Source organism: Hyaena hyaena, unplaced genomic scaffold (genome assembly GCF_003009895.1).
Source record: "Hyaena hyaena isolate Hyena2069 unplaced genomic scaffold, ASM300989v1 scaffold_148, whole genome shotgun sequence".
Classification (NCBI taxonomy): domain Eukaryota; kingdom Metazoa; phylum Chordata; class Mammalia; order Carnivora; family Hyaenidae; genus Hyaena; species Hyaena hyaena.
In genome coordinates, this window is record NW_024080780.1 from 540,067 (window position 1) to 828,424 (window position 288,358).

At 45.6% G+C, this 288,358-nt stretch overlaps 2 protein-coding genes and 1 long non-coding RNA gene across 6 annotated transcripts; 2 read left to right on the forward strand and 1 right to left on the reverse strand.

The window, feature by feature from the left end:
* The first annotated feature begins 5,786 nt into the window (after positions 1 to 5,786).
* OTULIN (OTU deubiquitinase with linear linkage specificity) lies at positions 5,787 to 34,579 on the forward strand. Its single transcript, XM_039238828.1, has 7 exons — positions 5,787 to 6,072; positions 13,123 to 13,199; positions 18,512 to 18,606; positions 21,840 to 21,983; positions 26,374 to 26,499; positions 29,990 to 30,259; positions 32,776 to 34,579. Exons 1-7 carry the CDS (start codon positions 5,897 to 5,899, stop codon positions 32,968 to 32,970), a joined length of 1,083 nt encoding a protein of 360 aa, XP_039094759.1. The 5' UTR covers positions 5,787 to 5,896; the 3' UTR covers positions 32,971 to 34,579.
* Positions 34,580 to 48,292: 13,713 nt separating this feature from the next.
* ANKH (ANKH inorganic pyrophosphate transport regulator) lies at positions 48,293 to 186,902 on the reverse strand. Of its 4 annotated transcripts, none has more exons than XR_005529596.1 (13): positions 186,417 to 186,902; positions 105,568 to 105,784; positions 97,239 to 97,357; positions 93,741 to 93,824; positions 86,278 to 86,448; positions 84,544 to 84,678; positions 82,321 to 82,413; positions 77,915 to 78,010; positions 55,391 to 55,520; positions 52,139 to 52,262; positions 51,488 to 51,587; positions 49,886 to 50,066; positions 48,293 to 49,185 (listed from the first exon to the last, which is right to left on the reverse strand). XR_005529596.1 is itself a non-coding variant. In XM_039238835.1 (12 exons), exons 1-12 carry the CDS (start codon positions 186,510 to 186,512, stop codon positions 49,953 to 49,955), a joined length of 1,476 nt encoding a protein of 491 aa, XP_039094766.1. In that variant the 5' UTR covers positions 186,513 to 186,902; the 3' UTR covers positions 48,294 to 49,952. The 4 variants fall into 4 exon arrangements, 2 of the variants coding, with proteins under 2 accessions (XP_039094766.1, XP_039094765.1); XR_005529595.1 differs by having other exon boundaries at positions 49,324 to 50,066; XM_039238835.1 differs by having other exon boundaries at positions 48,294 to 50,063.
* Positions 128,860 to 129,386, forward strand: LOC120236194. The gene is made up of 2 exons (XR_005529597.1): positions 128,860 to 128,928; positions 129,066 to 129,386. It is a non-coding gene; the product is annotated as an uncharacterized LOC120236194 (long non-coding RNA).
* Positions 186,903 to 288,358: the final 101,456 nt, after the last annotated feature.

Genomic DNA, 288,358 nt, shown 5'->3' on the forward strand with positions numbered 1-288,358 from the left:
CCCTGTACAAGTAAGGGCTGTGTTTTCAAAGAAAAGGAACTCGGAGTCTTTCATGAATTAACTATTTTAGGCAAGGCAACTGAAGAAATGATAACTGAGTAGTTAACATTATTTCAAAGTGATGCCAAATATAAGTTATCGAGTCTAAAGACCTACAAATTATAATTTCATCATACAGCTTTTCGTTGTCTAGTTAGGGATGTTTGATTCTAAGGGGAAGCTGGAAACTAACTAGAATTGTGGTTAGCAATGTTAATAAATAGACTTTTACATAGGCTTATCAATTTTTGTTATTATTTATTCATCTCATCATAAGAACAGGCTAGTTGTAATTATATCACAGTTCATAGGTTTACTTCTCACAATTTTCTCTAAGAAACTCTAATTTAGGGGCTCCTGGGTGGCTGAGCTGGTTAAGTATCTGACTCTTGATTTTGGCTCAGGTCATGATCTCATAGTTGGTGAGTTCAACCCTCTTGTCTGGCTCTTTGCTGACCGTGTGGAGTCTGCTTGGGATTCTCCCTCTCCCTGTCTCTCTGCCCCTCCCTCACTCTCTTTCTCTCAATAAATAAACACTTAAAAAAAGAAACTCTAATGTTTGAGTTATTTGGTTCGACAGCATCTCTATCTGCCGCTGCTACTTCATGCACCATTGGATTTACTGGATCCTATGACCCAAAAGATAGAACACCTTGCACAGTAGCCTGGACCCATGGCAGCCACTGCTCTTTTCCCACTGGGTGTTGCGCCTCTTACTTTAATAACAATTTATCTTTCACCTTGATATACTCCATACCACTGGACCCCTAGTGATTTCACTGAGGAAGAAAGCTCTTGAATTTTACAAGATTTACTTCCCATCCTCTGAAAGGCAAATATCTTACCAATATGTGTACAATTGCTACTTCTTGCATATAATCTTCAATGTAATGGACCAGTGTGATTTTCTGTCGAAGGGAAAGGAGGCCTCCGCACACTAAACCATAACATAGGGCTAAAGAGTTCATATATCCTGTGGTGGGACAGTGAAGGTGAATAACTGGCCTTGCCAGCTGAAAGTGAATTCCTTCTGGTAGTCTTTTTCAACAGGTGTAGAGGGAAAAAACATTTGCCAGTTCAACAGCTACATACCAAGTACTAGGGAATGTGTTGATTTGCTCAAGCAATGAAACCGCTTCTGGGATAGCAGTACAACTAGAATCACCACTTAATTCCATTTATAAAAATCCATGGTCATTCCCAAGATCCCTCTGTCTTCTACACATGCCAAATAGGCAAGTTGAACAGGAATGTAGTAGTTATCACAACCTCTGCAACTTTTTTTTCAAAAAATTTTTAATGTTTATTTTTGAGAGAGACAGAGTGTGAGTGGAGGGGGAGGAGCAGAAAGAGCGAGACACGGAATCTGAAGCAGGTTCCAGGCTCTGAGCTGTCAGCACAGAACCTGACGTGAGCCTTGAACTCACAAACCATGAGACCATGACCTGAGTGGAAGTCGGACTCTTAACCTACCGAGCCACCAGGTGACCCCCACCTCTGCAACTTTCAAGTCCTTGATGGTAGAGCTAATTTCTGCAAACCCTCCAAGAATGTGGTATTGCTTTTGGTTTACATTTTTATAGGCAGAGAGCCTAAATATTTTTTTAAATATTTTTTACTTATTTCTAGAGGAGAGAGAGAGAAAGACAGCATGAGCAGGGGAGGGTCAGAGAGAAAGGGAGACACAGACTGAAACAGGCTCCAGGCTCTGAGCTGGCAGTCAGCACAGAGCCCGACGCGGGGCTCGAACCCACGAACCGCGAGATCATGACCTAAGCGAAAAGTCGGACGCTTAACCGACTAAGCCACCCAGGCGCCCCAAGCCTAAACATTTTTATATAGAGAGAGCACAAGCAGGGGAGAGGGGTGGAGGGTGAGAGAGAGAGAGACTCTCAAGCAGGCTCCATGCTCAGTGTGGAGCCTGACTCAAGGCTTGATCTCATGACCCTGGGATCATGATGTGAGCTGAAATCAAGAATTGAACGCTCAACCAACTGAGCCACCCAGGTTGCCCCCATTTGGCCCTTTCTACCATAGCAACCTTTGCCCTATAGCTCAGGGGACCAATGTGGGGATTCTGCTAGTCACTGAGCATATCTATTTTAATTACACATTCTGGAACTGGGGAAGCAACCACAGGATGTGCTCAGAGACCCACTGGGCCTAATGTGAGATGAACCTGAGCTAAAACTCCATTAATCACATGACTTCCATAAGACCCTACATTGTGTAGACACAATGATGTTTTGGGTTTCCATGAATCAGTGTCAAGTTCGAGCCATGGTCTACTAATCTCCCAAAGTGTGATTATTTCTTTTCCCTCAATGTACAATCACCCAAGTAGATGGCCACAGGACCCTTTGGGGGAAGGGTAATATACATTTTTGGCAATGTTAGCAAGGTTCTTCCTCAAGAGAACTTGGCCTAGAAAACTAACAGAGATCAGGATGAAGACTTATCAAATTTTATCTGGCTGACTTTATTGAAAAGGACCCACTAAGCAGACGTTCTAGATACAGCATGTTCCCTCTGAAGGTTAGAAAAGCTTAAGTTTGTTAATAAATAATACACATTTTTGGCAGTGTAGCAAGGTCCTTCCTCAAGAGGAGTTGGTCACTCCTTCATTCAAAGAATTCTAAGTGTATAAACTGGCTCAAGTCTAGAACATGATGGAGGAGCTGTGACTTTCTGTTTTGGTGATGCAATTTAGGACTTCTGTTCACTAGACCTAGAACTCTTCTGTTTATACCAACTATGAATTTAGTAGATAGGCCATTTCTTTTTTTTTCCCCCCTAGGGACACTATGATCAAGTGGAATGTCATAGGTGTCTGCAAGTCAGACAATCTGCTTACTGCTTTGGTTCCTCTGTCCATCACAGTAACCACAGCCATCTAGTTTTTGGCAACTAAGTGCCACCTCTTGGTCCCTGCCATCCTAGGATTCTATTATCCCCACTGCATTTAGGAATCGCAATTTTATGGTAGTAGTTTCTACTGTGAGATTTACCGGATTACAGAGAAGAAACATTGCAGAGCTCTTTAAAGATGCTGGTACTCCCCTCATAGATTTATTTCTCACAGTCACGGTAAAGGGTAATGTCTTTTGGACCCTTCTGGGGTGGATGAGCAAGTCTTACATAGAAAGTCCATTCTAACGTGTCAACCTGCTTACCTCCAAGCCTTTGGGTACCTTCCCCAATAGTATCTTAGGCAGTTCGGGCACTTCATTTAGTGTAGGCACTTTGGGGAGGATGGACGTCAAGTGATCAATAGGGTATTGCTCAGGTCCTTCTCATAGTGGGCCCTAAACCTATCTTATGATTATTTCCCCAGATTCACATGCATAATAGAAAAGACATACTCAGCAATCATTCAACCCGTTAAAAGGGTTAAGCTTTTTCTAACCCTTGGAGGTAAAATGTTGTATCTAGAATATCTACTTAGTGGGCCCTTTCCAATAAATTCAGCCTGATAAAATTTTGTCATTCTTCATCTTGATCTGTGAGTTTTTTAGCCGCTACAGCAAAGTACCAAAAAATGAGGGTTTAAAACAACAGAAACCTATTCCCTCAGAGTTCTAGAGGATAGATGTCTGAAATAAGTTGTCAGCAGGGACACACTTCTAGACTCTTTGGAACCATCTTTCTTTGCCTTTTCCAGCATTTCTTTGCATATGGTTACAACACTCCAATCTCTGCTTCCATTTTCACGCATCCTTATTTCTTCTGTCACTATATTTCTGCATCCTCTCCTCTTACAAGGACACCGGTCATTGGATTTCTGGCCTACTCTAATCTAGTAAGACCTTCATCTTAACGGATTACATCTGTGAAGACCCTATTTCCAAGTGGGTCACACTGACGTCCAAGTGGACATGAATTTGGGCAGATACTATTCACCCCACTCTAATCCCACATCCTGAATAGCCATGGGAAATACAGCTCCTATATTCTTTTGTATGCTCTGAATTTTTTAAAGCATGTGTGCTTATTACTTTTTCAAAATTAAAGGGAAAAACCCACCCCATAGTTTTTCGCCTCAAAGTACAATTTATCCCTATTTTTCCAGTTTATTGAAAAATAATTGACACACATCACTGCATCAATTTAAGGTGTATAACACGACAGCTTGATTCACATATACTGTGAAATGATGACCGCAGTAGGTTTAGTTAACATTCATCATCTTATATAGATACAAGAAAAAAAAATTCTCGGATCTACCCTTAACAGCTTTGTTATATATCATACAGTAGTGTTGGACATAGTCATCATGTTGTACATTACATCCCTAGTACTTATTTATCTTAAAACCGGAAGTTTGTGCCTTTTGACGGCTTTCCTTCAATATTCTTGGAGGGAAAAAAAATATTCGTCCATCCAGTTTCTCCCTTTGATGCCCACTACCATCTAGCCTCCCCGCGTGGACTTCGTTTTGCCCTTTCCCCATCTTTTCTCTAACTGCAAAGTGATCTTTTAAAATAGTCTCCCGGGCGCCTGGGTGGCTTAGTCGGTTAAGCGTCCGACTTTCGCTTGGGTCATGATCTCGATGTTCGTGGGTTCGAGCCCCGCGTCGGGCTCTGTGCTGACTGCCAGCTCAGAGCCTGGAGCCTATTTCAGAGTCTGTGTCTCCCTCTCTCTCTGACCCTCCCCTGCTCACGCTGTCTTTCTCTCTCTCTCCTAGAAATAAGTTAAAAAAATATTTAAAATAAAATAAAATAGTCTCCACCTTCCAATCTTTCGGGAGGATCAAGCACAAGTTCCCTCTTTAGCCTAAGGAGGCTTTTTACCATCTGGTCTCTTAACATTCTTCTTCCAGTTTCATTTTTCAGGAAAATCTCCTGCTACCTGCCTGTTTTGTCCCCGAACGGTTGCAGGTTTCGGAAGTGCCCATGGGTTCCCTCCCTCCACATCCTGGACCCTCCCTCCGCCTTAGGAATACCCCTGTGCATTCCCTGACTGCTCATCCTTCGAGGCTAGGCTAGTCTCTCCCCAGGGATGAAGCATTTCGCCTTCTTCTGGTCTTTGAGGTCTGTTAATATTTTCCCTTTGCTCTGCTCGTATTCCCTTCCATCAAGTTTCACTTTAAAGAAAACAGCCCAGGAGCGCGCAGTGCAGAGCCCGCCCATCGGCCCGGGAGAACCAGTCCGGCCTCCCGCCTCGCCGACGGGAGGGACCGTCACACGCAGCCCGGGAGCGGCACGCCTGACCCCACGCCCGAGCCCAGAGCTCTCCGGGCTCGGGGGCGGGTGGCGACGCAGCTGTCACTCGGGGAAGGCCAGGCCAGCCGCACGTCGCTCAGGCTGCCCACATCCTCCGTTTCACGGTTGAGGCGACCCCGCCCGGTTCGGAAGTCCAGAATGACAGTGCAAGCGCCCAAACGCGTTAGCACTCTTCACACCCCACGCGGGCCCCCCTCGTGCTCGCGTTCCGCCGTTCGTGCAGCGTTTTCCCCTCCCGTTCACGCCCCGGAAGGGCCGCAACATCCACCGCAAACCTGACGCGCGGGGAATTCCCCCCCCGGCCCCCCGCGGTTTGGACCAGCTGTGTGGAGCATGCGCAGTGTCCACCCCATGCAGGGCTTCTAAGCGACCGCGGCTCAGCGCGCGCCGCCGCTGGCCCAGCCGCGGCGTCGAACGACTCCCCGCCCACCCAGGCCTAGCGGGCCACGCCCCCTCATCGCGGGTCAGAGGGCGCGGGGCCGGCGGGCGTGACGCGTGCGGAAGCGTTCTGCGCAGCCTCGGAAGCCGGCGGGCTGTACAGCGGCGGCGGCCACGGCCGGGCGCCCCGACGGGAGGGGCTCCGGGTCGTTCGGAGGCGGGCGGACCTCGGCGTCGCCGCCGCCGGCGGTGGCCCGATGAATCGGGGCACCATGCCCCAGCCCGGATCGTGGCCGGGCGCGAGCTGCGCCGAGAAGCCGGCGCGGGAGGCGGGGGCCGCGTCCCCGGGCCCCGCGAGAGCCGCGGCGCGGGAGGGCGGGAAGGCGGCGGCCGGCGGGCAGCCGCGGACCGCGGCGCGGTGCCCAGCCGAGCAGTGAGTCGCGGGGCGCAGAGGGGGCGGGCGGGGGGCGCTGAGCTCGGTCCCCTCGGGAAGGCCGGGCGTGGGGTGGGCTGGGGAGTAGCCGGCTAGGAGCCCTTCGCACCCCGTATTCGGGGTAAGGTCGTCGGCGCCGGAGGCGAGTCCGAAGACGCTTGTGTCCAGTGTCGGTACCAGCGGTTTCCCCGCAGGGCCTGTCTCACAGCCTGGTCACCCAGTGCCCCCTCTTTTTACATCTGCATGCTCCAAAGTTAAAACAGAGCTCCAGGAACTTGGGGAACAAACCGGAAAAGCGTAGTGTTCTAGCTAACTCCCAGTGAACCTTTCCCCCGAGCTGGTTGGGGAAGGAAGTAAGGTTGCTTCTGTCACAGCCCAAAGAAACCCGAACCATGCGACACGTTTGTTCTTGGAAGGCAACTTGCCGCTTGATGACCGCCCCACCTGTTGAATAGACTTTGGACCGAGTCTGACCCAATTCCCTTTTGCCCGTTAAGAGCTTAACAAGCTCTCCTCCCGCCCCTTTATTTTTAAATACGAAAGGTAGTGCAGGCTACAGCAGTTATTCGGCGAACTATCAAGAAGGCAGCCCGAGTCGGAAGAATTTACAGTTTGAGCAAAGCTCTAGGGTGGGGAAGGTGGAAGCGGAGTATGCACTTGAAGGCTGAAACTTTTTCTGCACTTTCAGGTTCTAGGCGCCTATAAATGCCTTTGAATCCCAGAATTAATGGAAGCACTCAGATAACTATGTTGATAACTTAATTGGCTGGCAAGTTGAATTGTAAAGTGTGTTCAACTTAGATTTTTTTTTTTTTTGCCATTTCCAAAAAAGGGGTGCTCGGCAGGCCTGCTACACAGCTAGTGTATTATAGTAACTTTCGTGTGCCCGGTTCTGTACCACGGGCGTTGATATTCTCATTTATTGAGCATCTAAACCCTCTGGGATGGTATTATCCACTCTTAATGTGTTAATGGCTACGGGGAAAGCTTTGGAATAGGCGGTGGAGAACTCCTGCCAGGAGCTATGCGGGTAACCTCGTGAGCAGGGCTGGCCAGGTGTGGGCCATGGGTTTCTGGAGAGCTGTGTCCATCGCTGTTGGGGTCAGAGTCCTCTAGGTTCTATCCTGTGCTTGCTGGATTGTCTGTATTTATTTATTTATTTTTTATTTTTTTAAAATGTTTTATTTATTTCTAGGAGAGAGAGAGAGAGACAGCGTGAGCAGGGGAGGGTCAGAGAGAGAGGGAGTCACAGACTCTGAAACAGGCTCCAGGCTCTGAGCTGGCAGTCAGCACAGAGCCTGACGCGGGGCTCGAACCCACGAACCGTGAGATCATGACCTAAGCGAAAGTCGGATGCTTAACCGACTAAGCCACCCAGGCGCCCCATGGATTGTCTGTATTTAAAGAATCCAAATACTCTGACTTTTTGATGATATACCTTGATTTTTAAGTTGAAGCCACTGTACAGACCTATCCATGTGTGAGCTGGTGTGGTCTCTGGCTGCAGCTTTGCTCTCTGGGTTAGAGAACTCCTGCAGACTCTGCAGAGGGTAAAGTGGGCTGGGGAAGGTGGGGGTGTCTTCTGCTTCTGCCCCCCTCCCAGCCCATGCTGCTTTCTGACTGCTGCCGCCTTGTGTTTGCCCTGGTGGTCAGAGCCAGGACTCCCTGGTGAGAGACCCTGCTCCCGGAAGCTGCACCTTAGCCTTGGCCTGAGCATTCTCATGCCCGCATGAGATGCAGCAACTTTGGGGCCAGAGTCCTGTTCCTAAAAGTATGCATACTTATTTGGCAAGTTTCCAGAGTCAAAACCTAGGGAAGTAGGTCATGGTGAGAAAGAGCACTCCTTCCTTCCCAGAAGGTTTTGAGGCACGCCTCTTCTTACTGCTGCAGTAGAATTACAGATTTAGTCTGAAAGGGATGTGGGGGGAAAAAAACCCACCCAGCCTAGGTTTGTCATTTTACATATTAGGAAATAGGTGCAGATTCCAGAGGGGCAGCTCGGCCAGGGAGACAGAATGGGTTTGAGGGCCGAGTTCCCTGGTGCCTCAATGGGAACCTCACCCCCATCTCTTTCTGGCTTTTCAGCAGAACCAGACAGAGGAACATGGTTTATAAGGACCTCTCCTAGCATGTTTGAGAGATGTAGTTGGCTGTCATCCCCTGGACAAGAATGGCTCACAAGATGACTAATGGTCTGATTTGAAGACGTCTTAGACCAGACCAGATTTGGTTGACTTTTCTTGAAGCTTCCTCCCCGTTCCTATGAGCAGGTTGACTGTGATTTATCCCCTGCTCCCCCTACCCCTACATTTAAAACTTAGGCTGTGTCTACTTCTTGTCCTCAGCTAAGATAATCCATGCCACATCCTTGAGGGCCAGGATGGTCCTGGGACATGGTTGGTGGCCAGGCCAGACATGCTTAGGGAATTGAGAAGCAAGACTGCTCCAAGGCCCCTCTTTGCCTGATGGTAAGGACACGGTTTAAATCTAGGGTCCATAGGCCGGCTGTGGATGGAGGAGCGCATGTCTGTGAGCCCCTCTGAAATTGAAGGTGAAATTTGATGTGTATTTTCTGGGCTGAGGTTCTGGTGAAAGCTGTGGATTTTCAAAAGGACTGCGAACAAGTTGTTAAACCATCGTTCTTGGGTGTTGCTCTGTGTTTTCCCACCTGCCTCACTCCTGACCTCATGTGGGGTGTGTTTGACAGGATAACAGCTACTCCCTCCTGCCCCTTCTCCCACCTGGATGTAAAGCTTGTTTCAAACCTCATTGTTGAGGGTGTCTGGGTTGTCCCCAGATACCTCTGGAAGTCACGTGGAGTCCATGGAAAGTCCACTTGGAGGAGGGAGGTGGAATTTTGGCTTGGGTGCCGGTACTTTCCTGTATTTAATGTGTTGTTCACCCATCTCTACAGCCGCTAAGTGGTGGAGAAGGGCTGGGTTGAGCGGTCTCTGCTTTTCCTGTGCCTTTGTGGGAAGGTACATTGGTGTCACGGTGGCTGACACCGTCTTACCCACACTGCCGGGGCCATTGGTGTTCTAGGACAGGCCACGTTAAGCATGAACTGCAGCGTTCAAGTCCAGAGAGCTGACCAAAGTCCTACTCAGTTTAGCTTTTTTAGACAACAGAGGGGAACTTAATGCAAATGTTCATGATGGCGAGTGGTTCACATACTGGCTTCGCTTTGCATAGAAGTTAGAATTGACTTTTTCCGTGTCCGCATGTTTACTTGTATCAGAAATTGAAAACCTGGCTTTGCAGAAATGTCTTGCTGCACTGACCTCTGTGTTTTTAGTTTTTAGTTTATAGCTTTTGTTCGTGGCAATAACAGAATTTTGTCTGCATGTCGTAAGCAGTTTGTAATTAAGTTTTCAAAAATTTATCATTAATCCGAGTCTTTAAACAGAGCAAGAGAGATTATAATTTAGTATGCAGAGTCATGTAACTTAATCCGTATATTGCCTTAATATTAATAAAATATTTCATCTCAAGCTTAAGAGAAAATGGGAGCTTGAAAATACACACTTTAAAATAACATTGTGGTGCTAAACTAAGAATTTCTAGGAATTTTCTAAGTAGAACTTACTGGGTTTTGGTTTTAAAATTTAACTGAGGCGTGTAATTGAGCATGACTCTGCTGCCATTGTTCCCAAATAATCAAATCCCATTTAAGACTTTTGTCTTAGTTTTCTAGCTATCTGTATGTTTTCTAGAAGGAAGCCTTTTGCGGTGGGGATTCTTTGAGTCCTCGGGTTTTGGTGGCCCGTTAGTGCTGGATGGTAGACACTCCCCATTCCACCTCCAACTTAATTCCTAAACACAAAAGATTCCCGAATTGCTGCAACTGGACAGCATTGACCGTTTTATCTTACACCATAATATCCTTTTTTCCTTTTATTATTTCACCATCCTCCTTTCTCATAACAAAAATTCAAGCTTCTAGTTACTTAAATGTAATAAATGTACAACAAAAACATAAAAAATAAGTAACACATTTATAAATAATAAACAATATATTTATGTGTAATAAATTGGTAAATGCTTCATTTGTCATTTTCAACTATTAATATTTCAATGCTTAAAAAGGTTAAAGCAAAAGCTTATTCTATTTCTTTTTTTTTTAATTTTTAAAAATGTTTTATTTATTTCTGAGAGAGAGAGACAGTGTGAGCTGGGGAGGGTCAGAGAGAGAGGGAGACACAGAATCTGAAACAGGCTCCAGGCTCTGAGCTGTCAGCACAGAGCCTAACGCGGGGCTCGAACCCACGAACCGTGAGATCATGACCTGAGCCGAAGTCGGACACTTAACTGACTAAGCCACCCAGGCGCCTCATGAACTAGTTTCTTAAAGTTTTTATTTTTCTTGCTGTCACATCTCTCTCTCTCTCTCTCTCTCTCTCTCTCTCCAGTCGGTTGTCATTATGTTGGGTGACTATTTCATTTTGGTTGTTAGATATCTTCTCCTCTGACCATACTAATAGAACTTACTGCTTAAACTTAAAATTTATTCTCTCTCCAAGGAATTAGAAGCCATATTACCATTTCCTTGGTGGCTTTGTGAAGTTAGCAAATGTCCTTGGATGCTTGTCCTTGATGGCTAGGGAAGTTGGCAAACAGTTGTGCACAGGATCTGAATGAAATCTGATTGTGGCTGAAGTAATTTGAATGTGCTCTGGCCTCCCATTCATCAGTTTCTGCTTTGCTTCTTTTGTGTATCTTGAATCACTGCTTTTTTATTTCCAGTAATCTTTCCTTCTCCTCTGTCTTCCCTTTGCATTTTGTTCTCCTGTCGATTTCTTTTCGTTTCTTTCCTATTGGACATTGTGGGGATTTGTATGTGTGGCTGTTCCCGGAGATGCTTGTTTAGGGAACTTCCTCTGGGCCCTGGGGTTGTGATCGCACTTTGGTTATTTTGCAGGTTAAAAACGAAGAGGACAGAAGTAGAGCCAAATGTGCCTGCAGCATAGCCACAGAATTCTCTTGAAGCACAATTTTTTAACAACACATAGGTTCATAGCGTGTTAGAACCTCAGGTCTGGAAGAGGAACCACGCAGAGCGTACGGATCTTGCCCACTCCTCTCACTCTGAAGATGAGAAAACTAAGGCCAGATTAGGGAAGTGGCTTGCCTGAAGACGTGCCTCTGATGATGATCACTTAAATGCTTGTTTTGTAGGATCACAATTTCTCTCCTCTTTGCTAAAGCTAGGAAAGAGGCCGGAAGGTACAATGAAATTGTTGAAAGAAGAACTAACCTGTTTAGTCCCTTTTTATTTTAGGCGTTTGATGTAAGCTCCCTGCGAATCTGGTTTCTGTTTGCTTTTATGTCTGGCGTGGGCTCCCGGGGTGACGCCATGGCTTTTCCTTGGAACCTCACGGGGGTCAGAGCACATGGAAAGTACCTTTTCCTAAGATGTCCCCTCAGCCCCACAGTATTTTAAAAAGTAGGCCCCTCCACACCATCACCTTTATCGAGAGAGAAAAAAAGGAATAGGAAATAACTGTTGGGCGAATTGTTGATTAATACTCTGCACCAGGGCTGTCGCATGAGAATCAGAGCAGCTGACTCTTCAGAGCGCTCATAATTTACGTGTGTCTTTTCACAACATCTTTTGAGGAAAGTGCTCTTACTGTCTTTTGTTTACAGGTGGTTACATTTAGGTACTGAGAGGTATAGTTCCTTTAGTTCCATGGGCGCACACACAGGGCTAGCAAGGTGCCAAGGAGTGGCTAAACCCTGACGTTATGACTTCCGGGTCCCCACTCCAGCCATGGCGCTCTGGGGCAGGGCCGCCCATGCCACGTGCGTCCTGATGTGTTAAGCAGTGAGCCGCGTGTTGAGCAGAGAGAGTGGAGGGAGCCAGCCCCAGGTGGAAAAGCCTAGGCCGGTGTTGGTCAGGTGTTTGGACGGAAGCGTGGGGTACAAGCTAGAGTGGCAGATTAGGTCCATATATAGACTTCCTGCTTCTTGGGAGCCATCCTCGTTTCAGTGACGTGGGAGAAGGTGGGTATGTTAGATTCCCCACTTCAGTCTGCTTCTCTCAGTACCCCTTCTTTTGTCTCTTGTTCCGGCTTACCTCTTCCTTCCTCTTTCCCCCGCTGTGCTGGGCCGTGTGCTGGGAGCTGGGGTAACTGGGGACGGGAGTTTCTCGGGTCCGTCGCTTAATTCCTTATTTGCTATTAACCTTATTAACTCCTTCCTGTGATTCATTGGACCTGGGGTCTCTGTCTTGTGTGAGGATTGGGGGTGTGCTGGCATAGGGTTGGGGGTCCGATTATAGCATACGTCTACGCCAGCCACTTTCCTCGTTTTCAGCTCTGGGTGTCTCCGGCACCCTGAGCCTTCCTGGGGTTCTGCAAGTTTATTGGTCTTACCAGCCACCGGCACGGAGGCTGTCCTGTCTTCCGTCATGTGCTATTTCATTGTCCACTTTGGACTGTGTGGGCTTCCACTTGCCTTGTGGTTTTTAGCCAAGACAGAGTTGGTATTTCTGTTTCTCATCATTGTCAGGTTGTGGTTTATCTTGGGGGAAAAGGAGATACGCTTTATCAGTCCCTGTCTAGCACCTGTGGGGTTTTCCTCCTTTCTAGTACATAGTAGGTTCTTGTTCAGTCACTAAATGAGGCTAGAGAGAGACTCTTCGGGAGCCCATCACGTAAGTCCCAAGTCAGATTGGCAGCAGCTCAGCATGTGGGACAGGAGGGATGGTGCCACAGGACGTGGGTGGCTGCGTGGATGTGGGGGTCAGAGCACTCGGAGCCTTGGGAGGGTTGTTCGTTTTGAGGACTTGAAATAATCGATATTTTCCCGACCCTTGTTTTTAAAGTAGTGATGGTAAAATATGCTTGTGACGTACGAAACTGTGAAGCAGAGTGAGAGAAACGTGTGCATCAAGGATTTAAGAGCCACACTTCATCAGTCATCGTCATGTAACATGAAAAAGTTAAACTTTGAGTGTCTTACAGCTTTTTTAAGCACGCGCATACTGCAATAAGAGGGAAAATGTCCGTGCAACAAATTTTTGAAATGTCTAATTTGGTGTGATTTCAGTGAGGAGGACATGTATCGTGCCGCGGATGAAATAGAAAAGGACAAAGAATTACTTATACATGAAAGAGGGTTATCAGGTATGTTTGGAATTGTTTTATTTATAGATTTCTTACTATTTATAGTGGAAAATGCAGTTAAATCAGTGTATCCATTTCCATAAAATACTGAGACGTGCTTCCTAGGAAACATTCTTCTGCATATGCTCTTAGCTGTGTCTGATTGTCCATTTTGCCGAGTATGTTTGGGCAGTACCGGTTCCTGAGATTTTAAGAATTTCATGCGCACATTCTCCCCACGTCCTCTACATTCATATCATTTTTGCACCGTGAGGATTTGTTTAAGCTCTTGACACTGCCCTCTCTCAGCTCCTGCTCTCCCTCATATTCTTAGAGGGAGAGTTAGGGTGTGAAATGCCCCTTTCCTTTCCAGTGGAAGGACTTCTTGAGAAGCTTGGCTCCACGTGTCTTTGCCTGCAGGTGGCCGCGTGGGTGTGATGGGCTTGCGAGAAAGAGCGATCGCGGGGTCAGTAGCCCAGTTCCCCTCATTTCATGACTTTCTGTCCGTGTTTCTGCTCAGTTATGCCTGCTCTTCTCACTGCACGCAGAACCCATGGGCCCATCGCCGCCAGGGTGAGGGGTTACCCCGGCCCCCTCTGTGGGGTGCCTGGCCTTCCCCGCTGGCCCGGGCAGGGGCTGAGTGGGGTGCTCCATGAGGGGGAACACGCTGTAAACGACCCACAGGTGGCATTTTCTCTCATGACCTGTGTCCCGTGTGTGTGTTCTGCTGGTCGGTTTTGAGAACTAACCTCTGTTTACTTTATGGTCAACACAAATCATTGTCACACGTGTGATTAGGAACCCGTGATACAGAGCGGGGTTTTTGATAATTTTCAAGGCTGTCTTGAGTCGTCCTCACAAGGGGTTGGCGGAGCTCTTTACCGTGCCAGCCCTCGGGGACGTGCTGGGTGTCCAGTCTGGTGTCCGGGCCGGTGTCCACAGTCAGGTGCGTTCCTGGGCCGCGCGCTCCGTCCTCCGTGAAGTTTCCGCGGGTGCGCGGTTTCCGCTGCTGCCATTGCACACGGTCCGTTCCGGACGCAGAGTCCTTGTCAGTCGTGCTCCTGAGGAGGAGGTGCTTCCTCGGTCGTCGGGTGTCCCCGCTGCGTTCGCAGGGCCTTCTTGCTTTCGGAGCAGCGACTCCACCCTGACCGCCGCTGTGGCCCTCCGCACGCTGCGGCTGTTCCCGCTTTTCAGCGAGTGTGTCATTTCAGCTTCAGTCCCAGCTGAGGTGGATCCCTTGACACCCCTTCCGGCGCCTCAGTCCTGGGTTCAGCGCCCTTCCTGAGATAGGTCCTTGGGCAGTGCCTCTGTAAGGGTCTGTTGGCAGGGAGCTCTGTTGGCTGGAGAATTTGTTTCACTTTGTTGTCTAATAACCCCAGACGGCAGGTGTTTTTTCTCTCACCTTTCTGAGGACTCTATTGCGTTGTCGTGTCGTTTCTAGGGGAGTGAGAGTACTGCAGTCACACCAGTCCTTGGTGGATAATGTGTGTTTCTCTGCAGTTTCTTTCTGAAGTCTGTGAAGTGTGGACTTTGAAAAACATACTGCTTGAGGTTGTCTTCCTTTTGAATCCCTAGATGCCTCGTTTACACCAGATTGGGAGCCTTCTCAGCCATTATCGTCTTGAATGTTGTCCTTTTCTCATTTGCCCCATGTGCTCCTTCCGGAACTCTCAGTAGATGTGTGCTACCTCCTTCCGTCATCCAAGGCTCCTTGTGACATGCCCTTTCGTAGATTTTTTTTGTCTTGCAGCCTCTGTTCCATTCTGTGCTATTTCTTTGCATCTCTTTTCTTTTCTTTCTTTTTTGGAAAAGTTCTGGGGATGCCTGGCAGGCTCAGTCAGTAGAGCATGCGACTCTTGATGTTGTGGATGTAAGTTCAAGCCTCACATTGGGTATAGAGATTTAAAAATAAAATCTTTCTTTTTAAAAAAGTTCTGTTTTCCCTTCAGATTTGCCTGGTCTCTTTTTGATAGTTTATTGCCCTTTGCTCGTGTTTCTTACTCCTTTTTATTTCTTTAAGCATTTAAAACCTCCTCTTCTGGATCTGAACATTTCATTCCCTGAAAATCTTGGCAGGTCTGATTATGCCATGTGCTGTCTTTGCTTATTTCTCGTTTCTTCAGAGTTTGAATTGTAAGCTCAGATTTTGCGTTTCTGTGTAGGGCTTGTGCGCTCTGCCTTGAGTTTGCGAAAGAGTTTGGCCTTGTTCCCACGAGGCACCCGGGGTGTCACTGACCTTGGGCCACATTATTGCTAATTTCTAAACTTGAGTTCCCACGGTCTTGGGGCTAATCTGAATTCCCGCCCTGTCCCTGTATGAGAGGCAGCTGGGAATTTTGAATTCTCAGGGAGACTTCCTCTTTCCCAGGCCAGAGCTCAGACCAATGCAGAAAGTTTTCTTTTGCTCTCTCGTTATTAGTGAAAACACCTTTCATTAACAAAGGGGTCTAGGGGTTGGCAAACTATGGCTCCCTGGCCAAATCTGATGTGCCACCTGGTTTTATAAATAAAGTTTCATTGGAGTTTCTGAGTCTACATATTGTCTGTGGTGGCTTTCACTCATGGTAGGGTTGAGTAGTTGTTCCAGAAACCGTATGGCCCTCAGAGCCCACGTTATTTACTCTCTAGCCCATTACAGAAAGAGTGTGATTTCTGCCCTAACCCTCCCTCTGAGAGTCCCAGCTTCCTGAAGTTCAGTTTTAAGTCCACATCTTTCCAGATTCTGAATGCTTGTCTTTGTTACCGTATGGGGGTCGGGACCAGACCTCTTGGTTATTTGCGCTCCTGGTCATTGCTGTGATTTTCAGCTTCTCCTTTAGATTCCTCCTCCTCCTCCTCCTCTTCTTCTTCTTCTTCTTCTTCTTCTTCTTCTTCTTTTTTTCCATTTGAAATGTTCTTTCTTGGGGCTCCAAGGTGGCTCATTTGTTAAGCGTCTACTTCGGCTTAGGTCGCGATCTCACGGTTTGGGAGTTCAAGGCCCACATCAGGCTCTCTGCTGTCAGCGCGGAACCGGCTTTGGATCCTCTTCCCCTCCCTCTGCCCCTTCTCCGCTGGTACACGCACTCTCTCAAAAATGAATAAACATTTAAAAAGAAATGTTCTTTCCTGGAAATAATAAGAGTCTGTAGTTTGCAGTTAAATGAAGAAAGGAACCGTGCTGCTTGAGGAACGAAGCTGCTTGAGGTCAGGCACTGCCTGTCCCGCGCCTCTAGCTCCTGCCCTGGAGGAGGGCGCATGGGGGTTGTTGGAGCCTCCCTCCCGAAGGGACTCAGAGCATCGTTTTGATGCGAGCAGCCGAGCAGCTGTGTGGGTGCTCCCTTTCCCACCCTCACTGCCTCCCGCAGGCCTCTCGCTCAGCACAGGCTTGTGGCCTGTGACTTGTCCTTTGACCTTGTGAGGTCTCCTGCCCCCTCCTCTCGGTTTGGCGCCGGTCACCGTGCCTGGGGCCCAGGGCTTTTCTTGGTGTAGGCAGGGAGGGGGAGCGCGGGCCGGGAGAGTAGGGAGGCGGGGCGTTGTTCCCACGAGGTCCTTCCTGCGCCGGATGTGCTGTCCGTAAGGCTCCTAACCCTGCCTGGGGGAAAAACGGCCCGGTGTCCTCAACCCTGCACCTTTGCGGTTCTCGTACGTTGTGGGGAGGTGAGCGAGGAGGCAGACGCGAGGAACTCTTCCCTCCACGGCATCGACGCTCAAAGAATGGTTTTTGAATTTCAGCACCAGCGGGCCTGTATCTGAGGCGCAGCGCTGGTGTCTGCGGGCTCTGCGTGTTTTGCTTCGAGGGTGTACCTGCGCTTAAGCCGGTCCTGATGCAGGCCGCAGAGATCGGATGTCCGTTATCCGCGGAAGGGACTTGTGTTCCTTACTCCTCCCTCTGTCCATCGCACCCTGGCTGTTGTCCTTCCTTCAGCTCACAGACCCGTCCAGGACAGAGCCCGGGTCTTCACGGCCCTCGTAACCCCGGTTTCCAGCTCAGTGCTTGGCTCGTGTTAGACATTCAGTAAATATTTGTCGAATTGAGCTGCGTGTGTTTTTACTTTATACCTTCCCCAGGAGTAAATACATTGTAAGGTGCTTCGGTCTTTATATCCTAATTTCCTTGCTAGCATTTACTTCTTCAGTAATTTAAAAAGGACGTCGAGGTGTGTGTGAGAATTTACCTCACTTTCTTCCTAAAACACCCCCCCTCCCCCATGTGCGTGCATACACATATACCACAAATCAGACCCAAACTTCATATGTTAAACAAGGAAAATCTAAGCGCCATTTTTTATTATATAATTTAATTGCAAGTTTTTTTTTTTAATGTATCGTTATAGTCAAATGAGGTCCATAGTTGGGCTAATATTGAGAGCTTCATCAGTTTGGCTTATTATCAACAGCTTATAGCCTTTTGGGATCAGGCAGAGTGTAAATAAATAAAGACAAATATAGTTTTTGTTAAGGTAGCTGTTATCTTTTTGTATGATAGATATAAAAAGTAAAAACCATTAGATGTATTTTTTCGTGGCTGAGACTTGCACATTTAATTTGATGAGAATAGTATTCTCAGGCACCGTGTGTCAGTGCAGTTCCAGGTGCTGAGATCACAAGTGAGACACAAAATAAGCCCTTGCAGTTCAGGCATTTTGCTGTATTGTGTTTGTGGGGGTGGGAATGTGTGGGGATTTAGGGGAGGAATGCAGAAAAAGAAATATGGCCGGTGTTGATCAGTGCCAAGAAGAAGAACAAAACAGTGTAAGGGGACTAGAGTGAAGCTGTGTGTGTGGCATTGTGACCTGGGGGTGTTAGGTGACACTTGAGCAGAGAGCGGTGGGCAGGGAGTGATGGAGCCCCGCAGAGCGGTGGGCAGGGAGTGATGGAGCCCCGCAGAGCGGTGGGCAGGGAGTGATGGAGCCCCGCAGGGGTCGGAGAACAGGCGAGGCTGCAGGCGGGGCTGGAGCAGCTGCTCTGGGGAGGGGGAGGAGCAGAGGCCCGAGACGCGGTGCTGGCCTGGGGGTAGGACATGGGGGCCTTTGTAGGAAGTAAGGGCATTCGTTCCACTTGGGGGGCTCGGGGGGTTCCGGAGCTGTCAGAACCCGGGAGTGGTGGCTGTTGTCTGACTCAAGTGTGAAGTGTATCCCTCTGGCTGCCGTGTGGGGAGTCAGGTATGGGGACGAGGGAGGCCCGTTGGAAGGCGTCCAGGTTATCCAGGAGTGACGCGATGGTGGTAGGGAGTGGCGGCGTTCTGGATCTTTGTGGGATGAGGTTAGAGGAAAAAGTAACCTCTGAGTAAAGCAGTCTGTTATTTTGACGATGCTTTGTTGCCTTACCCACGCTTCTTTTTGATTCTTCAACAGAAGCCAGATTAAGTGTAGCTCCTGAAATGGACATCATGGACTACTGCAAAAAAGAATGGAGGGGAAATACACAGAAAGCCACATGTATGAAAAAGGTACGGGTGCCTGCATGCACATAGTTCCAGTCTTTCAAATAGTCTATCAAAAGTAATTACGTAATGTGTCCTTTTATATTTTTAGACATAGTTACAGCAACTGCTATTAGACTTCATAAATACTGATATTCTAATTTTAGAGATGAGGAAACAGACTCCAAAGGTGAGGGACTTGTTCTGAGTCACAATATTAATACAGAGTCAGGATCAGTTATTCAGTTACTTTGTTTCTTTGAAAAAGGCATCTGCTAGATGTAGATTTGTGCTGCTCAGAGTTGGGTCAATCATTGGTTGTCCTCTTGGGGTCATTTGGGGACAGGTCCTTCTGGCCTGCGGTGGGAAAAGCCTTGGGGATGGGACCTGCAGAGGCCACCCCTGCTGCTGTCCCTACCTGGGTTTGGGGTCATGCTTTCCTGTCTGAGGGCTTGGGCTCTCCTGCACTCCCTGTGCAGAGGGATCTGGAACTGCTCCCTTTCTAACTGTCCCTGGAGCTGCCCCTCCCGGTCCCGTTGCATAGATTGATGACCCTACCTAAGGATCAACCTACCTGAGGCTGTGGGACACCGGGGGTGCCCGTGACGTGGTCCTGCTATGGCTGGGCTGCGCTATTGTTCAGTCGGACCCCTTGACCCGCCCTGCGGTTCTCCCCTCCACCGTGCCCTCAGTCCAGTATTCCTTAGGGGTTCGAACGATGTGAAATTGCTACTCTGACCATTTCTGAGCTACTTAAATGGCATTTTCAACCTAAAACTTCCAAAACCTCTGGGTTTATCCCTTGGTCATTTTTCCCTTGGGATTATTTACATTGTGAATTCGAATGTACTTCTTTTATATTAGAGATATTGGACCTGTTCTATTTGATAGGAACATCTATTTTTGTTGTTGTTTAGATCTGTGTTAGAGTTTAAACTTTAAAATATTCTAATACATTTGTTCTTTTCTTTAGCTCTTGTTTTTATTTATTTCTTTATTTTTTATTTTAGAGAGAGAGCGTGAGTGGGGGAGAGGGGCAGAGGGAGGGAGAGAGAGTCTTGAGGTTCCACGCTCAGTGCGGAGCCCAACGCTGGGCCCGATGCCACGACCCACGATCGTGACCTGAGCCGAAACCAAGAGTTGGACGTCCGTTCAACTGACTGAGCCACCCACGCTCCCCTGAGCTTGTTTTTATAGAAACTATTGTGCCTCTTTCATATGCTGCTCAGGCTTGCCCTGAAATGGGCTGACCTTACTCAGAATGTAGCTGCTCCTTTTAAAGCTCTGAGAGCTGTATTTAGCTCTGCTCCCCGTGAGTCTGAACTGTAGACTCTTCATGTCTCAGGCCCTAGGTCGGGAACTCACTCAAGAAGTACCTGGGACCACGAACATTTAAATTTGCCAGGCCGTCTGCTGCATATGTGTATTGTCTTCTTAGAGGTTTTCTAAACAGCTCTGTATCAAACTAGACAACCAGGAGGCTGGATACCTGACATATGTTTTCTCATCTTCCCCAGAAATGCTTTCCCTGACTTGCAATTTTATTTCATTACCTCAGACTCTTTAAAGGATCTGTTCTAACAATTGGCACTTCTGGGTCCATCATTGAAGATATCTGTTAATTTATCCAAGTATTCCGTATTTTGGAACTCGTGCTAATATCCTTTCCCTCTGATTTTAGTTTGAGGGAAAGATTTGACCATGTAGTTGGGCTCTTTCAGTGACCAAATAATCAAAGTCACATCAGTTGGAAAAGCGTCACTCTGGGACCCGTGGCAGTAATCAGAGCATCTCAGGGACCTGGTGGTAACAGTTTGGGTCTCAGTTTGTTTGGTTTTTTTTTTTGCCCTTATTTATCTTATGGTTTATTTTTGTTTTGGATATTCTTTGGGAAGTGTGTATAAATCCAAATTAATTTTAGAACTTTGATTCACCTCTGAAATAGCATGCATAATGGTGCATTTGGAAAGATGCAGATACCGTTGAGTTAGCCGTGGTGACTATTCTCAGGGTAGCTGGGAGTCCACAGAGGGGAAGAGGTGCTCCGTGGGCCCTTAGTGTGGTACTGTGATTGGACCGCTAAATGAGAACGCAACTCTCAGAATTTTATGGTTGGAGAGAAATCATTTCACACCCACCTGGAACACCATCCTGTGACTTGCACCTTGAAAACTAATAACGAGGGTCCTGAACTTACACACAGCCTGCATGGTGTCTGCCCCACATTGAGGGCGACGTTCCTTCCTGTGTGTAAGTGACGACAGTCAAGGGTGAGTGAGACAGGCAGCAGGGTCCACAGGACGAGGCTAGTGAAGTGCAGGAGTTAGCAAAGTGGATCCTGACGCTCGAGCATCCAAATCAGGCTGTCTGGGTGCCTGTGGACCATTTTATGGTGGCTTTTTTTTGGAGTATGCTTTGAAATGGTCCACTTGGATGGCTATACGTTTGGGTGACTGAACACGTATGTCACTGAGCATTTTCATTTCCTCGTTTCACCTCCAGACTGGATGAGAATGACACACGAGTCCACTTTTTAAAGAGTCTAATAGAATTATCCAGACATCTTCTAGCATGCGGACTTTTTTTAAGTACACCATGGAAGCTTGGGATTTTTTTCCCCCCTGAGAGAGATAGCACGTGTGCGAGGGACAGAGGGAGAGGGAGAGAGAGAATCGTAGACAGGCACCGTGCCCAGCACAGAGCCTGGCACGCAGGGCTCAGTCTCACAACTTTGAGATCATGACCTGAGCCACAGTCAAGAGTCAGACTCTTAACCGACAGAGCCACCCAGGCGCCCCATGGGATTTTTCTTTTTTTTTAAAAAAGGGAGATAGAAACTTAGTATGTTTCTCTTTTTTTTTCCTATCTCTTCGTTAGAGTTTGGGTCACTCTCAACACAGCTCAAACCCCTCAGAAGTCGGTTATCGATAAGTAAGTGTTAACAGCAGTTGTGTTTAGAAAGGGACATCTAACTCCAGCTCCAGGGGCGGTAGTGTCTTTATAATATTTGGTGTATTATTTATATGTTCTCGTGTGTTGCGTCTGTTACAAATGCTGATGTTTTGTACAATACTAACATCTGTTAATTTCTTTTGGTTAATAAAAAAAAGGAATTAGAACGGGTTATGTGAAGGCCTCTGCCAGCTTGTTCTCATTCTTCTGATGATGGGCGGGCACATTTTTCCCCCACAGGAATAAAACTTTCCCTACTCTCTGCAGTCAGTAATGACCACTATGAATTCTTTGATGCTTTTACCCAGGGCTACGAGGAGGTGTCGCAGAAGTTCACCTCCATAAGGCGAGTCCGTGGAGATAATTACTGTGCGCTGAGGGCCACCCTGTTCCAGGCGATGAGCCAGCCGGCGGCGCTGCCGTCCTGGCTGCAGGACCCGGAGCTCACGCTGGTACGCTGCCACCGCAGGTTTGAGTCTGCAATGTTTCCAGTCGTTTTTGTGAGAAAGAGCTTCCACGTTTCCGCCCACGCTACTCACCAGTACTGCCCGTGGTGTGACATCAGCACGTGGGTTTATTCATTCTCATGGGCAGGGGTGATTTTGCATGATAGAAGGACCCAGAATAATTGCTATTTCCCAGAAAAGTCATCGAATTTATTTGAATAATTCAGCTGAATTAAGAGAGCTGGTGGTTAGTTTGTAACAACTGCTTACGACAGTTTGACTCGGTGTCGGTGTGTGTAGTGAGTGGGCTGTGTGTGGAAGCCGCTGGGCACCTGTCGGGGTTTTAGGACGCAGATTCCTGTAGCTTTAGCTCCATTGTGAGAAATCCACACCTTCTGCATAGTGTTAAGTTGGTGTAGCAGGTGGCCTGGGAGAGGCCTGGGAGGTGAGGGTCAGGGGATGTGTCCCGGGCCTGGCCATCTTTGTGTAGTAGTGACACCCAGAATGGCGTGTCAGTGTGACTTGTGTCTATGACACACATCAGATGGAGTCATGGGATGGGTTGGATGATAGAATATCCCAAAAAAGAGTTTGGTGGGCAGGAATGATTGGGCAGAACTGATAATGAGACATTAGTTAGAAGAAACTCAGAAGTCCTGTGCCGAAACAATAATAGCAACACCACCACAACACCAAACCTGTAAACAAAAGCCAGGAGTGCTCGCCGTGGGAGATCGGCCTTAACAGCAGCTCGGGAAGGACATCGGGATGAATGGATCGCAAGTTCAGTCGGAGCCCACATGACGTGTGGCTGGCAGTGGGAACGAAGCCGTGTCCTCAAGGAACATTCTGAACCACAGCCCCTTCTGGGACTGGGCCGGTCAGATCCCGTGTCGAGGGCGGTACGGCTCTGGGCCTGTGTCCTCCGTACAGACGCGAGTGTGACCAAGGTGATTGATCCTGTTGAGGAGCCTTTGAGGGAGCTGGGTATTTTCCTGGAATGAAGACGACTTAGATAAGTTGGTTGGCGGCCAAGCTAGAGATTAGGTCCATGCGGGGTCACACGGCCTCCAAGGGCACCGCCTGCTGAGGCCACTCCATTCCCGCTCATTCTGGCTCCCCCACCATCTTCCCTGGAGAGAGTCCACTCTGACGGGAGCCTGTTTGAGGGAGTGAGGGGCAGGTGGTGCAGCGTGCCTGGAAGAAGGTGGGGTGCGACCAGGCGTGCAGGTGGAGCGGGTGTGGCCTGGCCTGGGACAGGGGTTTGTCTGTCTCCACACACTGCTTGTGTAACTGTGATACGTCATCTGTTCGCTGTGAAATCCGAATTCGCTAGTATACTTGCTGAAGACAGCAGATCATGTGATACTTGAGGCTATTGCTGCAGAACAAGACAGTCTTAAGGGAATTGCAGTATGAAAGTCATTTCTTATGCACCTTCCTGACACATCAGAGTGACATGGATCCTGTCATACTAAGTAAAGCCCCGCTTGTGGTCAGGGCTGGGTCTGAAGTTGTGTAAGAGGCTTGCAGTTGTCAATACTTGAGCAGAGCCGGTGACCCGTCTGCCTCTGTTTACCCTGCTCCCTGATCTTTTTGAAATGTCCAGGCTGCTTCTGACCACCACCCTGTGTCCGGTGACAGTCATGTGTCCTGGTTTGTTCATGGCGCCACCGCCTGTGGTTACCGTGTGTCTGTGGGGCTTTTAGGAGCCTGGGAACACTGCCTACTTCTGGGGACATGGAAGAGAGCTCAGCAGGCAGGTTAAAGGGGATCTCGTTTTGCATACTTAGCCTCTCCTGAACCGCACCGGCTCTCCATTAAGCCACCCCTGCAGCTTCTGGGACCAGAGAGGTCCTGGGACACCTAAGCTTGTAGGAGTTGTAGACTGAGAACCGATGTCGGCCTCTGGGCTGTGGGCCATGCGCTGTGGAGCGTTTCTTGACCTCATCAAGAGTTCGGGCGAGCCCCGAGAAGCCGTATTTTGTCACTAAGGAACATGCACCCTGTAGCTGGCTGTATCTGCCTGTGTTTGCAGATTGAGGTATGATCCCTGTAGCATTTTGCCATTTCCCTCTTTCCCAGAACACACTTGGTTCCAGAACATGACAGGGAAAGAGGAGAGCTGGACTGAGAGACGCTCCCCTTAGTCTGAGCCCATGCCCTCTCCCCTGGCTGTGCTCCCTTCTCAGCCTTGGGGGGTGGAGCTTTGCCCTCACTGCCTCTCCCCTGCCCTGCCCGGGCTCCCTGTCTCCATCCCTGTCTCCGTATTTGACTGCAGCTGGACCACCTGACCCCGACCCCACTGTCGGAGGTGGCTTGGTCTGGCTGCTCTTAAACTTGGGGTAGTGTCTCGGTCCCTGAGAGGGGGCTGTCCTTCAGGACACTGGGTTTTAGAATGTCTCTGAACAGGTGGGACCTGTGACAGTGTTTGTATATCGAAGCTCTTATTCATGAATTTGTTTTGAGGACACATCTTTGTTAACTGCAGTCCTTCTGATCATGGTGGTGGTGGTGGAATTGTAGGCACTTGCTAGAGAACAGGCAGTTTTAGGTACAGTCACAGTGAAATTCCATCTCAGCGAATCACCTACTTTATCCTGAAATACTTCTGATCATGATTTCTTCTTTAAATCTTGTTTCTTGTTTAAATCTCCCTCATTCTAACAGAAGTGCAGTCTCTTGTATGTAGTAGAAAGGAATGGCTATTTCCGTGTGTTCTGTGCTCCGTGACTCTGGAAAGCATTTAAAGGTAGATCCATTTTTTCTTCTAAATAAACCGTTCCAGCTGCATTATTCTTTCCTCATTGTTACTTTCTCACACCCTGTGTTTTGGGCTTTCTCCAGGATCTCCACGGCTCCCAGAGGCATATACCCCTGAGCGAGGTCATTACTTAGCAACAGTTTGCCCAGTGCGTGGAAGTCATGAGGAAATGGACTTTTATGTCAAAGTTTCCCTGTGTGTAGTTAGAACGTTGGGGTCTTTTAAGTAATTCAGTTGTGTGTTGTGCTTGCTGTTTAGGCACGCATACAAGGCCCTGGGCTGCTCGGATGGTGTCCTGGGCTTCTCTCTACCCCTTTTCCCAGGGTAGCAGATACTTCCTTGTGCCCAGTTGTGATTTCAGCTTGTTGCCACATGAGGGCATTTTAGGTTCTGGTGACAAATCTGAGAACCTGAACTGAAGGTTCACAGCAGAAGTGAGCACACATTGGTGAAATGCTGGGCATCGTGGGCGCGGAGCTGGGCCGCTTGGTGCGGTGGTCACAGGAAATGGGGAGGGGACAGCTCCTCCCCGCTCAGTGAGTGAGTGTGGATCATGGTCCCTGGGGTCACGTTACCTGAAGAGGAATTCCCCTGCGTGGTTTTGTTTTTTGCAGAAAGGAAACCACCTTTGTTTTACATAGTTGCTGTAGGTCAAGAAGGTAAAACTGGAATCACCCGTTGTGAAAGGGTCTTTAGAGCCTTAGCTCCCCGGGGAACTGAATGTGTGGCCTCATTTAAAACTGTATTCCACGTAGGGTGTTGTAGGGATTAAGTCTCCTTTAATGATCTTTTGACTTGGAGGTGAGCTACCTTTTTCCTTTCTGGGTTTCATATCAGGAAAGCGACATGCCTGTGCCTAGCCTAATTGGGAATGTTCTGACACACCCAAGGCAGTGGGCACTGTGAGAGGTTCCTGTGATGTCATCCGTCAGGCTGTGTCCCAGCTTGCCTTTCAGACTCCGGCTTCTGTTGATGATTAGGGGAAAGGAAAATAAGACACACTCCAGGAAAAGAAGAGAAAGAGAAAGGAACCGGTCCTTCTTTAATGAGCTAGGCCACCGTGGCTGTTTACTTCTTATTCTCCATGGTGTTCTTCTCTTACTATGTTGATCAGGTGGTTAAACTAGATACACATTGTTTTTTTGAATGTCAAAACTTTGGGGATACACAGTATATTGGAAATTAGGCTTTATATTTCTAATCAGGAAAGAGGTTTTTACCTTATCCCCCGTCTCGCATGCCTGAGGCGCCTTCCTATGTCGGGCATTAGGGAGTGGCAGGGAGCCTGCCATTGAGCTCAGTAGCTGCCGGGGTGCTTTGTGAAGACACCGCGTGGACCCTGCCCGAATGTCCCCATGCTCTGGCTGTGGTTGGAGCCGAGCGAGGGAAATGGTGCCTTTGTATCTCAGCCAGAGCCACCGTTTCACCCCAGCAGCCTCCTGGGGTTGGGGAGGGGGTGCTTTCTGAGTCCACAATTCCAGACGTAGGTCTTCCATCCCAAACCCAGACAAATGTGCAGGAATGAATTCTGGAAACAAAGGTAGGTTTCAGAGGCTTCGCAGTTTCTTGGGATCCCGTGATGGATTTCTTGGTGTTAACACCTTTTTATCTCTCTGTTTCTTGATAATCCAGTTACCGGAAAAACTCATAAGCAAATACAACTGGATCAAGCAGTGGAAACTTGGGCTGAAATTTGAGGGGAAGAGCGAGGACCTGGTTGACAGAATTAAGGAGTCCCTCATGCTGCTCAGGAAGAAGGTTTGGAACGTGTAGTTTTTTTGCTCTGATAGGCGCAGAGCTCTCACTCCTGACCGCCCCAGCCGACCGCTTCTTGGTCCCCACCTAGGGGACTGCCACATGCCCGTGGCGGGGGTTTAGGCAACACGATTTAAATGAACACAAAGTCTTCCTGTGAAGGCTTTAGGAAGATGGGGAAATAACACCATTTATTATGTTTAGTGAAATGTTTAACTTTCTTCAAAGGAAACCTTAAACAAGTGTAGTCTTTGTTCGGAGTCATAGTGACAAGCTTCAGGGATAGTCTGTATTTTGTCTTTATTTCTTACAGTATTATCAGTGATATGAGTGCATCTTTATTAAATTCTTCCCAATTATGTTGATGTTTTAAGATTCTCTCCATATTTATTAGACTTGTTTTCATTCCTGAATGATTGTCCTGTGAGTAGATTCAGTGACTTATCTTTTGAAAACTGTCCTGAGAGTTTCTCTAAACAGAATTACAGGGAGAACTTGGTTGGCAGATTCCCAGTGATTTGGTTAAGAAAATACTCCTGTTCTGGAGTGTTCCACAGGGTTTGGATGTCCTTGCACACTGGTCCACACTGTCTACTAGGTAGCTTGCTTGAAGCTTTCTTCAGGAACCCTGGCCTGAGGCGCTTGCTGATGGCTTCAGGCTTTGTAAATGGGAGGGAGGCGGGTAAGGGAGGGCAGACGACTTTCTTTCTTTCTCTCTTTCTTTCTCTCTCTCTCTCTCTTTCTTTCTTTTCTCGCGCTCCCTCCCTTCCTTTAAAAGTTTATTTACTTTGAGACAGAGAGCTCGTGCAAGTGGGGGAAGGGCAGAGAGAGAGGGGAGAGAGAATCCCAAGCAGGCTCTGACCTGTCAGCCCTAAAATCAAGAGTTGTACACTTAACGGACTGAGCCACTTGGGCTCTCTTTTCCAGAGCCCTCAGCACTTACGCTGCATGTTGATCGGTTTTCCCCAGTATAGTCTGCCATCCAGTTAGACTTTGAACTCCACGAGAGACTGTCCAGCTCAATCCTTTTCAGCCAGTGAGTACTAAGCCTGACACATGATAGGTGTTTGGTAAATATGTTGTGTAGTAAGTGAACTGAGGGCGTTGACCTCCTGGAACTTAGTTTTTGTTGACAAACATAAGAGTTTAATGGAAAGTTCACTGTCAAGGGCAGTCTAGTGGTAAAGAAACTGTGACGAGAGAAGGGAATAGGAACTCTCTTCTCTTGGCCCCTCAGAGTGGAGCTTGGGGTTCATAGAGTACAGGCTTGGCAGGGGTGGGGCCTGCGCTTTACCCAGGATCTGGGTTAGGGGGCCGCTGAGAGCAGGAATGGGGCCGTTTGAGGGAACCGGAAGGCCCTTCAGCTGGGCCGCTTGTGACAGTTTCCTTTTCGTGTCTTTTAAGGTCTTGTGAAATTGCAACTTTATCAGTTGTGTCTGCTATGACTAGATCCTCAGTTTTGGGAATGTTTAAGTGATTCCAATTCACAATGACATAAAAATTACTCATTAGTAATCTAAGCCAACATAACTGGTACCTCTCACGTGCCAGGCTGCCCGCGAAACACTTCATGGGTTAATTCTCATAACTACCGAGATGTAGTGGCTCTATTATCCCTGTTGTAAAGATGTCTGTTAGTGCCACCAGCTGCTTGATGGCAAGGCCTTCATTCCATCCTGATCCTGACTCTAGAGCCATGCTTTTCCCTGCCGGCTTGGTTGCTTCTGGAAAACGTGTGATGTTCCAGATTCCAGCCACATATTGAAGAGAATCCTGTGGTACGGTCATTACCATTAAAATTTACTATTGAATTTAGAATTTTAATGGTTTTTGAGAGGAACAGTAGTTACTGGTTATTCATACGGACTAGTTTCTGGGGTGCCTGGGTGACTCAGTTAAGCATCTGACTCTTGATTTTGGCTCAGGTCATGATCCCATTGTTTGTGGGTTTGAGCCCTGCATTGGGCTCTGCGTTAAAGGTGCAGAGCCTGCTTGGGATTCTGTCTCCCTCTCTCTGCCCCTTTCCTGCTCTATTTCTCTCTCTCCAAATAAATAAACATTAAAAAAATATAATAAAAAGACTCTGAACTTTGTCTCCTCATTTGCTTGAACTTAAAAGCACACATATTTATTGAGTTTTCTTGTTCACTTAAGAGTTTGTCTCTGTGGGGCGCCTGGGTGGCTTAGTCGGTTAAGCGTCCGACTTTCGCTTAGGTCATGATCTCCCGGTTCGTGGGTTCGAGCCCCACGTCGGGCTCTGTGCTGACTGCCAGCTCAGAGCCTGGAGCCTGTTTCGGAGTCTGTCTCCCTCTCTCTCTGACCCTCCCCTGCTCACGCTGTCTCTCTCTCTCTCTCTCCTAGAAATAAATAAAAATATTAAAAAAAAAAAAGTTTGTCTCTGTTAGCTGAGTATCTAGTACTCTGCTTTATTCTTCATCAGGAGTTGGTAAACATTTCCTGAGTGGATATATTCATTTGAAATTCCCATGTATATTTTTAAGAAGTTAGAGGGGAGACCTTAGTAAATTAACAATAAAGAGACCTCACAGTCTTCCTTGCCCAACTTCATTTTTACAGCTTGACTTGGTGTTTCCGGGTGGTCAGTGCCCTGGAAACCCCTTAAGGGAGTGAGTAATTTTAGCTGCCTGTCATAGCCTCACACACCGGCCTCACATACACCTTGTTAGCTCCTTCAGAGTATTCCTTTTTTTTTTTTTTTAATTAAAAAAATTTTTTTAATGTTTATTTTTGAGAGGGAGACAGAGCACAAGGTGGGGAGAAGAGGCAGAGAGAGGGAAATGCAGCATCTGAGGCAGGTGTCAGGCTCCAAGCTATCAGCACAGAGCCTGATGCGGGCCTCAAACTCATGAACTCTGAGATCATGACCACCTGAGCCAAAGTTGGATGCTTAACTGGTTGAACCACTGAAGTCGATGCTTAACTGAGCCACTCAGGCGCCCACCTCCAGAAGTATTTCTGATTGACTGGTTCAATTTTTTTTTAAATATTCTTTTTAATGTTTATTTTAGAGAGAGAGAGAGAGTGAGAGGCAGGGGAGGGGCAGAGAGAGGAAGACACAGAATTTGAAGTAGGCTCCAAGCTGTCAGCACAGAGTCTAACACAGAGCTTGAATCCATGAACTGTGAGATCATGGCCTGAGCCAGAGTCAGGCGCTTAACCGACTGAGCCACCCTGGCACCCTTTGGTTCAATTTCATTGTCTAGCGTTCTAGGGGAGTTGAAAGTTCCATTCTGTGGCCTCAGGGCTTCTTAGTGCACTGTATTTTTGTTTCAGATTAATGGGGGAGAAGCTGAATAAGGAATTTGTGTGGTCCAAAGAGTACAATTGTTTGAGCTGAGAACTTCAATGTTGTGAAAGTTGGTACATAGTCCATGACTGCTACTTTTGAAAATAATTTTGTGCTCGTAGGATGGAAGTATACCAGAGTGTTTTAGAGCAAACGTTTAATTGTCTTGTACCTTTCTTGTTGTAGTGGGCAGGCCTGGCGGAACTAAGAAGTGCCGAAGCAAGGCAAATAGCTTGTGATGAACTGTTCACAAACGAGGAAGAGGAATATAGCCTCTATGAAGCTGTAAAATTTCTAATGCTAAACAGAGCCATTGAACTATATGATGATAAAGAGAAGGGAAAGGAAGTACCATTTTTCTCTGTGCTTCTGTTTGCTCGGGACACATCGAATGATCCTGGACAGCTGCTAAGGAACCATCTAAACCAGGTGGGACACACTGGTGGCCTTGAACAGGTGAGTTGCGCCTTTGGGAGTGTAGTAGTCCAAAACCGCAGCTGTCATCAGCAGACGGTGTTCCCGAGCTTTCGCTGGGCAAGCATTCTGGAGCAGCTTAGTTGTGCGGTTCTGTCTAGGGGCCTCAGGAGGTTGCAGTCCTCTGAGGGCTGGGCTGGGTGGGAGGGCCCACTTCCGGCATGGTCCGCCTGTCGGCAGGAGGCCTCGTTGGTAGCTTAGGAGGGTTTAGTTCCTCCACACATGGGCCTCCCCTTGGGTTGCCTGAGTGTCTGTGACATGATGGCTGGCTTCTCTCAGAAGGTGAAGTGATCCAAGAAGAGGGGAGGAGGAAGCCACAGTGTGTTGTGTGATCGCGCCTTGGAAGTTAAACGCCGTTGTTTACGCCATATTCTATTTATTAAAAACAAGTCACTAAATCCATCCCACACTCAAGGGGAGAGCATTCGTTCCACCCACCTTTTCAAGGGGGGTGGGGGTGTTGCAAAAGAATTGTGGATCTGTTTTGTAAGTACCACGTTGATTTCGGCCTGGGCTGGCTTCTGCAGGGTGGCAGATGGGGTCAGTACGCCCGCGTCTGGTAGGCTGCAGATAAATGAAGCAGAGGGTCTTCTTATTTAATCTGAGCAGCTGTAGCTGTACTAGCTAGCATCCTTTAAAAATAGAAAGGGAGTTGCCTTAGCCAGTAGAGACTAGCCTGCTCTTGGATCTTTCAGAGATGCTAAGCTTGGGTTCTACACAGAGACCTGGTGCAGTCCTGTCCCGGGACTCACCACACCTTGCCTGTGTGTACTGCCCTCATTCTGTGACCCTAAAAAGCTTAAGTCCTTTTTAGCGGAATAGCCAATCATTAAAGTAGCATTTAAGGCTATCCATCCAAAGTGCTACCTCCATGCTTACGTGACCCACTCACACTTAACCTTTTCCTGGTGTGTAGGAAAGAGCAGAGGCTGACGCTCACTGCCGGCTCAGGGAGAATTAACGGCAGCCACTTACAAAAAGTATCTGCACTCCCAGCATAGGCTACTTACGTCTCCTGAACCGAAGCACATGGCTTCAGCGAAAAGTCTGGGGCGGCTGGTCAGCAAATTAGACTGAAGTTTGTTCTTTGAGTCCTCACAAAGTCTACTGTCAGGGCGAGTCCGTTTTTAAAACAGAACGGCTTTATTGAGATATAATTTACATACCATAAAGTTTGCCCTTTTGAAGTGTGTAACTCAGTGGTTTTTAGCATTTTTATAGAGTTTTACAGCCATCACTGCGGTCTAATTTTAGACCATTTTGTCACTCTTAAAAGAAACCCTGTACTGATTGGTGCTAATTCCCCCTCCCCTTGAGCCCTAGGCAGCTACTAATCTACTTCCTGTTGCTGTAGATTTGCCTATTCTGGACATTTCCTATAAATGGAATCATACAATACATGCTTTTTTGTGACTTCCTTCTGTCACTGAGCATAACGATTTCAAGTTCATCCATATTGCAGTGTGTCTCACCAGCAGTATTCCATTGTGTGTATATACCAATGTATTCCATTGTGTGGCAGATCACTCTTCATTCATGCTTCAGCTGATGGACATTTGGGGTCTTTCTACTTTTTAGCTATTTTGAATAATCTTGTTATGAACATTTATGTGCAGGTTTTTTGTGTGGACACACGGTTTCATTTCTCTTGGGTATATACCTAAGATGTACTTCTTTTTCTTTTTTTAATTGAAGTTCATGAATCACAAAATTAACCATCCTAAAGTCTATAAGTCAGTGGCTCTTGGTACGTTTAAACGTATGATCACCACCTGTGTCCACACCATGTTCATCACCCCGCAGGAAACCTGGTCCCAGTTCAGTAGTGCTGCCTCATTCTTCTCTGTTCGATCATAACTGTTGTGGGGGGTGTGAAGTGGTAGCTCAGTGTGGCTTAGGTTTGCATCCCCCTGATGACTTTGCAGGTGCTTGTTACCCATTAGAGTATCTTCTTTGGATTAATGTCTGTTCTTTTCAAATCCTTTGCCCAGTTTTTGAACTAGTTATTTGTTTTTTTAAATTGTTGAGTTATAAAAGTTCTTTAAAAAAACTTTTTTTTAACGTTTATTTTTGAGAGAGAAAAAGAGACAGTGCAAGCAAGGGCAGAGCAGAGAGAGAGGGAGACACAGAATCTGAAGCAGGCTCCAGGCTCTGAGCTGTCAGCACAGAGCCGGACATGGGGCTCAAACTCACAAACCCCAAGATCATGACCTGAGCCAAAGTCAGAGGCTTAACTGACTGAGCCACCCCGGAGCCCTGCGTTATAAAGGTCTTTATATATTCTGGACGCACGTCCCTTATCAGATGTTTAGTCCATTTTTGGTGACCTGCTTATTTGTAACACCTGTCAAGGAGAGGCCAGGGCCCAGGTGGGAGAAGGAAGGGGGGTTGTGGCCTCCCTGTACTGTGGGCTGCCTGCCATGCGTGTGAGGGAGCAGGTGGTACGCTGCATCTGCAGGGTGGCTTCCCGCTGCAAACCTGTTTGCTCTTTTCCCCAGGTGGAAATGTTCCTCCTGGCCTATGCCGTGCGCCACACCATTCGGGTGTACCGGCTCTCCAAGTACAGCACCGAAGAGTTCATCACGGTCTACCCCACCGACCCGCCCCTGGACTGGCCGGTGGTGACCCTGATTGCTGAGGACGATCGGCACTACAACATCCCCGTCAGAGTGTGCGAGGAGACGAGTCTGTGAGACACGCACCTGGACAGCCTGGCCCCACGGCCAAGGTGCACCGGCCGCTCCGTGCCGCGGCCCTCGGTCTCAGGATGACCCGCAGGACCTGTTGGGGCCTGAGAGCCATGCCGGCTGGGGCTGTTCTGAAGACAGCTTTTGATAATAAGAATTAACTAAGTGTTTTCCCTCACCTTTGATGCAACATGTCTCACTGGGGGCCTTCAGAGTACTTCTTTTGGAAGGTACAGATGACATCTTCTCCATGATGCAGATCTTTTGTACCACAGGAGAGGAGTATGTTCTTTACGTCTCAAAAATCAGACTCTCGAATGTGAACTTGCCCTCAGTTTTTTCTTAAGATGGTCATTTTTTTGTTTTGGTGGCGACGGGCCTCTGGAGTGGCTGTCCTGTGCCGTGCGGCGTAAGTGGTGTAGCTCGAGGCGGAGCCCGCGGCTGGCGCAGCCACAGCACCCTCTGCCGGCCTTGCTGAGCAGTGGTTTGGACGTACGTGTTCATTAAAGCCGTCCTAAGCAAACTGTCCCCTAGAAGATTAAACACTGGGTCCAAAAAAGGTATTTAAGGCTGGAGAAGGAGCCGCAGGAGGGATGTGTGGCACATCCCTCCTGACTCTGAGCGTGCGGCAGTGCCTGCGGGCACCGGGTCCGGTGCTTCGTGCACGGGGGGCGCTCTCGGCTGGGTGAGCTCTAGCGTCGGGCCGCTGATTACCCTCCACTTCGCAGACGCACCATTTTATAGTCAGAACAGAGCTGAGATCCATCTGCCTTTTTAGAGCAGGAAACCGAGGCCAGCTGACGGCAGGCACTCGTCTGAGGTCAGGGGTGAGTGGGCGCCGGATCTCGATACCCCCGTGTGCCCTTTCCGGGGCATGGTTTTGAGGCTGTTTCTGCTGCCAAATTCGAGTGCCTGCCGGGAGCTGGGCAACGACAGCAAAGCCTCCGGCAGTTTTCATGAGTGAGATTCAGTAGAAGCATGTACTAAAACCGTGTGCCGAAGTATGGCTGCTGCGACTTGGTTTGGGAAGCCTCTGGGAGGCGGTGATGCTTCTGGCCCTGAGCCATAGCCTGCACTGAGGCCTGGGTGGCGACCGGGGTGGGGTCGGGCCTGGCTGCAGGCGGTGAGGGTCCGAGTTATCCACACGGGGCGTGGGCTGTGCACCTTTGTACGTGGGACCAGACACCTCACGGTAGTGCTGTACCGGCATTTGTGGAGGTAGTGTTACCTGAGGTACCGAGCTTTATTTTATAGAAATTACAAACTCTATTTGGTTCAATTTAACATAGTTAATAAGCTATCAAATATCTTTTGGGAGTGGCAAACCTTTGAAAATTTAAGTTTTGCTTTATACTTAAAAATTAAAATTCTCATGAGAAAACTCAGAGGACACACAACTATGCAGACTGTTACATTAAGAGTTCCACATTACTTCGTCAGTAACATACACCACGTTTTCGTAAGTGTTTATTCATTAGAGTGTTTGAATCAAGTTCTATTCTGAGTGTGTGTGAAAGTGTTGGAGAGGCTTCGTGGTTTTCACTGTGAAATGGAATGGTGCCTTGAATAAGGAGGTACCTAGAAGCCAAATTAAAGTAACAATAATGACTTCTTATTGGCCTTGATGCTTCATTTCAGTGTTTGTAACTGTACAACAGGAAATGCTTACTATTCATTCTTGAACATTTTTTAAAGCACACTTCAGCGCTTAGGCACAGGGCATTGAAGGTCTTGTCTGGGCTGCGTTGCCTCTGGCTGTGGTTCACACCTGCTGTCAAATTTAGTCATACTCAAGATCATCTCCCTTTGCATGTTGAAAGTGTTCTAGTCTTTGTGAACTTGAACTGGACTTCTGGGCAACTTGTTTACATACATACTTCTTTCTTGATCCTGTGTATGGTCTTGTTAGAGTGCAGAAACTGTGGTCTTCACCACCACATTGATGAAAGTTTGAAAGCATGTGTTTGAGTTAGTTGCTTTCTGTCCCAGCGCCTTACTGGACTCTACTCTCAGACTGTTATCTGGGCTTTGTGGGATCCCACCATCAGAGAAGCAAAACCTTCAAAGAAACAGTAGTTCAGGAAATACAGAAGATCGGCCGAGTTTAAAAAATAACATTTCTTTGCTGTAGCCTGCAACTTCAGTTGCCCAGAATCTTAATTCCATTCATCATTCCTGATGTTGGGCTGGTCAGGTGACAGCAGCGGAATAGAAAGTGCACTGAGACCAAAACAGATGCAGGCCAGTCTGCTTAGAGGGTCCTCCACAACGATGAAGCGTTCTAGAAGAAGGGAACGCAGTGGCGGCCCCCCAGGCTCACTGTCATCCCCAGAGTTTATTGGGAGACTTCAGACGTTTTGGACCCTGTGGTCTTGGCGGGAAGATTATCTCTGTCTTAAGCAGACATGACTTCTACCTTTGAGCTCATTTAAGGTGCATTTAAACCTGAAAGAATTTCCCTGTAACGAGTTCCCTAGGGTTAACCTTGCTTCCTCAGGACATTTTCTGGCTCCTGTCCTCACCTATTTAGCAACATCTGCATGCACAGCACACGCTGATTTGACTCAGACATGCGGAACAATAATGGCCAGGGTGGGGGCGGGGGGCAAGAGGCAGATGCGTGGTTTTACACTTGTGATCCAGGCCTCCGTGGGGTTTGATCTGAAATGTTTGCAGGGCCTCTTCCGTAGAATATGGCGTAGCTGGAAATGTCTCAGACACGCAGAACACGGTTGACCCCGCTTTCTTTATGTAGCCCTTTACCCTTTTATTAGATGTTCTGTATCGCGTTAAGTAAGGGCTGAGGAAAGTTTTTAGGTGTTGCCTTTGTACCCTTTCATTCTTCTCTTCCTTCCAGCTGGAAGACTTATCAGGTAAAACTCTCAGGCCGTATGAATCTTAACACCTCCGCCAGAAGAAACGCCTTTTGTGGGTTTTTATGTGCTTTTTATTTCAAGAGGCAGCGTTTTCTCTCCTGCGCTGCCCCTCAGCCCAAGCTGCTGTGTCACCTCACAGTCTGTAGGCTGCTTCTGGAAGGTCTCTGGATAAAGCTGGTAAGTGCTATCTATCGCCTTTAATGATGTAGCGCTCTTAGTATTGCTGCCTTTGCACAGGACCCCTGTAGACTTCCCCTGTCTCTTCTTTCTGATGTTAAAACAGTTGATTATTTTTTTCCACTTTCTTTATTAAGCAGTACTTTGCAGGTACTCCCCCCTTGAAATCCCAGAAGTACTTTCAGAAGTATAAACCTCCAGGGAATCTTATTTGTAGGCATACATAGAAATCTGTGACTACTTAAAACCCAATGAAAAGGAAGCCCTCTGTGTGTGCGAAGTGAATCTGAAATGTGTGTGAAGGGCCCAGAGTTCCCAGATTGCTTGGCAAAAGGCCAGAACGGCCCAAGGAACTGTAAGAAGCAGATTGAAAAAGGAACGGATTTTAGGGTAAAAATGTCACTTAAAGACAAAACAGTGGATCCCTGACAGACCTCCTGGGCCTGTATTATAAGTAGATAAAAATCTGAATGAGTAGAAGGACTTCTTTGTAAGGATTCTGCAAATCCCTTTTCCTAAAATTTATTAGATTTTACTCTGTTGGACGGATGTATAATATTCAATGCTTGACTCTTCTGGAAAACCTTAATGATCCCTTGTGAGGAGGTGGAGAGACCAGGGAACCAATACTGAGTTGTGCAGAGAATAAGGACGGGCAACTGACGGTTAAAGCCATTCTCATTCCGTTTATAACTTGGAGCCTGGAAAAGCACAAAACTAACCCGGTTTCTCTGTCTGCGGCCCTGGTGGCTGCTAGCAGTGGGGGCGAGGTGGGCTCTGCCAGGGCCCACCTTCCCCGCCCCTACCTCTCACCCCTGTAGGGGCAGATGGAGGGTCAAGTATGCCTGCACAGCAGGGGACCCAACAGCAGCATGTGGGAGGGGGAAGGTGAGCTGTCCCATTTGTATTTTTTTCATGGAAAATTGAAATTTATTACTAGGAATGATGGAATGGGTTAGTACATAGAATTAAACTGTGCAGAATGGCCTTTAAGTCTGGAAATAAAGATATGTTAATTGCATTGAAGTATCCTATCAGTAAACCACTTATTAACAGAATGTCACTGTTCCCCGGCCTTCTGGCCATCTGTGTATTTTAAATAGTTTGAATGTTCATTCCCAGCCCAGGCTATTAGTGAAGGAGAACCCTGGCTAGAATTTTGTCTGTCATATTGATTTCTTGGCTGTAAGTCTGGGTCAGGAATGAAATCACCAGAACGTGGTTAATCAAGGAAAGGTTACAGGCCTCGAAAATATCTGCGGTCTTAGTGGTCTAGCCTTCACTTAGTAACCAGGGGCTGAGCTTAATTATGAACAAAATAATATTTTGTACTTAAATTCTAGGAGCTTTTCTATAATAAATGCCTCGATCTGTGTGCCCATAAACGGTGCTAAAATATGGTACCCTTTACAGGAACCAGGGCAGTCCACGGGAATGGTGATTGCTTCTGGGTATTTCGATGTGGGAACAAAGCCAAAATGAATGTATCTAATGAAATCCCACCTCAATTCCGTTGTTTTAGTAAATATTCGGTGTCGTTACCTGCATTGTAGCAGCTTCTGACTTTCAGTATTGTGAATTTGGAGAGGATATCCGCCAACTTCCGCCTTTGGCAGTGCGTGTCCTTCCCTGTGGGCTGGCCTGGCCCTCCTCCTCCCAGCCGGTTTTGCAGTCTTCCTGTGTTTACACTGTAAAAATGTTAGCCTTTGTCAAAGACCTCTGCCCCAGGAAGGGTGCCCTGGAGCCTCTGGTCGGTTTGAGGCTGTGCTCTGCTGCCGCTGCCGCTGTGGCAGATGCCTGGGGGCAGGGGTGGGGGCGGGGCCGGGGAACTCCTCTGACTTGTTGAGTCAGGTCTTCACTGTTGGAGGCTGAGCTGACTCCAGCTTCACTGTTGATGCCCTTTAGCAAACCTGACCCCTAGGGATTGTACAAATAAATAATCAGAAATAAACATAGAAAATAAAAGATCAGAAGCCTGGCTGTGCTGCTATGTTGCTTTTGAGGACTTAAGAGATTTGGGTCCAATACTGGAAGTTTCTAGAAACTCCACCCCACCCCACCCCCTGTGCCCACAGGCTTGTGATGCCTGATGACTTCAGAGTGCCGTGTTAAGTGCTGCAGAGCAATGAGGTGCGTCGTTCCCGACTTGGGTCTGGGCTCAGGATGAGGTGCGCCCACTTCGCCGGGCCTTCAAGAGACCCCGTAGGCCTGCTTCCAGGCCGCAGTCCCAGTGCCGACCCGCCTCGCCCCGTGTTTGCCGAGAGAGGCCCGTGGTGCACGTGCCCTGCCGGGTGCCCAGAGCCGCTCAGACCCACGAGTATCCCAGCAGGCACTGTGCGCCCCCGTAGGAGTTAGACTGGCCGGAAGGAAATTAAGCCCGGGGAGGGCTGGGCTTTCGTAGGGACTCCTGGGGCCAGAGAATGAAGTTTGAGGCCACAGAGACCTCCCTTCCTGGTGGACCGTTTGCAAACTGGTGCTGGGGCTTCTGAGGGACCTTGGTTAGGGGGTGGGCATATGCCCGGCTGGAGCTGGGCTGCAGGAAGACCTTCCTGGGACGGACAGCAACAACGGACTATTTTCTCCTCCCCCGCACCGTTCAGTCGGCTAATGGACAAAACATCTGATACAAATATGCTTTCCTCTCCACTTACTGATTATGGCGTCCTCAATCCCAAGGGCAGTGTTTCTGGCATTTCTCCGTGGCCTCCCACCGCCCGCAGGTGTGGGGCTGTGGGTGCTAGGGAAACCCTTAGGAATATTTTTACTCCCCATCAAATGGTAAAATACCAACTGTCCTGTGTGTGTTCACAATGAGCGTGTATTTCTACAGCTCGTTTTCATTTAATCTCTGTCTTGCTCAAGAGCTTCTGGGCGTTCTTTCTGGAGGATTTCTTGTCTCCCCTTCCCACTCCCCTACTCCTGCCTCTTGTCAGGGCACACAGATGGCCCAGTAATGACCTTCTGACCTCCTGGGTCTGGAGGGTTGAGTCTAGACCTCTAGCCCGGAAGAGGCAGAACAGATTTGGCCTTTGGGGTGGAAAGCCCTGAGCGACACTACTGTCTCAGCCCCCCAGAGGGAGTGAGTTTTCTGCCCTGCCCCCCATCTGGCAGCCCAGGCCTCTGGCATCACAGGGTGGTCGAGAGGTGTGCCGATGGTGGTGCTGGTACTTTACGCGCACTGATACTAGTTTAGATTATTTATCACAGCTTAGGACAGAGCCTTCCAAATACTTCCTGGTGCCTTCTCCCCAAATCAAGAACTGGAACGCAGTGTAGGGCAGAGGAAATGCCACGCTGTTCATTTGGGAGATGGCACTCCTCAGAATTCTCGGCGAGAACACTGAAAATAAAAAGCTGATAGTACAGCAGTTGCTGGTTTATGCACGTGAGGATCACGTCCTAAGTGCGCTAGGGTCATGAGGAACACGATATACTGGTAAGGCTTTAAAACATCTTTGAAAAACATTATATAGTTAACGCCACCGAAGGTTTCCAGCTTTTGTCATTGTAAGTAAGTGCTGTCCTACGCGTTCCCATGCATGAATCTTTTGAGGCGTTTCTAGATTTGACATGTTTAAGACTCTTGAAAAATGTTTTGCCAAAGTTCCATCCAAAGAAGTTGAAAGAATTTTTAGCCTCACCGGGAGGTGAGACTGCTGCATTGTTCCCTGAGTAAGATTTGATTTTTAACTTTGACATTTCAGCAAGGGCAAAAAATGGAAAGAGAGACGTCTAGTTTTAGTTTGCTTTTGATTCTGGTGATGGTGGACACTTGCCCTAGGTTTCTGTTGGTCATAAGGATTTCTTTCCTCCATTGCCTCGTAATGTTCACCCACGACATTTATCTCTTTAGCTCGTTGAGTGTGTGCTTGAAACATCTTGCCAGATCATCTGCTGAAGAGGTGCCATCGATTGACATTTCTGCTAGAGGGTAGGGTGCCAGTTCCCTCCGGCCCCTGCCAACGCTGAGCTCTATCAGGTTCTTGATCCTTGCAGGGTTGATAGTTGGACCTTCGGTTTGCGTTCCTGTAGTTGAGGGAGACTGAACCTGCTTCCGTCTGTAGAAGCCATTCATGGCTCTTTCTCTGGGAGCTTGTGTCCTTTGCCCCTCTGTCATACTTCCTAACTAGACTGTCATATGTGAGGATGCTTTTGGTTTTCGTTTCTGTGTTTCCCAAAGAGATGTAGGGGAGGGGACATCGAGAAGGGAAGCCTGACAGAGGGGTGAGCACACATCCGTGTTGAGCACTTTTGCTCGCAAGTGACAGCTGGCTCAGGTTATCTGAGTTCATGGAGGGCTTGACCTTCATCAACAAGAAGAGGGGGGTGGAAGTGAGAAAGCCTGGGGAAGGGGGGCTGCTGCACAGGTGTCCTGGGGTTAGCATGTTCCAGGGAGGAAGGTGTGAATGCCTTCGTTCATTCACCAGAGTGCCTGCTCTGAGCAGGCACAGTTGCAGACCCCAGATGCAAGGATAGGCTGGGCCCAGTGTTCCTGCCCTGCCCTCCCAAGCCCTCCGGCCGTCCCCGACTTCGGCACAGCTCCGGTGCGTCTGTAACAGGTGAGCTGAATGGCATGGCTCCAGGCTTGGAATCACGAAGTGATGTCTTCCACTGTTCTAGAGGGGATCGATAGGAGAACTTCCCCCCTCCCCTGGATAAACTCATCTGCAGGCACCCCCGACTCTCTGGGGTACCCTTGGATAGTGAAGAAACCGTGCAGTCATTTTACGTTGCCAAACGTGGTCCCTGTTCAGAAATTGGAATGCCCTATGTCACAAAGGGTCAAGGCTACGAGTGACCACTGACTCCCCCAACTGGCCCCGCCTGCCCCTCCCCTGGGGCTGGAGCAGGGGAAGGAGGGCGGGGGCGGACCTCTTACGCTTGACGGTTGCTGTCCTAAACCAACCTCACTCCTGCGCACGGCCAGGGCTTCGCTCTTGTTCTCTCTTCCTGGCGTGGGGCACTCGCAGGGATCCGTGGAGACCTCCCTGCCCCTCCTCCTCCCCCCTGCTCACGGCCTCTCGGGAGCACTTCCGCATGCTGTGGCTAATCCTCCCCCTCCCACCCCTCCACCTTTGTGGCCCCCAGGAAACCAGTGATCCCCCCCAGCGTCCTCCTCCCGTGTCCTGTTCACCTGCTCGGGACCCCAGGATCACCTCAGGTGGGCTGGTCTCTGTGCCGCTCGGGTCTGGCTCATGGGAGAGGCTTTGCCACTTCTGCCCCGTCAAACGGGCCACGTGCCAGGCAGCCCTGATGCCCCCTCCCCTCCGGCTCGCTCTTCTGGCAGATTTGACACCAGGACCCCGAATCCCAGCCACTCGGGGCCCATTTCAGGTGCTCTCTGTCCCCTGAAGAGCCCTATCACTAGGCTTAAGGTGTCAAGGGCCTCCCCGCCCCCCCCCCCACACACACATGCGCACGCACCACTGAGGAGAAGCACTCAGCACAACTCTGCAAAGAAACCGTCTCTGCAAATTATCTTTATAAGTACCTGGGTTCTTTCTGCCCTCGCGGTGGGTGGGGATGAAACAGGGGAGGGGTTTTGGAATGAGGCCAGGCATGAAGACACCCGGAGCGGGGAGGCTGGCCACCTGTACCCCATCTCGTGGTGCTGCTTCTCATTGGAGGTTAGTGCCCTCCTTTCTGGCTGGGCCCTGTTTACTACACGTAGCCCGAGCTCGGCCTGGCGCCCACCCAGGGAAGTGTGAGGTCCTCTTCCACCCACTGCCTGGCGTGAGAGGGAGGGCTGGAAGAGCAAGGGGGAGGTGGTCAGCCTGCTAGGAATGGTTGAGCAGGTTGTGTACTGCAAAACTCCAGGAGGTGTCATTCACCTCACAGTCCAGGAGGGCATGTGAGCCTGAAGGCTGCCCTAGGTGACCGGGAGCACGAGAGCTAAGCCAGAGGGGACTAAGGATGCAGAGGAGGGACAGAAGTGAGAGACAGTAGGAGAAAGAGCTTCCAGGACTAGTGGCTTGATTGAAGGAGGGGCGGAGCATGGAGGCTTCTGGGTGGGTGATAATGTGACTCCCAGGGGCTTAATGCCAAGGCCCCTCTGGCACCCCCGTGAAAGAGGTGGGGAGGTGACAGGGCCGAAGCGCAGGAACAAGTCTGGGCTGTAAAACTGCTCCGGGGATCACCAGTGTGTACTTGGAACTGGAAACAGGCCCACATGAGGTCACCCCGAGAGCATGTGGAACTGGATTCTCAAGTGGGAGCAGGCTGGGGGGTGGGGGCCATTTTTAGTCTTTTCCGAAGAGGGCGGATTCCAGTAGCACTGATGAGCACAGTTGTAGGGGGAGGAAGGCGGGAAGCTGGCCAGGGCAGCGTCTGAGGAAAGGCAGAGCTGGGCTGGCACGTGGCGTGGCCTGGCACAGGGGGACACCGCTTCGGACTGTTGGGTGAATGGGCCTAACAGTGTCTGGGGACTGGGGGAGGCTGGCTGACCGCACCCGGCTTTTCTGGGCTCGCAGCCTTTATAGCCAGAGAGCTTTTCACACGGATCAGATTGAAGGAATGTTAGGTGCGTAGTGTAATGTAAAGCCGGACACCAGTTGTGTTCATTCTGTTTCGGTCTTTGGACTCCAGGGTGTCTGGGGTAGCTGAGCCAAAGACCAGGTTGGCTGTCGTTCTGTCCCGTGAAAGCTGTGGTGGTGACTCTGCTGCGAGCGGCCGGCAGGAGTGTTCGCAGATTCCCTGAGCGGGTTCCACGCCCGTGGGAGCCTGGCCCACGTGCACCTGCGTCTGCCTCACAGCCTTCGATCAGACTCTGCACATCCTGATGTCGTGCTAGGCTGGAACTGGACACGATCTCATTCTAGAGCAGAGAAGGCCAACCCGGGGGACGCGAAGCTCATAATCAGCTGAGATAAAATGAGGACTCCCAGTTCCTGTTGTTTTCTTTTTCTTTTTGTGCAAAGACCAGTGTATTGAGCTGGGAAGTTAGCACAGTGTTTATTGGCTTATGTGTCCCAGGAAGAAGGCCGGAACTCGTTGTGGGCAGAATTAAAGACATAAGCAAAGCCAGCCTTCCCCCCGACTCAAGTGTTGCCTTTAAGAGTGTTGAAAAGGATAATTTGGAAGAGGGCATAATCTTCTCCATGATAACTAACCTAAAAGCCCAGTAGATCACATCTAGAAGTATATCCAAGCTGCTTATCACAAGGATAAACCTTCTGGAATTTTGCTGCCATTGGATAAGGCGTGGGTGTGCATGGCTTGGGATAATTTACAGTAAGAGGCGGTAACAGGGGAGTATGGTAGAGGCAGTGCTGAGACCTGGGATTTTAACTGGAAGACATGCACTAGAGCTGCGCGGAAAAGAAGACAGTCTAGGGCAAGGCGGTAGGATTCTTCCAACGCTGTTGGTGACAGGTGTGTGATAAAACCCTTTCTGTCTGTAGCCTCTCAACGGGAGGTTTAAAGAATGAGAACCACCATTCTTTGAAGTTAAGATGTTATATTTTAAAGAGAGTAATGCTTTCCACACAAAGATTGGTAAGAACAAGGATGCCTTAGATGCGGGCAGGTGGGGGTTTTAGGCTCTGGTCCTCTTAGTTTCCTGATGCCCATCTACGTTGGGTATACCCATTCGAGAAGGGGCGGAGACAGGCCGGGTACTTTAGAGAAGTACTTTCAGTATTACTGCAATTATGGGAAGTCAAAAGTCATTTTAGTATAGAATACAGTTTGAAGCAATAGGTCATATTTAAATAAGGGCTTTTAAAGAAATATCTCAGTGGTTACAGGTTTTAGCTACCAGGGCAAAGGGCAAAATTTTAATGCCCAGTGTATGTTTAACAGAAAAGGGAAATGGAGTTAGAATGAGGAAATCTTGTAATTTGGGATGTATAAACAGACCGATGGCTCCAATAAGAAAAGCAAGAAACGAAAAGCCATCTCAATCACATGCCAACTTAAAGCTTTACTCAAAGTAAAATTAGAGTATGAAAACTATTTGACAACATATAAGCATAAATTCTGCCCTCCTGAAAATAACCAAAAAAGAAAAGCGTGTGTAAGTGCTCTTAACAAAAAGTTAATGTCTATGAAACACACATACAGTGGTTGTTCAAGGGCAGTGTGTATTTTACATTGACCACTGCAGTCAGTTTTAATCAAAGGCTGCACAGATACTTTGACGTGATTGGTTTCCATTAAACCCACAGTTTTGATGTGAGACTGAAAAGCTGGTAAACTGGCAGCGACAGCACATGTGGAATGACTCCCAGGAGACCTCATTTTGTTAAAAAATAAAATCCGAGATCACTGTGAACATTCAGATCTGAAAGGAAAGATGAAGTGATTTGATCTGGCCTGTACGGGATCCTGTACCGTGTTCTAAATCCTAGGTCATACCCAGAGTGTTGGCCCCAGAAGGAGCCTTAGCAGTGACGACCCAAGCCTCTCACTGTGCAGGTGATGAGTGTGAGGCCAGAAAGGGGTGAGGGATGCGGAAGGCCATGCCATTTTGCTCTCCTTAAATGAATGAGCGTAGGCTTGTGAGACTTGAACAGAATCTCACGGGTTCTGAAGTTCTCTGACTAGCTCCTTGGTCATCTCAGCTTTAGATTATCTGCCCTCTCTATACATCACTAAGCAAACCCAGGATATCATAGGTCCAAGTTGGGGTGTCTTTGCCCCTACAAGCGTGGGGATTGTGGGACCACCCCGGGAGCGTGCCTGCTCTGTGGCGGCTGGTCCGTACCGTGGGTGCTGGGCCACTGGTGCTGACCTGTGCCTTGTGCCTCCTTTGTTCGACCAGGGTGGTCTGAACTTCACCTTCGTAGCAGATTCATCCAAATGGTGAGCCCCTTATGTTCATGGCTCCATGCTTCAGGGAAGCAGAATCCACCTGGGTGTGATGTTTTCCAGCTCCAAGCGCACCATTTCTTGTCCCCGCTTCATGGTTGGGAAACGTCTGCCTCTAACTTTTACGGTACCAAACAATCTCCACATGCTACTGAATTTCCATGAAGCCAGAGAGTGAATGATATGATCATTTTAAGCTGGTCTGTCTCCAGCTTTCTTTGACCTGAGGAAACCACTTCTTCTGGACATAGAAAGGGATCCTACCTCTTGTGAGTTTTTTGTTGTTGTTGTTCTTAACTTTAGAGAGCATGAGGAGGGGAGAGACGCAGGTAGAGAGAGAAAGAGAGAGAATCCCAAGCAGGCTCCACACTCCGCACGGAGCCCAATGCAGGGCTGAATCCCACAACCCTGGGATCATGACCTGAGCTGAAATCAAGAGTTGGATCCCCAACCGACTGAGCCACCCATGCACCCCTCTAATGCATTTCTGCACGGACTGTGGAAGGCCGTTTGAGTCCTGTTAGTAAAGTGCACTTCTGCTTTGTAACCTAACTTAAGAAGAGGTGCAGTACAAGAAACGTGTGAATCTATGTGTAGCCAACTGCCATCGACACCAGTGCGTAGATCTTACACAGATTTGGAGGTCCTCGCTGATTACAAATGAAGCAGAGGGAAAAATCTTTCAGAACCAGTCGGACTTGGCAATGAATGATTTAAAACAAAGAATGATGACTTAGGAGGCCCACCTTTGGTGCTCTGCTTAGCAGAGGCTAATACTTCGAACATTCCCTCTTGAAAAGAAAGCCAGCTTAAAACAAGCTCTCACCATCTCCTCTCCATTATTTGTCCCATTTGAGATCAGCTGGTAAACTACACCCCCCGCCACACACACCTCTTTTCTGACCTCTGAGCAGAGTTTGCGTTATTTTGATTACATATTGAAATTTCTGTCATTTTGATGCTGGCACAGTTAATTTAGATGTGTAGCCTTTGAAAGGGCAGGCAGCATGGCCTTTCCGTACGTTTGTCTTTAGATTCCTTCTACATCCTGTTTTATGTGTGGTTTTGTCAGCTGATGAGTCAGGTGATGTTTTGCTACTTCAAACGACAGAAATAGAGACCCAGCCACACAGAGGGAGCCTCTCGAATGTTTACCAAGCATGTGGCTCAAAAACATGCTTTTCTCTGATTCGACTGCTTTTTATGAAAGAGGCGTGTGAGGCCGTGCGTGAGGGCGGCTGTCTACGGAAGGCAGGCTCGGCAGGTTCTGTGGACTTGGCTGAAGCACACGTCTCACCGCTGCGGACTGCTGTGTCTCATAAAGCCGTGCCCATCGCAACGTTGGTTACAGAAGAAGTAGCAGTACTTAGAATATAAATGGCCCCTTTTTCTGGTCTTTGCATCACTTTGGTTGAAAAATTCATCATGAGTTCAGGGGTCAGCTGCCTTGCAGAAAACGAGGCCAGAAGCCGTGGCTGGTTGGAACACAGCTGAAGTAGAAAAAAGTTTTTTTAAATTTTATTTTCGAGAGAGAGTGAGTGGGGGAGAAGGGCAATCTCAAGCAGGCTCCACGCTCAGCACAGAGGCCAACATGGGCCTTGATCCCACGATCCCGGGACCATGACCTGAGCCGAAATCAAGAGACACTCAACCAACAGAGCCACCCAGGTGTCCCTGGAGTAGAAAGATTTTTTTAAATACGAGAAAATATTTCTGAAGATAATGTCACTTAAGTACAACATTATATATACTTCCTATTTTGCAACACCGGTTCTTGCTCTCTCCCACTTCGGTCTGAATTAAGGAAAACAACTCTAGTCAGAGAACTACGGAGTCTTTAAATTGTTTTGTTTCTAGAAACTAAGAGCACAGAAAAAGGGGTGATTTATCAGTAGCCTCCAAAGAGTGAAAAATAAGGTGCACTTGCTACCGTACCGAAGCGTTACGTGTCTGATATATCCTACACCCGCACCAAAGCTACTCTTTCGGATGGAATCAGCCGTCCGTGGACATTTCCAAAGCCAAACCACTTTCGAGGGTCAGCACACAAGCCACACACAAACACGGAACAAGGGGGCCTTTGGCACAAGACAAGCCTAATGCAGGCAGCCGGGGGGGGGGGGGGGGGTGCTGTGCCCGGCTCTCACCCAGTGCTGTAAACCCAGTGATGTAAACCACCTGCCTTCCGTGCCCAAATTAAATAAGAATCCCAAACAGGTGAGGGGTCCTGGCCAACGTGTGGACCTCTCAGCACGCCCTGAGCCTCGCGGCTGGCAGGTCCCATCCTACTGTGACTTTGCTGGCGCCAGCCTCACCTCGTTCTTGATGCTCAATTCTTGGGCATCTGATGTCCAGCGCCACCAAGCTCCAAGTGGAACAGAGCACACAGCACCTGCATGTTTAGAATGACCCGGCATACGACCCGCAAAAAAGCAAAGAGGCCACAAAAGGAGTCGCTCTGACCCAGGTTTGCACAGAGAAAACCCTCAGTATAGAAAGACTGCTTTGAGCTGCCCCAACTCGCGTCTCAGCAGTCAAGTTAAAAACGGCTGTATGCCGCTGTAGTTTTAGACTCTATTTTGTCTACAAGTCACTCAACATGAAGAAAGTCACAGCGGGTCTTCTCACGGTCCTTGACATGGCGCTAGGCATCGCGCCCTTCTGGGTGCATGTCAGCTGAGCGACTTGCAATAAGAAAGAAACCTGTGTTGGGGAAACCTGTTTTGGGCGGCCAAGTCCGATGCGTGCCCCTCCTTACTCTACAAGGTGGGAAGGAGAAGCGTCTTCCCCTTTCTGGTCTGACCGCCTTTCCCGTCTGTGTTGGTTAGAATGGACCTAGGGAAGCTGCGAGCAGCAGGTCTTGTGTTAGAAGTTAAGGTGTGTGTCAGGCGGTGAATTCAGCAGCCCAAGCGAAGGGACTGTGTGAGGGACGGTGTGCTTCCAGACAGTAGTTTCTGGACACGTCTTGCACAATCTCTGTCATCGTGGTCTGGGTTTGGGGCGGCTTCCCGTGTTCTCGGAGTTGGAAATGACACATTTCCGACCAAGTCTCTAAAGTTCTAATGACACGTTCTAGGTGCTTAACCAAGGGTCTCTAACTGATCTCTCCCCAACTTGGGAAGAGGTAGCCTTTTACAGTTTGATTTGTAAGCTCCAGCCCCACAAGCACGAAATAGTCACACATGTTAAAAAATACTGCTGTTTAATTTTCTAGTCATGTACTTTTAAAAAGCTGATACAATTAGACTCCCCCCCCACACCCCACCAAGTCTTCTCAGCTCTCCCCCTGAAATCCCCGAAAGCTATGCATCTTAATTTCCAGCACTGATATATACGGAGGAGAAGTCGCTCAGGGGAAGCACATGAAAGTTTGTCCCCATGGTGGGCACACCCAAGGGTCACTTGATGTCCAGAAATGTAAATGCAACCCTGCGATGTTCATGGCTGACTTGATGCCCTTACATTCTTTTTTGTTTTTTGTTTTTTGTTTTTTTTAATGAGGAACAGTATGATTACACAGCACTGAAAACAATAAACACAAAAGGCTTGCCTTTTTCTTCCTTTTTTGCCCTTCCAGCAAGTATTTCCATTCCCACTATTGTCTATGGCAGCTGACCGCACTTCTACCCCCATAATTAAAAATAGTTCTCTTGTCATTTACTGATCCCTTACATTTATATACAAATGACAGACTCTGTAAAACCGCTGTAAAGAAGATACAATGTTCATCGATACAATACGTTTCAACTGCAGGTACGTGGAGCACACAAGCAATCACCGTATTGTATTAGAGACCTTTTATTGAAAATGCGAAAATAGGAAATGTATTATAGCCTAAAATAAATTACATAACATATACAGTATATATTTATATCTTTAAAATATTTTTGTGTTTAGGTTCTTTCAGTCTAGAATTTTGACTAAATCAAGAATTTAGTGAACTGTGTCCATAATTTTTTAAAGAAAAAACCCGCTTTCCAAAACTTAGAAAAATATACTGCACTAAATGGATTTCAAATGTGTCATTTTAGGGACTATCACATAGTGACTTTGCTATCGTTTACAAAATGTCTTGCTTTATCGTGTGGCGTGAAATTACCTGCACCGCATGGTTATGACTAAGAAGAGCGGAACCAGGTAAGGAATCTACTTCAAAAGTTAATGATACTGCAACCTGGCATTAGAATGCTAGATTAGGAATTAAAGCTTCCGTTCCCTTTAAAAACTAAGACCGCGAAGTTAGAATGCTCCATTTCACTTGCTCTAGCGCCATCTTCAGGAAAGGTGAGTGAAAAACAAGCCTTCGGGGAAAGTCATGCCAGAGAGGACGCTGGAATCTGGAGATGCGCTTTTGCGACAACTTAAAAAAAAAAAAAAAAAAAAAGTTAGCTCATGTATGTACACGGCGGGGTCCGGGACGCGGGAGCTCGCCCAAACCTAGGACAATGGCGGTGCAATGCGATCGTTCAGTCCGCGCGACTCCCCTGGCATCTCGAACCTTCCTCCGGGAAGGAGGTCATGCCGGTCCGTCTGGCCGTCCGTGCAGCGCGTCCACAAGTGCATCCCCCAGTGTGAACGGCACTCCAGGCCGCAGCCTGTCGCAGGCCTCGCCCCGCACGAGGGCGGCCCGCAGCTCCGGACTGCGAGGCGCAGGCCTCCGGGGCCGCGTCTCTGCGTTACAGCCGTGGTCCCGGGAGGCGGATCCAAGAAAGCCGAGGTGTAACCTGTTGATTCGTTGAGAGAGATGCAAAGGGACGGGGTCAGGTCGGGCCCGCAGGGCAGTGGTGGCCGCGGGCGCTGATGGCACAGCCGCAGTCCTTTGGTTCCAAGTGGAGATTGTCCGAGGGGGGAGGAGGCGGTCGCGTCTTCGGGGTGCTCGCGGTGCGGAGGCGCGAACTGTGCTTCCGGCTGTTGTTACAAAGCAGCGGCGGGGACCGTCGTCGACGTCCCCCCCCCCCCCCCCCCCCCCCCCCACAGCAGGGCGGGCATACCCAGTATGCCCGGGAGTTTACACAAAACCTTCCAATCAAGGCCTCTTCCGTAAAACCAAAACCCAAAACCAGAAGAACAGAAGGAAACGCGACGGGCGAGGAGCCGGCGCTGCGGGGCCGCCCCTGCGCCCCGGCCTTAGTCGTGCTCCTCCCGCATTTCCACGACGTCCGTCCCCTCCTCCGCCGGCGGGATGTCCGTCATGGCCGAGTCCTCGCCCTCAGCCGCAGTCTCGTTCTCCATCTTCTTCTTCTAGACCCAACAAGACGCGTCAGCGAGAGCAGGGAGGGGAGCCAGGGTCTCGGGGGGCCCTCACCGGGCCGCCCCTGTGCTCGGAGCGCAGGGGGGCCCCGACTGCCCCCTCCTGGCCCTGCGCGGGAGTGCGCCGCCGGCTGCCGGCAGCCCCTCCCCCGCCTCCCCCTCCCACCACGTGGGGACCGCCCTCCCTTCCCTGGAGCTTGGGCTCACCTGCTCTCGGGGTGTCCCTCCCCCCAGTTCCTGGTGACTGCACTGCCGCCTTGCCTGCCTCTCCACGCCCTGACCTCTTCTCCTTGCGGGTCAGGTTCTCCGGCGCCCCCCCTCCCCCCCCCTTCTTGGCTCCTTGGGACCCTGTCTTTATCAACACCCTCAGCAGCACTGACCAGCTGGCTTCAAGGGCATGGTCCGCCCCCTCCTGCCACTGTCTGGCCGCTCCTCCAAGGTCACTGCGCCCACAGCCCGTGGGCCTTCTTGTCCCTTCTCTCCTCTTTCATCAGCTTCCATGAAATAAATGCTCAATAACTGGAGTCACCTCTGTGCCTCTCTTTGCCTCACTTGCAGGCAAAACCCCCGACCTTGGTTGGGTCCCCATCTCTGCCAACTTCAGCCCTCGTCACAGCTGCCACGGCTGGGGGGGTCCTACTGGCGAGCCCGGGAGATCCATTCTTGGGTCCCTTCCCTCCGCTGCCCCCAGCCGCCCCCTGGCTTATCTCATCCCTCCTGCTCCCTAAGCAGTCATAATCTTAGGACTGCACCTCCAAACAGTTAGGTGACCCAGCAGGATAAATGAATTACGTGATAGCAGCATAGAGTACGTAGTGTGTGCGCGTGTGTGCGCGTGTGTGCGTGTGAGTGGTGGGCAGCTGGGAAGACGTCCTGGTGGCAGGCTATCTCAGGCTGAAGACGGGAAGGGATTTACAGAGGCAGAGAGTGGGGAGAGGGCGTCGTGATCACCTAACATTTTCTAGACTGGTCCTTTCGCGGTGATCAAGTCCGAGTTTGTAAGGACTCAGAGGCAAAGGAAATCACCTTTTCGGCATTTTCTTGTGTGATCAAGGGGTACTTAGTTTCTACAGTGTTTAGTTCTCTAGAGGCAACACGAGGCTGCGGGGTTGTGTCCTCAACGTCCCTGCCGCGCAGGAGGGCTGCTTTTTGAAACAAGGCGGGTGTAAGGAAATCGTCTACATGATGGGTGTAGGGGATGATCTCCATGACCCCATAACAAGGTATCCCCTTGGTGAACCTGAGCCAGGGTTGAGCAACTCTGTCCGTGAGGATCCCTCACGCGCAGGAGGGGCCCTTGGGTTCTGGTGAGCAATGTGGATCCAGCGGACGCAGGGGGCGGATGTGAGGTGCCACCACTTTGCCGCCGCCCGGGTCTCCCTGCACCTGGGGAGGCTTCGCGGCCAGCTCACCTGTTTCCGATAGACGTAGCACGCTGCTATGGCGACCATGGTGGATTCTCCCACAAACCCCGCCAGGAGGGAGCCCACGCCCAGGGTGGCTCCGTGCACCCTGGAGATGGGAACACAAAGGCCGTCGTCCGTCTGTTGAAGCTGTGTTGAGGCACAAACAAGAGCAGAAACCCGGCGGGAAGCCAGGAGAGGTGCAGACGGGAGAGGAACCGACTGCACTCGAGATCTGCGGGGAAGGGCTGCACCTCGGGACTGGCCCGCCTGCTGGGGAGGCCCCCGGGGCTCTGAGGCGAGCCGCCCCCCCTCCGCCCCCCTCCACGTCTTGGCTCCACGCCGGCTGGCTGGCCCCTTGCTCGTGAGCCCACAGCCCCCCCCCCATCTCCAAACAGAGATGGGGGCTCTGAGGAGGGGGCCATGCCCTTCCTCCCTGTTAGCATCCCCATTCCCTTGCCTGCCGCCCGTAGCAGGTGCTCAGCGCCTCCTGCGAGTGGGCCCGACCCCAGAAGCACTGGGCAGCCTCCCACCTACTGTCTGGGCAGAGAAAGAAGGCCTCAGTCTGCATTTCTAACTCTAGACCGGCTTGGGGATGTCACCCGCCAATGCAGAGGTACTTAAGGGGCAGAGGGACCCCGAGCCCCCCCGACAGCATACCCCAGGTAGGGCAGGACCACGAGGCTGGTGATGAGCACGATGATGCGCAGCACGGAGCTGGGGGCCAGGACAAAGGTCTTCTTCAGTGTCATCAGCCACCCGGTGAGATGGGCCCTCACAGTGACTGCGGGGACAGCAGAGGACTCGTCAGCAACAGCCCGCGCCTCCTCCTCAGCCTCCCCCAGCACCGCCCCACGCCTCACTGGCACACCCCAGCCCGTGCGGCAGCTGGTGAGGACCCAGGCCTTGCTGCCGCCGCCCTGGGCTGGCCCCCGCGGCCCCCGCCGGGGCGCCTGACCCTGCCTCTGGCGGGGTGCGGGCGGCTGCCTTCCTCCACTGTGACTGCCCTTGGGACCATCCTGCCCACCCCACCCCCCCCAGCCCCCTGCCCCCGCCCCCCAGCTCCACCTCAAGCCCTGATCTGATCTCTCTTCTCCAGAAAACGCAGAGAAAAGTGGCAGCTTGCCGGGGAATCAACTTTGACTGTGGGCGAGGAGGGAAGCCCTCTCTTCCCCGGGACACCTGTGTGGGGGCGTGGAGACCAGGGGTCGGGGTGGGCAGGATGGAGTTTTCCTTATTTCCTTGCCGGCCATGCCGGCCCCTGGAGGCCCCTGGTCATCTCCTCTTCTCCTTCCTCTGTGTCCCCTTTGTTCCCACATGTCGCTATTTCACAGAGGCCTCCGCGCGTTCCCGAACCGACCCCCATCCACGCTAGGGAACTGGGGCGCGGGGCAGGGTGCCCGGCCTGAGCACAACGGAGGGGGAAGCATGGACCGGATTTGGCTTGGGGGGCCACAGACGCTCCTGGTCAGGAAGAAGTGCCCCGGAGGTGTGGATCGGATCTGGAAGGGCAAGAGGCTGGAGGAAGCCCAGTGCTTTGTCCCAGGGTGGGCAGCGCTGGGCTCAGACCTTTGTGTGGGGGCAGGCGAGGCATGTGCTCACTCCTGGGGTGAAAACTCCGGTCCAGGGCACATTCGGAGGGGGGCTCTGCCATCTTCCTCCTTGAACCGGGTGCCCTGCCTGCCCCAGGGGGCGGCGCTGTGTTTATGCGGCACAGAGACACACTTGGGTTTGGCTGAGTGAGAGGGTAGGGGGCGCCCCGGGATGCTAATCGGCTTGGCCCACACCCGGCCTCATGGCTGGAAGGGCTTAGTCTGATAGACACAGAAGTGAGTTGAGAGATGAAAACCCACTCCCACCCCAGTCCCAGCTGGAATTCTCTGGGGCCCCCCGCCCCTCCCGCAGTCGGGCTTGCAGGAACGGTATGGGGCGGCCTCCTCGAGGTGGGGTCCCTTCCACAGCTTGGCTCCCCCAGGGTCCCCCCGACAAAGAGCAGACACCACCCCACGGCCACAATCGTCCACGCCTCCATTTCTGCCACAGCTGGGAAGGTGACACCTGAGAGACCCAGCCTCCGGGAGTGCCTGGCATCTCAGGACAGGGGTGGCTTGTGACCGGATTCAAGGATGGCGCTGTCGGTCCTGACCTCTAGCTCATGGTTCGTTTCTTAACTCGGGCTTTGTCGATTCTGGCTTCCCCGCTGAATGATCTAGTGGATTATTTGGGCAATAAGTTGTTTTTTTTTTTTTAAGATTTTAATTTTAAGTAATCTTTACCCCTAACATGGGGCTCTAACTCACAGCCCTGAGGTCAAAAGCACCACGCTCTACCGACTGAGCCAGCCAGACTGTGCCTGCGCAATACCTGTTTGAATAAGTAATGACAGGGGTGCCTGGGTGGCTCAGTTGGTTAAACGTCCGACTTTGGCTCAGGTCATGATCCTGAGTTTGTGGGTTCGAGTCCCGTGTCAGGCTCTTGCTGACAGCTCAGGGCCTGGAGTCTGCTTCAGATTCTGTGTCTCCCTCTCTCTGACCCTCCCCTACTCATGCTGTCTCGCTCTCTCTCTCTCAGAAATAAATTAAAAATTTTTTTAAAGAAGAATAAGTAATGACAAGCACTTGGTATAGAATTGAACTGGTGCAGAGGGGAGTACAGCACAAAGGTCCTTCTCCCAGTCCGGACTCCCAGGCCCTTGTTCTGCCTTCCGGAGGCCCCCCCAGTTTGGGGAGCTGCCTCTAGGAACAGTAAGCGGACACGCAAGCACGTACTGTGCACGCTGCAGACAGACATACAGACACAGGTGGTACATTCATCACAGGGAGAGAAGGAGGCCCAGCCACCACCCTGCAGCCTGCTTCGCTCCTTTGATAAAAGAACTGCCTCACGGCTCTACAGTAAGCCTCCGACTGTAGCTGTTTGGGAATTTTCAAACTGGCTTAGTTTTTAGCTATGGACATTTTACCTTCTGGCCTCAACTCTGCCCCCAGATTTTTAAAAAAAATTTTATTCTTTTAATGTTTATTTTTGAGAGAGAGAGAGGGAGAAAGCGCAGAGAGACAGGGAGAGACAGAATCTGAAGCAGGCTCCAGGTTCTGATATGTCAGCACAGAGCCCAATGCAGAATTCGAACTCACGAACCGTGGGGTCACGATCTGAGCTGAAGTCGGACGCTTAACCAACTAAGCCCTCCAGGCGCCCCTAACTCTGCCCCCAGATTCTTAACTCCAGCACTACTTCTCTTTCTTTGTACATCTGTAGGTTTTAGTCATCGTCTACCTTCCTATTTTTTTTTTTTTTTTGCGTGTTCCTTTTTAAATAACATATTATAAAACTGACTTCTGAGCAGAAAGTTCTAAGAATTCTAACACGTGCCACCATCAGGGCACAGACAGTTCTAGGGCCCCCGAAACTCCTCACCTTGTCCCTTTGGGTTTCCTTCTGTATACCGTGTGCACAGCCTCTGACCTTGAAGGACAAATTAGGGCTGTCTGACTCATTTCTTGAACCTTCAGCCTACTGGATAGTAGGCTTCACCTTTCTAATCCACTGTGAAATGTTTTTTTTAAGTGTGAGCTTTTTTTATTTTTAATGTTTATTTTTGAGAAAGCAAAAGCGAGAGTGAGAGTGAGAGAGCAAGAGCAGGTGAGGTTCAGAAAAAGAGGGAGACAGAAGATCCCAAGCAGGCTCTGTGCTGTCAACACAGAGCCCGATGTGGGGCTTGAACTCTCAAACCCTGAGGTCATGACCTGAGCCGAAATCAAGAGTCGGATGCTTAACCGACTGAGCCACCCAGGAGCCCCATAATGTTATGTTCTTGTTTGGGGCATCACTGCAAACATTTCCAGAGAAAGAAGACTGAATCGGGCGTGAGGGTGAACTGGAATGTTTCTTTCATTCTCTGTGTGTTTTTACCTGGGACGGGGAAGAAGGAGAAGATTCGCAAGGGGACGACACAGAGCTCGGCAAAGGCGAAGTCCACTCCGATGATGTCTATCAAAATCTTCTCGGAAACGTTGGGGGTCCAGAACATCACGAAACAGAGCTGGGGGCAGAGAGCACAGTGAGCGTGGCCGTTAGGGGAAGGTGCAGAGGAGTGAAATGGCATCGGGGCAGGCGTCCCACGGCCCCGAGGAGCGAGGAAAGAGGGGGAATGGCGCCCCCATCCTCAAATGCTGCCGTCCTGCTTTGTTCTCACCTTTGGACACGGGCCCTGGCCCAGCTGCCACATGCGCCCCAGCAGGACCCCAGCAGCGGGGCAGATGTGGCGTGCATCTGAGTGGGTATCCCGGCCAGTGAGGGAGGCCCGCGTGCTCTCATGGGCGGCTTATTAACTACCTTGCTAAGCAGCTCCGTCAGTTCGAGGTGATAGTGCTCAGCACTGTGATTTTTATAGCTTTAACTAAAGAGTTAAAAGGGACCTGAAAGCATCTGGAATGTTCTGCATGCACAGAGCCACACTGAATCAGCACACCTAATGAAAAAGGAAACAGTCGTACTTAAGTTAATGATAGCTTTGGGAGCTCTCCGAGGTTGACTTGAGAGAATAGGAGAAAACGTCCACAAAAGGTGCACCTTTGGAGAGCAGATGGGCAAGTGGTAAACTGATTTAACAGACCTGAGCAAATGGCTTTTTTTTTTTTTTTTTTAAATATTAGAGAGAGAGAGCCAGAGTCAGGGAGAGGGGTGAGAGAGAGAGAGAGAGAGAGAGAGAGAGAGAGAGAGAGAGAATCCCAATCCATGCTCAGCACAGAGCCTGACACAGGGCTTTATCCCACGACGCTGGGATCATGACCAGAGCCAAAAATCAAGAGTCAGACGCTCAACTGACTGAGTCACCCAGGCGCCCCGGAAATGGCACTATCTTAAACTGACTGGGAGAAGCAAGTCATCTCCAGCTCTTCCCTCCTCCCCGCCCCCCTCCCCCGGGTCAGGAAATGTGACAGGCACCTCTGGAGAGTGGGGGTGAACGCAGGGCCGAAAGCAGGCTGTTGGAAGGGCTACTTAGTAAGCAGCTTGTCCACAGTTGCCCTTGCCCGGCTCGTGACTGTGCCCCCTGAACTTGGCAGGGCCCTGGATGTTGTAAAACCGGTATGGACAGTGGAGGGGCAGGTGCTGCTCAGGAAAGAGGGGGCGAAGTGAGGATGACATTGAAGGTCCTGTCTTCTTCCTCGGTTCGGTTCTGGTACACAGGAAACCAGCACATCCCTCCCAGGGAGGAGGCCCAGGGCTCGTGAAACTGGAGGCCCCCGATGAGACAGCCTCCCCCCCCCCCCAGCCACCAGCAAGGCCCACACAGGGGACAGGCCACCCCTACTCATGCACAGCCGCCACTGGCTTCTGATGCCCCTCCGTATGGATGAGGAGACCGCCAGGGATCACCAGACTTCAAGGAAGGCCTCAGAGCTGAAGAGGCTAAAACAAAGGGAAAAAAGTTGGAGGAAACAGAGACAATGTGGAGAGACAGAAAGATGGACAGGTGTGTGAATGCACGCGTGCTCACGTGCACATACAGAAAGGTGGGGGGGGGGCGCTTTCCCCCATTGATATTCCCAGAGAGATGGGAGGAGATGCTACATGCACGAAACAAGGACCAAATGGAAATGTTATTTTAAAAAGACATTCAAAGAACAAGAAAGTACTTCTGAAAACGAAAAAGACTAAATCAGAAATAAGAAATTCATACAACGACAGTAAGAGAAAATGGAAGAAATCTGCAACAAAGATGGAGCCGGACAAAGATACTGGAAGCACATGAGAGTGGATTTAAAGAATGTAAGTCAAGGACTAGTCTAGGATGCTGGATACTCCAACAATAGAAATTCCAGAAAGAGAGAGCAGTGAAAGTTGAGAGCCGAAAGATGCGGCTTTTAAGACCATCCTGGGGTTCATCATGACAATGCAGCTTCGTGGATGAAGAAAGACCCACTATGGTATAAATGACGCTGGAGGCAGAGACAAGATTCTAGAAGCTTCCAGCTGTAGACTGTAGACAGCTAGAAAGTTAGCACCAAGAGTTAGAAGACATGGGTCATTAAGTGAGGAGGGAAGATGGTCTGTATCCTATAGCTCAGAACCAAACTGTCAATCAAGTGTGTTGGAAGAAAGACATCGTCATACGTTCAAGGCCTCAAAGAGTTTCCTTCCCATGCATACTTTTTCAAGAAGCCATTGGGCCAAAGCAAGGGAGTCATGGATGAAGAAAAAGAAAGACACAGGATGGATCTCAGAAAAAAAGGCCTGGGGAATCCCTGAGAGGGGGTAAGGGGAGATCCTGGGAGGGTTGAGACAGGCCCGCAGGTCAGGTGATCTGCACCAGAGCTGCTCGGAAGAGGATACCTCATTGTCTGAACACATGACGGGGCTTCTGCAATGAAGGGAAAATGGGCGAATGAATTAGTGGCAAATACACAGAAAGCTGAGAAAAATTATAAATAGGGCAGTAATGAAGTCCAGGAAAACCTACAATTTTTTTTCAAGAAATGGAGGGAATCAGAGCTCAGCTGTCAGAGTTTGCCATAGTCAGAACCCATCTAAAGAGCAGCGGGGTCCTGGGGTCTGGGAGTATGAAAAGCGGGGAGCGGGCAGCCTAGGGGAATGGCTACTGTTGGCAACAATCTTTAGAGAACCAGCTTTAAAAAATTATTTTAAGTTACGCTTATTCTAGGTATAAGAGAGGGAGGGCAAGGGGCAGAGAGAGAGGGAGACACAAAATCCAAAGCAGGTTCCAGGCTCTGAGCTGTCAGCACAGAGCTGGACTTGGGGCTCGAACCCACAAGTGTGAGATCATGACCTGAGCTGAAGTCAGAAGCTTAACCGACTGAGCCACCCAGATGCCCCGAGAACTGACTTTTTAAACCTTGTGTGTATAATTGATTATACTCTGAATTAAAAGATGTAATAATATAACCTTGGAAGAGAATGCTAAAATCCTGCCAATTCCATCAAATATTTCTCTCCCTTTTTTAAGGTGCAAGTGATTCTTCTTTAAAAGGAAAGTGAATCCATTATAAAATGAATCACGATCATGTAAAAGCAGAATGCTGAAATGTCAGAATATAAGATCCCTTAGGCTTTGGGTAAATTGAGTTTCACAGAATTAGGCTGGTCCCATTAACTATGTCATGTTGAAATATTTTCTCAAATACCCCAGAAGATTTTTATAAAAATGTTTCACCTTATAAATGTAATGGAGCTTTTATTTTATCACGTGTTCTTCAGCATCTGGAAAGAATATTCCATTGGTTTTCAAAAATGACAGAGGTACAATCACTTTACCCTATTGCCTAATGCCAGTACTCACACCCCATTTTTGACATGAAGGGAAAAATACTTCCTTAATTCTCATAACTTAGAGCTCAAAGACTTTATTACCCAGTGGCCCGGACAACTGGTCCCTGTCCTCCTTCCCCACTGCAAAGCCACCAGCCTGAAATGGTGAGATTCACACCTCCAGCTGGGGGGCAGGCTCTGGGGAGGTGATGGGGAGCAAGTTCATGTAATTACAACTTAAAAACCACACCGAGCTTGGGGTTGGGACATAATTCATTTCCCTGATGAACAGATGGGTCCTCTCTCCTTCCGAATACTTTCCAATACAGTGAAGCTGTAAAGTATTCAGATCAAGTGAGCATTGGCCCAAGTCTGGACTTGCTTTGTGCTTTAGCACATATGGAGGGTAAGCCTTCCTGGGTTTTCCTGAATGGTTGGAGGGAGATAGCTAGGGCATATTCTCCTAAAAACTTAAGCTTCCAGGAGAATCACTGGTATACTGTATTTATGTTACAGCCAGTGATGATCTGAATGTGAGATAAAGCCTCACGTTGCAATCTCTCTGTGTTTTGTAAGTTGCCGTAAGGTGGTCCTTAAGTTTCAACAAACCAAGGAAGAAGGAGGGCGTGATCCTATGGCAGAGAGGATGTACGAGCAAAAAACGTGTGGTATGGTAATTCTTCTCTCTTGCTTCTCCACATCGATACTGTTCACCTGGAAGGCTTTTACTGCCCTGGAGGAGGTGATCAGTAACCTCTGAAGGAGGGAGTCCCATCTGTGTGGGGAGGTCACAGCAGCAGTGAGTGCGCCCAAGTCACACGAGACTCTTACGTAAATATCAAGTACTTGGATGAGTGGCCACAGTTCTGGTCCCTTGGAAACAAAATGTAAAGGTTGGGTAGACCTCTAATAGAGCCTCCCTTGATATCCCATTTCTAAAATTCCGCTGTACTTACTTGGAGCCACTGGACCACTCTGGGCTCCATCTGCTATCTACCTGTGCCAAGAATATCTTAAACGTCCCTGTCAAGGTCACCCGCCATGGAAGTACCTCTTCGGAGTTTTCAGTCCCACATACATAGAGCCTAGACTGGATCTTCTAGAACAAGAACGCCGTTAGTCTGGTCTGGGGCTTCGACAATCCCAGGGAACTCTTCAAAGACAAGTCTTGCATATCTTGATGCTTACTCCCCCACCCCCCAAGTTTCTAAATATGGCCCTTTGTGTCATGCTCCAGTATGAAAACGCCCCTTGCCTTTCTGCAAGTCCCTAAAAAGGTGACTGTGTACCTGCACTGCCCAGAAGGGAAAATGTGCAACTTAGAAGTATAGTTAAAAGTTGCAATGCCTACCTACCTGCAGGTCAACTTCCCTTAAGAATACTAATCAGATCAGATTCAACCAGTATGTTTCAGAAAACAAGAAGCTCCAGAAGTTAACCTAACAAAACATTTCAGGGAAAGTGTTATTCTAATGAGTTTACCCAGAGGAGTCTTCCCTAGGAACACGCCCTCCCCGCTGACCATGGCAATGTCCTGTTCCTCAAACATTTGCAGAGCCTAATGACATTGACTTTTCCAAACCAGAACACAAACCTAATAAACTACTGACAACGAACATGATTTGTTCTCCTGGGAGCAGCTGTGGGGTTGAATTTTTTTTTCTCCTTTTGCAGAGTGTGCTGTCAGTATTGTCTCATTAGGAAGCAACCAGCAAAATAGAACAACCCACTCTTGTTGTTCAAGATCTGGTGCCCAGATCTTGGTTTTCCTATTTATTCTCCAATAAAAGGAATGAGGCTTCTTAGAGAAGTGGCTTATTCTTAGATGAGGGCAGGGAATATATGAGATGATCACCCTAGAGGAATGTGTCAAAGAATATAGGCGCTCAGCGGAAAGAGCTCCCAACAGCCAACGCTGGGAACAATTTGAGCACCAAAGACATACAGTTTTGAATCATGACCCATGGGATACCATAAATACCTACGTGTCCATACCGATATAAACAAATAAGGATAAATCTCCCACACAGAAGTCCAAATAATTTACATATTTGGATGAGGCCTCAGGGAGGTGGCCCATACCTGCTACTCCTGTAGCTGACCGTAGCAACTTCCTTCTAAAGAGCAGTTGTAGAAGGTGGGGTGAAGCACTCTTACAGTGCGGACGTGGCAAACACAATCTTGGCCAGGTGGTCAAGGTCAACACCAATGGTAATTAAGTCATGTCGACAGCATGTATTCTTGATACGATGTGAGGAGAATGGCACCTCACCTATGTCGGCTTCCTCCCCCCAGACCCAGCAGCCTGGTCTAACAGAGAAAACCCTCAGACAAACCCAAATAGAAGGGTGTTCCCCACAATACCTAGTGAGCGTTCCTCCTCAGAACTATCGAGGCCACAGAAACAAGGTTTGAGAAACTCTCACAGACCAGAGGAGACTGAGGGACGAGAAGCCTAACTGTAAGGGGGTCAGGCAGATGGGACCTCGAACACGAAGGAAGCGAGGAAGAAGCTGGTGAAATCGGAATGAACTGTGGAATTGAATCCATGGGCGTGTTGGCTCCACGACTATGTCAAACAAGCCCTAGGAGAGCGAGACAGAGTGAGAGGTAGCTCTAGGAGCTACCTGCACAAAGCTTCTGTGAATTTAAACTAATGCTAAAACGATATTTAAAAAGAAGATTCATGACTCACACCTCTTGTATTTGACAGACTGATTCTTCTTCTAAGGACCAGGCCACGGACTATGAAATTTCTATCTTGAACTTTGAAACACTTACTTGTGTTTCAAGATACATTCATCTCTAGTAGACCATAGGCCACTCCAGGCAAACCTTCTACCTTCAAGATTACTGGCTTTTTCTTTAATTGTATTAGCCTCTTTAGAGACAAACCACCATTGGGCTGCAGCCCCCCTTTTAAAAAAATCTTATGAGAGGGGCGCCTGGGTGGCTTAGTCGGTTAAGCATCCGACTTTCGCTTAGGTCATGATCTCGCGGTTCGTGGGTTCGAGCCCCGCGTCGGGCTCTGTGCTGACTGCCAGCTCAGAGCCTGGAGCCTGTTTCAGAGTCTGTGACTCCCTCTCTCTCTGACCCTCCCCTGCTCACGCTGTCTCTCTCTCTCTCTCTCTCCTAGAAATAAATAAAACATTTAAAAAAAAAAAATCTTATGAGAGAAAGAGAGAGGGAGAGAACAGGGGAGAAGGGCAGAGAGAATCTTAAGCAGTCTTCATGCTCAGCAAGGAGCCTAACATGGGGCTTGATCCCATGACCCCACGATCATGACTTGAGCTGAAATCAAGAGTCAGATGCTCAACCGACGGAGCCACCCAGGTGCCCCTGGGCCACAGCCCTTTTATTCACAATTATAACATGAAATTCCCAGTCAGTATATATGCTACGGTTATGGTTTCTAATGATGGTTTGGCTCCTTAGAGGCGTCTTCCTTAGAGACAATCTGTTAAGGCTTTACTTGTAGGTGGCTGTTCCGTGTTGGGGGCAGTATTTAACCTCTTGTTTCTAAGTCTGAATAACAATGATCTAAGTTATGACAAAGTTCTGCCATATGTTAGATCCTCAAACTGGATGACAGCATTTACAGAAGATGAAGGAAGCCCTAAGCTTCAGAGTACACGTGGGTGTACAATGCTACAGTCTGAGTCGATGTGCGGAGAACCACAGAAGGGGCGTCCTTCCCAAGCCTCGTCACGCACCGACTCGGCCCCTGCCCTGCCCTGGAACAAGGATTTGGGATTGGGATCTGAAGAAGCCGGTTGTCTCTGTCAGCATCTGAACTCAGAGAACAAACCAACCCGGCCACCGTGGGGCAGCCACATCTACGCATCCTGTGGGGATTCCATTCCACAAAGAAAATCATGCAACTCCATTGCCAAGAGCTCTGGGTTTGGCTTAATTTTCAGAAACTGTTGACCAGGCTTTTGAGGAACTCACAAAGCTGTCTTCGTTACCCTGAATAATCAGGATTAGCAGTAAGTCTGAGATTCTTATCCCCTGCAGTTAGAAAAAGTAACATACAGGCAGCTGTTTTTGGTTAAAATTGTCAGCCCTGGGCATTATTTTCGTTTGGAGATTTTACTTGGAAAGAAAGGTTCAATATCCTTTTAATTGGGTTTAAGTCTCCAGAGGATAAGTCAGTGGTTAACCCTTGAAATACCGCATACAAAGAGGTGGTGATGGGCTTGGCTCTGGGGGAATAAACTGATTTACAATCTGGTGCCAGCTCCTTGTCACGCTGCAGGCAACCAAACCACCAGAACATCTGTGGCCCCAGGCTGGGGGGCCCTGCGACATGCACTAACTGCCCTGTCAGTACGTGGCATGGTCAATGTGATCGATCGGACTTAGCTATCATCATCCTGAAAGGTTTCCTGGGACCTCAGTAAAATGGTAATAGTGGAGTCCTCCATCGGTGGTTAAGATTAAAATTGATTTTATTTTCCTCTTTGTACTTTTCCCTGTTTTCCACAACGGACCCGTGTTCTTTTTTGTCAGAAGAACGTTTTAGCACTCAAAGGACCCCTGTATCTGTCTTCACAGATCTAGTCAATGTGTGCTCGTGACAGGGACGTGAGAGGTCCTGATTAAGAGGGAGGGCATCTGTCACAAGGTGGCTGACAACTCGGTTTTCATAACCGGTGTCCCGGGAAGCAGCATCCAGGGTCACCCCATTCGGAAGGCACACTGACACTGATTCGATTTACTTGGGGACGGAGAGGCACTGTCAGAAAAAGTGGGACGCTATCACGGTAACGCGTGCCTATCTTGCCTGAGTTTTCAGTGAGAGCTGATGGAGGCCTAAGGAACATCATTGGGTCTTTTGATTCTCAGCATCAAATGGAGTTGGCTGTATGCACATGGCAGCGGGGTGGGGTGAGGTGGGGCGTTCACCAAATGTTATGTGGGTCATGGTCATGGCGCCGGGCCATGCTCCGCGGGTGGGGGTGGGTGGTATGGTCAGACTACTGTGCTGACAGGCCCTCTGCTCTCTGATGCTGTGTGAGGACCGACTGGGGATGGGGAGGAAGAGCAGAGTCGGGGGACTACGGTGACAGTTCAGGGGAGTCGGCCATGGGCCAGGGGGGGCGGAGGAAGGATCGATTTGCAGTTACTATTAAAGGGGAGTGCTGAGAGACAGAGGTGAGGAAGGAAGAGGCAGGGATGCCGTGGGACGTGAATGAGGATTAGCCCACATGAGCCTGGAGCCCGGGTGCGCTCCGCGTGCCCGTCTAGCCCGTCGGGTCCAGTTTCTCACTCCCACCTGCTGGCTGCCACCTGGGCCACACACATGGTCATTACAAGAGCCTTCGCAGTGCGAACCAGTTCATGACCCAGCTTCCCATCAAGATGCCTCTTAGAACCAGGGTGAGTCTGGCTCTGAAGAAAAAGAAATATGCCATTTTGCTAGACTGGAAATGCCTAAAGCAAGACATACTGTGTGAAAACGGCCAAGGAGCCCCGTTTCTGGACATCAGCATTAAAGAGGGTGACAGGGAGGGGCGCCTGGGCGGCTCCCTCGGTTAAGCGGCTGACTTCAGCTCAGGTCATGATCTCGCGGTCTGTGAGTTCAAGAGCCGGGCTCTGTGCTGGCAGCTCAGAGCCTGGAGCCTGGTCTGGATTCTGTGTCTCCCTCTGTCTCTGCCCCTCCCCTGCTTGTTCTCAGTCTTTCTCTTTCAAAAATAATAAACATTAAAAACATTTAAAAAGAGAGTGACAGAGAGCAAGCCTGGAGGAATCACCCCAGGGACCAGGGCTGCCGTCCTGGGGCTGGCGCTGACCATCCTCTGACACAGAGGGGGCAGCGGAGGACAGGGCAGAGGGAGGGGACGCCTCCGTGGAGAGGACAGTCATGGGAGGGGAATGGTCACGAGCATTACAGTAAGACACAGCAAGGAGACGCGGCGTGCTGTTTATGGAAGGTCGGGCAGGCAGAAAGTTCGGGAGAAACAGACGGCGTACACCGCAACTGTGACACAGAGAACCACAGCTGGGTTTTCCGTGCAGCTGGGGAGCTGGCAAAACACATCACAGAGTGTTTCTGTCGTCCCTGATAGTCCCAGTGTGGCTTGCTGACAGTCCCACTTGCTGTGACACATCTTACCCGGAGCACCTCCCTAAGGGAGCAGACGCACCACTCACCGCCGCGGGAAAAAGTTCACATTTCTCCGACGGAGGTTTTACGGTCAGTTTTTAAAAGAGCGCGAGAACTAAATCATCCCTGCTGTCACTTAGACTGAATGACACCGCCAGATACACCTGGTCGGAGCACTCAACGCTTTGTGAGCAAAGACTGCATTCTCAGCAAGGCAGAAGCCACACAGTCCCACCAGCAGGGGGCGCCGTGCACCAAGCCTGCAGAGGGCGCTGCTTCGGGCTGCACAACGCTTAATGCTCTCCTGTTCTTACCCGACTTGAAGAGTATTTAGAAAGTTCCAAACCCGGCTTCTAGCCTTAACTTTCCATTGACGGCTAACAGTCAAACTGAAACCTGCTCAGGGCTGGGGACAGGGGGCGTGGGAGGGGTGTTGTTTGATGGCTGCAGAGTTTCAGGTTTGCAGGTGGAAGAGATCTGGAGACAGATGGTGGGGACAGGAGCACAAGTGGATGCACTGAACTCTGACGCCTAAAACTTGAAAAATGGCGAAAACCTTAAAACCTTAAAAGTGTGAACTTTATGAATGGTTAAGATGCTAAGTTTTATAGTAGGTGGATTTTACTGCGACTGAAAAAAATTTTTTAATTTATTTTGAGACAGAGATAGTGTCAGCAGGGGAAGGGAGGAGAGTGGGGGGGAGGAGGGGAGAGGGGGGGAGGGAGAGAGAGAGAGAGAGAGAGAGAGAGAGAGAGAGAGAGAGAGAGAGAGAATCCCAAGCAGGCTCCACACTCAGTGCTGAGCCCAACCTGGGGCCTGAACTCACAAAACCACGAGATCATGACCTGACCCGAAACCGAGAGTTGATGCTGAACCGACCGAGCCACCCAGGCGTCCTTGAAAAATCTTTTTATACTGTCATATTATAATGAGGGCTTAGGTGGAGTTCTGGGGACTAATTTTAGTCTCCTCCGAGTTCCCCCAAGCAAACCAAGGAGCCCACATGTCTGTAAGGCATGATGACTGACTTACTTAAAAAGCAGACGCACCAAGGCGCTAACGACGCACTAAGAGCTTTCCATCGGCACACCCTCCACGGACACTCCGAGCGGCGCCAAGTGAGCGAGTCCTGAATTCAGTGTGTCTACCTTTGGTGCTTTTTGTCCTCCCCATGCACAAGAGGGCCATTTTCTTCTCCCGAATAATGTGAACAATGAGCAGGCGGTGGCCAGGCGCGGGGGTGGGGCGGCCACAAACAGGCCGTCCTTGTTGGAGACGCGGGGTCAGCATGGTACCGTGGCCGGAATAAGGCTTGCAGTGTCCGCTGCCCCGATGGCCGGGTGACAGACAGCCCCTGGGCAAGGTCAGCAGCGGGAGGTGAGACTGGGTCACTCGCATGAGCCAAACTCTGGAAACGGGGCCGACTGGACGCAGTCTGTGGAATGGCGCCTTTTACTATTGACCAGCTTGGATTCTACAGCTTTCTAGAACACAGCTGAGGGCTTCAGGACTAACAGGCTCTCCTGGGAGGCAGCCCTGAGCGGGGCGCATTCAGAAGTGGGAATTCTCGATGCTTCTGGGGTGATGCGCTAGGTCACCCCACAGAGCAGCAAGAGGGGGGAGGGGCACGCCGCCCCGTCTGAATGCGAGGATGGTGGATGGAAATGAGAGTACAGGGCTCATTCTGATCCCACCATGCAAAACCGGCCCTTGAATAATGCAAAAAGGCTCTTGGCTGGGGAAACTGAGGCTGCAGCAGGCAGTGCAGGTCGCGGAGATGTCGACAACTTGCAGACAGGGCGTTTGCCATCCGAGACTCTACTTACTCTTCCAGCAGCACCTTAGACCCTGAGAGTGCAAGTGGCCGGGGCCCGGGTGCTGGCCGGGATTCGGGACGCTCTAAGTACTGATGGGGCCAGCCCCCGGTCTTGCAGAGGGGGCTGCGAATGCAGGGCGGAGGGCGGGGAGGCAGAGTGCAGTTCCCGTTGCTAGCTTTGGGATTTGGGCTTCCTGGGGACTTATGCAGTGAAAACAGCATAAAAAGTTATTTCAGGATTATCTGAACCTCACCGAAAGGGATTATCTCAGTATATCTCAGAGAAAATAACCTGACACGGAGTTTTCTGGCTGCGTCCTTCTCTGATGCTGCTGCTTCTGGCTTTCCTTCCCTCCTGGGAGGGTCCCCGGAGGCCTGAAGCTCTGAAGCTTTAGAGTTAAAATGTTTTAAATACCAAATACCTTCACCTTGCATTCTGCAGCGGCCTCTGCCCCTTGATGGCACATATTTTCCTACCGGACTCCGGACTCTGGACTCCAGACTCTGGGCTCTGGAAGGATCCAGTTGTGTTGCAATCCCATGCCTGATTTCCACAGAATGCTCCCTTAATCACTTGTCTCCCTAGCCTCCAAGCTAATCCCTCCCAGACAAGGCTTATCTCAGGAGGCTGGGGACCAAGATGAAGAACAGCCTCTTTGATGGGCCTCTGGCCTGCGAGGAGAAGGAGACAGCTCGCATGGGACAGGGTGACTGTGTTCTCCTGCAGTCGCCGGGAAATTAAAAAAAAAAAAAAAAAAAAAGTCAACGCATCAAAGAAGACAGACTTCAAAATTTGTGAAAGAGTGGTGAGTCAGATCGAATAGTACTAGAAGTTTGGAAAGGAGAATGGAACAGAAATTGCCCCCAAAAATCAGAAAAGGGGAGGGAAACAGCACCTGCCTACGTGTAAATGCGTTTCCTTGGAGGGGGCCTTCCCTGACCGCCGGTCCAAAGTGGCATCTCCGTCACCCTTTTCCCTTTTATTTTCTTCCCAAGCATCTGTGAGTAGCCGCAGCGGGCTGCATAATGGCCACCCAAAGTCTACTCATGCCCAAATCCCAAAAGACGGAAGTACTATCACTGTATATAGGAACTGGTATGATTAAATTAAGGATGGTGAGATACGATTATCTGGGGAGGTCCGGGTGGGCCCTGAATACCATCAAAGTGTCCTCATGGTGTGAGAGCCACACAGGCACAGAGAGGAGGTGGTGCTACGAAGAGAGACAGAGACGGTGTGCGGTGGCCAAGGACCGTGGCAGCCACCAGGAGCTGCAAGAAGCAAGGGACGGTTCTGTGAAGCCACGCGAGGGGGCGAGGCCTGCGAACACCTCGGCTGCAGCCCCGTCCACCGAATTTCGACTTCTGGCCTCTAGAACCACGAAAGAACACACTTCTGTTGTTCTTAAGCCATCAGCTTCATGGCAATTTTCTTACAGCCGCCACTGGAAACAAACAAACACGCAGCCCAACAGCACAGCATATGGTTATTGCCTGTCTTCGCTTGGGGATGATAAATCCCACAGAAAAAAGCGACTTTGTGTGCTTGTCTCACTGTGATGGCCTCCGAGCCCGCTATGCAGCAAGGGCTTGAGCATCTGTTGAAGGGCTGCCTGAGTAAACACGCATGTGCTCTCTGTCTGTGGAGCTGTGCCCACCAGCTAAGCATCATTCTAGAGCTCAGGCTTTAGAGAATTTCTGCAGTGCACACACGTGTGGCTTAAAAAATTTTCCCTACTGGCATTTCTAACATTTGGTTGGCGTCTACAAATACACGGGACTTTCTGGGTCAGAAGATGAAAAACACGGATTTCTCTTCCTGTGCTCACGGCGGAGAGTGGGTAACTGAAGTTTCTGAGTTAGCAAGACCGCTGACAGTTGGAGGGAGCACGGTCTGCATTTGGCCCTGGAAGCTACAGACAGAAAGGTGCGACGGGACATCCGAAGGGCTTTCCCAAGCCTCGGGGAGAAAACTGGTGCACGTATTATACGTCTTGTGTATGCGTCAGGTCCTCCTGGAGAAGATATGTGTACATCTATCAAGACACCGATTTTTTCAACATATATTAAAAAAAAATCCCACAGAAATTTGGAAGGATGTGTGTAGAAAGATTCACAGATTAGAAAAATTCACTGGCATCCAATGTACCAATAGCCGTTTGTTTACACACACAGCCATGTTATCTTCGCTTGGAATCTGTGTGTTTGGGGGAATCCCGATCGTGAGAACTGGCATTCTTCGCTTACAGCGTGCCTGGCCTACCCTTCCAAGTCTTAGACGGAGGGTATTCTTATCATGTCCATCTGACAGCCAGGGAAGGAGGCTTAGTTTTAATTTTTTTTTTTTTTTATGTTTTATTTATTTCTAGGAGAGAGACAGAGAGACAGCGTGACCAGGGGAGGGTCAGAGAGAGAGGGAGGCACAGACTGAAACAGGCTCCAGGCTCCGAGCTGGCAGTCAGCACAGAGCCCGACGCGGGGCTCGAACCCACGAACCGCGAGATCATGACCTAAGCGAAAGTCGGACGCTTAACCGACTAAGCCACCCAGGCGCCCCAAAGGAGGCTTAGTTTTAGATGACCTTTCCAAAGCCACCTGGCTGGTGTGCGGAGGAGCCGGGATCAGACACCAGGCCCCAGGAACTCAGGGCCACAGCCCTAAACATGATGCTCTGACACACTGACTTCAAGCCTGAGGGTGACTCCTTCTCCCTTGGCCCCAGGGCCGTTCAGTGCGAGGACGTGTAGCCCTGCCTCTGAGCCCCTTTCCAGTTCAGAGGTACTGGCTGTCTTGTTTTTGCTTTGTTTTGGCCCAATTCACTCTTCAAGCCACACCGGTCAAGAGCCATCTCTCATGGAGGGTCAAAGACGGACCCTCGCAAACCGTGCGGCACCCGCTTCACGGTGAGCAGCTTTCCCAGGCACGACTCACTGCCACGTGTGCCTTTTCTCAGCGTCACACCGTGGCTCTTAATTGGAGCCCTGGGCTCAGAAGGCAAGTATGAAAGAACCCTCAGAATAATCTCGTGGCGCAATTCAGTCACTGTGCTGGAGTCCGAGCAGAAACTGCAGTAATAACCCCTTTAAGAGAAAATAACGTTTTGAGCAAAGGTCATATATCATTAGCTAAAAGCGACTTTGCTTTCCAGGTCACGTTCTAAGCCCACCTATAGGTACAGGGGCCACCTAAGAGCTGGGAGAGGCCAACCAGTGAAATATGTCTGTGACTTGAGTGGTTTCTGACTGTTCTCTTCTGTTGCTGGGTCCAACGGTCTCTGGCTGCATCAAACACACAGAATGACCATTTAACGTAGCAACTGGTGTTTCCTGTTCTCGCTGTGCACATCTCACACACTGCTTCACGGTGGTGCTCTTTGAGATCGCGGAGATATTTTACGTGGGCTTTGCTGACCCCCTACCTATCGTATCTGTGTAAATCCTACAGGACATTGAGAGTCTCAGGCCACCAGGGACACGCTCACGTTCAGAGCCCCAAGCCCCTGGGAGAGCGCGAGCACAGGCTGAAGTCAGAAAACGGACAAGCCACGGACATCAGCCTTGTTCTGTCCACATGCCTTACTGTGAACTGCTGTCGCGAGGGTCCTGCCTACGTGTGTGATCAAGCGATGTTTCGGTTCTACAAGCTGTAACGTGCCCACCCCGTAAGGAGAAAGCTGCTCCCCACACTGGTTCTGTCTTTAAGCGGAGACTAATAGAAACAACTAAGAAAAGAGGCACAGGCATCAAATGGAGTTCCTGGAAGTCTGTGAATGCATCCTGGCCGGCTTCCTTTGCCATCGCTGGAACAGCACTGTCCCCTAACTCGGATAAATCTGCTCTGGCACCAGAAGAGCCTCCGGGAGCCTGGGAGCCGCACCTGAGATGTGGAGGTCACTAGCGAACCGTGCACCTGCGGGGTCCGCAGGCCAATCGGGACGCTCCGGCGGCCCCCGGGGAGAATCCGGTGTCCTCTCTGTTCTTCCCTTTGTAGAACACGGATGTGTACAGACATGCTAGACTGAAACCAGTCATCTTTATAACTCTGTGCCAAATCAGATACCATTTATAAGGTCCGAGTGCGAAGAAGCAGAAGTATTGAGGTTATGAGACAATTTGGAAGAAGAAATACAACTAGGATAAAACACTAGCAACTTAATCCCTTCTCTGAACATTGGGAATGTGTTTAGGCTTTTCAGTGGCTTGTTCAAGGGCCTGGGTCAGATGTACTGGATTATTCGATTAGTGGACAGCAGCGCAAAGCCAAAATGCAAAGGAACCTAAATCTAACACTGCTGACGCCGTGAGGTCAACACCACTCCCTAAAAAAGCCCCCCAAAACCACGTCGGCAAAGATATAATTAATCACAGAAATCTGCAGACAGTGCTGCACCCATGAAAAGTACTTCTAAGCACATCCTCTATTCTGATTCTTACGTGGAGAATCTGGACATAATAGAGAGGCTTACACAAACAGGAAGTAGAGAATTTAAAAAGAAAACAGGTAGTTGAATAGTTACATTTGGCTAATCAATCCACGTGGCCTTCAATGACCACGTCAGTGTACAAGTTTTCTAGGGCCGCCATAGCAAGGTACCCCAAACCGGGTGGCTTAGCACAACCCAAGGTTCCCGCCTCACGGTCCTGGAGTCCAGCGTCGGGTGTGGACAGGGCTGCGCCCCCTCGCAAGCTCTGCGGCAGGTCCCCCCTAGGCCCCGCCTGGCTTCCGCCGGCACCGCATGGCAGGCTCTCGGCTTTGTCAGTGTCTGGGTTTGCCCTCTGGTAAGAGCAGCGATCATACGGGCTTAGGGGCCCACCTCACTCGCCCAGCAGGGCCTCATCGCCACCCTGTTTCCCAACAAGACCACATTCGGGGATACTGGAGGTTAGGACTTCAATAGAGGAATTTCTGGTGGACATAATGGAAGCCACAGCACTCAGAATAGAAAGTTCGGGGTTGAGTGCAGATTCACACCTCCCCTTTTTACCGCCCACTGGCATCAGAAAGCGAAGCTCGGAGGATTCAGAGTGAAAACGTATTTTAACTTTTTGAAAAAGAACCATAAGATTCAGTAGTAATGCCCACTGGCCTCAGACCCGCGTGGTACTCAACTGTGCGCGGTGGTGTGGTCAGCCGGCACACTGGTGGCTCTCTCCTCTCTCTGCCTTAAGTGACAGCAACACACACACGCACGCACACACGCACAGCCCCCACCATCTCCACCATCACCACCAAGCAGCCTCCATCTATTGAAGGTGAGGGAGGTCTGTGTCCTCACCTCTGCCTCTGCTCCACGTTTCCTGGACTCTCAACCACTCCGTTCTTTTCCTGACCCATCGTCTCTCCCCCTTCTTCTGAGCTGCACTCCCCCATTTTCCCCTCCGGACTGTCTCTGGGTTCAGCAACCCGGGGCTGCTGGGTATGACTGTGAAGGTTGTTCACTGCACAAAAGTGCCCGGCTAGTTCTGCCTGCCAAGATCCATCTGGATGGACGCCCATTTCCATTTTGTACAAGGGGGGTTGGGGAGGCCTTGGCAGTGGCCAAGCCTGTGCTCTACATGGATTCCTCTCTAGCTCTCTTGCAGCAGAGAGGACGCCTTCTTGGCACCAGCCCCCCAGAACCAGAGCAGAAAGGAGCTCAGGCAAAAACCTAGTGTTCTTAAAATGCTATTGTGAAGTCAACATAGACACTGGCTTCGGGACACCTCTTCCTCCTCGGAAGGACTGTTGAGAAGACACATCATACCCTGGCTAGTGCTTTCTTTCTGACCCCCAAATCTAGCATTCAGGAAGGAATCATGATAAACCTGGAGGGGCTTCCAGAGACCAAGTTTCTGTACGTTTAGCATCACCAGTGCCTTTCCCCAGGAGGAAGGGGTGCAGTGGCCGCTCCCTCACTGCGAGCTCCTCACCACCACCCTCGGCCCGTGTTTCCCATGCTTCTCTGCTAGACAAACACAGCCTGTCAGGACGCCGTAATTCCCACTGTGCGCCCACTCGAAGAAGCTGCGGACACTCACGGCTCCACCACAAGGTTCAGGGCACACCGGGCCGTGCGCTTCTGACCCCGGCACCAGCTGCAGGCTCGCTGTTCGTGGCCCTGCCTCCTGCGTCGCTCCGATTGCTGGTGTGCCGCGCCCCCTCCCCTGCGGGGCCCCCACACTGCACGCTTTCACCACGCAGCACGCCATTCGAAGCTGGGCTTCCAAATCGATTTACATGCTGTATGTTTTCGAACCGTGTGATCCTTTACCCCAAACACCGCAGTCACCTTGCAGACCAGCCACCAATGCTGGTTGGTATTATGTCTGTCCCCTTGGCTGCTACTGAGGGGGTTGCTCTTCATCTGACAGTTCTACCATTTTGAAGCTAAGCTTTTGGATAGACTCAAGCTCCCTCTCTCCTCACCCTGACTCCCCTCAAATGACACCGCTCAGCGCTCCTTCCCCAAGACAACCCTGAAGGAGTAAAAGGAAGATGCTAACAGAAGAATATTTCCACTTTTCGACTTGACCCACCTCCCCAATCCGTCTTCACGGGGACTTGCTGCCTTTCTTGAAGGAGAACTCCAGGAGAAGAGCATGAGGAAGAACCAGCTTTTGGAGAAGGACAGCTACTCTGCATTTAAATTCAAAGTCTACACCAGGGAATGAATATACATGTACATGGCAGCATGCTGAACTAGTAGTCTCTTATGTGTCAAAAGTGACACAGCTGGGGGGCACCTGGGGGGCTCGGCCGGTGAAGCGTCTGACTTCAGCTCAGGTCACGATCTCGCAGTTTGCAGATCTGAGCCCCGCATCGGGCTGTGTGCTGACAGCTCAGAGCCTGGAGCCTGCTTTGGAGTCTGTGTCTCCCTCTCTCTCTGCCCCTCCTTGCTCATGCTGTCTCTCTCTCAAAAATGAATGAACATTAAAACAATCTTTAAAAAAAGTGACAAAGCCATATTTTTCACAGGAAAAGTAGATGCTGAACCCTAAATATCAGGGCCTGGATAGTGAGCCCATTCTGATGCAGAGATGGATTTTTGTTTTAGATGGTTACACATTTGCTTTTGAAAAGCAGTCAGCATCCCTGGGTCACTGACTGTCTGTAGAATCTGTGGGGCCAGCTCTTCTCGAGGACCCCATGAGAAGAGCCAGCGTGCCCACAGAAGCGGAGTTCCAGAAAGGGCGCTAGTTCTAGGTGATGCACAGAGGCTGTAAGGCTGTGGAGCCGCCCGAAAGCTTGGAGTTTGGACGTGATCTGATCCAGGGGAATAAACACAATGTGTGCTGCTCTTGAGTGCTCCAGTGACCGCTGCTACGTGAAGTTCCTGACACCAAGAAGTTCTCTGTTTTTTTAAGTTTATTTTTCTATTTTGAGAGAGGGAAAGAGGGAAAGAGAGAGAGAGAGAGAGACAGAGAGAGAGAGAAGGGGGGGGAGGGGTAGAGAGAGAGGGAGACAGAGAATCCAAAGCAGGCTCTGGGCTGTGAGCACAAAGCCCAAAACAGGGCTTGAACTCATGAACTGTGATTCATGACCTGAGCTGAAGTCAGGTGCTTCACCACCTGAGCCACCCAGGTGCCCAGACACTAAGAAGTTTTAAAATTAAAAAAACAAAACCAGGCTTGAGAGTAAAGGGCCTCTTAAACAAAGCTTTAAAAGTTGGATAAACTTCGGGCGCCTGGGTGGCTCAGTTGGTTAAGCATCTGACTTCGGCTCAGGTCACAATCTCACGGTCCATGAGTTCGAACCCTGCGTTGGGCTCCATGCTGACAGCTCGGAGTGTGGAGCCTGTTTCAGATTCTGTGTCTCCCTCTCTCTCTCTGACCCTCCCCCTACTCATGCCTCGGTCTGTCTCTCTCTCTCAAAAGTAAATAAACATTAAAAAAGATTTTTTAAAAAGTTAGATAAACTCAGGGCACCTGGGTGGCTCTGCTGGCTAAGCTTCTGACTCTGGATTTCAGCTCGGGTTATGATCTCAGGGCTGCCACGGTTGGTGGGACTGAGCCCCACAGCGGGCTCTGCGCTGACAGTGTGGAGCCTGCTTGGGACTCTCTCCCTCCCTCTCTCTGCCCCTCTCCCACTGTGCTCTCTTTCTCTCTCAAAATAAATAAACATTAAAAAAAAATAAAAGGTGGGTGAACTGAGTATAAGCAAAGAGACTGTAGCTCCCCAGGGATGAGTGCCATCAGTACCTTTCTGACTCATGGTTAAGTCTTAATCAATAGATGTATTATTAACTATTCATGGTGCACCTTCTGTGTCAGACAGGATACTCGGTCCTGAGGACAGAAGGTGGCCACGTCACAGACCCTGACTTGGGCACTGCAGAGCCAACAGGGAACAACAGATGTAAAGACTGAAGATCTAAAGTGCTACAGAAAGGAATGTATACGTTAATGTGGCAGCTTAACACTTAGGAAAGAAAAACCAAAACCAAACCCCTATAGTTGAAACTAAGGTGACACAGTGTGTAAATTATACTTAAATTAAAAAAAAAATCGCTTAATTGTTCACCATGTCTTCTAAAGATGATTCCTGTGGCCAAGATGTTGGACCGACTGAATGGCTGTAAGGATAATGTAGGAGACGCTTCATCAGCTGCAAACTCAGATACTACTGTTTGTAGTGTTGAAGAAACCACCGTTTTAAGCATGGCGCCCACATCTGGAGCCTCTGGACCAGACAGCTGTTCTGACTCGCTGGACGCGGCAGGGTTTGGAGAGTGGGCCTGAAAGGCTGGCTTCTAGATGGTTCTATTACAGGTGCTTGGGCGAGTCATTTATCCTCTCGGAGTCCTTTCCTTTTCTAAGAAGTTAAGGGTTTTGACTAGCTCATCTCCAAGTTTCTTCCCAATGAAGGGCTCTGAATTTCCATGAAAATCTACCCTGAGATACTTCCAGTTAGAGGATAGCATAGGAATAATTAAATGGAAGAAAAAAAAAACAACAACCAACCTTTATATGAGTAATCAAAGCATTTTCCTAGATCATTACCATGTCAAAATAAACCAGCCGCACTTGACTTAGCGGTGCAGATTACTGCACATGCACTGAAAGAGAGAAGGAGCAGCCTTCCGACCGTCCAGTCTGGCAAAGTTCTCCGTCAGACCCCACTGTAGCTGGGGGTAGACGTTTAATGGAGTGACAGGAGAGAGGGGAGAGCGGACTCCGGACTATAGAGCCAGTGACAACCCAACGTTTCTAGCTTTCAGGGAGGGATGAGGTCCAAGTCACAGAACCTGGCGTCCGATTCGACTCAACTTTTGACTTCCAATCATTTCACGTAGCCTCCAAGAGCTGAGGTCTGTTCCTGGAATAGAAACCTTCCCTCTGCTTTTTCTCAAATGCTCTTTTAAGCAGTCTCAAGGTTGCTCACTGTTTTCCTAACATTTTAGGGAACTATGGAAAAACCTGCACACCATAGAGTAATAACGCAATTAGGGTAGCAGGGTTGCCTGGGGTAACTTGTCCCGACGAAACAGGCGAGCTATCAGAAATTCCTCCTTGGTGAGGTGGTACTGGAAAATGTTTCCAACACCCCTGTCCCCCCACCACACCCCCACTTTCATGAGGGATGAACTGGCAGGAGAGGCGGGTTGGGGTGAAGGGGTGGCTGAGGACACAAGGTCATGACGCATGATGGGACAGGCTCTTTGTCTCGTGTTGCCCTTGTTATGATCTATTCAAGTGTTAGATCAATGGACCGAATATTAAGCTGTGGGCTTTGGAAAAGTGTCCATAGAAGGTTTTTCTTAAAGAATCTTTTTTTTTTTTTTTAAGTTTATTTATTTTGAAAGAAAGAGAGACACAGAGAGGGAGAGGAGAATTCCAAGCGGGCTCTGAACTTCAGCACAGAGCCCAATGAGAAACTCAAACTCGAGAACCTTGAGATCATGACCTGAGCTGAAATCAAGAGGTAGATGTTTAGCTGACTGAGCCACCCAGGCGTCCCTCCACTGAAGGTTAAAAAAATTTTTTTTAATGTTTATTAATTTCTGAGAGAGAGAGACAGAGACAGAGAATGAGCAGGGGAGGGGCACAGAGGGAGACACAGAATCCAAAGCAGACTCCAGGCTCTGAGCTGTCAGCACAGAGCCTGATACAGGGCTCAAACTCACGAACTATGAGATCATGACCTGAGCTGAAGTCGGATGCTTAACCGACTGAACCACCCAGGTGCCCCTCCATTGGAGGTTTAAAACACGTGTTTTAGGGCTTGATTTTAAGGTTCATCAAGCCAAATAATCCCTCTGATAACAGTTAGAGGGGCTAAAGTTACCGTGTGCTCCTCATCAGGGTAACCAACCCTCTGCCTTAGGTCCTCATCACCAGTCACCAATGATGAGAGCTGCATAACCCTGGCATTTCTGGAACATACGTATATTGTACTTTATAAGTGGAGAATTTCTATAGGACTTAATAGGAAATGTGTAGTCACGACAACAAACAAAGAAAACTGAACTGAGTTCAAAAGCTCCACATTTCTCTTCACCTCCTTCTCATCCCCCTCTTTAGAACTCAAAGGGCACAGTCTACAATGGAAGTTTGGTTATAAATGTTCTTTTTTTTTTTTTGCTACTAAAATCAATCTTAATTATATACCCTGTGCTTTGGGTGATAGAGTACATATGTCCATGTTTTTTGAACAGTATCTTCTACCCTTAAATTACACATGGCAGTGGATAAAGGAAGGATGTGTATTGCTTATTTAGGCTGTGCACAGTGCACAGTGTTATCCACACTTGTCCACAGCTGGATCCTCAAAAATGGCACCGGGCTTGGGACCCAGTAGGTGCTTGATACGTATGTGTCGAATGAGGAGTAAACAGATAGGACATAACAGCACTGTAAGTGTAATTAGGAAAGGACTTTTTACGCGGGGTGACTGGAATACCACCAATTAGATTTGGAAGAGGGATGGGGGTGTTTATGCAGTTGACTCTGGATGTTTAAAAATGGGCCCGAAGTTATTCAGTAGGACAAGAGTATGATTAAAATGCAAGGCAGAGTTTGCCCGTCGTCAGCATGTTTAGAAGTCTCTGGAAATGCCAGAAGTCAAGCCCTTCTTCCCATATTCAACAAACTTCCTAAATAACTGCTGCTCCTATTTTGGGACAAAGATGTTTTAAAGAGGCTGTTAATTTAAAGAGGCTGATTAATTATAACATCACAGTGTGGAATACGAGCCGTCTCCCTTTAAAACGGCCATTTCCCCTTTCCGCAAACGCCACCAGAGGGGGTGGTGTCGGTCTCCTTACCGTGAGCGACAAGGCCATGCAGACAAACGTGAACTTCTTGATGTGGGCGGCTGTCACCGTGTTGCTGGTGCTCACCAGTTTATTGCTGGGGTTATTCTAGGGCGAAAGAAGGGGACAGCGGTTATCCTTGGCTGACCACTCGTGCATCTTCAAGAGCGTTGTGTTTCGGTTCTACTGGCTGCGTCTCAAGTACAGATGTCACCTGACAGCTGGGAAGACGGCTGTCACTTTCTCTCTTCAACAGCTGTCAGGTTTCTAGACCTGAACATGAACCAGAGGGGGGCTCCGGATGGAACTCTGGGCAGTGTCTCCTGAATCTGGGCACCCACCCAGCCTCGTCCAGGGCCCCAGCCGGGCGGCCCCTCCTCGAAGCCACAGCCTCGCGCGCGCTGACCTTCAGGGCCCTGCGCTCCCCGCCAGTGGACCAGAAGCTCCAGGGGGCATTATCGGCCCTGCCTGCCCTGACCTTGACTCCTCCGCTTGCATCCCAGACACAACCTCTTCCCGTCCCCGCAACACACTTGGTGTTTTCACGTCTCTGTGCTTCTGTTCCTCCTTGTCTCTTTTGATGTTCAAAAACACCCTCTTCGGGGCACATCGCTGGCACAGCCCGTCTGTTTCTTGAAGCCTCTCTGACCTTTGACTCCAAACTGCCCTGGGCTCCACCTCCTGGAATGCCAGGTGACCCCAGAGCTGTCTGGAGGTGGGTGCGTGTGCAGGGGGCACGTGAGGAAGGCCCTGTGAGGGACGCACCGGCTCTCTGAGACACAGAACTGTGTCCTCACCCGTCTCCTTAACTCCTGCCGCTCAGCACAGTCTTTCTTGAGGAGAGAAGGTGCTCACTGCTGTTAAACTGAATTTTAAGCAAAGAGCGCGGACAGCTCCAATGTCCCCTCGCACTCAGACCCTCCCGGCGCCTCTGCAAAGCAGGGCCTAACACCCGATCAAACCGGAGCCTGGCCCCTCATCATGAAAACCAGCGGGGAGAAAGAACCCCCTGCCTCCGTATGGGTCCTTAGTCTCAAGGGCAACCGACAGAAGCAAACCGGAGCACCCGGCTCGCATCCAGCCGGATGAAAGACACAGAAGCAGAGCGACCACAGGTTCTATTGGAGAAGAGCTTTTGATGGTTCCTTTACTTTGGAAGCTCAGGCAATCCCTCCAGCCCCTTCCCCCTGCACATGCCGCCGGCATGAACCTCTGCTGGAGCCTACGTGTTCTTCACTCCAGCCTCTAAAGTGTATCTGCTTTTCTGAACAGATTTTGCTGCACACAGCCAAGTGCAAGTCTCAGTGGGTCGGTCTCTCCACCTCTCCCTCCCCGGGGGTTTGCAAGAGAGGCCCCGGGGGCACCCCGCAGAGAGTCGGGCAGCCTCGAAGCACGACGTCACCCGCGGTGGGACAGCCGTGCGCCACAGTGCCTTCGGGTGCGCTTTCGTTTCTACGCTCGCCATTCTTTCTGCCGGCGTGGTTGGGATACACTAGCACGTATCATTAGCTGGGCATCTGTGTTTCGTTTTGTTTGCCCAATCTGCTTAGAAACAGAGTCTTTCACAGACGAGAACTGAACATCGGAGAAGTTCTGCACGAGTGGAAAACGCTCCCCATCGCTATTTGGCGGGAGCCATCAGAAGTTATGCGAGAAATGTTAAATCGCTTAGGCTAGAGCCCACAAAGAGGGTAAGGATCTCAACTGTCAATGCAGCAAATTCTGTAAGGCCACACAGAGGTGTCTCAGATTTGGGTGAATAGACGGCATTCACACGAATGGCTTGGAGGAGCTCCCTGGAATGCCTGGAAACAATGAGCGAGGTTCCACAAGGCTTCTGAGTAACTCCAGTTGCTGGCTTGGAGGTACACGCTTGTTAACGGGATTTTTTTCATAGCACCTAGTCTCTGTGATCACGAAGGAAACCAAGTTTTTCTTGGACGCTCCTAGTGAAACCGTATCGTGTTATATTGTTAAGCTTTATTATTTCAAGGAAGCCAAAAAAAATTCCAGATGAGACTTTCCCCAGCCTGGAGGTTCTACGTCTTCAGTGCTTCCTGTTCTCATCACATTTTCTTATAGAATCTTATTCTCTAAAAGCTAGAAGTTTAGCAAAAGAATTCTATCCATTTTGGTTTTTTAGGATTCACTTATTTTTTTAAAGTTCTTGGCTTTTTTAAAGTTTGTTTATTTTGAGAGAGACAGAGACGGTGCAAGTGGGGAAGAGGCAGAGAGAGAGAGAGAGATTGAGAGACAGAGAGAGAGAGAGAGGTTGAGAGAGAGAGAGAGAGAGAGAGAGAAAATCCCAAGCAGGCTCTGTGCTGTCAGCATGGGGCTTGAACTCATGAAACTGTGAGATCATGACCTGAGCCGAAACCAATAGTCAGATGCTTAACTGACTGAGCCACCCAGGCACCCTTAGGATTTACTTCTATATGCACGTCCTGTAAAATGAAAATGACAATTTATATCAATAGATTGTATTAAACTGGATTACAAGGAAAACAATCTCCCGCAAGGCCCTGTGTCTCCTCAAGTTTGCTCTCAGAGCATTTTTTAGGAGATACTCTGCTTCCTGCTCTTGCAAGATGCTGATGTGTGAGACAGGGAGTGGGTCCAACTAATGGTCTGCGGGGGAGGCTCCACACCCAGTGAGGAGTTCTGGGCAGCGCCTCCGCGCCGCCCAACGTTCCGCTGCGTGGTGGGGATCCCGGAGGTGAGCTGCCCTTCACAGGTGAGTGTGGGCTGGGAACAGAGGCAGGTGACAGCATGGGGGCTGTGGAGTGTGGAAGGATGCCGTGGATGGGGATGTGTGACAGAGGGGTGTGTGTGTGTGTGTGTGTGTGTGTGTGTGTGTGTGTGTGTTTGCACGAGTCTGCTGGTAGACCACGAGGAGAAGGGAGACCCACAGGGACGCCATCTTCCCAGACTTGAGCCTGCACATCTGTCTTGTGCCTACTCAGAGATGCCTGCAGGGGGAGTGTCCTGGCTCAGGTGTGCAAGCTGGACAGGAAACCTCTCCGGGGCTCCACTCCACAGGGCTTGCTCCTTTCCAGAAGCCCACAGACAACTCAACATTTGAGAAGCTGGAGGCTATGTGAAAGAAAGAGCTAAGCTTACAGCCTGTGGCCGGGCCTTGCTTACATGGCCTCCCAGGACTTCCGAAGCCCATGCGAGTCTGAGAGTGGAGATGGTGGGGTGAGGGGAGGAGGGGGACCAGCCTTAGCCAGTCAGAGCCCAAACTGCCCCATGCAGCCAGAGCCGATCCGCTGGGGCCCCTTGCAAAGAGGCCTCCTCTCCTTAAATCCTGGGGCTCTTGCTGGGGTAAGATAATAGCTCTGAGCTTGTTCTAGAGAGATTCGAGACAAAATAGCTGCTATTAAAAGTACAAGTGGCACGTTGTGAGCCTCTGTTCCCATTTTTCATTTTAAAACGTTGTATACTATCTTTGGGGGGGGGGTGTGTTTTGCTATGAAAGTCTATAGGTTCAAATTGTTAAGCTTTAAGGAAATAAATATGAATCAAATGAAGGGTAGGACAGTCCTCACCCAGCCACGGGCTACAAGTCTGAAGGGTCGTGTGGCTTCCAAGGGTGTGGTAGCAGCTGCAAGGGGGCAGGGCTGCAGTTAACAGAGGCTTTCGGCTGGACTCAGTCTGCTGCGTCCAAACTAACCTGGACCCAGGTTGGCCGTGTGGACAGCTTCACCATGTCTGCTCCCAACACGCTGAAAGAGCACCGTAAGCCTAGAAGCTCAAGTGTGCCATCCCGTTGTACCTTCACATCTGCTCTGAGGTCCATGAAGTATTTGTTTTATTTACAAAACAAACCACAGTTGAGGCGCCTGGGTGGCTCAGTTGGTTAAGTGTCCGACTTCGGCTCACGTCATGATCTCACGGTTCGTGGGTTCGAGCCCCACATCAGACTCTGAACTGAACTCTTGATCAGAGCCTGGAGCCTGCTTCAGATTCTGTGTCTCTCTCTCTCTCTGCCCCTCCCCTTCTCACGCTCTGTCTCACTCTGTCTCTCAAAAATAAATAAATGTAAAAAATAAAATTAAAAAATCAATAAAAAATAAAAAACAAACCACAGAAGCAAAATCCAATGTATTAATTTTTTTGAGAGTCTATTTTCCCTTTGCAAAAAAAAAAAAAATTAATGATTTCTCAATAGGAATGACCTAGAAGTGAATATAGTTCGGAAGGCATTAGAGAATTGGCATCGAGGTAAGCTCGATTGCCTCTGTTACTTTCTGAGGGACCTATTCCACAGTTCACGCTCGGCACTCCCAACACCACAAGAACCTCACAGAGGGAGGCGAGATGGGGAAACATCAAGATGTTCCTCATCTGAGATGCCTGTCTATCAAAAACTAGTTTTAAAGAGTGTGTCTCAGACACCACGCCGCACAGGTTCTCACCTTGTCAAAAGCAGGGTAGACAGCACGGATTTCCGTCAACCAGCCATATGGCATGTGGCCCACAGGGTATGTGGCCGTCAAAATGGCTACTGCCTACAAGAGGAAAAGCCAGCAGAGTTAGTGTCAGCATCCCCGAGACCATTTCCCCATGTGGCAGAGTAAGCCATCTCTGGTGTGGCCACCACAGACAGATCACTCCACAACTGGGTGACAAGCAATGGACAGCTGCAGGACGGCCCCGGGGGTAGCGGGGAAGGCACAAGTGGTCCACTGTGACCATAGATGGGAGTGGGAAGCATGAGCCCAGGCAGAGCATGGAGACCAGAAGGATGCATCTTCTTTACATGAGTCCAAAGAGAAAGAGCTCTGGGTTGTTGGCTCAACAGTCCACAATTTGAACCCAGACCAAGGATCTTTGCTCTTTCCACTGAGCCGAATGAAACCTGCCAGTCTAGCCCAAGTCTGGAGTCTGAACGTGCAATTTGGCGCCTGCTCTGCTCTCCGGATGGTCTTTGCTCAGGGTCTACCTCTAGGCCTCCGTCTTGTTCTTGTGGGTGGCTGGCTGGTCACTTGGTGACTCTCCGGCCCTCTCATTCCAATTCAACCCGCCTTTAACCTGTTAAGCCGGAATAACCCAATTTTGATGTTTAATTTAAGAAAACTAAATAAATATTTCTCACAGGAAACCAGACATGTTCTTCCATGGAAATGAGACTTTCTCTTCCTATGTGAATGAAAAGGAAGGAGTATGAAAACAAAGCATCGAACCCTACATGTTGGCAGAGTTCAGCTCTAGCTGGCTAGTGGAAGAGAAGTACAGCCTTCACCTATTTTAATGAACATAACAGCGATGCCTGGGACATGAAGTGAGTCCCCAGCTGGGTGAAGAAACCACTGTGAGGGTAGAGTGGTACCCAAGTCAAACCTCTACTTGGTCACCTACCAGGCCCTCTCAGAACCCCCTTTCCTTTCCTCCCACAGAACCACGGGAATAACAGTATCCATCACACAGGGCTCTTGGGAGTCAATGAAATGTGCATAAAAAGGCCAACACACAGCAGATGGTCAATGAACGTGGGTTCTGTACCTTCTGTGCTGGACCTCCAGGTCATGGAGGCCACTTTAGAAATGGCTCCAAAACATCAGCTGCCTTAGTTTTTTAAAGGGGAAGATGGAGTTCTAGCACAGAGGTGATGGAGGTCACCTACTTTTTATTTCTGTGCAACTTAAACTGGAGTAGTTAACTGAAAAAGCAGCAGGGTGACAGGAGCCACCCAAGATGACCTTCATGACCCAAAACACAAAATCGAGGAACAAAGGCAGAAGGCATCCTGTCTGGGATTTATGTGCTTCTCTTTCTAAGCCAACACGAGCTGCTTCCTAGGACATGGAATCTGGCATGAGACCCTGGGCTGGAGACCTGCCAACAGCACATTCAAGGGCAATGTGTAAAACCAGAAGGCCCTCGGAGGCAGCCACCAGCCTTCCCGAAGGACCAGAACTTCCAGAGATGGACTTGATCCTCCAGAAGGCGGCAGAGGTAACAAACGAAGTAACTCTATTTGTTCATCCCATCCTTGAAAGATGGAAAAAATGATTCAACCCTTTTTTTGGGAGCAGCTGCCAGTTTCCAGATAAATCTCCTGAGTTGCGAGTGAATAGATAATGGAGATCTTCATGTGGAGGAGGGAAGAGTGCCTTAGTGCATGCAGAGCCGTGATGGGCTGGGCCGTGTGTGCAGGAAGGAGGAGGAAGAGCTGGTAAGAGCGGCCCGGGTCATGATGGAGGCACCGGCCCTCACAGTCTGGGCGTCTTCACTCCTGCTGGCGCCCAACATAGTTTCTGCTCTTCAGCAACCACCGTGAAGCGGCCTCATGCCGACTCCATGGAAAAATGGAAAGGCCATTGGGCGGGAGTCAGAAAATCAGGATTCTAATGCCGGTCCAGCTTCTTGCTAATTTTGTGTCCTTGCCTCTGTTTGCTCAAATGGCCATTGAGAACAATAAAGGAGCTGTCTCCTTCCATACGCACAAAAAGAAACAATGATATGATTATAAGACCCTCATGGCTTCTGAATGTGAATGTGTTGCATAATTTAATATCACGGAATTACTTGAGCTCTCAAGGGGGGTCAGAATCCAGCTTGCAGCCACCTTCCCACCCCCATTCTTCATGAGGCAATTATGAGGCCCTCCCTCCCCCCATCCCCAGAGATTGCCCTACCTCTGTCGCTGCAGAACTGCCACCAAGGTCCCGGGAGACAAAGAGGTTGACAATCGGCCTACTGATTCTCTGTGTAGCCAAGATGAGAGCCAGGGGCCACCAGAAACTCAGCATCTTCCTCACCGTCGCGTCCCCCTGTGTTGAGAAACGGAGAGACAGGGTCACTAAGCTCTAGAAGCAGAGCAGATATAAACAATCCAGAGCCAAAGCTTTTCCTTCGGATGCCAATAATGCGTCAGTTCATTGTACTTAAAAAAATGACATAAGGAAAAGCCTCTATAGCCAGGCCGGTCTGAATTAAGACAAAATGTACAGTCTTATTAGAAATTAACTCAGACAGCCGGCAAGCTACTGTGAAATCAAAACACACAGTTAAGTCTGATGGATTCAAGTCACTGTTTTCCAAAGAGGGAACTCTAAACCCAGGCAGAACCTGATTCCAGGTTCTGAAGACCAGGCTGGAAAGTAGTTTTTGTTTAAGTCATCAAATGGACTGGCTGGAAGCCATGTCTGTAAGAGGTAACTCTCAGACGTCAAAAATGACTGTAATTTATTTTGTAACCTGTCAGGTCACAGATGTGCCTTATTATTTGGGCACTGTACAAATCAACTACAAAGATTCTTACTAACAGAAGTCACGTAAATGTTCAGAAGCATAAAAATAAAAACATGGTCAGGAGAATGGGATTTATTAAGAATTCTACAAAGCAAAGATGTAGAACATGACAGCCACTTTGGTTCCCCTGTGCTGGTGGCTCAATGTTACGAGATGGATTGGTACCATCAATACCAATTTGATGCGGTTGTCCTAGTGAGGGAAACAACTAGATCAGATTGTACTGACGGCCTGCCCTTGGATGGAGCTAAGTGGTCGATGTAATTCCTGTTTTGACATGACACGGGTGACCTGTGGTCAAAGGCAGGATCGGTGACTTATTCCGGGCTCTACGGAATCAAGCATATCTACCTTACAGCTGGATGGAAACACAGCCCAGGGACAGCTGATACCGAAGGTAGAATAGGTCAGCATATACGGAAATCAGATACTGTTTACACTTGTGATGAAACAGTGCTCAGGCCGCTGGTGTAAGATTATACCGTTTCTATAAACGGGGGCTTCTCAGACCTCCTCACCATCTCCTTCCTCTCAGCTTCAGGGGCCCTTGTGTTCCGTCTACAGGTCTACGTGCTGTCCTGGGTCCAAGTCCTAGTGTTGCTTCCGTGTTGGTCTCATCCACCCAATGAGGTGTAATACGCTTGCTTGAGGACAGAGACCCTATTTAAAATGTTTCTGTGCCGCTCCGCGGTACCTACATGCTCTGCTCACTCCACAGAAGGTACCCGAATGCATGACTGTGTTTGGCTGGTACAGAAAGTAAAACAAAGCCTGGGGCCCTGCTGTGAAATTAAAAACCCAAAGATGAGTTTAAAGGTATGCTGGGTCCCAAAATACTTGTTGATTAATATAGGGAATGACTGGCTTTTGACAAGAGAGGGTAAGTAGCACCAAAACTGCTGTACCGACTCAGCTCTAACCTGACTCACTGTGCCTCAGTCTCCCTGATATGCAAATAGGGAGGCTGCACGGGGACTTCTAAGACCTCTTCTATCTCCAGGGGCCGTTAATTCTCCAACCGTCTCCCCTATAGACACGACCTAGCACTTGACATCTCAGAGCACGTGCGTATTGTACGGACACCCCCAGTCCACAGAGGGCGAGTTCTGAGGACGTACCCCCAGCTCCGGGCCGCTCCTGTCGGGGATGACGTCATGGATGTTCTTGTAGTAGCCCAGGCACAGGGTGGTGCAGCGCACCAGGGCGCCCATGTACAAGGAGAGGATGGGGATGAGCAGAGGCTCTCTGCATTCCAGGTGGCTGTGAAGCAAAATGGCTACAAAAACGACCTGAGAGACGAGAAAACAAGAGCAAGTCAGAGGGGAGAAGATGGAACCCATCAACAGAAGCATGGCCCCACCTCCACACCCCGATGAGACGGGTCCCTGAGAGAAAACCTCGACGCCGAGGAGGAGAATGGAAGCTTGGGCTGGGGCTCAATGCTACTCTCATAGCATTCAGGGTCAGGTGTCTGCCATTCTCTGGAAGAGCACAGAATCGTTTTGCTACGCTGACCACGAAGCTTCTTTGAAGGCAACTGCACATCTGGTCAAGGTTACGTTAAAAAATATCTAGAAACTTTGGGCTCCTAGATCCCCAAAAGGTGTGGTAGAGGTTTGCCCTCTTGAGCCTGGATCCCGACATGTATGTGTAAACCACACGGGAGGCCCTAAGTCTACAAGGAAAGAGTAGTGGTGATCAGTGAGGCCTACAGAAAATACACATTAACATTTATAAGACGCAATTCGCTAAAAATGCTGCAAAAGGCGCCAATGTTAATGATCACAAAACAAGCTAAATTAAAATCTAAAATACTAACTTATAGAAGTGGAATAAGTCAAAAAATAGTCAAGAGGGATTAAAAAATTAATAAAGCATTGATCTCTACTGACTGCACAGTCTCCACAACAAATTTAACGATGTATTTAACCTTCCTGTCTGCAAAACTCAGACAAGTAGCCCAGTCTCTGTCCAGAGCCATCTGGGGATTGGCACATTCAGAAGAGCACTGAGCATACTGAGTGCAAAAATAAAGTAATGGGGGAGAGGGATGATTCCTGAGCTACATCGGCTTTTTTAAAATGTTTATTTATTTATTTTTGAGAGAGAGAAAAAACACAAGTCAGGGAGGGGCAGAGAGACAGGGAGACATAGAATCTGCAGCAGGCTCCGGGCTCTGAGCTGTCAGCACAGAGCCTGACGTGGGGCTCGAACCCACGAACCGTGCGGTCACGAACTGAGCCGAAGGTGGATGCTTAACCAACTGAGCCACCGAAGTGCCCCTCGACTTTTCTTTTTCTCGGAGATTTTATTTTTAAGCAATCTCTCTACCTAATGTGGGGCTCGAACTTACAACCCTGAGATCAGAAGTCCCATATGTGCTCTGTTGACTGAGCCAGCCAGGCCTCCCTGAGCCACAGTGACTTTAATGGCCAAATATCTGTGCAACAATAGGCATGCAAAATATACCGCCACTGAGTCATCCTGACCAGAGGAGGCTTATCCTGATCCCTTCAGTGCCAAGAAATCAGTGATGACAGAAAGTTAAAAAGGAAGCGGGAGACTGAGCATGATTAACTGGATGAATGCATTCAACTGCTGTAGGGAACACACGCAGAAAAGCAGGGTAACACAGAGACACTTCTGAACGCAGTGAAAGTACCAGATGCTAGAGGTGGTTTGTTTATAGCATTCATGAATCTCGTGCCCGGCTGTTCTTCTCACACCCAGTACGTGAGGCCGACTGCGACAGGGAGCCTCAGGGGATGCAGAAGACAGAGGACTGCCCGCCCACGTGGACACACCAGGCTGCCCACAGCACCGAATGTGAATGGACACTGGTCGGACCGCGCTCACGCTCACGCTCTCTGAGGATACAGCAGAGCCCAGTGGTAGAAGTCCAGATGCCCGCAGCTGGCCCTGTGCCTGTTCCTTCCAAGCGGAACAACCATCAAGTGTCAGCTGAACGGGCGAACGCCAGCTGGGGACGCATTGCTCTAAGGACGCACTGTGTTTGGAGCAGAAGACTGGGGGTTTGGTGGTGGAGCCAAGATGCGCAGTGAGGTCTCTAATGCATCAGTCGCCTCTAAGGGGCCACCATGCAAACTCACACTGGCACGTGTGCAGCAAGCTGAGCGTCTGGTATACAGAAAGCGTCAAGTGTAAGTGAACTAAGATGACTGTGTGTAGAGACAGGAAACTCGTTGTATGAGAAATGAATACGTGAGGGCTGAACCCCCCGCTGCCGAGTCCAGGAAGACCCCCAGGGCCATCAGGATGGCCATGTGAGACAGAGGCCTGCCATGCAGAGCCACGGAGGACACTGTGGACGTGAAGGAAAAAGAGGGACACGGGCAAAGGAGGAGTAAGTGTGGCGACGACAGGAAAACAGCCAGCGAGTCAGGGCCGAGGGAAGGCCTGGGCCCGTGGCTCTCCCAGCCTCCCTGCACGTTTGAGAGCTCGATGCCGTGTGGCCCAGCACCTGTCAGAGAGCTGACACTGTCACTGCGGACTATATTGTTTCCCAATTTAAAATAGCACAGGGCCAGGGCGCCCAGGGGGCTCAGTCAGTTGAGTGTCTGACTCTTGATTTGGGCTCAGGCCAAGATCTCACAGTTCATGAGTTCGAGCCCTGCACTGGGCTCTGCACTGGCAACTAGGAACCTGCTTGGGATTCCCTCTCCCTCTCTCTCTGCTCCTCCCCTGTGCTCTCTCTCTCGAAATGAAAATAAAATAAAATAAATAAAATAATATAAAATAAAAAATAAAAAAACACAGGGCCTTTCACATTTAAGTCCAGAATTATGACGGTGATCTGAAATGGCCACTGAAAACACTGGGTTATTTTCTGAGGGGGAACCCAGTGCCTCAGTGGTGAGGATATTCCCAGTGAGAGGCTGTTCCCTGCTGGCCCTGTGCCGGGTGCTGGGATTCAGCGCTCAATGAGCTGGTCCCCAACTGTGTCCTGGGGAGTGGACAGTCCAGTGGAGAAGCAGGATGGCAGGAGGGCACGGCGGCGCTGGCGAGTGCCCCCTGACACGGTGAGGGAAGAGTGGCTCAGCCACCACCAGGGGGTCCGGCGGGAGTGCCGTCTGAGCTGAGCCCTGCAGCCTCCGCGGGAGGTACCGGGAATGGCAGGCATCCGTGGCGCGGGAACTGAGGCAGAGAAGGGGGCTCCACCCTACCGAGGCCCCGAGCAGAGTACCCGCGGCTGGAGTGCAGGAAGCAAGGGGACAGGACATGACTGCCAGGCTGGAGAGGAGGTGAGGCCAAGGGTCTTCTTACCTTGTCAGCCATGACCAGGATTCTTGAGTTTTTTATCTCAAGAATACCAGGAAGCAATTTTTAAAAGTTTTTTAAAAACTGTTTGTTTATTATTTATTTATTTATTTATTTATTTATTTATTTATTTATTTATTGTTTTAGAGAGAGAGGAAGGACGGGAATCCCAAGCAGGCTCCTTACTCAGCATGGAGCCTGACTCGGGGCTCGATCCCATGACCATGACCTGAGGCGAAATCAAGAGCTGGATGCTTAACCGACTGAGCCACGCAGGCGACCCCATTAGGAGCGGCTTCTAAGCAGGGGACGAGGTGGCCAGAATTTAGAAAAGAACAGATCACAGTGGCTGCAGGGGTTAAGGAAGAAGGAGTGTCAGAGCAGAGGCAAAGGGAAGAGAGGAGACACCCGGGTTTGGGGGGGGGGGTCCTTCGGACCAGGGAGAGGGCGCCAGAGGTGGGGAGAGGAGGGCAGATAAAAGAAATATCTACGATGGGGGCGCCCGCTCAGCTGGTTAAGTGTCTGACTCTTGATCTCAGCTCAGGTCGTGATCTCACAGTTTGTGGGTTCAAGTCCCACGTCGGGCTCTTCACTGACCATGTGAAGCCTGCTTGGGAGTCTCTCTCTGCCTCTCCCCTGCTCATATGCCCTCTCAAAAGAAATAAACTTTTTTTTAAAATAAAAGAAATATCTAGAATTAAAATAAAAAAGGCCTGATGGTGAACAGGGTGCTTGTAGGATGGTTCCCAGGGTGTCTGACCAGACGACAGTGCCACTGATTTGCATAAAACCAAAATGCCTGATAGAGAAGATATAAATTCAAGCTTGCGGTGGCTTTGAAGGAGCTGAGTGGAGCAATCACAGGGACATTTAGATACGACATCTGCAGCTGACAAGCGGGCCTGGCTACAGATACTTGGGGACCATCCAGCCAGCTAAGGCGGGCATGAATTAGAGTTTTCTCCAACAGAACAGAACACAGAGTGAGAAGAGAGAAAGGTACCAAGAAAGGTCCTCACGTTCACAGAAGTAGAGGAGGTGGGCCTTCAGAAGGAGACAGACCAGGACTGTGGAGCTGGGCACCAGTGGGAATGAACGTTTTGTGCAGGAAGGAGCAGTCAACAGAGTAAAGAGATGTCTGAGAAGTTGACAGGGAACGTCCACTGGGTTAAGTGACATGAAGGTCATTAGCAAGAGCTACTTGGGTGGGCTGATGGGGGTGGAAGTCTACCTGGAGTCAGTAAAAGAATGAAAGAGAAGTAAAAACAAAAAAAATACAGTGGGTGAAAACCACTCTTCCAAAACGCCTGGCTATGAAGTAACAGAGAGACAGGATGATAGCTAGACAGGTACAAGGGAGCCAGATAAATCTTCCTACTGTTCTTGTGTTAAAATGTTACATGTTAGGAGAAATGACCCAGGGGAGAGAGAATGGATCACTGACAAACTGAATAAAGTTCTTGAGAAAGCACAAAACCCAAGGCCCAGGTGGCAGAAGTGGTTCTGGACCACAGGGACGGGACATCTCTCCGGAAAAGGGAAGAAACGGACGTGATGCAGGATGTGAAGGCAGGCTTGTAGGTTTGGTGGTCAGAAGTTGAAGAAATTGGTTGCTTCCATTTTCTCAGAGAAATGGGGAGGAAGCTCATCTACAGGGAAGAGTGAGGAGAGTGGGGAGCCTCTGACTTAGTTACTGGAGTCAGCTGAGGTGAGTGATGACGACAGGAGTCCATGAATTGATCAGTCAGTGCCACCATGGAACTTTCTTTTTTTATTATTTATTTTTATTTTTTAATGTTTATTTATTTTTGGGGAGGGAGGGGCAGAGAGAGACACACACACACACACACACACACACACACACACACACACACACACAGAATCTGAAGAAGGCTCCAGGCTCTGAGCGGTCAGCACAGAGCCTGACGTGGGGCTTGAACTCACAAACCCTGAGATCATGATCTGAGCTGAAGTCAGACACTTAACTGACTGAGCCACCCAGGCGCCCCGTCCGCTGTGGAACTTTCTGCAGGAGCACTTGCTACCTGGGTGTAGGTGGCGACGGGTGCGTCACAGGGTGGTTCAGGAGTGGGATCCTGCCAGAAGACTGACATGAAAAGGCAGGAGGCAAGGGGATTTACAGTAGAGCAGCATCATTACTGAGCTGGGATCTTGGCATCCCGCCCTCGGGCCCTCAGCCAACGTCAGCAGGTAAGGGCTAGGGCAGGAGAGCCCAGTAAGGTCTGACGACCCCAGGAGAATTCTCATTTTGATACTGAGCAAATACTGACCGGGTGATTGTGAAATATAACAGAGACAGCAATATTCTTCATAACCCCCTTGGCGATTATTAGAACATAATAGCACCGTTGACAGTAACCGTGGCACAGAGAAGCCTTGCCTGCATGAACCGAACCAAGCGCTTTCTTGTACTACGAAGAGACACCAATTAGCTTCGCCAAGTTTTTAAAAATGAGAGTTGCCACTGAAATTCAAGACATTACAAACCATTTTCATGTTACCGTTGGTGACTGCTTGCTGTCTATCTAAGCCAAGGTGGTATTTCAAAGGGCTCTGCCTAAGATCTATTTACTCATCGCCAAGTTGGGTAATTAACAAATGCTTTCAAGGAACAAGAGGAACGAAGCTGGGGGGGTGCGGGGCAGGGGTCATAAAAGATTTGCGAACAAAAATTGCATTTATTCCCCCAGGCTTTTGAACTACAAGGTTTAAAATAACTACTTCACCAGGAATCCCGCTCCCATCTCTCTTACTAACCAGATATGTGTATTCTGCGTTTGTGAGCCCTCCCAGCAGGCGCCGGCTCCGACTGGGCTTCAAACTGAGAAGGAAACTGGCTGTGGGCGTACGGGCAAAGCATTTTTCAGGGATATGGTGTTCTCTTCCACCCTTAGCTGCCTCCTATATTTATCGTAGGCAAAGTCAGCCTTTTTTGTTTGTTTGCCCTTAAGAAAACACGCATCTCTAAACACTCAGGGAGTTGCTGATGGCCATGCTGCCCAGGAGAAGTGCTTCCTTTCTTTCAAGTTAAGTGATTAGAGTGAATAAGGCAGTTTAGTCCATGTCTCAGAGGACGAATTAAAAGTAAGCTCAGGACAAAACTCTCTGATAACTCACAAAGAAAATGAACAAAGACCCATCAAGGAACGAAGTTAGCCAGCGTTCAGGCATGCACATGCGCGTGCAAACACACCTACACATAGTGTTAATAGGAATAATTTGAGTTACTTTTAATAGTGATCCATGGGGTCAGAGCAATTAATCTGGAAATGGAATTGTTGGTCTTTAGGAGGGGCTAAGAGTCTGACAACAGATTCTCTCACCAAGGTGGCTGCGAGACTAGCGTGTGCGACGGGAAGCAACCAGGCAGAAATGCCTATAAACGTTCCCAGAATGGCGCTGGGAATTGGGAAAAGAGCATAAAAAATCAGTCCATCCCCCGCTCCTCTGTGAAGACCCGGTTCTCCCAAAGCCCGGACTGTAGGAACTAGGCCTAATTTACAGATTATAGGAATTACATCTAATTTTCCGTTGAAACGTTTCAGGCAGTAGCCTCGGTGGCAGAGGAAAGGATGGAAAATGGAAAATCAGAGCTGGCGCCAGACCCCAGGGGCCTGGACTCAACCGGAAGTGCAGCATGGGTCCAACATCCTGGCTCTTTTTAAATGCGGGAGGCAAACCATGAGAGACTCTCGAATGCAGAGAACAAACTGAGGGCTGATGGCGGTGGGGGGAGGGGAAGGGGAATGATGGGCATGGGGGAGGGCACTTGTGCGATGAGCACTGGGTGTTATATGGAAAGCAACTTGACAATAAACTAAAAAAAAATGTGGGCTAATGATGTGTGAATGGCAGCCCTGGGTGGCGAAAGGGCAATTCCTAAGAGCTCCCTCTGGAGCTGAGGGATGGACCCTGTACTATGTGGGGCCACACAAAGGGCCAAGTGTGTGCCCAGACAAGTGCCCAGAGACCCTCTGGCCACCAAGCATGCACTAGCTGGGACCTGATGGCCATTCCACATGCGAGTTCCGCAAGACTGAAGCCCAAACCTCTGCCACTGAATTTAAATTCCTACCGCCCTCGGGCCAGCAGGATTATTCATACTTCTATTGCAAGCGGTTTCTCTTTCTCACTAGTTTGACAAACCCTTATGGAAGTCCATGATTGATATAACGTCAAACGCTCGGCAGAGCGAATGAATGTAAGTGAGGCATGGGTGGGCTCTGTGACTCGCCAGAGAGAGGCTCTGAGTGGCGCTGAGTGACACACAGACCACACTTACCTGAGCTATGACGTCTGAGATTGAGGCACATCCCACCAGGAAACTGTATTTGTGTTTCAGGAGAATGCCAGCATGGGTCCATGCCTGCCGGAAAGACAAGCACGGGGCATGAGAGACGCCGTTAGCACTGGATTACTTCTGGTCATTATGATTTCCTGGGCATTCCTGAAATAGACTTTATACCCCCCAAACCTTAGGGGCACAGGACAAATCTTCAGTTGGTCACATGACTGTAACTTGGCCTGGGGGCTAGGTGCACATAAGATTTTTTTAAAGTGGAATCTGTGACTGCACAGTATTTATTTAGGACCGATTGGATGCAGGTCAGTGCACTCATTTGGTCCATGTGCCCGGCAGGAAAGCTAGGTGGATACCAGGAATGGAGGAAACACTGTCTGTCTGTCTGTCTGTCTGTCTGTCTCTCTCTCTCGGCCGGTGGGAATAGCAAGGCAGAAGCATTCTCCTTACACGAACATGTTATAATGAGGGCTCCAGGTTGGTTCTGAGTTATTACAGTCATTACAGGTTCTCATCAGCTGCTTAGGGCTCTACTTCTTCCTTCTTTTCAAGTCAGGGCAGGATCTGATCTGACACTCTGCCTGTGCGGGCAATTACAAGGAAGGTCCTCTAAGGGGAGCAGATGATGGAAAGCCCAGGTTACGGTGAGTTTGGAGGCTGGGAGTTCAAGACAGAGTCTGTTTAAAGATCATCCCTTTAACCTGTAAAAGGCCGATGTGGACTGACGTGGAAATAACATTTCTTGTGAACTAAACGCAATCTGACAAATATGACTTATTCCCCGAGGTCTGTGTCAGGCTGCATAGAGCAGCTGCTACATCTCATCCTTCCTCAGCTCATAGGTCCAAAGATGCCAGACGCGGAAAGAAATGTAAACTGTCGATAACGTTTGCAAATAGCGGCTTGTAGGCTATCTCTGTTGACCAAGGAGGTCAACATCTGGAGGATAAGCTTTGTGGCTTTCAAATAGTATCTCTCCAACCAATATACCAGGGCCGTGGTGCAGGTATGGGTGTACAGGGGGAGGAGTTTGGGGAGAGGTCATCTGACTCTTTATAATTGCTCGCTGTCTTGTTTTTTATTAGCAGTCTCCTACTTACTGCTGGGTCTTGGGGGCAGTTGGTAAATGAAATGTAGAAGTAAAGGGGGTTGATCACCAATGTTCTGGTGTCATACTGAGTTTTAGAAACTCTCTCATGGCAAATAAATACAGCTGAAGGAAAATGGAACACGGGGCACGTAAGAGTCTGTGATTCACTTTTAGGCCCGAGTCCTTGAATTCACTGTATAACCGTAATTCTTCTACGTGTTTATAGAGTCCCCATACAGATGGGGGGCGGGCATTAGAGCACTATCACAGATTCTGTCTGGGAAGCTGGGCTTTTACTGGTTTCGGATGTGACAAAGGTCACTTCATTCAGTTCTCTGAGCACCGTGGTGCCCCCTTAGGCCTGCGTGGGCACCGTGGGGAATCCGGTTCGAGGAAATTCATCCCCTTTACCTTCTTTCTTTCTTTTTTTTTGAGTATATGTCAACTACCAGAGTAAATACAGAGTACATTTCTTTCTTGGGAATAAGGGAGAAAAAGAAAATCCAGGTACTAGTGCTCCAATGGCCAAATCCTCCCACCTAAACCGATGTCCGGCCGATTGGGAGTCAGAGCCTTTGTGTTAGAGCTAGGAGTTGAGGATTTAAGGTTACTGTCCAAACCGGGGGAAAGCGGCCAGCCACTCAGTGAGGCTGTATCGATAACCTGACTACAGGCAGGCTGACAGTCCTGATCACATCTGAGAAGGGGACCACGTGCTTTCTCCTTTGTGTCATCTCCCCAAGGATGTGGGGCTGTGGCCTCCACCTCAACGCAGATGCCCACTCACCTCACGCGTCTACAGCACATAAAACTTGGGATGGAGGGTGGTGAAAAATTGTATAGATTAACTTATATATTATTTAAAATTTTTTTAATGTTTTATTTATTTCTAGGAGAGAGAGAGAGAGACAGCGTGAGCAGGGGAGGGTCAGACAGAGAGGGAGTCACAGACTCTGAAACAGGCTCTAGGCTCCGAGCTAGCTGTCAGCACAGAGCCCGACACAGGGCTCGAACCCACAAACCGCGAGATCATGACCTAAGCGAAAGCCGGACGCTTAACCGACTAAGCCACCCAGGCGCCCCAAACTTACATATCTTATTTTAGAGAGCGAAAGAAAGAAAATCCCAAGCAGGCTCCATGCTGAGCAAAGAGCCTGACATGGGGCTTGATCCCATGACCCTGGGGATCATGACCTGAGCCAAAATTGAGAGTGGGATGCTCGAGTCTCTGAGCCACCAGGGCACCCCCATATTGACATATTTTTCCCCGTATTAACATATTTTTAAGTCTCCTCCTAAAAGTAATTTAAAATGGAGCCCAAAGAAGGGGTTTATTTTCTAGCATCGGACATTACTGGAGTTGGGTTTTTTTGTTTTGTTTTGTTTTGGGTTTTTTTGGCTAAGTCTCTCTTATACCTATAACACAGAGGAACAGGGGAAAAAAGCATTCTCTGAGAACTCTTTAGCAACATGACAAAGGATTTAATCTATGGAAGTGAGCTGCCCTTAGTAATGTAGTAAAGCTGGTTATGAAAGCAATGAAATCCTATCAAATATATTCAACAGATTCTTATTCTAAAAAGATTTGGTGTTTAAACCACACAAATGGTAAGTTTATCAGAAAGCTGTCCTGATCCCTTGATCCTGAAGATATCAGAAAAGAACTTCACATTTAAGTCAAATTTTCAAATAGGCTCTCTTGCCCCCGTCAGAACTTTCGACAAATACAGACAATTCTCATAACGAAACAAATGGACGGGACGGGCTGGTTAAAAGTCAGTGGTCCAATGGAACCCTTGACTTTGTAAAATGGTACAGCTGATTTGGAAATCAGTATGAGGGTCCCTCAAAAATTAAAAACAGAATTACTATATAAGCCGGCAATTTTACTTCTGACTGTATACCCAGAAGGATTAAAGCAGAAAACTCAAAGAGGTACTTGCACATCAGGGCCATCACAGCATTATCAAAATAGCAACCCAGGTGTCCACTGATGGATGAAGGGATGAACAAAATGTGGTCCTCGTAAAGGACATTCTGACGTGTGCTACGACATGGGTGAACCTTGAAGACATGCGAAGTTAGATGAACTAGTGAGCACTAAAAACACACAAGTACTGGCTCATTCCACTCTGTGAAATCCCCTGAAGGTCCAGTCTACACAGACTGCAGGGCAGTGGTCCTAGAGGCGGAGGGGACGGGAGAATGGGAAGCTGGTGCCTAATGGAGACAGAGTCAGTTTCACAAGATGATAGGAGCTCTGGGAGACTCACGGCAACGTGAAGATCCTTCATGCCATCGAACTGTATACATAAAAGTGGCTAAAATGATCAATTTTGTGTTACGTACACCATAGTTATTTCTTAAAAGCAGCACCAACGATTACTCACCATTGCATCCATAAAAGGGAAGGCAGCAAGATACAGGAAGGCTCTTCTCGTCTTGTTCCCCACAGACTCGTCCACATGGTGCAGTTTATTGATAATGTAGTAACCTAAGTCACTATAAGCTGCAAAGGGCCAAAAAAGACACGTGGCAATGTTAGAAAAAGTGATCTTTGCAGGCTTTTCATCTTGAAGATGTCAAACAATGTTAAATGGAACATTAGTGTTTTTGCAGAAAAATCAGAAAATGTAGATGAGCAAATAGAAAAAAAAATTATCTACAGTCTCATCGCCCTACCCAGAGGGGGTCACGGTTAAGGCTCTGGATTCCAACTGCCCAGTTCTTTCATGGGTGTGTGTGGTAGGCACGTGTGTGGGCTACGCATGTGTGTTTTAACATAAAAATGAGATCATACTATATACAGACTCTTTTGTAAACCATGGGCAGCCTTCCATGATATGCTTCCATACTTTCATGATTGCAATGAGTTCCTTTTTGCAGGCTGACTTGGCATCAACTTAGTCTCCTATTATTACACATTTAGGTTGTTTCCATTATTTGAATACTATGAAAGGACGCGTGATGGATTGCTCCTGGATTGCTCGGAGGCTAAATGTTTATATAGAGGGTTAGTTATTTACTAAGGGAAAATGCCCAGATGTGAATGTGCCTCTTCAATACAAAATATAAACCTAGGCTTTCACGGCTTGCCTTTCTTTCTGTTTCATCTTTTGGGAGGAGCATGTGGGCACTGAACCAATATAGGCTGAATGAATTCATAGCTGCCAAATAGATATAAAGGAAGAAAGAGAAAGGTCTTTTGAATGTATTAGCTGGGCGTTCTGACAGGGACTGTTAGCAAAGATTAAATAAATTAGGAAGCTATTTTTACCTCATTGATACATGTTAGACTATATAGGAAAATACTAATTGTTGTTGTGTTTTTCATTGTGTTTTACATGGTGCTTTTTTTTTTTTTTTATTTCTAGGAGAGAGAGAGAGAGACAGAGTGAGCAGGGGAGGGTCAGAGAGAGAGGGAGTCACAGGCTGAAACAGGCTCCAGGCTCTGAGCTGGCAGTCAGCACAGAGCCCGACGCGGGGCTCGAACCCACGAACTGCGAGATCATGACCTAAGTGAAAGTCGGACGCTTAACCAACTAAGCCACCCAGGCGCCCCTACATGGTGCTTTAATAGCAGTGTTCCTGCCGTTTTCATTAAAAAATAAGAATATTAATGTAATGGACAGCGACAGAAGCTGCTTTGAAATCAGAAAGGAGATAGAATGCAGAGTTTCATTTTATGGGAATTAATAAGATCCCTCCCCCCACTTCAAAATTTGAGGGATGAGTTATAAACATATTAACTGATAAGAAGAAGAAACTGACAGTAAACAAATAACCCTCAATCTATTTCCAGGATTAGTCTTTTTCAAAAAATTTTTTAAAATCTTTATTGATTTAAATCTTTATTGCACTCTGTCTGTCTCTATATTTAAAGAGACAGACAGAATGCAAGCAGGGGAGGGGCACAGAGAGAAGGAGACACAGAATCCCAAGCCGGCTCCAGGCTCCGAGCTGTCAGCACAGAGCCCGCCGCAGGGCTCGAACTCACCAAACGGGAATTCATGACCTGAGCCAAAGTCGGATGCCTAACCGACCTAGCCACCCAGACACCCCAGGATTAGTCTTGAATCACGGGGATTTTGAAGTAAGTCAGATCTTCGGGACGGTATCAAGGATATTCAGATGCACAAAGGGAATCCCGGAGGGGGAAGAGGCACACGTAAGTGATTTTAAGGGGTAGGGGGCTGGGAGGGTAAAGACATCTAGAGCACAAGGTGGGATGAGGGAGGCTAGTACAGGAGGAGAGGTCAAAGCCCTCCAAGGCGTGGGGTGGGGGGAGGGGGGGCAGAGGTGAAAACCAAATGGTGAGCGGCCAGGTGAGCAAAGATGTCTGGTGCGGAGCAGGTGGGGCCAGCAGAGACACTAGGCAGCAAGAAGAGAGATCCGAGAGGGAGGTGTCCCAGGGCAGAAAGAGAAAAGGCTCTGCAAGGTGGGACAAGGAGGGGAGAGAGGCAACTGTCCTGTCCAAGTTTGGATCAGAAGGCAGACTGGACTCGTGGATTACAGGGGGCTTGATCCGACCCAGGAAGGCTCGGGGAAGGCGGGGGGTGGGGGCGGGGGAGCCTGCCAGCCTGACTTTGGGGCAGTCCGGTGACAAGTGCGCTCAGACCGGGGACAGTAAGACAGATGGAAACGCAAGGCCAGGATGAAGCTGTTTCTTACTTGCGTGAATGAATGGCTTACTTCGCGCGCTGAAAACTTAAAAGTTCTGTCTCCGAATTCACTGTGGCTGCTGTTTACTTGCATGTTTGTTTCATTGAGTTGGGAATAGGCCACTGTGTGGGGACCCACCAGGAGGTGACCCGGCCGCTGCCCGCAGCGTGCCCCAGCCTGGCAGGTGAGACAGCGGAGCTGGTGGAGCCTGGCAATGCAGTGCCCGCGGCAAGGGCCGGGCGGCTAGGAATAGCTCATGGGCTGACGTTCTGCGCTGAAGCTTAGAGCCCACGGACAATGCCAGCGTGCACTTGACTGGACTCTGAAACCGGGGAAGGCCGAGAACCGGAAGGGCGGGGTGCCGGGCTGAGCTGCGTGCGCCCCCTCGAATTCCTAGGTGGAGTCTTCTCCCCAGGACAGAAGGATGTGACCTGATCGGCAACGGGGTCACTGCAGATATAATTAGGTAAGATGAGGTCACACCGGAGTCGGGACAGCTCCCGATGCAGGATGCCTGGGTCCTTCTAAAAAGGGGAAACTTGGACACGGAGGTGGGCGCGCACAGGGAGAACGCCACGCAGACGTGAGGGTGGAGACGGGGGTGATGTCCTTGCAGGCCAAGGAAGCCCTAGGTCGCCCTCAAACCACAGAAGCTTGGAGAGAAGGAAGCAGCCGTACCGACGGCTTGAGTGTGCAGCCTCGTGAACTGTGAGACGGTGCATTTCTGTCGTGTTAGCCTCCCAGGCTGAGCTGCATTGTTAGGACAGCCCTAGCAAAGTCACCTCGGGTGGCCTTGAGGAAAACCGGAGACAGAATTCTTTTCCTCACTGGGACCCGTGAGTTTGAGCAGTTGGGAAGAGGCCCCGGGGGCATAGGGATCAATATAAATCAGCTTCTCTACCTTCTGTACATAGATCTAAAGTTATCTATTAGATATTTATTTATTTATTTATAATGTTTATTTCCTTTTATGTTTTATTTATTTCTTAAGAGAGAGACAGCATGAGCGGGGGGGGGGGGTCAGAAAGAGAGGGAGATACAGACCCTGAAGACAGGCTCCAGTCTCTGAGCTAGCTGTCAGCACAGAGCCCGACATGGGGCTTGAACCCACGAACTGTGAGATCATGACCTGAGCCAAAGTCAGCCGCTTAACCGACTGAGCCACCCAGGCACCCCTATAATGTTTATTTTTGAGAGAGGCAGAGAGCGAGGGAGGGACAGAGAGAGGGAGCGAGAGGATCCCAAGCAGGCCCTGCGGTGTCAGCATGGAGCCAGATGTGGGGCTCGAACCCACGAACCATGCGATCATGACCTGAGCTGAAGTGGCGCACTTCACCGACTGAGCCACCCAGGCGCCCCCCCATCAGACTACTTTAACGAAAATATCAAAAGTAGTGCCTCGATGCAGGATAATGGAGAGCGGTCATTAGCACGGCTGGGGGGAGAGCTCAGTTGTCAGGCTTTCTGCCTCGGCCGGACCTCTCGGCTCTGCACTCTGCCCCTCCCACCCTCTTGCTGTTCTCAGCCCTAAGCTTGTGCTGGGCCCCTCCGGGCCTCCGGGTTCCAGGGGTCCCGCTTCTTTTTTACCTCTCCTCCTCTTTAAGCTACTTCTTTCCTCTCCTCCTCCTCGCCTCCTCCCTGACACAGAGAAGAATCTGATTGTAAACTACAAAGGTTGCTGTTTCCACCCTGTGAGCTGGGAATGTAAAATCCCAGCCGTGGTTTTTCACCCAATACCACCCCCCCTCCTATGCCCCTGAGCTGTTTCTGGTTGGAGCTGTCGGCTGGGGGTAATTTGCTTAAAGTGCTTTGCATAGCGTCCGTAATTACCAGGCTGGCTGCCTTCACGTTTCCTACCCCTCAGCTTCTATAAACTGCCCTACCTGGATTGTTCTGAAACAGCTCATATTCCTGATGAAGAGCAGAACACGAAAAGGAGAAATTAAACAAGGTTCCTGAAGAGATGTAAACAGATTTCATGGGGTGGCTGCAGCGGGAGGACATGGACTTGACGCTTTTATAGGTAGACAGCTTTTGACCCCACCCAAACAAGAAGAAACCAGAAGGGCCATTCAAATCCCTAGCTCTTCCGCCCTCCGCCCACCAGTGTGATGGACCCTCTTCGAGAATTAGTGCCTCTCGAGCTTATTCATCCGGGACTTATTAGCACTTGTTGCCAAATGCCACGAAATGTTAATATTAATCAAAACAACTCTATATACCTATATTTTCCCATGGGAACTGAGGAGAAAGCCCTCCTCCCAATCAAGTAACAGGACAATCTGTGTATTTCCAAGAGGCAAATTTGAGAACACTTATTCTCATTCAAATCCCCAAGTTCCCATGCTTAAAAGTCTTACCTGGTCTACTGATTAGGCCACTAGGTTCTCTGTTTACTAGGCTTTTCCCAGGCAGGTAACTTGACCCCTGTGCTTCTAATGAATCATTTCAAAGCGTGTGCTTGTATGCGAGGTATGTAAGTCACCTCAGCACGTACGGCTGAATGACTTCTATGCATCATGCCATCTAACCGGGCTGTAAAGAGGCTGCTCACCTACCTGGGGGCTGGGACAAGGACACGGGACACACCCCTCTAGAATCTGCAATGTGCAACATTTATCTGAAAGATCTGGGCGTGGGAGGTACAGACACTGCCCAGGCCTTACAGGTATGTCATAAACCCATGCATAAAGTAAGGAAAGTAAGTGTGAAATCTTAACACAAGAACATAAATTCTAGGTCACTGGTATCAAGACTCAGTGGAGTGGAATTTGTAATAATTTACTGTATGACATCTTGCTTCTTTCTCAAGACCATGCCTTATTCATATCTGAATGCCCAGGATCTAGCCCACTGTGGGTGTTCAATACATGTTGATTGAAGAAATGCATGAATCTGTCATCTCCCAAAGAACTGACTGGGGTAGACTGATTGATAAATGTCCCTGATTCTTCTCTCCTCCTTATCTCTCTCATCTGCAATAAGACTTTGTAGTTCCTCCGGTGAAAAGTTGGAGTCTATTTTCCCTCCCCCCTAGAGCATGGGCTGGCTTGGGATTTGTCTTGGCCAGTCATCCACGGTGGCAGTGATGGTGGCCCCTTCCAATTCTTAGGCTCCAAAGGCCTTGTGGGCCTCTATCTTCTCACTCGGGGTATTGCCACAGGTGTCCACATGGGCGCAGGCTGGTGGAAGAGATCTCAGCTATCCCATTAGCGGCCATCTGGACCAGCCTACTATTGGCTGACAGGCTCCAGTGAGCCCACCAAGATCAGCAGACCCTCCCTCCTAACTCTCAGCTGACCACAGAGGCATGAGGCCACCGTGGCTGAAAGAACCACCCCCTCTGCCCCCTGATCTGGTGAGCAAGAGTAAGTGCTGGGTTTTGAGTCACTGAGTACTGGGGTGGCTTGTTACACAGTGATACATTTCTCAGCTGTGCTGAAACTGTCCATTTCTAGCACCCTTGTTAGTTTCAATTCTATCAAGTTGTACCCTTTTACCTTTACAGGGCTGGTCTATAACCCATGATATTGGAGAAGCCTGCCGAGAAGGGAAGACTGACAAACGGAACCACTCTAGAAGTTACTTCAATTGCTCTGTATCGAGAATAGGAACTTGTTCCCCTGAGCTCTGCGGACTCCCCAGGCTGGAAGGCGTTTTACGCTTCCCTGCTGAGAACAAATGTGTAAAGAAATAAAACGTCTGAGTGGTGGTTTCTCCATCTGTGTGAAACTAGGAGGTCAGGCAATACTAACTTCATGCAGGTGAAATTGACTGGACTCCAATGAACCCAAATACATGGTCAGCAAGTTTTCCTCTCTTTTATAGATTAATTAGGCAGGGGGAGGTGAAAAACACCTACACACTGACCACTGGCCTCAATTAAGGTTTTCTGGTGGCAAACCCCGTGCCCTGCAATTTAAAAAAGTGGTGTCTCATACATGTGCCCACGACAACAGTGGTGGCTACACTTTAGCTAAAATGAGACACTTATTAGCAGCTTCCAACAAAGACCAAGTACCAAAAAGCTAGAAATACTCCTGCAATGTGGTGACTGAGAGCCAGGCTCTGGGGCACACGGGGTAGACTCGAAGTCCTGGGCTGGTGGATCTTCTAGACTTCAAAGTCTGCCAGCCCAACAGAATTCCAAGCGTCTACTCAAAATGCTCCTTAAGTACACCTGGGATGTGGAGCCATTCTGATTCAAAGCTAAGACTTTTATCAATTTTAAAATTGAAAATTTTAGATTTAACTTGAAAAACGGTGATTTCTGTCAATGACCACTTGTTCCTCATAACAGTGTCCATAATGCAGAATATTCAGCTTTCTTCTTCCATGACTACTGATGGCTAGTAATTAGCTACTAGTACCAAAGTCTTATTCAGCTGTGACAAGAACAGGCCATGTTAGGGTTATTCAGAAATCTAAATAAAGACTGGCAGTAAAAGGGAACAGATTTACCCCTTTAGACAAAAAAATTTATCTAGACCTATTCATTTCTCTCTTTCTTGCTTGTTTTTTATTTAGAAAGGGGAGCAGGGCACAGAGAGAGGGAGAGAGAATCCCAAGCAGGCTCTGCACTGTCAACACAGAGCCCGACTTGGGGCTCGAATTCATGAACTGTGAGATGATGACCTGCACTGAAATAAAGAATTGAGTCCTCAGCCGACCCAGGTGCCCCTAGACCTATTCATTTTCTGTATGGAATTTTATCAAAGGCATACACCATCTTTGAAAATGGCCCAGACCGAGTCTAGCTGCAGAAGCTTTCTTCAAAGTCCAGTTCACAAGTTAGTATTCAGGGCACGAGCTGAAGGAAGAAGAGAATCTCCTCCTCTCAACCCCAGGCCCTGAAGCCCGGAGCCCAAGTTAAATGACCAATATCAACACTTTGGCTGAATATTGGGTCCTTAGCATTACGTTCTCAGTGTCTCTCACTGCTGTCAGCATAAGACTCTGTGCTACATTCAAAAGGAAAACCAGAAAGGCCTCACCCCCTTTACTTTCATAGTCATGTAAGTAAACATTAGCTGCCATCTAAATACGCCGTGAATGGTTTGGGTTAATCTTCTGGTTCCTTTATTCGCCACTGACATTCATGATCCTCACACTGCCCGTGCTGTTCTGAAGGCACACAATGGGTTTACGAGGTGTTATTCACGGGTTTTATGCCAACTGGGCTCAATACATGCGCCACTCAATTTTTCTGCCTGGTAAGCTGAGCTGTTTTAAAAGCCAAGGAGCTCGGAAATCATGCTCTTAGAATTTTATCACCACCAGGAAGGCAGAAGCAGGACTCAGGCTCCGAAGCAAGTGCTTTTCCAAGGTCTCGGCGATCTTGTGCGAGAGTCGCTATATGTATGATATAGCTTTTCTTTCATGGAAAGAATGTTATGCCACAGTACTTAGTCTTGTCTGTGAATACGACAGAATAATGAGGCCCTCAAATAAGTTAATTTTAACACATAAAACAATCTGTCATTTGTTCTCACTGCTGATAAGCATGAGTCCTACATAGCAACCATTCTATTTTTCTGTTTAAGATTGAGTCTGTGTAGGAGCGCCTGGGTGGCTCAGTCGGTTAAGCGTCCAACTTTGGCTCAGGTCGTGATCTCACAGTTCGTGAGTCTGAGCCCCACGTCAGGCTCTGCGCTGACAGCTCAGAGCCTAGAGCCTGATTCTGTGTCTCCCTCTCTCTCTGCCCCTCTCCCACTCCCACTGTTTCTCTCTCTCTCAAAAATAAACATTAAAAAAAAAAAAGACTCAGTTTGTTCAGTAATGCATGTCTATCAGGAAGCATGGGGCCATTTTGTTGAAAGGACAGAAATGACTTGCTCTCTGACACAGGGTTTAGGGGGTCAAAGAAGTAAAATGACGGCTCCCCAGAGAAAACACATTTTCTTTTCTTGAGCTAGGAATGCAAATTCCATTCCTTTCATCCCTTGAAATTTCTCGTGACAAATGTTTAAGAATTGCCAGAGAATCATTTCTTGTGATAAATACATTTGAACAGACGGACAGGAACAAGACATGACCCACGGAGGTCGGGAGCCTTACCTATCAGGGTGTGAAAGACGGCAGCAATGGCGCCGGCCACCACCATGCACAGGACAGCCTTGGTCCTGTCTCGCTTGCTGTTCACAAACACCAGGCCCACGTTCTTAAAGTCACTCATGGGACCCGTGAAGAACTTCATTAGTGAGTATGCCAGCCCGTAGCTGGCCAGCATTTCGACTGCATCCTCCTTGACAGCAGCGATGCCCCGGTTCAAGGCCTGTGGAGACGGAAAGACAACGCACAGACGGCATTAGCAATGTGGTCCCATCTCCTAGGAATCGCACTTCCAAAATGAAACTTGGCAGATATGTTTCTATAGAAACGCTAAGCAGCTTATGGGGTAAATCTCACTGTAATTTGATAAAGGTTATTAGTTTTCATTTTCATCCATATTAGCTTCGCTTTGAAATACCTTCTTGCAGGGGAGATACCTGCCCATTGGGGTTAAAGTCATAGAGGAAAAAACCCAATAAGCAGTTTACGTTAGTATCAGAAAATAATTCTAGGAAGTTTGGGTTAAAACTTTAGCATGTTACATTTTATTTGTAGGCTGAATGTCTATATATAACAGCAACAGGCATTCTGGGAATGAGTCGGCCGCTTTGTAGGGAGTGGATGATGGCTTCTTTTTTTCTTTAAGGAACGGGTATATGCACGTGCATGCATGTGCGTGACCATGTGTGCGTGCGTGTGCACCCATAACCTGAAAAACCGTATACATGTTATGGAGATTTCCTTCCCTGCATAGAGCAAATTCTATGCTATGAACAAAAGTACTGAAGGAATAGATTATATCCTCGATGGATGCTGTTTACCCGATTCTTACTGTATTTGAACTTGGAACGTGTTCGTGAGCTCTGTGCAAACAAATATAAGAAAACCTTTAGGCCAAATACTCTGTTTTTGGATATTGCTGGCTCAAGAAGTCGTGGTCACAGAATATTCTGATCATGTTACCCATCCTCCATGACAGACCCTCTGAGGTACCAGTGGCCTTGTCAGCTTGGCATTTCCAAACTTACTTTCCCACCTGCCAGCCAGATTACACCGGAGATGCTGGGGATGGACCGATGTCTAGGTGGGGAGAATTATTTATTTATTTATTTATTTATTTATTTATTTATTACTTATTTATTTTAAAATATTTACCTCTACTTCTGAAATAGAGAGAGAGTAGTGAGAGAGAGAGAGAGCGCACACACACAAATGGAGACGGAGCAGAGAGAGAGGGAGACACACAATCTGAAGAAGGTTCCAGGCTCTGAGCTGTCAGCGCACAGCCCGATGTGACGCTTGAATCCATGATCTGTGAGATCATGACCTGAGCTGAAGTCCTGATGTCCAACGTTCAACCGACTGAACCACCCAGGCACCCTGAGGTGGACAAGAAATTTTTTAAAAATCTCACCAAGATGTCACCTGCCCTTTAGGCACAAGAAACTGTTAGGCAGGAGAGTCTGCTTTCTTGGTAGTTACATACTTACAGAAACAGAGGTAGTGAAAGCATGGACGGTAAGCTTCGATTGCCCAGACAGCTCTTTCAAAGAGAAATCACCCACTTCTCGGAAAACTATCTTGAATACACACATTGTCAGCCACAGGGACAGATAAAGAGCCAGACTACCTTCCCCACCACTGAGGCTCCTCCGTTTTAGAGATCTTCATTGATTTCATAACTGACCATTTGGGCCACTTGTCATTTCTCTTCCCCATGCTTTACATTCCTGCTCTTGTGTCTTAAATTCACCAATAAAAAATAAGCCCATGAAACCCTGGATCCCCGCACTTGACCCCAATAAAAGCAGAACCCCAAGCCCGTGGACGTGCGCACGCTCTCCACACCGCCCCCGTCCACCTCGCTGCATAGCCCCCGGTGTGCTGTGCCCCCCCCCCCCCCTGTGCTGTGCAATTTCCGGGTCTTGTAAGTAATAAACCTTTATTATTCCTAAGTTTCCTGATGGTTGTTGCTCAAGGGCGTCTTGCAATCTTAATGAGATCCTCAAGGGTGGGCCCGGTGGTAACACTGATTCTGAAAGGGGGAGAGGTCTGTGGGAGACTCACTGGGACCCAGGTGAGTGCCTTCCGGCATTTCTACCCCTAGTATTACTATCAATAGGCTGAGATCAGCACAAAACAATAGACTTTATTTTTTAGAGCAGTTTCAACTTCACAGGAAAATGGAGAATGTACCACAGTCTGTCTGCCCCAACACACAAGGCACCCCCACTATCAACATTCTGCGCCAGCGTGGTACGTTTTTACTATCCCTGAACCTCTAACGATGCATCATTGTCACTCAAAGCCCATAGTTTACATTAGGTTTCACTCATGGACTGTACATTCTAGGGGTTTGGACAAATACATGGATTTGTCAAATATTACATATACATATACATACACATATATATAATGACATGTATCCATCATCATATAGTTGAATATTCTAGGCAAAGTACTGTTAGCAAAAAAAAATTTATTTATAGGAAAATAGCAATGTGTAAAATAGTTTTAGAAAACTCTAGAAGAAAAATATCTATTTGCTGTAGGAATTCAGTGTCATTCTTCTGACGAGGCTGGTATCATATGAGTGGGTTTTTGATACTTGTTTCCATTTTTATGTCTAATCTTCTTTTCCTTTTTTTCCCAATAATACCTTCAAATTTTCCATAAGAACCTTCTTAGCCTTCCTGGAACACGCCTCCCATGACACCTTCCTTAGAAAAAATTTCCCTTCTAGCAAAGCTGATGTAATACTTTAATACCCTAAAGCAAAATAAAAATCAGGGAGCTGCTTGATAATAAATCCTATGTTGATTTGAACAGGCACATGTAGTCAGAGGGTCCGGCTATATGTCACAACCTATCACTTGATGAGCTTCCAAATTAATATTTTTGGATTTCTGTAGTGGAGGCTGTTGGGTGGGGCCTTTACTGGGTAGTGCACCTGTCCCTAGGTGCCAGGAGTCGGCTACTAATGGCTCACAGCTGCCTCTCCCTCAGGGAAAATTGCCTCAAGCCACACTTTGGCTCACTTAGGCCACACCTGAGTCCCAGGTAACACACAGACAATAGCTGGCTGACACAGGGGTAGGAAAAGCTCAGGTCCCCTGCCTCAGGGTGGGGTTGCTCTGGATATAGTTCATAATCCAGAGCTCCCTGGTGGGATCAGGAGGAAGCTAGTGTCTGGTGGAGATCACCTTCTTGTATAACTTCTCTCCCTTTCACCCATGCCTCCGCTCCCCTCTCTCCCTGAGAGAGCTCACCCAACAAATCACTTGCACAAGAATCCCCCCAACACAGCGTCTGCTTCCAGGGACCCCAGATTAGGACAGCTTCTCATTATGTTTCTCTCAGACTTTGAGACCAGCGTACAGCTAATTCTTTTTCCTTCCTGTCCTTCCCAAAATCTTTGGCTGTGAATTGTTCATTTTTTTATTGCTAAAACCGTTCATTGACATTTAAATGATATATATTATTTAGTACAAGTTTAAAAAGCATATAGGAGGGCACCTAAATAATGTAGGATTAGACTTTTTTTTATGTGTCTTGTGTCTTTTTTATGTGTTTTTAATGTTTATTTATTTTTGAGAGAGAGAGAGAAACAGAGCATGAGCAGGGAAGGTGCAGAGAGAGGGAGACATCGAATCTAAAGCAGGCTCCGGGCTCCAGGTTCTGAGCTGTCAGCACAGAGCCCTACGTGGGGCTCAAACTCAAAACCTGTGAGATCATGACCTGAGCCAAAGTCATACACTTAACAGACTGAGCCACCCAGGCGCGCCGGCAAAACCTTACTCTTTGCTAAAAAGACATCAGCTCTGGCTGGGGCGCCCACTGCCATGCTTTCTATTTCCACCAGGAGTTCCTTGATGGAGTCCTAAATGCAGGGGTGAGGAGGTGAGAGGCAGGGAGGGCAGAGGGGATGACATACAGCTCTTTCAGCAAGACTGAGTGGAGCGGGATGCACTTCGATCACTTAGTGACTGGATCGAAGCTACGATCGAAGCTATCGTGGCACTGGTCACGGTACTTACTTCCTCCGCGGAAACAACCTGGCTGATCCTAGATTGGATGTAAGTGGTGCACAGGGCACCAGGCAGTGACTGGCCTAGAGAAGGCACTCATAAGCAAGGATTTTTGTCTTGTTTACCACTCTATACCTAACCCCTCACGACATCATAAACTCTCAAATGGTTGTTTAAAGAATGAAGCAGTTTCTACTAGGAACTTTAATGTTCCTACGAATTTTTATGAACTTAAAAAAACTGCATTTTGATGATAAGATGTTATTACTTGTAAGATATACCACCGATTCAACATTTTTCATGACTACATTAAGCGTACACAGAGAATGAAAAACATTCTAATTTCAAGAAACATTAAAACACAAGGAAAAGAGAACTTTACAGTTGAGAGGATGTGCTCTATTCATATTCTTAGCCTTTTTGTTTTTCTCATTTATCGCAAGGATTTCCCTTAATTTGTTCCCTTCCTAATTTCTTGATTTTCTTTTGATACCCCAAGTAATGAGTTATAGGTAGTCCATCAATCATGTCATGGAGTTTCTTCCCACACCTTTGGACTTGGCCATTCTTCCCCATCCAGAGGTAAGGGAATGTTATTCTAGTTGATGGTTTCATTTGTACAGTTACCTTTTAATCCTTCTGGAATTTAGGCCATGAGTTATGGCTCAAAATTCACTTTCTCAAAAATAGTTTATTTCTTCAACACCGATTTGAATAAAATACCCACCACTGTTCACTTATTTGTGATGCCATCTTTCCAGTATTTCATCCTTCCCTATCCTTCCCTTGCCTGCTGTTGGCTTCACCTGTCTCAATTTGCTTACCCTGTTTTCTTCATAGCACGTTCCTTACCTGACATTAGTCTATTTGCTTTTGATCTGTCTTACTGCCTATCTTCTCCATTTGAATGTAAGCTCCGGGACACAGAGAACTTTCTCTGGCTCATAATACATTCCCAGAGATGCAACATGAGGGGATCACAGCATAGGTCATCTCAGTAACTGTTTGAAAGAATGAAGTAAAATAAGGGGCGCCCGGGTGGCTCAGTTGGTTAAGCCTCCGACTCTTGGTTTTGGCTCAGATCTCATGGTTCGTGAGTTCAAGCCCTGCATGGGGCTCTGTGACAGCACAGAGCCTGCTTGGGATTCTCTCTCTCTGCCCCTCACCTCCCTCTAAAATACATAAATACACTTAAAAAAAAAAAGAATGAAGTAAAACATATACAAGCGGTACAAACATTTACTGGGATAGGTACCGAAGAAACAGAGCATGCTAATGAACAGGGACTCCTACGAGAAGATTATTCAGAAGGACTAGACAAGGAAACTCCTCTAAGGAGGTGACAAATGAGGTGACAACGGAGCTGAGGCCTGGAGAACAAGAATGAACCGAACTGAAGGCTGCAGGAGGGCTTGGTGTTTTACCCAATAGATGGGAGGCCAGTAAGAGTGGTGGGGAGAGGGATGGAGGGAGTTTGGGAAAGCAGGCAATGCTGACGTCATTCCAGGTCATGGTGAGGAATATGTGCTTTGTTCTAAGAGCAGTGAGAAGCCATTACAGGGTCTGAGCACAGGTGGGGCAGAGGCTCATGCTGGGTAAGGGGATGAGGGTGGACTGGACAGGGAAGGGCAGAAGCTTGAAGTCAAGAGTCTGGTAATCCAAATAAGAGATGGCGATGGCTCAGACCAGGGTGGGATAGTGGAGCTGGGGAGAAGTAGATGGATTTGAGAGCTTTTTGGAGATAAAACAAATGGATCTGGTGAGGGACCACCCGGCCAGCATGAGGACAAGGGAGAAATCAAAGCTGACCGTTGAGTTTTTTGGGTAGACCCGCTGGTCAGATGGTGCACCTGTTTCCTGAGATGAAGAGACTGGGGAGGCCGGAAGGTTGGGGAAGAAAAAGCAAGAGCGCCATGTGGGTGTCCCCCACGTGGTCTGAGATGCCCAACAGAATTCCAAATGGACAAATGAGGTAAGAACGTTGGCTAGGTGAGTCTGGAGTCTACAGCAGACCTCTGGGCTGTGGACACCCATTTGGAGGCTGTCAGCGTATGGACGGTATTTAAAGGCAAGACCTTGAATGAGATAATCTAGATAGACTATAGATACAAACGGGTCCAAGAGCCAGCCCTGTCGCACTCCAGAAATACTTTTAAACACATTCAGGAGGTAGCACGCTTTCCACGTGATACAGGTGCTGTAACTATACTGTAGTTCAGCATTAATTAGCGTGCGGGGTCCCCTCTGGCCATGGCATCCTCAAGCAGTGCTCTACCTCCAGCCGAGGCCAGGAAGAACAGCTAGCTGCCACGGCTGGTGGCTCGACTTCGAGACAGTTTTGGAGTTCAGCTGAAGTGGTGTCTGAGTTGTTTTTGGAATGAATCAGACCCTGAGTCAGAATTCTGTCATAACGACAGAGCTTCACCTGCTGTTTACAGGCAAGTTCTTAAACGTTCATGAGCTTTTCACAGCACAGACACTTTACTATAGATTAGGGCCACATCTAACAGGATTCCAGCCACTGTAAACGCAAAGCTGCCTTTCAATCACAGCCTGGTCCTGGTCCCACACGGCATGGCTGGGGGCCTTCCTCACACTTCCCATCAGGGCTCTCTACCCTGTGGATGTTCAGCAACATGGAATGTCTGACTGACTTAAAAATGTGTCTGGGTCCAAAAGGCATTCAGTCGTTCCTGCGTGTCTTAGTATCTTCCCAGTGTCTGCCAGGTTCATGGCGTTCCGTTGCCCGATTTTTTTTTCCTCCCAGAAAGTTATCAAAACGACAGGATATTAAAAAGTAAAAAAACAAAACAAAACAAAAGAATACAACCCTCAGGGAAATGGCTAACAAATCCCACATGTGATCTCCCTGATACCAACAGCCTTAGATCCTTAAACCCTAAAGAGATGCTGACATTTTAAATTCAGGCTTTAGAGACCAGAAACGTGTCTATATTGCAGACTGAAATTCTCAGACCGAGAGTCACCAACTCACTCTGATCCTGCAGTCGTTTACGGCAATCTAACAGCACACATTCCTTGCTAAGTAAGCATCTCTGTCTTGCCTCATTCCCTCTTACTTCAGATAACCTCACCTCTTGCTTCAGCTGGAACGCGGAATCCACCAGAAATGAAATTTCTTGCTGCTTCTCTCCTTAAAACAAGCCTCAACAAAACATATCCACCCAAACCCTTCCTCACCATCTCTGTCCTGTTGCAATCGAACGGCCAGTCTGACCAGGGTGACTGTAGGGCTATCGACCTGGGCTCTGCTTTTATGTCCCCTCTGACCTTGACGGGCGCCCCCATCTTCCTCTCGGGCTTGTCTGCTCCTTTGCTACATGACTGGCTCTTTCCCATCAACAGTTACACATGCATAAGTGTCTTCCGTCTTAAAAATAAACCTTCTCTCGACTCCTCGCTTCCCTGAGTTACCACCTTCTCGCTTGCCTTCCTTTCATAGATAACTTCTAAAAAGTGTTACCTGCTTTCATCATTTCCACGTTCATTCTTCTCAGGCAGCTGCAAAAGTGCAGGAACCTTATCTCTACCCGAGAACCATGGTTATAACATGGTCTGGTCATATTACAAGTGGCCAATGGACAATGCTGAGATGACTGCACCTGCTGAGTCCTGGTTTCTGTTTTCCGCCCCCTTCCCTGCACACCCTCTTCCTGCTAAACCAAATAGGCATTTTTTGTCCTGACCCTTCCGACTCCTCAGCGGGTCTGACCCTGTTGGACACTCCTTCTTTGGAATGCCTCCCCCCAACCCCCCATCACTTGGCTTCAATGACACTGCGGTTTCCAGGGTTTCTTCCTATCTCTTCTGCTTCAGCTCTTCTCCCTGGTGCTTTTTCATTTGTGGACTCGTAAATATTGGTGTCCCAGGGGTTTGTCTGGGCCCCCCGCCTCTTCTCACTCTTGCTCAGTGATCCCACCCCCCCCTCCAGTCCCAGATACTTTCTGTCTTCTCAGAAACCTCAGATCCATCACTCCAGACTTCTTAGACTTCTCGTCAGCTCCAAACCCTCACATCTCCACTCAATGTCGCACTGGCACCTCATACTCTAGACTTCCAAAACTTGAGTTCAGCATCTATAGACTCCGTGGGCTCCTACAGACCCCAGACCTGCCTCCTCTCAGATTCCCGTTGTGAATGCATGTGCCTACGGTTCCCACCCAGGAGCCCCGGGAGCGAGCTCCCTGGATGCCTCCTATCCCTCATTTGCATGGATTTCTTGGTCCCATCCCGACTCCTTCCCCAGTCACTCTTGAAGCTGTCCAGGTCTCTCCAGCCCCACTGCCATGCCTTGGGCTAAGTCACTGATGGTCTTCTGTCCCCAAGCTGTCCTCTGATCCTCCACACTGTGGTCAGAGCGTAAAAATCCAAAGTACTGAAAGGGCATCCAACGTGCTTCAGAGCTGCCCCTGTTCATAGACCATAATGTCCACGGACATTGTGCTAAGTGTCTGTAACTGTGTCTGACACATGGTTAGTCCACATCCAATAAATATCTGGGAGATGAGTGAACAAATACAATGGCCATTCATGAGCTGCTCCTGCCTGGCACTCCCTCGTGCGCTGTGTATTTCACGAAGCCTAAACTGACTGCAGTTTTCTGGGTATTCCATGCTCTCTCTCATCTAAGGGCCTTTGCTCGAGTTGTTTTCTCTGCACAGAGAAAACACCTTTACCCCTGTCCCACCCCATTCACCTGGAAACTTATCATCAGTTGAGGAATCATATTTTCTGGGAAGCTGTCCCTGAAGCCTACTTTGCTCCTCTGTGCTCCATGGAAGCCGCATGGACCCCGGACCCCATGATTTCCCCCATCGGCATGTACTGTGCTTCCCTGTTTACTAGACCACACATCTCACCAGACTACTCGATGGGGCTTACCTGTCGCTTGTCTTCCTCCACCCGTTCAGCACACCTAGCACACACTTGAAAATCCACAGGTGAACAAATGAACGTTTATGTGCACGCACTTGTACACCCATTACTTGTACATCTAGCTTACACATGGTCATTCACAATCAAAACTCTCCAACTGCAGGTTTGGGTTTCTGGGTAAATATAAGTATTTTTGGTAGAATCTATGGATTTAAAAGCTGCAGACTGATGGCTGTAGCACTGCACAGCCTTGTAGTTCTCATATTTCTCAAGAGATAGGCAGGGTCTGACCCTGTTACTTCTATTATGCCTCACTGGGCACCCAGTAGGCATCAGACAGAGGCCAGCTTCTTAAGTGCAGACACACAGACATAAACATCGGGCCACGTAGTGAGCCTCTTAAGTGTAAAGCTTAAGCAAAGATTGTTTTTTCCTGGTTCCCTTCTCTCACATCCCGTGGATGTCATTTGGGATGCAGAACAAACTGAGCCTCTATAGAGTCAAATCCCGTAACAGCAGTGAACTGCCATGAGAAGGAGATTAGGAGTTTAGAAGCAAAGGGCAAAAGAATCTTTTGTGCCCACAGCCTGGGGAAGTGGAGAGAAACGGCACCACGAGCTGGGTGCCTCACAGACAGGTAACCAGGGTAGTAATCTCCAAATTTCGAATGATGGGTGCTTGTAGAGGCAACAGGGCATCCAGAGAGAAGCCACACAGTTCCAGAAGGGCCAGGGCCCTGTTGGAACCTGATCTAGGAAGTGACATTCATGGCCACCTGGCACACGCTGCTCATAAAGAAAGAGCTTTTCAAATTCTTCTACAAAAGGGTGTCGAGTTGGAAACTGGTATCATTCCCTAAAACAGCAAGAGGTTATTACATGAAATGCTGAAATACCTACTTTTTTCTTTTCTTTTCTTTCTTTTTTTTGTTTTCACTTTTAGTAAGATGGATACTTCTTCACTTGCCTATCCTGGATTAGAAAAACAAATGGGACACTGGGCTAGCTCATACTTCTGTCTTGCTAGACTAATCTTTTTCATAAAAGACTCCTCTGTCTACAGCTACAACGATCCTGTTACACCTTTTATGACATGAAGCAAACTCACGATGGTCACAACAGATACAGTTTAAAAATCTTTCTCAAACCCAGGGTCCTCAGAAAATGTGTGTTTGTGAAACCATGGAAAATTCAGACGTATACGTATAGGCAAAGCTACCTGTGGGAACAGTGGCTTGGATAATCCACATCGTTGGATTTCAATCCCCTCAAGGAGTCTAGGTTCCTGTAACTTTCCACTGTTATTGTTCTGTTCGTCTGTATTTTAAAAAGTGGTTTGGGTTAAATTAGATCATTTGTCTTCCCGGTAATTTTCCAGCCATGTTTTAGTTTCCCAAGGATCTATATACCACTCGAAATGAGACACCCTCGCTCTGTTTAGCTGGCACTCCAGCCAAGAACCTGACACCCACACATGAGGTTGTGGTTTAAAAGGAGCTGCAGTAAAATGAAGCCTGGTCTGGTCTCGTTAGCAGTCAAAGTCATGGCTCTGTGCAGTGCCCTCCATATTTAGTGCTTCCTGAAAACACAGAGACAAGATGGGGCAAGTCTAAAATATGACACAGGCTTTTTTTGTCACTTGCCATACCGGCAGAAGAGTTTCTATAAAGAACAGAGACAAACTACCAAGCAGGTATGAAGTTTTCTCCTGTTGCTTTCTTCAGTATTTCATGTAAAAGAAAAGACATTTTACTTTTTGGCCTCTAACTGGAAATGTGTTAGCTCATTAAAACATATACTTTAGGGCAGCCTGGGTGGCTCAGTCGGTGAAGCGTCCGACTTCAGCTCAGGTCATGATCTTGCGGTTCACGAGTTCAAGCCCCACATCAGGCTCTGTGCTGACAGCTCAGAGCCTGGAGCCTGCTTTGGATTCTGTGTCTCCCTCTCTCCGCCCCTAGCCCACTCACTCACTGTCTGTCTGTCTGTCTCTCTCTCTCAAAAATAAACATTAAAGAAAATTAAAAATAATAAAAGATATACTTTAGTGTTGTAGGACCCTCCTCAAATCATCTTGATCCTTCATTTAAACACGAAGCTTCTTCACTTGGCTCAATTTAACTTCCATTCAAGATGGTGGGAGGCTGGACAAGGAAGAAATATTACTCCAGAATTCAGTGTACTTTAAAAACCAAAGCTTCCGGGGCGCCTGGGTGGCTTAGTCGGTTAAGCGTCCGACGTTCGCTTAGGTCATGATCTCGCGGTTCGTGGGTTCGAGCCCCGCATCGGGCTCTGTACTGACTGCCAGCTCAGAGCCTGGAGCCTGTTTCAGTCTGTGACTCCCTCTCTCTCTGACCCTCCCCTGCTCACGCTGTCTCTCTCTCTCTCTCTCTCTCCTAGAAATAAATAAAAAAAAAAAACATTAAAAAAAAAAACAAAAAAAACCCCAAAGCTTCCTGTGCCATTTAACAACGGTTCCCCCAACTTGACCTCACATCTTTACTATGAGTGAAAGTCCCATATTTCCTACACTTTTTTAAAATACTTTTCAAGTTACATAGGGTCCCCAAATGATGATACTTCTTGATTAATATCTCAAGATTATATCCATTCCACTTCAGAGCTGAGTTTAAAATGCTATTATATTTTAAAAACCCACAACAACTCCATGAACAACAGGCTGGAATAGAAGGTCAACCCTGGGGTCTAGAAAGTCTTTTTGCTAAGCCTCCATACTTTCTGCCTGCTACATACGTGCCCTGCTGACATGGCCATACTCTGTCCCTGCTGGCATACACACCCTCTTCCTGCTTGATGACAGACTATTCCCTTGATCATTCTAGCACCTCAAGCTTGTCTGAGGACCTGTGGGAAGCTCAGAAGCTCCATTCCTTTTTATGACTCAGCTGCAACATTCAGAGATGTCACCCATTGCCTTCTATTCGCCTTCTATTCCCGTCCAGTTTTTTTTTTATTTTAAATGTTTTATTTGTTTTTGAGAGACAGAGAGAGAGAGAGAGAGAGAGAGAGAGGTGGAAAGAGAGGGAGATACAGAATCAGAAGTGGGCTCCAGACTCTGAGCTATCAGCACAGAGCCCAACTCAGGGCTCGATCTCACAAACTGTGAGATCATGACCTGAGCCAAAGTTGGATGCTTCACCTAATGAGCCACACAGGTGCCCCCATTTCCATCCAGTTTTAAACGCATTTATACTAACAGAATGGAGAATGAATGCCTATTGGCATTTGGACCTTATAAAACCCAATGAACACAATAATGATGCTGATGGAAATATCCTAGCAGCTGCCATTTACAGAGTGCTTGCTTGGTGGCACATGCTGTTCTAAGATCATGACTTCTCCCCACAACTCTGTGAGAGGAACACTATTACTTCCCAGCTTACTGGTGACGAGCCTGGCACACGGAGAGGCTAAGTCACTTATCCTGGGAGACACAGGGCTGGGAGAAGAATCGAGACAGCTAAACAAGCTCAGGGCTATGATCCTAACCATCACTCCATCATACTGACACCAACCCTTCCTTCACTCTGAATTAGATATTGCAGTTGGTGCCAAATGCTTACCTGAAACAGGATTAGCTGGTCAGATCAAAGAGAACATTTGGATAAAGACTATTCTTTTGAGAAATTCCAAAGATCCTCAGGTAAAGATTAATTTTTATGCAGCAATGTGTAGCAAACACTACTAGTATACAGACAGAGGCTGAAGTCACCACATATCTGGGCCACGGTAAGAAAATGAGGGTAAAGGGAATCAGGCCACTTATGCGCGGCCAGCAGCACTGCACAGCATGGCAGAGGGGACAAAGGAAACCTTCAAGCGTAGCACCGCGTGTGCTCTAGTACGAAACTCAGGTGCCAGCTCCCCCTTCACCAGTGTGGTAGAAATGCCAAGAGGCTCTCAACAGCGGCCTTCTAAAGATTTGGACAAGGATGTTTATGGCTTCTTTTATACATAGGACAATGCATCAGCCCAGTATCTTTAACCTGTCCAAGATTCTCACTCACTTCTCAGCTGCAGGATTACTTTATTTCTGCATAAAGTTTCAGCTATGACTCACCGCCGGTATTTATAGAGTGGCATACGCCAAGTTTTGTAAGTTTTCTAAGGTTCTGGGCTTTTGATCTGGTGGTTTTTAGGAGGTGAGTGAGAGAATAAAAACTGGTCATTAAACATGCTAGTCTGTACAGCCCATGGATGTTCTATACCAGTGCCTACACACCCATGCACCCGCGCGCACACACTGAGAATGGAATCCTCACAAAGAGGCAATATTTAACTGTGACAAAGCTGTCTTCTGTTTGCATTCTGTGGGCAAGCAGGTTTGCCATTACCTCCCCGTGCCCCCCCGATAGCATTAGTCTCTTTTTTTTTAATTTTTTGAACTTTTATTTATTTTTGAGAGAAAGAGGGAGAGAGAAAGAGCGCACGCAAGCATAAGAAGGGGAGGGGCAGAGAGCGGGAGAGAGAGAATCCCAAGCAGGCTCTGCACTCTCAGCACAGAGCCCAGCGTGTGGCTCGAGCCCACGAACTGTGAGATCATGACCTGAGCCGAAATCAAGAGTTAGATGATTAACTGACTGAGACACCCAGGCGCCCCTGCTATTATTAGTTTAAATTATTGGCTTGATATTCTGCATGAAGCATTATTGTCTCACTGAGTAAACTGTTGAGAGCACAATACAAGACAGGCACAAGCAAATCAGGAAAGAGTCAAATGGTGTCATCAGTGGGAGAAAGGATTAAAGAACTATATACTACCCTGCATTTATTTTGTCCTTCCAACTATAACCACGCTTTATGCCTAATACTTTTTACCTAATACAATACAGTAATAGGCTATAGAATATATGGATAAAATCGCAGTGTTTTAAAAATTTCTAGACTAAAGAGAGAAGAACAAAATACATTTTTCTAACTTGCTCATACAAACAATGCATGAGAGAGTCAGTGTCCATGCTCAGCCTTATTCTAGAAATCCAGATTTGTTGTAACTCAGGTTTTGTATCTATGGAAATCAGAGTAGCGCAAGGAGTCGTCTTCTTCTGCCCTTTCACCTACATGCACGAGGGGGACAAAGGGAGCTCAGTGAAAGGAGACATGGGTGCTCTTCTCCACTTGGCCTTCAGAGCCCTGGAAGGACCCTGCAGCCACAGAGGAAGACTTGTTGACGGTGCATTATAACTCATACATTCAGGCAACATTTACGGATCGCGTGAGGAACAGCCTCTTACATACACAGTACGACAGGCTCGAACATGCCTTCATACATTCTCTTATTGGCTTATCTCACAATTAAAAATATTTTTTAACGTTTATTTTTGAGAGACAGAGAGACAGAGCACAAGTTGGGGAGGGATATAGAGAGAGGGAAACAGAGAATCTAAAACAGGGTCCAGGCTCTGAGCTGTCAGCACAGAGCCCAATGCGGGGCTCGACCTCATAAACTGTGAGATCATAACCTGAGCCAAAGTCGGATGCTTCACTGACTGAGCCACCCAAGTGCCCCAATTTTTTAAAAGTCTTTAAATAGTGTTTGTTTATCTTTGAGAGAGAGAGAAAGAGAGAGGGAGAGTGTACGTGGGGGAGGGGCCGAGAGAGAGGGGGGAGAGAGAGAGAATCCCAAGCAGGCTCTACACTGACAGCAGGACTCAAACCCATGAACTGTGAAATCATGACCTGAGCCAAAATCAAGAGTTGGACATTCAACTGACTGAGCCATTCGGGCGCCCCCTCACAGCTGGTTTTATCTAACAATGCTGAGGCAACAGGGTAAGTATGGAAAATTCCTGCTCTGTAGAAAAGGAAAGCGAGGCTCAGAGAGATTCCAGGACTTGGCCAAGGTTTGTGACTGGCACACGCTGCAGCTCAGAGGAAAGGTCAGGGAGACCATTAGCCCCGCACTCTCTCGTCCTTCGATGCCAGGCTGACGGTGATGGAGGGGTGCGGGTGGGACACCCCTCGACTGTCAGTAGAGCAGGAAACGTGTGGGAGTGTCCTCATATAGAAACGTGTAAGGGGCGCCTGGGTGGCTTAGTCGGTTAAGTGTCCGACTTTCGCTTAGGTCATGATCTCGCGGTTTGTGGGTTCGAGCCCCGCGTCGGGCTCTGTGCTGACTGCCAGCTCAGAGCCTGGAGCCTGTTTCAGAGTCTGTATCTCCCTCTCTCTCTGACCCTCCCCTGCTCACGCGGTCTCTCTCTCTCCTAGAAATAAATAAAAATATTAAAAAAAAAAAAAAAAAAAAAAGAAATGTGTAAGTACCTGTCCAGCTAGGTAAGTACTGAAAATAATTATTACTGAAGGAAATCATTCTTTTTATGTGACGGCTCTTTGGTTTGGGGAGTTGGAGAGCATGTATATAAAAGGTGTGTGAGGTTGAGGTAAAACTTCTTGGGGCGCCTGGGTGGCTTAGCTGGTTGAGCATCTGACTTTGGCTCAGGTCATGATCTCACGGTTCGTGGGTTTGAGCTCCACATCAGGCTCTGTGCTGACAGCTCAGAGCCTGGAGCCTGTTTCAGATTCTGTATCTCCCTCTCTCTGTCCCTCCCCTGTTCACGCTGTCTCTCTCTCTCTCTCTCTCTCTCTCTCTCTCTCACACACACACACACACACACACACACACACACACACAGATTTTTTTTAATGTTTATTTATTTTTGAAGGAGAGAGAGAGAGACAGACCATGAGCAGGGAAGGGGCAGAGAGAGGGGGACACAGAATCTGAAGCAGGCTCCAGGGGGGTTCGAACTCACAAACTGTGAGATCATGACCTGAGCCGAAGTTGGACGCTTCACTGACTGAGCCACCTAGGCACCCCTGAAATTGTTGTTTTAAGCCATCATTTAGGAAAATATGAACATAAATGGATAGAAGAGTAAAATTCCTTACTACACATTTATTATTTAAAAGTAAAGTGTTAAGGGAAAAAAAGCCTGTTTCCTCTCTTTGTTTCCAATGGTACAGTCTTTGCCTTATTGGATGAATAAGCTTATTAGACGAATATTAGACTAATAAACTGCCCCTCCCCCATTATAAAAGAAACACAACTGTACAATTCTTGGTAATACTTTCAACAAGGAGTATAGTTCCTAAATGAAGAAAACCAAAGAATTTTCCCTTAGTTCATAAACTAAGACCTGAATAAATGGAGAGGCAAGCTATGTTCCTTGATGAAAAGACATAATGTTATAAACACATCAGAGGTCTTTCAGAATTCGTCGGGAAGTTTCACGGAGTTTCAGTTGAAATCCCAGTGATTTAGCAGTAGCTGGGTGGCTCAGTTGGTTAAGTGTCTTACTCTTGGTTTCGGCTCAGGTCATTATTTCACAGCCTGTGGGTCTGAGCCTACGTTGGGCTCTGTGCTGACAACATGGAGCCTGCTTGGGATTCTCTCTTTGTCTCTCTCTTTCTCCCCCTTTCCCCCAAATAAAGAAACAAACATTAAAAAACATTCCAGTGATTTTTTTTTCATTTGAAGCTGGGTAAAAGGATTTTCAACTTTATATGGGGAGGATGACCAAGGAAATGAGAAAAAGAAGGTTTCCCTTACCAGATATTAAAAGTTCCTGGAGAGAAAGCAACTCACAGAAAAAGAAAGGCTGATAGAGCATATACATCTACCACAACAGGAGTCAGGGAAATAAAAATCAAAACAACAAGACCACTATCAGATTAAGAACAATGTAAATGACTGATCAAATCCGGGGCTGATTAAGATGTGGCCCAATGGGAAATTTCATACAGTACTGGCTGCAATGTAAGTTGCTATAATCTTTCTTTTTTAATTTTTATTTCAATTTCTTAAGTTTACTTATTTTGAGAGAGACAGAGACAGCATGAGTGAGGGAGGGGCAGAGAGAGGGAGAGAGAAAGAAAATCCCAAGCAGGCTCCACGTTGTCAGCACAGAGCCCAATGCGGGGCTCGAATTCACGAAATCGCAAGATGATGACCTGAGCCAAAACCGAGAGTTGGACGCTTAACTGACTGGGCCACCCAGGAACCCCTACATGCTATAATCTTGTGGCAAAGGAATAGGTCAAGAGGTCTTAAAATTAAAAGTATACCAATTCGTTGATCCAGCAATCCCTCTAGGGAAATCTATCCAAGGAAAAGTACCAGTATGTAATGCCACACAAAGGTGTTCATGAAAGCATTCTTTGTAATGACTGACAAGTGACAACAATCTGTCCATCAATATAGGAAAGACCAAAGTACAGCACATGCATGTAGGGGAACGTTACCCAGCAATCATAAAGCATGAATTGGAACTCGATCTAGATACAATGAACTAGAAAGAAGCCCATACACAGTGGAAGTAGAGGCAGACTGCACCTTAAGCAACAGAGGATATTTTCAGTCCATTAAAAAATAAAAAAGAAAGACCTTCAAAAAGGTGCAAATACATTTGTATGGGCAGAGAGAAAGCTGGAGAGTGACACACCTACCCAATCGTCAATGCTGGTATTTCAGAAGAGAGAGGATTCAGGGGTGGGGGCTGGAAGGGGAACATTTTTAACTTTACACACACACATCTGTACTGTTCTACTTATGACAAAGAGCATATGCTACTTGTACAGTTTAAAATGGAAAAAATAAAAGGCAACTTCATTCATTAACACAGAACAAATAAAATGCCAATTCCTGAGGGTGCAAAGCTGACAGTCACCCTGCAAATGTTGGCACGTTTTTGTCACGCTCTTCGTGGTCACCTGAGACAATACCTCCTAGAAGAATTCCCCTTGTTCATTTTGCTTGAAAAGGCCGTGATTTATGAGAGTTTCAAACAGAAGGCTCAGGACTAGAACCTGTGTGCTGGGTACCACTGCCAGTATCCAGAATCGAGACGTTTGAGCAGGAAAAAAGAGGAAACTTCTCTCTGTTCAACTCACCCTCCTGCTGTGGCTCTTTTCAGCCCTTTGTGACTCTACTTCCCCCTTTTTGGACTGTAACATCTAAACCGCAATTTGTTTACAAAAAGGTAAGACAACAATTGGAACCCAGTGCCAGGAGAGCAACAGGTACTTCACCCAGTCTGCAGGGTGTGAGAAGGCTTCCTGGGGTCCCACCGACTCAGTTACTCCCCTGGCGAGACCCCAACCTGAATTTCCTCGCTGTGCTCTCTCTTAATCCCAACTGAAATGCCAACTCTGCCTTCTACCTTCTGCCCATCCTCGGAGATCAAGGTCGCCGTTTCTTCCTCGGGAACCCTCTGTAATTATTCTCAGCCGCATAACGGCTCCTGGCACAGGCTTATCTTCCACCATCTATTTATTCACAGAACTATTTCATTCTCAAACATACTTACTCAGCAGGGTATATTTGCCTGACACCTTGCTCTTTACTGACCAATGTACCTGATCCAGGGGGCCAAACAGATTGTGAAGCTGTTATAGCCGCCGTGTCACATGCGCTGACCCAAAAGAGCACGGTGCCAGGCAAACACACGACACTCACACTCGGATACTCAGGTACCTGAGTCTTTCTTTACATCCCTCAAAAACCTTAGAATTAGGGGGCTTATAAGAATAGCTACTTGCTGATTAACTGTCGTAAGGATTCAGGTACTTTTGCATGGAAGGAAGGAGGACAGACTCCAGGAGCTAAAGACGAAACAAGTGCTGAGCGGAAGATAGTAAAAAGGCCGTGAGAGAGAAACACAAAAGGCTGATCGTGGAACAGGTACACAGGTATAAACACGGCGGCACAGCCATACTAGCGGTACAGAGGGGAGAAGAATTCTAACTGATCAAAATGAGTCAAAAAGAGAACTTTAGAACAAAGGTATTACAGAAGTTGTGCAAAAAGAAAAAAAATAGATGGAGTTGGGCTCTGGATATAACTCCATCAAAATCACTGTCATCATACAAGACAGCCTTTCTGTAGGACTTTAAGAATTGCTCCATTTCTGGGGCGCTTAGGTGGCTCAGTTGGTTAAGCTCTGACTTCAGCTCAGGTCATGATCTCACGGTTTGTGGATTCAAGCCCTGCATTGGGATCTGTGCTAATGGCTCAGAGTCTGGAGCTTACTTCAGAGTCAGTGTCTCCCTCTTTTTCTGTTTGCACTCTCTCTCTCAAAAGTAAATAAACATCTAAAAATTTTAAAAAAGAATTGTTCCAACTTCAATGTTAGAACTGTCTTACCATTCTTGAGCTTCCTTATGGGTTCGATGCATTCTTTAAAGAGCAGATTTAATATTCTCATGGTGCATTAAACCCCCCGTTAAATTACTCTAAACCCATATTGTGTTCCCACAGTGGCAGTGATTGAAAAAAGCTACATTACTCTTCTAGAAAATTTTTGAGGTGTTCAGAATTCTGGCTTCATAAACTCTCCTTAATACTATGGAATAAACCAAAGTAAGTATTTCTTCTTATTTTACTGAGAGTAAAAAGGACTCTTCCAAGGTGATTTAAGTTTCTAAATGGCAAAGTTAGGATTTGAACAATTGTGCTTCAAGGATAGTAACAGATTTTCTCACTGTGTAAAATTAATTACTCTGTATATTTTAATCTGTTTTAAAGTAAGCTTTACAATGCCTTTCAATGGCTCAATATAGAATACGCTGTTTCCTCACAAGTTCAAATGCACTAAGATTTTCCCCTCGGTCTTTCTAAAAAGACCATTTCCACAGAAGAAAAAACATATTTCTTCATAATTGCTTCCTTTTATGTGAAGATGAGCATATACTACGTAGATAAAATAGGGCATAAACTATGATATCACCTAATTTCTAATCCTCTAAAACACATATGGAATTTAAGACTAATCCCGTATGACTGCATTGCATGTTTTCTTGGCTGATGCAAAAAAAAAAAAAAAAAAAAAAAAAGAAAAAGAAGAAGAAGAAGAATTAAGAGAAAAACACTGATCAGGGAAAAACAGGAAGTCCCAACTTTGAAAAACACTCCATCCACCTTCTATGCAAACCACAAAAAGATTAGACAAACTAAGTATTTGTTGACATTGGCTGCAGATTTCGAAAAGGAGTACAGCCTTAAAATATATCTGGAATGAGACGCAAATCTGTTTTCACGGGTTCTTTTCTTTTCCTTTCTTTTTGTAAAATACATTTTAAAGGCATTGCTAGGTAGAAATTTGAAATCATTTTCATATTCATCCTGTGTAGATCAGCAGAGTGTGTGGAGCTCCAGCTGGGGGTACAGGGGTCTGTGCCACGTTTCTCATGAGTTACTATGTTTCAGTTAAGCGTCCTGAAAATCCAGCAAGGTAGGGAGTCTTGGCTCCTGTAAAAGGTGGGGAGACTAAGGCTCATAGGGAAAAACACTTCCCCCCGAGCTCATAAAGCTATCAGTTGTGGATCTGAGAATCTGGCTTCTCCATCCAGCAAAGTCAGCTGGAAGGTATGGGGACCATCACTTTAGTCTGGGTTAGTGCTGTGTGGTCTTGGGCATGACCTCAGCTCCCTGAGATTCAGTATCTTCAGTAAAATAGGAATGCTCACCCAAATCTGTCTCCTGCATATCAGATTTAAGGGATTAACTGAGATCGTGTGTGTGGAAATAGCTAGAATCAAAGGAGACAAACCACCAACCCCCTTTTCTTCCCCCAAATAAAAACACCGGGCGAGACAACGGTTTGGGTGTCTGCCCTGATTTAAATCCCAGGACCTGGCACATCAAGGGCCTCCAAGGGCTCCGAGGGACACATTTTTGGTTCAAGGCAGACTAAAATTGGTCCTAGAGACCTGGGGCAGGTCTAAATATCTTCTGGAATTTATTTGCTCCTTACAATAGCCACAGCCCCATGGACAGAGTCAGGCCAACACTCCCTTCCTTGCTCACTAGGTCACACCCACATGGCCCCTCAGTGTGGTCTGGTGGGGTCTGTGGAGGGCCTGAGCTCTGTCTGGTAGATGCGCTCGCTCTTCTAGAGGCGACCATGCTGACCCAAGCTGCCTCTCCAGCTGGTGGGGAGGAGCGGGCAGCAAGAAGGGTAATTGAGGTAGTTGCCTCGTGAGCTGCACAGAAAATGCAAAGACATAGATCCAGTAAAGCCGTTCCCAAAGTGCCTTCTACACGGAGCCCCCGCGCTGCCCAGCCAGGTTCCCCCGGCTCTCATGACCGATTTCTGCCTCTCAATTTCTTGTTATCAAAATGGTTCCCTGGCTTAAAAAAATGAGCAGAAGGGGCACCTGGGTGGCTCAGTAGGTTAAGCATCTGACTTCAGCTCAGATCTGTGAGTTCGAGCCCCACGTCAGGCTCTGTGCTGATACCTCAGAGCCTGGAGCCTGCCTCTGATTCTGTGTCTCCTTCTCTCTGTCCCTCTTCTGCTCATGCTCTGTCTCTCTCGCCCTCTCTCAAAAAATAAACATTAAACAAAATTTTTAAAATAAAATAAATGAGCAGAAATTAATTTTGAAGAAACTCAGTCACACAGTCAAAAGCAGCAACTATGCAAAATCAGCCAAACTTCTCACCACTCAACATTTATCTTCATTAATCCGACAGTCTCCAAGGCAATGTACACGGGGCGTGCAAGGACACACTGGCTTTACATGTTCACCAGCAGCTTTCAGCGATAGCTCATTAGGGAGAAAACCTACCCAGGGCTCTAGCTGGGCCCTCGGAACTTCCACTCCGGTGAATCTGTGCAGCAGGTACTGCGCAGAGCTGGCCTGTTTGGCAACCTCCTGATTCACATGTATTTGTCCATCAGCTGTCATGTGGCCGGTGCCACGGAGCATACCAGAGGGACTTCCCATGAGGTCCCAAGGAGACCTCCCAGCCTCCAATGGAGGTTACAATGATAATCCGGGGCAGGTAAAGAGGGATTAAAGTTCTCAAAGGTGGTACAGCACAGACTGGCTGAGAGTCACACTTGAACGGCAGGAGAAGACAGGGGAGGCAGGGTGAGGGGTGGCAGAGAGGAGGGTGGAGGGAAATTAGGGCAGGTGGGGGTCACGTGATCCCAGACAGGTGGATTTAGGTTGGGTGTGACAGGCAAAGGGCAAGAACCAGAGCCTGTGCCTGCAGAGTCTATGAGGACTAATCTGGTAGGGATGTGTGTAATGGACTAAAATGCAAGAGAACAGCACTGGAAGCTGTTGGAAGGGAAGGGGGGTCGAATCCAGGACCCATGGCGCTGGCGGTAGGAAAGAAGGACAGGAGCCAACAGTTATTTTGATGCAAGAAATAAGATGTTTCTCATCTGCCTTGAGCAATGCATCCTGCGTCGGTCTCCCTGGGGGCGGGGCCTGTATCTAGGTTGTCAATCAATGTTGGTTTCGGGGTGGGGGAGTGGGGGGTTCCCTAGCTGAGGAGCAGCAGGTGTCACTACCTGGGGAATGGACAGCACAAGCTGAAAACTCTACCTGGGTCCGTCCGTAATCCAAGTCATGTAAAATAAAACAATACTTAGTTACAACGGGGTCCCAAACAAAAGAGAAGTGGATGTTCTTAAGTCTAAAGAGGGACATAACCCTGGGGCACCCGGGTGGCTCATTCAGTTAAGTGTCTGACTCTTGATTTCGGCGCAGGCCATGATCTCACAGTTCATGACCTTGAGCCTGCATTGGGCTCTGAGCTGACAATGCGGAGCCTTCTTGGGATTCTCTCTCTCCCCCTCTCACTGGCCATATTCTTTGTGGCCTTTCTCGCTCAAAAATAAATAAGCATTAAAAAAAACAAAGATAGGGAAAGACAGGTGGTCAGAGCCAGGATCCCCTAGACTCTCTCCGCCTTGGGCCCAACATCTGAGGATCCTGGATACCAAACCCTGAGGGGCCGTGTCTGCTGGCGGCCTGCTAAGGACTGCAGGGGATTGGGGCGAGGGGGACCCCCGGGCGTCCGGCAGCATGGTTCCCTGAAGGTAAAGCAGGCTAAGTGGTGAGCGGCACAGGGCGTGAGGAGGCAGGATCACCTGGAGGCCAGGAGGCCTGACCAGATTTACAAGAGGGCGGAACAGGTGATGGGCAAGAAGGGACCCCAGAGCAGCTCTCCACCTTCCTGCCCCAGCTCCTCACTTGAGAAACCCAATCCAGACCGAGTGTTTCCTGGAAGTTTGCAGGTGACACCTGGTGGCCCAGCTGGCTGGGTGGCCTCAGGCCACCAGCAAGGCACTGGCAGGGATGGTTTCCTGAGCGTTCACTCTCAAGTGGGGCAGTAAGTCCCCTCCCCTTCATTTGCCACCACTGCTTTTCTTTGTCATTGACTGTTGAACAATGAGTGGGGTGACTGCCCACAGGGGGAAAAATGTGTTTCCGTAAGCGGGAGAAGGCTTGTGGAGCAGTGGTGCATTCGGCTCCACAAAGCAAATGTGTTTGCTTAGCTAACACTTATCTGATGGCAAACGTCTGTAGGAATAACAGAAATATCACTAGGATCTGTTTACACTGGTGAGAACCAAATCCTGTGGGAGGTAGATGGAGGCTATGCGACTGCACAACTCTATTCTCTCAAGCAAAGGGTAAGTGGAGGTACACTCGGGGAAGTTTTAATGGTTTCAGGAAGGAAAGCCCTGTTGGGGAGGGTCCTGGGAGAGAGCCAGCCTGTTCTGGGGCAGCAAAACCCATTTTCAAAGGACATTGATTTTACCCCTGGTAGAGACCTGGACAAAAGCGGAGCTGCTCAGGCGGGAAGTGTAACCTGCAGTTTCCCGTGGGTCCAGCCCTGACCATGAACGAAAATAGCCACAGCGGGGGATGCACAGAAAGGCGGAAGTGAAGCCGCAGAGAAAGCCAGCCAGGAACTGCAGCACGCAGGCCGGCCTCAGGAGGGTACTCACGGGGCACTGAGGGTGCCCCAATTAAATGCCTTTTCTCTCCCTCTCCTTTCCCACCCTAATTACTCAATAGTTCTCCTTCCACAGAAAATCCTGTTGCTTACTGTGCTAAATCAGGTTAAAGATCAATTTTCCCAGGTTTACGACCTGCTGTAATTTGTAAATGTGTTGTGGTTAAAAGCCGACCCCCTATCGGCAGATCACTTCTTAGGTACAGTTTAATTGTTTTTCCCACAAAGGTGATGAACATAACAGACTTGCAGAGCTTGCTACAAAGCCTATAATAAACTTCTTAAATTTAAACAGACATGGCCTTAAGATCTGGATACCAGGGTTTGGAACTGACCAGTCTTCTTTTCTTGGAATTGCGTTAAGGTTGGATTTAGCACTCCACTGTCCTAGGACATTGAAGAAACACACGTTGCATTTGCTCAAGCATAAGGTGAGGCAACAGACATGGACAGAATTCCCCTTGTGCTTCTGGAGGTGAGCTCTCGTGTTTTCTTCGCTGTGCTTCTATTTTCTGAGGTAATGGAACCAGAGGCAAAGTGTGCTCTGCGCCACTTGGCTGAGTGACAGTTTTGTGTGCCTGGACTCAGGTCTGGTCCCAAGCGAATCCGCCGGGCCTCACTCATCACATGCTGCTGCGAGGAGCTGTTCTCTTCTGAAGCTGGATCCTTCATGCTTTGCCCAGAAACCTGGACCAGTTTCGGTGTGGCATGCTAACGGCAACAGGAAGTCTGGTCATTGATTTGGAGCTCCTCCCACCAAATAGCAAAATGCAGCAGGCTACCAGAGGGCAGAAAAAAACTGACACTGAGATCCGATCATGACCTACGCAACATTGTTGCTCACTATTTGAACAGGCAGCCTTTTCTGTATCTGGAAAAAAACAGACAAACCCAGATGCAGGTTTTCTTCTACACTAGAAGAATTCCCTTAACACTTAACCACTTTGTGGTTCTGAAACTCCTTTTAAGTGAAAATAAGTCAAGATCATGTGAAATTGATTAATGAGATGAAAAAACCAAGAAGGGAAGTGATGAATTCTTTAAGCAAACCTTCCCCCTTGTCAAATGAGAACTGTATTAGGGATGCTGCAAAAGCATTTTGGAGCGCAAATATATAAAAGCAAATACCGTGAGACGAACGCAGAGACTGTTGGGGTTGGTTAATTATTCCTTTCACCACGTGTCATCTTATTAGCGTTCTGTTCCTTGGAGCCTCAGATCAAATTCTACTGGACACCTTTTCCTTTTGGATTGTCAAGGTGGGTTGCAACTGATAAACTTCTTTCTGGGGCACCTGAGAGGCTTAGACAGTTAAGCATCTGACTTTGGCTCAGGTCACGATCTCACAATTCGCGAGTTTGAGCCCCGCGTGGGAATCTGCGCTGGTGTTAAGTCAGCTTAGGATTCTCTCTCCCTTTCCCCCAACCGCCCTCTCTCTGTCCCTCCCTACCTGTGTGCTCTCTCTCTCTCTCTCTCTCTAAATACATAAGCTTTAAAAAATAAATTCTTTCTATTGTGATATTTTTATTAAAAAATTAGCATCTGTGCCATTTGAGTATAATTTACTGCGCATATCTTAGATGATTTAACAGAATCACTAGCCTAAAAGTTTTTAAAAAAACTTTTTAATGTTTGTTGTTGAGAGAGAGAGTGTGTATTAGGCAGGGGAGGGGCAGGGAGAGAGAGAGGAAGAGAGAGAGGAAGAAAGAGAGAGGAAGAGAGAGAGACATAGGAACTGAAGTGGGCTCTGCACTGACAGCAGAGGGCCTGATGTGCAGCTAGAACTCACGAACCACAAGATCATGACCTGAGCTTCAGTCACTTAACTGACTGAGCCACCCAGGCGCCCCCTAAAAGCCTTTTTTCAAAACCATGTTGTTTCATTTACTTCCTACCTTTAGGATTCTATTAAACCAAGTCTTACTTAATAGGACCCTATTAAATGCATTCTTTAAGTCTTTAAATTCTCTATGACCCCCCCCCCCACCCCCGAAAACATGCTCTCGCTAGTTCCTAACCTGGTGATTACCAACACTTACTCTGAAACACCCTAGGTTTGGAAATCGAGAAACTCATGCAGCGTTTCTCACTATGTCCTCGGAACATGGCTTCTCCCAGATGTTAACAAGGGCTATATATAAAAAAAGCACTAGGCATGCAAATACCTTTAGGATTCAAAGTTAAACTTTTTTTTGTTCAAATGACATCGCTTCTCAAGGACTTTAAATGCCAACGTGTCTTGTAAATCTCTAAGGGGAAAATGGTATTAGAGAGTTTCCCATATGTTTTTACCTAAGGATCTGTTTTTGAAGGTACAGGTCACACCATTGGCTTTCCTAAATAAGATACCCTTTTGCTAGGTGTGCACACATGGGCGGGGTGGGGGTGGGGGTGGGGGTGGGGAAGATGAATCCTTAGCAGAATAACGACTCAGGATCAATACTCTCTGATGGTTCAAACAAGGTGATACTATGAGGAGCAGGAGATGAGGAATCAGCAGGCTTTTTAGGATCCAGTTTCTTCCTTGGCACAACTGGCTTTGGGATACTGGAGAGGTCACCTGGTCACCTTGTGGGATTTGGATGGCCTCTGAGGTCCTCTGACTGTGTGGTTCTCAATATATTTGTATAAGAGCCTGAAATGGTGGAGATTATCAAGGTTTGGCTCTTTTGAACATGAGTTTAGCATTTCTTGCTTCAGGCATTTATTCTGAAGTATCTAGTTTGCATGGAATCTTCTCAACCTTTCTTAATTATGTATCTTGCTACGCATTCCTATTTGGTAGTAGATAGTAGCTCACATTGATTAGTTGACATATGTTATCAAACTGGGCTGTATTAACAATTTTGTAGATGCAAAAACATCCCCCTTCTCTTCCCACACGAAGTTAAGACAACATCATCACTGGATAGCATGTGTTTTCCTAGGTAAACCCGAGTGCCCTGCCTAACCAAGGTATCAATCATTTGGACAGTTTTCTAGCTCCAAAGGTCTGTGCCTCCAAGTATTTTGATGTTCATTTATTTTTGAGAGAGAGAGACAGTGCAACCAGGGGAGGGGAGCGCGCACACGCACACACACACACACACACACACACACACACACACACACACACAATCTGAAGCAGGCTCCAGGCTTGGGGCTGTCAGCACAGAGCCCAACGCGGGGCTCGAATCCATGGACCTCGAGATCATGACCTGAGCCAAAGTTGGATGTTCAACCGATGGAGCCACCCAGGCACCCCACGTGCCTCTAAGTATTTTGATTAGCACTGAGGTAAGTGTTTTAAGACGATACATACAAACTTAATAGCTAATTTCTGAGTTATTCAGTCTAGGTAGAGAAATTGGGTAAACATATAAATGAGTATACAAGCAGACATATATGTAACTTGGGTGCAACTCTGTAACCATAATTGTCAAATATTCCACACTTTTGCCATTTCCATAGATCTATTTTGAAAATACTAAAGGTACTAGCTGCCTAATTCAACAGTTGCTGAATAAAATAGAAATATTAATCATTGGTGCTTGGGTGGCTCAGTCAGTTAAGTGCCTGACTCTTGATTTCAGCTCAGGTCATGCTCTCAAGGTGTGACTTTGAGTCCCGAGTCATGCTCTGCACTGACAGTGCTGAGTTGGCTTCGGATTCTCTCTCCCTCTCTCTCTCTCTTTCTCTGCCCCTCCTCCACTTGTTCTTTCTCTCTCTCTCTCTCAAAGTAAATAAACATTTAAAAAACCAGGTAAAGAGACTTCTTCCCCATGTAACACCTCTTCCATTTTAGCCTCCCCCCTTTTAAAAAAAAAAAAACAACCACAACCAAACTCTAAACATCCCATTATAAACTATATTTGGGTGGGGAAAAGCCCATTACATAAGTTTATTGCTTGAGCAGGGTTAACACAAGAAACTTAAAAAAATTTTTTTAACATTTATTCATTTTTGAGAGACTGAGAGTGTGAGTGGGGGAAGGGTAGAGAGCGAGGGAGACACAGAATCTGAAGCAGCTCCAGGCTCTGAGCTGTCAGCACAGAGCCCGACGCGGGGCTCGAACCCATGAACTGAGATATCATGACGTGAGCTGAAGTCAGACGCTTAACCAACTGAGCCACCCAGGCACCCCAACACAAGAAACTTGAATGTTTTAAATGCAGAGCTCATCACAATTTTAATAATGACCACTTACTGATTATCTTGGAGTCCAGCAGAACACCCCCCCTTTCAGCAGCGTCTGAGGAACGTGTTATCTTATCGTCATTTCTGCCAGGACTCCCTCTCAGGAGGTCAGGGCAGTGCCTGCCACGCCTGCTGGAGAAGGTCAGTCCCCTGGCCAGGAGGGCAGAGGTGACTCTGTAGACTGTCAAGAACAGCAGGGTCAGTTCCTGTGTGTGTTGTTCTTGGAGAACCTTCTAATGGTAATGGGCCGTGGCTGTTCCCCTATCAGATGTGGTCTATCTCTGGGATCATCAGTTTTAACCATCCCGTTGTGACCTCTTACAAGTAGAAGGAGGATACGTGGAAGACAGTGGATCCCTGAACTGACACTCCATAAAGTAACAAAGGAGAAAGAAACGCGACACAAGGTGCCATCGCACCATGGAATTCTTCGCATCAGGGAGCCCGTGTAATATTCTAAACAATATTGGTTACTGGGAGTTCCAAAAATATAGTGCTACTTAAAAAAACAAAAAACCAAAAAACATCACATCTTTTAGGGGCGCCTGGGTGGCTGAGTTGGTTGAGCATCTGACTCTTGGTTTCAGCTCAGGTCGTGATCTCTTGGTTCGTGGGTTCGAGCCCCATGTCAGTCTCTGTGCTGACCGCTTGGAGCCTGGAGCCTGCTTTGAATTCTGTGTCTCCTCCTCTCTCTTTGCCCCTCCCCTACTAGAGCTCCCTCTCTCTCTCTCTCTCAAAAGTAAATAAACAGTAAAAAATTTAAAAAACCCACTCATCTTTCATTTTTTGATTCAATGTAATGAAATGTTTCTTGATCCTCCTTCTCACTAGCCCAGCATTAAAATAACTACCCCAGGCTACAGTTGCACAGTGGCCCATCGGGGTTTGCCATGATATTCCTTCCTATGTTACGGCATCAACACGCTGAGTTCATGAGGGCTCAGGACTGTAATACTTCCTTGGGCGCGTTCTCCTTAGGTACCCGTCCTTAACCTGAACCAGTTGTGAGAAAAGTAAACCTATTAAAATATTTTCAAGTTTTGTATGTGTGGCTTTACACACATATAACCTGCACTAGAATCATCTGTTTTAGATTATAAATCTCTAAAATGTAGGCACCGCGTCCCCCTACGGAAAGTCTGTATGCTGGCAAAGTGGCCGAGGTAAGGGGGAGTGTTTAAATACCTTGATGAGATGTGCGCACATCATGGCAGAAAGCTTTGATTTTCTTGCCCCCATGCTTTTCTGTTTCTCCTTGAAATAAACCCTTCAGGGGCTAATGATGCTTTTCTATAGTGACAAAATGCAGAAGTACGTCCCGCAAATGTTCACGTCTCATCGTTCTGAGTTTTCCAGACTGTTCAGGCTGAGGCCGGGTACCACTTGGATGAAAAGTCTCCAAGAAAAACCTCTAGACCCACAGGAAATAGGACGGATGACTCAACAGGAGGGCTCCTTTCTGAGTCAGCCTGGGCTCAACGTAACCCCAGAGTGGGCACCGGGCTCCTGAAGCCAAAACAGAATTAAGATCTAAAACCAAGCTTTTGCTCACAAAGGAGCCTAAACAGGAAGTCGTTTTTCGGATGCCAGTTGAATGGTGGCCACAAACACGGCCTGTTTTCATTCTCCGGTGGCCTTGCTGCTGCTGTTCTGACTTCTCAGGGGCGATGTATCACCGACAGCTTCCGACTCCCATCCGAGGGAGGGGAAGACGCAAGGCACGCCTCCGAATTTCACGGGGGAGTAGAACTCTTAGGAAAGCATGCCAGTTTTTAACTTTTAAAACATAAAGTTGCATCGAGACAGCGCGTCTGTGTCCGACGGCACTGATAAGCCAGTTCAGGATGCACTTGTGTTGATTTTGACTGTAAAGGACCCAAAGGACGAGACTCATGATGTTAATGATGAATTCAGTGCCTGGCCGTTGATTCCAATGTTTTCAGGTTTCAGGAAACCCTTCAACACTAAAAACACAAGCGCAGGCTTCACTTCTACTTTCTGTGCCCTTAGAAGCCACTGTTCGTCCTTGGCTCCCCGACTTACTATTCCACACTGAACTTTTTGTTTCTCAATTGAAAAGCCAGCCAAAGGGGGGGGGCGGCAGATTTAGTATGAGATCAAACCTTGTGAATCACTGTCAAGGTCATTTTTTTACCTTTTCTACACCTAGACAACTGGAGGGTATATTGCATTCATAAAATTCCAGATTCAATGCTATCATTTCCATGGCGGCAAGATGTCGTTTTACAGAGAATTATGATTTCAACAGGGCACTTTGGGGTGACGAAGGTAGGCGGGGAATAATAGGAGTATTAAAAGCAAAAGATAAATCATGTTCCTGCAAGAACAGCTCAGGATCCCCCTGGGGCAGCCCACGCGGCCTCCTAAACAAGGGAACCTCATTGCCCTGAGCATGTTGCATTCTGACATTCACTTTGGTAACAAAACAGTTACTTGGCTTTCCAAAGTCTCTGCCAATGAAATGAGCTCAGACGTGTCACTGCCTTCCTGCAGAACACGACAGGGTGACCAATAGCCACAGCCAGCCAGGGAAGGGAAAAAGAGGGGCCTGGGGACGCAAGGAGCTAGGACTCCTATCTGACAGCTCCGCTGGCCACCCAGACCAGTCACATTACACTTTCTAGATGACAACGAATCCGCCATGTGCAACCAAGATCTAATTAAGATGTCAGTGTCGGTGGGGGAGCTGGGTGCAGGTTTCAGCTCCTAAAAAATCCCAGTATGCTCAGGGCGCCTCAGTGGCTCAGTTGATTAAGTGTCTGACTTCAGTTCTGGTCATGATTTCATGGTTCATAGGTTCGAGCCCCACATTGGGGTCTGTGCTAGCAGCTTGGAGTCTGGAGCCTGCTTCAGATTCTGCATCTCCCTTTCTCTCGGCCCCTTCCCCACTCATGCTCTCCCTCTCTCTCAAAAATAAATAAACTTAAGAACAAATTTTAAAAAATAAACCAAATAGAGCCCCCAAGAAGTTTGAAAACTACCAAGGGAAAACATACTTTTTTTTAAGAGTTAATGTTTCCTCAAGTTAAAACCAACACCAAAAAGGTATTTTGTACCAAAATCTAAGTAAATATAGCAGCCAACATTTGAGCGACTTTCTGATTAGGACTGTGGACTCTTGAAATCCTCCTTTCCTTTGCCCACATAATGTCCTGGTCACCGCCTTCCCAGAGGGCGTCCTTGACTGTTAGGCACAATTGCCAGTGCCGTCTCTTGGTCTGGAACCAGACTGCACAGGGGCCTTACACATCTTCCCACCACACACACATAATACTGCTGTCCTCAGTTTTAACACCTTGACCTTGGCATTAGGCACCTCTGAGCCCTCCTCTCAACTAGGCATCGCTGCCGTTGGGTCTTGGTTTTGGGCTGCCTAGCGCATCTGCAGCAAGTCGGTTTAGAGAGAATTCCTCACCTGAGAGAATCTGATCCCCCTCAGTATTTGTTCAGTTCCCCGTCCTTGACCCTCGAGGTCTTTCGCAAGAATCCCGGTAGACTGGCTTAGCAAGGATGCCCCGAGCTTCAGTGCCTCCCCTCAGTGATTTCTATCCGCTGACCCCTCTCTCCTCTCCTTGGCTGGATCTAAAGTGCCGCGTGTCCTTGCTGCCTTCAGACTCGGGCTTGATCTCTCTCCCCTATTGTGACACCTTGTCACCTGTCACAATAGTCCGGAATAAAGTCTTCCTTGCCATTTTCACAAGTATTAGACTAATTTTTTCTTTCACTTGGGGACAATCAAAAGACAAATAATGCATAGTCCTTGCCCTCAAGCAGCTGACAGCTTCCATGGGGAAATGTCTGTTTCACGTGGTACCACCAATGCAAATACAGCACAGCAAAAAGCGATTGCTATGGACAGGACACGCGGAGTGCCGTGGTTTACTTTGATTTGGTGTAATCATCCTTGTCATGTTTATAAGTGGCTGAATAGGTCCTTATTAACATAACTCACTTTTCAGTGCGTGTAAAAGTCTTAGCACGTTCCAAAGTGGTGTGTAAAAATAGGTCCACAGATACAGAGTATGAATGTTGGCAAAAATACTATGCAGATTAGTAACGTCAGCTAACACCTGAATTCTCTAAAAAACAAATGTTACATTCACGTGGCTATTAAAGAGCTATTTTGGTCACAATGTAAATACAGGAGTCAAAAGAATAAAGAAGAATTAAGTTAAAATGTGTAACCACGTCCTCAGCCTTGTAGGATTACGGCAATCATAAAGCTCTAGGTCCATCCTGAAAACGCCCCACAGGAAGAAGGCTGGCATCTCCGCAGGTCAGATAACCACCGATGCCTGGATCCTCCCCAGGGACACTGGGTGGGCCGTCCACCAGAGACTGGGCTTCACAGGCACTTACCCCCATCAGTATCTCTGCTACAGCCCATCAACTCCACTTCTATGGCCCTAGCTCTCCAACCACTTCTCCATATTAATCCCCAGTCATCTTTTTTTTTTTTTTTGAGAGGGGGGAGGGGCAGAGAGAGAACTCTGCGCTGTCAGCCCAGAGTCCAGTGCGGGGCTCGATCCCATGAACCATGAGATCATGACCTGAGCTGAAATCGAGAGTCAGACGCTCAACCAACTGAGCCACCCGGGCGCCATGCTCCCTGGCCATCTGAAAACATGGGCAGGGTCACGCCACTTCCATCTTCAACACCCATTAAGCACTTCCACTGCCTACAACGTAAGCCTATGCTCCTATCTATGGATTCTTTGTGCCACCTCCTTTCCAGCTTCTTCTCCACGTCTTTCCCTGCACCCCACATTCTAACGTTCCCTGATGCCTCAGCAGCCCCTGAGCATCACACCTCCCCTCTACTTTGCTTGGATTGAGTCCTCGAGGCCAGACTCTCCGCCTTCCTGCTCTCCCCGTCCCCAGTCCCACTGAGCCTTCAAGGTGAAGCACAAGGGCTAAGCTCCCTGAGACGGCATTCCCTTCCCTCCCATCGGGAGCATTACTCCTTCCGCAGTGTCGTTCCCATAGACAGTTGTCAGTGCCTGTCTGTCATTTATCTCATTCAGATACAGCTTTATAAAGCTATTTATTTATATGTTTGCCTGCTCCACTAGATCACGAATGATATGAGAGCCAAATACTGCACTGTAAATAAATGGACCCAAAGTGGATGGATTAGATCAGTCAGATCCTTCTTTTTTTTTTTTTTTTTTTAACTCCATATTCTGTTTCCAACACCAAGGTGCATTTCATGGAACTCCTAAGGCTCAAGGATATACCTTGGATTTATCCATCTAAGAACTTCTCTGAGTAGCTCATGCATTGTACCCATGACACTTCCTGGGGCCATGAAGTTCACTAATTAGTCAGCCGCCCTGTTCTCTACCTTCTTCCCTCTCCTCTCTAAGTAAAATGTCACTTCCTTCCAATTTCACAGCCGGGAGTCCTGATTCCCCAAGGCCAATGTCTACCACACAAGGCCAGTTTTAGTCGATTTGTGAAAACAGAATCGGGACATTTAACAGAGCGCTGGCCTTTCTAGTTTGAAGAACCCTGGCCTTTGAAGTATATTCTTACATACGAGCATCTCATTTGTCCTTTGGAATACTTCATATGGACCTTTCTGAAAGTCCTGTAATTCTATGTAGACAAACTGCTCAATATTCTAGTTCTGTGGCTTTCTAGAAAAGTAAGGGACATTTTCTGTTTCATTTTCAATACTTCTATCTAATGATTCCTACTGGGCTGAGCAGGACCTCTGGGTTGGTGTGTTCACGAGAGATTACAAGTCTCCTGGGTTCTGCCACCTGTGACAACTGAAAACACTGATGCTCACTGTGCTGAGATCTTCCTCCCCACCGCACATTCACTAGCTCACAGGTGCCCAGGCTGAAGGTAATCTGTACACACCCATGTGGGTGGGTGTGTGCATGCACATGCGTGTGTAACAAGAATGCACCCACAGCAGTAACGTTTGTCATGGATAGTCACTCTTGGCGGTTGCAGTCTTAACTACTTTACCATGTACTTCCTCCCGTAGATCATTACAAAACTACGAGAGATCTTGATTTTCCACACGACTCCAAATCCATATGATTTCTAGGGAGCCCCATGGGCTCTATATTTCCCTAGAGACATGCGAGTTCTTTGTTTCTGGTGCCTCAGTCAGTTCTCCTGGATGACAAGGTATTCATTAGCCCCAACAAGGGAGTGCTCTTGATTATAAGATAATAACCACAGCTTGGCCATTTCCAGACAAACAGTAAAAGGAACATCAAGTGTTCACAGAGACAGGGGCCACAAGGCAGACAGAAGTAATGATGAGAGTGTCAAAGAGCCCAGAGACACCAAGTGCAGAGAACAAGTACCACTGAACACAAGTAGAGAGGACTCTGAATGTTGCCTGGTTGAATTGAAACACTCTAAAAACCAGCCTGCTCAGGCTCTTAAGGTAAAGATCAAGTGCTCTGGCTAGTTAGCCAGTTGCTGCCCAAGGTGAATGCGGTATTGTTGCAAAACACAGTTCAAAATTCTGGTCCCTCCATTTTCTTGTTTGCATGCCCCATTCACCAGGCTCCCCTCCCCAGTCCTGGCTTCCAGCCATAGGTATTTCTGGCAAATCCGTTTTAACAAAGCACTGACATCAAATTCTCAAATAAATTAATTAAATAATAAAGCACGAAAGATGAGCTGGTGAAAAAGTATTCCTGACCTACAAAATATCCCCGCTTGTTATTCTAACTTGGAGAGCACGTTATGCTAAATTTCTTTCTTTTCACAATCTAAAAAACATTTGACTTTGTTGACCTAAAGTGGCTTAAGTAAAGAGGTGATTGTCTTTTTTTCTTAAAGCAAGCTCTATATCTAAGGTGGGGCTTGAACCAATGACCTCAAGATCAAGAGTCCCATGCTCTACAGACTGGGGCCCCAAGAGGTGATTGTCTTAATTAAGAGAGGCCATTCTACTTCCGGATATGCCATATGTGAACGTGTCACCTTCAACAAATAACCTTATATGCAGAATAAAAGAAGCTCTAAGAAAAGAGAAAGGAGCTACTTTATTTTTTTAAAAGATTTTTTAAAAGTAACCTCTGCACCCAGTGTGGGGCTCACTCTCCCAATCCCGACATCAAGAGTCATATGCTCTACCAACTGAGCCAGCCAGGGACTGGCTGGGACTAAGTTAATTTCTTAGTTACTACTTTAATGGGACTAAGTTAATTTCTTCTAAACCTCAAATAGCTAGCTGCACTGGTGATTTTTTTTTTCTCTCATAATACTCTCACTCCTAATGATCTGATTTAGCACCAGAGAGGGATCTGGAGCATAAGAAAGGAACAGAGCCCAGGATGAGAGAAAAGAAATGGTTCAGATGGGAAACTGTCTAATTTAGTGGGAGTGAGACTGAATCATGACCATCTTACAAAGGACGAAGAAGTCTTGTTGACGACTGCTCACAAAGCGTTTTTATTCGCATGTCAATATTTTCAAGAGGCCCAAGCATTTGTGCTGTCTTTATTGGAACATGAGTGTCCAGTACACCTGACTGTTTCTCAGTGAAGCCTCTGTAAGAGGCTGGTCTGGCACCAAGAGAAGGTTCTCAAAAATTCGCCCAACCAAGAAGGCAGGGCGGTCCAGCTACTAGCCACGAGCCTTGGCCGGTCTGCAACGTGATGGAAAACAAACTCTCCCACAGGGAATAGAAAAACATGCATTTGGGATGTGAAGAAAGGAAAGGCCACGGGCCGGGAACACGTGCTTCTATCTGAGCCTCTGGATCTTGGCTCTCCTGCATGTATGCCATGCATTTCTGTCGCATGCATTTTTTAAATAAATAAAAAAAAACCTGCTTTGATGATCCCATGGCATGGTATTTTCTAAATTCAAATATTTCACTGGATAGAATGCTCTAATTCCTTTAGACATGGGCTCTCGTTTTTCTGTTGTTTTTGCCAAATAGACAGATGGAAAGGATGTATGGTGTTAAGAATCTAGGATGGGGCACTGTGGGGTAGAAATGATGAATCAAAGCTTACGGACCGTGTTTGGCTTTCTGTGGTGCGTTTTGGCAGAGCCGGCCTTACATGTGTCAGAGGCTGACCGCATGATGCTGGTTGATGGTGTGACGCAAACACACAGGGAAGGAATGATGGCAGCTCTCAGGTGTGAGTGAGGATGAGCTGAAATGCAAGGCTGGAAATAAGGAAGGCAAGACGAGGGAGTCAGGGTGGCACCTGGGTGGCTCAGCCATGATCTCGTGGTTCATGAGTTTCAGCCCTACTTTGGGCTCTGTGCTGACAGCCTGGAGCCTGCTTGGGAGGTTTCTCTCTCCCTCTGCAGATCTCTGCTCCGCCCCTTCACACTCTCCCTCTTTCTCCCTCCCTCCCTCTCTCTCTCTCTCTCAAATTAAATTTAAAAACTTAAATAAGAAGAGCAAGACAACAATGAAAGAAAAAAACCAAAGAGCCCATGTGATGTAGGAAAGCACGCAGACCTTTCCGAACTACCACGAGAAAGAAGACATTTATAGTCATGAATGAACCCCCCTCCCAGTGCTATAGCCTGCATTCACCAGAGAGTGCCTAGCCAGCCTTCCTCTCCCTCCTGGACCCTCATATTAATATCCTGTTTAGAAACAGTCATGAGGAGAGACTTTTTAGAAAGCGTGATACCTGTCATCAGTTTATGTGCTTAGATCCACAAGTGTGAAGAATCAAAAGACTGCTTATGACCTCAGGGTGTTTTGTCCAGAGAATCGTTCCGGGATAGACAGCAGGTCTCGAACCTGTAATGCCCAACCTGTAATGCCCGTGTTCAGCCTAGATCAGCTTTGCTTGGAGAGGGGTGTCATCCACACTCCCACTGCAGAGAATACAGCTTGTATTAACAACAGTAACAAACTTTAAAATTTAAAACCGGCTGCAAGGAGAACAAGATTTAAAGAAGCCAACAGCTAGGTACATTTTGTTACCTATTCAGTGAGTCCGCCGTGGTGGCTATGATTCATTAAGCATTACGCATCCTGATGAAACCTTTAGCTTTTTTTCCTCAACTACTTCATTTCACACGGAAGCCTGGGTTCGCCTGGACTCCACATTTACGTCAGTATTGCCCTCCAGCAGAACCATGAAGGGGAGAAAGTTGGCGCCCCCCACCACCATCCACCCCTCCTTGAGCCCTTTTTTTTTCCTAGTGAGGCAGAAACAGAAAAAGGATCCCATTCATGCAACTAGTTGTATCTTAGCAAACTGGCTTCACACTACTGCTACTTTTTTTTTTCTAGTTTTTTTCTAATGTTTATTTATTTTTGAGAGACAGAGAGCGACAACAGAGCACAAGCAGGAGAGAGGGGCAAAGAGAGAGAGGGAGACACAGAATCCAAAACAGGCTCCAGGCTCTGAGCTGTCAGCACAGAGCCCGATGCGGGACTTGAGCCACGAACCGTGAGATCATGACCTGAGCCGAAGTCGGACGCTTAACCGACTGAGCCCCCCAGGCGCCCATTACTACCCCCTACTTTCATGGCTGTCCCTTTGCTAATGGAAATGGAGTGATTCTGCCCTGGCTTCTTTCGCCGAGAAATAAAAAACCTCACTGAAGTACCATCATTCTGGTCTAGGTCTTGCTGAAATACGCCCACAATAGACAGTTAGCAAAGGATCTTTCAGCGAACATCTTAGCAAAGAACTTCGATTTAATCGCTTCTGCAGAGATACTTTCAAAAAGAGCTAATGTTTAAAAACCATCAAGTAACTTGTTTTAAAACCAAACAAGTTTCTGGAGGTTTTTAACATGGCGATGGAAGGTAGTTTGACGACAAAGCTCAACTCTGAATAGGGAATGATCTATGGGGCCACCGGCCTGAGCTCCCCCTTGATGGTCACAGATGAGCACTGTGGGCCAGGGTCCTAGAACTCAGCCAGTTCTGAAAAGCGATTCCCTGGGGGAGTTTCCATACTTGTCCTCAGAAAAACGAAAACAGGGAAACTGCATATCAGGCTTTCTCTCTTTTGGATAACAAGTGACCAGACTCTGAGGTAAGACATTCTGGCAGGAAACAGACTGATCCCCAAGTCAGTGCATCCGCATCTACGCCACCATATTGTGCGAACACAGCCAGCACGCTCTAATGGGAATCCGCGCTCCCCAGGAGGTCCAACATTTGTGCAACCAGGCTCCTGCTGCAATCCAAACTATTCTAAGGTTACAGGGTAATTCTTGGTCACTTTCAGTCTAGTACGCTTATTTTTGCCATAGTGGGAGCCACTTTTCCATGTGAACTCTCATTAACTTCCTGTAAGTGGGTTTCGTTTATTGTAACCTAAACATGTTTGCAACTCACTGGGAGATAGAGGTCCACATATTTTGGGCCAATGTGCTATAAATTGAGAACACTTTACTCCTATAAGAGACAGTCAAGACTGGGGAGATCCAGTATTTTGCAAATAAGCTTTCTGTAAAGTTTTAGGCCAGTTTTTATACTATGGTTGTAAACACGCTAAAATGTCTACGTAATATAATAGTAATAAACAATCAACTTTCTAAATAAGAATGAACTGCAATTCAAACCACAGATTTTACAATAGCTCACTTTAACTAGTATTGCTTTAGCTTGGATGAAACAAGAATTTCCTGGGTATCACTATATAAGGAAATTGACCTAAAGTTTAATGGGCTTTCTACGCAATTTGGGGATTATTTTGTTAAAGAAAAAAGTTATTCTGACACTTGCTAAAACAGTAAGGAAGATTTACTCAGGACTATTAAAATAGGGGGTCAACACTATGCAAGGGGGGTGGAAAGAGCAAGTTCAACTCTGAAGACAGCAAGGACAAGTGGAACTTTACAGCCAATGAGCAGAGTGGGGGAGGGGATCTGTGGATGACATCAAGGGTGGGGAATGAGGAGTGTGATAGATTTCTGGAGTGATCAGATATCACGGGTGGGGGATTCTCTCTAAACTAACATAGCAGGATTCTTGCTAAGGGAAGACAAGGCAAGGACGGACATGGAAGGCCAGGGTCAAGGTCAAGGTTGAGAAGAGGGCTAACTACAATTTGGTTAAGGAGACAATCATCACCCATTTCTACCATACAAAAAGTTTACATTATTAAACTTTAAAAGCACGCAAAGACCTTATGCAAGTCAACGTCAAGAGGATAAGAGATTTATGGGTTTATAGAGACATTCCAAGTTAATTCTGAGCATCTGCCTCTATTACTAATCTCTGGGGGATAATAATCCAGCAAAACCTCCATCTCCAATCAACACTAATAAACTCAAAGGTCGTAGCTTCTTCAGAATGAGGGCCATCTGGCTGGCAGCACCTCTTTTAATTGGCCACAAAGACAGAGCATGTTATCACCTCCCTTAGAATTTCGGTAACAGCTCTTATACTCTGAAAATGTAACGGCATAAAATAGTCCATATTATAGAGGAAGCACCGAGGGTGGAAAATCACCACACATAAAAACTCTGTGACTGGTTCTGGTTATGAGTTAATACTAATCGTTTCTGGTAATTAGGGTTTATAGTTGCTATAAGCGAGGTCTTTCAAGCAATTGGAATGGCACTAATGTGTCATTTTTCCAGTGACCATACCAAATAAAAACACAAGCATTCATGAAGCAGAAACTCCACATTTCCAGGAAGAAAGAAGCCCAATACAATAAAAACAAACGTTAGTGAAAAGTAATATGATAACTAAAGAAAGCACCGAGACTGTAACTGAAGTCTTTAATTTCTACTGCATGGCGTCCATGTAGCCATGGCAACAGCAGACCCAGCTAAATGACTGAAAAAAGAATCCTTTACATTAAGGCTCTATGATGTTGAATTTTAATTTCCTTTAGGAAATGACTAACATTAGATCAGTGGGTTTTTTTCCATGAAAACAAAGTCAAGTCTGCTACAGAGCAGCATTTGACCTGTGCAAATAAAACAATTCGGAAATAAAGTTATATTTCCCACAAATTCTTCTCAACATTTTCAAGAGCTGACATTTTGTTTTCTGCAAACGAGCAGACATTTCACACGATCCTGTTCTGCCTCCTACTTGACATGGCAATCAAACCATTAGTGGACTTGATGAAAACACCAGACCTGGGCTGTCCAGTATAATAACCATTGGCTGTATGTGGCCACTTGAGCATCTGATAGGTGGCCAGTGTGAGCGGCGATGTAAAGTAGGTATAAAATACATACTGGATTTCGAAGACTTAGCACACACGCAAAAAAAGAATAAACCTCTCATTGATCATTTTATTTTGACTACGTGTTGAAATGATTACATTTTAGATACAAGAGGTTGAGTAAAATATACAAAAATTATTTTCACCAGTTTGTATTTTTTACCTTTTAAATGAGACTACTAGATAATTTCAAATTTCACGTGTGGCTCATGGTCCGTTTGTGTTGGACAGTGTTGCCTTCGACAATTCTTTGGGAGAGGCTGTTTTTGTAGCCATCTGAACAGAATGAATATTTCACACTTCAGAAATAGCACACCAGCAGAATCACATAATGACCATACAATGGGCCCATCTGCTCCGCTACTGATTTAACTCTCTTATATAATCTTTTTACTGTATGTAAAAAGGTAGGGGCCTTCCTTTTTTTTTTCACGACGTACAGCACGTTTTCAGAAGGGACGCTAACCACAATAGCCAAAACTCTGCTAATAAACAACAGAAATTTCATGACCGCAAATCTGCAAGTCCAAGAAATACATGAAAACCACTTCTGCTCTCTTCCTGTACCTTAAGTATCTGCCATTAAATACCATTAATACTGTTTTCGTTTGAGGTTATCTGGGCCTAGCAAGATTAAGTGCACTATTATGAAATTTTACAACGCTAAGTGAAACCAAACTTTCAACTACACTTCTGACATTGACTATATTCGCTGCAAAGGGGCAAAGTATGAACTTCAGAGATTACCGCTAACAGTTGCCTGGGCAGTCAGAAAGCTCAATCTGTACTATTTTACAGTTTATATTGTAAGAAAATAACTTCAGTTGACTTGCTGCATTGGTCCTAAGTGCTTTGAACTGTGATTCATTCAAATGTCAGTGTGTCTCTCTCTCAGAATATCAGGGAATAACAACAGCAACAATTAAAAAATAAAAATAATCTGGGGCACCTGGATGACTCAGTCACTTAGGGTCCAACTCTTGGTTTAGGCTTGGGTCAGATTCTCATGGTTTCGTGAGTTAGAGCCTCGCGTCAGGCTCTGTGCCGGCTGTGTGGAGCCTGCTTGGGACTCTCTCTCTCTCCTCTCTCTGTCTCTCTCTCCCCCCCTCCTCTCTCTCCCTCCCCCTCTCATGCTGTCTCTGTCTTTCTCAAAATAAATAAACTTTTAAAAAAATTAAAAATAATTCGAAAAAGAAGAGAAATGCTGTCCACGAAATGAACAATTTCCAGCATTACGTGGGAAGAGAGTGATCATAGCGTGGAGTTGGAGTGTGACATCCTCCTACAAGTAACTCCATAACGGGAGGACCGAGAGAGAAAAGGTGGGTTTTTTTCAAGCCAGCTAGAGACCAAAACTAACAAATGGCTTTCAAGTGCAGAGTCTCTGACGCACAAGAGGTCATTTCCACATTTAAACCCTCTTTTCTTCCTGTGGTGCCGCCGCCCTGCTCAACAGGCAGCAGCCAGAAACCACTGGTGGCAGCAAGAACATCACGCGCCGACGAACAGCCTGCCGGAAAACACATCTCCCTTACATTTTCTCCACAAATACAAAGGCTGAAACACTCTATTTTCAGCAGGACCATCCTTCCTTAAAAGAGAGGGGGAAAAAAACAGGTTCTGATGAAATATAAATAGAAAATTAAAACGTGACACGAAAATGATTTTTTCCCCAGATTTCTTTTTAAAATTTTTTAATGTTTATTTATTTTTGAAAGAGAGAGAGAGAGAGAGAGAGAGAGGAGAAAACACAAGTGGGAGAGAGGCAGACGCAGAATCCGAAGCAGGCTCCAGGCTGCGAGCTGTCAGCATAGAGCCCAACGTGGGGCTTGAACCCACAGACTGTGAGATCATGACCTGAGCCGAAGTTGGACATTTAACTGACTGAGCCCCCCAGGCAGCCCCTCAGGTTTCTCACTGAGCTGGGGAGAAAATCAGAGCCGGGTAGACAGACTGGAGATGGTGTGCTGTTCAGCAATCCAAACCCAAACTGGACTAGAAGCCCTACTGGGCAATCGGGGCTGGGCAATCTGTCCAAGAGTGCCGATATTAACACGTGGTCTCTTGTTAATGTTAAAACTGAGCTGCATTTGATTAGGAGGGGAACGATAATGCACGTCTGTGGTCACAGAATCTAAAACACAACAGTCCAGGGTGCCAAACACCCTCGATATTAGCTCACAGAATGAGAACAGCCATGTTAGGTCGCCCATTGTAAAACTAGACAGTCCTTTCCAAATACTGCCAGCTAATAAATATAATGAAAAGTCCCGCAGTTTGTGAGATCATGTAACCAATTAATATGAGAGACTGCTACATGCCTGGATCCTGAGATGTTACAAAGGGCTCCGCAGCTTTCAAGAATGAGGTCCCAAGTCCAAGGTCCGTGCTAAATTACCAGTGTTGCAGCCCGAGAAAGTGGCCCCGCATAGTTTAATTTTCTGCCTTGCCCCTCTCCTGTCAGCTCAACTCAGTGACCCACGGCCGTGGTTACACACCCTGCAAGGTGAGCAACGTCATTCTCAACTCCATGAAAATGACTTTGGAGAACAAATGGGCTGACGAACGGCACAGTTTTGCACGATGAAAAATACTGTGAGATCGAGACACGAAAAGCATAGGACTCTCACCTGTTAGTAACCGACAGATCGATGGTTGCCTCATTATTTCTGTTTTTCTAAAAGCCAAACAAGGCAGCAATGAAAACAAACAAACGAATGGTCACAGAGCCAACCATTCAGGAGTAGCTACTTTCCTCATTTGGCTTCCATACGGAGTCTTTGCAAAAGGCAGATGAGGCCACAAGCAACCGGGCAAACAGCCAACTGTCTTGTAGCTTGGCCAAAAATGTTGAAGGAGATATGCCGGGACAGACATTCTAATTACTCAGCTATTCCATGGCCTAGCACCCACTTTGTGCTATTACACATCTGCTTTTGTTTCAGTCTCCACTTTCCAGTGCTCTTCCATCTTGGTTCCATAGAGAAAGCTGAAATCTATGGAACTGATAAAAATGGCAACGAGCTGACTCATGTTAACTGGCCATGCAGAATCTTTTAAGTAAAGAGACTCCCCGCTCAAAAATCACTTTACACAGTCCACCCTCAAGGGCTCACAGAATTGTGCTTGAGTCCTTTTTCTGTATGATGCTATACTCAAGAGATTAAAGTGTGCATACCAGTGATATCAGGCTATTTAGCCTCTATAATGAAAATATTAACCGCAGATCCAATAAATAAGGGACTTGATTTTCCAAAAAAATACCTAAATAGGTATCAGACGCTCAGATGCTAAAGCTACTTTTCCAGACTGATGCATGGTTAACCTGATGATAAACACGGCATGTTTAGCTAAGCAAACAAAGGAAACCAAGGGATAAAGTACACGCCGTGTGTGTTTTCCATGCTCACGTATATTATATTTTCTTAACAATCTACTCAGATTATGGTGAACTGATGGGAGCTGTAACAGGTAGAAGGGACACCCCACACTGGATTAAGTCTGTTCTGCTGTGTATCAGGATTTGGTCTCCCTAAGTAAAAAACCAAGAGCTGGTGACTATAAATCCACTCTCTACCATATTTTGTCAAGTTATGGATTCAAGGGTTAAAGGAAAAGACAAAGTAGCAATTCTGTTGATCTCTGTTAATCTTGTGATTCTTTATCAATTCATATATATATATATATATATTTAATTTGGTTTAACATTTTCTCTGAAATTCAGTTTATCCATCAAATGTGGACAATTCTGGTACCTCCTTCATAAGGGCTATGCAGGGGATTAAATAAAATAATTTCATCGTATTACCTAAGATGAAAGAAGCATGTGAAGTGCTTAGTATTTTGGTATACGGTAAATGTTCCATAAGTGTTAGCTTTTATTACAGTCTTATTCAGAAATGATAATGTAGCTGGAGATCAGCATGAACATTAGAATTTTTGAGTGTTGCTCATTAGTTAGATTTTCCCATTAACTTTTTTTTTTAATTTTTAAAAAATGTTTATGTTTGAGAGAGGGAGACAAAGCATGAGCAAAGGAAGGTCAGAGAGGGAGGAAGACACAAAATCTGAAGCAGGCTCTAGGCTCTGAGCTCTCAGCACAGAGCCTGATGCGGGGCATGAACCCACAAACTGTGAGTTCATGACCTAAGCTGAAGTCAAACGTTTAACCGACTGAACCACCCAGGTGCCCCTATTCTCATTAATTCTTAAAATTATATTTAAAAATGTTTAGGCTTCATGGGGAAACCATGATATCATTCAAAATCATCCATTTGCTCTTGGTTTATCCATGTTCAGACCAATATCCATGTTCTCTGCTTCCTGGGCACACAGCTGAACTACATTTCCCAACTTCCTCTGCAATTAGGTGAGGCCATGTGACCAATTCTACCCAATAAAATGTGAGAAGAGTACTGAATGTGTAATGAAGCCAATGGACCCTGTGAGAAGGTCTGGTTCCTAAGAACTCCTGAGCAAACATTCTCTTCCCTTACCTGCCACCTGGACGTGTAAAATCAGGGAAGAACTCAGAGGCCCTAGAACAAGGTGGATCTATTCTATATGACAAGGAACCTGGATTCCTCATCTGCGCTTGATATGGTCTGTGGCACAAACAAGAACGAAACTTTTACCAGCCAAGTGACTGGGGTGTCAGCAATGTTATTTGCTCAGGCAGTGAGCAGACCCCAATCTGTCCTTTTCCCTTCCTGAAGACATGACTCTAACATATTTTAGTAACAATAATAGCTAATACTTTTACCATGTGCCAAACACTACTCAAAGTGCTTTACATCTAGTAGTTCTTCAAATTCTTTCAACAACCTCATGAGCTAGGTGTTTTTTTCAGATAAGGAAAGCGAAACAAAAAGATTTCAATAGTTTAAGGACAGCCAAGGTAAGCTGGTGAACCGGTGCAAAAGGTAGTTTAGCTCTTGAGTTGGCATTTCTCAACAGCTAGTCTGCACTGCCTTTTCAATACAAATGCAACACAGTGCACACACACCTTGGAGATTATTCACCCGGGTGTTGTGTAAGGCCCGTCCAGGCATAGCTGAGAAGAAGACTGGTTGTCAGTAAGTGTCCTCTAAGCTCCCTTTTGTATCTCATCCCACTTCCCAAGCCTCCCAGTGGAAGGATCCCATCTAGCACAGTCCATAAAGTCCCTGACCTTCAATTCTCCTTATATCAGAATGTCTCTGGTTCTAAGACCTCTTTTTCTTGGCATCCTGCTCACTGACAGTTGATCACTCTGCAGTTTGATGCTTTACTCAAGGTCGTCCTTCTCTCAGATTATCTTTTTATTGTAATGGATGTTTGAACAGAGGCCTTCAAGAGATAGGGCGGTCATCTGAACTGGCCATTTGATTGCCGACAGTTTCCAAACCTCTCCAGGTAGGTGAGGGAGCCATGTTTGTTTTCGTGTGGGTAAAGAGCAGTCCTTGGCAAACTTCAGATCACAGCATGCAGGTACCCCCTCTAGCACACGACACATCACATTAACTACAAACTATAAAACACATCCCCTTGTTTCTGGGCATGTCTGCAACACCATCCTTTTAGCACTGTTGTCTCTGTGATACTATTTAGAAAAAGCAATCACAGTGATCTTACCACACAGTTAGGCGGAAAGCTGGCCATGACAGGTTGGCTTCGATACCATCCAAGGATATCTTATCATTACAAACCAGGTCGTCTTTAATGGAGTTCTTTAGGCCATACTATATGGCCACTAGGAATATGCCCTCTTATAAGGATCTCATTCTATGGAAAATTTACCTGTGAAAATATTTCATGGCCTAAATTCCAGCCATGCTGTAGGAAAATATCAGTTTATCCAAATAAGGCACATCCCTGTACTGTATCCAAATCAGAGGTAAAAGAACAAGCCAGCAAGTGACTTTGCCCAAGTCAAATGTCCCTGTCTTTAAGGTCCAGATTACTCAAGGGAATTCCTTGTGAAACAATCATTCAGAAGAAACAATTTCAAAGCATGCACCTTTACTACAGAGTTAGTTACTTGGTGACTCTTTTTTTAATGTTTTCATTATTTAATTTATTTTTGAGAGGAGAGACAGAGAGCGAGCAGGGGAGGGGCAGAGAGAGGGAGACACAGGATCCGAAGCAGGCTCCAGGCTCCGAGCTGTCAGCACAGAGCCCAGTGAGGTGCTCGAACTCATGAACTGACATCATGACCTGAGCCAAAGTCGGACACTTAACTGATGGAGCCACCCAGGAACCCCTTGATGACTTTTACTGTACATTATAAAGAGAAATAGAATCTAGAAAAATGTATTTAGTATCAGGCTCTGTACTAAGCGCCAGCAAGTTTTATCTAGCCAAACATTTACTATGACCCTCTGAAATATGTTTTACTCCCAACCCTATATGGAGGAGAAGTCAGGCTGGGAGGAGCTGAGTGAGTTAAGCAAGGTTACATCCTTAGTAAGTGGCAAAGCCAGTACGTGAAAGCAGGTGAATGTTTAACCACCACCATACTGTGTATAACCAGAGACACCTATTTTGATACTTAGCTCCTGGACGTTCTTCTGTTCTCCTTCCTCAATCTTGGTGGTCAGATTTCTAGAAATAACCCAGTCGCACGATCACAAGCTAAACATACTGTACAGTTAGAATTCAGCTTCTGACTGGAAAATGTCAAAGTTCTACAAATAATACTGCCTTTTCTCTGAGATACAAGAGAGAAGTGTCAAATCTCTACTTTATAAATAAACCACCAAATGCTCGAGAAGAACGTAGTTGGGCATGTTGCCTGCGCTTGTGCAGCAGATCAACAGGAATGCCTGACACGTGGTCTAGAATCCACGTCCGCCAGGCGAGCGCTGGGCAACCGTCGCACACCATGTGTGGCTCACGAATCGGCCTTTGAGAGAACGTCCTCACAAAATCAAATCATGTAAAAAGAGTTGTTGCACGTTTCCTCTGTTTCAGGCAGAGATCTGAGACCAAGGGAGGCTGCGCTCCTCCCCTCGGGATATATAAAAGGAAACACCGAAACAAGTACTGTGTCTTCATCCAAGTTCATGAATTCGCTCCTAAACGAATTAATAGCTTCAGGAAAACATCCACTTGGCCTCTAAACTGACCCTTCGCGATCTCAGCACCACGGTATGTAGAGCAAGACATTATCAGTGTTTGATTTCTGGTCCTGGTTCTGTCATATTTGGCAAAGGTACCTGTCTATTCTTTCCCTGTTAGACGGGTAGAAGGATGAGTTAATGTCAGGGAAGTACAGTGTCTTAGGTTGAAAAACACCTCTTTAAATGACACATTAAATCACCCTGACAGACTGAAGACATCCTTAAGAATAACCACGAAGCATGTTTTTATAAACCGGTATAGGAAGCAAAACTGTCAGGCAGCAGTTCTCAGCACGGGAGGCAGCCCTTCGAGACCTTTCGTGCCCGGGCACGGTGGGCCACCGTGGTTTCCTAGCAGGGGTCGTATCACCGAGGACACGTTACCTGTGGCTAGCCCCCCGTGCTGGCACTGCCTCGTGCCTGGTTACACACACCCACACAGGCCGGAAAAACCGAAGGTGGGAACCACACGAATAAGAAAGTGAGGAACGTACTGACCTCTGTGCTGAGAGAAGGGGCCACATCAAACATGCCAGGGGGCCCGCGGGGCAGGAAGTGGCCGGAAAGATAGTCCCTGATGGCTTGGGATATTTATTTATTTATTTTAAAAAATTTTTTTTTATTTATTTCTAGGAGAGAGAAAGAGAGAGAGACAGCGTGAGCAGGGGAGGGTCAGAGAGAGAGGGAGTCACAGACTCTGAAACAGGCTCCAGGCTCTGAGCTGGCAGTCAGCACAGAGCCCGACGTGGGGCTTGAACCCACGAACCGCGAGATCATGACCCAAGCGAAAGTCGGACGCTTAACCGACTAAGCCACCCAGGCGCCCCCGGCTTGGGATATTTAAATGTTGTGGGCTAGGGAGTGTGAGTATGTGTACGGGGAGGGGGCGTCCACAACCTTAGGGATAAAAAAGCACCGTTGCTAACCTAAAAGTAATGTGGTCCTAATGGACCGATCACAGCAATGCTAATGCAAACACGTCAGCAAAGGGCTATTGAAGAGCCCAGGGTTGTGGGTCTGTTTTCCCAAACTAACTGCCTCCCCACTGACTACTGTCACAGGCACGGCCCTGGAAGAGAGCCCTTAAGCTGGCCCGGCCTGTAAGACACTGAACTTGGTTCATCATTTTACCCTACATCTAGCCCAGCTCTTGGCATTCAGAAGGCACTGGGCACCCCCCCCCCCCCGGTTTGCCCGGGACCCACCTGGTTTAGCACTGAAAGTCCTGTCCTGGGCCCCCAGAAATGCCTCGGCCTTGGGCACACTGGGTCAGCTGGCTACTCTAAAGGTAACTCACGTTGGATCTTTTTCATGCCTTAATGGAGAGGTGGTTCGATTTGTTCTTTGCTTCTTTTTCTTTTCAAGCACAACACTTTTAGTAATGGTTTTGTGAGAAGCAGAATACTGAATCTATAGTTTTGAATAGTCTATACACTGCACCACACAGAAAGTGCCAAATCCAAACATGTAAAATGGATTTTAAAGTCATATACGGCAATCTCTTGTCATTTCTTTGACATTAAGATGCACTATTTTATAATCTATTTGATGGTGCATTTGAAAGCAATACTCTTTCAAGTCAAATTTGCACAAAGCTTTACAAGCTGTAGTTTGAGGAAATTTTTAACCCTGGGAAGCCACTGAGCCAGGCGGTGGCCGCCCATGTGGCTCTGGGCCCCTGGGGGCGGGGGGGCAGACACCAACAGAACCTATGACTAACCCCAACCTCCAGGCTCCCCTTACCAATACCTGACCCCTCCCCTTCTCCTTTTTTCCTCAAGAAACGTCAACTTCCCGACCTGTTTCTGCTGTTCTCTTGAGGACAAATCAGACCACACCCTCCTCCTTCTGGCACAGCACGGCTCGTCGTAACCCCCGGAATGCTTCACCAAGAGCCTGTCTCTGCGGGGTCGTCTCTGACCCCAGGAGGCCGGCCTGAAGGTGCTCTTTCACTCAGTTTACTGCTTTTGGACTCTGGAGACACAGTGTCAGGCTGCCTGGGGTTTCCCAGTGATTATGTGGGGACTTTGAAATGTCATAGAACCTGATTTCTTTCCGTGGGTGTTTATACATGCTAACCGTTGACGGAGGTCAGGGATCCGAAAAAGAAAATGTATTAAAAAAAAAAAAGTTTCAATTCCAAAGTGATATTCCCACTTGAACGTCAGCACAGGCCTTTCCTCCAGAGCTGGGGGGGGGGGGGTAAGGGGGGGGTTGGGGCAAGGACAGGCACCACCGGACACTGGACCATTCCTGGCTGGAATGGCTTTCCTCTATGCAGGGCTGTGATGCCCAGTTCAGAGGCCTCAGAGTGGAGGCTCCAGAAGGAAGGGCGTGGAAAGTACCTGTGTCCCACCAGCTATTTTCATTATTATTAATGAACTCACTAAGTGAGTTCTTACTTAACTCACTGAGTGTCTCATAAAAAAATCGACTTCTCTTGCTTGTCACATCTCACTTTGCTACAGTTGAGCCCATGGACTGCTGGCCCAAGGCCCTGGGACCGCATATGCTGCGATGTACCTCTAACACATTTCCAGGGCCCCCCGTCCCATGCAGAATGCTACCGCAATATTCACAGCCATGATTCCCGTGTACTAAGAAGTCCTTGGTCAGATGCCCTGCATACCACCCTTCCCTGAGAAATCCTACACTACAGGAAGCCATCCATATTACAGTCAACCCAACATGGCTCAGATGTGCTTGGCCACAGGGTCCAATCTGCACCTGAGACTTATTATCCTGCAGCATATTTTGGGAAACTTGCTTACCTAAGGTATTCACAGAATGAAAAACAGTCTCTTTTCCCCAACTAGCCTATGAATCTTGTTAATGGATGAAAAGCGGTGAGCAAAACATAGACTATTTCCCATAGATTAATCCTTTTCATCAACAAACTGAATTCTTAAGAAAGATATGGGGCACCTGGGTGGCTTAGTCGGTTAAGCATCTGACTTCAGCTCAGGTCATGACCTCACGGTTCGTGGGTTCGAGCCCCGTGTCGGGCTCTGTGCTGACAGCTCAGAGCCTGGAGCCTGCTTCAGATTCTGTGTCTCCCTCTCTCTCTGACCATCCCCTGCTCACACTGCCTCTCTCAGAAATAAATCTTAAAAAACATTAAAAACATTAAAAAAAAAACAAAGATAAAGAGGAGGGATAACTTTTAAGGAACAATGCTTAATCATTTGTAAAAGATATCTTGCTTTTAAAACTCACCCTAAATTTTGAAGAAGAAAAAAAATCCTTGCCCAGCAAAGCATCCCGTTCTCTACCAGAATTTCCCAACAGCTCATCCTACCAACAGGGCTCAGCCCTACTAAGCCTTACAGTGAAAATTCTCGGCATCTCCCTTCCAAGAAGAGTAACTTTTAGATCAAGAACCTCCAAATACAGTTTTTTTGAGATTTTCTGGTCTGAAAATCATACTAAGAAATCAATCCTTAAGCAGTTACCTTTCCAAAATAGAACATAATTAAAAAACTAAAAGTGAAACAAAAACTATTAAAAAGTTATTAGAAGATTGCTGTCACAGATATAAACTTACGGTGTCAGTGGAAATACTGATAGTTTTCCATTTGTAAATAAATATTATTTCTACTATTGTGCTGTTATAAGGTCCCCAAAATAGTTGTGCAGTGAGGTAAAAAAATATTTCTAGATCATAAATAAGTCAGGGGCATCTGGGTGGCTCAGTTGGTTAAGAGTCCAACTTTGGATCAGGACATGATCTCACGGTTAGTGAGTTTGAGCCCCACGTCGGGATCTGTGCTGACAGCTCAGAGCCTGGAGCGTGCTTCACATTCTGTCTCCCTCTCTCTCTGCTGCTCCCCCACTCATGTTCTGGCTCTCTCAAAAATAAACAAACATTATTTTTTTCATTTAAAATTAAAAAAAATAAGTGATATCTTTTCCAAAAAATTCAGTAACAAAAGTCAACTATCAAATTGTTAGTTAATGGTTCTAGGGGTAGTTACACACAAGGCAAAAGTAAAAATAAAACCGGATTATATTAAGTCAATAAGCGGATTTGTGGAAGTGTTCTAATCATCCAGGAAAACAGTATAAGAATGAAAAACAAATTTTAATAGATTTATTTAAAACTGATGCAAGAGGAGCTGGAGGCAGTAAGACTCCAACAAAGGTTAAAGTGAATTTGAATTACTATTCATGCTTCAGGTTCCCAGATTTAAAAAGAGGATAAGGATGCATTCTACCAGGAGAGCAATGAAAAATCTGGACTATCGAGATACTGAAAACACACCAACACCTACCTAACTTTTCTGAAAAGAGAAATTTAACCAGTTGAGATTACTTTCAATGGGTACACTTGGGTGGTTCGGTCAGTTAAGCATCTGACTTCGGCTCAGGTCACCATCTCCCAGGTCAGAAGCTCAAGCCCCACACATTCAGTCCGGAGCCTGCCTGGGATTCCCTCTCTGCCCCACCCCTACTTTCACTCATTCTGTCTGTCTCAAAATAAATGAAGATTACTTTCAGCCTACCTTCCAAATGACAAAACATGTCTAGCTACAACCAAACACGTAAGTAGCCAATTTCTTAATGCTTCCAACCTCGATGCAATCACACTGCTGCTTTGGTGGGCCCCTAGCTGGCCATCTTGATGGAGGGGCTCCACCAACCTGCCCCCTTATTCCTGTGTCTCTGATGGATCAGTCTGGCAGCAAGTAGAAAGCCTTCCTCTTACTCATGTTAAGGCTTGTGATAGATGGTATCTTCAGATGTCCTTCAGGCAGGTAAATACTCATTCCACTCTTTTTTATTTATTTATTTTTATTTTTTTTGTTTTATCTATTTCTGAGAGAGAGGCAGCGTGAGCAGGGAAGGGTCAGAGAGAGAGGGAGACACAGAATCTGAAGCAGGCTCTAGGCTCTGAGCTAGCTGTCCGCACAGAGCCCGATGCGGGGCTAGAACCCAAGAATCGCGGGATCATGACCTGAGCTGAAGTCAGACGCCCAACCGACTGAGCCACCCAGGCGCCCGTCCATTTTTTTTAAAAAAATATTTGTTTTTGAGAAAGATAGAAAGCACATGAGAGATGGGGAGGGGCAGAGGAAGGACAGAGAATCCCAAGCAGACGCTATACTGTCAGTGCAGAGCCCGATGCAGGGCTTGAATCCACGAACTGTGAGATCATGACCTGAGCCGAAACCGAGAGTCAGATGCTTGACCCACTCAACCACCCAGGTGCTCCACTCACTCCATCCATTTTTTCCTTTTAATTTTTTTTTTGAAGTTTGTTCATTTTTGAACAAGAAAGAGAGACAGAGCGTGAGCCTGGGAGGGCAAAGAGCGAGGGAGACACAGAATCTGAAGCAGGCTCCAGGCTCTGAGCTGTCAGCACATAGCTTGACACGGGGCTTGAGCTCATGAACTGTGAGATCATGACCTGAGCCGAGGTTGGACGCTTAACCAACTGAGCCACTCAGGCGCCCCCACTCATTACATTCTTAAATCACAGCATAGCCGTCTATGTTGGAAGTTCTACCAGAGACGAAAAATTGGCTCGACAAGCTAATTAAAAATGAGGTCTCTGTCTTGATATCCTGATACCCTGGACTCTCTAAATTAGCTCAGGTCTTGAAGAGGGTTCATTCAAACCCAGCTCTCACCTACTACCCTGGATAGCTCTCCAAGCTATTAGAAATACCTATCTTAATAACACATGTAGCAAGAAAGGCTGAAACAAGGCTGTTGCTTACTCTTTCCCTGGCCTGATATATACATGATCCCAGGCGGAGCCCTGAGGCCATAGAAGGAAGAAAGGGTGAGGATTACATTGGACACTAGGATTGAAAAGGCTGCTGTACAACTCTAAGAGAAAATGGTGGTCTTTGCCAGAGACCTTGCAGAGCAGCCCAGATATCACCCTTGGTGGACCGGCCTGCGCTGGGCCCAGGAGGGATGCGCAGAACTGACCAGAGGCCCTGCCCGGTTCATGCGTGATCTGGAGTGGTGAGCCCTCCATACATGTCAAAGACTTTTATCATTACTATTGCTAATTGCAGTAAAGGCCAGTGAGCTCAGGGTACAGAAAAAAAAAAGGACTCTGTGCAGGGAAAACCCGTGTATTCTGCTGATTTACTAGGGGATTTCTGGAGATGCTTAAAAAATGTAAAGGTCTGCTCTGTGGTCCTGGGCAAGTCACTTCCCCTCTCTGTGCCTCAGTTTCCTCATCTGGAAAAAGATGCTTCATCGCATCATTTAGCAGATTAATGAGATTTAGCAGATTAATGAGTTAATATCTGCAAAGGACTTAAGGCAGTTACCTGGCACACCATGAGGGCTATATAGCTTGGTTATTTTAGCATCGTTGAGACAGAGAAAAGCGCTGTTCTCAAATAAGTTCAGTAGGAAAGAAAAGCCTATTTACTTCACTAACATTAATGACTCAACTAGTACTAATCATCCCTTTTGCTGCTAGTGCAACTGAGTTCAATTTTTATGGTCATATCTTTAAAAGCTTTTTAAAAACATAGATATAATTCTGGATTTCTATAGAGTTGGTTAAATGTTAAGATGCTTCCAGATATATTTTTGATTCCGTTGCGACAAGAGAGACTAACGTTCAAAGAGACGAATGTGTGTCTCTGGTGAATTGTTAGAATAACTTGGGAGAGTCTGTACCACTGTAAGAGGAAATCCCAGGAGCGCCTGACCGTCAGAGCCCGCGGCCAGCTCAGTAGAGCACTCTTTGAAATGCTTCTCAAATCCGGCACTACTGACTTTGAAAACCAATTTTACAATCAACTTCTTGATCCTTCCCCTAGCTTGGTGTGCTGGTGATAAAAGCAGCATGGGTCTACACTCTACCCTAGCAGGCATCCCGCGCCGCTTACCATCGTTTAATTTCAAGCCTTCGGGAGATCCAGAAACACCCATACAGTGTTACTATGAATTTTTGGCTTGTGAGATTCTGGCAGATGATCCTGCTGGCTGTGAATTACTTTTCCTGTTTGTCTTTCTGCTTAACCAGTCGCCCTCTTTGTCTCCTGCTGGAATTACGGAATCACGCTACGGGCAATCGCATCCTTCTCGGACAGACAGGGGGTACCTATCCCTTGGGCAAGCCTGGAGGGGAGGGGTGTGGCGGGAAGGGGGGGTGCAGCTGGAGGGCCCGCCCCTGCCTGAGGCACAGTAGAGTAGACAGAGGGGAAAGCCTCCAGCACCAAACAGCTGGTCCCCGAGGGCTGTTTGCTTCACTCCAGTGGGATTAGGTTATTTGGCAGATGGTGCTTTGTACGCTTTCTGATAAAGGACAGTTTAGAAACAGTTTATGTTTTCAACGTATCACTTAATGAACACAACAAAACACTCCAGGGTGTGAATTCTTCTGCGCGTGTATACAAACTGCAGGTGTGCCCGGGCAGGAACCCAGCCCAAACCCTTCCCAGCCCCTAAGGTGTGCAGATGTTGACCACTTAACAGAACTGCTATCCACGTCAAGACAACGAACCCCAAAGGCCTGACCACTGGGGGGCTCGGGTGTTTGTAAAGAGCTTGAGAATCTCTTAGAACAATAACCCAAATGAGAAACTAATCATAAACATCTGAGCAAAGAGCCTTCAAGTGATTTTGCCCTAGCTATCCAAATATATCTTCACTTCGCCTTTTTGAGCAAATTGAGCCTGGTGCCCTGTTAGTTTAACACAGGGGAAAGGTCTTGAAAGTAAAGTCTGAGATGTATCAGGGGGTTGCCATAGCAAACACGGCACATTTTTTTTTTACTTTCTGATTTCGATTTCAACCTAAGTGCTGAACTCGGAAACATACCGACTTACTTTTCACCTCTGGAAAAGCAAAGATTTTATGCTATTTCATTCTAATCCTTAACACAGAGAGGGGTGAAGGCAGGTAAAAAGGATACTAACATAGATAGTTAAAACTTCATAACTTGGGGGCGCCTGGGTGGCTCAGTCAGTTAGGCGGCCGTCTTCGGCTCAGGTCATGATCTCACAGTTCGTGGGTTCAAGCCCCGAATCAGGCTCTGTGCTGACAGCCAGCTCAGAGCCTGGAGCCTGTTTCAGATTCTGTATCTCCCTCTCTCTCTCTGACCTTCCCCTGCTCATGCTGTTTCTCTCTCTCTCTCAGAAATAAATAAAACATTAAAAAATTTTTTTAAAAACTTTGTAACTTGAACGCACCCGCGCACACACAGCTGGGGCTTACTGTCCAACTTGGACCTCTTAAAGCACAGAATACCAGCGTATTCTGTAGCCTGAATTCTTAAGAGTTTTATCTGTTAAGAACAAAAACCAGAAAGATTCCTTTAAAAAAAAAAAAAGTCTTGAGCATAAAAAAGCGCTTTTGTTTGGTTCTTTTTTTTCAAGGCTGCATAGATTCTGATGCAGACTAGAAAATGCCAAGCTCTAGATTTTCATTTTCCTGGAAGAATCGACAAGAGCCTGGACAACAGAATGAAAGCCCCAGTGTAACTCACTGCAGCATGTCATTCTTAACATTCTAATTCTGCACCTTAAATAGGGAACTTCGTGCACATGGTGCATGTCTGTGGAACCCAACATTTATGCTGACCTTGGAAGGAAATATTTGCCATCAGAGGGAGGAGCTCCTGCCTTGACTCTCAAGTACCATTTCACCACTTGCAGGATGAACCAGAGAAAATGACCAGTATCTGGCCTTTTTTGTGATCTGATTTAATAATGTCCAGGCTGGCCTCATCTGAGACATTTAGCCAAGGCCCTCCATAAATGTCACTAAAACCTTCTGAGAATAAGCAAGAGAATATATGAGAAGCTGTTAAATGCTTTATTAGGGGAGGCTCTTGCCATATAAACAATGGGTGGTAACATGTTGCTTTCATCCCAATCGCACCCCCCATAAACTAGTTTGCTCGAAAGAGATTCCAATGTTCTTTTAGTTTCACAAAGTGGAACATCTGGCTACAGCAAGGAATTCCCCCAACACTTTTGTAAGATAGTTTATTTTTTCCTCTTACTGTATCCAAGATGCATGATTTAAAGATTTCTAAGAAGGAATGCTCTGTCATTCCAGCAGGAAGACTGCACCCACCGTTTCCTATTTTGCCCTAGGACAGAACCACATCAAGAAGGAACCACAATTTCCGAGGAAGACAGTGAATGTTACACACAAATAAATCACAAACGTGGGTTATTCTTTTCTAGATTCAGACCTCAACCAAATTCTGAGTCTTCTAACTGGGTTTTTACCAGCTAAATTTGGAATAGATTATTATAGCCGCAAGGTACACTGAACTGTGTATTTCTGATTTGTGAATTACATATTTTTTAAATTTTTTAATAGTTTATTTACTTTTGAGATAGAGAGAGACAGAGCATGAGCAGGGAAGGGGCAGAGAGAGAGGGAGACACAGAATCTGAAACAGGCTCCAGGCTCTGAGCTGCCAGCACAGAGCCTGAAGCGGGGCTCGAACCCACGAAATGCGAGATCATGACCTGAGCCAAAGTCGGACGCTTAACCGACTGAGCCACCCAGGTACTCCATGTGAGTTATATTTTTATTATGTATCCTATCTGTTATTTTCCTTTTTAAACTTTTAAATTTTTTAAAATGTTTTATTTATTTTTGAGAGAGAGAAAGAGAGAGAGACACTATGAGCAGGGGTGGGGCAGAGAGAGAGGGAAACAGAATCCACAAAGCAGGGTCTAGTCTCTGAGCTGTCAGCACAGAGCCCGATGCAGGGCTCAAACCTGTGAACCATGAGATCATGACCTGAGCCGAAGTCGAACGCTTAACTGATTGAGCCACCCAGGCACACCTCCTTTTTAAAATTGTAAATTAAAAGAATTTTAGAAATGGCTCCATTGAGGTATATTCAACATACATACTTAAGTGTTTGTAAGTTTATTTACTGAGAGAGGCAGTGCATGCACACAGATGGGGGAGGGGCAGAAAGGGAGGGAGAGAATCCCAAGCAGGCTCTGCACTCTGAGCACTGAGCCCAATTCGGGGCTCAAACCCATGACCTAAGCCAAAATGAAGAGGTGGACACTTAACTGACTGAGACACCCCCGCGCCCCGTGATGAGAACTTTTAAGGTCCACTGTTACCGACTTTCAAATACACAGCGCAGTGCTGTTGACTCTGGTCTCCTAATGGATACCTGGGTTGCTATTTTCAAGCATAGGTAGACGCTGATGAATTTGCTGCATAAGATGGTTTCTAGAAATGACAAATAATTTGGTTTAGTAAGTACTACATCTTTTTTGTTTGAAGTGTTCTTCAAAATCCTGATTTATCAGGTTAAAGGAGTCCCTGCTGGCTTTCTAATGATGCCCAGGCAGCTTCATCAGAGTCTGTCCCAAAGGAAAAAGTGTCCTGACACATAAAGACAGTGAAGGCAGGGCTGCTGGTAGAGACAGGACTCTCGATCTCGAGGTGGTGAGTTCGGGCCCCACATTGGGGGTGGAGATTACTTAAAAATAATACACTTAAAGAAAACAACAACAGACCTACATATTGTATGACTCCATTATATGCAATGTCCAACCAAGGCAAATGTTCAACAAAAGTACAAAAATCAAAATAAAACAGATAAGTGGTTGCTTAGGCTTGGGAACGCATGTGCAGATGAACTGTACATCCTTTGTACAAATACAAAAGAACTTTTTGGAGTGATGGAAATGTTCTAAAACTGGATGGTAGAGATAGTTGTACTTGATAAAGTCACTAAATATCATTGAAATGTAAACATGAAATGATGCAACAACAACAGCCTACCAAAGCGCGTTCTAAAAGGTGACCCGAGGCGTCTATAGCAATGGAAGAGACAGGATTGGTTCCCATGAAGAGGAGCCTCAGAAAAAGACCTCACAGCAGCTCCAAATTAGTATGTTCTTTGGTTTTATATAACTTGACAGGCTAACACCTTAATTATGATTTTTTCTTCTTTACCCCATAGCACATGCCAGGAACTTTCCTAAAAGTTCTAAGGGAAAATGTATATGACTACACGTTTAAGGAAACTAGTTGTCGCTACTGACTTTACACTCATTAGTTAGGACAGGGCGAACACAGTGTTTAGAGAGATGAAGAACCAACGTACGGACGTTTTGTTAAGGAAAAAAAAAAAAAAAGAAAGAAAGGAATAGCACACTTCTTCCACTGGGACAAACAAGGGATCCAAGGAGAAATCATGAAAGCGTAAGATATGTGATATTTCATTTTTTTTTAAATTTTTTAATGTCTATTTATTTTGGAGAGAGAGAGAGAGGCAGACTACAAGTGGGGGAGGGGCAGAGAGAAAGGGAGACCCAGAATCCAAAGCAGGCTCCAGGCTCTGAGCTGTCGGCACAGAGCCTGACATGGGGCTCGAACCCACGAACCGTGAGATCAGGACGTGAGCTGAAGTCAGATGCTTAGCAGACTGAGCCACCCAGGTGCCCCCAGATATGTGATATTTCTCTTTTAAAATTTATTTTTTTAAATTGGGGTAAACTATCCATAATATAAAATTGACCATTTTAACAATTTTTGACGTGTGAAATTTGGTGGCATTAAGTACACCCACACTATTGTACAACCATCAGCACCGTCCGGTCCACCTCCAGGACTTTTGTCACTGCACAGAACTGAAACCCTGTCCCCACTCAACACCAGCTCCTAATTCCCCCTTGCCCGCAGCCCCTGGCCACCGCCACTCTTTCCGTCTCTATGGATCTGATGGCTCTAGGGACCTCCTGAGTGTAACCATATATTATTTGTCCTTTGGTGACTGGCTGATGCCACTTAGCATAAATGAAGTCTTGGTTCATCCATGTTGAAGCCTGGGTCAGTATGAAACAATCTAGCTTGCCCCAAATCCTAGAATTCCAGAATTTAGTGCCAATTCTGAAGCTCTAAGAAAAACGTGATGGGGCACCTGGGTGGCTCAGTCGGTTAAGCGTCCAACCTCGGCTCAGGTCACGATCTCACAGTTCGTGGGTTCGAGCCCCGTGTTGGGCTCTGTGCTGACAGCTCAGAGCCTGGAGCCTGCTTCGGATTCTGTGTCTCCCTCTCTCTGACCCTCCCCTGCTCATTCTGTCTCTCTCTCTCTCTCTTAGAAATAAATAAAACATTAAAAAAAGAAAGAAAGAAAAACGTGATGGGCTAGTGCTTTACGAAGGGATAATGAACGTGGAGCAGTTTCTAGCCCCCCCTCCCCCCACTGGGAGAGAATAAAAGGCTAACTAGATAGATGTGTTTGCTACAATCAGATGAACTCCTAGGTATCGATACATAGGAAGCTATTTATTGTGAGGAAATGTAAAATTTCATTTCAGCCTGCTCTGTTTAAGGCAGGCTGGCCAACAGCTGATCAGTGTCCTCTGCGTAATACTGACCTCACCTGGGAGCTGTCTGAGGCTGGGCTGCCGACTTCTCGCTCGGCGGCCAGTCTCGCCCACCATCCCCTCGCCCACCAGTCCTGAAGGTGCTGCTGGGTTTCAGCCACGAGCAAACCACATCCAAAGCTCAGCTCACTGGCAGGTCTGAAGGCCAAGGACAGAGATCAGTTCTGACCAAGCAACACCCCAAGCAGACCAGCCTGGGGGTGGGGGTCCATGACAGGTTAGCAACATATTACTGTTGGCGTATAGGTCACAGAGAAACTGGCCTGCGGAGTGTCAAAGCCATTAGTCTGCAGCACCCTGAGAAAACACTCAGCTAAGTTTCCTGGGCTGGACTTGGGACACACGGAGCTTGGCATGAGCGGGGGTGCGGGGGTGCTCAAGTCCAGGCTGATGGTCAACACTGAAATGTCCCCTTCATTCACTCAGTGCTCGGGAGCCATGACTGAGCAATCATGTGACCACCAGACCGTGCTCTCCTTCCCTTTCCTCTCAGCAATAATGCCTAGAGCAGAATGTTCCGGACGTGCAAGGCGGAACACACAGAGGTCCCTGGACAGCACACCTGTTCCACCCAGTCACCTCCTGTATTCAGCGCCCTCCCCCCGCTGCGGTTCCACTGCGGCCCTGCGAAGTCTTGCCGAGGGCTTGGGGGTGAGCGGGTGTCGACACCGTGGCCAGAACACAAGTGATTAGAACATTCACACACTTTACTCCCTGCGTCTAGTAACTGTCTCCACCTCAGTAGCAGACACTGCACGTCCCGGGCTCTTCAGCTGCCTGCCCAACAGGTCCCTGGGCTTCTCATCTGTCTGCAGCACGCTAGACCTCAGTGCGTGAGAGCCCCTCCTGGCGACGATCGGGGGTCGACCAAAAACCGAAGCCGAGCTCATCCGAGAGCACCCGAGGAGGCCACAGAGCAAGAACAGATGGGGGTCAGAAGACTGAACCCCGAGGAAGAGGCAGGCGGGAGGGAACTCAGGAGTAAGGGGGGGTTCTCCCCCTCCTGCCCGGCCTCACGGCCCTCCGTCCCACCCCCCACGTGCCCTGGCTCCTGGTCTCGGCTTTGGGTAGGGGAGGATACAGGCCATCACTCAAGGAGGACTAAGTAAAGGGAGGCAGTTAAGGCACTCCCGGCTTCCCCCCCTGGCAATCCAGGCAGCGCCTTTCAGACACAGCGGACACACAGTTCACGTCCTCGGGGAAGTAAAGAGACCGCGATCTGCTTCAGACGCCTGAATGTGACCTTGTCTTAATGGACGTGATCCCTTCCTCTTACCCCTGTGAACCCACGGAGCAGGGACAAAGGGGAAGAGAGAGTGTTCTGGCATCTCCCCACCATCCTGCCAAGGTCACATTCACATCCCTCCCACGAGGGAACGAGTCTCTCGCCTGCAGAGCAGAGCAGCTTTATTCGCTGGGCTGCGGGATATCCCGCTCCGCACATGCCTTAGTTGCCCTGAATTTGGGTATAAAGGCCTTTCTTTATTTTGTAATATCCCCAAGGTTGGCAGCCTCGGACCACCCTGCTGTCTGTCCGGTGTCTCTCCCCAGCCCACTGTTTCTCTGTGTAATAAGCAAAGAGCCCCGCGTATTTCCTAAACACACGATTATGTTACATTTGCCAGGTTTCCCCGACCTTCCTTCTGGCCTAAGGTGTTTCGAGCTACACGTGCTATCTCAGTGCTTTCGCCAGACGTCTTGGCGACCAGCTCGAAAGCGGCCGTCAAACTTCCGTTCAGAAGAAGTCCTTCAGGCCGAAGAACGACAAGTGTGGTGCCTTTCAAACCAGTCTTGTAAAACGAAGGGCCCCGCACCCAACACAGTGCACGGCTCTCAGGGGCAGAGGGAGTCAGGAAACCTCAGCTGACAAGAGCGCAGTCATTACCATCCCACTTTCACGCACACTGGGGAGGGAAAGGGGGAAGAAGCAGATACCTCCAAGTGGACGCGATATGTAGCCAGGAAAGAAAACAAAGATCGTTGAAGGGGGAAAAGGGCAGGTTGCTGATTCTGAAATAATACTGCCTTTGCGGCCGCTGCAGGCCAGCCGGGCTGGAGGATGCCCTCACCGGGGAAGAAAGCAGAGCACCCTGTAATCGGGGGAGAGCTGCATGTTTCAGCAAAGAGAACAAGTTCACAGCGCTGCTAGGAGAACAGAAAGGCTGTAATCAAGGAGGGTAGATAAAGGCTCCATCTGTCCCCCCCGGGAGGCACCTCTGCGTTAGGCCGAGCTTCCGTGTCTGAGCCACATCGACGGCGGGGGCCAGCCCGCCGCCCCGCTGCCTGATCAGGTGGACCGGCCCGAGAAGCACCTGTTTATTTGCTGCCGATTGATATGGACCCGGTCCTTCCCACAATCTTGAGTTTCTCCTACTCAATATGGGACCATCTGCCTTCCAGCGACCACTGCTCTTTACGAGACCCCCATGGAAAACCAGTCAGAAATTCAGTAAGGATTTTTAATGTCCTTTTTTAAGTTTCACGCTCTGGTCCAAGAGGAAGAAAAACTTCAAGTGGTATTGCTGCACCTTTGTGTGATGAAGGAGTAGCAACTACTGGGAAGAAAATGATATTATGAGGAAAGGAGGTTATAAATTATTTTAATGAGCCGTTGGAAAGAAAAATAGCAATTTATCTCCCTCGACTTTCCCCCATAACCCATCCCTCCCCCCACCAAAATCTCCAAAAGCAAGCCAATAAACAAAAATACCTCAAAGAGGAGATAAAAGAAGAAAAATACTTTAATGCCTAGGAACTGTCCACTCCTGGAGAAAAAAAAAAACAAAACAATTAACACACGCATCAGAAGGCCCTTGCTACATTTTGGGAGACGAGAGCATAGAAGCCTTGAGTCCCCACAAGATTAATTGTATGGTCCTCTCAGCCAGTCTGGTTGTGGGCTTTATTTTCAAAGTCCTACTCTCAGCTTTATGACAAATCCGTGCTTTACTTTTCTAAGACTTTTTCCCCTTTCTTTTAAAACCTGAATGCTGTCCCATTAAAAAAAGAAAAAAAAAAAACCCAGCTTATTTCAAACGACCTATAAATATTTTATACGATGCTAAGGGAAACCTCAAACAACACAAAACTATCAAAATGTTGCCATGGTTATGTAATCAATGATTTAATAAGCTCAGAGGGGAAACCGCTGCACGGAAGTACACATCACAGATCTGGGGGGAGAAGGACAGGGTTTTACTTTACAACACAGCGCTGTGTGTTAAAAACATACGGCTCGTGTTTCCACGCTTCCCCCTTGGGGCCTACCTGTCAACCTCAGTTGCTTAGGAACCGGCATAAACTAGAGATTGGATTCCTTCTTTGTAAACTTGGTACGGCAGGTACGTCCCAAATGCGTTTGCTTTTCCATCTTCTCATTTGGGTTACCGGGGGTGGGAGGGGGGGAATTCCAATTCTATTTTTTACCATCATCTCTCATTTTGTGTCACGGTAAGTGATGTGACACATTCAATATCCTTAAAGCAAAGGACTTTCCCCTCTTACAATTTTAAGTGTATAGAGCTAGTTCATAAAACTATTTGTTAAAGTAAAGAAAATCATTTGCATGGAAATTAACAGGTTATCAGGCTACATATTTGATGGAGGGAGGGCAGATGGGCTTATTAACAATACTGTTTGCTATTAGATTAATATTACTTCCAGGTTGCCTTCTGCTCAGGTCACATGCTAGGACGTGTAATATAATATTGTTACTGCTGTGATATATAATATGGCACATTAAAAGCTTTTTGGCTTGATTGCAGCCCATTTTTTTTGTTTGTTTGTTTATTTTTTGAGAAAGAGAGAAAGAGAGAGAGCAGGGTAGGTGCAGAGAGAGAGGGATAGAGAGAAAATCCCAAGCAGGCTCCACGCTGTTAGCACAGAGCCCGATGCAGGGCTCGATCTCACGAACTGTGAGATCATGACCTGGGCCAAAATCAAGAGTCAGACGCTTAAACAACTGAGCCCTCCAGGCGCCTCTGACTGCAGCCCATTCTGACCATAAGGAGTAGGCAGTGCATAAGCCTCTTTACTAGGAGACAACGGCTAATATTGTAATGGCTTCTCGACAGCATTGCTGTGTGCAATGGGGCTACTCAGTCAACCCCAACCACAGTTGTTCAGGGTGATTCCTGCGCCCCAGGTGGAGATGCAGACTCGCCAATCACACAAGACTGCCCTCCTGCAAGATGCTACTTTCAAGGTATTTGATTGTGTGCCCCCTAAAGGAAGCCTGGTCTGGGGACTTCCAGGGCTGAAGGTAAGGGGCGTTAACCAGTAGTAGTCAGGGGGGCCTCCCCAGCATCCTTCCCCACCTGCTGGGGGCTAAGACCCCCTCAGCAGGCCGTACCTTGTAGTACTCAAGTCACCCTGACTTTCTCCCTCAGGTGAAAACATCTCACCTCAAAGGGCATATTTTTGCATGTTTTCTTTCACCAGAAAATGCAAAAATAATTGTTTCTCAAGGGAGATGGTCTCATTGGGATCCAAATTAGGGCCAGTGGGCGGATCCGAGAGTCAAGTCCATGCCGCTAGCAATTCCCTCCCTGACACCACGCCAGATTCAACACTTGAGAGGGGCGGCTTTCCCCTCTGGGTGGGAAAGGGGGCCCCGAGCTGAGCTGGGCTGTGTGCAAGGCAGCGTGCTGAGGGAGGAACGAGTGAGCCAGTTTGCTGTCCCTCCAACTGAGAGGGATGGATGCACTTCGGCTGATACAGGTTGTGGGACAGGTGCGCTGACCTTGAGCTGATCCGTGGGCTTGCGACTGACCGTTTCAGGCAATCGTTAGTTCACCTCACCCATTCGCTTCTCCCAAGCGGGCTCCCCCTGTGCAGAGTGCCAAGGGGCAGGGAGGGGCCAGGGAGGCTGGGGACAGCGACTGCAGGTGGAATCCCATCGCAGCCCTGCCTCGGGGCTCAGCTAGAGGTAAGGTGGGGAGCCCGCGTGGTGTGGGGAGGATGGGAGCCTCCAGGAAGGGCGGATGAGCGGACCTCTCTGCCTCTTCCAGAGCCTGCTGCCATGCAAGGGCAAGAGACTCAGGGTGGCAGCAATGCGGACGGCCTAATCTGAAACTAATGAGTGCTTGGAAAGGAAAAATAATCTTTAAAAAAAGACACCTGACTTATGAAAAGGTGCTGAAAAGCAAAGGAAATGGCGATGTCGGCCAGAAGGTGTGGCCAATTAAAGCCTAGCGAGTCCACACTGAGGGTGTGTGTGTGTGTGTGTGTGTGTGTGTGTGTGTGTGTGTTTTGTTTTGTTTTTTAAATGTTTTATTTATTTTTAGGAGAGAGAGAGAGAGAGACAGCGTGAGCAGGGGAGGGTCAGAGAGAGAGGGAGTCACAGACTGAAACAGGCTCCAGGCTCTGAACTGGCAGTCAGCACAGAGCCCGACGCGGGGCTCGAACCCACAAACCGTGAGATCATGACCCAAGCGAAAGTCGGAAGCTTAACCGACTAAGCCACCCAGGCGCCCCAATGTGTGTGTGTGTTTTAACATGATGATTAGATTTTAGGAAAGTAATAGTCAGCAGCATAGAGGCCAGGAGGCTGGGGTGGAAGCGGGGCATCGTTTCGGTAAGGCAGAGTCCCATGCTTTGAACGTTCAGGGAAGAAAAGAGCCCTGAATCCCAGGGGGACTGAGGGAGGCCTGCTGATGACACTGAACCCTACTAGTAAGCTTGCGCTCAGCTCAATGCTGAAAGGGACCCATCTTCACCAGGACCATCAGCCGGGGCCCGGGGAGGAGGCTGAGGACACAGAGACGCCCTGCACAGGGAAGGCGGGCCCCTGGCTGCGGTGCACGTGAACCACACGCTCTCTCTCGGCAGCTCTGACCTTTGCCACCGCTCTGCTCCAAGGCTGGACTCCGTGCCCCCTGGTGCTCAAGAGGACCTGGGACTCAGAAAGAAGCTGAAGTTCACCTCCAAGAGGCGGAATGAGGGCGGCCGGGCCCCGTGGGCTCTCAAGGCCAGGCAAGGCCTCTACAGATGTCCATATAACAGATAACCCCCTGCCGGGCAGGGTTGGCCACGTGCCCCTGGGTTGCAGAACAGCTCGCTCACAGAATAATAAACTTTATAAACGGTGAAGTGAGCCCTCTACAAACGTGCGGTGTGCACCAGGCAAGGGGAAGGGGAATGTTCGTTGTGCCACCTCCTGAAATAAGATTTTCTACTTCTGCTGAACTAAATAGAAAAAAAAAAAAATGGGTCCAGTATTTGGTTTTCTACGTAATCTAAGGCATCTGATTTGTCTTATGTTGGAGACGGCACAGCCAGTTCTCAAAAAGAAAAAAGTGTTGGGATATAATATATAGTTAGAGATATTCAGTTTACAGGATGGATATGGTCCAGTTATGGAGAATCTCTTTACTTCCCTAAATTCTCATCTACATTCTGAGCTTCCTAGTGGCTTATGGGTCTCTTAGTAGATGCTGCTTTTGCATTATTTTTCAAGAACAGGTCAATGGAATGGAGGCCCAAGCCTAAACCAATACAGGCAGGTGTTTTTCAGTCGTAGCCACCAGAACACACAGCAAGTTACTGTAATCACAGCTGATAAGTCACGTGAATCCAGAAGATGCCTTTATTTTCTCATTTACCTTACTTATGGATGTATAACTGATGTGTATTATTTTATTAGTTTCACGTGAAACACAGTGATTTGACATTTGTATACATTGTGAATTGACGACCACAAGGCTAGTGACCATCTGCCACCACAGTTAATACAATATTACTTATTGTATTTCCCATGCTTTGATTTTTTTTAAGTTTATTTATTTTGAGAAAGAGAGACAGAGACAGAGAGACAGAGAGAGAGCGCAAGTAGGGGACAGGCAGAGAGCAAGGGAGGCAGAGGATGTGAAGCGGGCTTTCTGCTGACAGCAGAGAGCCTGACCTGGGGCTAGAACTCATAAACTGCAAGATCATGACCTGAGCCATTCAGATACTTCACCGACTGAGCCATCCAGGCGCCCCATCCAATGCTTTGATTTTAAGTTAACCCAGCCTCTACGGCTGGTGTTACCAACCTTCCTCACTCCCAGCCATCACCTTTCTTACACTATCAAACCAGCTGTTCTTCAAGTTAATTAAGACAAATGATAGTTTTCAATATTACTGCTTATCCCAATTCCCACTATTCTAACAGCATGGTTTCCTACTACTCCTCATTGCAGATTTATAGGATTTTAAGAACATTAAGGGTTAAATAAATAGCTTCAGTGGAGTGGCCTGGGAGCCTAGCCACAATTTATAATATTCCTATAGCAAAATGTATTCTAAATGCATTTTATGAATTATAACCACACAGGAAGCTGCAGACAATGCTAAAAAACACATAAACAAACATAAAGCCATTACAGAAAACCCCCTAGGTCAGTCCACTCTCTACTGTTTACCTAGCTAACGTTTAATATACAGAAAGTGCAAACCGGGGAGCCTCATCCAATTTAATTCCAGATGGCATCTCTCTGCTGTCACCGGGCACCTGGTGCAATCTCATCCTTCACACAGCACCATGATGATGCAGGTAAAGTTCCTTCCCCCAGGTACTCCACTGCCAAACACCCAGAGATGTTTTTGAATTTTCCACATCACTATTTCATTAAGGCAAATGGCTTAGAACCGGCTGCATTATAATAAAGCACTTTTACAGGTTGAAAGAAAAATGGATATTCATAGCATTTGCATTTAGGTAAAAATGCAAGAAGCTCTCATTTAGGAAGAAGACTGTAACTAACCTGTCCTGGGAAGGGAAGGAGAAGGGAGGGAGTAAAGGAGGGAGGGAAAGGGAGAGGGGAGGAAGGTGGAGAGAGCCGGACACACAGAGGGACAAGAGACAGCCGCACAGACACTAAGTATTCATGTAGCTCCCACCATTTTGCATATTTTATATGTCAGGCAAGCAATTTCAAACACTGCCCTAAATTCATGAACAAATGAACATGAATGAAACGCAACTTGTTCTCTTCCCTTGGAACCAGCTGTTGTAAAGTCTGGTGGCATCGCCCTGCCCTCTCGCACCCTGTGGCCAAGCCCACCTGATTCTAGAAGGTGTTTCCTTTCGGTTCTCCCTCCCTACCTCAGCCCTACTCTAGGCCATCTCTCTGCTGGTTTCCTTGCCACGGATGCGCTCGCCTCCCTCTAATGCATTAGCCATGCTGGAACCAAAATTATCTTTCAAACATGCAAACCCAAGTACCCCACACCCCCACGAGGAACCCTTCTAAGGTTCCACTGCGGTCAGGATCAAAGCCAAACTCCTTACCCGGACAAACCAGAACCGTGCCGGTCTGCGTTCCACCGGCCCAGCCACCCTGCCCCAGCACCTCCGTGGTCTGGTTCCCTGCTCAATTCATACTAAGCACCAGTCACTCGGCCCCTGGAATTCCCCTGCTTTTCAGAACAGAGACATACTATTTTCCTTGGGCCTCTCAGCGGGAACAGAGAGCTTCCCTGACTCTTCAAGTCACAGGTTCCTCTTATACAGTCCCGGGGGGCTCATCCCAGGGGGAACACATTCTGTAGAAAGTGCCTGCCTGTCCCTAACCCATAACCTAGGGGATAATCGCTGTGCAGCCAAGGACGGCATCCATCCTTTTTCTTATTCTGGCCTTACTCACTAGCACTGTGCCTGGGACATAGTAGGTGTTCAGGAAACCTCTGTTGAATGAACACCTTCACGAAGACACTGCTGCCCTCTGTGTTCCATATGTGCCCATTATCTAACAGGGCGAACACTCTGAAACAGCACAGTAAGGACTGCAGAAGTATCCAGGTAAGTACCTGGAGAACTAATGTCTTCCAACTCTGTGACAGACGGCAGCCTATAATTAAAAATCAATGTAGCCTATCATTTCAAAAAGCACATGTTACCTAAATCCCAGTAATTCAACTTAAAAAAAAAAGACCCAAGTACGGAAAAAATTGAGCCTTAGAAGTCTTTTCCCCAAGTGAAAAGAAAAAAGAAAAAAAAAGAAAGAAAAGAAAAGCAGCAGCAGCACTGCTTGCATACATGCTGTAAAATCCAAGTGTTTCCAGTATCTTCACTCAGCATTCTTCTGTCTGCCCCTAACCCAGCTGGCTCCGGTTTAAGAAATCCCCTTACTGCAAGTCACTGTATGGACAGAGAGCAGGAAAAAAGTCAGAGAGTCAAGACTATATAATAATAAACAGGCGCAGCTGCAGCAGAGCAGGCTCAACGGCTTAGCAATACTACTTCACACATGTGCGACTGGGAAAGCTGAAGCCCACAGAGGTCAAGTTCTTTGCTCAAGGTCATAAAGCCAGTGGGTGCAGGGATGGAGGTCAAATCCAGGGGTGCTGTCAGGAGTGGGTGTTTTTGTCCCCCTCAGCCTTGCCGTGCTCTGCCTGGACTGCTGCCAGACGCTACTGGGCAGAAGGAGCGGGGAAGAACCAAGAAGCCACAGGAACCCGGTGCACGGCTGAATGAGCGTGAGCCATTTCCAGTCTCTCTCTCTGCTCTCCAGGGTGGAAGTGAAATAGCCAGGAGACCAGGTTAAATGGAAGATGGCAGAAAAGAGAGAACGCTTTCTCTTCCAGTTCCCCTAAACATCACTGGCTCTGCATTTCCCTAGAACACAGTCAACACAAATACTCTCCTACGAGACTCCGAGCACGAGCCATCGGTCCAGGAGCGCAGCTGCTCGGCTGAGGCTGAACGACACAAGGCACAGCTACTCAATGCGCTCATCTCTGAAGTGGGAAGGTGACCCCCCACAGTGCCTACCCGGGGTCTAGGGCACAGCCTGGCACCCAGGAAGGTCAATAACTGTTTTCTCCTCTCCCAGGTATTTACCTGGGAGGTTTCAGGAAGCATATTTTCTTGAGCATCATTAAACTCATCAAAAAGCACTTTTCTCTGCCTCGAAAGCTTTAGGGACAGGTATTTTCTAGACATATGCAAGTGAAGCCAATAGAATCCTTTTCTTTCCTGTGCTTATGCCTAACCCCATGCAGAGTAGGGATTTGGTCCAAAACGTGCCTACTAAAAAGAATGGAAGTTTTGAAACGATTTAAAAGCATTACATTCTGTAACACCGATCTCTCAGCATTAAAAAAGAAATGCTTTTAATAAAGGAAATCATTTGAAGGAGCCTCATGAGCATCACATAGCTTTGAGAGAACTGGCATGAATATTCCTGGTGGCGGAAGCCACTGGACTGTGAAACGGCACCAAGGTGAGGAACGCCTGCGGCACACTCCCACACGGCACCTGCAGGGTACTCTGGAACTTTCTGCAGGAGTGTGGCACCATGCAGCAGAAGCCCTGAAGAGGGGCACACGTACGCGAGTATTTCTAGCATTCATCCAAGGAAATAATCAGACGTGTGCAAAGATGTCTGTACAAAAATGTTCCCAAGCATTATTCAAAACAGAGCGAAACAGAATCAACTTGAACATCTAACCACAAAGGAATAAATAAATTATGGCATATCTATGCGAGAGAATGCTAGGAAGCCATTAATCATCACATGCTAGAGAAATACTTAAAATCAAGGGAAACTGCCTACATATAAAGTGGAAAGAGGTTACAATTCTGTTTTAAATTACACGCAAGGGCACCTGGATGGCTCAATCAGTTAAGCATCCGACTCTCAATCTTGGCTCAGGTCATGATCTCACGGCTTGTGGGATCGACCCCCAGATTGAGCCCATGGTCATGGGCTAGACCTCCGCTATAAGCACACAGCCTGCTTGTAATTCTCTCTCTCTCTTTCTCTTTGCTCCCCCCTTTCCTCCCCCACTCTCTCAAAATCAATAAATAAGCTTTTAAAAGATACAATACTATGTAAAAAAAAAAAAAAAAGGCAAGAAAACATGGTGGTAAAATAAGACACAGCTGTTACCTCTAGGTGATTAGGTTTGCACGTGGCTCTCATTCTTGATACTTTTCTTTATTTTTCTCCCCTTTACAATGAAACTGAACATCTATAATTAGAATAAAATTAATATATGTTGGGTTTTGAAAAGAGAGTTCCTCTTCAGAAGCCACAGGCGTTCCCAGTAGCTTATGATGTTACTTAAAACTTTCTCTTTTCATAAAATATACCTAACATAAAATTAATCATTTTTACCACTTTTAAGCTTACAGTCCAGCAGCATCAAGTGCATTCACAGTATTGTGCAGCCATTGCCGCCATCCCTCTCCAGAGCGCTGTCATTCCAAACCGAAGCTGTGCCCACCAAACAGGAACTCCCCACTGCCCCGCCCCCGCCAGCCACTGCTCCCTTCCTGTCTACGAGTTGGACTACTCCCTGTACCTCATCTAAGTGAAATCATACCACAGTTGTCCTTTTCTGTCTGGCTTCTTGTATTTAGTGTCATGTCTTCAAGGTTCACCTGTGTGGTAGTATATACACATCACCATTCCATTCCTCTGGAAGGCTGAGGAATAATTCGTGATGGTATGTACCACATTTTTGTTCTATGGTGTTACTTTTTTTTTAATTGTTTAATGTTTTATTTATTTTTGAGAGCAAGAGAGACAGGGCACGAGTGGGGGAGGAGCAGAAAGACAGGGAGACACAGAATCCGAAATAGGCTCCAGGCTCTGAGCTGTCAGCATAGAGCCCAACGCAGGGCTCGAACTCACAGACCATGAGATCATGACCTGAGCTCAAGTCGGACGCTTAACCAACTGAGCCTCCCAGGCACCCCATATGGTGTTAGTTTTTAAATCAGACTTTAATATTTATCATGTCTGAACATCAAAATGATCAGCAGTTCATATAAGTGAAGGCCTAGAACTGAAAACACCAGATAGTACAAGGAGCAAGGTTATGTAACACAGAAAGCCAGACTCTCCACCTAGTTAGAGTCCACTAAAATCTACAACAGCAGGCCATATCTAGCCACCGGAATCATGGTTACCTTGAGGCGCCTGGCATTGGGGAACCCTCCAGGCTGATGGGAATGATCCGGATTTGGAATGCAGTGTGGGTCACACAGCTATGCATTTGCCGTCTGTTAGAACCCACGGGCCAGTACACAAAAGCCCTGTACATTTCACCGTATGTGAACCATACCTCCATTTCTAGAAAGAAATGAAAAACAGGGCTGCCAGGACCCTCTCTGCAAGAAGATGCGTTAGGCCTAAAAGAAAACTGAGTAACTAAGTTACTCAGTTCATTCAGCCACTCTGCAGCCCAGGCCCTCGGGTGGGGGTCCACTATCCCTGCAGGTGAGTCCAAGTTCACTGCCCCCTCACTGCCGGAACACTGGTTTGTCTAGGGAAGTCCGGTAAACACAGCATGGGCTAACCACCCGGGCCAGCGAACCCGCCCGAATTTGGTAAACAGCCCAACAGGTGTGCAGTCCAGGTGATGTAATACCTAAAGGTATGTGCCTTTGTGTGGGAGTAGAAAGGAGTTACATCTTGAGTACCTGTCAGGCTCCAGGTGACGGGATGCTGCATCTGAAAAGGGAGGAGATACTGCCAGAGCCCATTCTGAAGAAAAACAAGGTCTCCAAGAGTGAGACAGGGAACCACATTTGGGTGTGACATCTGGGTCCGAGAAGAGACACTCTGACTCCCTTCCTTCAGATCGGGCTGGCTGGGACGTGCCTTTCCAGTTGCTTCTTCATTGGGCTCGGCTCGAATCCTGAAGAGGTGAAAGTTACCTCTTTCTTATTAAGCAGGGCCATTTGTTACTCTCCTACGCGCGGTCTGTCTTTATAAAATGTCAACTTCAGGCCACGCACGGTGGGAGGCCTCGGTGTCCCAGCCACAGCGAATTTCCTGCCAAACCATTTAAAGCACTCAGATGTCAGACAATTTTTTCTTTTGTAATCTGCTGTTCTAGATTCTCCACACTACTAGTCCCCTCTATTAAAATGCACGGCCCGGCGGCCAGCAGATCTCCGGATTCAAGGGCACCCAAACTTCTTATGGTCTTAAAAGCAGCTTTGGACACAGAACAGGCACACCTGAGCCAGATGGCAAACTAGGGTCTGACAGTCAGAGACTCAAATGCTCCCTTAGACTCAATGTTATATTTCTCAGAAACCACGCAGGGACTTTGCAAAGCTTACTGGGCCTGGACTCCTCGTCACTTAGTTAAGACCATAACCTGGAATGGCTGGCTCTCGGAGCACGTGACTGCTGACCCCCAAGGCTTCCTGACCCAAACCGGACCTCTTCGGGCCTCTCACAAAATAAGCCACCTTACCTTCTCCCAGCCTAGGAAGTCACGGCCACAACCTCTGCCCCCTCCCATCCCTGGCTCATCTGGCTCCCCAGAAAAAGTCTCATTAACCTGCCAGCAGATATTATGCTTTTCAGCCATGTCATTCCAACGATCTGTCCCCAGGGGCCTCAATGCTCCTTGCCAGTCACCTCTGCAAGTGCTTATCCGACGATTCCCAGTTTTGCTCTGAATTTCTTCCCAGCCTCGAGTCAGAGGCCACCCTACCAGCCGTGGTCTCCAGCCAGGCAGGGAGCAAGGAGGCACGGAAATGTGGGCTTGGAGGTGTGTGCAGATGCTTCTCGCCTCCTTCTGCTCCAGGACAGGGAGCCACACACAGCCCTTCCCCCACCCCGAGGTTGGGGACAGTGATGAGTGCTCACGGCAGGAAGATGGCTGACGTTTACACCACCATACCCATCTTTCCAGAAGGCAATCCTCGAACAAGCTGAAGGTGTCAGGCCCTTCGAGAGTCCTGCCCAACTAGTGACATCAAAATATCATAAAAAGTACAAAACCCAGCAAGGACCTGCGAGCTAACTTAGACCAAAATACACTCCCCCAACTAGAAACAAAGCTGGTCCGTCCGTCCTGGGGACCCTGTGGCATTTCCCGAACCAGATGCCCAGGCTGTTTCTGATAACTCCTTATCTAGGGGAGAAATTACCCCCTTTGTCCTGACAAATAACCATGTTATCTCCCTTCCCAGGATGGGCTTTGAAACATTTCTGGTGTGACGGAACAATCACAGAGAAGCAGCAGAAAGTTGCAACGCACGCATCTGCTGAGAGAATGTCCTCTCTGTCATTTTAAGTTCATTGGTCCTCAGCACTGTCAGTGGTGTCTGGTTGGAACAGCAGGTAAATGGTTCCCAAACCATGAAGTGATACTAAAGCAAACCCTGAATTTGTACGGCTTGCTATGAAGTCTGCTAATGTACCTACACTGTGACTCTGTTTTCACCCTTGCAGATGGGGTGCACCTTCCTCCTCTGATGACAAGGGGATTTGGAGAGAAGGAGGCAGGGGGCGACCCCAGCTGGATGAGAGCCATCTCTGCATGGCTCACACAGCCTTCCTGCTCTATTACAGTTACTGGCGCCTCACTGTGTGTTATCATAAACTGCACTGTGCAATTTACACATTGTGTTCCATGCCCTTCTGATGGTAAAGGTGCTTCACGTATGTTTTCTCAAGCAGGATCGAAGCAGCTTGAGGGCAGGTCCATGTCCAAGGTGGCAACGCTTTCCTTGTTCAAAGGTCGCTTGCTTGACATTGACTCTAGACTATCTCTAGAACAGACACAAAATCAGTGCAGGGCATGAAAACAAGTGTCATAAGGTGTATATGCTTTTTCCCAAAGGAGGTGTCCAAAAGGATTTACTCTTCAATTTTCATGGAGTTCTATTAAGTTTCTGAGGCCCAGGGTAGATCTGAAGCAAAAAATTAAAAAGTATCCATCAAGTATTAGGTATTTTTATTAATTATTATTTTATCATTTTTATCATCTTGGTCAGTGTCAAACTCTAAGTATTTTGAATATCACCTGTCAGCATATATCCCGGATTGCTTAGCACAACAGATATTTGCAAGACAGCAAAAAATGTTACATTGTTTTGCATATATACTATATTTAATTAACATGGTAAACAAATGTGCAATACCTATTTCCAGCAACAATAATTCTCATATTAAAGAAAGAAAAAGAAAAACAATGATCTGCATTTTAAAGGATAAGCTTCAGTTATCAAAAAACTGCACTCAGATAGGGAGCTCATATCCAGATAATAGTGAATAAAAGAGGGTTTTCGGTACTTCTATTGTATCTATTGCATCGAATTGCAGTGTTGAAAAATACCAGATTGACTTCTTAACACGTAGGCATCACCCGAGTCACTCTGGTATGAATTTCACAAGGTTTATTTACTCTAACTCACAGAGGCCATTAAAAAAAAACGATTTTCCACTTAGGGTCTCTCATCTTCCCATCTCATCATAACCTGTCCCAAGTCAGACAAGGGACAGCGAAGAGACATGGAAACCAGATTACTGACGAGTAACGTACACTCGGCTTTCCACATCCAAAAGGTGAGATGGGCCATAAACGATATTTCTTAGGACTCACTGCTTTCAAAAGAATTTAATGCATTCTTAGAAAGAGATTTAGATACTGTCTTGATAAATGAAGTGTTTATCTTTTGAAGGATATGCTTGGGAAGAAGTATTCCGACAAAGTAGTAGTTAGCTTAGTCATCAAACCACTCAATAAATAAATAAGTGAATAAACCCGCCACAGGATTATACCTCCAAGCCTCTAGAGATAATCTACTTACCTAAGTGCATCGAAAGAGAGGTACTTTAAATGTAGATGACATCTAAAGAGAACTCGGAAACACCATGGAGAACTAAGTATCAATTGGACTAAGGAGGTCACGGTGTCCTTGACTAAATATGGACTGCCAGAAAAGAGTGACCTCATTTTCTATGTATGAATGAGGAACAGAAATAGGCACTAAATTATGCCAGGCATAAAGCCCAAGGCAGTCAGAAAAAAACACATTATCTACTTATTACACAAAGATGGTCTCTGAAACTTTCTGTTGCAGGAAACAAAAAACCTCAGCATTTAAACAAATTGGGAAAGAAATAGGTAAAGGGGATCATGAGGTACAGACTTCCAGTTATAAAATAAATAAGTCATGGAGAGGGAGAGCACGGCACAGGGATTACAGTCAATAATATTGTAACAACCTTGTACGGTAACAAATGGTGGCCACCCTTACCGCGGTGAGCCCTGGGTAAGGTACAGAACTGTCAAACCACTGTGGTGTGCGTCTGCAACTAATATAGCATTGGATGTCAACTATTCTTCAATAATAAAAAGTAGTAAAAAATAAATAATACCATTGCAAAAAAAAAAGTAGGTACTCGATAAATACTAAAGGAACAAAAAAATAAACAACAGAATATACAGCAAAGGGAATTAGAGCATGCTTGTATCATCAAATACTGGGCTACTGTTAAAATCATACTTGGGGTGCCTGGGTGGCTCAGCTGGTTAAGTGTCCAACTTCATGAGGCTGAGCTTCGCCTTGGGTTCTGTGCTGAGCATAGGATTTGCCTGAGATTCTCTCTCCCTCTCCCTCTGCCCCTCCCTAGTTTGTGCTCATGCGCTCTTTCTCTCTCAAAAATAAATAAATAAAACTTTAAAACCATACTTAAATACTTATTAGCGATACGGGGAAAATGCCTCTGTGTTCTGTGAAACACACACATACCTCAATTATGGGAGAGAAAATTGGCAGGAGATAGCCAAAATGTTGAAGGAGTTTTTTTTTTTTTCTTCAGAGCAGAATCAGGGTTATTTTTACTTTTCCCTCCATTCTAAAATACTTATCCAAACTTTAAACAGCTAACATACACTATGCGTATAATTAGAAAACAATTAATGTCATTTTGAAATATATTCCATTAATACAGAATAGGTTGGAGGGGAAAAAAAGACACCCCCCCCCCCAAGGTTACTTGGAAACCCAGCTTGAGATTGCCACTTCCGTCTTTAGGTACTTTGCACAGTGGAACATACAAACGTCAGTTTCATCATTACTTAAGGCAAGCTGCCTGGGAAGTTTCTTGCATCGCTTAGGGACCTCAGATGGACAGTCCCTTCTCAACAGTGGCCAGTGTCAGACACTCACCATTTTTCATTCCTGTATCTCCTGGTCTGGGGGTGGGGGGTGGGGGGGAGGTATATATTTCTCTACTTAGTAGACAGAAAGGACATTTATTAAACTATTTTTCCTGGGCCTCCCTTTTTCTCCATCTTGTGATATTAGTAATTTGAGACCCTTAACTGTGAAAGCCTAATGCTAGGTTTTCTAAATTAGGAAGGGCTCTTAACATACCTGTTACCCATCTTACACTACTAATTGTAACACTCCACATACAAATATCTTCATTCACAGATAAAAACTTTGGGTCTTTGAGTTACCATACTGGACCCAACTAAATTCAGTGAATCGATCATTCAGGGCAACTGGAAATACCCACAGTTATCATTTTGGTGTGAAAAGGGAAATTACCAGACATTTGGAAGAACACATTTCTTTTATTATTATTACTATTGTTATTGTTATTATTATTATTTTAGAAAGCAAGAACACGAGCACAGAGGAGGGGCAGAGGAAGGGAGAGAGAATCCTAAGCAGGCTTCACGTTCAGTGCAGAGCCGGACACGGGGCTTGATTCCACAACCCTGGGATCATAACCTGAGCAGAAATCAAGAGTCAGATGCTCAACACATTCCTTCTGAATTGAGAACAATTTCAACCTTCTTGTCTCCTTCAAAGTCTTCATAACAAAGTTGTACTTAACACTTCAAGTGTCATTAAGTACCCTGTAACAAATTTCACTGATTTATTCAAATAATTTGGTGAACTTGGCTTTTTAGGAATTCAGAGACTTTGTATCAAGTTTAATTCTAAGCAGAAATAACAGTTCTTTGAACACAGTGACATCACGGCCATTTGCAGATACTTTAAAGAAAAACATTGTTCCAAATCTATTTCAGCAATCTGTAGTGCTCCAGTGATAAATACTAAGTAACTTCTGAATAATTTTACTGTGAAGTATCAGTTGTTTATCTTTTTCTCCCCTTTTAACAGAAGACAAAATAAGATATACTGTTGACTTATCAATAAGAATTACCTGTATAACTTGGTTCTTCCAAGAACCTCTTGAATCATGGAATTTTATGATTGTCTTACATCATAAAATCCAAAACCTGACAGCTAAGATTAAGTTTAAGCCCAGGTTGGGAATCAGAAAAGCCAGAATTTATTCCTAAATTTATAAGATCTCCTGGGTGAACTGCAGTGGATGAGCCTGACTGGAGAGGGCAGACAGCAGAATGGCTAAGGCCAAGCAGATGTGGGCTTGAATCCTGGCTCCGTCCGATATTACCTGTGTGATCTTGGACAAGTGACTTAACACGTCTAAGCCTCTCAGCCCTTCTTCAGTGACAACATGTGCTGAGATGCTTTAAGCACACACTGAAAGGCCTGTGAATGGAAGCAATTAACACTTTTGACTGTCAACGTGTAAAAATAGAGATAAAATGATAATTCTAGATCTGCTGTAATTATTATAAAGTGTTCTATGCATCCACCAGGTTCTAAAAACATTATTTTAGTCTCTGCAACAATGCATTTATTCTCATTCTTTCTCATGGTGCTTCTGTTTAGTATTATAAAGCAGGTCATCTATTCCATATAGCTTTGTTCCCCAGTGTAGACTTCAACTCTCCTTTACCACCACCCCCACAAAGTACCACCACCACCAAAATTTAAAATGTGAGAATAGCTTCTGCTAGTCTTGTTAGAATACCCCGTCATATTTGGGTTTCCTCCCTGACTGACCTATAAAATTATAAGGAACACTATATACAACAGAATGTTCATGGAGCCTCTCAGCAGGTGTGAAATAAATCATTACAGGCATCTTCCTAGCCCCTCCCCCACAAGCACTAACAGCTCTGAGATAATTTATGACTAGAGAATTCCTTTACACAGTCACATGTGCGTTGTTTATTCAAATTTCAGTCGAATCCTGTATACAGCTGGAATCCCATTTTAAAAGTTCTGTCCATATTTCCTCCAGAAACAACAAACTGAGATGTTTATAACCACATACACACACACACACACACACACACACACCCAACTCATCTAGGAAACATTTATGTCATTTTACTGTCTTTCATTCTTGACAAGTCAGAGACTTAACCACAGACTGCTTTGACCTTTGATCTTTGCACTCCCTTGTTATATTTCTTAATTAGGAGTCAATTACTGAAATATGAAGCATTGTTCACTCAAGGTGTATTCTACCTGCCCACACCTAAAGAAGACTGGTGCTGATCTGCATGTGTCCATCTGTCTAAAATATGATTAAAACCTCAAGTCAAGAGCTGCATATTTTCATATTTTCTGAAATCTCAAGTAGACCGACTTTTGCAAAGAGCTCATTTTTCCTCCTCGCGGATGTGTTTCAAAGCATTTGAAATAGAGGGGTAAAACGTTCCTCTATTCTTACTCACATGTGACCAGGTCACTCTTCTACTGTTTCCAACTAAGAAAAAGTAAATTCCATCCCTCTAACCTTGTCATATTTTGCAAAAACAATTATCATCCGATACCAGATGGTAAAAGAAAGTTTGGCAAACCTGTCAATTTCTTGCCCCCATCCCTTCACCCCTAACTCTGACAAACTATCTCTACCACCAGGCAGCCTGCAACCTCATAAATGCACAGGCACCTAAGGGATAAGGACCTCAAACACTTGTTGATAAAGCTTCTGTGCAAAAAGACAACACTCTGGCACTTAGCTTGTGTCAGTCGGCTATGCTAATTAGGTTAGCAATGTTTTACGGATGCATTTGAATTATTAGACCTACAAGGATAAACCACCTGTATAACTGTTTATGGCGAGCCTCCCTTTCGTGACCTCAGGAGATCCTTTCCCTTACACTGAAATTAAATCCTCAGTTATATCAAGGAATTAAGGCAAATGTGAGGCAATACTATGTTATATTTCAAGTCATTTAATTATGACATAGAACACTCTTACCTCCACCAGTTATGCCATATAGTCTCCCCCTCCCCGCCCCACCACACACACACACACACACACACACACACACACACACACACACCAACAGTTCAGGTGAATATACAGCACTTGACTCATCTAAAATGTGAAGTGTAGTAAATTCAGGTCCTCAGACCTTTCCACAGATGATAGGAAATGCCTGAAGTCACCAGTTAACTATGAAAGAAGAGAAGGTGGGCAGGAAGGAGATGCAGCAGCAGAGAAGCCCTTGGGCGACCCCAGAAAGCAACTGTCAGAGCAAAGTGGCAACAGAAAAATACAGTATTTCACCAAGGGAAATTCGTTGGCTTACTAGACAAAGGTCTCTGGGGACTATACTACGTTGAGAACACCTACTGGCAAGAAAATTTGAAGAAAAAAGAAGCTTACGATGCGGGCTAAGTACTACTGTGCTTGCAGAGTTGCAATCAATCAAAAGTTCTGAGCACAGAGAGACCAATCCAAGCCAGTATTCATCTAACAGAGGAGTCAAACAACCCTCCTTCTGAAAAACTGGTGTCAGAAAACTCAAACGGCACTAACATAGGCGCATTTTCTATAGAAGCATCCTTTGAAGTCTCCTGACTTAAAGGAAAAGAAATAAGGTGCTGTAACACCAGGAGTGTGGCTCATCCCACTGTCGCGGTTCTCACACCTGCTCATCCAGGAGCTGACCCCATCCCCACCCCCACCCTCCTCCTGGCCTTAAGACGCAGCTGCAGCCCACGGGAGGCCCTGCAGAAAACGGTCCCCACAGGCCAAGTGCAGAGTACCAGTGCCCCTCTGCTGAAGAGTCTGCAGTGCCAGATTTGCAATGACGCCACATGGAGAGAAATGGGGAAACGCATGAAAAAGAAACAAGGACAAGAAGACCGCAAACAAAAAGGTGCTCCCCTTCTTTAGTGAGGGTCCAAGAGAGACAAAAATAAACACCACACTAGGCATGGCCAACGGTCAGCTTATCATGTGGGCACCCGTAATCCACACCTGGGCAAAAAACAAAACAAAGCAAAACAAAAAAAAAATTAGAAGTACCTGGGAAATCAACTTGGACACACCGTAAGGCAAAATCTCCCCATCATCGCCATCACCATCACCACCAACACCGGATAAATAAAACCCAAGCACGTGAGCTATTTGCAACTACAATTTACTTACAGACCTGAGGTTTACATAATAACAAATTACATAATACTCCTGCTGTGCACTAAAAACCCGTCTATAGGTGAAGCTCCAAACCCTCCGGTCTTTTCACATTTTCCGGAGAGAGCTGGAAAAGTCTGCTGAATAATCGGGGGGAGGGGGAATGGAGTGCTGGAAAAGTCATCCTTGACAAGCTGCAAGCCCAACCAAATGTTCTAGGATAAAAAAAGGGACTGGGAGCAGGTGACTCCCCGCTGCTCTCATCCCCAGGCGCCCGGGTGTCTAAGGCCAAGAAGTGCGAGGCGGGCGCGGGGCTCAGGGCGCAACTGCCCGGGCCGGGCGGGGGGGCGCGGCCGGGGCTTACCTGCTCCCCGAAGTCGATGGCTATGTTGGTGATGCCCAGGGGCACCAGGAACCGGATCAGGGGCCAGTAGTGCGTGAGCGCCGGGAATTTCACCATAGTCCCCGCCGTGGGCTGGCCCCACACACATCTGCCGCCGCGAGGGGACTCTGCCGCGGGGCGCGGGGCGAGCGGGCCGGGCGGGGGCGCGGGCGGGCGGGCGGAGGCCGGCTCCGGCGGGGCCTGGGGCGGCGGCGGCTCCTCCTGGCGGCTGCGGCGCCCTCTCCCAGCGCGGCTGCTCTAGCAGGCGATCCGCAAGCTCAAGTCCATCCCTGCTGCCCTCCCACACAACAAAGATGTGCCGGGAAAAAAAAGAGGAGGGACGGCGGCGGCGGCGGCGGCGGCGGCAGAAGGCTCTGCTGACAGCGGCTCCATTATAAGCGCTCTGGGGCCCGGAAATAAATAAATAACCGCGCGCACGAGGCGCCGCCGCCGCCGCCGCCGCCGCCGCCGCCGTGCGGAGGAAATCAGGGGCGGGCGCGGAGGCGCGGACACCGCCGGCGGCCCCGGGGGCGGGCGCGCTGGGGCGGGGCCGGGCGGGCGGCGCCCTCCTCGCCTGCGCCGCCGCCTGCGCTCCGCGCGGCCGCGGGGGGCGCTGCGCACGCACAGGCCGTGGGGCCGCCGCCGCCGCCGCCTCCGCTGCGCCCGGGGGCGCGCGCGCGGGGTGGGACTCGCTGCGGTTCCCCGGGCGGCCGGGGGCGGCGGCGCGAGCCGGCGGGGCAGTGGGGCTCCCCCACCCCCCCCCCCCCCGCCGCCCGGAGGACGCCGCGGGGAGCCCGTGGGGCGGGGGCGCCGAGGCGTGCGGGCCCTATCGCCCGCGGGGCCCCGGGCTGGGGTCCCCCGCGCGGTCCCGGGAGCGGCCGCGGCGTGTGGAAGACCGGCGGGCGGGGCAGGGGCCGCGGACGCGCCGGGGGGGCTCCGGGCGCTCGGGGCCGTGAAGGAACGGGTTTGGGAAGCCCCCCTGCCCTCCCTGGCCGGCGCCGCGGGGGTGGGGGGGGGGCCCTGCTTCGGGGCCCACCTGGGAGCCGGGGGAGCTGAAGTGCCGCTCTGGACGCGCGCAGAGACCGGGGAAAGGCCGCGGCGAAGGGGGCGCCGCGCTCAGGGCGTCCCGGGGGCCGTGGAGGGAGGGGTGCGCAGAGGGCCGCTGGGACCGTGCGCTCCCTGCACGTGCGCTCGGGGGGCTCGGACCGCCCCCCGCACCTGGGCAGCCAAGGTTCTCCTCCGTGCGCCGCTGCTGTCAAACAACCACCTCGAAAAGTCTGTCCCTTTTAGGCGAACAAGGAGGAGAGCAGGAGGAAACAACTTTTTATTATACTGTGCCCCGGTGGTTTCGGGGGAAATCATAGTTGTGTGGAGTGTTTCACCCAAAACTTCGAAACGGCTTTCGGCAAAGCCAGCATCCGTCTCCGCCGGCAGGATCGAGGCCCTGTGAGTGACAGGCGTCTCGTGGAGGCCGGGGGTTTGTGGGAGATTTCTGACCCTCTTGCTCAATTTTGCCCTGAACCAAAAGCTCTCAGAAAACTGTTATTAAAAGGAGAGGTGAAAAAGAGAGCCCGCTGTGCAGGTCGGCTTCGTGGGCGTGCGACCTGCGTGGCCGTGCAGAAGTCCCAGCGCTTAGAAGGACCTGCTTCTGGTTTATCCAGTGCTGGTGCCGTCTGGAAATCGATGATTTTTGAAGGTCCGCCCGTCCTGCTTGTCCTATTTTGCACACACCCCTCGCACGTGCTGCTTTCAAAGTTGAATTCGCTTAATGAATGAATTTATTATTAAAAGCAATAAAGCAATTTTGCACGTAGGAATGAGCCTATGATGTCACATGGAGCTTTGTACAGCTGGTGTCACTAGGGAGCTAGTTTCGGTATTTCACAGTCTCTCTGAAAATATTAAATGTTTTCCGTATTTTATGCCTTTTAAGAGACCTTTCTAAATTCCACACGGTCTACCTAGACCTTGAGAAACAGGAAGATAATTTACCTTGTAGCTCTGATGTAACCTCAAACGACATCCCCTATAATTAAAATGAAAATTTGGTAATTATTTATTGTGCTATATGTGTCAAAGAATATTATTTAAGAAGACTTCTCAGCAAAACAGGAAGTACTTGTGTACAGGACTCTCCTCAGTGGCCAGTTCCTGAAAGGTGTGTTTTAACGTAGTCAAATCTTATTTAAAATATACTAAGAGAGCCTGTTATTAAAGCAATTCTCTGGGAAGTAGTCCTTTTCTAAAGCAAATATCACCTTATGGTTTATCCATTCTGTTAGTCTAGGTTTCCATGGGCTCATTTTACTCAAAGCAATCTAATTACGCTGACCTTTGTCTAGAATGTGGGGTTGATGAGGTCCTCGATCAATACCCATCAAGTCAGTCGGGTTTGCTTTGGCTGGGCCCTGGGCAAGGACCTGCGCATTCCTGCGAGTGCAGCTGCTGGCCCATGCGAATGCTCACAGTCCTTCCTAAGGAGGAATGGTCAGAAAGTTCCAGCGAATCAATGAAAGGCCGTTTGAGTATTGAAACAAGGATTGAATGCTCAATCCCCGTTTGAGTATTCTGTAAGTGTATTTTTTAAATGAATGATTTAACAGTGTCATCTTTGATTATGGCAAAGAGGACTCTTTAGATTTGAAAGGCCTCTGCATTCAATCACACTATGGCAATGTGGAAGTTAATGGGAACTTTAATTATTTTTTTTCTGTCAAAGACTCAAAATCAGATAACCGGTTTCAAAGGGAGTTATTGGCCTCTCTTCTTCTTCCTCATTTTAACTTAGTAGTTGTTGGAAAAGATAATTCCAGAAAAGAAGGGATGCTAGTGAATGGGAAATTTTCTAACTTACCCCGAACCCAAGAAGAGATCGCGAAGTCATTTATATTGGATTCAGAGAGTGTTTGGAGGGAACAGCTTTAGCTTCCATTTACAAAGTCTTTGGCCAAAGGACATGGCAAGATTTACAGACTCTACCCTCAAAAGTGTAAAGAAAAAACGTGTATGTATGGGAAACACACTGGAAGAAAATGTGCTCAACTCTTAACAGGGGTTAGATCTAGACTTTTCCTTTTTACCTTTCTGTACTTAGCACAAGCGGCAAATAGAAGGTTACAAAAAGAAAGTTTTAAGCAATACATAGAAAACATCTTCAGAAGTGCAAGGTAGCATTAATTTGGGAGTGCAGCAAAAGTTACTCTTCACAGAAACAATTTCATAAATGGCCAGTCATATACTATTGTTTTGATGTTTAAAATTGTTAACCCCAATTTTTTAAAGTTTATTTATTTATTTTGAGAACACATGTGCAGAGAGAGTTGGAGAGAGAGACTCCCAAGCAGACTCTGTGCTGTCAGCACACAGCCTGATGTGGGCCTCAATCTCACCAACCCTGAGATCATGACCTGAGCTGAAATCAAGAGACCAATCCTCAACTAACTGAGCCACTTGGGTGCCGCTTAACTCCAATTTTTGAAGAAGCTAATTCAAAAAGAGAAACAAAAAGTTACATGAGTGCCTGATTTACTTTTTTTCTAGAATTGATCTTAAATGACTATGTACATGTTACCCCCCAGGAACATCTGTTGCAAATGACAGACTAAAAGGTCATGTTTAAAATCATCTAGTTCTAGAACTCCTATAGCTCAGATTTCCTTCACTTGAGGTGCCCACTGGCAGCAGATTGGAATTGTAGCAATGGACAGGATCTGGAAGAATGTGTCATAAAGATTTGTGTAAGACTGACTTTATAGAGTTACCTAAATTGCTCACACATGATTATCCTATATTGTATATTAGGTATAACCGATTTATTTAACAGGTGGTTTTGGGGGAATATTAGTCCTGGATATTGGTGTCTTGTTTTGAAATGAGTAGGAGTCCCCCCGAAATAGACTAGATATAAGTACAACACTTACACTTCTACATCTGAGCCTTGTGCAGTTTTACTACATGGCTCATTGGGGGTGCGGAATGGGGAAGCCTCTGATTTCTAGACTATTTAATTGAGCTCACATAAATATTGTTCTGTGAGACGAAGTCATGATTTCTGCCCAGATCCAAGCTTCTGGAGAGCAGAAAGAAAATTGTCTCCTTCCCCTCCAGGGGCAAGTTTTGCGTTTGCCATCTCCTGGGCAAGTTTTGCGTTTGCCATCATTTGCCTGGGCCAATGATCAAAGCTGGTTTTTGTACTCTCGACATATCCCAACACTTGGATGTAGGAGGTGAATGGCTCGGGTAAAAGGTCCAGAAATTGAACATTTGCTGTAGATAAACTAGACTTAACTAGTTAAATTCTGCTAGTAGTTACAGTTCTCACTTTTACTGGCTTCTTTACTTGTTTTAATGTTTGTTTATTTTTTTGAGAGGGTGGGGAGGGGTAGAGAGAGGGAGAGAGAGGATCCCAACTGGGCCCCATGCTGACAGCGCAGAGCCTGACTTAGGGCTTGATTTCACCAACCATGAGATCATGACCTGAGTGAAAATGAAGAATCAGACACTTAACCGCTTAACCGATTGAGCCACCCAGGTGCCCTGACTTCTTTAATACTTTTAAAGGGACCACACAGATGCTTTCAAAATATTGAACTGCAGAAAGGAATGGGGAAAATTTCTAATGTGCTGATATGGAGTGGCCCATAGAATATTTTGGTAAGTGAAAAAAAACGAGGTGCCAAACCATGAAATCATATGCTATTTTGGGGGAAGGGGGTAAGATGGGAGAGAAATATGAGTATGGTTGTGTATGCATATGCGTATATGCGTATTTGCTCATATTTGTGAAAAAGTCACACTGGAAGTATAAATCAAAAACTATTCAAAAGTTAATCTGTGGGGAAAGAAAGAGCACAGGGTCGCATAGGGACGGAAGAAGGAATTCTCTGAGTGTATTTTGTTATCTAATTTTGGCTTCGAAAACATTTAATGTTTAAAAAAAAATTTTTTTTTAATGTTTGTTTATTTTTGAGAGAGAGGGAGACACAGAGTGAGTAGGGCAGGGCAGAGAGAGAAGGAGATGCAGAGTCTAAGCAGGCTCCAGGCTCTGAACTGTCAGCACAGAGCCCGGCGTTGGGTTCGAATCCACAAACCGTGAGATCATGACCTGAACTGAAGTCGGATACTTAACCAACTGAGCCACCCAGGTGCCCCGGAAACATTCAATGTTTTAAATATCGAAAACATACAATTAAGTCAGAAGAAAACAATTATGGGCAGCATACATATAAATGTCATACCTGATTTTTTTTTTCTCGTTAATTCCTCTTTTGTTCTGAGGAAGGGATTTGAGGCAGCTTTACTCAGAGCGCAGGTCCATATATTTACTCAGAGCCTTATCCATATATAATGCCATTTATAAATTTTGTTTTTCTATGATTGCTAGAGAAGAAAGCATTTGGGAAGCCTCTTGTCAACTCACTTAGGTAACCTGATGACATTGTGTATTGGCAACTAGTAACTTACTTCTATGTCTGCAAAGTGACCAAAAAAAAAAAAAAAAAAGTAAGTTCTGGGATGGATTATGTTCATGCCACTCAAAAACCCCACACCACTAGCACCTGACTTTCTAGATTCTGGAACCAATGTACTTTATAAAGGTGAACATTTGATGATTGGCTGACTTACCTTTGGTCATTATGTTGACACTCAAAGAAAGGGTATGTGTGTAGGTAATTCATCCTGGTTCTACAAACCTTAGGTCTGGTCATTTTTTTTTAATGTTTATTTATTTTTGAGAGAGAGAGAGACACAGAGTCGAGCGGGGGAGGGGTAGAGAAAGAGGGAGACACAGAATCTGAAGCAGACTCCAGGCTCTGAGCTGTCAGTACAGAGTCTGATATGGGGCTTGAACTCATGAACCAGGCGATCGTGATCTGTGCCAAAGTTGGACACTTAACCAACTGAGCCACCCAGGGCCCCAGTCTGGTAATTCTTAATGAATTAAATGGAATGGAGATGTAACCGAAATTAATATATAGCTACCTTTTGTTCCCCCTTTTCCTCTCTTCAACTTCTGCTTTTGCTTATTTTTAAGGAATCTCTACACCCATTGTGGGGCTCGAACTCATAACTCCGTGATCAAGAGTTGCGTGTTCTACTGCTTGAGCCAGGCAGGTGCCCCTGCTTTTTTTTTTTTTTTTTTTTTTAAGTGATCAGAAGAACATAAAATGCATACAGTTAAAAATATTTAATAAAGCTTAACTTTTTCTTCTTGCTATCTATCCAAGGTCTAAGCTCTATTTTTTTTTAAGCCGTTTTAAAATATCATATGTTTCACAAAGATTTCCTGTATAATTCTAGCTCACTTTGACATTTTTTCCTCCGTTTTTCATTTTGGCAATCAGAGGGAAAGCTGCATTAGTCTCGATTTCTAACATATAAATCTGATATCTACCACAAAATACTGAATTTCCTGAGATTAGGAACCATTTAAAATACTACCATCTTCTTTCATCCCGTACTTCTGACCTTCGCTCCTAGGACAATAATAGACAATAAATAATATGTTTTGAATTGAGTTTTCTAAAAATGTTTTATGCTTAACCCCCAAGTTGACAAGGGTATTATCCTTTCCATTATATAGTTGGCACTGACTAGACATCCTTAGCATTTTGATAATATGTAGAAATCAGATTTTGTAGCTTCTCAGACTCCACTATCCCAGAGAAGAGGTAGAAAAGCAATAGTTCTGTTGTTACTGCATTTTAATTAAACCTATTGATTAATTAAGGTTTAATTCATCAGACAAATACAGAGTATAGCGTCACCGTCGTGTTAAGTGTATAGCTCATCCCTAAATTCCTACATTCCCACCGGAGCATTTTTATATTTGAAAACGTTCCTGATTTCAAAATGATATCCTAGAACATATTACATAATTTTACTTGTGACTCAATAGATTGAGTGGTTGGATAAGATGTTAACGAAACCAATGTTATTTTAATCTCTGTACATATAAGCAAACTCTGTTTTAATTCATTCGGCAAATTCTTTTGAGTGCCCACTGTGTGCCAGGCCTGGTGCAAGGTGCTGGGAATGTAGTATTGAACAAAACAAATATAATCCCCCTAAGACGGAGAACAATGCGTGGTGTTTTCTCTCATTGCTTCTATTCAAAACAATATTGAAGGCTCCAGCTAATGCAATCCAGCAAGTAAAAGAAATAAAAGGTATGCACATTGGAAAGAAAAAATACTTTTTATTCACAGATGATGAAATAGTTCAAACAGAAAACCTCAGAGATTCTATAAGAAAACTACTAAACTAATATTTGAGCTTAGTGAAGTCACAGGATACAGAGGCGTTTACAATACTCCATTGTGCTTATGTATACGAGCAGTGAAAAATTGGAAATTGAAATTTAAAAACTATCATTAACAATAGTATTAAAATTCATGAACTACTTAGGGATAGATCTAATAATAAATGTTGAAAACCATAAAATATCAGGAGTTCAAAGAAGACCTAAAGAAATGGAGAGGTGTGCTAGATTAATGGACCAGAAGGCATTATTAAAAAATCAATTCTCCCCAAATTGGTCTACAGAGTAAACAGAATCCCAACAAAATCCTTTGGAAAAAGAAAAAGCACAGGGCTAAGGATAGCTAAAACTATTTTGAAAAAGAACAAAACTCAAGGACTGAAGCTACCTGATTTCAAGACTTACTATAAAGCTACCATAATCACCACAATGTGGTTCTGGTGAAACAGACCTACAAATCAATGGAATAGAATAAAGAATTAGAAACAGAATGTCAAATATATGGGCAATTGATTTTTCACAAAAATGACAATGTAATTAAATGAAGATGGAATAATATTTTCAGCAAACATTGCTAGGGCAAAATAATGGCCTGTAAGCCATACTTCATGCCATGTGTACAAATTAAGTAAAAATAGATCTTGGACTCAATGCAATAACTACAATACTTCTAGGTGAATACACAGGAGAAAATCTTTGTGACTGTAAGTTACACAAAGATTTCTTAGACACAACATCCAAAGCACAAACCACATACAAAAACGTTCATAAATTGAATTTCACAGTTAAAAACTTCTCCTCTTCCAAAGCTTTTGTTGAGAAAATTAAAGACTAGCCAGGGATTGGGAAGACATATGTATAAAATTCATATCTGATAAAGGGCTTGTATCAAGAATACAGGTATCTTTTCAAAACGTAAAATAGAAATACAAATAACTCAAACTCTTGTGTTTAATGAACTACAAAGTGTTTAAGAGTCCTAAAAAAGGACTCTTACCTTCATTATTTGTTGGGGAAATATGCATTAAAACTACTAAACACCTACTAGAATGGCTAAAACTTAAAAATATGGCAAAAACATCCAATGCAGGGGAGAATATGGAGCAAATGGAGCTCTCACATCACGTTGGGAATGCAGAATGGTACAACCACTTTGGAAAATGGTTTGACACTTTCTTATAAACTTAAATCTCCACTGACCAAGTAGCCCAATGATTCCATTCTTAGGCATTTACCCAAGAGAAATGAAAATTTATGTCTACAAAAAGACCTGAATGCAGATGGTTTTAGCAACTTTATTTGTGATGACCCCACACTGGAAAGAACCCAAAGAACCATGAACTAATGAATAAACAAGTTGTGAAATGTCCATATTTTGGAATACTACTCACACACACACAAAAAAAAAACCTCCTGATAAACACAACGATATGAATGAATCTCAGGTGCATTATTCTAAGCAAAAAGAGCCTGAATAGTGACTCGGTATGCTACTCTTTCATATGACACTGTGGAAAATACAAAAGTGTAGGGACAGAGATCTGACCCGTGGTTGCCAGTGACTAGGGGTGGGGTGGGGGAGCAGGAAGGATCAACTACAAAGTAGCACAAGGAAACTTTCTGGGGGGATACAAATATTCTGTGTTTTGACTGTGGTTGTGGTTATATAACTCAAAGAAACTTCCACCTAAAAAGGGTGAATCTTATTATGTATAAACTATATCTTCACAAATCCACTTTAAATAAAGTGTATGTGTGTGTTAAAGCAAAATAAACACAATCTCTTCCTTTGTGGAGCAGCCATTAAACAAATGAGCACACAAATAAAGGTACAGCTGCATGCTGCCTTTAACGAAACAGCTCCCTGTCTCCTCTCCTAAAGAGGGACTGGATAAGGAAGTTTATAATTTATGTCTGAATATTAAATCAACCCAGTTGATTTGCTTTAGAATTTGTACAGTCTTCTATTTGCTATATTACTAATAACAGCTAATATTTATTGCAGCTTTTCTGAATGCTGGACACTGTGCTAGATTCTTTATACCTATCATCTCACTGAAGCCTCAAAGTAATTCCATGAATTTGCTACTATTACGCCCCCCCCCTTTTTTTTTTCAGTGCAGTGGAAGTATAAACACAAAGGGTAAGCACATTTCTAAGGTCTCACAGTCAGTAAGCAGCGAGGTTGCTACTCAACCTGGATACATCTGACTCAAAAGCTATTGATCCCCATGCCAGGGCTACCGGATGGAGTGTGCTTAAAGTACAGTCTCAACCCACCCCCAGAGACTGTGATTCAGGCTGAAAAATGGTGTAATCCTGGGGAGGGCTGCATTCTCACCAGCCCCCGGGATACTCTGATGCACCTACCCCTATTCTACAGTCTGAGTGGTCCGTGGAGTTTTGAGGATCATGAAGGAAACCAGAATTGCAAGACAGCAAAGCTGCGAGGAATTTTAGAGATTATTTTGTCCAATTGTATGTGCTTTAGTTTAAAAAGAGACAGGAGAAGACAATGGGCCCTAGAGGAAGAGCAGATTCTGGTAGTTTCTCAGAAGTGGGGAAATGCAGGATGACTTGGGAGAAGAGACAGTGGGAAGTCAGGGGATCCCAAAGTGGGGTCAAGGTCACTAGCTAGAGCACTGATGGGAGAGGAGGGTCTGCCTTGATAATGAAAATAGTGCTTAGCCTATCTACGGTGCTGCATCATTTGCAAAGCACTTTTTACATAAATTACTTTTGTTTCTCACTGCTAATCTATGATAAGGTATGTTAGTTGAATTCCTTTGGTGGGATGTAAGAGAAATCAACTTAGCCCAAGGCTACCGTCAGCACTGTCTCTGCATCTCTAACCACAACTTCTGTCTCTTCTTCCCCCTTCCCTCCCTTCCCCTCTCCCTCCCTCCATTCCTTATCTCTTCCTTCCTTTCTTTCCTCTGTCCTCCTCTTCCTTTCTGGTCCAGATTGTGAGTAGAAAATGCCCATCCATGGCTCCTGAGCTTAGCTCTTAGGTCCCTTTTGCTCCCAGGACTATATTGCAACAAAAGGGACCCTAAGTGGGCCAGGTTGGGTCAGGTGCCCCTCCTGGTTCAATTAGATGAGTCAAGGGATGAGGTCCTGCTGTCCACAATGACTCCTGGGAGCTCCAGAGAGGAGGTGCTGGCAGACAAGTCAGCAGGTATCTAGCACATGGCCCACTGCCCCTTGGTTATGTAACATGCATACCCACATCACCCCATATGTATGATTTTTCAAGGATGCCTCTGCCTTACAGAGTTACAACTGCAAATGTACATTCTCTTTCCCCAATAGAAGACAACTCAAGGTCATGCTCAGCCGCTCTGTAGTATTGAGGTTCTTTTGCCATATAAGGTGATGCTTTCAGGTTCCCAGGGTCCTTGGATGCTATTATTTAGCTTATCACAAGTAACTTCATTAAAAAGGTAAGGCAAAACAGTGAAATTAATTTTAATAATATATATATATTTTAAATATTTTTATTTATTTCTAGGAGAGAGAGAGAGAGGGACAGCGTGAACAGGGGAGGGTCAGAGAGAGAGGGAGATACAGACTCTGAAATAGGCTCCAGGCTCTGAGCTGGCAGTCAGCCCAGAGCCCGACACGGGGCTCGAACCCACGAACCGCGAGATCATGACCTAAGCGAAAGTCGGATGCTTAACCGACTAAGCCACCCAGGTGCCCCATATATTTTTAAATTTTTTTAATGTTTATTTATTCTTGAGAGAGAGAGACAGAGCTCGAGCAGGGGAGGGACAGAGAGAAAGGGAGACAGAATCCGAAGCAGGCTCCAGGCTCTGAGCTGTCAGCACAGCGTCCGACGCAGGGCTCAAACTCACAAACTGTGAGATCATGATCTGAGCCCAAGTCAGACGCTTAGCCACCCAGACGCCCATTTAATAATTTATTTTAACCTAATGTATCCAAAATATTACTGTCAGACATGTAATCAGTATAAAAATATAGATGATTTATTTTACATTCTTTTTTTCCTGCTAAGCCTTCCAAATTCAGTGCATAAGCCAACATCCCTGTTCTCTCTGCATCCCGTGGAGAGAAGTCCTGGGGCAGGGGTGCAGCCACACACATCAGGGGGTCATACTCCAGCACAGGGACCCCACTGGGCTCTCCTTTTATAGGTGAAGAGTGGTTTTGGGGAATAAACATCCTGGAGCACCGAGCCAATGTGCTGGCTTTCTGGGGGAGGTTCTGGAAAGGCCCTCTGTCTGGCACCAGGAGACCCTGTATGCCCCCTGTCCCATGGGAAGTTGAATCCAGGTGCAACCTTTTTTTCTGCACATAGAGTGGGGATGGCCTGATACGATGGAATCCTTAGATGTACGAGGCTATTGCCGGGAAACAGAAATGTAGGAAGGCACCCCTAGTTGTTGATTGGGCAGCCGTGCTGTCTGCACAGCTGAAAATGGTGACGGAGGATTATAGGTGTCCCTGATTCCAAAGCCAGTACTCCTAGCCACTGTCGTCTTCCGCTCCTGCTGGCTTGACTTATCCATGTAGGGTTCAAGCCGGGGTCACCTCCAAGGTGGACCGAGCTCAGGGCTGCTTAGGAAGGCAGCCCCAAATTGAGTTGAGCTAGGGCGGTATGCAGGCAGGGTCGTGATCCCTGGCACGTCAAGAATTGGAACACACTAGGGTGTGGTCCCCGTGGCCGAGGTAAAGACTGACTGACGTTCAGGAGCCGCCCGAGTGGCCTGGCCCGAGGTGGAGGCAGTGGCTGGGGCAGCTCACAGAGAAACTTGTTTTGGACGAAGGCGAACTGCTAAGTTGTTTGTTTTTTTGATGAACCGTCCCACCCAAGAATGTTCCAGCCACGTCTTAAAAGACTTGGGCCCTCCAGAGAGGGCCTGGTTTTCCTGAGTCAGTGATTTTGTCTCCTTCTGTCTAAGAACCATGCCAGTTTGTCTCCAAAAGTGTTTTGTCGGGGGATGGGTGGGGGGGTTAAGTGGCTCTGGACCGAAACTGTCTCCTTAGCCTTTGGGTTAGTAATTTTCCAAATCCTTCCCGGCGCTGGGGCCACAGGTGGGCATTTGCCCCGAGCATGACAAGAACGAAGCCCACCAGCTGCAGTCGCCCGGGTGTCTGAGAGGAACAGGTGCCCACGACAGACTCATCTCGCGGTGACTTGGCTGCGAACCAAGCCAGGGTGGCTGCTTGCCGGAGGCCCCACCCCAGGATCCGTCCTCATCCCCGTGGTTTCCAGGGACTCCGCTCGGCATTCTTAAGGCACATTTGCGATGACATTGCTGTGCGAGCGCGTGCTCACCTCTTCTTGACACGTGGGTACAGAACATGTGACCCAAAGCTCACCACGCGGATGAATAACGAGGTCGATCTGCTGTCGATCTGCTGTGTAACAGTTTCCAAGGCCCGCGGTGGACAAGTTTATTTGGTCTTTTAACCAGGGCTTGCCTAACTCTTCCCCACAAAGTTCATATATTTACATTTGTACGGTCCCCCACACAGCCCTAATAGCCAATTAGGTAAGATTGGCTGTGTTTTCTGAACCCCAAATACTGCTTTTGGCTACCTTTCGAAGCCAGTCTGGGGGGTGTAATTTGGAGGTAGAAACATTATCTTATTTTTATTTTATTATTTTATTTTATTTTTAATGTTTATTTTTGAGAGAGACAGAGAAAGAAGAGACAGAGGACAAGCAGGGGAGGGGCAGAGAGAGAGGGTGAGAGTCAGAATCTGAAGCAGCTCCAGACTCTGAGCTGTCAGCACAAGGCCCCACACGGGGCTAGAACCCTTGAACCATAAGATGGTGACCTGAGCTGAAGTTGGATCTTAACGGACTGAGCCACCAGGCGCTCCAGAAATACTGTTTTAAAATGTTTACATATGGGGGTACCTGGGTGGCTCAGCGTGTCGAGTGTCAGACTCTTGATTTTGGCTCAGGTTATATCTCATAGTCATGAGATTGAGCCACCGATGGCTCTGTCCTGAGCGAAGAGCCTGCCTGGGATTCTTACCCTCTATCCCTCTGCCCCTTTCCCTTGCTTGTGGTATCTCTCTCTCTCTCAAAAAAAAAAAAATGTTTATTTATGTATTTTGAGAGAGAGTGTGTGCGTGTGCAAATCAGGGAGGGGGCAGAGAGAGAATCCCAAGCAGGCTCTTTGCTGTCAGCACAAAGCCTGCTCCGGGGGCCTGAACTCACAAACTGCGAGATCATGACCTGAGCCAAAATCAGTCGATTAACAGACTGAGCCACCTAGTTGCCCCTGGAGGCAGAAATATTTACGGGTTAGCTGGTCTATAAAAATGATAGAACACATGATTGGAATTCAGGCTGTCAAAAGCCACATTCAGGGCGTTAGATGGCTATTCCTGAAGACAGTTTAGTCCAGCCTTCCTCCTTATGTATGCAGGTGACAGCTCCAGACTCTGAGCCAATAGAAGAGGGGTAGCCAATGACATTCTTTCTGGCCGGTGTTCTCTCCATATCTTCCTTCCAACAGCTGAGAGGCTTGGACACGGCAGTGAGAGATCTAGACAAATCAAGGACCAGAAGGAAGGGCAGGGCAAGTAAAGAACCTAGACAAATAATAATTAGTAACAAAACAACAGGCACAGTAGCAGGTAGTATTTATCGATTACATATCTTGGGCCATAATATACTTGGTCATTTACATGTAGTATCTCATTCATTCATTCATTCATTCATTCATTCCCTCGTGCATCCACCCATGCATTCCTTCATTCAGTCATTCAATAGTTATTTAGGTGTCAAGCAGAATTCTGGGTGCCACGGATACAGCAACAAATGTACCAAATTCATTGCTCTCATGAAGCTTACATTCTAGCAGGGAGAAAGGCAGCAAACAAATATATAATGGCAAAGAGACAAGTGTTAAAAAAAAGTAATCATAATAAATTTGAGCACACGACAGAGGGGAACAGAGGGTGGTAAAAGAAGTTCTTTCTGTTGAGTAGGTGTCTGTCTGCTTTGCAGGCAGAGGGATGAGCTACCCTGAGTCTGGGAATGGTTTGGAATGTTGAAGGAAAGAACAAGGAGGGAGAGGGAATGGGGTGAGGCCCATGGGGGTTGCTGGGAATCCAAGGGAAATGGGGAAGCCATTGGAGACTTTTGAGCAGGGACATGTCTGACGTAGGTTTTATTGGGGGTGAGGGTGGGACAAGAAGACCAGTATAGGGGCCATTGCAATCCCCTTGGAGGGAGATGGGAATGGCGTGGAGCCATGAGCTGAGATGGGAGGAAGGAAGTGGTGGATTCTGGAAACACTAAGAAGTTATGGTGGCAGGATTTGCTGATGGATTTGGATGTGAAAGCAAGAGAGGAGGCATGTCTTGACTTGCTAGACGCAAACTAGCACTACTACTTAATGACGTGGGAAGCACGGGAGACTGCGCAGTTCTGGAGATGGAAATCAGGAGCCTGGTGTGGACACGCCTACTCCGTGATGCTTCTTAGATATCAGATGGGGAGCTGTTACAGAGAGTTTCGAGTGGCTACTTTAGTCTGGAGGTCAGACGGGAAGCTGGGATTGAGATTCAGGAGTCCTCAGCAAGAAGGTGCTATTTGAAGTCACAGCTCTGGATGACGCCATTCAGGGAGTGAGAAAATAAGAGGTTCAGGGTCTTCCTGCAGGAGGCGGAAAGGGGCACGTGCTAAGGGAGCTCAGAGAAGTAGGAGGAAAATCGGGGGCGAGGAGTGCTTATTTTGACAGTAAATCAACACAGTGACCCATCATGTCAAGTGCATTAATAAGCTGAGTAAGATGAAGACAGAATTGACCATAGGGTTTAGAACATGTCTTTCATCACAAAAGCCTATGTGATTATCCACTCTTTACCCACAAGGAAGCCACAACTCAGAGAGGCTCAGGGAGTCCCCGGGGGCTCACACAGTCAGCGATGCAGCCAGGATCCCACGCTGGCTAAGCCCGGAGGCTCCATGCTCCACGCCTGGGGCTACTCTGGAAACACACCAGATGTGTTTGGTCCTCCCAGTGTGGGAGTCCTGGGCTTTTTAGCTCACCTCCCAGGTAAACAGCGACAGTGCTCCAGGAAAGAAGCCTATCTCAGCCCCATTTGGAAGATGACATTATTGCAGAATCTTCAAGGAGAGAACAGAGGGAGGATTATGTGGAGCATTTCAGAAAAGCCTGCCTTACTACTTATCTTCAGTTCGAGCTCGTGATTGATTTAAACATTTCTTTTTTTTTTAAATGTTTTATTTATGTCTAGGAGAGAGAGAGAGAGACAGCGTGAGCAGGGGAGGGTCAGAGAGAGAGGGAGTCACAGACTCTGAAGCAGGCTCCAGGCTCTGAGCTGGCAGTCAGCACAGAGCCCGACGCAGGGCTCGAACCCACGAACCACGAGATCATGACCTAAGCGAAAGTCGGACGCTTAACCGACTAAGCCACCCAGGCACCCCAACTTTAAACATTTCTTATTAGCATGAGAGAGAGAAGAAAGAAGCTCAAAATAAAAAGTGTTTATACCAAAAAATGAAGTGGAGGATTTGCAGGCATTTCTGACAGATTGCAGGCTATGAAACAGATTTGTGGGTGAAATCGAAGCTCTCTGTGTTTGTTCTTTTTCCATTTCCTCTCTTTTATGTTTAATGCCCATTAAAGAAAAGCTAATTAAGATGCTATAGGAATAACATAAGTAACCTTCATTCCTAAATAATGTTATCTATTGGACTGCAAAATATTTTGCAGGAAAAGAATTTTCTTTTCTTTTTCTTTTTCTTTTTTTTTTGAAAAAAAGTAGCTAATGCATTGCCCTGCTTAGTGTGTATTATTTTCTGATTGTATATTCTTTTTTAAAAAACGTTTATTTATTTTTTAGAGAGAGAGAGCGTGAGTGGAGGAGGGGTAGGGAAAGAGGGAGACACAGAATCCGAAGGAGGCTCCAGGCTCTGGGGTGTCAGCTCGGAGCCTGATTCAGGGCTCGGACTCCGGAAGCGTGAGATCATGACCTGAGCTGAAGTCAGATGCTTAAGTCACTGGGCCACCCAGGCACCCCTCTGACTGTATATTCTTAAAAATTAGTAATTCTCTGAACACATATTTTCAAATGAGTTTCCTAATCCAAAAATCAAATGGATTTACAGTAAATACATTTTACAGGCTCTAGATGCCAATGCAGGTATTTTAGACCATAGTTACAAAATGAAAGGTTCTTAATTTCAGTGTGAATTAGTTTCCTAGGGCTGCCAAAGCAAATTGCCACAAACTGTGTGCCTTCAAACAACAGGAATTTATTCCCTCGTGACTCTGGACTCCTGAAATCCAAAGGCTCTAGGAGAGAATCCATCCTTGCTTCCTCCTGCTTCTGGCGGCAGCAGGCATTTGCTGGCTTGCGGCTGCTTAAGCCTAATCTCTGCCTTGTCTTCCTCCCAGAGTCGCTGTGTCTCAAACCTCTATCTGCCTTTCTCTGATAAGGTCACTGTCATTGGACTTAGGACCCACCCTAAATCCTTGGATTTAGGACCCACTCTAAATAGAGGGTGATCGCCTCTCATGATCTTTATCTTGATTACATTTGCAAAGACCCCTTTCTCCAAATAAGGTCACAGTCACTGGTTTTGGATCTTGGGATCTGGACATATTATTTTGGGGGGGGCACCATTCAATCCTCTATACAGTGTTACACCCTAAAGCGGGGTTGAGGAAAGGATTCAGAAACCTAGGGTGCAGGCTTTTGTAAGTTTGTGCACAACATCGTACTCAAGAGAATACATTAAATGCGTGTGAGTAGTTTATGGAAACAAAGGAGCCGTAGAGGAAGAGACTGCCCACTGTGCAATCCCCCCTTCCAGAGTCTAGGTCCCACGGAAACAGTGCTCTGGATCAGACCATCTGGGTTGGAAGGGACTGCCAATTACTGGCTGTGTGATTTTGGCAATATATTTAGCTTGGCTCCGTCTTCATTTGTGAAATGTGAGTCATGATGCTGACCTCGGAGTGTCCCTAGGAAGATCAAAGTGCCAAGTGTAAAGCCCCTAGTGCGATGCTTAGATGATTCTAGAAATAGCAGCGCCCCCCTCCTCTCGTGCCGAGCTAGGAGGCCTGTGTTCCTTTCCAGATGCAATTCAGCATTCAGTGTTTACCCTTTGAGCTTCCCAGCTACGGGGGGGAGGTGGGGGCCCTGGTCTGGGTCCTTATATCTTACCTTCACCAGCTCCGCCTTCAGGCTCTGTGTTCCTGCAGGGACATCCAAGTCACTCAGCAAGCCTTTCTCTTTTACTGTCTTTGCCTCTTGTCTAGAGTAGTAGCTTTTATCACCTGTTGGTCAGGAACCCCTGGTGTTCGGTCTCAGCCTCTCGATTCAACTCTGCATGGCACAGCGTCGGCGTAGGAGGAACAGCCCTGGCTCACAGCCTGGCGCCCCGGTGACACTTCCACTGGTTCTGAGCTAGCGGACTTGGGAGACCCAGAGCTGCCCATGAGTTCAAAGTTGAGAATCGCAGGTTTGCCTGCAAATGGAGCTGAATGGGGTTACTGGGGATGGAAATTAGAGTCTGGAGAGAAGAGCAACAGACCCTTCTACTGGTTCAGGTGAGGGGTGTCTCCTCAGCTGTGGCAGACCGTGGGCTGCTCAGCTTCAGGAAGGGGCCCTGAACTTGGAGCCTTGGGCTGTGTGTGAGCCCAGGAATTGGTCTCACGTCTCTGAGCTCCAGTTTTCTCCAGTGTAAAAAAAAAAATAAGTAAAAATAAACCAGAAGTTTTAGGTTGGTTGGGATATAAATAAGATCATGGGTGTAAATGGTAAGTAAACGTTATTAAACTTCAGTGGATTATGTCAGTAACGTAACAGGTGCTTACACGTCCCACACCTCTGGGGGTCAAGCTCTTCTCTCTGTCTCGCAGCCACTATTCTTTTATGCACGTGGATATTCTTTTCAGCCATGGGTGCCCATGAATGTAGGGAAAGTCAAGCCAAGTCAGTAGGTAGGGTTTTGATGCTGCTCACTTCGGTCACGTGGTTGTCTTTTGTTCACCAAGAATTAGGCTAGGGTAGCACTTCTTTTTTTTTTTTTTTTTTAATTTTTTTTTTTTTTTTTATTTCTAGGAGAGAGAGAGAGAGACAGCGTGAGCAGGGGAGGGTCAGAGAGAGAGAGGGAGTCACAGACTGAAACAGGCTCCAGGCTCTGAGCTGGCAGTCAGCACAGAGCCCGACGCGGGGCTCGAACCCACGAACCGCGAGATCATGACCTAAGCGAAAGTCGGACGCTTAACCGACTAAGCCACCCAGGCGCCCCTAGGGTAGCACTTCTAAAACCTTAACGTGCTTACCAATCCCCTGAGGATCTTGTTAAAATACAATGGTCTTGCATTTAGGCACTCTTGTCCGGGGCTTGAAATTCTGCATTTCTAGCACATTCCCAATACTGAAGGTACAGGACCACATTTGGAGTAGCCAAGTACCACCCTCGAATTCAGTCACTCAGATACAGGCGACCCTTGAACAATGTGAAGCTTATGACACAGACATCCCCACGCAGTTGAAAATCTGTGTATAACTTTTGACTCTCTCAAACCTTAACTACTCATGGCCTACTGTTGACTGGAAGCCTTACCAATAACCTAATCGGTTGATTAACATACATTTTGCATATTATACATATTGTATTCTGTATTCAGTAAAACCTGACTTTTTCTTAAAAATTTTTGGGTATTTCTAAGCTATGCAGTTCCACTTGTTTTTTTTCAAAGCATATAAATCTCCCCAAATATTTATGGGGGAAAAAATCGATGCATAAGTGGACCTGTACCATTCAAACTTGTTTTAAGGGTCAAGCATACTCTGGTTTTCTAGGAAGAGCTCTCTGTTCAGGATTTCCCCAAAACTGTGAGCTGTAACTTCTCTTTTTCTTTTCTTTGGAAACTCATCATCTTCAGGTCAGAACTGGCAGAAAAGAATTTTCTTGCGGCAACCCAGATAGACTTGGGACAGCAAGGCAGAGGAAAATTACTTCTTTGATGAAAGCCATTTTTTCAATCAGTAGGCATGCTGACCCAAGATAATGGGAGAGATTTTTTTCTGCCAGCCTTTAATCTGCGCACTTTAGGCACAGCACTACCAGTTGGTCTTGTTCACGTCTAAAAGCCGAGTTGATCATTCTTTTTTGGTGTTTGTTGTTGTTTTGTTTTAATTTTACATTCCTTAAGCTTTTGCTCTGACTTCGCCTCCCTGAAGACCCTCTTTTTCTGATTTCTCTTGCCTAACTCTGAATCCTCTACAAGACCTTCTACTTTCTAGTATTTGCCTCTGTCCCATCTCGTTTCAGCGTATCTGCTGTCCTTTTATGGGTATCCCTCTTTATACTGTGAGCTCCTTGAGGGAAAGATGGTGACTTTCATCTCTGTGTCTCAGAGGTCCTGGACCACGTATGGCATATTATTAGACACTCCCGTTCTTGTAACAATGACAGTCGCAGATGACTAATTTGCTCAACGATACAGGAAACAAATTGTTGGTTACCAGAGGGGAGGAGGTAAAGGATGGGCGAAATAGGTGAAGGGGAGTAAGAGGCACAAGTTTCAGTTATAAAATAAATAAATTATGGGGATATGACATACATGTGTAAGGTAGGGAATATAGTCAATGATACTGTCATAACTTTGTACGGTGACAGAAGCTTGACCTATCATGGGATCATTTCATAGTGATCACTGTGATGTATGCCAGAAACTAATAGGATGTTGTATATCAATTATACTTCAATTAAAAAATGACTAGTTTGCTGAAACAAGGACCTTGGATCATCTTCATTTAATTCCCTTCTCAACTCAGTGGATTTTGCTGCCTCTCTGTTTCGTAGATGTGGCAAAAGAAGCTAAGGAAGGTTACGTGACTTCCCAAAGGTCACTCAGGTGTCAAGCCTTAGAGCTGGGCTTTAGATGAAGATGTGTCTACCTCTTTGGTCCAAGTTCTTCCTAACCACTTTGGAATGACTAAAGGACTAAATACACCCACAGTCAACTTTATGTTTACCATGATCTGCAAAATGTAGGAGGCTAATTATTGCTTTGGTCTAATGCACTGACATATAGAGCAGTGACTCCCAAGTGCTGGGCCATGGGCCACTGCCAGCTCAGGATTAAAGCTGCACCAGTCTCCGATTGGAGAAAATGAAGAACATAAGTTTATTCACTTAGAGAACTGCCTTCATGATGAGATCATGTCCATTTTTTTTCTCATATTCAAGTGAGTTTCCTTTCCAAAAATAATGACAGTAATAATTGGTAGTTATAATTCTTTTTTTCCTCACCACAAGTGTAGTTACCATCTGTCACCATACAACATTATTACAATATTATTGGTTATATTCCGTATGCTGTGCTTTTCATCCCCATATTTGATAATGGGAAGTTTGTACCTCTTAATTTCCCTCATCTATTTTGCCCATCTCTCTCATCCCTTTCTCCTTTGGCAAGCACCAGTTTATTCTCTACTATGGGTCTGTTTGTTTCTTTTGTTTTCTTAGAGCCCACAAAGAAGTGAAATAATATGGTATTTGTCTCTCTGTGTCTGATTTATTTCACTTAGCACAATATCATCTAGGTCTGTCCAATTGTTGCAAATGGCAAGATTTCATTCTTTTTTATGGCTGAGTGATATTCCATTGTATATATATTCCATTGTATATACACCATACCTTCTTTAGCTATTCATCGATCAATGGACTGTTAGGTAGCTTCCATATCTTGGCTTTTGTATATAGTGCTCCAATAAATATAGAGGTGCACATATGTCATTTTGAATTCGTGTTTTCATTTCCTATGGGTAAATACCCAGAAGTGGAATTATTGGATCATATGGTATTTCCATTTTTAATTTCTTGAGGAATCTCCATGTTGTTTTCCACAATGGCTGCCCCAGTTTACATTCCCACCAACAATGGTTGCATGAAAGTTCCCCTTTCTTCACATCCTCACCAACACTTGTTATTCTTGTCTTTTTTGATCCTGGACGTTCTGACTGGTGTGAGGTGATAAACTCTTTAAGGTTTTGATTTCCCTGATGATGGGTGATGTTGAGATAGTTTTTTTGTGTGTGTTTTTTGGTTTTGGGTTTTTTTTTTTTTTTTTTTTTTTACATTTTTACTTGGCAAAACGAACTGACCATACTGAATTGGAATCCTTTTTTTTTTTCTTTTTATTAGACTTCTCTGAAATCCCAGTAACTGAGAATGGCTGCTCTAAAGAAGCTTAAGAAGCAATCAGCAACAGGGTTTCTATTGGAGAAAAAAATAGGCAGGTATCTTTAGGGGATGATTTTGAGATTACAATAAACATTCCTACTCATAAATATCCTCCTTCCCATCACACCTAGCTGACTCTGAGCAGCCATTGATAATAAGACCCCAGCTCCACAAAAGGAACACCCCTCGGATTTGAGCAAAGTGGCTGTGAGTTGTTTTATTTTGATGAGTTCTGTTCAGACAGGCATTTTTTGGGGTGGTTGGTGAACGTACATTTCTAAGGACTGAAAGCTAGACTTTCTGGGTAGGGAGTGAAGGAGGGGGAAGAGAACAAGGGGAATAGAGCATTGCCCGACAAGGCCCGGGATGTTTCGTTTTTCGTTGAAAGAACAGAGCTAGTAAGAGGAATTACTAACAAGTATTAAATAATGGGCTTACCCAGAGTAACGTTGATGTGCACAGAGAGAAAAGAAAAGAATGAGGAGATCAAATCTGACCTGTTACTCTACTTGAAAACAAAAACTCAAATCAAAATAAACACAGAAAGCAAAGCTCCCATGATGCCAGCAGAAATGCACCCGTTTCCACGTGTCAGATGAACTGATGGGAATCTTACAGTCTGTCGAGCGCAGGAAGAATAGAGTCAGACAGAATCTCTTTCTCATTGTGTTCATATCATTGTCTGGTGATTAGCATGACTGACAGAATAAATATGGGTAATGACAATCCCTTTTTTTTTTTTTTAACCCACACTTCATAACCGCCCAACCCAACAGAATTGATCTGGAACTCACAACTACAAAGAATAGCCTTGTAAAGAGCAGTAGATCACACACTATAAGGTACTGTTAGGCATGTACCATGACCCCAGAAAGGGATTGGTGTGTGGTGGACCTCATTTTTATTGCCCCCTTGGTGAATCATGAATCACCGCAGCCAATAAACTCCTGACACACTTTCCAAGTGAGCAGAATTCACCGTCCTGATGGTAAATCTACCCCTCATTGCAAAGTAGCTCAAAAGTTAAAAAGCCACTTTGATGACGTAGCAAACATTAGGGCAACATCAGAAAGACTGTGTGTGATTAGACCAACTGGAACTATCTTGCCTTGTAATGGATTTATTGTGTCGCTTGTATAATTGCTTATTTCTGAACCAGCTAATATTGAAATTAGTAATGGTCAAGAAACAAATCAGATATTTCACATCTGTAAGTCTTTAAATATTTATGAGGAGGCAAGGACTTCTGGCTTAGAAAGGAGAGAATAATCCAGGCAGGGATATTTCTTTTCAGAGGCTTGCCCCCAAAATGCAGCCTAAATTCATATTGTGTCCTTACTGATTTATGGGTGACCATGGGCTTGGTGTATTCTTACATTTTGAGCGTGGCTGGATCTCTGTTGAAAACACTAAGCAAATGCCCTCAGCATCTGTCTCCCGGGAAAGGGCTTACAATTTGGCAATGTAGTGGTGAGAGGGAGCCTCTGTTCTCAGGATGCTTATAATCTAGACAGATTATAAGATGTGTGTGTGTATAACTATATTAGAAGCAGAAAACAATGAAGTGCTGGAGAGAGACATGGGGGGGCGGAGGGGTGTGTGTGAAAAGGAACAGATTTCTCCTGGCTGGAGTGTGGAGGGCAGCTCACAGAACATGGGGCATTTGCATGGAACCTTCAGGATGGAGTCCAGGAAAAGGAACTAAAAACATCTGCTATCTTAGTAATTAAGATTAGGTCACATCAAGACTCAGGGAAGTGCATTCCTTAAAGTCGAAACAGCATGAATACGAAAGCACAGGGCTTCTCCCCTGGGGGTACCTGGGGCCCGGTGGGAGTGTTAGGCTGGAAGGCAAGATAGGCCTAGGTCAGGGGCAGGTGGTGAGGAGCTTTGGAAAACAGACTGGAGGCTTTGATTTTTATTTATTCCGTATGTGCTTACTGTAGCCAGACACTGTTGTTTGTCATCTCAGCAGATAATCACTTACTTCTTTTTTCTTTCTTTGCTAACAGAGCCATATTGATCATAAACTCTGCATTTTATGGTTTATAAAATAGTTTTGTAGGTGTTTGACCTGAGGAAGCTCATCAGTCATTCCCATGGAAAACCCCGGAGGGAGGGTGGAGGGCGGGAAGGAGAGAGAAAGACTTGGGAGAGTCAAAAAGACAAAATGGAGGCCGTGAAGTATAGGAGCAAGAGTACAATAGCAAGGTAATATTGGAACCTTCTGGAATGTGAAAATGTACAAAGTCCCTTTACACACTACTGGAAAGCTGATAACTTTCTAACCATTCTGGGTTGACAATAACACTTTTAGTTTGATTTGATTCATTCTAATGGACAGCTTAATCCCATTCCAGACCTAGATCTGTGCTAACGGAGGGCAGTGTCCAGCCAGAAGGCTGTCACCATGCACTTTGACAGGCTTTCCCACCCCCTTCTGCGCCCCCTCAACAGTATCAGTAATTCTGTCAAACACAGATGGACAGAAGTGGACTGAACTGTGCTCCCTCTAAAGGAGATGTTCAAGTCCTAACCCCCCACACCTGTGAAGATGACCCTATTGGGAAATAGGGTCTTTGCAGAAGTTACCAAAATGAGGTCTAAGAGAGAACATCCCAAGGGTTCTCATCACAAGGAACACTTTTCTTTCCCTTTCTTGCTTTCTTCCTTTTGGTTTTTCTATCTATATGAGATGATGGATATTACCCACATTCACTGTAGACACCATCTCATAATACACATAAATTAACACCGTCCATTTACAGCAGATCGAATGGGCAGGAAAAAAAAATCAGTCATGTAAAAAAATATTCGAGTCATACAATTCATCAACTTGACCTGAGTGATGAACTCAACAAGTGTAGAAAATCCACCCCACTGACAGATAGATGTCCACGACATGGGGTGTCTTCCAGAAGGATTCTTAGGAGGGATCCCCTCATACTCATTATACAGACTTTCTAGAGAGAGAGCAGGAGTAGCTTGCAACTTGACTGCTTTATTCCCCCCAAGCCCCAGTGCTTTGGCAGCAGGATGTGAGCTCCAGGGGAGGAAGAAAGGGACCAGGACACTAGGATTTGAGTGGTTCAAGAAATACATAAACAGTGATAAAACCAGAAGTCTGATTATAAAGATTTGTTGGGGGGGGGGGGAGGGAATGTGGTTAAGGAGCCAAAGTAGTGTGAGCACAGGAGCCAGTGCAGTTGGTGGTGACTCAGGAGGGTCACCCAGGGTAGCAGGGCCGCCTTGAAGCTCGGGTGAGGTGAGGCTGTAAAAAGGGAAATGAGATAAAGAGCCGGGCCAGTGGAAAGTTATGGGAGGCCATGGAATACAGAGGTTAAGAGTATGGACTTTGGAGCCACACTGCTTGAGTTTGAATCTAGCTCCACCTGTTACTAGCTGTGTGACCTTGGGCAAGTTACTTAATCCCTCTGGGCCCCATTCTCCCAACTGAACAAATGAGAATGACAATGGTTGTGAGAGCAAACAAGTTGATGAGGTGGCTGTATTTCTGGGACACTCTTCACGCTTGGTATTTCTGCGAAGAGGTCTGTCAGGCAAACTCTTCCAGTTGTCGATGGTTGAGCAGTTGAAAGTGTCGGTCAGATCAGAGGGTGCCTGGTTAGGTGAGGCCTTTGGTCCTTCTTCAAAGCATCAGCGAGAGTCCTGGGGCCGGTGACCTCCTGAGGGCTCCAGGGCACGGAGTGTGAAACCTGCCTCTGAGAAGCAGAAGCATTCCTTTCCCTACACCCAGCGGTACCCTCCACCGTCTTCTCTGATTATGAAAGCTCCATGCAGCCACATTATGCGCAGTAGCTGAAATCTGGAAACAACCAAAGCGTCTATCAAAAAGGAATGAGATACCGTACACTTGCTGACTACGTTGCAGCCATGAAAATAAATCAGTTGGTTCGACACAGAGCAACCTGAATGGACCTCGAAAAGCTCATGTGAATGAAAAAAAAGTGTCATAGGGTTTACCAGTGTAGTAAATGCATGTTTGTTTTGAAGAGCTCAAACAATACCGTTATGTAATGCTTATGGAAAGCATAATATAGAGAGAAGTATACAAACACAGACCACACGGATGTATAGGCAGGAAAAGAGGGTTTAGGGCTAGAAACAAAGTGGTCTCAGATTTCATCTAGAGCATTCTTTTCCTTCATGAAGTAGTTGAAGTAAAAACAAGCTAATTCTGGATGGAGGGCCCATCATTTTCATATTTTGGAGGGGAGGGAAAGGGGGTGATGGGAATGGAGGAGGGCACTTGTGGGAATGAGCACGGGGTGTCATATGGAAACCAACTTGACAATAAAGTATTAAAAAATCAAAAAGAATAAAATAATGTTTATTTATTTATTTTGAGAGAGAGAGAGAGAGAGAGAGAGTGCATGTGTGAGCAGGGGGAGGGCCAGAGACAGAGGAGAGAGAGAATCCCAGGCAGGCTTGGTGCTGCCAGCTCAGAGCCTGACATGGATGGGGCTTGATCCCACACGTCATAAGATCATGACCTGAGCCGAAATCAAGAGTCAAATGCTTAACCAACTGAGCCACCCAGGTATGCCTCTCTTATTTTTAGAAAATTTGAGTGATAGTATAGAAAATTTAGAAAATAAAGCATAGAAGGAGCAAGTGACCAGCACTCAGACATAATCACTACCGTCATTTTGTCCTATTATGAGGCATGTCTACATGTGTATTTGAAATTGTACTGTATGTACCATTTTGTAAAATGCTTTTTATATTATTTTATTTTTTATAAAGTTTTTTTTTATTTTTGAGAGAGAAAGAGAGAGACAGAGCACAAGCAGGGGAGGGGCAGAGGCAGAGGAAGACACAGAATCCAAAGCAGGCTCCAGGCTCTGGAGCTGTCAGCACAGATCCCGACGCGGGGCTCAAACCCATGAATCGTGAGATCATGACCTGAGGCAAAGTCGGATGCTTAAACTGACTGAGCAACCCATGCACCCCTGGAAAGTGCTTTTTAACTTAATGTATAGTATTTTCCTATGTCATTAAATGTTGTTTAAAGACATGTGTGAGAAAGAAAACCAAAGACCCAAAATGGAGTCACTTATGCTATAGGCCTAGTCACCAAACCAGGGCTTAATACCCAACCTAATTACAGTTTCAACCCCAGAAAAATAGTCTTAAATAATAGTCAGGAATTTTTGGCTAGCGTCAGTGAGGTTATCTGTCCAGTGGGCCCACTCCATCCCCCAAAGTCAGATGAAATAATCCCTCTAATAAGACCTCCTGTCCTTCCCCTAAGGGAAGTTGACCTTGCTTGAAATATATCCTTTTTTTTTTTTTTTTTTTTTGCTAATTGTCCCACCCCATTTATGCCTATAAAATCTTTCCATTTTGTAAAGCTCCTCGGAACTTCCCTTGACTTGCGAGATGGGATACTGCCTGATTCATAAATCATTTAATAAAGCCATTTAGATCCTCAAATTTACTTGGTTGAATTTTTTTAACATATGATTTTGAGTGGCTTCAAAATAGTTCATCTTCATGCATTACAACTTTTTCTCTCATTTTCCTGTAATTGGAAATATAAACTATTTCTGACTTTTTGTTCCTATAAGTAATGGACCTGTGAACGTTATGTATTTCTTTAAAAATTTTTTTTAATGTTTATTTATTTTCAAGAGAGGAACAGAACACAAGTAGGGGAAAGGTGGAAAGAGAGAGAGAGACAGACGGACAGAATCTGAAGCAGGCCCCAGGCTCTGAGCTGTCAGCACAGAGCTTGATGTGGGGCTCAGACTCGAACTGTGAGCTCATGACCTGAGCTGAAGTCGGACGCTTAGTCAACTGAACCACCCAGGACCCCTGAACATTATGTATTTCTGATGATTTCTTTATGATAAATTTCTAGGGAGAGAACTATGGGTTTGAAATGTATGGGCATTTTTAAGGCCATTGACACACACTGTCAAATGGTTTTCCAAAAGGTTGGACCACTTGTCACTTCTACTAGTACTGTATGGGATCCTTGCTGATTTTAAGGTTTTTAATTGGATAATAAAACTCCAAAACTTATCTACCTCTATTACAAATGTGTTTTCCTGATCCTTCCTGGCCTATTTTGTTTTGGGTTTCCTCTAGAGGCCATTCAGACCTCAGGAAGGGAGTGTGGCTTATGTCTGGAAGACTGCCCAGGTGGGCGATTTTCCTAATGTTTGTTCCTGTGGGAACCTCAGAGCCCCCGACCTCAGCTCCGATGAGTTCAGTCACTTCCAGTCATCAGGATGAGGGCTCATCTTATTACTGCTCACCACCTCCTACACAAACACCACAGTCTTCCTTCGTAGAGGAAAGATGACCTGCTATTTTGTAGTTGTTTCCATCTTATATCAGTTGGAATCCAGTGTCAATACTCTTAGAAAAACGCTGATTTAACCTAAGTGGCTGTCCCTTTCTAAATGTGACAGTCCAGTCCAGATGTTCACTACGACTGACAAAAGTCCTTCTCATAGGGGCACACCTCTCTGTATCTGAAGTCGATTGTAGCCCACAGGCTACTTAGGAGTATTATATGGTTCAGGAGAGTCAATGGTATAGACGTGGTCTGTTAATTGACATGTAACATGTATTTGTTAAAGCCCACGTATTCACTTCCAGGCTGTAGATATAAGTCCCAACTATTTTGAAAGAGCCTTCCAGTTTGTGATGCTGTGCTGATTTTAAACTTACATTAATATACAACAGAACTTATTGGTTTACCCGATTATCACCATAAGATTTTCATCCATCCAACCTTTCAGAGTAAAAAAGGACCTGCCTCCCAGTGCTTATAGGCCAAATAGCCACACCTTCTCCTTGACACACATGCCCTTCTCATCTTATTCCATGCAAACTATCCCCTTCAAATCTCCTTGACCTTCTTTCTAGACCTCAAAAACACCATGTTCCCTCTGGCCTCAGGGCCTTTGTACACGCTATTTCCATCACCTGGAATAGCCTGATTCCTCCTGGAAATAACTTCTGACTCAACAAGTTTCACGTCAGCACCCTTCTTTGCTCAGTCTTAGAAGAATCTTTTAGATGAACTAAAAAATCACATCTTATGACAAGGCTAACTCAATGGCCCAGACCACATCTTAGATCCTCTGATGTATATCGTAGCATCTTGTGTTTTGCTTGTAATGTTTTGTAATTTGCAATTTAATGTTTATCTATGTCATCATTGTTTGATGCCTGTCTCTCCTATTGGTCTTTGAGCTCCATGGGCAAGGGGGGACTTTGTTTTTTAACCACCGTGAGCACGGCTGTGAGCATAATGCAGGGCAGATGGGAGCTGAATCAATGTTTGTTGAATGAACAGATTGAAAAAGTGACATAATACAGCCGATGGTTTGGTGGGGTTGGTGGAGTGGCTGAGTATCTTTGCATGCAATTTCCTTGCAAGGGAATACATTATTTCTTGTGCCTTAGAAGAGTGTCATTCAGGGGACTCCTGGGTGGCTCCATTGGTTAACTGTCTGACTCTTAATTTTGATTCAGGTCATGATCTCATAGCTTGTGAGAAGGAGCTCCATGCTGGGCTCCATGCTGAGAGTGCAGAGCCTGCTTGGGATTCTTTCTCTCTCTCTCTGCCCCTCCTCACCCCACACCTCTCTCTCAAAATAAGTAAAGTAACCTTAAAGAAAAAAAGAAAAATATCATTCAAAGTAGAGACTTTCAGACAGCTGGGCAGATTTTTGTACCTGATTTCTCACCTACTAGAGGTTGGAGAACTACTTTTACCTCAATTTCATTTAAAGATTGTTACTATCTTTGCCTCAATCTCATTTAAAAATGGGAAAAATGTCTTTACATTTCCTTCTTCCTAAGACATCACTGACTTTAAGATGCTAATTTGGAAAAGCCAACCATACCAAAAAAATCAGTACTGCTGCCATATTAAATACACATATTGACTGTAAAAGATACCCAATTCCTGGACATATTAACATGTAAAAAATGAACATCTTAGAATTGAGGTGAGATTTGGCAGTCCCTATCACAAAGGATGGTCGTGAATATTAGAAGAGAGGAATGCACATGGAGTGAGTTGTTATGTGTCTTTTCTGTGTTTTCATGTAATAAAATGGGAGCATATTTATCCTAAGAGATCACTGTTGGGTGTTTCTGGTCCTGCTGAGATCCCCAGACCCAACCTCTGTTATTTTTCGATTGTTCACAGCCATGTAAAGCATTGCCCTTCATGAACATGTAGAGAATAAAGTTGACCCCCTTAGTCTGTTGTATGAAGCTTTCCAACGTCAAGGTCCCATCCTAGCTTTCCAGCCTTCCTTCTGTTCAGTCCTGGTTTGTTTCTGACTCCCTGGCAATCTCATCTATTCTGGAATAATCTCTGTCACTTTGACCTCCCTTAGCATCCCACCTGGGCTTATCTTAAAGCACTTGATTCCATGTTTCTACCTTGGAATGTAGTCAGATGTGCACACAGCCATTCTCTTCCAGACTGTAAACTCTTCGGAAGTTGGGGCTCCATGTAAATTTATAGTTATATTGTCATTTTAATATACACTATGCACAGAATGAGTAAATTATTTTTTGGTTACTGAAACATCAAAAGGAACAGCAATTCAGTATCCATTATCTGTCACATAATTTAAATCTATGAAAGAGAAAAGGTGTCTAGGAAAAGAATCTTGCTTTTGTAATAGTCATTTCTTCTTCTATGTGTTCTCCCTTTGAAAACATCTAATGGTGCAGGGGCGCCTGGGTGGCTTAGTCGGTTAAGCGTCCGACTTTCGCTTAGGTCATGATCTCGCGGTTCGTGGGTTCGAGCCCCGTGTCGGGCTCTGTGCTGACTGTCAGCTCAGAGCCTGGAGCCTATTTCAGAGTCTGTATCTCCCTCTCTCTCTGACCCTCCCTTGCTCATGCTGTCTCTCTCTCTCCCTCCTAGAAATAAATAAAAAACATTAAAAAAAAAAAAAGAAAACATCTAATGGTGCAAAGGGGCTTTTCTTTTCTCTGATGGGCAGAGGAAGGATGTATATGCTGAAGGATTGTGCTATTTTAGCTATGTGTCCATTTGCGTGTGTATCCACTGCTCAGACTGCAGCCTGTGTATGTTGTTCAATCCACACTGATGCTTTGCCCTTTGAAGGTGGCTTGAATTGGGGTCAGAGGACCAGGAGGTGATGATGGGATCCATTACCTGGATTGAGGGCACAGCTGGGTGGGGCCATGGCTCCCCTGGTTACCTTCTTCACTAAGCTCCCGGGGCACAGAGCACCCACTGAACACTCCCATCCTGAAGAGCTGGGCTGACTCTGTCAGCTTTCAAGAAAATAGGTGGGGGTGCCTGGGCTGCTCAGTCCATCAAGCATCTGACTCTTGATTTTGGTTCAGGTTGGGATCTTTCAGTTGTGAGATGGAGCCCCAAGTTGGGCTCTGTGCTGAATATGGAGCCTGCTATGGAATTTTTCTCTCTCTGCCATGCTTGCACTTTCTCTCTCAATAAATAAATAAATAAACTTAAAAAAAAGAGGAAAAGAAAAGGAAATCATTGCCATGGAGAATTCTTCTAAGCCAATGACATTGTGATAGCTGGAAGTGGAAGTTCATGGTGTTTGAGGATACCCTAACAATTCTGTGTGCAGTGTGGCTTATTGTGTCTTATGGCGCCCTCCAAGCTTTAGGTGTGCTTTTGAAGTAATGATTTTTTGCTTCTTTAAAATTGTGTACAGATATGATTTCTAAATCCCATCCTTTTTCTTTTTCAGTGATTGGGCTGCACTCATATCTTTATCTTGTCGTAGATATGTTTCCAGGTATTAAAAGCACAATAAGCCAACAATACGATTTTACTGATTAAGAGATGATGTTCAGATTTCTTTTACTTACTGAAAAGGCAAAATAACAATTCTGAATTAACAACAAAAGCCAAAAAGCTCCAGTAAATGTTACAACTTGGGTCAGGGTTCCAACCTCAGCCTGGAGGTGTTTGAACTTGATCATCCTGAGCAAGCTTTTTTTCTCCTCTCGCTCCATGCCTCTGAAACTACAGAGCAGAGACAAAGGCGATCATCCCCTCACACCCCAGAGATACGAAGTAAATAAAACGTGTGGAAACATATCCCCAGACCAAGAGGTTATACGTACACCCAAATTCAGTAGTGAGCCTAAGATGTTTCTAGGTGCTATTATTTCTGTATAGATTCCTTATAAAACAATTCCAGTGGGAGGTGACAAGTGCCTCATGGATCCTTTATCTTTCCTTCATTCTTGACATTATCACCTTCATTTACAGGCACTGCAAAAATGGCCTTGATTTCAAGGACAGACACCTGGGTGGTCATTCTGTCTGTTTGTCTTCCACACCGCTTCTGTGCCTTTGAGCCATGAGCCAGTCCCAGCAGTGAGGTGGGGTCCCCAGGGTGTGCTAGCCTGCCGGAGGAAGGTCACCCATAGAACGGCTCCAGGGCATGAGGTGTGAGAGCAAGGTATTCCTGAGTCTATTTTTTTCTGCATTATTTTAACCAGATGCTAATAGAAATCAACAGGTGACTCACCTCTCCTCAAGCTTTGGAAAGTTTCTTAGGGAGAATCTGTTTAGCGAGAAATGTCACTCTCTAGCTCTTGCCCAGTCTTGTGATTTTTATCAGAATAGAGTTATTTGCCTTAAGGATTTTTCTAAACCTATTACTTTCCTATAAAAGCCTTTCAATTGAAATAATCCATTCCTTATTATGTAGTTACTTTCATTGCTGGAGATTCAAAATACTTGAAAAATACTTTAAACTCCTATTCAGAGACCATTGTCACCATTGTAAAATTCACATATGGTGGTATATAGGGGCTATTATAATACCTTGCTGACATATTAATAAAATCCAGAGGTAATAAGAAAAGAAAGGATCCTGTATCTTAGTAATATCACGGTGCTCTTTTAGAAACGCTGAATCATCATACTGGCTGGAATTGGAGAGGCAAGGGCATTCCATTATGTGAAGAGCATCATAGGATGCCTAATGACCTAGAGAAAGTAGGACCATCCTTTCTGTCTTATCTGAAAGGTGCCCCTTCTTCAGATTGGCTTTGTGGGATAATGCTTCTCGAGGCCACATTTTCTCATTTACCTTTTTCTTTCACTTACCTGAAAGATGCTAGCTCTAGGGTATAATCCACATAATCACTGCTGGCTATTGAATCTCAACCTTCTTCTCCTAGATTGCAAAGCCCATCTGTGAAGGATTGCAACTCTATCTACTCACAGGTCTGCTTAATCCTTTGGAATTGCCAACCTTGGCAGTGATCTGAAGGCTTATGTAGCCTTGCGCTTTGCATGCCACTCTAGCTTGGCTAAAAGACTACCATCATTCAAAATACTTTGTAGAATTTCAGCATCTTTTACTTAAAATATTTAAAATTGTTTTTGTAGTGGGTTAAGTTTTTTATATTTTACTTAAAAAAATTTTTTAATGTTTATTTTTGAGAGACAGAGAGACAGAGTGCAAGCAGGGGAGAGGCAGAGAGAGAGAGACACACATACACAGAATCCGAAGCAGTCTCCAGGCTGTGAGCTGTCAGAACAGAGCTCAACTGACATGGGACTTGAATGCATGAACTGCCATATCATGACCTGAGCCAAATAAGCCAAAGTTGGATGCTTAACTGACTGAGCCACCCAGGTGCCCCTGTAGTGGATCAATTTTTAGTCTCACCTATAGAGTGAGAAAACTATATGGTCTATAAGAATAACAGTTGTATAGCTTGAAGAGGAATCCCCACAAAGTCTTGCTCTACAATTTTAATTTTAAGGAAGATTAAAATTAAAACCAAAGGGGCCTTTGTAGAACTGGTATCTTTTTACTTAAAAATAGTTGCAAAGTCAAAGATTAGTTTTTTCTCTCTCTTTCCATGGGGAAGATTTCTTGGGTATTAATAAAATTTAGACATACACAGTTATTTTATTCCTAAGATATTAGTGGCTAGAACAAACTATTTCAGTAGATAAGGGAAATGTCCTGCGGCGAAGGCAAAAAACAGTAGTTTGCTTAAGATTGTGATAGTTCATGGTAATGGTGTCGTGGAAATGCCTCAAGTCCTTTATGTCTTTATCATGCGTTTTAGCGAAGGATTCACATTCATCTTAATTTTGTGGCCCAATTGGTGTATGCCTTGCCCTGCTTTCAAGATAATTGGTTGCTAGTGGGTCAGGAGAACATCTTAAAATTCCTTTGCACGTTGTCCTGTAGCACATGGCGTGATAGCAGTGCAGAATGCACGCGCCATCTGAGTCACGCCAGCTTTCTGGAAGCGGAATGGAATGCCTGTCAGCATCGAATGCCTCGCGTAGTGTTGTTGCCACTCCCACAAATTAGTGCTCAGAGAAACACGGTGACATGTGTATAATGGAATATAGGTGTGTCACCTGGAAAAAGAAAACGACTTTCAAGATTTCTGAGATCATATTTTCATTGCTTTTTTTGAGGTTTGTGAATTAGCAGCTTTTGAGTTGTATAAAAATTGCTTTGAGAATGAATCCATTAATATGAACGCTTGATAGCCAATGGTGATCATTGCACTGGGCTTCTTCACTTTTTCAGATCCCCTTCTTACCAATATTCTGCATTTGTGAGACAGCAGATCTTGTAGGAGACTGAGGTCTACGGCGGCATTTCCCTAATGCCGTCTTCTTGGAACTCCGGTATCTCACAAAATGTTAATAGCTGTTTCATGAAAAAAAAAAAAAAAAGATTTTCCTGACTGTATTAATCAGGGTTCTCCAGAGAAGAAAAAAAAAAAAAAAAAAAGATTTTCCTGACTGTATTAATCAGGGTTCTCCAGAGAAGCAGAACTACTGGGATGTGTATATAAACAGAGATTTATTAAAAGGAATTGGCTCACGTGATCATGGAGGCCCGCAAGACCGAATTCTGCAGTGAGCCAGCACGCACAGGCCCCGGGGGAGCTGGTGATACCGATGAAGTCTGAAGGCATTCTGCTGGACAATTCCCTCTTACTTGGTCTTTTTGTTCTATCCAGGCCTTCAACTGATTGGATGAGGTCTACCCACATTGTGGAGGGAATCTGATTTATTCACCGTTTACTGATGTAAATATTACTCTCATCCAAAACCATGCTCTGAGTAGAAAAATAAAATTAACCATCACAAGTCTACCATTTGTCAACATGGCGCCCATATGCATCTCTTTAAACCATACTTCATCACCAAATAAAGACAACAACAGGGTCATAATTGTGCCTAACGTGATACAACTATCCCATGTGCAACCCCGAACACATTAACTTTTTCTCTAGAAGATGCTGTGAGGTCCTTGGATGATATTCCCTCTTCTCTCTGATCACCTGTCACCTAAACACTATGATGTAAAGTTGACAATACTTACGTACTGTGTGTTATAAAGTCAAGGCATCCTATGGTACATGATAAGGGGATAAGAAGGCAGAAAGCAGAAGTATTTGCTTAGTACGCACACACCCTTACACAAACACACACATATTCAGAACAAAATAAGGAGGAACTACTCATGAAAATTTCAGTCCTCATTTCTGCAACTGGTCATGTGGTGATAGTTGGTATTCATAACTACCTTTTGTTCCCATCCGTTCTATATTCACTTTGCCTTCAGCCTGCATCTCAACTGGTCATGTTTTTGTTTTTGTTTTTGTTTTTAACCTGGTGGGGTAACCCAGACCTTCATTCCTGAAGCGTCTGGGCCATTAGCTGTCCTGCCTGGACTGGGTTGTTGTAGTTTTCCAGTGGCCCTAATCACAGGGCACAGTAATAGTAAGAAGCATCGTAAAGGATCTCCTTCCAGGAATGCTCCTCCCCAGATCCACTGTGGAGTAGTAGCCCAATTTGTCTTCAGGAGTCAGGATCAATAGCCCCGGGCAGCAATGGAACTCCCTTTTTGGCTTTGTTGCTTTAAAGGCAAGAAGAGTCCCAACAGCTGAGTTCAATGGTATCTAGTTCAATGGTATCGTTGTTGGAAGCATTCCTCGCTTTGGGACAGAGACATCTAGGCCAGCAGGCCTGGAGTATAAAGTCATGGGGGCAGCAAACAAAACTTTTGCAAGTGAGTTACTAGAGGTAACAGGGAGTAATACCACCCCTTGACTCCCAGATGTGTGAATCCTCAGAGAAACAGCACTGTATGTTAGAACCTGATTCAGAGCACATACAGCTTCCTGGAGAACCTTGCCTCAGCCCTGCAAAGTATTGCCACCTCGCTGGCACTGTAACTGAGTCTTCAGAAGGGCATTCTGCCATGCCAGTGAACCAGCTATTTCAGGATGAAGGGAAACATGGGAAGATCAATGAATTCTTTGAGCATGGGCTCATTTTGTACTTCATTTGCCCTGAAGAGAGTTCCTTCATCGGAAGTAATCCTGTGTGGAATATCATGATGGTGGATAAGGTGTTCTGTAAGTTCATGGATGGTAGACTTGGAAGAAGCATTCCATGTAAAGAAAGAAAATCTATAATCTATATCCAGAATAAATCTGTTTCAGTAAGAACAAAATGCTGCCCCTTACATCCAATGTAATCAACCATTTGCCAGGTAGCTGGCTTATTGCCTCACTTCTGGTACAAAATCTGTATTAGTCAGAGTTTCCTAGAGAAATACAAGTGATCAGATGTGTATACATATATAGAGAAAGAGATTGATTATAAGAAATTTGTTCACACAATTCTGGAGGCTAACAAGTCCAAAATCTGTGAGCTGGAAGGGTTGAGATCCAGGAGAAGAGATGATATAGTCCCAGTCTGAAGGCTGAAGACTGAGGAAAGCCAGGGGTGCAGATGGAGTGTGGAGGCATTCTGCTGGAGAATTCCGTCTTGCTCAGGGACCCCAGTTATTTTGTTCTTCTTGGGACTTCAACTGATCTGACGAGGCCCATCCACATTATGAAGGGCAATCCACTTTACTCAGAGTTCACCAACTTAAATGATAATCTCATCCAAAAATACCCTCCAAGTTAACCATTACACTGGCAAAAAATAAAAACACAAAGAATTGAGGGGATGGAACACTGCATGTTATAGTCTTCTTATGGAAGGAGAATCATAATACACATTAACATAAATGTTAATGAACATTAATGTCAGTCCCTAAAAATCCGGGACTGTATAAATTTATACAAATAAAAATATTTGTATAACCTCATCTTTTCTAAAATTGTTTGCTTATGGGAACCCCCATCCCCTCAATTTCTTTCCTTCAGTGAAAAGTTATTTTCATTTTGCTGTATACCAGTGTTTAGAGAAACATAGTTAGATAATAAGCTGGTCTATGGAATGGTGTCTATTAAAACAACTGGCCCATTTGGGGATTAAATTGATGACATCAACTTCATTAACAGGCTTCATTACCTGAATCTAGCAGCCTAAGTGGGTATTTTTGCATTTGATTTGTTAAATGCTTACTATCAGCTCTGTGGGCTAAAGCATGGTGCTAATGGATTGCAAGTGAGTTATAGAGATGAGGGTGAGTGGGTGCTGCCAAGGTCATGGACATACACCGTAATGTCTAAGCAGATAAGGTTAGAAGGAGCCTGACCACCCACTTTGCCTCATTTCCTGATGAAAAGCCTGGCTGAGCAAAAGATAGTAGAAGAGAGAGTGTGATGACTGCCACTAACTCAGGGCATAAAGCGGGTCCCCTGCACGGATTCCATACAGTAACGATAAGATGTAAAACATGGGGGCACTTAGAATTATCATTAGCACTAACACAAAACCACCGTCTGAGAAAAGCTCAAGAAGAACAGGAATCATAAGTGAAAGAAAATAGCACAGCCACTACTTTTTTCCACGTGTGTGTTCGTAGGCTTATGACGTCTCTTTTAACTCAAGGAAATAATGAAGCAATCTTTCTTGAGACACGATGGTTCCCCGGGGCCTTTCTGGAGAGGTCCACGGGACCCAGAGGCGGGGGTGTCTGTGTGAATCTGTGGCCCTCTTGATAGTAACCTTAACTTCATCCCCTCGCTTCAGGCTTCATTTCCCTTTTCCCTTCACTCCTGAAACCGCTGTTAACAGGTCAACTTTGCCTCAGGGCTCTGTTTTCTAGGGGAGCCAGAGAAGACAATGGCAGTATAATAGAAGTTACTGTGGTTCATTCATTACCTTTTCTACACAAGGAGACCAGACTAGATAATGGGAATGGAATTACAGTCTTCATCAGAGAGGGGGAAAGCCTTGTAGTCAGTTTCTCCCCAAGCAGCTAGGGCCCTTTGGCTGTGTTTTGAGAGAATTCAAATGAGTGCCTGGGCTGGGGCACCCTCCCAGGAGAGACACAGGCTCTGCGCTGGGTCAGATGGTGCCGCTTCCTGGGCCCATTATCATGGTAGCCCCTGCATCTCAGCACACCCCACTCCATCTGCATTGCCCAGCAATGAGCTCTGCTCTCACGGGGGGGGGGGTTTCTGGGCATTGGTAATAGCCCAGTAACAGCTCTAGCAGGGCTCAACTGCCTATCTCCTCTGTTTGATTTATCTCCCCGGAAGCCAGTTGTTGTTGTTTGTGAGGGCTGCGGTCACAAAGCTTTATGGATTTGGGGTGGTCTGTTCTACCCTACTTTCCCCACAGACTCTGTAATTCTAGTCCCTGGGCTTTGAGAATACGAGGTGTGTTCTGGAATGCATGTGTTGCAATCTAGCAGAAATGTCGGTGTCTCTTTTCAAGCAGACACAAAATAAAGGCTGGTTGAATGAGTATAATGCGTTAGAAATCTTTCTAGGGCTATGGAAAGTGACTTGTCCACATAATGGCATGACTGTGTTTTTAACTTCCTGTGAATGCCAGGGAGGATTTAAAGCTCTCACACTGTGCTAGGTAAAATAGACTTCTCCCCCTGGCAATAAGTGTCCACTGGATAATGCGGTAGGCATACTATGCTGAGTGTCTTCCTGTGGTCCCTCTGAATCCACTTCTCCCTTCTCCCTCATATTCTGTGCCCTGAGAGGCTGGACTGATGGGCCTATATTAACTGTGACGCTCTTGCCATCTGGCCTCCCGTCGGGCCCAGCCAGTGGGATGCAAAGAGGGATTGGGGTACTCACATCTTAGTGCTTTCCATTTGTGTGGCCATATACTTCCTACTGTGATCCTGTTGGCTAGACAATTTTCTCTGAACATTTGTGTCATTTTCAGCCTTCAGTAGGTAAATGGGTGAGGCAATTGTTAACTCTTGTTATAGTCATCCTCAGCTAATTAGAAATGCATGAGAGAGAAATGAGGAGGGGATATTTCACTAAGCCTTCAAATAAAAGTGAAGATTATCTCTTTCTTGGCAAATGTGTATCTTAATAAATAACACAATGAAATACATTTGAAAAAGTGCCATTGAAAATATAATTCCATCTACTTTTAATGACTCAGAAGAGACGTTAGTAGACAGGGCATCAAGAGCCATGGGTTAGGGGCGCCTGGGTGGCTTAGTCGGTTAAGCGTCCGACTTTCGCTTGGGTCATGATCTCGCGGTTCGTGGGTTCGAGCCCCGCATCGGGCTCTGTGCTGACTGCCAGCTCAGAGCCTGGAGCCTATTTCAGAGTCTGTGTCTCCTTCTCTCTCTGACCCTCCCCTGCTCACGCTGTCTCTCTCTCTCTCTCTCCTAGAAATAAATTAAAAATTAAAAAAAAAAAAGAGCCATGGGTTAGAAGTAACAATTATAATTGTACTAAAGATGTATGGAAAGTCTGGTTAATAGAAACCAGAGAACAGGATGTTCTACATTTTGGATCTAATCCTGTATGTGTTTACTCTACAGATTCCGAATGAACAATGCTAGGTTACTAATAAAACAGACCCAGAAAAACGACCCCATGGTGGGTTTTATATTTTTGAAATAAAGTCAGAAATATTTGTGGATTGTCTCCTGTGTTCCAGACACCACCAGGATGTGTTTACCCTATTTCCTTTCACCCTCAGGGAAACTCGATGAATTGCTTTTGTTTTTGTTTTAAATCTCTGTTGTATGAATGAGGAAAAAAGCTCAGAGAAGTTAAGTAGCCAGCCCAAGATCACATACCTGGTAAGGAACAAACTGGATTATAGGCCAGGTCTGTCTGATTTCAAAGTTACTCTTTCACTAGACCAATTGCCATTCCAATGACTGTCAGGTGGGAATTCGAGAATACACAACTTGGCTTTTCTAAGCTTTCATGGTTTTGAGTGGACCAGAGAGGTTAATCCCAGCCGGCAATATCAACCAGCACTTCTCTTTTTGTTTCTTCCTTCCAGACAGAACGGATTCTTGTGATTCAAGCATTGCTGTGGTTCTTTCCCCACTGCAATGGCATCATGCACCAACATTAGTCTGCAAGACAATCCTTCATGATACTATCTGGTAGCCACTATGCCGGGGAGATCCTAGGATTGAATTTTCACCTGAGGAAATGGTAGGAAGCCATTCTTTCAAGCGATCTTTTATAATGCTGTGCACTGATTCATCTTTATTTTTCATGTGCCATAAACAAGGCAACAAACTGTGTGAGAAAGTAAAATAAAGGCTTATTTGTCAATATTTTGTGTTCCTCAGACTTATATCCAAATATGTGTTAAATCCTGAAGGGCGACCCAGACCTGGAAAGTTAATTTGGGCTCGTCTGGTGGACGCAGCAAACAGTGGCAGAGGAGGGGGATCTCACACCAGACCACGGTGCGTGGGCAGTATCCACGTGTCCTTGACTTGGAGTCTGCTGTTGTTTGACAAGCCAGTGAAGTAGTGGAGTTTCTAAGAGGGAATGCTCTGGATAAAGCAAGTCCAGGAGCTGCCTGGGCTAGGGGGAGGGGATGAGGTCTCCTAACCAGGGACTTCCCCGGGGACTCTGATGCTAGATCAGGGGAAACCAGGGACAAGTTTGTGTTGCCTAAAGCATGAGTCAGCATTGAAAACCAGACCCATGGGAGATCCCACTCAAGAGAATTCTGCAAGGCATGTGGCTTCAATGCAAGCCAATTTTGAAATATCCTTCCTTTGTGATACCATCATTCCTGTGTTTAAAATGTTTAGGGATTTGCTCTGCAGAGAAGCATGTGGGTCATGGCAGTGGGACACGAAGGATAAGGCATTCACAGTCTTCAGTATTTATCCAGTGTTCCATCTCCATCTCCTAGAATAGTGCCTGGACTATTTGCTGAATGTTTATTAAATGAATGGATGGATGGAGGGAGGGAGGGATGAAGGGAGGGGTGAAATAATGAATAAAACTTTCTGCGTGAAGAAAGGGGGCAGGGAGGAGCTCTAATGAACCCCAACCAGTGCCCTTCAGGCTGGGGCCAAATGTGAGCCCCAGGGCAGTTGGCTGAGAGACCAAAGCAGGATGTGTGAGCGATCAGGTTTTGTACAAGTCTCTGCACACTTTTCCTCCTGCCCCCAGTGCATATTAGTACTTGGCCATGAGGCCACCCACAGAGGGCCCACAGGGGCCTTTAGAGCATCTAAGAAGAGCGAACCTCGACATATCCATTGTGCACTTCCCTGGGTCAGAATGGCTCCTGGAACATTCACGGAGAGCACATGTGGCATCCATCTGGAGCTGGGGGCGGAGGAGTGAGCTTGGCACCACACGACTGGGCCACTGTCTTAGTAATTCAGGTGAGAGCCGATGAAGGCTTGCATGCAAACACAGGTGGTGAGAGCGGCCTGGAGGTGATGTATTCTGGAAATATCTGTAGAGAGGATCATTGGCACTTATTGGACTCATCATATCCTGCCCTGAGGCCTAAGATGTCCCCAAATAAAGTGAGTTTATAGTTTCCAGCTGAGAATGTTGGATAGATACCAGCTATTGCTAGGAACTGGCTTTTTTAGAATGGCTACTCTATTCATTGTTTTTGAATTTCTGAGTACCATCTGTTTGATTCTACAGTGTGTTCCTTTCCATACTTAATAGAGACCTATCGCAATGGCATTTAATTCAAAAATTTTGCACCTGTGAAGTCACTGTGCCTTTTCCTATCACGCTAGCAATGTATCCTCACTCCCCACTTCCTTCTTTAGCCACGATGGGCTCCATACATTGTAGGAACACCGACCCTATAACTTTGATTCTAATCCCAGGAAGGAAAAACTTTTGCAGCTCACAGGTACCCGTTCAAATGCATTCATGCTTCCCTTGTCCCTGATCCGTAGGGTCGGGGTCTCAGGAGATGGAGGCTGTGGCAGAGAAAGTGAGTATCTGTTATCAGGGCCTCCAGTCATTTTAAAGGTAGATTCTTACTGGTTCCTCTGCTCCTCCCATGAATTCTTTAGGGTTTTTCTTCTTCTTCTTCTTTTTTTTTTTCCCTGAAACTTGGGAGCTTCCTTCCCCAGAGATTTGCTGCAATCACTAACAGCTTCGGGGCCTTTCCTTGCTGCGGTGAGTAACGCCTGCCTGCCAACCATTGTCTGCTCATACCAGGAAGGGTAAGCAGCACAAGGCAGAGGGCAGACCATGATCAGTCCACTTGCGAGGATCCGCTTTGGGCCATGCTCTGTGGACTTGCTTTCTTGCTCTTACCAGTTTTCTGTACTTGACTCCAACCTCATGGCTTCTCTGATCGGTGCCTTCCTGCTTAACCTAGACTCCTGGGTACTGTCTTCCTGACCTCAGCTTTACCCAAGCACAGGCCTCTCACTCCCTGCCCAGCTTGCACCTCTGCATACCATGCCAACTTGGAGCCTCCTCTGTGTTCTCTGGTTTGATGTGGGGACCCAGGCTGTCACCTGGCCCTTGTCCGTTCCCTGCCCTGTTTCATGTCCCTGGGTGACAGTGAAGCTGTTGGCCTCGCTCTCTTCATTTGAGACTTTTTGGCTAAAAGAAGTTGTGCCCTAGTTTCTGGTATTGTTATGTAGGACACCCCTTCTGGGCACCTTTCAGTCATTCCACATTTGGACCCAAGATTTCTACGTTCTACCATTCCCATTATCCAACAAATTTTGGAAATTCAACTTCTAATCTAGAAATTTCATTCAATGACCTTATCTAGTTTGATCACTAGATTTAGATTTAACTTGTGCCCATTGGTCTGTGTTTAAGGGGGTAAATCTGTTTACTGGGTACTTTCTGTTTTCCTTTTTGGAAGGCAGAAGTTACTTTTCTGCTTATATTATTTTTTTAATGTAACTAATGCCACCAGATATGCTGTCAGGCAACCAAGCCTAAGTTTAGAGAAAGTTGATTCTATTGATGATTACAGAAAGGTTATCTCTTTGTGAAATGGAAGTCATATTAGGAAAAAATTAATGTTCTTTCTCTTCCGCACTTTCGAGTATGTTGCCTTATCCTTGACTTCACCGAGGTATTCATCTGCTCATGGGTATGATGCTGGAGTAAGTAATGGGGGATTTGGGAATATCCAGGGAAATTTAAAAAATTAATACTCAGATTCTGGCATTCAAAATAGGCTCTTGCTATTTTAAATAGATCTGAAAGCTAGGCTTTGCTGAGAGGAGATTCCCAAATTAGCACATGAAGGTCTGAAACCCAGCCCTTCTGTTCCTGAGGTTATGGGGAGAAGGGGGAGAGAAAGACCCAGAAAAGGGAAGGAAAAAGAGGTGTAGTCTTTTGCCACCCCTCGCTTTATTGAGGAATAGTTGGTAATTAAAATTTGTATGTATTTAAGGTGTACTGTTGGTTATTTGACATACGTATACATTATGAAATGATCACCATAGTGAAGTTAATTAACATATCCATTCGCTCCCATGATTTCTTTTTCCTTTGTTTCATGGTGAGAACACTTAAAGAGTTACCCCCTTAGCAAATTTCAAGTATACAATTCAGTATTTTTAACTAGTCATATTGTTGTACATTCTGTCTCCAGAACTTATTCATGTTGCATAACTAATACTTAGTACTCCTTGACCAACACTTCGACATTTCTCTCTCCTTCCCAGCTCCTGGCAACCATCATTTTACTTGCTAACTATTTTAGATTTCACGTATAAGTGAGATCATGCAGTGTTTGTCTTTCTGTGTCTGGCTTATTTCACTTAGCATAATGGCCTCTAGGTCCATCCAAGTTGTTGCAAATGGCAGGATTTCCTTCTTCTTTTTAAAAAATGTTTATTTATTTATTTTGAGAGAGAGAGAGAGAGAGAAACAGTGCAAGCAGGAGAGGGACAGAGAGAGAGAGGGAGAGAGAGAATCCCAAGCAGGATCTGTGCTGTCACTACGCCCAGATGTGGACTTGATCTCATGAACCACGAGATCATGACTTGAGCTGAAATCAAGAGTTGGATGCTTAACCGACTGAGCCACAGAGGTGCCCCAGGATTTCCTTCCTTTTTAACAGACTGAATAATATTCCATCACACATATGTACCACATTTTCTTTACCTGTTCATCTGTTGATGGACATTTGGGTTGTTTTCCTATCTTGGCTATTATGAATAAGGCTGCAGTGAACATGGGGATATAGATGTGTCTTCAAGACAGCAATCTCATTTCTTTCTAATATGTGCTCAGAAGTGGGGTTGCTGAATCACATGGTAGCTCCATGTTTAAGTTTTTGGAGCCTTCATATTGTTAGCCATAATGAACGCACCAGATTATATGCCAGCAGTTCATAAGGCTTCCCTTTGCTCCACATCATCTTAAATTTTCATTTGTTTGTTTGTTTGTTTATTAATTTATTTATTTAAAGTGAGAGAGAGTGAGTTGGGGAAGGGCAGAGAGAGAGGAGCAGAGAGGATCCCAAGCAGTCTCCACAGTCAGCACAGAGCCTGCTCTCCACATAGGCCTGGTCACATCTTTCTGGGAGAGAATCCAGAGAAAGGAGGAGCATCACGTAAGTTGAGGTGCTGCTTAGAGTATGGGGCTTTCACTCCAGTTTTATGTTTGGAGCTCTGAGAGGCGACTGTCTGGCAAGCTGCTCCCTCGTGAACCTCAGGAAGGCCTCCTCAAAGTCAACAGGGAAACACCAAGTGGGCCAGGCTCATTCTCCTGAGTTGCTCTTACTTCTCCTAGAGGGGCACGGATGGCACCTAGAATTTCCATCTTGCTCCTCATGTTGGGGATTGGGCAAAGACATAGCAGGAAGATGTGCTCAGTGCGGCCCAGGTCTCTGCTTCCGCAGGGCCATGGGAGGGTCACTCCAGCTTAGGCTACTGGGCACTGTGCTGGAGGCTCAGGTACCTGGGACAGGGGGGAGAGAATACCTGGCCAGGTGTGATTAATGGTGTGTTCTTACCTGATTAAAGAAGGTTAGAGCCTAGCGCACAGCATCACGTTTTCCTTAATAACAAAACCAGGAGGGACACGCTTCAGGAACTCGATGGTGGTTGCATTGCTTATTAAAATTGGAAAATGTTGACTTTTCCTCTTCTGCTTCTCTATTTCTTAATATATTTTTTGTGAGAGTGTGTTAATTTTATTAAAAAAATAAAACTATCTTTAAAAAACAAAAGAGAATCATACCAGACACATTGCTCTGCAACTTTTCTTTAATATATCAAATATATCTCTGTAAGTCTATAGACACAAATCTCTTTCTTTTTAAGTTTTTTTTAACACATATGTATACTTTTTTAAAGTGTTTATTTATCTATTTTTGAGAGAGAGTATGACTAGGGAAGGGGCAGAGAGAGGGGGAGGCCGAGAATCCCAAGCAGGCTCCATGCTGTCAGCACAGAGCCCAATGTGGGGCTTGAACGCTTGAACTGTGAGATTGTGACCTGAATCTAAACCAAGAGTCAGAGACTCAACCGACTGAGCCACCCAGGTGCCCCCACATACATATAATGTTAAACAAATACAATCATACTTTCTTGGTTTAGTCTCCTTTTTCCTTTTCCTTTCTACATTTCCCCTTGACCTATATTGCTCCTTACCTTCCCCCCCCCCCATCTACTTCCTTAGGCAAGACGGTAGCAACCTGGTATGCAAGCTTTAGTATTTTTTTCTATGCAACTGTATACAAATACATATGAATATGCATATAGACACATATACATTGTATACATACAGGCAGACACTTAGATGCATACATATGTAAATACATTTATAAGTTGTGTGTGCATGTGGGTGTGATAGGATGATACTATGAACACATCTCTACATTTTATTTTTTTTATTGAATTTTTAAATTTTTCTTATTTGAGAGAGACAGAGACAGAGACAGAGACAGAGAGAGAATCTTAAGCAGTCTCCATGCCCAGCGATGAGCCTGACATGGGGCTTGATCTCACCACCCTGGGATCATGACCTGAGCCGAAACCAAGAGTCAAACACTCAACCGACTGAGCCACCCAGGTGCCCCTGCATTTTATCTTTTGTACTCACTACCATCTTCTGGAAAATCTTTCCTGTCAACTGCGTATCTCCAGTTCATTTTTTTAATGCTTCTGTAACATTCTATGGTGGCTCCCATATTATAATTCATTCTTCCATCTGTGAGATATTTGGACATTTGTTTCCTTGGTTCTTAGAGATGGTGTCTATCTGGCCATTGTCATTTGAAAGCTTATTATATGTTCTATATTTCAAATAAGTTTAACAATTAAGTTTCATTCATTTAATGATGTTAATATACCTAGATTTTTATCTACTTATTTCTAATGACATTCAAATATGTTACTCTATGTTAGGGCTAAGATAATACTTCTTGGCTAATGTCAGTGGTAGGAAGTAAAATTGTAGGGCAGATAATGAACAAATATTTGAGAATCTCCATTATGTAAGATACATAACTCATTTTAATTAGCTTTTTGACAAAACTCTTTAATTAAATTTGTGCTAAAAATTTCTGCAGAGGGATTAAAGTTGGGTCAAGATCAAGAGGGTGGTGACTTTGATTTAATTAATCAATTGTTGGAAAATGGGCTTAATCTTCAGAAGGCAGTAAGGTTTTTACAGTTTTATCAAAATTTTCATTGCACATGGTCTTTTGCATTCAGGTGTAGACTATATCTGATTTTTTAAATTTATTTCTTTTTCAAAAAATTTTTAAAATATTTATTTATTTTATATGAGCAGGGGATGGGTAGAGAGGGAGGCAGACACAGAATCAGAAGCACGCTCCAGACTCTGAGCTGTCAGCACAGAACGTGATGTGGGGCTCGAACTCACAAACTTCGAGATCATGACTTGAGTTGAAGTCAGATGCTTAACTGACTGAGCCACCCAGGTGCCCCTATATCTGATATTTAAATGTTAATGAATTAGCTTCTTCTTGCCAAATTCTTCTTGTTCTCCAGCAATTAGCTTACACCCCAAAGATTTGAGTTATTTACCACCAACGTTTAACTGAGATAACTCTTCCTTATACACTGAAGTCCAAATTTTTGAAAGGTTATATTCATCTAAACTTTCACTTAGTGTTTTTAAAACTTTTTTGGGCATGCATCTCATTGTTTAACAGTCAGTAAAGATTACACTTTTTATTTTAGTGTGCCAAGAGCTTTGAATCATGCCAACTATATGAGATAAAATATTGTTTAGCTAACTCTGATGACAGTTTATAAATCACTTCCTATCATTTTAACCACAGGAAGGAGAGGTTGTTAGGCAGTTATACTTGCTTGAAATGTCTGACTGTGGCTTCTATTACAAACAAAAATTGTGAAACATACTCATCCACTGTCATAACCTTTTGACTATTAAAAACAAGCACATAATAAAACTTTTTTCTTAAGCTTAAGCTTAAAACCAGGTGCGAGGGCAAAGAGGTTTGCTAATGTTGAACACAAGTCTTTAGACACATGGGCAATTTGTAGTGTATGTTGGATAAGATTGATTTGTGAGCCAAAAATTTCCTTCCTCTTTACAGAGAGTAGAAACAGAATTCCTTGACAACCTGCCCAATGAACTCTTTACTGTATTAGTCATTTGACTCTGGGTGGAAGTCAGGGTACCCTTCACACCGTCCAGAGACTTAACTAAAAGGGAGATTAAGGTTCAGGTAAAGCTAATGGCCTATAGAGAGCGATAGGGTCTCCTACCAGTTAATTACCACATTAGGGCTTAATTACCACATTTGCCTTTGCAATGTTTTTCTGCTATTGCATCTTGTCTCTGCGGATGGCAAAAAAGGTGGAATACTGGCAGTTGTGGTCAGAGGTTTGTGTGAGCGAGTGTTCTCCACCACCCACACATCTTTACCCAGTGTGGGCCGAGTTCCGGCTGGCCAGCCATTCCCAACCTCCAGCCTGACTCACCCCGTGCTTGTAACCTCGTCATACCCCGTCTCTGCACTATGTGTCCCAAAGGCAGGGCTGCCCGCCCTCTCCGGCTCACCAAGATATGGGCAGTGGTCATAGTCCCTTTAGGGTCTTCAGGTGCTAGAAATGAGAACCTGACAGCCAGATCTTATCTCTTTGCTTTGCTGATGATGGAATTGACCCAAGGAGACTGAGTGTCATGTGGTTACGTCTTCCATGGGGACATATGTCTCATCCTCCAGACCTGTGTTCTTTCTGTCCTTTGGAATCACTGCACTACTTCACTGTGATTCTCCCTGCTGGAGACTCACTCCTTTGGAATTACCGGAGTCCCATTCAAGCCAGTTATGCTTGGGAGAAGTGCCATCTTGACCAACCTGAGCGCAAACTTACGAGACACCTATCTTGCCAGGGAAGATGGCTGTAAGTCAGGATGCTACAGATAGGAGACTCGTTTGGAATGACATGACAACACTTTTTTTCTGGGGCATGAAGCACTGGCCTGGGGCACTGCTGGAAGAGTAGAGGTCAGGCAAGGGACTGCCCTTTGTCTATGTCACATTTTCTTCTCTGGCCATCCTTCCTCCAAACCCGCCCCAAAACCAGTGTCCATTTTCAGCTTTTGCCACCTGAAGTGCCGGTCTGTGCAACTTCAGAACGTTTAGGGGGTGCTGGTATCTCTGACTACATTCAGCTTGGAGCTTCTTGATCCATAAAAAAACCAAAATATTATTAATGGTACTTTTGGGCCATTAACACTTTCAGCTGTACTAGCTGCTTAGCTCCTCTTAGTCTCTCTTGTTCTGGATTATTTTCATTACGGGAATGAAGGAAAATGGACTTCTAATTCCAGATAGTATCAAATTTGTGACAACGCCATCAGAATTTAAGCCAATTAAATTTCGTTTATAAACAGTTCAAATTCTGAATGGGCCTAAGTGACTTCCCCATCCTTTTTCTGTATTTCAAGAATTTAGAAAGTAAGCTACATTTTTACCTTCTTCTCCTGGAGCTTTTCAAGGAGAACTCCACTAGTGTGGGCCACCAGATACCAGCAGTGGGACGAAATAAGGAGCTTTTGGGAGAGAATGCCATTATTGTGAGAATTCATCACTGTGTTCTCAATGGAAGAACCAGCAGACCCTAGCTGGAGGCAGAGTCTGAACTCCCTTTCAGCAAAGCCATGACGGTGCCTCATGCTGGGAAGACTATCCAGATCCTGAGCGCATCTTCATTCAATTGGCTTTCAAAGTTTGCCTGTTGGCTTCCAGGATATACCATAGGTCATTCTGTAAAAGGAAGTACTAACCATGCAATTTTTGCACTCTGAATTGTATTTAAAAATGAGACACTAAGAAGACTTGCTCAACACACATGACATCCCATCCATCAATGACACAGAGACTGACTTTCGTTGGCTCACTGTCAAACTGACGTGAGCGTTCTCTTTGACAATCACTGATCTATGCTATGTATCCTGCCTCTCAATTTCAATGTGCATTAGTCGTGTTACTCTGTGCACTTAGGGTACTAAATGATCACTTTACACAAACTCACTTCCCAGGATCTCTAGCTGACAGAGGACGTTTAAAGAGAAAAGTGAGATGTTGTGGCCCTATGTGGTCAGTATAAATGAGTGGTAACAAGAATACTTTGAAGAGAATATCAATAATCATAGACTTTGGTTTCTATAGAAATTAATCCAGATAAACTGTACATTTTGAGCTACCCTCATCATGATCTCCCAAATCTTATAGCAGCATCAGGTCACACCTCTCCCTTTTTGCTGCACTGAACCTGTAAGAAACCAGATTTTTCATATTCTGACACTGCAGGGAAAACAAAGTATGTGCACGCGGAGTTCTGTAGAGTCGTTGAGATCCTGGGATTTAGTATAATGAAACGAGTTCAAATCCAGACTCCAGCTACTTACTCTCACTTTGAGCAAGTGCTTTGACCTTACTAAGCCTTTTTATCTCCTTTATAGAAAGAAAAAAAATCAGTAGCAGATCCCTCAAAGTGTTGTCTTGAAGGTGAAATGTACCATGTTTAGTGCAGTGTCTGCTGGGTAGTGACGGCTGGTGCGGATGAGCTATTTTTACTAATTGGTGTCCACGCTGACCTTTGTGTCAGGATTGGATTTAACAACTTCATTCCCTCTTCTAGCAGCATATTACAAAACTAAACATTTGTATTTCCCAATTTACTCTTTGCTCTGCCACAAAGTTGATAAATCTCAAGTAAATTTGTGATCATTTCTTTCTTCTTAAAGTCTATTTAATTTGAGAGAGAGGGAGAGAGAGGGAGGGAGGGACAGAGAGAGAGAGGGAGAGAGAAAATTGCAGTGCAGGTCTCGAACCCATGAACTGTGAGATCATGACCTGAACTGAAATCAAGAGTCAGACCCTTAACCAACTAAGCCACCCAGGTGCCCCTGAGATAGTTTCTTATAGCAATTGAAGCTAGTATTTTACCTCAACTCCTGTTAGGATTTAATAGTGTTCCTTGGACAGATAATCTTGGGAAATGGTGAGTTAAGATATCATTTATCTATATGCAGATTAAAAATTACTAAATACAGTAAAAAGAAGATTGAACTTGACTTTTCAATGCCACTAAAGACCATACTTGATTTAAATAATCTAATATAGTTGGACCATTAAAAAGGTTTACTTTTTAGCTGTTTAAATAGTGCCAACTTGATAGAAAAGACAATTTAAAAATTACATTGGTTGAAAATCCTTTCTAACTACTCTAAAATCGACTCTTAGATTTAACACGTAAAAAGTGTGACTCCGACATTGCTGGTAAGAATGCAAAGTGGTTCAGCCACTGTGGAAAATAGTGTGGCAGTTCCTCAATTGGTTAACATAGAATTACCTTACGACCTGGCAAATCCACTCCCAGGCAGATACTCCCCCAAACTAGAAACAGATGTTCACACAACATTTGGCACATAAACGTTCATAACAGCCCTGTGCACAATAGCTAAAAGGTAGAAACAACTCAAGTGTTTATCGAGGGGTCACAAATTGTAGCCTATCCACCCAATGGAATATTATTTAGCCACAAAAAGGAATGAAATGCTGATATATGCTACAACATAGATGCACCTTGAAAACATATTACATGAAAGAAGACAGACCCAAAAGTTCATATTTGGTGTGATTCCATTTATAAGTAATATTCCAGGTAGGCAAATCTATACAGACAGAGCAATCAGTGGTTGCTCAGGGGTGGAGGGGAAGCAGATGGGGTATGACTACTTCCCGATTAGGGTGTTTCCTTTTAAGGTGATGAAAATGTTCAGGAACTTGCCCAGTGGCAAAGGTTGCACAACACTGTGAATGTACCAAAGGACACTGAGTTGCACACTTGAAAAGGTAAATTTTTATGTTATGTGTATGTATCACGATAGATATCCACAAAATTATACCGTGGTGCCCCCAAACTATCAATGTATGAAAAACCTTTAACTGGAGATGTGCTTCCAAATAATTGCTCTTTTGGTCCAGTGGCCATCACATCTAAATTGGATTTTGGCCAAACTAATTTTCTACTCAACTACAAGAAGCCCTTTGCCAGCAAAGTGGGTTAGGCATTTTTGCTCCAACCTCCTGAACTGGAGTTGATCGAAGGCATTTGATCAAGATTAGAAATTTGTGATTGAGAGGCAGCTGAAGAAACCCAAGTCCTGATATACACCTCGTGTTCATACTCTTCTTTCCATCCTTTCTCTTTGTTTTCTCTCTTTTCCGCTCCCTCCTTGGCTGTCCCCTTAATCATTGCTTGTATTTCAACTCTCCAGGAACATGGAAGAACATTCTCTTGGCAGCACTGAGAATTTGGTGTGGTTGGTGGTCTTGCTTCTTTGTTTCATCAAGACAATCTGGTCCTTAAAAATACTCCGTAGACACCCTGAGCTCTAATAAAGAATCTTCTGGGTTTATGTTCATACCAAAATATGTGTTGGAAACATAACTTTTTTCTTAAAACAACATAGCAGGGTATTGCCCCTATTTGTCATGTGTTTTGGTCAGTTCTTTTGACAATTTGATGTTGAATAGTTTTAAGAGACATGTTTAGGGGCATCTGGGTGGCTCAGTCAGTTAAGCACCCACTCTTGACTTCAGCTCAGCTCATGATCTCATGATCTCAGGTCATGTGAGTTTGAGCCTCTCAGTGCAGAGTCTGCTTGGGATTCTCTCTCTCCCTCTCTCTCTGCCCCTTCCCTACTCTCTCTGTCTCTCTGTCTCTCTCTCAAAAATATTTAAAAGAGTCATGTTTATCACATTTTTAAAACTTTTTAAAAAAGTTTATTTATTTATTTTGAGAGAGACAGAGACAGCACGAGTGGAGGAGGGGCAGAGAGCTAGGGAGAGACAGAATCCCAAGCAGGTTCCTCACTGCCAGCACAGAGCATGACACAGGGCTTGAACTCAGAAAACCACAAGAGCATGACCTGAGCCAAAACTGAGTAGGACGCTTAACTGAAGGAAGCACCCCCACATTTTAAAACTTTTGTCCCAGAAAGTAATTTTTTAAAAGGCCACCATGATTGACATTTAATGTGAGAGCATATGAGCACTGGGAACACTGAACTAGAATTTAACAAATGTGCTACTATTTACCAGTGAAGTAATGGCTTTTAAAAATTGAATAGCACATTATAAATCATATAATTAGCCATTGTAAAGCACAGAATTCAGTGGCATCTGGTGCATCCACAAAGTCACACAACTACCTCCACTCGCTCACTTCAAAATTCTATCATCACTCCGGAAGAATAGCCCTGATAGTTGGTCATCACTCCCCAATGCTCCCCTGCCCCAGCCCTAGGGAACCTCTTCCCTACTTTCCACCTCTATGGAGTTGCCTATGTTGGCTATTTGATATAAAGGCATCATAAAATATGGAACCTTTTGTGCCTGGCTTCCTTCCCTAGCATAACGCTTATAAGGTTCATCTCCATCATAGAAAGTGTCAACACTTCCCTCCTTTTTATGGCCAAATAATCATCTGTTGTATGAATACACCACAATTGGTTTATCCATTTATCCCTTTAAGGACACTTGGATTGTGTTCACATTTTGGCTTTTGCGCACAGCACTGCTGTGGACATCCGTGAACACGTTTTTATTTGAATATCTGTTTTCAGTTCTTTTTGGTATATACCTAGGAGTGGAATTGCTGGATCATATGGTAATTTTGTGTTTAACTTATTGAAGAACCACCAAACTGTTTTTCATGGTGCCTGCAGCCTTGTACATTCCTGTCAGCAAGGTATGAGAGCTTCTATTTCTCCACATCCTTGCTGACAGTGATTACTTTTCATTTATTTGATTTATAACCATCCTAGTGGGTGTGAACTAGTATCTCATGATGGTTTTGATTTGTATTTTCTTTCTTCCTTCCTCTTTCTTCCTTCCCCCCTTCCTTCCTTCCTTCCTTCCTTCCTTCCTTCCTTCCTTCCTTCCTTCCTTCCTCCCTCCCTCCTTCCCTTCCCCTTCTCCTTCCTTCCTCCCTCCTTTCCTTCCTTCCTTCCTTCCTTCCTCCCTCCCTCCCTCCCTCCTTTCCTTCCTTCCTTCCTTCCTTCCTTCCTTCCTTCCTTCCTTCCTTCCTCCCTCCCTCCTTCCCTTCCCCTTCCGTCCTTCCTCCCTCCTTCCCTTCCCCTTCCTTCCTTCCTTCCTTCTTTCCACACCACATACCTCTAAGAACACTGAAAAAGATCTAAAGATCTTTCTTGGTAAAGCAGGGACCTCTTTTTCATCTTCCTGTGGTTGAAGTTAAAGATTTTCCATTGATTTTCTTTTGGTAGTTCATCACTCCATTAATTTTCCTTGATAGGACCTTTCCTTATTGTGCTGTGGATTTGCCTCCTTTCTATGCTTATACCATTAGGGATCATCCCTGATTTGTATTTTTTTTAAATCACCAATGATGTTGAAAATATCTTTATGTACTTGTTGGCCATTTGCATATCTTGTTTGGAGAAAGGTCTATTTAAATTCTTTACCTAGTTTTTAATTGGTTTCTCTTTTTGTTGTTGAGTTGTAAAGTTGTATGTATTCTGGATAGTAAATCTTTATCAGATATATGATTTGTCAATGTTTTCTCCCATTCTGAAAGTTGTCTTTTTACTTTATTGATAATTTCCTTTGATGCACAAAGTGTTCTGATGTTGATGAAGTCCAATTTACCTATTTTTTCTTTTGTTGCTAATTTTTTGGTGCCAAATCTAAGAATCTATTGTCAAAATTAGAAGTCATGAAGATTTATGCCTGTGTTTTCTTCCATTAGACTTATTATTTTTTTGAAAACATTTATTTGTTTTTGAGAGAGAGAGAGAGAGACAGAGCATGAGGGGTGTAAGGGCAGAGAGAGAGAGGGAGACAGAATCTGAAGCAGACTCTAGGTTCCAAGCTGTCAGCACAGAGCCCAAAGCGGTGCTCAAACTCACGGACTATGAGATCATGACCTGAGCTGAAGTTGGATGCTTAACCGACTGAGCCACCCAGGCGCCCTAGCCAGTAGTCTTAGTTTTAACTTTTATGTTTAGGTCATTGATAGACTTCAAGTTAATTTTTGACTATGGAGTGAGGTAGAAGTTCAACTTTATTCTTTTGTGTGTGTTTATACATATTTTCCAGAGCCATTTGTTGAAGAGACCATTCTTTCTCCATTGAATGATCTTGGCACTCTTGTCAATAGTAATTAGTTATATACGTTTGGGTTTATTTCTGGATTGATATCAGGTCTAGTCTATTGATCTATATGTCTCTTTATGCCAGTAATACATTGTTTTATTTACCATAGCTTTGTAGTTAGTTTTGAAATCAGGAAATGTGAATCTTCTAATTCTTTTTTTCCCTTTTCCATTATTGTTTTGGTCATTCAGAGTCACTTGCAATTCCATATAGGTTTGAGGATAGCTTTTCCATCTCTCCAAAGAAGACCATTGGAATTTTAATTTATCTGTAGATTGCTTTGGGGTATATATTGCCATCTTAACATTATTAAGTCTTTCTATTTTCTTCACTTATTTAGGTTTTCTTTAATTTCATTCAGTAATGTTTTATAGTTTTCAGTGTTTAAGTCTTTCACCTCTGTGGTTAACTTTATTGCTGGGTTTTTATTCTTTTTGATACTATGTGATAAAATTGTTTTCTTAATTTCCTTTATGGATTGTTTTCTGCTGATGTATAAAGACACAAATGGTTTTGTGTTTTGGTTTTGTACCCTGCAACTTTGCCAAATTTGTTCATTAGGTCTTGTAGTTTTGGGTGGATTCTTTGGCATTATCTGTATATAGAATCATGCCATTTGCAAATAAATATAGTTTGAATTCTTCCTTTCCAATTTGGATGCCTTTTATTATTTTTTTTTCTTGCCAAATTACTCTGGCTAGGACTTCTCGTATAGTATTGAATAACAGGCAAAATGGAAACAAGAAAAGAATGCCTATTTTCGTCACTGCTATTAACATTCTCCTGAAAGTAATGGATTTTGCAGCACAGTTTTTATTTATTTCAACTCACAAACTAAAGCCAGTGGTTTAATAATGCCTCACTTTTTCTGAGGTTAGGTATTTTGGCAAATTTGCTATCTAGTTCATATCTGAGAACATAGAAATATTGCAATAAATCCTCTGAGGAGAAAGACCATAACTATCACAAAGCTATGTGTCTTACTCGACTGAGCCTGACTTCTTTTTTTTTTTTTTTTTATCTTTATTTTGATAGAGAGATAGAGAGTGAGCAGGGTAGAGGGAGACAGAGAATCCCAAGCAGACTCGGAGCTCTCTGCGCAAAGCCCAGCGTGGGGCTTGAACTCAAGAACTTGGTTTCCTGAGCTGAAACCAAGAGTCAGCTGAAACTGACTGAGCCGTCCAGGAGACCTGACTGGGTCTGCTTTTTGATAAGACCTCATTGATTAAGAATCATTTCCAAATTTAGGGGTACTGATTTAGTAAGTTTTGTGTTTTCCTTAGAAAATTGTGGTACTTTCTAAGTTATAACATCTAATGATTTGAGTATAGCTCTCCCAGTAAATATTTAGAACAACAAACAGTTAGTCATTTCTGAAGCAGCTGAATCTTGGGGGAATCACATAATTTATTGTCCAACCAGGACTGTTTAGAAAAAGGGATGCGCTTTTAGTTATGCCAGGAAAACAGGCATAAGCCAGTACTGCCTTGGGCAAATGGAGATGGCTGGTTGTTCTAACAAAACCATTGAATTCTTATTCTCATTGTCATCACTGATTTACAGTGAGAAAAATTAGTAACGAGAAAATTTTATTCTCAAAGCTATAAGCCAGATTTTCAAGGGAGAGGAAAATGAGGCAAGAGTCCATTGTTTTGGTGGTTACTCTTTCCAGTTTTCCTGTATTCTTTTTTTGATGGGCTTATTCTGGTGCTGGAACACTAGACTGAAGTCAAATCAAATCAGTTTGATACTTACTGAATGTGGCTTAGACCGAGCGGCCTGAAGGGTTTGGGTCCATTCAAAGACCAAGGTGAAGGAGATTTAGCTTAGGCCAAGATCTCTGGGGCCATTCTTGTGCCCCCGCCCACCCCCATCCACCCCCTGGTCTTCATACCAAAATAAGGCAGCTTGGGGCCTTACCAGGCTTTACCAGGGCTCACGTTACATGGAAAAGCCTAGGACTGGGCTGTAATGGGACTTGTTTCCAGAGATTAGCAAGAACTGAGCAAGACGACTTTTCTCTTTAGGAGTAGTTTTACTCCCTGGCATTTTGTTGATAAGTAAATTTCACAGCAAGCCAATTGCCACAATATAAAAAGCTATTATATAAATATACTTAATCATGTGACTGTCATTTATGATTCCAAGGGCTAAAGGTAAGACTGTTAGAAATCAGAAACACTTTACTTTCACTAAACATGGTAGAAGGCACTTGTCTTACTTCAGCGGGACCTTACATTTAATAATCACTCTCCCATATTTGATTGTGAGTTTGTGTATCCTTACGATGAATACAAAGGATGATAATAAAAGTAATGTGAGTCATCTATGAGCATCTATTATATACCAGGCATGAACAGTTTGCCTAAAGTAAAATGTTAGTTAGTAGAAATTAAAAGCAGAGTTGTCATTTAAAGCCTGTACGCTTCCCAGTCTGTGGATTGACCCCCAATCCACAGATATTGTAGACAACAGAAAGAATATTGAGCTACAAGTCAGGGGACCTGTGTCCTAGTCACAGATGTGTCTTTGATAAGGGCAAGTCACATAATGTCTCTGAATCATGATTTCCTCATTTGTTCAAGGAAGTTAACGTAGGTCCTACTGAGTCCCGGGGGTGGGGCACATGAAACATGATGTATGTGCAAGTACTCTGAAAACGTTTTCTGCACTGTAAGCACTGTCGGAAGAGCATTTAAGAAGTTTCTGTCTTAATCATACCTGTATCATGACCTTCAGGAAAAATTCTTTTAGGTTTCTCTGATTCTTCTGCACTTAGATGTGCAAAAGACAGGGAGAAGAGGAATCTCTTTTCCCTCATTTATCCCAGGCATTCCTCATAAACATTTTTCCAAATGGCTATTATGAAAGTGTCTTTGGCTGGTTTATGAGTCGTTGGCAGGTTCTAATTTCCACACAGATAGGCACAATGCTGAATGCCTCCTGTGACAATGTGGGAATTCCTGAGATTTTAAATGCTAAGTAAAACTGTTAGGACATCTTAAGGTTTTTTTTTTTTTTTTTTTTAATTTATTTTGAGAGAGAGGAGAGAAAGTGCGCATGACTCTGGGTGGGGGCAGCATGGGGGCATAGAGAGAAAGACAAAGAGAATCCCAAGCAGGCTCTAGGCTCCACGCTATTGGCGCTGAGCCCAACACAGGGCTCAATCTCACAACCTGAGATCATGACCTGAACTGAAATCAAGATTTGGACGCTTAGCAGACTGAGCCACTCAGGCACCCCAGAACATCTTAGGTTTTAAGAAACAGCTATCTCCAACTCAAATGGATTTAAATATGAGGAAACGTAGGAACTTTTTCATTTCACTTAAGGTGAGGGCATAGGTAGGGCAGTCCCTGCTTTGTTATCTCATGGCTTTAGCTTTGCTTCCTGGCAGTTTTATTTACTTTTACCTTCACCCCATGTATAGACTTTGTGACTGCAAGTCCAGGTATTAAAAGCTATAGGACATCATCCAAAGGAAGAAAGGAAAATTTTTCCTGAAAGGTTTTCGGCCAGGATGAGTTTGGATGCCACCTTTTGAAAAAAATTTTTTAATGTTTTATTTATTTCTGAGAGACAGAGCGAGACAGCGTGAGCAGGGGAGGGTCAGAGAGAGAGGGAGATACAGAATCTGAAACAGGCTCCAGACTCTGTGCCAACTGCCAGCACAGAGCCTGATGCGGGCTCGAACCTATAAACCGTGAGATCATGACCTGAGACGAAGTTGGACTTTTAATGGACTGAGCCCCCCAGGCGCCCCTGGACACCACCTTTAAGCCAGTTATCAGCAAGAGGAATGGGATTACCGTGGCTAACTAACCATTTGGGGTGGGATGCATGCCGGGAATCAACCCCCAGGATAGTTATAATAAGGCAGTTTAGAAGGTTTGAGCCATTTGATACTATGTAACTACAGGCAAACTCCTCCGAGTAGACTCTTTAAAAGGCTGCTTTGTTGATGGAAATGGCAGAGGGTTTTTTTTTGCCATTTTGCACATGTTGTCATCCGGGCAGATCATCCGGGCAGATCAGTGTGGGGAAACTAATGGTATAGTCCCGTTCTATTGTCACACTCACTGATTTATCATGAGATTTCTATGTAGCTTTGCTGGAGAGGTATGTGAATGGAGTGTAGTCTTTCTTTCTTCCAACTGGAGTACCTAGTACAAATACAGGCATTACAATAATTTTGCATTCCAATTTTAAGGTAGGCCTTTTGGGAAATTCTTTTTCAGCTTCCCAAAGTGTATGTGAAACTCTAATATGTTCTCAGGTGTCAGCATTAACAATATTTTGTTAATGTTGGCCTCCTGGAAATGCAAACGTCGAAAACAATGAGGGAGACCTCAGGAGTGGCATTTTGTATGTTCCTTTGTCTCCTCATTTATTAATTTGCTCAAAGTAGTCCATCAAAACTGTTAAAAGTGGGATGCTCTGAAGCTAGTCTACTTGGATTTCAATCTTATTGTCCATCACTTACCAGCTGTGTGACCACCAACAAGTTAATTAGCTTCTCATATCTCAGTTTCCTCTTCAGAAAAAATAAGTATAATAATAATAATACGTACTTTTATAGGGTTGTGAGGATTTGATTAGATAATGTACTGAAGGTGCTTAGCCTGGCCTTTAGGAAGCAGATGGTAATTGATGCTTCTAATTAATCTTTCCAATTAATGTTCAATGCTACTACTATGACTATCACTATTACTGTTACCAGTACGATTCCCGCCCCTATGCACCAGTGGATACACTGTCCAAGAAGGAACACCAGATGAGATCAATGTATTTTTATACTGTGGTTTGGTGGGGCAGAGGCTGGAGAGAGACATGTGCTAATTGGCTCTGCATCATTAGCAAACTTATTATTTCTTTGAGGAATAAGAATAGGAAAGTGAAGTGAACCCAGGGGACATAAGCCTTATTTTCATTTATGGGTAGACAAAGTACTGTAGTAATATATTTTAAACCATGGATCCATTCTATTTTCAATTAGACTGAGTCTAAAATCCCAACCGAAGACACAGAGATGAAAGACGATTTCTACTCTTTTTAGATTAGCAGGGGAAAGCCACACCTGACATATCCCAAAAGAAGATTGGTTATACCTTATAATGACTGTTGCAGAATAAAATGAGACTCAAGGTCTTGGCAAGAGAGAAAAGGCACCTCTGAAACCCGGCATCTGTTTCTTGGCCAATTTGTTGACTTGTTTGAGCTTCTATTCTCGGACTAGCCTGTAGTTAATCCAGACTAGTATACTGTCACCCAGTGTCATAAGGACAAATAACTAGTTCAAGAACATCCTTCTCCATTCCTTGATAAAGGCAACAATTCTCATCTGATGGGGAAAAAAAATTAGCCAGACGTTGTGTATGTTTTGATGTAATGGAAAGTGCTCTTTCCAGTGAGTGAAAGCTTGCTGAAATAAGACATTAAATTCTTATTTATTTTGTGACTTCATGTACAAATTCACAATGGCAGCTGTTTATAGTGTTTATAATTAAAGCCATGCCAGTATGAGGAGCCATTTCTATTATTCAGTCCCCGGAAGGAAATATTTGAGAACCCAAAACTTCCAATATCAATTGAGATAATCTTCAGGTAAATTCCTGTTCTGGACAACCTACCAAAGCTGTTCTGTGACTTGTTTCTCCAGATGACTGGAATCTGTTTAAAGTATTGGGTGACGCTTAGACTTTGTCTCCTTTACTGACTTCTGTCACTTTTTGTACATTTGAAGGAACACTCGATGTGGCAAGGACAACTCATTACACTCCTGACAAAGCACAAAAACTGCCTAGAAAAATATCTACTGATCATTTAGCCATGAACCATGACTAACTGTTATCTAAGTGGAATTAAGGGTAATGACTCCAAGACGTTCATAGGAAAAAAGTGCTCAGTGCTTTCCAGCAAGAACAATTGAACAGGTTTCCTTCTCTCTTTTATAGAACCTTTTGCCATTTAATCTCAAAATGTGTTACAAGAACCCTTTTTTATACCCTGGGATATCCTTTTGAAAAGCCTTAAAACACTGTCCTCAAAGACATTATGTCATAGGAAAGAAAAAGAATAAGCTTCAGGTTGACTAACTTAGTCAAACGAGAGGATTTTTAAATGCTCCTCACTCCAGTGATGTCATTAACTTTCCCTGTCTGTTGGGAACAGCAGCTGTATTATACGCTTCTGTGAAAGCATTTTCTGAAAGTTCAATTTCAGGGCACCTTTCTTGCCTTTTATTTTTGTTTTTAATACAGTTAGAGAAGGCAGAGATCTCTGATGGAGTCTGTCCTTCCACTGTGCTATGGAATTAAAAAAGATAAAAGTGGGAGATATTTCTTTCATTGGCTGCAGTCATCTCTTGAACTTTATATTTAGTGCCAGCAGAAAATTAATTCCTCACAGAGTGCACTGCGGCAGGAAAGCACAAGGAAGTGAAATACCAGTGTAATATCCTGAAACACGCGCCCGAGTGCTTCGGTTTCTCTAGCACATCTGTGGACAAGTAGAGACCTCATCTCGCTGACCAACCCACCCCTATGATTACAGACCCAGGGGACCAAAGCTATGGAGTGAGTTTTCTTCATTTTCTACGAGAAGCAAACCTATCAAACCAAACCAAACCCTACCGAACCAAATGTACTTTTTTTTTTTTAATATTTTAATTTATTTCTAGGAGAGAGAGAGAGAGAGACAGCGTGAGCAGGGGAGGGTCAGAGAGAGAGGGAGACACAGACTCTGAAATAGGCTCCAGGCTCTGAGCTGGCAGTCAGCACAGAGCCCGACGCGGGGCTCGAACCCACGAACCGCGAGATCATGACCCAAGCGAAAGTCGGACGCTTAACCGACTAAGCCACCCAGGGGCCCCCCAAATGTACTTTTTTATCTTAGGTATTATTTTTTGCTTATCTCTTCAGTTCTTAGCATACATGACCTCTCAGCGGGTTAGAAACTGAGACATCAACTTTGTTCAAAAATAACCTTCTAAATTCATTACCCCTTTCCTCTTTAACAAGCAGGATTTGAGAAAAAGGGTGGTTTGATATATTCTTATTCTATGTTTTAATTCCATGAGGCACCAAACAAAAACAAAAAAAAAGTAAACTGTACTTAAGGCAAAAACCTGAATTCTATTTGACGGTACAAATCAAAATCCCCATATTCATGAAACTCTTTCCTCCTAATTTCTGGTCTCGGGAGAACAGCGTGATCTCCAGATTTTCATGGAAGCAGGAGCTAAAGCATTACCCGACTTCGCATCCCCAACCTGACAGCTACTTACATCTGTCATGTTAAATATAGCTTGGTGTCTTTACCTTACTCACTGATGTGACATTTATCAAATCATCACACAGAAGTGTAGGTTGGGGAGAATGACAAGATCATATTATTTAATAGACTCCTAAAATTGACTAAAAATAATAAAGTTTAACTTTAGATGTGTTTCTTTTCTTTTTTTTCATTTAGAGCTCAAATGAGTGTTTGCCAATGGGCACAGACACCATGTTTACATTTCAGGAAAGGGACTACATTGTCTGAAGTGATTTGTACTTGAAATATTGGTATGAGAGGGAATTGTGGTGATCCTCTATTTTTTCACAGAAATGACAATACATCCCATTTAACCAACTTATAAATGATGTGACTGAAGAGAAACATTATACCTTTAAAAATATAAACATTGATTAGACCCTATAACCAATCATACAAGGTTGCATTTAGACTTCTATAGTATAAGACATTGTTCCAAAGTCTCAATCCTGCCTTGTTTTACTATAGTGACACTTCAGATGAAGAAATAGATACGTCAGGGCCATGGAAGCAAGAAGGACTTTCTTGAGGAACATTTCTCAGGTACTTTTGATTGTTCAAGCTGCCACCACTGTTAGCTGTCACCGGATGTCATACGAAGCATAGCTGTTATTCACACGGAATTGTTTATTGTTGGATCTTGCATTGTTTCTTCCAAAAGCCAAAACTCCTCCTACTTAAATGATGGCTGACTTTCAGGTACACAATCTTGAAAGTGGTCTTCCATCTCCAAAGCAAGGCTTTCTGTCCAACTTGTATACAGTGTTATATCTTTATAAAAGTACAGCTGTCATTAGAGTTGTTTTTTCTTTTGTTGTTTATGGTCAGAGAAATATATGACTTGAGTCACAGAATTGGTTTTAAGCAATGTTAACAATAAATGCATCCATCCTCAAAGTGGGCATTGTATTTGTTCAAATAATAGAACATTTTTGGAATTCCCTCGAGCGGGTTTATTGCCCACACAAGGGAATGAGTCATCACTCTACATTGAAGGTTCAGTCCCTGACTGTCTCGCACTTTGTCCCTGTATCCCTCGCTGGGCCTCTCCACCCAGACTTATTCTGCTTTTTCAGCCAGTTTAGTAGACTATTCGTGAATCTGTGAGCAAGCTGACTCTCTCTCTGGAAGTGTCTAGAATCCGTAAACAAAAACTTCTAAGAACTAAATCAATCTTGGGGCGCCTGGGGAGCTTAGTCGGTTAGGCGTCCGACTTTCACTTAGGTCATGATCTCACGTTCGTGGGTTCGAGCCCCGCGTCGGGCTCTGTGCTGACTGCCAGCTCAGAGCCTGGAGCCTGTTTCAATCTGTGACTCCCTCTCTCTCTGACCCTCCCCTGCTCACGCTGCCTCTCTCTCTGTCTCCTAGAAATAATAAATTAAAAAAAAAAAGAACTAAATCAATCTTTTCTTACAAGCTCAACCCAAATCAAAGATCCAAGAAAATGGTTCTTCTTCCATCAATCAAACTATCTTCTGAACTCCATTTTTCTAAATGTCTTAGATTTCCTAAGTGTCACAGATTCCTTACTGGTAACCCCATCTTCCATGGTTTACCCCCCCCCCCCCCCCCCCCCCCCCCCCCCCCCCCCAGTGAGATGATTCAGCCGTGGGCTTTCATTCCCATCTCCTCTTGTCTTCTCTAGGAACATATTAGAATCTCTAAATCTCAATTATCATTACTTGTTTAACAGCCAAACTGAGAGTGCTTATGCTTTACATAGAATTGCTTTCCTGCTGTATATTGAGCCTTTTCATGGGCATCCTTCAAATTGTGATATAGCAGTCATCAGTAACATAAAGAAACAGCCTTAAATAATAGTTGTAATTTAGAGCTTTGGAATGACCAAGTACTATTCCTTTGTATACAAAATTAATGAGATCTTCTTTATCTTATTTTTTTGTTTATTTATTTATTTTGAGAGAGAGACTAAGAGAGAGAAAGAGTGAGCACAAGTGGGAGAGGAGCAGGGAGAGAAGAGAGAGAAAGAATCCCAAGCAGACTCCTCTCTGTCAGCACAGAGTCCCATGTGGGGCTTGAACTCACAAACTGTGAGATCACGACCTGAGCTGAAACCATGAGTCAGATGGTTAATGAATTGAGCCACCCAGGCACCCCAGTGAGATCTTTTTTAAACTGAAAGCATTTGAAAGGATTTCACATGGTTAAATTTTTTTTTAAGTTTATTTATTTATTTTGAGACAGAGATAGCATGAGTAGGGGAGGGGCCAGAAGAGGGGGAGACAGAGTATCCCAAGTGGGCTGTGCAGTCAGCTCGGAGCCTGATGCAGGGCTCAAACTTACAAACCGTGAGATCATGACCTGAGCCAAAACCAGGAGTCAACGCTTAACTAACTGAGCCACCCATGTGCCCCTTACGTAGTTAAAATGCATAGAGAACTTGTGATTATCTTACACTTTTTTAAGACTGTCCTAGAACATTATTTCCATAATAGTTGTGTCTCTTTTGGGTCATCCTTTATTTCCTGTGCTTAGAACAGTGTTTGCCACATAGGAAGTTCTCAGTAACTATGCAGTGCCCTTTGTCTATTTTGAGAAGTTCAAAGATGTTGATAGTGCTGGTTTATGAACCTGAGCATGGGAGAGTAGGCATTCCATGCCTGGTCTTGAGTAACTGGGAACTTATGATCATGTTGGCCACTCCATGCTCAGAACAATTAACGTTGGAAGTTACCTAATGCGTTTGTACGGTGAGAAGTAAATAGGGAGATTTCAATTTCCAGAACACGTTAATTGGATGCAGGTTTTAAATTATGCCTGGAACAATTTTAACTGACTCTGAATGGAAATCACATCCCACCCAAACATTTAGGAAAATAGAAGTAAACATTTCCTTTCTTGTTAATGACCATCTGACCAGTTGAATTAAAGGGATCTTGCTGGCTTTTGGCTCCATTTAAGAATTCTGTTTCTTACTGTGCACTATTATATTCATTGATAGGTTGGGAAAAAAAAAAAAAGAACAAAAAGCCATGGGCTTAAACAGCACAGTCACCTGGTTGAGGCTCTAGCAGAGGGAATACAATCTTAGGTTCTCAAAATACAAGTTCCCTGCAGGGGAATGAATGAAGAATGTCTCCTGTACAACATGCCCAGTGAATATTCTAGTGTAAACATGTGTAACACAGTTTTGGCATATGCCATCCGCCGGAGGGCACCAGGACATAGTTCTTCTTTAGCGCCCATGGTATATATGGGGTCTACCCCCCTCCCCCCTTTAATTACTTTAAAGGATTTGTCAGAGTATCGAAGAATGTTCTCACTGGGAAGGGGATTAATGGCCATGTAGTCATATATTTATTTTGCAAAGACATTGTGTGCCGATAGGTTCTGTGCGCTGGCCAACACTAAATAAAATAACTGGTTAGAAACAGAACCAGAATTTAAATTCAGTAGCATTTCCTCCACTATACTATTACCTACTTCCTTTTTTACTTGCTCCTCTGAACATTATTTATCCAGAGGAAGAACTCATTTCTGCAGGGCGATCTACAATGAGCTATGTTGGAACAGCCAGGGCGAGGCAAAAATCCTTCCTGTTGAGGGATTTTGACCTAGAAGCCTTGACCTTTGTGATACCACAATGAGCCTTTGTGGGGTTCCTCAGAGAATGGTCAAGATGCTTGTTTCCATTTCTGGGCTATTGTGGTACTTCGGGTGGCATGGGTATAGTGAGACGGGGATTGGGGTTTAAGGGTTTAACTCTTTATGCTCAAGGCTTGATGTGATGTCAATGGCCAGGAACAAACAGCACAATCTGTTTATTGTACTCTGTAGATTTCTTTAGGGCATTTAGAGAACTGAGTGGAAAGAATGGAATGGGATATAAAGAAACAAAAGGCCATTTTCAATGTGCAAAGAAATTGTATAATGCTTTTTGAAGGCATTTGAGCTTCTCTATCATCCCCTGGTCTTCTAGGGCACCCAAATTAAATCTTAGGCAAACCCAACCCCTTCCAGAGTCCTACACTTCTATATTTTTGAAGAAATAACTGTCCCTCTGGCACCCCCATATACTGTTGCTCTTATACAATAGTAAATGTACATTTTTGGCACATTAAAAAAGAAACTTTTTATTAAAGTATAACAAAAATAGATAAAGGTATGTGTTAATTTCTGCAAGATGAACAGAAATTACAAATGCCATCCAGGCCAAGATAGGGAATGTTACTGGCAACTCAGGGGCCCTCCTTAGGACCCTTTCTGGTAAATTCCCTCTTCCCTACCCAAAGTAGCCAATATCCTGATTTCAATCATGGATTGTTGGTTTTGCAAGTTTTTGAACTTTATATAAATGAAATAATAAGTAGGTACTCCCCGGTGTGTGGTTTCTTTCATTCAACAATTGTCTATGAGATTCATTTACGGTATTACATGTAGTGAGTTTGTTCGTGTTCATTACCCCAAAGCATTCCATTATAGAAACAAATCACTATCCATTTTCTCTTGACGGACTTTAGAGTTGTTTCTAGTTTCCTGTTACTATGCAGAGTGCTTCCATGAGTATCCTTGTACATGTCTTTTGGTACACATATGTACTTATTTTATTTTGGCGATATACCCAGAAGTAGAATTGTTGGTCATGGGGGAAACATATATTCAGCTTTAGTGGAAATGGCCAAACTATTTTCAATTGATTGTACTAATCTACATTACTAACAAAAGTCTATGGAGAATCCAATTGCTTAATATTCTCATTAGTTGGTGTTCTAGTGAGTGCATAATGATATTTCATTGTGGTTTTAGTTTTCATTTTCCTGATTATTAATGATGAGCACCTTTTCATATATTTCATGGCTATTTGGATGTTCTTTTTTGCAAAGTGACTCTTTTTCTATTGAATGGTCTTATTTTTTCATTGACTTGTAAGAGTTTTTGTATATTTTGGATAGCAGTCTTTCATTGGGTGTTTGCATTGCAAATCCCAGTCTGTTGTTTGTCTTTTCACTTTCTTACTGGTGTCTTTTGATGAACTATAATTCTTTAAATGCAGTCAAATTTACCCATCATTTTAGTTATGGTTATTGCTATGTATCTTCTGAAGTTTTTTTTTTTTGTCTACCCTAAGATCATGAAGATATTATCTCTCCATCCCTGCCCCCTGAATCTGTATTTTATTTTCTACTACCTACTTTTGCAGCCACAATTCACCTAGAGGTATTGTTATATATGATTTGAGGTAGAGATTTAAGTTTTCTTTTTCTTTACATACAGATTTCCAATTGGTCAAAGGCAATTGATTAGCAAGTCCATTCTTTCCTCACTAGACTGAAATATCACCTTTGTAAAAGTCAAGTGACAGTTTCTTCACCAGTACCACACTCTTCTTAATTGTTGTAGCTTTATGATGTATGTTGCTATCTACTCATGTAAGATATCAAGTTTGTTCTAGCTTGTTTTGGTTATTCTTGAACCTTTGCATTTCTACATGGATTTTAAATCATCTTTCAATTTTGACAAAATCTATGCTGGGATATAGGTTTATTTGGGAATAACTGACACCTTTAACATATTGAGCCTCTCAATCCATGGGCATGGTGCAGTTCTAAAGACTTCTCTCAATATTTGTATTTTTCAGTGTAGGTGTCTTGTAAATCTTTGTCAGATTCACTCTTGGCTTTTTTCTTTGTTGTTGTTGTTGTTGTTTTTGTTTTTCCATTTTTTGCTTTATTATACTGGCCATAACCTCCAGTAGTTTGAACAGAAGTGATCATAGTGACATTCTAGTTTATTCTCTATCTTGGATTTTTCTTTTGTATGGTGGTTGCTGTAGAGTTTTTATAGACACTGTATATTAGGAAAGTTTCTTTTTGGTCTCTTGGCCTCTTAAAGGCCACTTTCATAGCCTAACATCCCATATTGTCTTCCTAACTTCATAATGATGCTTAAAGCTCCAAAGGTTTCTCTGTCTGCCCCTCCCCAGACTTCCACTGATTCCAGAAATCCCTTCAATAAGGAACAGGTTCCATGGCTAAAGCAAGTATATACTTGTCAAAACTCAGAGAGCACAGGGTAACACACTAATTCTGGGAGATGACAGATTCTTCCTTAAGAGCAGGATTGGGGTACAGGAAGGGCATGGTATGACAGAGAGAAAGAGGCGGAAAAGAGGAAACAGTCTGCCAACATTTTGGTCATGTCTCTGGCAGAGTCTTGAAGGCAGAAGCAAGTGATCCTTCCATGGCTGCAATAACCAGAGGGGCCTGATGCCCTGATAGTTTTTGTCTCCTCCATGGACCCCAAGTCCTACAATAGATGGGTAACTGAAAGAGGGTTACCCAATCCATCTTCTGACTATTTTACTCCCGTGTCACTGTTTCCCAGGCTGCAGTTGCAACCAGCGGGATGTCAGGTGGCAGGAAAAATGACACCACTCTATTCTCTTTTGATTTTGGGGGGTTTCTCTCACAAATAATGTGTTGGGGGCACAGCCCTTCTGAGAAAAATGATTATTGCTACAGCTTGGTGTGCTTTTCATGTATAAAGGCTCCCTTCTCATCTGTTGTCTGTTTGCATATGGTGTTCCTTAAATACATTAATTGGTGTCACTTCTAATTTAACTGTCACTGCTGTCTCTTTTTTGGACAAACTTATATTAAACCCTCTTATGATGGGACAAAATAAAACCACTCAGCCATAGGGGCCTATTTTGGCAAAAGAAGAATGTAACAGGAAGAAAATTTGTAGTCTCGTGGTGGGGAAAGAACTGGTGGGACTCATTAGTGACAGTTTGTGTGAAAAATTTGGAACACAGATTCTTTCTTAGATGTGGATTAAAAATATCTTCCAGAACACTATGGAAATCAGGCAGGTAAGAGGGAATTATTAAAACGGCTGCAACTTGGGAAATGTGTTGACACCAATTCTAGCTTTGTTGTAGCATGCATCATGTCATACTTATTTTAGAAGACTTTGGTTGTGGTAGCATTCCAGAAAGTATCTTCCATATGTGCTCCTTTCTGCCTGAAAGGCTGCAGCCATTTAACAACAATGGAAACCCACCTGGTGTTATTGCTGATTTCAGATGTCTTTTCAACTTTATAGAAATTGGAATTAATTAGTTGTACAATAGAGAATATATTTACTAACTCCCATCTGTGTGACATTTGAAGACATAGTAGCAAAAAATAGCACTGCTATTCTGTGCTCTAAAGTTTATAAAACCGATGTTTTTGGATTTAGCAACTGACTAACATTTAGGATATAATGAGGTCCTTTATTTCTAAATGAATTTAGATTAATACCATCTTAGATCAGTCAACTGGTCTACCAGTCAGGATTCTACTAGAGAAACGAAACCAGTGATTGTAGGGGCTTCCAAGTCTGACTAACATCCCCGGGAAGGCCACCAGGAAGGAAGAGCTGTCCTGAAGTGCTTGGTCAGGAGCTGGTGTTGCAATCTACAGGTGAAATTTCTTCCTCCACCAAGAAACTCAGTTTTGTGCTTAAGGCCTTCAATAGATTGGATGAGGGCCACTCCCATTATCAAGGGTAATCCACTTTCCTTAACTAACGTTAACTGGCTGTAGGTGTTAGACACATCTACAAAGTACTTTCACCTAGACTAGTGTTTGATTGAATAACTAGGTATTCTAGCCTCACCACATTGACACATAAGATTAACCATCCCCCTTGGTCATGAAAAACTTTCCTCTGGTTTGAAAGGAATTGTCTTCAAGTGTCATTCAGTGTATCCAATAAAAGAATCATCAGCCCTGAGAGGACTGACCTTCATAGTCTGCTCTCCAACCCTTAATCGGAGCCCTTCCTGTGGTGTGAGAGAAATCCTACATCATGCTATTCTGTTCTCAGAATTCCTAATGCTTTGAAAGGGGGAAAGTGCGCAGGACACCAGACTTTATTTTTATTTTTATTTTTTTTTAAATTTCTAGGAGAGAGAGAGAGATAGCATGAGCGGGGGGGGGAGGTCAGAGAGAGAGGGAGGCACAGACTGAAACAGGCTCCAGGCTCTGAGCTGGCAGTCAGCACAGAGCCCGATGCAGGGCTCGAACCCACGAACCGCGAGATCATGACCTAAGCGAAAGTCGGCCGCTTAACCGACTAAGCCACCCAGGCGCCCCACGACACCAGACTTTAAAATAGAAGTTCCTTGGGGCTCCTGGGTGGCTCAGTTGGTTAAGCCTCCGACTTGGGCTCAGGTCATGATCTCACGGTTCGTGGGTTCAAGCCCCATGTCGGGTTCTGTGCTGACAGCTAGCTCAGAGCCTGGAGCCTGCTTCAGATTCTGTATCTCCCTCTCTCTCTGACCCTTCCCTGCTCACGCTGTCTCTCTCTCTCTCTCTCTCTCTCTCTCTCTCAGGAATAAATAAAACATTTAAAAAATTAAAAAAAAGTAAAATAGAACTTTCTTATTTTTCACAAAAGCTACACAAAATGAGTATCTATCTCCCTGCTCCTTTGCCGTTGCTCCTGGAGAATGGAGTAGAGGGAAAAGCCTTTGAGAATTCATAAACTGTGCTTATTTTTATTTTTTTTTTAATGTTTTATTGATTTCTGGGAGAGAGAGATACAGCGTGAGCAGGGGAGGGTCAGAGAGAGAGGGAGTCACAGACTCTGAAACAGCCTCCAGGCTCCGAGCTGGCAGTCAGCACAGAGCCCGACGCGGGGCTCGAACCCACGAACCGCGAGATCATGACCTAAGTGAAAGCCGGACGCTTAACCGACTAAGCCACCCAGGCGCCCCAAACTGTGTTTAGTTCTGAAGGATGTTTAACTCAAAAGATACCAAAGCAATACAGTTTCTGTAGGGTATGGATTCTTTACTCGCAGGTAATGTTTCCTTTTAGAACAAAGAAAGTAAAACATGCCCTTGGACAATCAATGTTTATTCCATAGAAATGTTCACTGTTGCAGTGCCTGGGTGGCTCAGTTGGTTAAGTGTCTGACTCTTGATTTCAGCTCAGGTCATGATCTCGTGGTTTGTGAGATCAAGCCCCAGTGTCAGGCTCTGTGTTGATAGCAAGGAGTCTGTTTAGGATTCTATCTCTCCCTCTTTCTCTACACCGCCCCCCCTCCTGCTCATGTGCTCACTCGCTCTTTTTCTCAAAATAAATAAATAAACATTAAAAAAAGAAATTTTCATTGTTGCTTCATATTTTTTAAAGCTGGGGTCATATTAAGTGTAATACATATAGATTCTTCAGTTTGCTCAGCAGTTTTATACTTTTAAGTGTGTATTATGCTAGAGTGTACAAAATGAATGCCACAAGAATAAATGTAACATGTATTCTATAAGAAAGAAAATTAGCTGGAACTTAGGTCTAGACTCTATTTAACCCAGCAAAAGTGAAATACATTAACCCAGCAAAAGTGAAATATAAAGGGGAATAATGACCCCATTGATTTGTTAAGTGTAGTTTGTCAAATGAGATTATAGAAATTCTTCTTTCACCCAAAGCTTTTTGATCCCCTCATCTCTTGAATAGCCTGCATGCCATCAAATGTAACTAAAATATAAGTTCTGGGGACACCTGGGTGACTCAGCCGGTTAAGCGTTCAACTTCAGCTCAGGTCATGATCTCATAATCCGTGGGTTCGAGCCTGGTATTGGGCTCTGTGCTGACAACTCAAAGCCTGGAGCCTGCTTTGGATTCCATGTCTCCCCTTCTCTCTGCCCCTCATGCTCTGTGTCTCTCTAAAAAAATAAGTAAACATTAAAGATTTTTAAAAAATAAAATACAAGTTCTGTTGACGCGAATTTATAAGACCGACGCTAAGATGCTGTGATATTGTCGGTAAAACCATTGGCTTACTTCCACCCTAAGACCACCAAATTCTATTAGAGTGCACCAAAAGGTGAAGAAAAAGTTTTAACATTTTGATTTTTGTGTTCCTAATAAACTTATCTTGAGAGAATTTTAAGGAAAAAGCCAAGCAACTTTGCAACAGTTTTTATTGCCTGGATAAAATGCAATGTGGTCCACATTTTGTGCACATGGGAAGGGGCCAGGTGTCCCCAGGGTACATTTGGCCAGCGGACAAGACCAGGCCCCACTGGAAGAGCCATCTGGGGGCGCGAGGGAACTCATGGGGGTAGCCCAAGGTGGGTAGGTGTTTTGAACTCATGGTGGTGAAGCCCAGGGTTTGGAACCTGCTGCATGGAAAGGAAAATTTCCACCCGAGCCCTTTTCATCTTGATTGAGGATGAAATATAAATGACAGTGTTGAGCCCCTGCAACCATTGGAAAGTGACACTTAAGTGTTTTCTTGAAACGTCTTTTGAAATTGAGAATATAAACTGTGAGGCTGGCTCCATTTGTCCATGGGTGGCCTGCAGAGGCTGGACCGAGGCCGGGGGTTTGGGTGTTGGCCTCTGGGAGTGAGTGAAATGTGGGTTTTTATATTTAAATATATATATGCCACAATTTTTTTTATCCATTCTTCCACTGACGAGAGCTTAGGTTAATTCCATATCTTGGCTAATTGTAAACAATGCTGCAGTGGGGTTCATATATGTTTTTCAGTTAGTGTTTTTGTTTTCTTTGTATAAATACCTGGAAGTGGGATAGCTGAATCATATGGTAGCTCTATTTTTGATTTTTTGAGGAGTCTCCACTCATGTTTTTCCATGGTGGCTGCATCAATTTATATTACCACCAACAGCACTCAAGTGTTCCCTTTTCTCCACATCCTCAGCAACGCTCATTATTTCTCTTCTTTTTTGGTAATATCCACTCTAACAGGTGTGAGGTACTATCTCACTGTGGTTTTGATTTGCATTTCCTTAATGATTAATGATGTTGAGCATCTTTTCTTGTACCTGTTGGCCATCTGTATTCTCTGGAAAAATGTCTATTCAGATCTTATGCCTATTTTTTTAAAATGTTTTTTATTTATTTTTTGAGAGAGACAGTGCAAGCAGGGGAGGGACAGAGAGAGAGGGAGAGACAGAATCCGAAGACAGGCTCCAGGCTCTGAGATAGCTGTCAGCACAGAGCCCGATGCAGGGCTTGAACCCACGAACTGCGAGATCATGACCTGAGCTGAAGTTAGACGCTCAACCGACTGAGCCACCCAGGCGCCCCATGCCTATTTTTAAAATTAGAATACATACATTCTATATATATTCACATATATGTATCCTGTATGTATGTGTATATATATGTATATACACACACACTCATGCACACACACACATATATATACACACATATACATGTTGCTATTGAGTTATATGAGTTTTTAATATATTTTGAATATTAGCTCTATATCAGATTCATGATTTACAAATACTTTCTCCAATTCGGAAGATTGCCTTTTCATTTTCTGATGGTTTCTTTTGCTGTTTAGAAGCTTTTTAGTGTGATGTAATCACACTTGTTCATTTTTGCTTTTGTTGCTTTGGCTTGTGGTGTCAGATCCAAAAAATGATTCACTGAGACCTACGTCCAGGATCTAGGAGTTTTAAGCTTTCGGGTTTCACGTACAAGTCTTTTATCTATTTTGTGTCCATTTTGGGGTATGGCATAAGATAGTCCGGTTCCTTTCTTTCGCATGTAACTGTCCAATTATCCCAACAGGATTTATTGAAGAAGCTGTCCTTTCCCCATTGTGTATTCTTCCCTCCTTTGTTACTCCGCTTTTTACTGGATTACTGATTCTCATGACCACCATTTTAGAAGGTCTTAGTTGGCTTATTAAGGGTGCATGTGATTAGAATTCCATTCAGGGACCTCTCTATTTTGGGGCAAATACGTGTTTAACTAGCTGAGGGATGCTTCTCTCAAGAGAAGAGGAGAAGGGAGCAGAGGTGTTGCCCAGCACAGAGCAGAGCAGTGAACAGCAGCTGTGAAGGACTTGGGAGGGCAGAAAATGGGCACCTGGCCAATGCAGGAAATGCCAGCAGGGAGCCAACTGACCAAGAAGATGGGAACAGATGACGTGTAGGGATACAGGTAGCCTGTGCTCTGTACCACACCAAAGTCGTCTTTGTAAATGAAAAATTATTTGGCATTGAATTCAAAAGAAATTCTTTTTAAAAATAGTTTTTTAATGTTTTATTTATTTCTGAGAGAGAGAGAGAGACAGCATGAGCAGAGGAGGGTCAGAGAGAGAGGGAGATACAGAATCTGAAACAGGCTCCAGGCTTTGAGCTGGCTGTCAGCACAGAGCCCGATGCAGGGCTCGAACTCGCAGACTGTGAGATCATGACCTGAGCCGAAGTCGGACGCTTAACCAACTGAGTCAACCAGGCGCCCCAAGAAATTCTTGACTTACACATAAAGTACATCTTGTCCATAACCAGGGTTCATGCTCCTCTGCCTCCGGGAAGATGTTTATTTTCTGAGGTATCATTTGCTTACTGAGCACCTTGAAACATACATATTTATCTTTTGGCAATTTAAAATGCATTTATTTATTTATTTATTTATTTATTTATTTATTTATTTATTTTTATGAGAGAGCACAGTTGGGAAGGGACAGAGAGAGGAGAGAGAATCCCAAGTAGGCTGCACACTGCCAGCAGAGAGCCAATGAAGGGCTCAGACCTACAAAACTGTGAGATCATGATCCTGATACCAAGAGTTGGACTCTTAACTGACTGAGCCACCCAGGCACCCCTAAAATTCATTCTTGAAGTCTGTTTTGCCCTGTTTATATATAGGGACTGTGCATCTGTTTTTCTCTCTTTGGTCCTAAATCTGTAGAGGGTGACTCTTCCTGCCTCTAGCATAATTGGCAATCAAGACATCCTCATTTGGGGCTGCCTGGGTGGCTCAGTCAGTTAAGCATCTAACTCTATTTTGGCTTAAGTCATGATCTTACTTACTTATGGTCTGTGAGTTCGAGCCCCGTGTTGGGCTCTGTGCTTACAGTGGAGAACCTGCTTGGGATTTTCTCTCTCTGTCTGCTCCTCTCCTACTCTCTCTCTCTCTGTCTCTCTCTCTCAAAAAAAAAAAAATAAACTTAAAAACAATACTCAACAAGTTAACTTAAAAAAATAATCCATCATCACCAATTGTGCTGTCCATGGGGGAGGGGCTCTGCACTCTTTTCTTCTATCTTTTCAAAGTATTCAAATGAAGATTCTTTTTGAACTTAGAAATGCAAAGTGTGTTGGTCTCAAAAAGATGAAGACCTAGAGTTGCAAGTCCCCTGCGGGCCTTCCCCACCCTGACACGTCTTCTAAGTCCCCAGTTAGCCACCCCACATGTCAATCCTGTTTCTCAGCCCTGCCCCACAGTCATGTGACTTACATGGAAACTTGCATCAAAAGGTTTCAGGGCGCCTGGGTGGCTCAGTCGGTTAAGCTTCCAACTTCAACTCAACTCATGATTCCATAGCTCATGAGTTCGAGCCCCATGTCGGGCCCTGTGCTGACAGCTCAGAGCCTGGAGCCTGCAGCCTGCTTCCGATTCTGTGTCTCTGTCTCTCTCTGCCCCTCCCCCACATGTGCTCTGTCCATCTCTCTCTCTCTCTCTTTCACAAATAAATAAATATTAAAAAAAAAAAAGCTTTCTCACCTGTGACGATGGCGCTGAAGTCAGAAAAGCTCTAATTCAAAGATTTCAGAGTGAAAAGGGACTAGAACTAGCTGCTTGGACAGACCACCCATGTTCTTCAACCTGTGCTGCAGTCATAGCATGTCATGGGCAGAATGGGCTCCAAGGGAGAGACTGACAGTTTCCGCTACATTTCTGGTGCTCTTCCAGGGGGTCCCTGTACCCCCAAATGTGAGGGGTGCCATTTCAGGTCAGGTGCCCGGAGACCTTTCAGCCGCAGTGATTAACCTGTGTCACTTTGGCCCCAAAGATCCAGTTTTTATAGGAGGAGAGGCTGGCCACTTCTGCCGGATTCTCATTATGAAGTGTGCTGTCCCTGAGCTGTATCCTCGTTCAGAGCGAGAGTTTTACCTGCTTCCCTTCTTTCCCGGGCTTTGTCTCCAAGAAAGTAACTAAAATGTGGAAAGTCACTCTGCAGCTTTCTCTGTTGCCCCACCTTTGCCTGCTTTTGAGATGCTAACCGCTGCCAATCGCCACCACCTATATGGCAGGAATGATAGCAAGCTGGTTTTGCTTCACGGCTAAGACCCAATGCCTTGATTTCTGGCTCTGCTTCTTCTCTAGCTTAAGGACACATTTACTGGCATCTCAGTGCATCTTCACTTCCTTTGAGGAACTGAGGCAGAAGAAAGGGAATCTTCTTTTACCCATAGTCTTGGTTCTCACCCTAGAAGGCTGTTTCTGGTAGAATGATTGCATTGGCTTGCTTTTAGGGGCTAGCTCCCAGGTTTACTTTTGTATCTCTTTGTTGCTTGTGGCCACCATTCCTTGTTTTTTACCTTGCAGTTCCCATCATGACTTTCCTATCCCTGAAGTGGGATGGGAAAGATGAAAGCCATTGTTAGAAATGGAGACTGCGTGGATTGTCGGCATTCTTTTTTCACCTCTCCCACCTCTTCCACCCTGGATGTAAATGGAAGTTCCTGCCAGACAGAACTTTGAGTAGTCTCACTGGTGATCTGGATTAATGTCTTGATGTGGCATTAAGCTACTTTCCACCCTCAATTCTGGTAGACATTCTAAAAGCCCCTAGAAAGGAAATTAATTGCCTACTTTTCCTGTGATGTTAATGGTGTTCCCTTGGGCTTTCAAAAGCATCTTTCAAAGGAGAATGTGATTTGGCCCATGGTTCTGTTTATTTTTGGTTTTCCAGTGTCTGGACTTCCTTATTAAAGGCTGTCAACCTAGGGTTATAACTACAAAGATTTAGCACCATGTTTTTTTTTTTTTTTTTTTAAAAAAGAAAGTAAAAATTGGGGTTAACAGAAGTTAAAAATCTTTGAATCTCCTGTAGGTCTCCTGTACAAACACTTGTTTGGCCCCCGTCTCTTGCCTGAGTGAGCCAGGTCTTTGCAGACCGGCTCAACCAGGGGTAAAACAAAGTAAACATTACTGATGGTGGCTGTCGTAACCAGTGGCCTCCCCCACCTTTTTTTCCCTACCAGACAAACCTCTTTTTCCCCCCCCATTAAATTTTGTCTGTATTTGACATTTTGAATCACCCCAGAAGGTGGAATATTATTTTTGTTGAAGCCACTGGGTGAGTGTCTTCTGGTCACTTTGTCTGGGAAAAGCCCCAGACATCTTCTTGTTTGCCCAGGAAAATTCTGCTCCTTCTTGCCTCTTTGGGTCATGACTCTGAGCACTGTAGCTCATGTGGCCCCCAACACAGAGAAGATCCAGTGAGGGAACACATATCTTATCCAGGATACCTGAACTTGGTGGGGATGAGCTTTATTGTTCCAAATAGCCCTAAGACCTGGTCCAGGCGGTCCATTAACCTGCCTTTGGCCTCCCTTAACTTTAAAGTTCACACAAAATGAAATACTCTGAATCCTGAAGATATTAGTCACGTGGCAAATGAAAGAGAAATTCAGAGGAGGCAATGGTTGAAGGATTAGAAGCAGACCTGTCATAACAGAAGTATCTTGTCATTGTTGGTTTGCCTGATGGGCAGTGGGTTCCAGCACTGGCATAGAATTCTTAGGTTTTCTTCTCTGTCTTTATATCTCAAGATAGTCACTATCTACTTGCTGGTTCTTCCAAGACTTGGCTCCAGTTTTTCTCTTTTCTTATATACCTGGTCTTTTCTTTTTTCAAATGTTCTTTTCCTCATAGCATAGAAGCATGTTTAAAATCTCCCATATTAAATTTTTTTGATGTTTATTTGAGAGAGAGAGCGAGAGAGCGAGCACGAGTCGGGGAGGGGCAGAGAGAGAGGGAGACACAGAATCCAAAGCAGGTTCCTGGCTGCTGGCTGTACTGACAGCCCAGAGCCCAATGAGGGCTCTAACTCATGAGCTGTGAGATCATGACTTGCGCTGAAGTCGGACGATTAACTGACTGAGCCACCCAGGCATCCCTAAAATCTCCCATTTTGCAAAATAAAAAATCATCTTTGACTGTCTCCCTCTTCCTCTCACTGACAGTTCCTTCTCTTTCCCCAGATCGGTGCATCTCAAACTTCGGTGGCACCAGAAGAGTCCAGAGGGTTTGTCAAAGCATGAATTCCTGGGCTTCCTCCCCAGAGTTTCTGATTCAGTAGGTTTCGGGTAGGGTCCGAGAATGTGCATTTCTGACAAGTATCCGGGTGACATTGATGGCTGGGGACCCAGCCTGGGACCCCCTGATCCATAGAACACTTACCTGCGCTGGCCGTTATTTCTCGTCTGCTATAAATCCTGGTGCAACCTGGCTGCTGCATCCCCTGACCTCACCACTACCACTGCCAACCATGTATCCATCCAGTCCACGGGTCAACTCAACTGTGTCCCTCTCTTTCCTCAACTGGCTTCCATGACCTCCCTCTCTCCCCACTCTCTCCTTCCTCTCTGCTTTCTCTTCTTGAGTTGCCTTTCCAGTAACTTCTGCTCACCACGTGTTCCAGCCTTCCTCAGGGCGCTGTCTTTGCCTTCATCTCTTCTCCCTCTGTATCCTTCCTGGGAGGCCACACCCATGTTCCCAGGGTTGGATAGCAAGCCGCCAACCCCAAATTGACTCCTCTGCCACAGCCCTGTCTTCTAGCTCCACATCTATATAGCCACAGACTCCTAAGCTAAATATGTCCCCAGATGGACTTCTATTTACTCCCAACTCTCCCTCCTGTTTCTCTTATATCCTTGAATGATACCCATTTCTCCCAAGCAAGAACTCTGTGTGCCCTTCTTCTTTCTTTCTTTCTCATCAATAATCTTGACGTCTAATTCATCATCAACAGATCTCTTATATCCCCTGTCATTTTCCTTTGCTAATACTTTAGTTCACTGCTGTTTGCCAATACTTCCTAACTGTTGACTCTCCTTCCAAGCTGGGTAGAGGGGTAGCTCATGGAAAGCAAAGGCATAGATAGCAGCTTTCTGGTGCCTCTAGGAGCTTTTATATACTAGGAATATATGATTCATTCAACCCCTGTGATACCTTGCTATGGCATAAGTAATGGCCTTGCCACTTGATGCCCTATTGTGTTGTACAATAAGCATCACACATCTGGAGCATAGATGGCATTGCTCTTCATTTGTGACAAATCTGTAATTTTTCTTTAGCACAACGTATGCAAACTTCAACAATGTCATTCTTGACTTGGTTATTGATGTCGTGTATCTTTTTTTCCACAAAATACGACAGCTGAGAGGGAAGAGGCTAAATAAAGGAGCCGTCCCCTATTTTGGATTCAGTGTTTAAAAAGGAGTTTAACTACAACCATAAGGGGACATGTATTCTTAGCCCCATTTCACAGATGAGACCGAGGCTCTTGAGAAGGTAATGAAATCAGAGAACAGTGGAGCTAGAAATGCAAACTGGGTCTGCAACCAAGTATGTTGTAGAGAATGAGACAAATCTGGCTCTTTCTGTATATACTCTGTAAAATGTTGTTTATTGGTTTGTTGAAGTGCTATAAATTTTAATAAACACAGACATCCCTATAATAAATCACGAGTGAAAGAAGTACTAAAACCAAATATAATCTGATGACCCTTTTCTATGTACAATTTTGTTCTCTGTGTGTGTGTGTGCGTGTGTGTGTGTGTGTCTAAAAATTTTAAACTTTTTATTTAGAAATAATTATAGATTCTTAGGAAGTTGGAAAGATAGTACAGGGATTCTGGGTACCCTCCACCCAGGTTCTCCCAATGGTACTTCTTACATGACTATAGGGCAGTGTCAAAGCCAGCAAACTGACACTGGCACAATATGTGTGTATAGTTCTTTGGCATTTTATCACATGTATAGATTTGTATAACCACCACTGTAGTAAAGGCACAGAACTAGTCCATCACCATAAAGATGGCTTTCATGCTACTCTTTTATAATCACCTCTCTCTTCCATACCATTCCTACCCCCTGGTGACAACTAATATGTTCTCCATCTTTATAAGTCTGTCATCTTGGGACTGGGTGACAGTGGAAATCCCGGCTTTCACTTGGCCTTTGCTGATGGAAGAGAGCAGGGGCCATATTTTTTCTGTGGTGTTTACTTGGGGTAGAGTGGCTCTTGTCTAAACTTTTTCCATCTTTCTAGGCCATCTCTGTCCCAGTCCTTCCAATAAAGGGGGCAAACTTTTCTGGGGTTTGTTTTGTTTTGTTTTGTTTTTTGGTCTGTATCTGTTGTGGTTTTTGAGTTGTTGGCCTCTCTAGTACCCTGTCTTGGATATGTGAGGCAAAAAGAAACCCACAAAACTCAGCATAGTGTTGTCCTCAAGTCCCAAGGCCCCTGGTCAAGTTTGCCTTTCTCCTCTCCACCTTTTAGAATTTTCCTTTTCTTTTTTTTTTATAGTGTTTATTTTTGAAAGAGAAAGAAGGAGAGAGAAAGAGAGAGAGAGAGAGAGAGAGAGAGAGAATCCCAAGCAGGCCCCACACTGTCAGCACAGGGCCTGACGTGGGGCTTGAACTCATGAATTGTGATATCATGACCCGAGCCAAAATCAAGAGTCTGATGCTTAACCGACTAAGCCATCCAGGCATCCCACATTTTAGAATCTTCTTATATTTGTTTTATACGTAATGTTTAGGGTTTTTAGCTGTACTTCAACTTCATTTCCTTAGATAAGATGTGTTTGTACTTTCTTGGGTATGTTCCTCAAAAGTGTACCAATGTCCTCTTTAGCATCTATTCCCACGTGTCCTACCTGCATTTAAACTCAACAACTTGCCCTCAGATTCCTTCTTGAGTTTTCACTCTTGAGACTAGTGATACTACCATTGACTTAGTCATCTGAGGCCAACATTTGGAAGTTGGTTTAGACACTCCCTCATACACACGATTATTCATCACGTCTGACTGATTCTATTTCCTAAATGTCTTCTGACCTTAACATCTCCTGTCTATTCCCTCATCTTTATTGGAGACTTCATTATCTCTTGCCTGGGCTATGCCATGACTTCCTCCATGACTCTGTGTCTCCACTTTGCTCCTTCTGAACCATTCTGTCAGCATTCTGAAATGCTTCTTTCGAAAATGAACATTTCGAGGGGCACCTGGGTGGCTCACTGGGTTGAGCGTCGACTTCAACTCAGGTCACGATCTCACAGTTTGTGAGTTCGAGCCTCGCGTCGGGTTCTACGCTGACAGCTCAGAGCCTGGAGCCTGCTTCGGATTCTGTGTCTTCCTCTCTCTGCCCCTACCCTCTTTGTGCTCTCTCTCTCAAGAATAAATAAACATTAAAAAAAAATAATAAAAAAATAAAATGAACATTTCGTTCAGGTCCATCTGTGGACTCCCCAAACCTGTTGGCCAGTAGGCAGGGGACTTGTCATTAGGTCTGTCTTCAACCTTCCCTTGAGTCATGCCCTTGCGGAATGTTCCAGTGAGTGGCACTTGTCACTTATCATACCTGCCAAGCTGTCTCCAGCCTCCAACCCTTCTTTGCATACACTTTTTCTCTTTTGGATATGCTCCCATTGACTCCTTTCTTGTCTATAATGTGATCCTTAAGATTTAGTGCGTAGATCACTTTATTTGTGAGGCTTTTCCAGATACTGTAATTCTATAACTGTACTAAGTACAAGGTGCCGTAGTCATTTTGGTTTACACATCTGCCTCTCCTAGAAACTATAATTACCTTTTCGAGAAGGACCTTATCTGACCTCGGGACAGCAAACTGTGGTGCTTTAGGATGCTGAGTCCTGAGTTTAAGTCCAGACCTCTGTGTGTTAGTTCTGTGATCTCAGGTAAATTGCTTTGCCTCTTTGTTAAGAAATTCATTATATATGAAAATTTATCATATGTGAAATGGGGATTATTGTGAAGATCAACCAAGGTAATACATCTAAACTGCACAGCACAGTGCCCCACACACAATAAGCTCTCAAAAGTTGTTAGTTACTTTGATAATTACTTTTACTATAATTTACTGAACAGTGGCTTTTGTTGTTGGCTACTTCAGTTGCTTCCATGTAAATAAACAACAACAGATGAGTAGAATTGGGATTATAATCGACCCTTGAGCAGCACAGAGGTTAAGGGTACCAGTTCCCTCACCAGTCGAAAATCTGTGTGTAATTTTTGACTTCCCCCAAATTTAACTACTAATAGCCTACTGATAACATAAGCAGTTGATTGACACATGTTTTGTGTGTTATGTGCTAAACACTGCATTCTTACAATAAAGTAAAGCTAGAGAAAAGAAAATGCTATAAGAAAATCATAAGGAAAGGGTGATGAGTTAAGCTTAGGAGAGTGGTTAAGTGTCCGACTCTTGATTTCAGCTCAGGTCATGACCTCACAGTTTGTGAGTTCAGGCCCTGAGTTGATCTCTGCACTGACAGCACAGAGCCTGCTTGGGATTCTCTCTCTCTCTCTCTCTCTCTCTCCTTCCCTTTCTCACTGCCCCTTCCCTGCTCCCACTCTCTTTCTCTCTCTCTCTCTCAAAATAAATAAACTTAAAAAAAGAAAATCATAAGGAAGAGAAAATACATTTCTAGTTCTGTATATATCAAACATAATCTACGTATCTGTGAACGCACACAGTTCAAAACCATTGTGGTTCAAGGGTCAGCTGTACTTTTATGTCTTTGAAGTCAACAAAATCAACATAATTTTCCACTTCTGTTTGAGATAGTTGCTGAAAAAATTTTGGTATTACTTGTAATCTTTACTGAATCACGTGGCTCATTGGATCTTTTGAAATTAATTACGTTCCTATCTGGCCAAGCTATTGGAAGAGAAAAGCATCAGAGGAAGTGTGTAACAAGCAAATTTATATTTGAAGAATGAGTATAAGCAATTAGGTAAAACTTTATTACTTTGTTTCTCAGTTTGGGTCTTTCTTCTCTTAAACGGCAATAAGGAGATTTTAAAGAATGCCTAGACGTTGCTTCTGCTATGTCTCTGTCTCTACCCCCCACAGGCTGGTTTATAAGCATAGATCAAATGAGAGACACCATTTCTTCTGTACTAAGGCGACATCCATTTGAGGAATTGGAACTCTCCTTTCAGCATTGGAGTGATGCTAGCATTAACTCCTGTCTCAGTATGTTCAGACTGTTATGACAAAACATCATAGACTGAGTGGCTTAATATTTATTTCTTGCAGTTCTGGAAGCTAGAAAGTCCAAGATCAAGGTGCCAGTCAGTTTGATTCCCGAAAGGGCTCTCTTTCTGGTTTATAGATGGCCACTGTCTGGCTGTGTCCTCACATGGTAGAAAGAGAGATCATCTCTCTCATGTCTTGCTATAAGCACATTAACCCCATTCATGATGATTCTGTCTTCATGACATTATTATCTCCAAGTACCTTCGCACTGGTGATTGTTTCAGCATATGAATTTTATAGGGACACAAACATTCAGTCCACAGTAACCTTCTTAAGGAGGTGAGGGGCAGGGAGTTTTCTGAGAGGAGATCATCTGAAGCCAAAATGTGGCTTCCAGAAAAACCTGCAATCTTAGGATGATGACCTCTGATTTCAGTTCATGTCACCAAGCGTGGTGTATTAGCAGAGCTGAGGCTTTCTCATTGCTTCCTATTTTTATTCATGAGTAATCCTCCAAAGTTTTTTCATACTTCATCAAAATTCATCCTATTGTAAGTTAGTGGTTTTGCTTTATATCCCTGTTAGGGTCGGATGGGATCAAGATAAAAATAAATGAGTCTCAGTTTTTGTAGTTCCCTTAAAATGTTCTTTCCATATATTGAGAGAATTGTTAGGGAATAATTCTGTTTTCTCCAAGGTAACTAAGCACAAACTCATGTCATCCATCTGCAGAACTTCAGTTTTAGGGCCATGTAATGGCTTGTGACTCTCCTATGAAGTCCACCGTTTGGTATAGGGCAGTATTTAGGATTTGTCCTTTTCTAGATCAGGTTTGTAAATCATCTCCATAGCACGAATCACCACTTTTCAACCATATGACCACTGTGGGTTTATCTTTCTTCAACCACGAATTCTACTGGGAAAACTTCTGTCTGTTTCCCCAGAGCAAAGACCCTGAGCTGAAAGCATGCCTGGTGTCTGAGGAACCAGAAGGGGGACAGTTGTAGCCAGCGGTGAGTTGTAGGGGGCAAGATGGCGTGCTGGAGACAGACATGGAAGGCCTTGGCGAAGGCGGTGAAGGTAGTTAGTATAAAAGTTTAACTCCTCAAAATCCAAAATGTGGAATATATTTAATACCATGTGCATATGGATTGTGTTTTTACTCCTTACTAATTCTTAATTATAGGTTAGTTCATCTTGAAAAATACTTTTCCTTTTGGCAATGGCCAACTCAGCCTGTATATAACTCTCCTCTTAACTGTAGAACTCATTATGCAATATTTATTGCCTTACTTAAAAACAAACATGGGAAATGATTCTTGGTGAGTTCATCTTTAGATTATATGCTAATACTTTTCAGAATTTCTTACATGGTATGAGGAGAAGTAAATAAAAATCCATTTATTTAAATGACTTGAGTGAAATGCTTGTTATCTCTTTATTTTTTAAAAATTTTTAATGTTTATTTAGTTTTGGGCGGGGGGGGAGAAGAGCAGAGGGAGAGAGAGACACAGAATCCCAAACAAGCTCCAGACTCTGAACTGTCAGTACAGAGCAACATGGGGCTTGAACTCACAGACTGAGATCATGACCTGAGCCAAGGTTGGAGGCTTAACTGACTGAATCATCCAGGCACCCCCAGGCACACCCCAGGCACCTCTCTTTAAAACCTCTCTAAGCAGATTTCACAGCTCTTCTGACAAAGTAATTTGCTTGCTAAAGGTACGCTCCTCCCTAGCAGCGAGGCATGGTCAGGTGACCCAGTCCTAGCCAATGGAATGAAGTAAGGTAAGTGGCTCTAGCTGTGAGCCATAAAATCTCCCAGCTCCTGGAAGGAGACGTCAGTGGAACCACAGGAGAGAAGGGGCTGTAGGTCCCTAAACTACTGCTTGAAGGAGAATCTTGTTGATCAGAAACATCCACTTCAGAATTTTCATGAACAAAAATAAAATCTAACTGTATTCATCTGCAGAGACTTAGAAGTTTCGCTGCTCATCAGCTGGCGATTCCTTAACCTAAGGGATAGCATGAGGTCTTGGCTGAGGGTTAGTTTTCATTTTCAGTTCCTAGAATAAGACAGTTGGTAAGACCATAAGCTTTTGACTCAGATAGACCTAGGATGGGATCCTCTCAGTAGCTATGTAGATATTTCAACTTTTCAGAACCTTGGTTTTCTTATCCATAAAATGAGGATCTAATATCTACTACCTGGGGTTATTGTGACAAGTAAATATAAATATTTTGCACAGTACCTGTCACATCATCAGTAGACATTGATGGAATGGGAGTTATACCTTACATTTGTCCTTTTCACCTTAATGGAAAAATCATTTGATTTTTTTATTATTATTTTTAATTTTTTTAAACATTTATTCATTTTTGAGAGACAGAGTGTAAGTGAGGGAGGGGGCAGAGAGAGAGGGAAACACAGATTCTGAAGCAGGCTCTGAGCTCTGAGCTGTCAACACAGAGCCTGATGCGGGGCTCGAACCCACAGACTGAGAGTTCATGACCTGAGCTGAAGTTGGATGCTTAACCACCCAGGTGGCCCTGGGAAAACCATTTTAATTTAGTAAGTTTTAACTGTTTTCTCTATGATTACTGTGTTATGATTTCTATATTAGCATTTCCATCCACATGGTTATGTTTTTTGTCTTCTCTCTGTCTAAACATTCCTTTATCCGGAAAAAAATTTCTTATCCTTGAAAGTCTAGTTCAAAAATTACCTGCTGTGGAGGGGGTTGTCCAAGGTGGTGGTGTGGGAAAACCCTGAACTCATCTCCTACCATGGAAACACTAACTCTACAGGTACATATGGAATAATTCTTGCTGAAAAGGTGCTGAAAACTAGCTAAACGGCTCCCTCCACAACAAGGGATAGAAAGACCACATGGAGATGGGGAGAAGAGACAGAGATGTAGAGTCTCCAAAAACCTTACCCCCAGCCTGACAATACACTATAGGGAGGGACCTCCTTGGTCTGGAGTTTCTTCCTAAGGAGTGAGGGGTTTGTGTCCCATACCTGGCACTTCAGTCCTTGGGCCCTGCACTGGAGAGATAAAGCAGCTAAGAAAAACATCTGGCTTTAGAAACCAAGGAGCTTATGCTTAAGGGGTCTGGAGGCTGTGGGGATCAGATATACTCTTTTTAAAAAAAAATTTTTTTTATGTTTTATTTATTTCTAGGAGAGAGAGACAGTGTGAGCAGGGGAGGGTCAGAGAGAGAGGGAGTCACAGACTGAAACAGGCTCCAGGCTCTGAGCTGGCAGTCAGCACAGAGCCCGACGCGGGGCTCGAACCCACGAACCGCGAGATCATGACCTAAGCGAAAGTCGGACGCTCAACCGACTAAGCCACCCAGGCGCCCCCCAGCTATACTCTTTTTGAGGGGATTGTGCATAGAGTCACTTGTCCCAGGATGTGGCACAGAGGCAGCAATTTGAGAGGTGACTGGATTACATCTGAAGAAGATTCATTTGCTAATCGTAAAGCATGTGCCAGAAGGAGCAGAGAGCAGTTAAGACTTTCTTTGGAGATGGAGCTGCTGGCGGGAGCACTCTCCTTCCTCGCTAGAGCCGGCAGGTGTTCACAGACATGGCCACCATCCCCTGCCCCCACAACCCTTTTCTGGCCTGACTAAAACCGTGGATGTGCCCCTTTCTTGACTCTCTTTCACAATCTTGCTGAAACTGGCAGGTGAGTGCAGTCCACACAAGGGATGACTCTTGATCACCTGCTCCAATGGCCGGAGAGGCTTGTGTTCCTGAACCACACAGCAATAGAAAAAGTTCTGGGCAGGCTACCCTACCCAGGGCACTGCACAGCTAGCAGACAAACACTTTTCCAGTCCGCCTGTGAAAAAGGTTGATTTACTTCTCCTGAAACTTCAACCCCAGGGATAGGCTTCAGGTGTGCCACACATTTAGAGGCTACAGAGGTGTTCCCAGGGAACCTATGCAAGGAGACACCATCTTTGTGCCCTCCCTTGGCCCTCACCACAGCCCGCTGGTACCTCCCAGAAAGAAACATACATACTCGTCTGAAGCCTGGAATCAGGGGATACCTCCAGATCTCTTAGTAGGGATGTCAGCAGGGTCTACAATTGTCGTCCCACAGGACTGTATGTATTTACATACGTTAAAAGCTGCTGCTTGAGGATCTGGCTTCCAGTCAACCTGAACGTAGGTGCTGACTGAGGTCACTCCCTTTGGAACACCAATAGGTGCTGACACAGGGTCAACAATCAGGTCCTATCAAGAATCAGTCAGGCCACTTAGACAATCACAAAGGTGTGAGAGACAACAAAAGCTAGGGCAAGATTGACTGATAAGTTTCATCTCCCACACGAGGCCACTCCTTTAAGACTGGGAGAGGTAGCTGTTTCGCATCATACATAAAAACAAACACAGACCTAGAAAAATAAATTAGTAAGGCAATTTGATTACTTGGTCTTTGGTTCCAAAATAAAGAACATCTCTGATTCACTCAATTTAAACAAAAAACAAAAAACAACAACAACACAGAGTGAAGCAAAAGGAGAAAACAGAGGCATATGTTCCAAATAAAAGAACAATAATCCCTCAGCGAAAGACCTGAATGAAATGGAGATAAATAATTTACCTGATAAAGAGTACAAAGTCATGGTCATAAAGATGCTCACCAAACTTGGGAAAAGAATGGAAATTCAGAGTGCTTAGAACTTCCTGACCAATAAACAAAATGGGGGGTGTAGGGGGCACTAGAATTTTGATATTATGACTACTTTCTCGATGGGTGCAGAAGACTAGCCTGTTCATCAGCTATTATTTTTGTGGGTTGGAATAATGCATTTTAACTATTAAGAAGTGGTTATAGAGTGGCACTGTTCTGAGGGGGAAATCACAAAGGCACAACTAGGGACAAGCATTTGGTCTGCCTTATTAGGTTCCACTTCGTACATTCACTGTGCTGTAAGATTAAAGAAGTTGCTATGCCCCTTTGAAGCTAAATTCATTTTAGGTTTGTCTGTAAAAGAGACTGAGAAAGGGTTAAAAAATCGCCCTAGGTTGGCATTTTGAGAAAATAAGGATACTCAGCAATATGGTATAGAGAGCAAGAGGCAAGCAGGATTACATTTTTTCCCCTGACATGTTCTTTGAAGGCATTCTAGAGTAAAACAGAATAGAAGTTGTCTGTTTACAGCGTTTTTTTTCAGTTTTGCGGCTAAGTCAGGAGAACATACCATTGCCACCATCGTTTTTTCTCACCTGACCTAGGTAAGTTTTGTTTTCGTCATTTTTAATGCTTTACTTGTTATGAAAGTTTTGTCACCTCCTGCATTTTGCACATAGTAATAATAGGAAATGAACTGACAACTTGTTTATAAATGAGGGCAGCTTAACAGAATGCTTGATAATTAAATACATGATGGGTTGTGTGGCATATATTTGATAGTTTCGTGACCTTAGACATTTCAGGTTTCATCTTATACCCTCAAGATCAGGTTGGCTTTGTCCCATTTCTGTTTCCTCATTACTCCTGTGCTCATATATGTTTATGGAACATTTGTGTGTATTTTAGCAGCAACAAAGATTAAAACAGTTCAGGCTCCAGGAACAAAATTGAAATGATGTTTCCCAGGGCACAGAATGCCCACCTAGTATTATGAGAGTGCCACAGCACAGTGAGCTCTTTTGTGCAGAGAGTCAGGGGGGGCCAGAGTCATTCTGCTACTTCTCCCTATTTTATGATCTTGTTAAGGTTTACCTCTACCTATCTCGAGGTATTATTTCAACAAAAATAAAATTCTTAACTGGGCTCATTTTCATGAGTGACTATAAAAATTTTCCTTCCAGCCTCACCTGTTAGCAGAGGGAAATAGCTCTTCCTTCTCCTCTATTCTTGGAATAAATGGAATAAAAAGTAACAAACAAAATGGCTACTAGAAATATTGGACTAACTAAAAACAAAGTCTAACCTTAAATTGTGTAAGATTCTGACATAGTACTCCAATATAATTCTTAATTTAATTTTTTAAAATGTTATATTTTTCCAAAACGTTTCTCCCTCTTCCTTACCACCTCTGCCACTGCCATGGGGATTTCTTTACAACGGAGAACATTCTATGGTAGAATTGTCATAGGTTTCGTTTTAGACATGAGTTATTTTGGGGACAAAGACGGATTAATTGATGGGAGGCTTTGTTATTTAGTACTTCTACCTTTAAAAAGTAATTTACTTGATTAAATTTGTCTATTAAACACAGTAGTTTTTTATAGCTATTTCAAGAGGACAGTGTACTGTAATATTTTATTTGAGTAGGTTTTTTAATCGGTAAAGATCACTTTGGTCCTTAGAGATGCATGAGCAATTCCCACTGATTTATATGGAACCCGTGTATTTTTAAGGGTGATGGAGAGTTTAGTGTGGTTGTCTAGAAGGAAAATTGCATCCTTTGACAGGATCTCACGCTGCATAGAGATGACATATAATGGGAGAAATTGGTCATAGAAGTTCACGATGCCTCCACAATGACCAGACATCCCTGATTATTTGGCTTCTGTTTCCAGGATGAATAATCTTTCCTAGTGATTCTCTCTCACATGTTCTGGTGTCCCTGTATCTCTGGTCAGGGATAATGTTTACCGTTGTGAAACTTAAAGAGTTATTATATGTAGGTGTTCAGACACTGTCTGGCACAGAGTAAGCACTAAGTGTGGTGTTAGAAATAATTATTACTTATCATTCCAAGACCTCCTCAAACAACTCACCAACTAGGTAAGATGGAAATGGAAAGTATGAATTATGTCAGGTTCATCAGGGAGGTAAGTGTATCAGTTAGTGTTTGCTGTATAACACAGAAACTGGGAATTTAGAACTTTAAAAGTAACAACAATGTATTTAGCTCATGATTCTATGGGTCATCAAGTTGAGCTGTGCTCAGCCTGGAGGTTTTTCTGCTTTTGGCTCTGTTCTCTCAAGCATCTGTGGTCAGCTGTTTGGTCATCTGGGGCCCAACTGGTCTATACTGGGCTTATCTGGGATGGCTTGTCTTTGCTCCACAGCCAAGCTTGAGCATAGTCTCATGGTGAACACAGAGGAATAAGGCACAGCCAAAGTCACAAAGACTAGCCACCTTGGCCAAAGGAAGTTGCAAGTTCAACCCAGATTCATTGAGTGGGGAAATAAACTCTACTGTTGATAGGAGAGGTGCAGAATCCCATTGGAGAAGGTGTGGATTGAGAAGAGTGAAAGATTTGGCCATTTTTACAATTTACCACACAGGGTGAGAAGGCTAATATGAAAGATAAAACAGAGAAGGAATGAGCGGATTTGGATGTGTGTATGTGTTGTGTATGTGTGTGCTTATATATACAAGTACTTGCATCTTGGGGAAGGGAGTCCGGTGTAGCAGAGGGAAGAACAAAATTTAATTCCCAAATCATGATCACAGGTGACTTAGAATATGGTGGCACTATATAGATAAATAGGAAATGTGGTAGGAGAAACATCCACCTTTGGAAGTAGAGAGTTTGAGGTAGAAGTGAGATATTTTGGAGAAAAGTATCCAGGAATGGGGTCCAAAAAACCCAAAGGAAAAACAGACCTACATACTTTCAGTGTGAATAGCTGCAAACAATAACAAAAATGTGCTGTTTTCCCCGAGTCAGCACCCACTCCTCTTCTCTGGTAACCACAGTTATGTGATTTCCTTTTGAGTTTCTGGTCATACAGATTGGGTTAGGAACGGTACCTGACCAAACTGGGTCTAGGAAGACTAAATCCCAGCACTTCTGTTGGAATCTTTGGAGCTTTTCCTTTCAGCAGAGCTGCTGAACTTGGAGGCCATCATGCCAGTGGAGTCTGCTTAAGAGCAGACCAACAGAAAGAAAAACAGAACTGTGTGTGTGTGTGTGTGTGTGTGTGTGAGAGAGAGAGAGAGAGAGAGAGAGAGAAGGAGAGAGAGAAAGTGGGGAGAGATCAAGTTTGGATGAGTCCTGTTGTACCTAAATCCATATATTCCTTTAAGCTTTCAATTTCAGGAACCAATAAATCCCCTTTTTAGTTGAACTAATTGGAATTGAGGCTCTGTCATATGTTATGACTATGAAAAAGGAAAGGAATATAAACTTAGAAAACAATTACAATTAGTGGTCTGAAGAAAAAGAGTAAGTAATAAAAGCCCACAGAGACAAGAAATCCAAGAACGGGGAGACCAGAAGAAAGGAGGGGTGCACAACAGCGTTGATGTCATCACATGTTGCAAAGCAAGGGTTCTGTCCAGAAGCCTTGACTTAGGGGCCAGGAAAAACTCTGATGGAGCACTATTGGCAGCACAGGGGCGGAGAGGAAGGTGCACTGCCAGGAACTAAGGAAAGAGTAGGCGATTTCCTTTTTCCATAAATGGGACTCCGAGTCACTTGGGCTTGAAACCTTGGAATCAACTCTTCCGCCTCCCCCTGCCACAGCCCACACAGCCAAACAGTCATCTCATCCTGTAAATCTTCCCTCCACAATTGTTCTTGGACTTGTACCTTCCTCACATTCCCACTGCCAACAGCTTGGTCCAGGTGCCCAGTATTCCTTTCCTGGAACCTACAAAGAGTTCCTTTGCAGCTCTCGTGCCACAGTCGTCTGTGTTTTATTCTGCTGCCAGATTATTTGTCCTAAGGCTCAGCCCTGATTGTGAAATAGCCATATGGTGAGGGGCCTTGGAATGGAACCCAGAGCCAGCTCTGACTTGCTACGGGATCTTGGGAAAGATTCATCATCTCTCTAGGTGTGGGGCTCCACTCTTGGAAGTGAGGGGTTGAACAAGAAGCTCTGACATTCATTGCCTCCCCACTGCCTCTAAAAAACAATTCTAGCCCTAATCTAACTCTTTTAGCCTTAACTCCTTTAACAAAAATATATTGTGGCCAGAATGAAATCCTCCCTAATCCTGAATGCTTTGTCTCTCCCACTACCTTGTACATTTCTACTCCTGTTCATTTCACCTGTTCATTCTTACCTCTATTCATTTCACCCAGAATCCCTTGTGTTTCCATATGGAAATCTTATCTATCCTCCAAGGCCAAGTTCAAATGCTCTCTGTGAAGTTTTCCTGAACTTTTAACTGAGAGTGGTCTTCCCCTATCTGTCAGGATGCGTTGTTATCATCTATTGTAGTTTGAGTATACATCTTGCTTCCTGCCAAATTATCAATGACTTGGGGTTCAAACCTTGGTGATATTTATCATTGTAGCTCTCAAGCGATCTAGCACAGTAGTTAGCTCTTAGTAAATGGTTGAATGAATGAAAACACACACTTGATTATTGTGTGACTAACTCAGCCATCTTGCTAAGTTCCCCAGAGCAGTCTGATGTTGTAGGTCTCCTGAATAGGATAATGTAACAATAAGAAATGGGCTTATTGGTAAGAATCACAGGGGCAAGTGCCGACCTCATTCCAACCTCGGCCAGTCATGTGTCAGCAATGTGAATGTTGGGTAAAAGTCCCATTGAGATCCCTTTTGTGGCTCCACATTGAGGCCAATTTAGCCAACCTTCTTCTCACTAATTTCAAGATAAGGGTGAGCATATTCTGGGCAGAACGGAATATGAACCTCAGGTGTGGCTCTTGACAATGGAGAGGAGTGTGGACAAGGCTCGTACGGAAGAATAAAGGAGAAATGGAGAGAAGGAAGAAAAGTCTAGAAGAAAATGGCAGATAAAGAACAATGAGCATGGAGATGACAGTTACCCCAGAATCCTTTTTATAGCAAGATTATCAACTCCAGATCTGTAAACTTGTTGACATGTTGTGGTGAGCCTGAGTAGTGACAGAGCCAGTGGCCATAGCCAGTAGCTAGAATTATGTGGCTCTCTCCTACCTTCAATAGTGAACCTTGAGACCTTCCTCCGGAATGCTGGTTTTTTTCTACAGGGCTGAAGGGAAATAGGCAGCTGTACTTAGTTGAACCTTTGCTCCTTTCTTATTGGCTTCCCTTCTTCACCCACAGCAACTTAAATCATTAAAATCCTGTATAATTAAAATTTCATCCAAGTTACACCAGTTATGTTTGCTGGCCACAGAGGAGTGTATAAATATCTTAGGAAAGCATAAAGACAGAGGCTGCTTCCTGCCCGTGGTTTGCCCCTTGCACAGGATGCTGTCTGCTACTATGTGTGTTATCGACAGTCCAGGGAAGCTTGAACTTGTGGCTCAGACTGAACCTTTGTTCCGTAGGTTTATTTACACGGCTAGGGTCTAAGGGTGACACGTTGGTGGGGGTGGATGTCTGCTCAGCTCATTGTATGTCTTGGGCTCTCTCTCCTTCTCTTTTCTCTCTTTCCTCCCCCTCTTCTCACTCTCCATTTAGAATTGGATCTCTTGCTTTTAAATATACTAAGATTAAAATATCCCTCTCTATATAAATGCCTCATTCTCTCATTTAACTGGAACACATGAATTTATCTCCCTTCCTAGCCATCCTCTATGCCAACACCAGATTAATTTCTCTGCAACACAATTTGTATGCTCAAATTACCATAGGTTTTGCGTTACTTATAAGATGATGTTAAAAGTTTACTATCTGTTCATTCACCAAACAGTCAATTTTGAGCACATATTATGTGCCAGACGCTATCAGGAGCTCTCTTGTCACAGACTCTCCCCTAGCTCCGGGAGGTTATGAAGTTGACTAGCTTGCTGATCAGTCCTTGGATTGGGGTTTCGGAGCTCTGTGCTAATGGTCCTTTTGTGTCATGGGTGTTGTGTACATCATATAGACACCGTACTTGGTGTGGACTATCTAAGTCATATAAATATCTTACTCGGTGTGGGCTGTCATCGTAGCAGTAGTGACTTTGCTGTTACATCATCCAACTGAGATGCTTTTGACAGATTTGTGATCATTGTGTATTTTGGTTTGGGTTCCTATGTAGCAGATGTTAGACAAAAATTTGAGAAGTTTATCTACCAAAGTATTTCAAGTAGTTTATCTGGGAGATGGTTACAAGTATGTTGACAGGAAGAGAATGAAACCAGTCAACACTGCATTATCAAATCAGTTACCCTCAGGCAACTACAGTCCAAATCCTCCAGGGGACTCTGGGAAGCAGTGTAGATAAAACATGCCTCAGAACTACCTCAATGGTGAGTTCAGGATGCTAGACGTAATCTGTCAGATGTCCCCAGATATCATTAGTTGAGAGCAGTTCCAGGGGCCTGAATGTGCTGTACTACTTGCTCAATTGCATGTCTGCTGACCTTGGGGTTGCCAATATCACCTTGGGCAGCCTTTCACATGTAGAGGTGAGGGCTGTGGATGTGTAACGGGCTGATAAGCTCACAATAGCAGGGGAGATCTCTGTTTTTGTGCTTATAGGAGCTTCTTGTACAGTTGTTTCTTGTACAGTTGATTTGTGGTAGTTACGTCCCATAAAGTCACTGAGCACCAAATTGGTGAGTACTGAACCATTGTTCCTAGAGGAAATACAAGGGTAGGTGCCTGAGAACCTCTGGCCACAACGTTTGGTCGACAGATCAGTACATAACCTTGTTTTATGTGTTTCTGTTTCAAGGCAGCTTATTTTATATATTGTTTATATATTGTTGATTCATTAACATTGGACTCATGGTGCTTTAACTCATGCCGGAATGAAGCTTGTCTAACACATGGATTTCCTCCATAGGGCACGGCCCAACCTTCTTGTGCTGAGGAACACTGGACAACACTTCAGTGCTGTGCCTGGGCCGTTTTAAAAAATGAAATCACCAACAATAAGGACACAAATGTGAAAAATGTGGCACTAAAAAAAACCCTCAAAAAGGACACTTGTTTACAAAGGATACTTGTTTGCTATATGAGACCTGAAAGGAGAAGGCAGAGCGTCACCTTGTTTATCAGTTGGGAACATGTGTGTCAAGTCACTCACATTTTTGGCTGCTCTGTACATGTCTGTGAATGACTGTGAAAGTGCCTTGCTGTTTACTGATTTGGGGGTTACAAATAAATTTATCAAGTAGGTGAATTTGTACATATGGAATCCATGAATAATGAGGACTGACTGTTTCACCTTTAGGCAAACATGGTGAAAGCCTGCTGTAATGCTCAGCGAGGTCTAGAAAACTCAGTCTCGTAAAGTAGGACCTTGTGTTAGTGTGAATGTAAAGAAGTGATTAGGACAGGCCATACAGCCATGCAGATGTCTGTTAAATAGTTACCAATCTATAGTCATTTACGACACCAGTCAGTTATCCTACTTAATTAAGAAATCTTTCTGAGTTGGATTCTGGCAAATCTGGATTTTCTTGGAGCACCAGTATCTTTATTTGCATTGACACAGAGAGGTCAGTGTCTGAATTAGTGGATATCCACAGGATATTTTTAAAAATTAAAAAAAAAATTTAAATAATATGGTTTAAATATTTAAAAATTTTAAATAATATTTAAAAAATTTTTAATGTTATTTATTTTTGAGAGAGAGAGAGAGAGTGAGCAGGGGAGATGCAGAGAGAGAGGGAGACACAGAATTTGAAGCAGTCTCCAGACTCTGAGCTGTCAGCACAGAGCCCAACGTGGGGCTTGAACTTACAGACTGCAATGTCATGACCTGAGCTGAATTGAAGTTGGACACTTAACTGACTGAGCCACCTAGGCACCCCTATCCATAGGATTATTTAACTGAGTATACTTTGGGTCACCTTTTAAATGTATTGCATGTGGAGGAAGTTTAGGAATAAGACCTGGTGTGGGAATAAGAAAGGGAAGCAAGAGATATCAATTTGTAAAATAAAAAAGAAAATAAGACATAAATTTGTGTCTGTGTATATAAAAATAAAAATGCTTATATGCATTTATTTTTATTAAATATATTATTTATTTATTAATATATTAATATTAAACACATATATTTTAAATGTAAGCTAAGCCAATTAAGGCTGAATGCTGTATTTGCTGGAAGCCATGAGAAGCATTGGGCAAAGGGAAGTAGGTTTTGTGATTGACTTTGGCCATCTCCAAATGATCAGATGAAGTTGGATAGAAAAATAGAGCAATGAAAATACTAAAGATGTTTCTCTTTTGTCTTGAAAGCTTTTGGATGATTTTTTCTACTGTCTCTCTGGGTGAAATTATGACCAGTGTTCAGTTATGACATGTAAAAAATGAAGACTTATTTCTGGATAAATTTTGAGGGTAATAAGATAATAATTGTCATATGATGATACTTCATGATCTTAAACATCCCCTGTGAGTTTCAGTTCATAAAATTCCACCCAAAGGCAATTCTTCATAGTATTTCAAAATGAACGTGTGCATCCATTCATTCATTCACCTACTCCTTCACCAGTCATATACTGAGTGCTCAGTCTGTGCTAGACATCTTTCTGGGTACTGGGGATACAGCAGTGAACTAAGCCCATAATAATTCCTGATTTGTGGAGCTTACACAGTAGCAAAAAGAAATAACTATAGACATAAAACAGAATTTAAGATCCTAGAAGAGCAATGGAGATACAGAGTAGGGAGGGGAGAGGGGGCTCTTTTTGGGCACTGCTTCAAGTCTTCACAAGTCTCTCCAAGACTCCAGCCATGCTGTCCAGAGCAGCCCTGGCAGACTGTGGCCAGCTTTCACACGGAGCTACATGGAGCTCTGGAACTTCTCCGATGCTGAGCCTAGAACAGTCTGGGGGTCCGAGGGGGCCAATAAATGCTTCTTGTTTTTATTCCTTACGAGCATAGTTCTGATCACGTTTCCTAAGTTTCCTCAGAAGGTTTCTGGAAAGGTCTGTCATCTCATGGAGACAATCAGCCTGATTGCACATCCTTGATGGCCCTCTTCACTCACTTGGTCTTCCCCTTCTGTTTCTGTGATCGCGTTTTCTTTCTTTCTTTCTTTTTTATCTTTTATGGTTTATTGTCAAGTTGGTTTCCATATAACACCCAGTGCTCATCCCAACAAGTGCCCTCCTCCATGCCCATCACCCCCCTCCCCTCTCCCCCAGCCCCCCTCAGCCCTCAGTTTGCTTTCAGCATTCAAGAGTCTCTCATGGTTTGCCTCCCTCTCTCTCCCCAACTATTTTTCCCCTTCTTCTCCTGCTTCGTCCTCCGTTAACTTCCTCCTAATCCTCCTATACGTGCAAACATATGGTAGTTGTCCTTCTCTGCTTGACTTATTTCGCTCAGCATAACACCCTCAAGGTCCATCCATGTTGCTACACATGGCCAGATTTCAGTGTTTCTCATTGCCATGTAGTATTCCATGGTATAGATGAACCACATCTTCTTGATCCATTCATCAGTTGATGGACACTCAGGCTCTTTCCATGATTTGGCTATTGTGGAGAGTGCTGCTGTGAACATTGGGGTCCATGTGCCCCATGCATCAGCACTCCTGTGTCCCTTGGGTAAATTCCTAGCAGTGCTACTGCTGGGTCATAGGGGAGTTCTACTGTTAATTTTTTGAGGAACTTCCATACTGTTTTCCGGAGGGGCTGTACCAGTTTACATTCCCCCCAACAGTGTAGGAGGGTGCCCGTTTCTCCACATCCTCCCCAGCATCTAGAGTCTCCTGATTTGTTTATTTTAGCCACTCTGACCGGTGCGAGGTGGTGTCTCAGTGTGGTTTTGATTTGTATTTCCCTGATGAGGAGGGACACTGAGCATCGTTTCATGTGTCTGTTGGCCATCTGGATGTCCTCTTTGGAAAAGTGTCTATTCATGTCTTCTGCCCATTTCTTCACTGGATTATTTGTTTTTCGGGTGTGGAGTTTGATGAGTTTCTTATAGATTTTGGGTACTACCCCTTTATCTGATATGTCATTTGCAACTATCTTTTCCCATTCCATCAGTTGCCTATTAGTTTTATGGATCGTCTCCTTTGCTGTGCAGAAGCAATCAGACAACAGAAGGAAATAAAAGGCATCAGACCTGGGATCACGTTTTCAAATATATCCCTGCATGTAAGCCTTTGTTCAGGTTCTGCTTTGGGGGACCTCAGGCCGAGGTGGACAATGCAGTGAATGGGATGGTGTTGTAAATATAAATGGGGCTTCCAGAGAAGATACCGCTGAGAAGGTGCATTTGAGCAAAGACCTGAGGAAAGGAGGTAGTAGCTATGCAGATAATTGCGAGGGGCGGGGGTAAAGGGGGCACTGTTCCAGGTAGAAGAGACAACAGCAAGGGTAAAAATGCTTTTATTGGTATGGTTGGAGTGGAGAGAGGGAGAGGTAGAAGGAGGTGTGGACAGAGAGATGAAGGAGACCTGATCCCACCCCTTGGGGCCATTGTTAGGACCTCTGTTTTGTTACAAGTGAGATAACCAATTTATTCTCAGAAATTTGTATGCTTTGCCTATTTTCTACTTATTTTATATTTACAGAATATATTTGGAACCCTATTTTATAGATTGGTAAGATGATTTTTGAAAAATCATTGTTGATGAGAACTATGTATTCTTATTGTCAACTTCCTTGTGCTGTTATATAGCAGCATATATATTTTGAGAACTATAGTATAGATATTAATATGCTATAATGATGGATGTTGATCCTAGAGTATCGTTTCTAATTTCATTTGTTGAACAAATATTTACTGAGTACTACTGTGTGCATGACACTGGGAAGCAAAGGAAGACACAAGACTCTAAGTTCCTGAGAATGTGGTAATGCATGATGGTTTCTCAATTAGGGGAACACACTTCCTGGAAATTTTTAAATTAAATATTCCATATTCACTTGGTCTCTTGTCTGTTACTTCCTTTCTTTCTGCTGTTACGGGTAGAATTTCCATACATGAAACCATATTTCTGCTTATTTCAAATCCCATAAATTCCATTGCTATTTTCAGTTGCCTTATATCTCTTCTCTAATTTACCCATATTGACTGACTACAAATTTAATTCTCTTTGGGAGTATTTTCTTCCTTTTTTAAAAGATTTTATTTTTTAGTAATTTCTTTTTTTAGTGTGTGTGTGTGTGTGTGTGTGTGTTAATTTCTGAGAGAGAGAGACAGAGTGAGCAGGAGAGGGTCAGAAAGAGAGGGAGATACAGAATCTGAAACAGGCTCCAGGCTCTGAGCTGGCAGTCAGCACAGAGCCTGGCGTGGGGCTTGAACCCACGGACCATGAGATCATGACCTGAGCCAAAGTTTGGCCACTTAACTGACTGAGCAACCCAGATGCCCCTATTTTTTTAGTAATTTCTACACCCTACACCGGACTCAAATTAATAATCCCGAGATCAAGAGTCTCATGCTCTACCAGCTGAACCGGCCTGTTTCTTCCTTGGGAGAAGGAGAGAGAGAGACACACAAAGAGAGAGAGAGAGACAGAGAGAGAGAGAGAAAGAGAACGAGAACCTCAGAGTGAGAATTTGTCAGTGGAAATAAGTGAATAACTTGCCATGATTTGAAGAATATGGAAATTAAAGTCATAATGTAGATTAACATTCAACTCTTCTACTTACTGTGCTCATTCAGTGTGACAGGGGTTCAAAGGGTGGACATGCCCAAGAATGTCTTCCGTCTTGCTGCAAAGGAAGTCTCCTTTGAGCTTTACACTTTTTTGCCAGCCTTACCTTGCCTTGGTTTTGGCAAGTCTGGCTCTATTTTTACAGGTCTTTTTAGTATTGTCTCCTTCATTGTGCAGGCATCATTTGTGACCATGTTGTATGATTTTCATGTTCATGAGCTTCTATGTGGAAACTGTTAGGATTGGACACAAATCTGAACATGTGCTGGATCGCATATCTCCTTGAAATTTCTCACTAAGAAGAATCACATCCAAAGTAGCAGTTGCTTTGCCACTTCCTTTACTTTCTGAGAAGTGAAACTGTAAGCAAGACAAATTAAATCCAGACATTTATCAGATGACCTGATTTTCAGATGAAGTTCCCAATATTTCTAGGTAATTGAAGTCTCCTCCATAACTTGCCAATGTGCCAATTTTATGATCAGGTGCCAGAGTTAACCTATTTCTTCATCATATTCTTATTACAATACCTTTTTTGTTCCTCTCTTTATGTATTATACACACTTATATGTGTGTGTGTGTATTACTATTACTCTGATTTCTCTACTAAAATTTTATTCTTGTATTGACCAATTTCCCCAAAGTTTAGAGTGACCAGATGTCCCAGTTTGTCTGAGATAGTCCTCATTCATCTGTTGTTCCTGAGGTTTTAATAATTAATACTCCCCCCCTTTTTTTTTTTAAATTTTTTAATGTTTTATTTAATTCTAGGAGAGAGAGAGACAGTATGAGCAGGGGAGGGTCAGAGAGAGAGGGAGACACAGACTCTGAAACAGGCTCCAGGCTCTGAGCTGGCAGTCAGCACAGAGCCCGACGCGGGGCTCGAACCCACGAACGCGAGATCATGACCTAAGTGAAAGTCGGACGCTTAACCGACTAAGCCACCCAGGCACCCCAGTACTTCCCCTTTTTGATTTCAAAAGCATGCTGGCTTGGATTCTAAGTTAAATGAACACTCAATCACAACTTCCTTCTCACATTCTCTATCCTCTCTCAAAGTTTGAATCCTAAATTAGAAAAAATGATAAAATACCTGTACCTTCGTGGCCCTTCAACTTCCTGACCAGCACTTCCAGCTTTGGGGGATTTTTCTAGTCATATGCTCCTGCTTATTTCAAGCCCACATATGGCCGGGCTGTGCCAGCCACGCTGATGGTTTTTTTTGTTTTTTTTTTTTTCCTTTTGGGTCTTTGACTCCTTAGATGCAATGTGCCATTTCCTCTGATTCTTTCTTGCAGGGATGTGTTGTTGTGGCTAATCCTCAGCGAGTCCTGCTTCCTGGTCTGTGAGATGATGGGACAGGTGTGCTAATTTCTGAATGTCTTCTCTTTCTCTTTTTCACCAATCTGGTCTTGAGAATCTTTGATATCCTGGAGTATTATTTTCTTCATGCTCCCCCCACCCCGCCCCCCACCCTGTAACACTTTGTTGTCGTTAACCAGCAGGCATGAAGAAAGGAGTTGGCACTACCTTTTTTTTTCCTAATTTTTATTTATTTATTTATTTTTTATTTCTGAGAGAGAATGTGAGCAGGGGAGGGTCAGAGAGAGAGGGAGACACAGAATCTGAAACAGGCTCCAGGGTCAGAGCTGTCAGCACAGAGCCCAATGCAGGGCTTGAACCCACGAACCGTGAGATCATGACCTGAGCAGAAGTCGGACGCTTAACCAACTGAGCCACCAGGCGCCCCTTGGCACTACCCTTTTACCTGTTCTTTAAACAAGGAGGCCTGCTTGGCCAATGGGTGGCCTCTAGCAGAAAAAGAAACCCAGCAAATCTCTACAGGCTATAGGAACAGTCCTCTCTGCTTCTCTGCTTCTGGAAAAACAAGATGTATTGAGTGTCTAGCCCTTTGCTTCTCCCCTAACACCTGCTAGAGTAGGCTCCTTTTTGACCTGTTGAGAGGAAGGCAGCCCACCTTAGTGGTCAAGCTCATCACCTTGGAGTCAGACAGCTTTGAGTTTCATTCCTTACTCTGTGGGCCTAGGCAAGTTATTTTATTCCTAAGTTTCTTCATTTGTAAAATGAGAATACTCATTCTAATCTTACTGGATTTAGTGAAGAGTTAAATGAGGTCATGTATAGAATACACTGAGCATTGTGCCTGTCAATTAGTATATGATTAATAAATAGTGGTCATTCTTTTCAAATAATTTAAAACAATTTTTTAAAAATTAAAAAAATTTTAAAATAAACATCGTCTGTTTGAGAGAGAGAGAGACAGACAGACTGTGAGCAGCAGAGGGGCAGAGAGAAAGGGAAACACAGAACCCGAAGCAGGCTCCAGGCTCTGAGCTGTCAGCACAGAACCCAATGTGGGGCTCGACCCCACAGACCACGAGATGATGACCTAAGCCATAGTGGGATGCTTAGCTGACTGAGCCACCCAGGTACCCCAATAGTTGTTATTCTTATACTAATAATAACTGCCATTATTAATTGTAGTATTAGAATTATAGCAAACTATTGATTTATCAGGCTGTATTTTATGAAGGTGACAGCAATCCCTAACACAATAACACCAGTTGCTGAGCCAACAGTGAGGTTCTGAAGGCAACCCTGCTCTGTTTTCTTGGGCGGCTCTTGGTGGCTGAGAATGCCAGTCAGTCCACCAGCCAACAGACCATGTGATGGAATAAAAATGATTCTCTGTGTGTGAGTATTTGGGTGGCTTTGATTTTTTTTTCAGAGTTCTCCCTTCTCCCCTTTTAACTCAACAAGGTATAACATCCACTGTTATCTTTTCTTCTTAAGTTCTTAAAGTTCTTGAAGTAAGG

Excerpts from the sequence above, each read along its gene's own strand:
- ANKH (XM_039238834.1), bottom strand. The coding sequence starts at position 186,512 with ATGGTGAAATTCCCGGCGCTCACGCACTACTGGCCCCTGATCCGGTTC. Across the intron at positions 97,358-105,567 it reads CGTCTTTCACACCCTGATAG|CTTATAGTGACTTAGGTTAC; the intron begins GTAAGGCTCCCG and ends GGCCCTTTGCAG. Across the intron at positions 51,588-52,138 it reads GTGGTCCTGCCCTACCTGGG|GGTGCACGGAGCCACCCTGG; the intron begins GTATGCTGTCGG and ends TCCCATCTCCAG.
- OTULIN (XM_039238828.1), top strand. The coding sequence starts at position 5,897 with ATGAATCGGGGCACCATGCCCCAGCCCGGATCGTGGCCGGGCGCGAGC. Across the intron at positions 21,984-26,373 it reads AGGACCCGGAGCTCACGCTG|TTACCGGAAAAACTCATAAG; the intron begins GTACGCTGCCAC and ends TTGATAATCCAG. Across the intron at positions 26,500-29,989 it reads TCATGCTGCTCAGGAAGAAG|TGGGCAGGCCTGGCGGAACT; the intron begins GTTTGGAACGTG and ends TTCTTGTTGTAG.